The following is a 288,358-nucleotide window of genomic DNA, read 5'->3' as shown; positions in this document are numbered from 1 at the left end:
CGTTTTATTGAGTATGTGCTATGGACCATCCTCATGCCAGGTACTTTCACATTAAGTATCTCATTAAATCCCCACCATAGCTCACTCCAACAGGCATGCCCAATAAACCACATTTAACAGAGAAGGGAACTGGGATTCAGAAAGTTTTCAGAAAGATTCAGGTTTAAGGTCACACTGAAAAATGGGAAAGCCCACACACTATGAATACTCTTTACTTGCCAGGATGTTTTCCAACCCCAAGCATCTTCTACCTCAGTAACAGTATCTCCAATGTGCCTGGATCATGCATTGCAACACATACAGCCTGAGGCTTCATTTGGCAAAGCGGGGTGCTTGACATGCTTGGAAACTTGCCCTGAACCGGTTAGCAGTGACAAGAGCTAGACTGGAGGTATACAGTAAGGTCACTTACTAGCTTCGTGTGTTCTTGGGCAAGGGACAATCCCTTAGTTTCCACAACTATAAAGTGGGGATAAGACTATGAATCTCTGATAGCTGTTTTGTGGGCCAAAGTCGTTAACACTGGAAGAATGGAATTTTTGACACCTGGAGAAGGAATAGGGGACTAAAAAAACTGCATTCTGTAGACTCCTTTTCTTGGCTGTGCAACCTGATATTTCTGAATCGGAATTTCTTCGTGGGATTGGGAGAATTGAGTGAAGAATTTTAAATGAAAGTATTTTCCAGAGTACCAGTAGATCCTCCACAAAGTGAATTTATTGATTCTTCCCTTCTCATCTCAAAGTGATCAGTAGAGGATGGATGGGTGGATGGATGGATGGATTGATGGATGAGTGGATGGGCAGATGGGCGGATAGAGGGATGAACAGATGGGTGGATGAATGGGCAGATTGGTGGATGAATGGATGGATGGATACAATGGCACTCTACCTACACTATAGGTTTCCCAGGACACAGTACCCATCTTCACTTATGTTAGTTTTTTTTTAAATTTTTTAATTTATTATTATTTTTTATAAACATATAATGTATTTTTATCCCCATGGGTACAGGTCTGTGAATCGCCAGGTTTACACACTTCACAGCACTCACCATAGCACATACCCTCCCCAATGTCCATAACTCCACCCCCCTTTCACTCCCCGCTCCCTCCAGCAACCCTCAGTTTGTTTTGTGAGATTAAGAGTCACTTATGGTTTGTCTCCCTCCTGATCCCATCTTGTTTCATTTATTCTTCTCCTACCCCCCTAACCCCCCATGTTGTATCTCCACTTCCTCATATCAGGGAGATCATATGATAGTTGTCTTTCTCCAATTGGCTTATTTCACTAAGCATGATACCCTCTAGTTCCATCCACGTCGTCGCAAATGGCAAGATTTCATTTCTTTTGATGGCTGCATAGTATTCCATTGTATATATATACCACATCTTCTTTATCCATTCATCTGTTGGTGGACATCTAGGTTCTTTCCATAGTTTGGCTATTGTAGACATTGCTGCTATAAACATTTGGGTGCATGTGCCCCTTCGGATCACTACGTTTGTATCTTTAGAGTAAATACCCAGTAGTGTGATTGCTGGGTCATAGGGTAGCTCTATTTTCAACTTTTTGAGGAACCTCCATGCTGTGTTCCAGAGTGGTTGCACCAGCTTGCATTCCCACCAACAGTGTAGGAGGGTTCCCCTCTCTCCGCATCCTTGCCAGCATCTGTCATTTCCTGACTTGTTAGTTTTAGTCATTCTGACTGGTGTGAGGTGATATCTCATTGTGGTTTTGATTTGTATTTCCCTGATGCCGAGTGATGTGGAGCACTTTTTCATGTGTCTGTTGGCCATCTGGATGTCTTCTTTGCAGAAATGTCTGTTCATGTCCTCTGCCCATTTCTTGATTGGATTATTTGATCTTTGGGTGTTGAGTTTGATAAGTTCTTTATAGATTTTGGACACTAGCCCTTCATCTGATATGTCGTTTGCAAATATCTTCTCCCATTCTGTCAGTTGTCTTTTGGTTTTGTTAACTGTTTCCTTTGCTGTGCAAAAGCTTTTGATCTTGATGAAATCCCAATAGTTCATTTTTGCCCTTGCTTCCGTGGCCTTTGGCGATGTTCCTAGGAAGAAGTTGCTGCAGCTGAGGTCAAAGAGGTTGCTGCCTGTGTTCTCCTCAAGGATTTTGATGGATTCCTTTCTCACATTGAGGTCCTTCATCCATTTTGAGTCTATTTTCGTGTGTGGTGTGAGGAAATGGTCCACTTTCATTTTTCTGCATGTGGCCATCCAATTTTCCCAACACCATTTATTGAAGAGGCTGTCTTTTTTCCATTGGACATTCTTTCCTGCTTTGTCGAAAATTAGTTGACCATAGAGTTGAGGGTCTATTTCTGGGCTCTCTATTCTGTTCCATTGATCTATGTGTCTGTTTTTGTGCCAGTACCATGCTGTCTTTTTTTTTTTTTTTTTAGTTTATTTTATTTATTTGACAGACGGAGATCACAAGTAGGCAGAGAGGCAGGCAGAGAGAGAGGAGGAAGCAGGCTCCCCGCTGAGCGGAGAGCCAGATGCGGGGCTTGATCCCAGGACCCTGAGATCATGACTGGAGCCAAAGGAAGAGGCTTTAACCTGCTAAGCCACCCAGGCGCCCTGTACCATGCTGTCTTGATGATGACAGCTTTGTAATAGATCTTGAAGTCCGGAATTGTGATGCCACCAACTTTGGCTTTCTTTTTCAATATTCCTTTGGCTATTCAAGGTCTTTTCTGTTCCATATATATTTTAGGATTATTTGTTCCATTTCTTTGAAAAAAAATGGGTGGGATTTTGATAGGGATTGCATTAAATGTGTAGATTGCTTTAGGTAGCATAGACATTTTCACAATATTTGTTCTTCTAATCCAGGAGCATGGAACATTTTTCCATTTCTTTGTGTCTTCCTCAATTTCTTTCATGAGTACTTTATAGTTTTCTGAGTATAGATTCTTAGCCTCTTTGGTTAGGTTTATTCCTAGGTATCTTATACTTTTGGGTGCAATTGTAAATGGGATTGACTCCTTAATTTCTCTTTCTTCTGTCTTGTTGTTGGTGGAGAGAAATGCAACTGATTTCTGTGCATTAACTTTATATCCTGACACTTTACTAAATTCCTGTACAAGTTCTAGCAGTTTTGGAGTGGAGTCTTTGGGTTTTCCACATATAGTATCATATCATCTGCGAAGAGTGATAGTTTGACTTCTTTGCTGATTTGGATGACTATTAATTTCTTTTGGTTTTCTGATTGCTGAGGCTAGGACTTCTAGTACTATGTTGAATAGCAGTGGTGATAATGGACATCCCTGCTTGTGTTCCTGACCTTAGCGGAAAAGCTTTCAGTTTTTCTCCATTGAGAATGATATTTGCGGTAGGTTTTTCATAGATGGCTTTGATAATATTGAGGTATGTGCCCTCTATCCCTACACTTTGAAGAGTTTTGATCAGGAAGGGATGCTGTACTTTGTCAAATGCTTTTTCAGCATCTATTGAGAGTATCATATGGTTCTTGTTCTTTCTTTTATTAATGTGTTGTATCACATTGATTGATTTGCAGATGTTGAACCAACCTTGCAGCCCTGGAATAAATCCCACTTGGTCGTGGTGAATAATCCTTTTAATGTACTGTTGATAGCTAGATATTGGTCTTCTCTTTTTTGATGGGATCCTTGTCTGGTTTTAGGATCAAGGTGATGCTGGCCTCATAAAATGAGTTTGGAAGTTTCCTTCCATCTCTATTTCTTGGAACAGTTTCAAGAGAATAGGAATTAGTTCTTCTTTAAATGTTTGGTAGAATTCCCCTGGGAAGCCGTCTGGCCCTGGGCTTTTGTTTGTTTGGAGATTTTTGATGACTATTTCAATCTCCTTACTGGTTATGGGTCTGTTCAGGTTTTCTATTTCTTCCTGGTTCAGTTGTGGTAGTTTATATGTCTCTAGGAATCCATCCATTTCTTCCAGATTGTCAAATTTGTTGGCGTAGAGTTGCTCATAGTATGTTCTTATAATTGTTTGTATTTCTTTGGTGTTAGTTGTGATCTCTCCTCTTTCATTCGTGATTTTATTTATTTGGGTCCTTTCTCTTTTCTTTTTGATAAGTCTGGCCAGGGGTTTATCAATCTTATTAATTCTTTCAAAGAACCAGCTCCTAGTTTCATTGATTTGTTCTATTGTTTTTTTGGTTTCTGTTTCATTGATTTCTGCTCTGATCTTTATTGTTTCTCTTCTTCAGCTGGGTTTAGGCTTTCTTTCTTGTTCTTTCTCCAGCTCCTTTAGGTGTAGGGTTAGGTTGTGTATTTGAGACCTTTCTTGTTTCTTCAGAAAGGCTTGTACTGCTATATATTTTCCTCTCAGGACTGCCTTTGCTGTGTCCCACAGATTTTGAATCGTTGTGTTTTCATTATCATTTGTTTCCATGAATTTTTTCAATTCTTCTTTAATTTCCTGGTTGACCCATTCATTTTTTAGAAGGATGCTGTTTAGTCTCCATGTATTTGTGTTCTTTCCAAATTTCCTCTTGGGATTGAGTTCTAGCTTCAGAGCATTGTGGTCTGAAAATATGCAGGGAATGATCCCAATCTTCTGATACCAGTTGAGACCTGACTTATGATCCAGGATGTAATCTATTCTGGAGACTGTTCCATGTGCACTAGAGAAGAATGTGTATTCTGTTGCTTTGGGATGAAATGTTCTGAATATATCTGTGATGTCCATCTGGTCCAGTGTGTCATTTAAGGCCTTTATTTCCTTGTTGATCTTTTGCTTAGATGATCTGTCCATTTCAGTGAGGGGAGTGTTAAAGTCCCCTACTATTATTGTATTATTGTTGATGTGTTTCTTTGATTTTGTTATTAATTGGTTTATATAGTTGGCTGCTCCCACATTAGGGGCATAGATATTTAAAATTGTTAGATCTTCTTGTTGGGTAGACCTTTTGAGTTTGATATGGTGTCCTTCTTCATCTCTTATATAGTCTTTGGCTTAAAATCTAATTGATCTGATATAAGGATTGCCACCCCAGCTTTCTTCTGATGTCCATTAGCATGGTACATTGTTTTCCACCCCCTCACTTTAAATCTGGAGGTGTCTTCAGGTCTAAAATGAGTTTCTTGTAGGCAACATATTGATGGGTTTTGTTTTTTTATCCATTCTGATACCCTGTGTCTTTTGATTGGGGCATTTAGCCCTTTAACATTCAGGGTAACTATTGAGAGATATGAATTTAGTGCCATTGTATTGCCTGTAAGGTGACAGTTACTGTATATTGTCTCTGTTCCTTTCTGATCTACTACTTTTAGGCTCTCTCTTTGCTTAGAAGACCCCTTTCAATATTTCCTGTAGGGCTGGTTTGGTGTTAGCAAATTCTTTTAGTTTTTGTTTGTCCTGGAAGGTTTTTATCTCTCCTTCTATTTTCAGTGATAGCCTAGCTGGATATAGTATTCTTGGCTGCATGTTTTTCTCGTTTAGTGCTCTGAATATATCCTGCCTGTTCTTTCTGGCCTGCCAGGTCTCTGTGGATAAGTCTGCTGCCAATCTAATATTTTTACCCTTGTATGTTACAGACTTCTTTTCCCAGGCTGCTTTCAGGATTTTCTCTTTGTCACTAAGACTTGTAAATTTTACTATTAGGTGATGGGGTGTCGACCTATTCTTGTTGATTTTGAGGGGGGTTCTCTGCACCTCCTGGATTTTGATGCTTGTTCCCTTTGCCATATTAGGGAAATTGTCTCCAATAATTCTCTCCAATATACCTTCTGCTTCCCTCTCTCTTTCTTCTTCTTCTGGAATCCCAATTATTCTAATGTTGTTTCGTCTTATGGTGTCACTTATCTCTCGAATTCTCCCCTCGTGGTCCAGTAGCTGTTTGTCCCTCTTTTGCTCAGCTTCTTTATTCTCTGTCATTTGGTCTTCTATATCACTAATTCTTTCTTCTACCTCATTTATCCTAGCAGTAAGAGCCTCCATTTTTGATTGCACCTCATTAATAGCTTTTTTAATTTCAACTTGGTTAGATTTTAGTTCTTTTATTTCTCCAGAAAGGGCTTTTATCTCTCCGGAGAGGGTTTCTCTAATATCTTCCATGCCTTTTTTGAGTCCAGCTAGAACCTTGAGAATCGTCATTCTGAACTCTAGATCTGACATATTACCAATGTCTGTATTAATTAGGTCCCTAGCCTTTGGTACTGCCTCTTGTTCTTTTTCTTGTGGTGAGTTTTTCTGCCTTGTCATTTTGTCCAGATAAGAGTATATGAAGGAGCAAATAAAATACTAAAAGGGTGTCAAAGACCCCAGGAAAATGTGCTTTAACCAAATCAGAAGAGACTCCAAATAGGGAGGAGGGGCGGGGAGAAAGGGGATAAAAAGAAGTTCAGAAAAAAAAAATTGAAAAAAGAAAACAAATAAAGAAAAAATATAAAAAAGAAAAAAAAATATATTAGATAAACTAGTTAAAAAATGTTAAAAAAAGAAAAGGGTAAATGTTAACAAAAATTAGCAGAAGAAAAAAAATTAAATTAAAAAAATTAAATTAACCGCAAGACTAAAGAATCATGGGGAGAAAGCCATGAGTTCCGTGCTTTGCTTTCTCTTCTTCTGGAATTCTGCTGCTCTCCTTGGTAGGTGAACTTGGTCTTGGCTGGATTTCTTGTTGATCTTCTGGGGGAGGGGACTGTTGTAGTGATTCTCAAGTGTCTTTGCCCAAGGTGGAATTGCACCGCCCTTACCAGGGGCCGGGCTAAGTAATCCGCTCGGGTTCACTTTCGGGAGCTTTTGTCCCCTGAACGCTTTCCGTAGAGTTCTGGAGGACGGGAATGAAAATGGCGGCCTCCCAGTCTCTGGCCCAGAGGAGCCGAGAGCTCGGGGCCCCACTCCTCAGTGCGCCCTCAGAGAAAAGAGCCCAATCACTCCAGTCTCCCTGGCCTCTGGCCGCGCTCCGAGCTCACCCAGCCTGCGACCCGTTCAAGGTAACCCCGAGCTGAGAGCTCACTCCTCGGCTCTGTCTCTGTAGCCCGATTCCCCGCTCTAATACCTGCGAGCTCTGTGACACTCAGACACCCCCAATCCTTCTGTGACCCTACAGGACCTGGAGCAACGCTGACCCTGCGTGGGCTTCACCCCAGGTTTAGCCTCTGGAGCGATGTCCCTCAGTGGAGCAGACTTTTAAAAGTACTGATTTAGTGCTCCGTTCCTCCGCTGCTTGCCAGGAGCCGGCCCCTCCCCCCCCCCCCACGGTCTATCTTCCCATCACTTTGGATTCACTTCGCCGGTCCTACCTTTCAGAAAGTGGTCGATTTTCTGTTTCTAGAATTGCTGTTCTTCTTCTCTTCGATCTCCCATTGGATTTGTAGGTGTTTGCAATGGTTTGATAAGCTATCTAGCTGATCTCCTGCTACCTGATGTAGTCTCAGCCTGCTACTTCTCTGCCATCTTGACTCCTCTCTTAGCTTTTTTTTAAGCACCCACAGAAACTTCCTGAGAGATGGATATGATTATCCCCTGTCTACAGTTAAGGAAACCCAGAAACTGAGGCTCGGTGAAGTTGAGTAATTTGTCCAGGATTCGTCTGCTGGGAAGTAGCAATGCAAATTTCAATCCCAAGCCTGGTTTTATTTGAGAAAAGGGAGGGAAAATAGAGGACAATCAAAAAGAATGGGAAAAATGACATTCTTGGTGGATTTCCACAGACAAAAAATGAATAAAGACTAACGGAACTCAATTTACCATACATTACCATCTGTATTCCATATTAACATTGTTGTTAATGATTTCTAAATGGTACAACTTTCTTCAGTTAAAAAAATTAAACCACAATTTATATAGAGTAAAATTCACCCTTTCTAGTGCTCAGTTCTGCAAGTGCTGACAAACGTATACAGTTGTGTAACCACCACCACAGTCAAGATGTAGGAAAGCTCTATCCTCCACCCAAATTTCCCAATCTCTCAACCCCTGGCAGCTACTAATCTGTTTTCTGGCCTTATAATTTTGCCTTTGGAATAATGTCATATAAATGGAATTATATGATATTTGGCTTTTAGAGCCTGGCTTAATTCACTTGACATATCTGCATAGTACATCTCCAAATGTTTCCTAGGTACAGTCTCTTTATTATAATTCTCATAAGCTCTTTGTTTTTTCTTTGCTAGGATACAGGGAAAAAAAACCTCTGTAATTTTCCAAAGACAATTTCTCTTTAAACAGTGAAAGGAAGGGAAGAGGTGGGGAAGGAAGGAAGATTTGAGTTGTTTTCTCTTTAAATCTTCTAAACCCTAGGAAGCACAGCACTGAGTCTGGTTAACTTTTCATAATGTCAAACACAAAAATCCGCTTAATCCTTGGTGATCAGTCATTCCCGATTAAACCTTCAGGAAACTCTTAGGAATTAGGGAAACAATAAAGAGGAATGAGTCTTGATTTTAAGCAATGTAAGGACTAACCCCCATAAATAAGGTGCTTGCTTGGGAGCCACAGGAGACAGTGAATTGGTTAGAAGCGAGTAGAGCAGATAGGTGATGACAAGGATAATAGAAGATGTGGACTTTCATTGGCCAGGAGACATGAGAACCAAGGGGGCAAGTTCTGTACTAATCTGTCCTTCCATGAACCCATTAATCATCCATCAATCCATTAATTCAACAATTATTTTCTGAGCACATGTGTTATACAAATGAGAAAAAAATGTAGTTCTCTTGTTCTTCTGGGATCACATGGATCACATGTAGGGTTTCCAGATACAGTTGTGTAGGATGTACACTGTATAACTTCAGAGGCACTCTTTACATCATTGTCTCTTGTGAGTTGTGCAATCTATAACTCATGATGCCCTGCCACAGTGTAGACAGAAAGAAAAACAAGTTAACAGGCAGTTATTGTACAATATTTAAGATAAGTAAGAAGGGAGACTATAAACAGAGAGGAGGGGGTACTTAATCAAGTCATTGGACATGGGGGTGAATTTCACTTAAGGCTTCCTGGAGAAAGTAATATCTAAACTGGAGCCCTGTGGAAAAATGGAAGTTATCCAGGTGAAGATGAAGATCCAGGTGAAGAAATAGCATTTGAAAACCCCTAGAGGCTTTCTCTTCCTTGATACATTTGGGGATCTATGAACAATTTATATGGTTGGAATGAAGAGGGAGGGATAGTCAAGGAACATAACAGATTGATTTAGAGAGACTGGCAGGGGCCACATCAGAGGAGGTCTTGTAGGGGAGGCTATGATGAGCATGGACTTCATCCTGAGGCCAGTGAGGACCAACTGGAGGAGGATGTGATATGGCCAGAGCTGTTCTTTAGAATGATTACTGTGGCTACTGTGTGGAAGATGGGTTGGAAGTGGACCAGACAGGAAGCATGGAGTTTGGTGAGGAGGCTGAGCAGTTACCCAGGTGCGAGATAAGAGGGCCTGGAGTAAGGTCGTGGTAGTGGGTTTGTAAAGAAGGGGACAGAGATTAGGATTTGGTGATTGATCAGGTAATAGAGGTGATAGAGGCTAGGAATGAGGGGTGGCCCCAGGTTGCTGGTTTGACCTTTGGGTGGATACTGGAGCCATTTACTGAGCTGAACGAGAGAGGTGAGGTTTGTGGGTAAGATGATGAGCTCTATTTAGGATATGTTGAGTCTGAGATGCCCACGGGTGTTGATGAAGGTAGCATTACAGAGCTCTGATGCTTGGGAGGGTGATATGGGGGGTTCTTATCCCCCACAGTCATTGGAGGTGATCCTCCGGGGACCTTATGGGAGTGAGAGGAAAAGAAGACCCAGACTAGAACTCCAGGAAGCACTGAGTGTTAGGGACACACTGAGATCAAGAAGAAGGAGGAAGCCAAGAAGAGCGATCCCATTTTTTTCTTCCTGCTGCTTCGTGGGCTGTCAGTTTGACTTTGGCCAAAGTGGAGTGGGGTCAGGGTGATTTCTGAGCTCCTGAAATATTCCTCACAGCACCCGCAATACTTGGTCACAGAGCCTGGCAAGTGAAGGTACTTATCTGATAGTGGTTAAGAAAAATGACTGAATGGGGTGCCCGGGTGGCTCAGTGGGTTAAAGCCTCTACCTTAGGCTCAGGTCATGATCTCAGGGTCCTGGGATCGAGCCCCGCATCGGGCTCTCTGCTCAGCAGGAGCCTGCTTCCCCACTTCTCTCTTCTCTGCCTGCCTCTCTGCCTACTTGTGATCTCTGTCAAATAAATAAATAAAATCTTAAAAAAAAAGAAAAAGAAAAATGACTGAATGATTAAATTAAAAGTGTGACTATACAGCACAGAGACTTTAAAAACAATATTCCAGTGAATATACATCCAAAAACATGTTCCCTGCAAAGCAATTGCCTTAATGAATATTTATCTCATGTAGGAAAATCCTCTCAAAGTATGCAAGCAAAGACAGATACCATTTATTTTTTTTTTTTTTTTTATTAAAGATTTTATTTATTTATTTGACAGACAGAGATCACAAGCAGGTAGAGAGGCAGGCAGAGAGAGAGAGGGGGAAGCAGTCTCCCCACTGAGCAGAGAGCCCGATGTGGGGCTCGATCCCAGGACCCTGGGACCATGACCCGGGCTGAAGGCAGAGGCTTTAACCCACTGAGCCACCCAGGCGCCCCGACAGATACCATTTAGAAAATGATCTACATATCTGACTACATGAAGTTAAAAAATGTAATTGAGAAAATCATTAAAGATTGAAAGGCAAAGGACAAATTAGAGAAAGCAAAGTATAGGACATACAAAAGGTGGGTTTTCTTACTATATAAACATGCCTACCAAAAAGATAAAGATAAATACTTCAATATGAAAATAACCAAAAGTTATGAATAGACAACCCACAAAAGAACAAATACAAATAAGAAACAAACCCATAAAAATTTCCATCTTATTAATAGTCAGAACACTCACCTTTAAATAAGATAACATTATTCACTTACCAACTTGGCAATGAATTTTGAAAGTTTTAAAAATATATCTACTCTTTCATCCAGAAATTCCACCACTAGAAATTTGTACTAAGGAAATAATCAGGGATGTGCAAAAAAAAATACATGAACATGAAAATATTCATTGCATCATAATTTTAATAGCAACAAAATTGGAAACAACAAAAACAATGACAGGAAATCACAGATGACTTTTTTTTTCTATTTTCTACTTTCTGCAGTAGAGATAAATGGCCTTTGCAATTTAGAAAACAAATGCTCCTTTAAAAAAAAGGGGGGGGGACCCTGTTACCTTGACTACAAATATTCTTTTGGAGGGCTGCCACTGTTCAGAATCTTCCAGGACCCCCTGTGCAGCAGTCTTAACAGCTAGTTTCTGAGACATATGAGAAATTGATTTTTTAAGGTTTTATTTATTTATTTGACACAGAGAGAGATCACAAGTAGGCAGAGCAGCAGGCAGAGAAAGAGGGGTGGAGGGATACAGGCTCCCTGCTGAGCAGAGAGCCCAATGCAGCGCTCAATCCCAAGACCCTGAGATCATGACCTGAGCCAAAGGCAGAAGCTTAACCCACCAAACCCCCCAGGCACCCCAAGAAATTGATCTTATTATTCCCTAAGCATCACTTCATTTGGATCAAATATAGGCATGATTCATTTCCATCACCCACCTAATTCATCTGCTTCTATAACAAATGACTTTAGGGTCTTGTGAAAAATCACTCTCCTAAAGTATGGAAATTTTCCTTTCACTGACGAAATGCAAAGGAATGTTGTTTGGATTTTAGGAATATATATACTTAGGAGTATATGTATATGTATATGTATATGTATATGTATATGTATATATGTGTGTATATATATATGTTTATCACCGTGCTCAGCATATGGAGCTCAATAAATAGTGGCAGTTGTTATTCTCATTTTCTTATTTGGCTTTATTTATTTCCTCAGTTGTCTAGGAGGCCAGATTGCTGAGGCCAGATGGGTGAATACTCCAGCCAATGCTTTTGATAAAATACTGAATCATTCCATCACTTTTTTTGGGTGGACACTCAGTAGCCTCTCACTTTAAAATGTCAAGACTCCAGAAGCCGCAGAAGCAAATGAATAATGTGTAATCAACTGCTTTAGCAACACCCACCGACTCGGAGAAGATATTGTAGTTCCTCCATACACATCAATATAAGATCTTTGAGGTAAAAGGTATAATTTGGAGTCGAGCCTTGGTCTGTCCTCTAGTGCCATCTAGGGGTGTGGAGGGGAAGTGCTGACTGTCCGAGTACCACTTAGGGAAAACCGTGGGTTGCATAGTGTCACCTCTAGAGGGAGCTCAAGCGTGTCTTCCCCTGCTCCAAAGCTGGGTCTGGTTGGAGGTGAGACTAAATAGAAATCTAAAACCAGACCTTGATATGTGACAGATCTTTGATGGAAGCTCTGTCACTTACAGCTGCATGACTTTGTCACTCTCCCTGAGTTTCATACTATGTTAAAATGGGGATATAATAATGGCTGTTTCATAGGGGTGTTTTATGATGGATTGAGATAACAAGAATAATCACGTAAAATAACGTCGGATACATTGCTCCACTCATGGTGTCTCTAGTAAAAGATTCAAAGCACATGATTAATAAACGCTGCTGGAGTGGGGGTGTAAAGAGATCGTAAATAAAACTGGCTGGGGGGTGGAGGAAGAATTCTCTTGACTTTTTCTTTCCTTGAAATTTCAGGATCGCATTTCTCTTTCTTCCCTTTGGTGAATCCAGTGCTGGGGCTGTGTCCCGAGCAGGCAGGCTCTAAACCCTTGGAAGACCTATCCATGTTTGGTAGAGTGGAAAAGAGGGCTACCTAGAGTAGATGACTCGGCACAGCAGCTCTGCACAGAGTCAGAAGAGCTGGATCAGAGTGTGGGGCTGGAAAGAGGGAATAGGGAGAGCCATCAGTTCTCACTTTGCATACCCAGTCTGATTTGGGGAGTGGATGAATGTGTTGAGAAGGAATCTGGGGCTGCATTCAAGAATGAGTGTTGTGATCAATTAGCAATGCCTGGTGTAGTTGCAGGAGAGGGAACTGGAGGCATATCCGCCACATAGCTGCCGCCCTGTGACCTGACAAAGCGTGGCTCAAGAACAGCTGATCTTTAAGCTGTTAGAAACTGGTCTGTGACAAAGTAAGAGCAGAATTGAGAGTACATGTTTAAAAAATTTTATAGCCATTTGACAGAGTAATTTTATTGAATCTAATTGAATCTATTGAATTTATTGAATCTATTGAATCTAATAATGAAGCATTCAGGCTTTTATTTTGAATGTCTTTTTTTCTTATTTTTTCTAGTAATTCACTTTTATTACATTTTATGAAATTATCAGTCCAAGACAGATTGAGAGAAAAAATCGTTCTTCACCAAAGCACTGGCTGAGAGCTTTGGTGAGAGGGGCAAAAGGAGTCTTCTGCTCCAGTGTGGACTACTAAGCAGAGAACAACATAAGAAGTCTGTATTGCTTAGATTTCTGCAGATCTCCCTTAGGAACCTGCAGCAGTTAAGTAACTGGGGCAGAGTTCAAGTTTGAAATCCTGGCTGCCTTTGCTTTGGAGAATGGTCAGTAATCTGAATACTCCCATTTGCCTTTTTTTTTTTTTTTTTTTTGCTTTTTGTCCTCCTAAAGGTTGATTGCTTTTGGGAAAACTGAGACAGTTCAACCAATACAACATAAATTCTCACAAAAAGTTTCCAAGGTAGAGTTGTTGGTATGTGTGTGTAGCCTACTATGGAGACTAAGGGAAGAGAATGTACACATGTGGGTGTGGCAGGCCCTAAGATGTATCATTGAGTGAATGACACAGAGGGCAAGTGTGGTGGACTGCTTGCTATCTTTTCTGGATCCTTGGAGCTAAACATATGTTTACTTCCTCTATTCAACTTAGCTGTGGATTTGTGCAATCTGATTTCTATAGCAGGCTGAGCAGGCTAGGAATGACAATTCTCAGGAAATCATTTATACTGAAATCATGAAATAAGACGTGCATGGTAGGGGAAAGCAGATGAAAGCTGAAAGCTTAACAGAAAATTGTAATCATGTAGGCAGACAATGCAAAGGAAGAATGGGTAGGTGGATGACAGCCCTCCCCCTCACCTGGGAGCTGTTTCAACTCACCCAGAAGCAAGAATATCTTTGCTGCAGCCAAGGTTTTGCACAGTGGTTCCCAAGACTTTACGCTCAGAGAGTATGGGACCAGTATTGGTAGAGGTCACATGATGTGATCTAGAGGTTGGGATGGAGTCAAACAGATCTAGGTTCAAATGCCAGTCTGCTGCTTACTGGCTGTACCATCATTGGCAAGTTTCCTTACTGTGGTGACTCACAATTTGCCTCATCTTTAATATGGGGATAATATTAGGATTGCCTCTTAGGGTACTTGGGGTATAAGCTGACAAATACTGAGGGCCCACTGGGACATTTCTTTAGCACATTCTTGGGGGAGTGTGTTCTAAAAAGAGTTGAGCTGAGCTGAACATGAGAATCTATCTGGTCCAACTTCTTTATGTTTTCAGATGGGGAAACTGAAGCCCAGAGAGGGGAATGAAATTGCATAAGATTAAATTTGCCAAGTAGTGCCAGGATTGGGTTTAGACTCCAGGTTTCTTGATTTGCCAGCTAGCTAAAAAAAATCAAAACTGCTTTATCATCCAAGTTGAAACATGGTCAAAGCCAAAATGGTTTCCTAGCTTTTTAGCTTCCTTGTGTGTGTAGCCAGGGTCCCAGCTCAAGATTGAGTAGGGATTCAGATGAGAATCCTGGCTCACTAGCATCCCAGTGCCTCCTGGGAAGGAATTCATCCTAAGGAGAGAAGGCACCTAGCATAATGAGCTTGACTCACTAGTACATTATGGTCTCCAGGTAGGGCCATGTGCCCAGAGTGGTGGTTTTCACTTGGTTTGGGGTTCAGATCCAGACACTTATGTCGAGGTCCTTGCAAAGGAGAGGATTTTAAGTGTTTTATTTTACTAAAAATTCTATGATGTTTTGAGCATGGACAGCATTATTCTCTGACATCTCTAACAGAGGGTAGCATGAAAGGAGGTGGAAAGCATTGGCTTCACTTGCCGGCTACATCATGGGGAAGTTTGCCACAACTGACCAGGCTTCAGTTGTGGCAGAAGATCATGTCCAGAGGGGATACAGGGATATTCAGTGAGTACAAGAGAGAGTGGGCAGAAGCCTGTCATGGTGGAGGCAAGTCTATTTGAGTTGTAGACACGGCTAGTTGTCCACCCAATACCATTCCCTCTTCTTTGATAACTGAATTACCATCTTGTTCAAAGAGGCAATGTGTCTGGCCCAAATTATGGATTTGGTCTAAGTCAATTATCACAATAGCACGCCCCCTTCTTTCCCCGTCTCCCTTGAAGTTGAAATGACATGTGACCTAGTCCTGGTCACAGTGCCTTCAGGGGCAATCGGCTCTGGGGGCTTCTGGGAAAGTGTTCAGGGTATCAATGTGGCCCCTTTCTTTTTTTTTCCTGCATGAATGTGGATTTGATGGCTGAAGCTGCAGCAGCCATTTATTTAGACTCTTCATTAGGTGACTCCGGCAAAACAAAGCAAGACAAAACAAAATGGAACACCCTCCTATTCGTTCATGCCACAAAGATCTGTTCTTTTGGGTGAATCTGTTCTTTTCTGTTCTTTGGGGTGAGAAGCACTCCTAATTTGCTAAGTAAACACACATAAAGAATACGAGCTGTGGGATCCCAGAAATGCTGGAGTTGGGAGGAAAGTCTGTTCCACAGAGAGCTCTGGTGTTCCGTATAGCAGTTTGGATTATACCGTTGTACTTATAATGAGCTCCAAAGCAAGAAAGATTGACAAGAGGCATAGTTATTGGAAAGGAAGCAACAAATACATCATCACTTCTAGATATTATGACCGTGTATATAAAAAAATCCAAAAGAATCTACACAAAAATGATTATATTAATACATGAATTTAGCAAGGTCACTGGCCGTAAGACCAGTTTATAAAAAAAATCTTACTTCTAAATACTAGCAACAAACAAATTGACAATGAAATTTTTAAAAATCTATTTATAATGGCATACAAGGCATCGACTATCTAGGAATAAATTGAATGGAAGATGTATAAGGCCTAAAAATACACCAAACCTGAAAAACATTATTGAGAGAAATTAAAGAACTAAAAAAAAAAAAAGATATTTCACTTGAAAGACTCACTATTGTAAACATGATAATTCTCACTACATTTAGTCATAATTTTAGTGCAATCTCAATTTTTAAAAAATCCCAACAGGTATTTTGGGAGGATCAACAAACTTGGCAAAGAGTTAGGAATTGTCAAAGCAATCCTGAAGAAGAACAAAGTTGTCTTAATTACTAGAGCTTTATGCTACTATCAGATGTGAAGATACAACATAAAGCTTATAATCATTAAGACAGTGTGGTACTGGCCCAAGGATAAGCCAACAGAATGGGATTACTTAACTACATTCTTTGAAAGCAAAGGAATGAAAAAAGCTAGACGCAAAAGGGTACATGCTATATGATTAGATTCATATAAAGTTCAAAAAAGGGCAAAGATAGTAGGATGTTAGATTGTAGGAAATTGGGTAGAAGTTACCTGGGGTGGGGTTTAGGGGCTACAACTGAGCAGGAGGACACTTCTCTGCTATGTTTCTTGATCTGAGTATTGGTAATGGGCAATATTCACCCAGTGAAAGTTCTTGAGGCTATACACTTATGACTCATGCACTTTCCTCATTTCTCTTATCCTTCTATAAAATGTTTACAATTGAAACTTTAAAAGAGTGTGGGCTCTGGAATCAGATGGGTTGGGTTCAAGTCCTGACTTGGCCTCTTACTGTCTGTGTCCTTGGAGAAGTTACCAGTAGCCATGTCTCAGTTTTTTCACAAGTCCATTGGAATGAAAATAGTACTTTCTAATAAAACCCTTAAAACCATCTCTGGTAAATTGTAAGCATTCTCTGAAGACTGGCTATTATTATTATTCCTATTATGTGACCCATTTGCAAACTAAGCTGGTGAGAAGCAAAGGTTACACTTGATAGCTAGGGAAGGAACTGGGAAGAGATTAGTGTCTAGGTTTTGTAGCCAGAATGATTAAAAAAAAAAAACAAAAAACAAACCAAGATGGTCTCCCAAACTATTTGCTTGTATGCTTGCTAGCTGAAGAGTTTCCCAACTGACATGTATTCAAGCTAACAAAAGAGCTTGAAATCCACCATGGATTCCAATTACTCACTAGTTTGTCTGTTGGCTCTGAATTTGAGGGAAGAGGTTTCCTCATTAATTTGCAAGTTGCAAAAAAAAAAATAAATAAAGGCAATTCAAATTCCTTGCTCACTACTTTGTTAGCTAACTAAAAGCCTAAAACTGAAGATTGGTCCCAGCGTTTTCCTTAGCTTCTTTTGCTAAGACATTCCTAGTTGTGAGTTGCAAAAGGGCAGACTTAGGGTTGGTGATGATTCTTAGGTCTTTGCCAGCTCAGAGGTGGGAAAAGGCCTCACCTTGTCTGTCTTCTGGCTATCTGCCTTAAGGCCTTATCTGTAATTATGGAAGGAAAGCTTTTGTCCTCCTGTGAAAGTGTTTTGGGCTTCAGAGATCAGCTGGGTGGTAGATAACGCTGTATCCTGGTAATCACCTTGGTAGAGGACAGAGAACCACAGTGTGCCCTGGGGTGGAGACATCAAGTAAGAACTAGGAACAATCCTGCTCTTTGGAACCCAAACCTGCCAGCTGGTTCAAAATGTCACCTGCTCTCTCTCTTTTTTTTTTTTTTTCCTTTTCCTAAGATAGGAAATTAGATGACCACACCTGTAGTGGTTTCTGCTTGAAGCCTTTAGAACAGAGAGCTTGTCTTTCCAGATCCCCAGGGCAAATTAAAACAGCAGAAAGCTCTGATGAAAAACCAAAGACAAGCAGCTCGGAACGACCTCGCTTTCTCTGGAGCTGGTGCCCTTCAAAGCTGAGCCTTATATTCATTTATTCCTCTCTTTGGGGACTTTCAGCCATCTCAAAGTCAGTCCCTCTCCTCGCTGGAGGGCAGGCACTTGGAGAGATGGATGTGGGTACAGAGAACAGCTGGGCTCTTTGTCTCCTTAGCTCAGCGGGGATAATTATTACACTGCTTAGTTGGAAGAAGAATATTTCTTTCTTCGTTTAAAGGCCAAAGTAGGCAGTGATCTATGAGGCTCAGCTACACAGAGTGAGAAGGAAAACTTAGAGTGGTTAAGAGCTGGAGTGAGGTTCAAACCCCAGCTCTGCCACTTACTAGCTGTATGACCTTGGGGGCTGGTGAACTTGAATCCCTTCACCTGTTCAGAAGGGCTGAGAGGACAACTTCGTCATGTGGTGTGGATTAAAAGAGATAACGTGTGGAGAATACTTAGCATGGGGTCTGGCACATGGCAGATCCTCAGAAAAGGACAGCTTTTAGTTTTATTATTCATGTCAAGTGATAACTCTTGTGGCTTCTGAAATTATAGCCAGTTTTCTTCTCTGCTTTGAGTCTTCCAAATGAATTTTACTGTTAAAATGTTTGTCTGTCTCCAGTGGTCTGGTATCTTAGCTAATCAGGCCGGGGATGTCTGTTCCTTGGAGACATTTCGCCAGGATAATTGGCGAGAAATTGAGTTAGGGGCTGCTACAATTTTCTCAAGGTTGTCCAATCATGCGTCTCTTGTCTCACGGCTAGGGCAGTCTGGCTTTTGTCTCCATCTTCAAAAAGCTGTAAGCGTGGGTGTGAGGTGACTTCAGGCCTCAGTAGCTGCTTGCACCATTGGGAGGCTTGCCAGAGGGAGAGAGAAGTGGCATACATCCACGTCTGTCTGCTTTTGTCTGCCCACAGCTGGCAGAGTAAGAGCAGGCGTCTGTCTCCTGAACTATATCCTGCTTGTGCTGGTGGCCAGGCTCACTTTGTGGTTGGAGGTGGAAGATTTGGGCCCAGCCTAGGCTACCTCTTTGTGCCTTATTTCTGGGATTCCCCCCTCAAATAATAATAATATTAGTAATGATGTCCGTTACCATTTTGTAGTCTCTTCTCAAAAGATCCTTGGCTGTGGGATCACATTTTGACCTGGCCATTTATTAGCTCTGTGAATTTGAACTATATGGCTTTTACCTAAATTGATTGTTCTCAAACTTTGCTGTTTAGTAGAATCATCTAGGTAGATTTTGAAAATTCCAATGCCCAGGCCCTACTAATTGCATCAGAATCTGTGGGGAAGGAGGGGGGCAAAATCCAGGCATAATCATTTTTTTAAAAAAATCATTTATCTATTTACTTGAGAGAGAGAGAGAGAGAGAATGAGAGAGAGAACATTAGAGGAGAGAGGTCAGCGGGAGCAGCAGACTCCCCACCAAGCAGGGAGCCCAATGCAGGACCCGATCCTGGGACTCCAGGATCGTGACCTGAGTGGAAGGCAGTCGCTTAACCAACTGAGCCACCCAGGCGCCCCCAGGCATAATCATTTTTAGCTAACCCGGATATATAGCTCTGGGGACCAGTAAGCTGATTCCCCAGCCTCTCCCCTTCTATTTGGTGTGGTCCTCATACCAGCTGTGTCAATATCACCTACAAAGATGGTAAAACTTGGGGCGCCTGGGTGGCTCAGTGGGTTAAGCCTCTGCCTTCGGCTCAGGTCATGATCCCAGGGTCCTGGGATTGAGCCCCACATTGGGCTCTCTGCTCAGCAGGGAGCCTGCTTCCCCCTCCCCCTCTGCCTGCCTCTCTGCCTACTTGTGATCTCTCTCTCTCTGTGTCAAATAAATAAATAAAAATCTTAAAAAAAAACATGGTAAAACTTGGGACACCTGAGGCCTCACCCTAGACCTACTGAATTGAAATCCCCAGGTGATTCTTCTGTACACTGAAGTACATGGGGAAGCACAGATGGAAGACTTGCTCTCCTTATCAGTAGAGGTTGTAATAACACCCATAGTGTTTCTCAAACTTACCTGCTCAGAAGAGTCACCTGGAGTGTGTGATGAAAATACAGATTTGGGACACCTGGGTTGGCTCAGTTGGTTAAGCATCCGCCTTTGGCTCAGTTCACGATCCCAGGGTCCTAGGATCAAGTCCCACATTCAGCCCCTTACTCAGCGGGGAATCTGCTTCTCCCTCTGCCTGCTGCTCCCCCTGCTTGTGCGCTCTCTCTCTCTGACAAATAAATAACTACAATTTTTTTTTTAAAGAAAATGCAGATTCATTAGACCTCGTCGCAGTCCCACTGAGTCAGAATGTCTAGGGCAAGACTCTGAATTTATATGAATGCCTAGTGTTCCCTCCAGGTGATTCTTATAACCAGGCAAGCCTGGGAAATACACACTCCTAATCCTCAACGGAGTATTGTCAGGACTGAGAAAACAAAGCTCTATTTTTGTTGTTATTTATTACTGTCAGTTATCAAGGGTTTACTATTGAGGCAGTGCTAGCTGCTTTGTGAACATTCTGATTGCATGAGATAAATATTGTCTGCATTGAACAGAGAAAGAAACTGAGTTTCAGAGAAGGAAAGTGACTTGCTCTAAATTGCACAGCTGGGACACAGTTAAGTCAGGCTGGCTTTAAAGTCTGAACTCTTCATCACTACCTGCTATCATGTGAAGTTCAATTCATGCTTTTCTTCTCCGTCAAGAAGAAGAAATTTTGCCTTCAAGCAGACTATTAGAATTTCAGATTTACCTACCAATTCCTGAACCCCCTCACCTGGTCACCAGGTATTTATTGAGTACCTACTGTTGGCCAGGCACTGTACTGGGCAGTGGGGATGCAGCCATGAGGAAGGCAAGGGCCACTGATTGGAGCTTAGAATTCAGTGAGGGTGACAAAGAGTCTTCAAATAATCCTACAGATGGTCATTATTACAACCGAGACAAGTGTGGAAGGGCCACACACTCTGAAAGTGGAAAATAAGGTACCCTAATCTAATCTGTGGAGCCAAGGCAGCTTCCTGAAGGAAGTAGCTTTGATGCTGAGGCTTGAAGGATGAGCAGGAGTTACCAGGCAAAGAGGTGAGGGTGACAGTGTCCCAGGCAGAGGCACCAGCACGCCTGAAGGATGTGTTCGTGGGATGGACAGACTTGAGCTGTCAGCTTCTGACCCAGGGTTTCACTGACAGGAATCCAGTGTCTGCCCTGCCACCAGAGTGATCTAAAATACAAATAGTCCCACTCTAGCCCTCTGTAAAAAAACCCCTCTGACTGGATCCAGTCCCAAAACCTTGGCCAAGAATTGAAGACCCTTTGAGGATCTGTATCTCCCAGCCTATGTATTGTTTTCTCATTACTTCTTTCAGTGAGTCCATGTCTTATCATCAGTGACTCATGCTCTGTCTATCCACCCATCCATCCACCTACCCACCCACCCACCAATCATCTATCTACCTATCCATCATCCATTTTGGGGGAGGAGAGGACTATTTTACTCATTATTCAATACAGAGCTCGAATGTTGTCAGTACTGTGCAGCTGGAGTTACTTGACCCTTACTCTATGCTCCCGTGCTACTTTATTCATACTTAAGTGTGGCCAAAGCTGATGACACACCTGTGGGTACCTTGGGCAGCGTTTTATCTGAGATGAACCAGATTAGGCTTTAGTAGTAACATATTAGCCACGAATCTCTGTGTTTGAACGTCACAACATTTCTTTTTAACAACTATATTGAGATAAAATTCATACACTGTAAAATTCACCCATTTAGAGTACACAATTAATGGCTTTTAGTCTATTCACAGAGTTGTGTCACTGTCACCACTATCTAATTTTAGAACATTTTATCACCTCAAAAAGAAACTCTCTACCCATTAACAGTTGCTCCCTCTTCCCTCTCCCAACCCAGGCCCTGGCAACCACTAATCTATTTTCTGTCTCTGTGGATTTGTCTATTCTGGACATTTCATATAAATGGAATCCTACAGTATGTGGCCTTCTGTGTCTGACTTCTTTCACTGAGCATCCTGTTTTCCAGGTCTGTCCACCTTGTAATGTGTATCAGTAGTTCTTGTATGGATAGACTGCTTTTAATTTACCCATTTATCCGTCGATGGACATTTGTGTTGTTTTACTCCTGGGCTATTATGAAAAATTTATTTCTTGATTGGTATAAGTCCACTGAGACCCCATCCGACACCTAGAACTGTGTCTTCTGTGTGCCTACACTCACTGGGTTGGGCCACTTTGGTTTTGTGGCTTCGTTATCTCAATATAAGGCCTCTGCATTCATCGTGGCAGGGGGAAGAGAGAAGCAATGAGAACTCACATCTGCTGGTAGGTGCTTAGGCCTAGAAGTGACACATGTGGCCTATGCCTAGAGCCTGCTATCCAGAACTAGACATGTAGTCCCATAGAGTTGCAAGAAGGCTGAACAGTGTATTCTTCTTGTGTGCTCAGGAAGAGAAAAACAAGGTCAGATAATGGTGAGTACAAGTACTGTCTATCCCAGGCAGGCTAATAATTTGGCATCCCCTCAAACCATTATTCTTCAAATATTTGGTAAAGGAATTTAGTGAAGAGGCTGAATGTTGTTGGGTGTTAAGAATGCAAACAAATATTCCTCTTGGCAGTAGTCGCTCTGTTGTCCAAGCAAAACAGCTCTGGGTTCAAACTCACATCTCTGTTCAGCAAAACAAAAAGCCTGCTATGCATCTGAACCCTCCTCCCTAAAAGGCTGATGAGTGGTTAGAAGAGCTGATTCAGAATCAGTGCTGAGTGTAAATCCTGGCTTTATAACCCTGGACATATAGGGACATGTAGCAGGTGTTCACTACAATATGACAATAATATTAATAGCAAAGACTTATGTAACATTTTTTTTTCTTTTATGAGTTATATAACACTTTAGTGTGTCAGGCACTGTTCTAGGTGCTTTACATATATTAATTCACTGACTCCTCACAACAGCCCTGTAAGGTTAAGCACTGTTATTATCCCAAGCAAACGGTGACACAGAGACTTCAGGTAACTTGACACAAAGCTGATAAATGTTTGAGCCATGATTTCCATCATTTGTGCTCAAAACTCCATGATACTAAGAGATTCCTTTATGTAGCAAACTGATTGAGTTCTCAAAATCTGCTCCTAAATTCATTTGCTTTAAGTCTAAATGGCACTGTACCAGTGACTGCTTTGTTAACAGAGAGTAGTCAATGCCTTTCTCCTCTGGCTCATGCTTACCCTAGTTCCTAATAATGCAAGGTCAAGATTTCGAAAGTGGTTGAGCTTCTGTGTTATGGCAAGAATTACTATTCTTGTGATTAACTGAGCATATACTAAGCATTGGATACCACATAAGAAGCTTTCATTCATGCTGTTTCATAAAGTTACTAAATTAGCTCTATGGGCTAACTATTTTCATTTAAAAGATAAAGAACTTGAGACCCAGAGAGCTGAAGTAACTTGCTCAGGGTATCATGGGTTCTAAGGAGAGGAATCAGGAATCAGACTCAGATGTAGCTGAAGGCAACGCTGGAGCTCTTTCTACTGACTGACACTTTCCTGGAGGTGGCAGGTGGGAAAGGCTGGGCAGAGAGTGTGAGAGGGAGGGAAGAGGAAAGGGAGGGAAGGATGGAAGTCAAGAGGCGTGGGCAGTACAGGCTTAATGGGAGCTCCACCCAGTGTTGCTTGAAACATGGGCAATGGGTCTTTTGTGTTGTGCTTAATTAACCTTCACTTGTCTCTTTGTCAGTATAACTGAGAAGATGCATTTATAAAGCCCCTGATGTTTAATAGCAAGTTGGTCTAGTGCAAAAATCAGAGGACTTGAAGTCTGGATAGCTGCATTCTTTGTTCAGTGTTGTCAAAAATTTCCCATATGTCCTTGGAAGAGTCACTTTACTTCTGAGCTTTATGTTCTCTTAAAACAAGGGTAAGATTGGCAGGACAAGGCATTGGGAGGATCAAATGAGCTAGTGCATTTGATTTCTAAGCATTATTTGTTTGTATTTAGTTATAGATAGCACTTATTATAAACACTATTTGTCAATAGTGGAAAAATTGGAAAACACAAAGAAGCAAGTGTTAAAAATAGTGTAAATACTCTTTGTGGTAGGCACCATAGGCTGGCTAACCTGACGCCAACCTGCCCCCCAGTTTTTTCAGCTTCCCTCAAACCTGAGGTAGCCATGCAACCCAGTTCTGGCCAAAGAGACAAAAGTGTCGGGCTGTTGCTTTTCCAGCTCAAATAAACAGATGAGGTTTGTGCCATCCCGACTTCCTTGAATATGGAGTGTAATGTGTGAGTTACAACCATCCTGAGACCACAGGGAAAGGCCAAGAGAACTGCATAGATGCTAGCCCTGACAATGTTGTATTGCTGAACCAACGCCAGCATCCACCTCCCTCCAGATTTCTTATTTTGTGAGAAGAATAAACCCTTGTTATTTTAAGCCACTGTTAGTTGGGCTCTCTGTAACTTCTATCATAACTGTTACATTAATATACTCCCATCACCCAGAGATCATAACTGGTAACACTCCAGCCTACATCTTTTTAGATATTTTTCTCATGCAAATGGGTCAGAAAACTTTTGTTCTGTTTTGTTTTAAAGTGGGCTCCACACCCATTGTGGAGCCGTGTACAAGGCTTGAACTCATGACCCTGAGATCAAGACCTGAGCTGAGGTGAGGAGTCAGATGCTTGACCCACCACTGAGCCACCCACGCACCCCCAGAAAATATTTTGAATATTTTGAATATTAATATTTTGAATTATTAAGAGGTTGTTCTCTCCTAACACATGCTACCTCCTAACACACGCTACAGAGTATATAGACCTGCACGTTTATGTTCTGTGCTCATCATTCAAGCATTTCCTTGGCATTACCCAGGAGGGAAAATAAATGATAAAAAAAAAAGGCAAAATTCTTGGCTACTCCTAAGGTGATTTGAAATGTACAGCAGGGACAGAAATTTGGAAGCCAAAGTACGTTTGATACACAAGAGCCAGGATTTTTTGACAGAAAAAAAAATGTTTATCTCTAGATTTACAACAGTCTGATTTTATATATAAAAGAGCAAACCTGAGAACCTTAGAGAAGTGTTTGGAAGATAAACCCCAGATGAAGAAAAATGCAGGTCCAAAAAAAGAGATATAATTTGGAATATCTGGAGATGAAAATGAGCATTGGAGGGATGAAAGCTGAGCTGACATAGTACCTAGATTTGGAGGAGGGACTCAGAGCTCTGGCCCGCCCCTGAGACTGCAAATGGGTATTAGGAATTCTAAATAGGTTCAGTGAGAATTCAAGTACAGAAGGCACTTGAGCCTCTCTTACCAGGATGTAAATTCATTGAAGTCACTCTGTATCAAACCTGACACTTTGAAGGGCAAATTTGCTTGGGTAGGGGTGGCAGGGATGAAGGCATCCTTTTAGATGAGGGAAAGCATTTAGGAATTCCCCAGTGACCTTCTGTGATGGATACCAAAGAGGCTGAGAATAAATTGGGAAAATTTATTTATAATAAAATAATAATTATATTATGTAATAATATCTATAATAAAATTTATAATAATTGGGGAAAAGACCAGGAGTGCATAGACTTCTCAACTGACAGCCAGGAGAGGACTATAGACATTAGCAGCAGATGCCAGAGCTTGATAATGGGGACCAGATCTTAAGAGAACTGCAGAGGCCAGGGAAGAGCAGAGGGTAGCACAAGACCAGATGCCACTCCTCTGAATTCCAGAGCAATGCATCTGTCCATGGAAGAAATGGAGAAATAGGAAGGAACAGGAAGTCGGGAGGATCTTGAGCTGCCCTCCTTATATCAGGAAGTGTCTGAGTTACCTTGAATTGCAAGATTAACTTTTCTACAACCAGCAGGAATGTGGGCTAGGAGTCTAAGACAAATTCAGTTTAAAGAAATAAATAATTATTTTTGACACTTAAGTACATATTCTGTAGCTTTTAGCTCACTACCATACATACCTATATTTATAACATGAATGCAATTTTTCTAATTTGGAAGACTATTGCACAAACCATTTTACAAATGTCTGTTTCTCCAATCTATTGAGAACATCTTTCTATGTCTATCAATATTAATTTGTAATAGTGATATCTAAAATGTTTTTGGAAACCTTATAGAATCTGATAAAAATTATATACCCAGAAAAATGCAAATATGCATCCACACAAAAATGTCTCTATATAATTTAAGGGTACTGTTGAGATTACAACATTAAGAATCCCTTGTCTGCCATATAATTTCCAATAACTGAATGTTATACATTATATGGCCACCCCACCATTTATTTCACCAACGTATTGTTGAATAGACTCTAGTTTTTCTCTATTATAGATGATTTTTTTGATAAATTTATACAAGCAGAATTGCTAGTCATGATAGGAATGTTTGTGCTGCAGATAATAGAATACCCAAGTAACAGTGGTTTACTTTTCTCACATAACAAAAGGTTCAGAGGAAGCAACTGTGTATAGACTCAATAATGCCACCCAGGGCTCATATTTTGTTCTGCTCTTCTTAGTGTTTTGTCTTGTCACCTCATGGTTACAATATAGCTGCTGCAGCACCAGATATCATATCTTTGTTTAAGGCAAGAGAAAGAGGGAAAAGGCAATTATTTTTATCGGGAAAGCACACTTCTGTGTAAGTCTCAATAGTCAGAACTAGATTACATGGCTGTAGGTTTCTTTTTTGTTCTTCTTTTTTTTTTTTTAAGATTTTATTTATTTATTTGACAGACAGAGATCACAAGTAGGCAGAGAGGCAGGCAGAGAGAGAGGGAGGAAGCAGGCTCCCTGCTGAGCAGAGAGCCCGATGCGGGGCTCGATCCCAGAACCCTAGGATCATGACCTGAGCCGAAGGCAGAGGCTTTAACCCACTGAGCCACCCAGGCATCCCTCTTCTTCTTCTTCTTCCTTTTTTTTTAATGGCTGTAGGTTTCTAAGGGAGACTGAAAAAGTGAATATTTAGTTTCTCCAGACTTCTTTAGTGGAAGCAGTTATAGGAGAAGAGTGTTGCTGGTGGGTTTTGGGTTAACTAGTCTGCCACACAGGGACCCAGTTTTAAAGGGGTTGATCTACAGAGGCAACATAACTGAAAGGGCTTTATAAACCAAAAACTTCTGTACAAATGTGAGGTATATAATTTATTAGAAGTGATGCTGTGTTTTCTCAGCAGATCAAATACGTAGTATTATTGCTAACCCCTGGGCAACTGCCTTGTTAATTGGCCACCTCTGCTCAGAAGTACATTGTTAAAAAGCTCTTTTTATAGGAACAGCTTTTCCATACCCAGTGACCAAATTACTTGTTTACATCCTGTTTTGATATTTCAGTCACCTCCCACCGAGGTGTTAGGGAAACAACATCAGGCATGGGGCCCAAAGACCTGAGTTTCTTTCTTAGCTCTGCTCCCTGATCACAGGGAAGACACTCCCTCAGGCCTTGGATTCCCTACCAGTAGGATGTGAATAATAATTTCTACTTTGAGCATTGCTAGAGGGACCAGATGAGATTATGGTTGAGAAAGTGCTATGAAGTAGGATGTTGATATGGGTTGTTGTTGTTGTTGTTAAGCAGTAATTCTTACTGGCCACTTTGGGACCTGTTAAACCAAGTCCAGGGCCTATGATTTGCTGGTAAACCAAGCATTTTGCCCTATTGATTTGTAGTGTTTGGTGATATTCATGGAATAAATACTCTCACCATGGCCAATTTCAAGCTACCAACAGTTTAACAACCAGCTGCAATTTTGCAGATAATCTGCAGATATTTAACAAATCTGCCTGTTAGTGGGTATGTAACACAGCTGCCGTGTACTACTGGTCCAGAGCACAAAATCGCTGCCATCTTGCAGCCAGGTGTCCTGGCTGGGTCTCAATCAGCATGTAGATACACCTGGCAGGAGTAGTTACAAGTCAGTTCTTATTTCATCCCCACTGTCTATCTTCACACACACACACACACACACACACACACACACACACCCCTGGATATGTGGAAGGTATTTGCAAACTCCAAAGGACTATCCTCATGCCAGTTGGCTGATGAACTGATTTTTAGTAGCGTCTAGTTCTATACCTCTGAACAAAGGGTTAGATTTACAAGAGGAGGGAAGTCATTGAGAACTAATCCTTACCTGTACCTTTGGTTGGTCAGTGACAGAAACCCAACTCAAACTGATTAAAGTAGAAAGGAAGGCTTCTCATACCTATATGGCCAACTAACCTACAACAAAGGAAACAAGAATATATGAGGAAAAAAGACAGTCTTTTGAGTAAATGGTGCTGGGAAAACTGGGCATCTACATGCGAAGAATGAAACTGGACCCCTTTCTTATACCATATATGAAAATAAACTCAATATGGATTGAAGATATGAATGTGAGACCTGAAACCATAAAAATCCTAAAAGAAAGCACAGGCAGTAATCTCCTGGACATCAGTCTTGCTTAGCAAGGTATTCATGAAAATGTCTCCTCAGGTAAGGGAAACAAAAGCAAAAATAAACTACTGGGGCTACATCAAAATAAAAAGCTTTTGCATAGCAAAGGAAACCATCAACAAAACAAAAAAGCAACCTACTGGATGGGATAAGATATTTGCAAATGATATATCTGATAAGGGGTTAATATCCAAAATAAGTAAAGAACTTATAAAACATAACACCAACCCCCCAAAAACCCAATTAAAAAATGAACAGAGAACCTGAACAGATATTTTTCCAAAGAAGACATACACATGGCCAATAGACACATGAAAAGATACTCAGCATCACTCATCATCAGGGAAATACAAATCAAAACCATAATGAGATATCACCTCATACCTGTCAGCATGGTTAGTATCAAACAGACAAGAAATAGTGTTGGTGAGGATGGAGAAAAGGATCACTCATGCACTGTTGGGGGAATGTAAATTGGTGGGAAGGTAAATTGATGCAACCATTGTGGAAAACTCTATGGAGGTTCCTCAGAAAATTAAAAAAAAATAGATTTAAGAAATAGCAATTCCAACATGGGGTATTTACCCAAAGAAAACAAAATCACTAATGCAAAAATATATATGCACTCCTGTGTTTATTACAGCATTATTTACAATAGCTGAGATATGGAAGCAACTCAAGTGTCCATTGATATATGGATAAAGAAGATATGGTATACATATAAGTCAAATATTACTCAGCCATAAAAAGAATGAGATCTTGCCATTTGCAACAATATGAATGACCTAGCGGGTATTCTGCTAAGTGAAATATGTCAGACAGAGAAGGACAAATACCATATGATTTCACTTATACGTGGAATCTAAAAAACAAGCAAACTAAAATCAGACTCCTAAATACTAAGAACAAACTGGTGGTTGCCAGGATGTGTAGAGGGGGAAATGAGCAGAAAAAAAAAAGAAATAAGAAAAACTTATTGACTCATATAACCAAGATGTTCAGGGCTAATGGCTTCAGGCAAGACTGGATCCAGGTGCTCCAACAATGTAACCAGGGTCTCAGGCAGGCTTTCCCCCTGTAGTGGCAAAGTAGTCACTAGAAGTTCCAGTTTAGTGACCCTGGTGAAAAGAGAGTACTTCTTTCTTTTTTTTTTTTTCCTTGAATATGTTTAAATTTATTTGTCAGAGAGAGAGCACAAGCAGGGGGACCCGCAGGTAGAGGGAGAAGGAGGCTTCCCGCTGAGAAGGGAGCCAGACACAGTACTTGATCCTGGGACCCTGGGATCATGACCTGAGCCAAAGTCAGATGCTTAACTAACTGAGCCACCCAAACATCCCATTCTTTCTTGATAGTGTCAGTAATACTCTCATGAGTTGCTGCTTTTTCCAGCTGGGATCATGTGCTAATCTCTGAGGCAACCCTAGTTTGCCGGAGATTGTAATACTCTCATTGGCCAGGCTTGAGCCATGTGCTTATTCCTAGGAGCTGCAGGTATGGTCTGCCCATCTAAACTACATGGGCTAAAAATGGGTGAGGGTGCATCCCCAAAGGAAAAGTGGAATTCTGTTACCAGAAGAAGGGTTCATCGGTGATTGGCAGATCAAAACAGCAAATGCCAGTATAAACCTGATGTGCTTCCCGTTGTACTGGGGAGATCTGCGTGGCACGAAAGACAGATGTTCCAAATATAGCTCAGACATCCTTGGGCTTCATCAGCCTGTGGTTCCCATGAAGGTCATATTAACATTAATACTCTGTCTTTTTATAGACTGCTTTTAAAGGTTGCCCCTCAGATATTTCTCAAAGTCCCTCTGGGATATGGTCATAGGGACTCACAAATCAGTCTGGGCTATTGCTTCAGCAAAACTTCCCAGATAGCGCCCTGCTGTTCATTGCTACACTCCAGAACCATGAGATGAAAAATTGTGTGTCCTGCTCCCTGAGCCCCCAGTCCAGGTGGGAGATGAGATGAATAATAAACACTACATACTGAACATTTACTAGAGACCAGGAATTTAACATGTCTTTCTCCTTCAGTCCTCTCAACAATTTTTTGAGGTATGTATTAGGACCTGCAATTTACACATGGCAACACTGGTGGCTGGAGATCTTGTCCAAGCTGACTCAGCTAGAATAAGGTAGCATCAGGATCTAGCTTTCTTTTTCATCTCCCTATTTGCCAGAAGCAAATCTAACTCAGTTTGATATTACCCCCGACTCTGAAACAGTGTTTCCCTCACAAGAAATGCTCAATTGAAATTGAATGGATGTAAGAACCTGTCCATGTTCCTCAGAGGGGCACTGATCTGAAGAACTGTGTTCGCTAGCATAGGACGGTGTTACGGACTGAATTATTCCCCAAATTGCATTTATTGCAGTCCCAACTCCCACCCAGTACAGCAAAATGTGACCGTATGTGGAGAAAGGATCTTTAAAGAGGTAGTTAAGTTAAAATCAGGCCATTAGGGTGGGCTGTCATCCGATACGACCGGCGTCCTTCTAAGAAGAGGAGATTAGGATACAGAGACGCACGGAGGGAAGACCACACAAGGATGCAGAAAGAGGGCATCCATCTGCAAGCCAAGTGGAGACACTTCAGAAGAAACCAACCCTGCAGACACACCTTGACCTTGGACTTCTGCCGTCCAGAAGGGTCAGAAAATAAATTTCTGTTGTTTAAGGCACCCAGTCTGTGGTACTTTGCTGTGGCAGCCTAGCAAATACAGCCAGGAATATCTTGGAAGAAGAAAAGTCAGGATGAAATGGTATTGAGATAGAAGAACAATGTCTTTTTCTGATTTTTAAAAAATTACCTAGGCAATAATACATGCACATTCAAAAGGCATGAAGCCTCCCTCCTACCTCTGCCCCGCCTTCACCACCACCTGCTTTCCCTCCCGAGAGGCAACCGAGAGGCAACCGGTTACCAGTCTCTCAGGACTCCTCTTCATTTTTTTCTCTCTCCACAAATGTATATTTAAGTTCTTTTTCTCACCCTCTACACACTGTTTTGCACCTTGCTTTTTTGTTTAATAAAACATCCCAAAGATCCTGCAATAATGACTTTAACAAAGCATGTTTGGAGAGTAAGAAAAATACCCTGGTGAATCACCAACATGATTAAAAAGTGAAAGCAGTGCATTGAAACAGCACAGCCGCCTGCCAGGTATTTTAAGCCTGCTGCATTCTGTGGAGCAGGGAGGAGAGGCCTCAGAAGCAGGTGAGATGGCCACTGGCGGGAGAGGAGCCTGCCTCTCTCAGGAGGCCAAACCTTTGGTTATTTACACCACCCTCAGTCCTCCTCTCTGCCCTTCTCTCCCTCACACACAAAGTAGGTCAGCTTGAGAGACGCTGCCTTGAGCAAGCAGGAGGGAGAACGGTCCATGCTGAGTGGGAGGGCACGATTCTGGGCCCATATTGGGATGCCATCTGTAATTGTAGACTCTCAGAACTGCAAGAGATCTTAAAGATCATCTTGTCTAATTCCTTCATTTTACTGATGGGGAAGCTGAACCCATGGCGGGGGAGGGGAAGGAAACTACCTAAAGGTCATATAGGGAGGTGGGGACAGAATGGGGACTCGAATGTGGACGGCCCACCACTCAGGTCAGTGATCTTTTGATGTTCCCACAGCGCCTCTGTTGGCTCTGTAACCTTTGTCTGGATGTTCAGATTTTACTTTGTCTTCTTGGTCATCTGTACCTCCCTTCTGCAACTGAAAGCAAGAAAACAAACCCTGAAGTCAGACTGCTGGGGTTTCAATACTGGTTCCCCTTACTAGCTGGGTGATACCAGGCAAGTTAATTAACATTTTTATGCCTCAATTTCCTCTTCTACAAAATGGGAATTATTAGAATATCTACCTTTTAAGGTTGTTGACAGGGTGGCCATGTTGTATAACTCCAAGTAATACCCTTCATATGGTGAAGTCCATGATGTAGACAAAATAGGAGTAGTATTCTCTAGAGTTGGGCAGTGCACAGCCTATAAGGCTGGCTGTCTATGGTGGTCCTGGCTGTGATGGGTTAATGAAATCATGCTTGTTAATTTTTTAGCAGACAAGAAGCTCATTAAATGTTGGCTATTATCACCATCATCATTTTCTTGTCATCATGAAGGACCACTCACCTTGTCTTTAGAAGCAGCAAGGTGGCTCAGTGGGTTAAGCCTCTGCCTTCGGCTCATGTCATGATCTCAGGGTCCTGGGATCGAGCCCCACGTCGGGCTCCCTGCTCAGCGGACAGCCTGCTTCTCTCTCTCTTTCTGCTTACTTGTGCTCTTTCTATCTCTTTGTCAAACAAATAATGAAAATCTTAAAAAAAAAAAAAAGAGTGTGGATTCTAGTTCTGGATGTCCTGAATTCAAATGTCAGTGACTTTGGGCAAGATAATTAACCTCTCTGTGCTTCAGTTTCCTCACTTGTAAAATGGGGCTAATAATTATTTCATCTACCTTGTAGAATTCTAGTGAGGATTAAATGGGTTAACATATCTAAAGTCCTTAGAAAAGCACTTGGTATGGAATGTCACATTATTGTTTTTGATCAGTCCAGTTTTAAAAATAAACCATAATTTGCTAAGCTGGTCCCACTATTGTTGGCTCTTTAGATGGTTTCCAATTTTTTCCTATCCTAAATAATGTGGCCACAAATATCCCCGACCATGTATCTTTGAGCACATCTATGGTTATTTTATTAAATTCCTAAAAATGGAATCACTGATTTATAAGAGACCAATTTATGCCAAATTATCCCAAGTTTGTACCAGTTTATATTCTGGCAGCATTTGAAAGGACAGGATGGAGCATGACTCCCTGAGATCCTTCGAAAACAGAACAGGGGACTGAGGACACAAATAGAGACTAGTGGACATGTCTTAGTTGTCAGTGGATCCATGTAGTTTCCTGGAGATTACTTGTCTACCTTTGTAGCCTGATACCATGTTTTCTAAACGTCAATCATTTTAGTACCACCGTCATGATTTTTTTTCCATATCCAAGAAACATCTATACTATATTTAATATTTAAAAATATACTTACTTTAAAAAATACATTTGAAGTTTAAAAGAAAACTTTAAATCACTACTATAAATGTAAAACCAGAATCACTCCCATAAAAAGAAAGTAACTAAAAAAAAAAAGACAAAAATATAACAAAAGCAAATGTTATTAAATTGTAGCTAGACATTGTTGCCTGGGAAGACTCTGAGTTCCTGGCCCTGAACTTTGCACTGTTTGAGAGGGGATTAGAAAATTAGCAAGTACTAGAGAGGTGTAGGAGACTTACTAGAATTAAGCTGATGCTTTCCCCTTGGTATAGTCAGAAGGATCAAAAGTGCATTGAAAAGTGATTTTTTTTTTTTTTTGAAGGGTGGGGGACATGTGATTTTAAGGTAGAGGAACTGTGAGTTTGCCTCCTAAAATTATCTCTTTAACCATTATTTTCCTCACTTGAGAAAGATCAGATAAAATTGCCACAATGAGAACTAGCTTCCTAAGTGTGAAATAACTCCTACTGCCCACACTCATATCTTCTCAATAACTTCTAGTAAGAGTGCTGTAATTATCATCTCCATTTTACAGATGAGGACACTGAGGCATGGAAAGATTAAATAAAATGTCCAAGATTGCAACAGCTAATCAGTAGGAGAACTGGGATGTAGAACTCAGATGTTTTGGCTCCAGAATCTAAGTTCCTAAATTATATATATTGATATATTATCATATTTGTATATTAAGTACTATATATATAATAAATATACATGAATGGTAATAGATGGTCCTATTACCTGTTATGAGCTGCATCAATGATCTCTTATAGCTGTAAAGGTATATTTAGACAATGGGACTCATCTTGGACCCCCTTAACCCTGTCTGATAACTGGCTTCTCCCCTTACTAGCTTGACCCTGAATTGACCTTGCTCTGACCTTGACTTTTCCTTGTTGACTAGACTGGTGACTTTGAGACTCTGAAACCCTCTGCTAGCACTGATAGCTGAAGAACTTGCACCCAGGATGCTTGGGTTTAGAGGTGAGTACTACATTTGCATGAGCTTTATGGGGGCTACAATGGAGAGGGGAACGACTTTGTCAAGGGTGCCAAGGGTGCAGAGTGAATTACTGGCAAAGTCGGATCTAAAACCCAGATTTGCTGAGTCCCACTTGGATCTATCACACCCTGCAGCTTTCTTAAGTTACATGGACAATTTCCCTTCATATCAATTGTCTTATTTGCTTTTCCCAGCAATCTTGGGAGATAGGTAGGTATTATCGTGAATGCTTTATAAATGAAGTAACTGAGGCTGTGCATAAGGTCAAATAGCTAGTAAGTGGAAGAGCCTATTGTATATACCAGGAGAAATTCTGTCAGAAAGCGGGACTTAGGACTAGAACCCCAGTCCTACTGGCTTTAAGTTCAGATTTCTTCCTATAAAATGCCTCATATCTATTTTAGCTTCCTCAGTTTTCTAGGTCCTCATGTTATTGCCCATTTCCTAATTTTCAATCTTATCTCTTTTCCAGTAGGGTTGGGGAAGGGTGCCAAGGATGAGTGACTCATACTGATGAGTGACTCATACTGATGTGTAAATGACTATACCTAACTTTTCCTGGGTGTGTTTGTACTGAGAGAGGTTGCTCTTTAGTGCAACTGAGGAATTCACTAATATATTTGTAATCTATTGCTACATAACAACTCTAAAACTTAGTGGCTTGATATAATAAATAATCATTCCTTGTCTCTTATAATTTCTGTGAGTCTGGAGCTTAGATGGGGCAGAGGAGAAGTCTTGCCCCTGCTCCATGATGTGTTGGTCCTCAGCTCCAAGACTCAAAGCCTAGGGGCAAAAATCATCTAAGACTCACTCGCTCAGTTGTCTGGTGGGTGCTGTTGACTATCAGCTGTAACATGCTGGTGGGCTATCCACATGACCTGAACTTCCTTTCAACATGATAGCTGGGTTCCTAGGTCAAGTACACCAAGAGAGACCAGATGCAACTCCTATTCCCTTTTGTGAGCTGGTCTTGGAGTTCATGCAGTATTTCTGCCTCATCTCACTGACTGAGGCAGTATTCAAGTCTACCCAGTTTCAAGGGGAGGTAACATGGACCTCACTTCTCAATGGAGGAATGGCAATGCCATATTATAAGAACTTGTGGGGTAGATATGTACTGGTGCAACTGACTTTGGAAACAATTTGGCACAACACTCTAATGGTGGGATTTCATGCATGTGTCTGGTCTGTGGGAACAGGTTTTTGGACAGTGAGGGGTCCTTTTAGTGTGGCTCCAATCAGATCTCATTGTTCCTGGTGTCACTTTGCTCCAGCTTCCTACATGCATAACTCTGTCTTCTCTGCTCTGCATTTATCCTGCAGGAGGTTGTGATCCATTTTTCTCAAAGGGCTCAGACAGCCCTCACCACTGATAGGCAGGGGCATGATCCTGCCTGCCAAGAGGACTTGACATTGTCAATGAACAGAAATAAAAAGTGCTGATTTTCTTCTGGGCCATTGGATGGAGCCCAGCCAGCAGTGACTAGAAAGTCTCCTCCTTTGAATCAGGCCTTCCCTGGGCCTTAGGAGAAGCTTATGTCCTGAAGGTGGGCTCTGGGTAAGGGTATGTGTATACTGGGGAAGGGTGGTATCAAGATTTGTCCAGCAAAGTGGCAGTAGTTCCAGAATGTCTATGGGGGGGGGGCTTTATGGGCAACAATTTGGTTGGAAGGAAGGATGGGAAGTTCCATTTGCATAACACTTTACATATGTTTGAGAAAGCATTAGTTGTCTATTTCAAAGATGTGGGAAAGGGGGTTGTCTTTGGATTTGACCAGAAGCAGACCCTGAGATAGAGAGTGAAGAGTGGGGAAGTGAGACAGCAAGGGAAGGCAGGCAGTAAAAGGCATGTTAGCCAGCCAGCTATCATCACTGGTGAATGGAGCTTCTGTTGCTGGGAAAACAATAGAAGCCCGTATAAAACTCTCACCTTTGGAGTGAACCCACCCAACAGGTGACAGACCTGGGGGATTGGTGTTCCAACTGCCATCGGAGCTGCTCCTGTAGAGCAGGATTTAATTCCATCTTACTTCTCTGTTCAGAGGAAGCTTGCAAGGCTTTGGAGAAAGTCTTTTTAGACAGAGATGAAGGAGCTGGCAGTGGGAAAGTGGAGGGTAAACATATAAGTGCTAAGAAATATGGGCAAGGCATTGATGGTGTTTCCTATAGGGAAAGGGAATAACCATCCCAGTTTGTCCAGAACTAAGGGGCTTCTGGAATGTGGGACTTTCAGTTTTAAAACCAGAAGGTCCCAGACAAACCAGGATGAGGAGGTCACCCTACCAACAGGGTTAAAACACAATGAGGACTTAAAGCCCATCCATCACTCGAAACTCCTGTCTGGAAAGAAAGGATCAAAAGGGATTTACAGATGATAAAAATGTTCCAGAATTACAGGTATACCTCATTTTATTGCACTTCGCTTTATTGCACTTAATAGGTTTTTTTTACAAATTGAAGGTTTGTGCAAGCCTGTGTGTGGAGCAAGATGCTCAGTGCCATTTTTTCAATAGCATCCACTCACTTCACATCTTTGTGCCATGTTTTCGTAATTCTGACAATAGTTCAAACATTTTCATTATTATTATATTTGAATTCTGTAATCTCATGATAAAACTATAATGGATGAGGAGTTTCTTCTTATGGATGGGCAAAGAAAGTGGTGCTGTGAAATAGAATCTACTCCTGGTGGAGGTGTGTGAAGATTGTTGAAATGACAACAAAGGACTTAGAATATGATGTCAACTTAGTTGATAAAACAGTGGAGGGGTTTGGGAGGATTGGCTCCAATTTTGAAAGAAATTCTATTGTGAACAAAATGCTGTCAAACAGCATTGCATTCTACAGAGAAGTCATTTATAAAAGGAAGAATCATTTGATGCCACAAATTTCAATGTTGTCTTATTTGAAGAAGTTGCTACAGCCATATTAGCCTTCAACATCTACCACCCTGATAGGTCAACAGCCACCAACATTGAAATGAGATCCTCCACTAGCAAAAAAATTACAACTCGCTGAAAGCTCAGATGATGGTTAGCATTTCTTAAGCCATAAAATATTTTTAAATTAATATACGTGCATTTTTTAGACATAATGTTATTGCACACTGAATACGTTATACTGTAAACATAACTTTTACATTCAGTGGGAAACCAAAAAATTCTTTTGACTTACTTTTTTGTGATATTTGTTTTATTGTGTTGGTGTGGAACCAAAGCCACAAATATTCCCAAGATATGCCCATGGATAGTGGGTGATGATTGCACAATTTTATGAATATACCAAAGACCACTAGATCATATACTTTGAAAAGTGAATTCTATGGCATGTTAGTTATATTTCAATAAAAAATGATTTATGCAGGATAGACATATAGATCAATGGAATAGAACTAGGGAATCTCAAAATAAACCCTCATTTAAAAAAATAGTATTTATTTATTTTAATGAGAGCAAGAGCATGCATGTAAGTAGGGGGAGGGACAAAGAGAGAGGGAGAGAAAGAATCTGAAGCCAACTAACTGCTGAGCATAGAGCCCAACACGGGGGTTTGACCTCATGCCCCTGAAATCATGACCTAAGCCAGAGCCCAACCCTCAACCAACTGAGTCGCCCAGGTGCTCCATAAACTCTTATTTTTATAGTCATTTGATTTTTGACATTTGTCATTGGATTTAGGGTTCACCAATTAATCCAGGATGATCTCCGCTTCAACCCCCCTCCAAGACCCTTAGCTTAGTTCTGTCTATAAAGACTTTTTTCTCCAAATAAGATTATGTTCACAGGTTCCAGGGATTAGGATGTGGACACACATATCTTTTGGGGGGGTCACCATCCAACCCACTATAAAACCAATTTTACAGATGATGAAACTGAGTGACTTACTAAAACAACACAGCTGGAAACGGCAGAGCAGAGATGTGGATCCAGGCAGTTAGACTCCAAAGCCCATGTTTTTAATCACAGAGAAACGAGGGGACAAAACCAGATAAGATTTTTCCAGCTGCATGGTGAAGGATGGGTGGGAAAGATGAGGTAGGTGGTGCATAAACAAATTAGGAGGTAATTATAAGAATCCCAGCCAGACATTGAGGAAGGACAAAGATACTAAGACCGTGACAAAATGAATGGAGAAAAGGGAAGAGGCCCTGTATCCCATCCTAGTAACTAGTAACATCTAGTAACTAGTTCTTCCCCAGCCTTTAATGGGGTAGATTGGATGGTCCACAGGGGCTTTAGGCTATAAAACTTGTTTCCTTGGGGGCTGGATTATGACTTTCCTGCCCACTGTGATGGAGATGAGATGGAGGATGTCGCTAGAGATGCAACTATAAAATCTCTTATCTCCCCATCCCTCCTTGTACACATACTTAAGTAAAACTGGGGAAAAGGAACCTCCAAAGGTAGTCTGAACTTGGGTTTGTATCATAGCTCAAGTGTGTGTCTTGGGTACTTATCTGAACTTAGGTATGTGTCTTAGCTTTAGCCATAACAAAATGCCACAGACTGGGTAGCTTACATAACAGAAATCTATGTCTCACAGTTTTAGAACCTGGAAATCCAAGATCTGCAATGCAAGCTGGAGACCAGGAGAGTTGATGGTGTAAATTCCAGTCCATGTCCAAGTATGAAGGCAGGAGAAGACCACTGTCCCAGTTCAGAGACAGGCAGAGAAAAAGAATTCCTTTTTACCCAACTTTTAATCTATCCAGGCCTCCCATGGATTGGATGAGGCCTACTCATGTTGGGAGGACAATCTGCTTTATTCATTCTACTCATTCAAATGTTTATCTCAGAAATACCTAGACAGACACACAGACATGCCTGGACAACATACAGACACACCTTTTACACACCTTTTAACAATGTTCACCCAAATATCTGTTTATTCTACGGCCCAATAAAGTTGACACGTAAAATTAACTACTATGAATCAAAATATGTCTTAGTTATTTCAGGCTGTCATGATAAAATATTATAGACTGGGTAGCTTAAACAAGAAAAATCTATTTTCTCAAAGTTCTGGAAGCTGGGTGCCAGCATTGTTTGGGTTCTGGAAAGAGCTCTCTTCCTGGCTTGGAGATGGCAACCTTCTCACTATGTCCTTGCATGGTGGAGAGAAAGCGCTCTGGTGTCTCTCTCTCTCTCTTTTAATTAACATATAATGTATTATTTGTTTCAGGGGTACAGGTCTGTGAATCATCAGTCTTATATAATTCACAGCACTCACCATAGCACATACCCTCCCCAATGTCCATCACCTAGCTACCCTATCCTTCCCCTTTCCAGCAACCCTCAGTTTGTTTCCCGAGATTAAGAGTCTCTTATAGTTTGTCTCTCCATCTTGTTTCATCTTGTTTCATTTTCCGGTGTCTCTTTTCTTATGAGGGAGCTAATCACATCATGAGGGCCTGACCTTCATGACTTCATCTAAACCTAATTATCTCCTGAAGGCCCCATCTCCAAATATCATCACACTGGAAGTTAGAGCTTCAACATGAATTTGGCAGGGGGACATCATCTAGTCCATCAAAGTGTGAGAACTCAGAGGGCTCTCTTAGCATGACTTCCCTCTAAGCACCAATAGCTCCCTCAGACCACAGCCTAAATGCCAACTCCTAAAAATCCAGCCCCTCCCTATTTCCCAGGACTTAGCTCCTATGCCTAGTTTCTGTACAGTTACCCTCTCTTCTACCAGGTGACTTGTGGCTTGTAGCGGTTGTTTGAGAAGTCAGTCTGATGGCAAAGTCACAGAAGTAATGGATTTTGTTTAGCCAGTGAGACTTATGGGTGAATCTTGACACTGTAGAATCAGGCATGGCCTGGTTGAAAGAATAGAGGATTGAAATCCAACAAACCTGGGTTCATATTATGGTTCTGTCACTTACTTGCTCTGAGACCTTGGCCAATCTACTTAATCCTTTGAGCCCCTGTGTTCTCATTTATGAAAAAGGAATAAAAAAAATAATAATACCTATCTCAAGGGGGATTTTGTGAGGATTCAGTGAGATAGTGCCTCAAATTCTACCATTATGAGTCTTTCTAAATTCTTCACTCTGCTTATTGGCATAGGCAAATCCGAGGGAAACCCAGTCAAGGGCTGAGTTGACTAAGAATTTCTCTGAAGGCAGCAACATCAGTTTGGGGGAGAAGAACTTATTCCAATGAGCCTCCCTTTGCTGGAGGGAGAAGTGTTTTGCTTGAATTTAAAATATTCCCTCACTCTCTTGGCCCTCTCTGAGGCTGCCTCCAGGGTGGAACCCTCTAGCACTGCAATCACCCATCTGGCTTTCTGCCTTAAATCTCCTCTTACCCATAGCCTTTACATCACCCTGACTTCAGGCAGAACCTAAGGACATCAAGGACAGAGGAAGAGCATCATCATTACTGATGAAGTACTATTTTCATGGCTTACATTTATCCTGTATTTAATACACTCTGGGTACTATGCTTAGAACTTTACATGTGTGATCTCATTTAGTCCTCCAATAAACTTGTAGGTTCTGCTATTACCCTCATTTTACTGATGAAGGAATTGAGGTCTAAGAGAGTTATGTAAATTGCCAAAGCCCCCTGAGCCTCAGCTCATTGGATCAGGATTGGACATCTGATGCAGGCTGAATCACTCAGATTCTCTCCCCCAGAAATGGAGAAATGGATTTGAGATGCTTGATATTCTGCTGGTCACACAAAATGAAGACATGTGAACTTGGGAGCTATGAGGTGTTCATTAATGGTTAGGTACACACAAAGGCAGAAATTCTATAGGGAGAAAGAAGGAGGCAAACACAAAGAAAGAAACACATGACTGAGGCTGTGGAGAGGGAGAAAATGAGAGACTCCCTGGATTTCCCGGTTAGACTTCTTGCCTGTGTTAGTCATGACTCTAGGATGTAAATGATAGAAATGTGACTCCTACTGGCTTAAATGAAACAGAATCAATTTCTTGGCTCTAAGAATAACACTGGTTTCAGGCACACCTTGATTCAAGATGCTCAATGTTGTTGGGATCCTATCTCTGTTCTTCGGATTTGCTTTCTTTTGTGTTGGTGTCAGCTTCAAGCAGGCTCTGTCCGTGGTAGAAAGATGGCTACCCAGAGCCCCAGGCACAGATTATTCAATTTTATCTCTGCAGAGAGTATCTCTTTCCCAAAAGTTGCAAGAAAGGTCTTACCATTGAGTCGTTGGCTGGCTTCGGTCATATGCCCAACTGTGAGGCTATCACTATGTTCACGGAGATGGAATGCATATTTGGCCAAACATGGTTCCAGGGATTAGAGTTAGTTCTACTCAAATCACATGCACTGAGGGGAGAACAGTGGCTCCTCAAAGAAACACTCCTCAGAGGAAGTAGGACTGGATATAGGGCAATAAATACAATAGGTGCTCATTGCATGTTACTCTTGTAATAAATATCTTTGCTTTCTTTTAGCCAACTTAAAATGGTTTTGAGGAGAAATTTGTTATTTGTGACTTAAAGAACCCTTGACTGAGATAGCCAGATTTCTACTATATGCTTCCAGATCTCCTGCCCTACCTTGTGATATCTTCTCTACCCAGCCACCAGCCCCAAAGTCTTGTCCCACCTGCTCTAATACCTATTTGTAATCACAGATAAGATTGGTACATTTTTTTCCTACTTCACTAGTCTGATGCAAACCAACATCTGGAAGCCATGCTGAAGGTGGCAGATCTTCAAGGTAGAAAGAACTTGGTTTCTTAAAGAACCACCTGTCATTCAGGAGCATACACATTGGAGTACACGTACACAAGAAATAATCTATTGTGTTTAGCTGAGATTTGAGAGTTGATGTGTTTCAATGGATACTTTTACCTTAAATATATACAAAAATAAAGAAGGCCAGATTAAGGACTTCAGACTTGACTGTCACTGCTGAACACTGGACATTCCAGGTTGCACAGCCTATGTGCAGCCCTGGGTACCTCTCCCACTTCAACCCCTAGAAACTGGGTGTGGTGGTTGCCACTCTGTGTTTGTTTCTTTTCATACCAACTCTGGGGGGGAGGGTGGGCTAACTTCTAACAAGTTCTCAAGTGATGCAAATCCTGCTGGTCCAGGATCGTATTTGGAGTAGCAGGGACCTAAGTCAGGCAGGATGAGGGCTTAATCTTAGGTTAGTGGCAGTGGGATGGAGAGGTTCCAGATTCTAGAGCTATGAAGGAGATGGAATTGACAAGATTAGACAATGGTTCTGATATGTGATAAAATCAAGAATGAATTTCTAAGTTTCTGGTTTGGGTAATTAGATGGTGGAGTTGGGGGGATTTTCTTTTCACAGATCTACATTTCTTCTTCTTTTTTTTTTTAAGATTTTATTTATTTATTTGTCAGAGAGAGAGAGAGGGTGAGCACACAAGCAGGGGGAGCAGCAGTCAGAGGGAGAAGCAGGCCCCTGCTGAACAAGGAGCCTGAGGTGGGACTCGACCCCAGGACCCTGGGATCATGACCCAAGCTGAAGGCAGCCACTTAACCGACTGAGCCATCCAGGCGTCCCATGGATCTACATTTCTCATAAAGAACTTGCATTTAATTGTGCATTGAAGAGGGAATAGAAAAGAAATCGATGATATTGTAAGGAGCCCAGGTAAGTAAGGAGATATTTTAAAATATAATAAATATATTTAACTTTTGATGAATAAAATATACACTTTTCAGTTGAATAGTTTCTTGGGTGTGATCCATGCTGAATTGTTACAAACTATTCAGCTGCTGGAATCCAATAGCATTCCCACAAAGACTTAATAAACTATGATATTTTTTGCTCCTTGTTAATTTAAGAACTAATCATGGTATAATGCTGACCAGGTGTGACATACTGATTTCTCTTTAAAAATAGTTTCCAGGGAGCTGATTATGAAAACATAAGGCAGATAATGTGCTTCTTTCAATACTGAACCCAATTAATTTCAGTGACTCATAAGTGCTAGGGTGAGAACTTAGAATATTAAAGCTACATTTGTTTAAGAAAGAAATAATTTTTCTTCTTCTCAATAGACTTCTAATTGTTTTGTACATAATTTTCTCTCTGAAGTCAGGTTGGAGAATTCAGTAAAGCTAAAGGAAGGTTCATCCCTAGTCTTTACTAAAAGGGTATCCAACGACCTGGTGACAATTTGGGGGCTGAGGATGAACTGATCACCCTTTAACAGGAAGCAATGATGATAATAGTTAATACTGAGCTCTTTTACGCACCACACATCTTGTTGAATTTCTCATTTCTCACCACACTCTGAGATATGTACGTTTATTTTATTTTATTTTATTTTTATTGAAGTATAATTGACATTTAACATTATATTAGTTTCAGGTAGACAACATAATAATTTAATGTTTGTATACACTGAGGAATGATCACCACAATAAGTCTAGTTACCATTTGTTGCCATACAAAGTTATACATTTTCTTCCTGTGGATGAGAATTTTTTAAGATTTCCTTTCTTAGCAACTTTCACATTTACACTACAATGTTATTGACTACCGTCATCATGCTGTACATTATATCCCCATGATTTATTTATTTTTATATCTGGAAGTTTGTACCTCTTGAGTCCCTTCACCCATTTGCCCACTCTTCCATTTCCCCTCCCCTCTGGCAACCTCCAGCTATTCCCTGTAACTGTGAGTTTTGTTTGTTCATTTTTAAAAATTCTATATATAAGTTAAATCATACAGTATTTGTTTTTCTCTGACTGACTTATTTCACTTAGCGTAATACTGAGGTAGGTAATTTTAATTCCCATTATATAGATGGCAAAAACAAGGCTTAGCGAGGTTCAGTGATCTGTCAAGTTGTCTCAGATGGTAAGTGACAGAAATTACACTTTCATCCAGGTCTGACTGCTTGCAGAACTATGACCCTGGAAAATCCTACCTCTGAATTCTAGAATGTCAAACAAGGGAATAGAAGGTACATCTTCTAAAGCTTACGTTATGAGGAAAGCAAAGTTCAGGTGATTCCTGGTCTAGTGTGGTTTCTGATGAGGCACCACACTGCCTTTTACAGCAACCGGTCAAAGCTATAAAGTTAGTGAAATAGATCTGATTTATAATGCATATAAGTGGTTCCCTATTGGTATGACTTTGAAAGCCCTGGGAAGACTGTTTTCCCCAAGATGTGCTTTCCCCCATTAGACGGTCTCTGAGGTTCTATCATTAAATATTAATTCCTCTCAGTTAGGCCGTCCTTATATCCTTGTTAAAATACAGTTGCTCAAGCATTCCTAAGTGAATGTGTGCACACCCTTTCCTTGAGAGAGGTTTTAACTGTGTAGGGGGAACCAAGGAGTGAAGGGGACAGGAGCCAACTGAGATGAGTGTTGGGGCAAGAGAAAAGGAGTAAGGAAAGGATGAAACACAGGGGATCTGAGAGCCTGAATGACAAATCTCTAAAACTACTTTGGGTTTTTTTGTTTGTTTGTTTTTTTAAAGATTTATTTATTTATTTGAGAGAAAGAGAGAGAAAAACTCAAGCAGACTCTGTGCTGAGCATGGACCCTGACATGGAGTTTGATCTCATGACCCTGAGATCACCTCCGAGTGGAAACCAAGAGTCAGATTCTTAACCAACTGCATTACCCAGGCTCCCCTCAAACTACTTTGTTGAAGAACTGATTTAGACTAAAGGCGGACTCTTAAAGTTAATGATAAATTTTTGTTTTGAATAGAGATAGAGACAACATTAAGCAGACCTGATTTCTGTCACCAAGATCGCCTACAAATATAATGTGGATATGCCGCAGAGTTACAAAGAGCTTGGAGAAAAGCCCTGAATCTGACACTTCCTTATTTTCTGACCCTGAGAAAGTCTCTCCACCCCCACTGCCCAGCTTTAGCTTTTAACACGAGCTGCTGTCAGGTGGGGCAAGAGAGGAAGGGCCAGAACTGAGAATTGATTTGGCTGCTGGGTAGATGATACTTTTGAAACACTCTGAATCTGTTCTAGCATTAAATCCTCCTAGAGCTTATCCATGCTGGACATGCTTCAAAAACGTTGACATTAAGCATTCTTACAGAACCTTCTCAATTCCCAGCAGCTTCTCTGGTTCACATTCCTCTCCTGTTAGGGATCATTAGTGGAAGAGTCTCTGCTGTCCTTCATAGCATTCTTGTTTGGCCAGAGAAGCCTCCACTGCACACTTTTTCCTAGAGGGGTCCTTTGTCAACTCTGGATGAAGCAGAAGGAGAAACAGTTTACATAATGGTGTGATCACATCGATGCTTCAAACTAATTTTTCTCCAATTACCACATTTTCTGACAGCTGGTTTAGAAGTTGTTACCATTTTTTTTTTAAGCTGGAAAGCTTTCAGTTATAGATCTAAGTTTATCAGAGCATAACTTTAAAGAGCACATTTAAACAGAGCTTCAGATTTTAAAACAGAGATAATGAGAGCTATTTCACCAATGACACAGATCGGAAAGAGGGTGATTCCTCCTCTGAGGAACCTAATGAAAGATATTAATGTTTGGGAATTTTCCCAATTAAACTCATGGGTGAAATTCTTCACAAGGCATCTTACCTTAGATTGTGGTTCAGCTTGGCACAGACCTATCTGTGTGACAACCTAAGTAAAAGACCTGTTGACACAGCTGATGGAAGAGGAAAGCCTGACAAAATCGTCAAGGCCCTGGCCACTAGCAGGTGTTTATACAGTTGGTGAGAACAAGGGTTTGACATAATCCCTCAAACCTTGGATATAGTTGTCCCCTGTTGTTACAGGGCCATGATGGGAAAGAAGAATGAGTTGATTCAGATAAAAATGAGATAAAGAGCCTTCTGTTATGAAAAGAATATGGGTTTAAGAGTCAGAAGTACCTGGGTTAGAATCCTTGCTTTGCTGCTAACTAGCTAGATGACCTTAGGGTAAGACCCTAGACTTCTCAGCTTCAGAATCCTCATGCATATGGTGGCATTGTGTACAGGCGGATAGGACAAGAGGATACAATGGAAGGCGCCAAACACAGGGCCTGGTGAATGATAAGTTCTCAGTACTTGGGTTAAGAGCAGCTTTAAAATCATTTCCTGGGGGTGCCTGGGTGGCTCAGTGGGTTAAAGCCTCTGCCTTTGGCTCAGGTCATGATCCCAGGGTCCTGGGATGGAGCCGCACGTCAGGCTCTCTGCTCAGTGGGGAGCCTGCTTCCCCCTCTCTCTCTGTCTGCCTCTCTGCCTACTTGTGATCTCTGTCTGTGAAATAAATAAATAAATAATCTTAAAAAAAAAATCATTTCCTGGCATCTACCCCTAATCTCATTCGTGATTTTCATTTGGCCTCACCCATCTGCTGTAGTCAGGTCACTCTGGTCATACTTCAGCCCACTTCTTAGACTCTGTATATCGAAGAAGTATAAAAAGCTGTCATTGATGCAGTGTAGCTTGAGGGCATCACACAGATCTTAAGTGGCTCTGATGGCTCCCCATTGCCTCAGAATCAATTAAAACTCTGTAGCAAGGGAGGCAGTGTTGTGGTGAAGAGCTCTGCCTTTGGAATTAACTGGGTTTGAATCCCATCTCTGTCCCATCCTTCTTGTTTGACCTGGTGAAGCTACTCCACTCTCTGAGCATCAATATTTTCAGTGGTTTAAAAAAAAAAGGATTATAATAGTGCCAATTTCATAAGGTTGTTGAGATTATGTGAGATAATGCATGTGAAGTTTTCAGCATGGGCCTGGCATACATCAGTCATGTAGTGTTTGCCATCGTTGTTACTATTTATTATTATTACTATTATTTTATATTGTTGATTTAAAAAAATTTTTTTTAGAGAGAATCTTATGCAGGGCTTGATTTCATGACCTTGAGATCACTACCTGAGCTGAAATCAAGAGTCAGACACCCAACTGACTGAGCCACGCAGGTGCCCCTTTAAATTTAATTTTATTATTATTTATTACCACTTGGTTTCATCTTACTTGTTTAGCCTTATTTTCCTTCCTCCATAATTCACACAACACCAAGCTTCAGCCACTTTGAAATAATACCAAAAATGTATCGAACAGTATAGTGGTTATAGTTAATAATACTGTCTTATATAATGTAAGTTGCTAAGAGAGTAGATACTAAATATTCTACCACAAAAAAGAAATGGTAATTTTGTGATGTGACACGGGTGTTAGCTAGTGCTATGATAATCATCTTCAATATATAAGTGTATGCAACTGACATGTTGCTTAAACTGATACAATGTTATTTGTCCATTATAACTTAATAAAGCTTGGGGGAAAAATCTAAAAAATGCATTGAGCTCCTACTACATTCTGAGCCATTTCTAAGTGTTAAGTACTCATTTAAGAATACAACTCATTTTTTAAGACATAGGGACTCATGGTCTAGTTAAAGACTATTTGCTGTTTTTGCAAGTTTCTCATACTTTTATGCCATCATCTCTTGGTGGATGCCCTTCCTGCTGCCTGGCAAGACCTTTCTTCCTTCTCTCAGTGGTGGTCTTGTTTATCCCTTAAAGTCCAGCTTGATTGTAAATATTTCCTGATCCCTTGATGTAGAGCTAAATGTTCTTTGCTCTTGGATTATATAGCACCTTGCATGTAATTCTGTTATAGTACTTATTGTACTGGGGTGTTTGTATATCTGTTCCTGCTACTAGAGTGGGAGCTCATTGAAAGCAGGGGCTCTGCCTCACTTATCTAACAATTATTTATTAAGCCTTATGTGCCTGGTACCACTACACATGTTCAGACATCAGAGATATAATGCATGTTCCTGCTCTTAAAGAATTCATAGTTTAGTAAAACCATTTATCCGTCAAATTCAGTTCAGATTGTTATAGGGCATACCCACATCAGTCTTATTAGTCTGTACATTCCTCATACCTAAGCTCTGTGAGTTGGTTCAATTTGATTTCCATCACCAAAAATATTTCCCTTTTAGTTTGTTTCCTTCAGGCCTGTATTAATCAGTATTCTTTTGGTTGCAAGTGACAGAAACCTAACTCAAATGAGAGTAAGTAGAAAGAGGAACTTACTGGCTCACCAGCCAAATTATGTGAAAAGGCAGGGGAATCTGCATTTCAGGAAGAAGTGGTATCAGAGGTTTAGTGTATTTTTGCCTTATAGTTACCACTACCATCAAGACTAGTTATTATTCTTTAATTTAATTATTTTTCAAACATTTTTAAAAAAGATTTTATTTATTTATTTGACAGAGATCACAAGTAGGCAGAGAGGCTGGCAGAGAGAGGAGGAAGCAGGCTCCCTGCTGAGCAGAGAACCCGATGTGGGGCTCGATCCCAGGACCCCGAGATCATGACCTGAGCCGAAGGCAGAGGTTTTAACCCACTGAGCCACCCAGGTGGCCCTAATTTAATTATTAAAAAAAAACCTCCCAGGGACACTTGGGTGGCTCAGTCAGTTAAGGTTTTGCCTTTGACACGGGGGTCATGATCCCAGGGTCCTGGGGTAGAGTCCCACATCAGGCTCCTTGCTCAGCAGGGAACCTGCTTCTCCTTCTGCCTTCCTCTCCCCCTGCTTGTGCTCTCTCTCTCTCTCACTCTCTCTCTGACAAATAAATAAATAAAACCTAAAAAAAAACCCAAAAAACAAAAAACAAAAAAACAAACTCCTAGAGAAAGATTCTGATTAGGATGGCCTGGGTCAGGTGAACCAATCAACTGCAGTCAAGAAAGTGAGTCATATGAAACATGGCAGCCATGTGGATGAAGTCTGGGAGAAACTTCCCAAGATATGGTTGGGGAAGAGGATGTATACAGACTCACAATTAAAAATTTCCACAGGGTCGGGGCACCTGGGTGGCTCAGTGGGTTAAAACCTCTGCCTTCAGCTCAGGTCATGATCTTGGGGTCCTGGGATGGAGCCCCGCATTGGGCTCTCTGCTCAGTGGGGAGCCTGCTCCCTGCCCCCCCCTGCCCGCCTCTCTGCCTACTTGTGATCTCTCTCTGTCAAATAAATAAATAAAATCTTTAAAAAAAAATTTCCACAGGGTCTTGGAGACACTGCAGGTTTTCAGAACTCCTTGGAAAATCCATGGTGAAAAGGGTGTTAGACTCATTCTTAAACCTTTTCAGGTGGTGTCTTGTGGGTACTGATAATGGTCAACTGAGAATAAAGCATTATGGATGGCACCCACAGGAGAACAGCAGCATCAAGTACTGGCTAGGAGCTCTATAATGAGAATAGGAATGCAGCAGAGGCAAACTTATACCTTCTTCTGTTGGGGGCCAGCCTTATTTGAGTCCCCCTAATGGCCAAACGAAGGTACAGTCCTTACTACTCTAATGGTTATGCAAATCAAAAATTATTCAGGAGCCCTAAGGTTCAAAGTCCAGAGGAGAAACAAGCTACAAAAACCCAGAAAGGGCCAGAGGAAGGGATCAAAGTCTGGGAATGGAGCCAGGAGTTCAGAACTAGGAGGTAGTTTGATTGGGTAGGCTGATTAGACAGCAGTGGGGATCGACAGTCATTGAAGGTATCAGCTACCATTTATAGCTTGCTTTTAAGGTCTGGCAAGAATGTGCTATGTGGGTGGGATGGTCTCATTGAAAGGTCCAGTGGAGGAACAGCCATGGCACAGTGCAAAATGCACACATTGAACTCTTACCGTGAGCCCAATTGAGCCATAATTATAGATTAGTATATTTGGAGACTTAATGAAATTTTCCAGGAGAATTCAAGGCCAGAGAGCCCTGTGCAAGTCAATAGAATCTGTAATTCTTGGGTATCAGAGGCTTTAAGAAAGAAAGAGAGTAACGGCAGAGAAGGATTTGAGATATTTGTTTCATATGGATTTTCTGAGATAAAAGGAGATTGTGACTGTCAGCGAGAAATGCAGACTAGGCCTCACGGGTGTCAGGCTTGGAAAGTCAGGGATCTAGGACCCTGTATTCACCCTGCACAGCCACTAAACTGTGATGCGCACTCTCTTCCGGACACATAGCAAGGTGACTTCATGCATTTACTATATACCAGACATTGTCCTAGAATTTTTCATGTGTCACTTCTTTGAACCTCAGAAACCCCCATGAAGTAATTACTAAAATGGCCCCATTTCACATGAGAAATGAGGGCCATAAAGTTAATTGCTGAAGTCACACAGTTAACATAAGGTAGATCTGGAGATGAACATCAAGCTCCCAGTGATTGGTCACCTCACTAAGCTCCCCCACCCTACTTTTAACTCCCTTAGTTACCAACTTTGTTTTTCCATGTATCCCTTCAATGCCCACAGTTACTCATTCAGCTAGTACCCAGTGTCGTATTGATTATTACTAAAAATTACTTTATTCTTTTTTTCAACTTGAATTTTTTTGAAAACTAGGTAATATAGGCAGATGGCATAAAATTTAAAGATATGAAAGAGTATAGTTATTTCCTATCACCCAGTTATCTTATTAAGCATGTTTAAAAAAGACATCAGGCCCCAATGGAGTCACTTGTGCTAGATCTCATGTCAGCAAACCAAGACTTAATACCTAACCTAGTGGCAGTTTTCAATTCTCCAGGAATGTAACTTTAAAAAAAAATTTATTTATTTAAGTATTCTCTGCACCCAATGTGGGGCTTGAACTCATAACCCCAAGCTCAAGCATCACATACTCTACCAACTGAGCCAGGCAGGTGCCCAGGAATGTAACCTTTAACCAGTCAATATGGAATCACCTGGTCAGGACTAAAGAGATAATCTGCCCAATAGACCCCTTGCCTTCCCCTTAGAAGGGTGACCTTGCCCGAAACAATGTATTCTTTGCGATTAATTTCGTCTTTCTGCCCCCTTTCTGCCTTTAAAAACTTTTCCTTAAACATATGGAGGTTACTCAAAAAAGTTAAAATGGAACTATCCTATGATCCAGCAGTCTTTCTATTGGGTATTTACCCAAAGAATACCAAAATACTATTCAGAGGGATATATGCACCCCAATGTTTATAGCAGCATTGTCTATGATAGCCAAATTACGGAAACAGTCCAGGCGTCCATTTATTGATGAATGGATAAAGAATATGTGGAGATTATATATATATATAAAATTAGCCATAAAAAAGGAGTGAAATTCCGCCATCCAAAACACGTGGATGGAACTAGAGAGTATAATGCTAAATGGAATAAGTCAGTTAGAGGAAGACAAATACCATATGATTTCACTCATATGTGAAATTTAAGAAACAAAACAGATGAGCAAAGGGGAAAAAGGAGAGAGAGGCAAGAAAAAGACTCTTAGCCATAAAGAACAAACTGATGGTTATCAGAGGAAGGTGGGGGGGATGGGTGGAAGAGGTGATGGGGGTTAAGAGGGCACTTGTGATGACTGCCAGGTGTTACATGGATATATTGAATCACTATATCATACACCTGAAGTTAATATTACACTATATGTTAACTAAATGGAATTTAAGTAAAAACTTAAAAAATCTTTTTCTTTCTACAGTTTAGCAGAGCTTCTTTCTATTATTTGAAGGGATGCTGCCTGATCCATGAATCATTGAATAAAGCCAATCTGATCTTGAAGTTTACACAGTTGAATTTTTGCTGTTGAAAATGCATGAGGTGTAGAAGTCATTTGTGTCTTCTTTCTTTCATGTCTATTATCTATTTGCTATAGAATTGTTTTTGTTCTTACTAGTATGTAGAAGCTTTTATTATAAGGGAATTAGTCCTATGCCTGTGGTATGAATTATCAGTATTTTTCCCAGTTTGTCTTTTTGCCTTTTGAATATGTGAAGGTTTTTTTCCGTGGAGAAATGTTTTGGCAGTCTAATTTATCAATTTTTAAAATTTTGTGATGGAGATACGTCATCCTTAGACAGCTATTCCTTACTCCAGGATTATAAAACAAAATACTCTACATTTTCTTCTATTACTGTTTTGGTTTTGATCCAGCTGCAAAATTTTTGATGTAACATGTGAGATATGGATCCAATTTAATTTGATAACTTTCAAGTTATTCCAAAAATGTTTGTTGAATAAACTTTTCCCCCACTGCTTTGAAATGTCGCATTTATTTTACACTAGATTTCTGGATGTATTTAATTTGTTTCTGAGTTTTCTATTAATGGCCTCTTTTTTTAAAAATTTTTTAAAGATTTTATTTATTTGATAGAGATAGAGACAGAGAGAGAGAGAGAGAGAGAGAGTACACGCACACAAGCAGAGGGAGTGGCAGGCAGAAGGAGAAGCAGGCTCCAGGATGAGTAAGGAGCCTGATGCAGGACTTGATCCTAGGACCCTGAGATCATGAACTGAGCTGAGGGCAGACGCTAAACCGACTGAGTCATCCAGGCATCCCTATTGACCTGTTTCTTGATGTGTAAGTACCACATTGTTTAAATTACTACAGCTCAATACCATGTTTTAATATCTGGTAGAGCCAGTCGTTCTCTTTCTACTCTTCCTTTTCAGAATTCTCCAAGCTATTCCTGCTTGTTTCTTATCTTTTCTTTCTTTTTTAAGATTTTATTTTTAAGTAATCTCTGTAACCAATGTGGGGCTGAAACTTAATGACCCTGAGATCAAGAGTTGCAGGCTTTACTGACTGAACCAGCCAGGCGCCCCTCTGCTTCCTTATTTTCTATATTAATTTCAAAGTTAGCTTGTCTAGTTCCCCCCCCCAAATCTGTCAGTATCTTTTCTATTGGAATTGCATTAAATTTACAGATAAATTTAGGGAGAAATGACATCTTTATGATGTTGAATCTTCCTACCCAAGAAAAAGATAGAGCTTTCTTTTTTTAAGTGTACTTTGGTGTCCCTTAGTAACATCAGTTTTTTTCAAATAGAATTTGAATACATCTTTTTCAGTTTACTGATGGATAATCTATCTTTTTTATTGCGATTATAAATATTTGTTCCCTTCCTCCATGTATTCTAACTGGATGTTCTTTTGGCAACAATTTAAAATCTCTACGGTGGCAGTATTGCCTCAAGCTATGTTGAGAAACATCATATCTGGTCTGATTTGGGTTCCAGTTCTTGCTGGTAGCTTGCAGGCAAGACCTAGACCCCTTGAGACTGAGGTGGCCTCTGAGGGTTCTGGCTCAGGGAATGCCCTATCCATTCACCCTAAGCTTGTCTAGAATGGGTGCCATGGATACTAAAACAGGTTGATGATGTTATATATGTTATAAACAACTACAAATCTATATGAATTGAATGCCTTTTCATCCACTGTAAGGTGTCTGCCCATACCAGGGCAGAATATGGCAAATTAAGGCTTATGCTGCTTCAAGCCGAAAACTCTAGATAGATTTTTCTTTGCAGTCCTGACAACTGGTCACCTTGAGGAAATTGATGCAGCATTCAGTATTACACTTTCTAAAGATGTGACATGATTTTCTACTCAAATCACAAAAGGCAATCGGGAGTCTAGTATCCTCCCAGAAAATTATGGAATCTTGGGCTGGCATTGGAATTTGTCAATGTTCATTAACATTCTTAACCAACATTAATATTTAATGAGCCCCTGCTATCTATGTGCCATACTGTGCTGGAGCTCCAGACCCAAAAATGAATAAAGTCACAATTCTTGTCCTAGAGGAGCTCACGGTCAAGTGGGAACAATAGGCAGAAACTCACTGTAATGCACTAACTTAAATACTCAACAGAGTTAAGATCCACATGCTCTGGGAATGCAGAGAAGGGGGCTGTGAAATTTATCTGGGCCTAACAGTATTGGCTTTTGAGCTAAGCCCTGAAAGGTAAGAAAGTAGTTAGTTTGACAAGGGTAGCAGGTGGTACTAGTACCCTGTAACTCTCTACTTAAGCACTAGTTTTGGTGAAGAGATATGCCTGGCTGTTGCAGGCTGCTGGGGGAACTAATGCTTCCAGGAGCAGTACTCAGCCAATCTTGGATGGGATTTGGTGAATAATTGCCCTAGTTTTCTCACCTGTTGAGCGGCATAACTCCAAGATATGCTTTATCATATCTACCAGGGTTGCTGAGTAACACTGGATCCCAGCCACCCAAAGTGGTAACCTTCTCAGTAAGGCACCTTTTCCTGGCTTTCTTTCCCTCGTGGTCTCACTTGCCCATGTCCGCACTGGGGCTTCCTGGGAATCACCTCTGAGCAAACTATTTGCTCTCAACTCCTGGTTTCAGGGTCTGCTTCTGGGAAACTAACCCAACAGAGCAAAGCATAGGCAGAGTACATTCCTGGGAGAGGGAAGAACATCAGTAAAGGCACAGAAATATGACAGCATGCCTTCTTTTGGTCCCTGAAAGCAGTTGCAGATGATTGCAGACCCGTTCAAGGGAGGCTAGGAGATGAGCAATTTGAAGGAAGGATGGTGGGATTAGAATGGGATTTTTTTTCTAAGTAGACTCCACACCCATTGTGGAGCCCAATGTGGGCCTTGAGCTCATGATCCTGAGATCAAGACCTGAGCCGAGATCAAGAGTCAGACGCTTTTTTATTTTTTTGAGTACTTGAATATTTTATTGCATATTACATTGAACATTTCAGTAGGAATCTTTCTACTATTTCTTCACATCAAGGAGGATCAGTTGGTTGATTTAACACTGAAAGTGTCTTCCAGAGTAGGGTTCACATTATGAAACAGGATCTTGTGTTATATGACACTGATTACAATTGCAGAAATAATCCCAAACAAGTCTCACACAACCAAACTATTCTTTTATTCCTGCCCTTGCTCACCTCATTATTTGTGTTATTCTAATTTGAGCACTGATTCTATCTTCTAATAGAAGTCATTTTTATATGCTCATAGTCAAATATCAGAAGATGAAAGTATGCCCGTAGAAGCGACCATAGGAAGTCTAAATTCATAAATGTAACACACCAAGAGTCGATGCTTAACGGACTGAGCCACCCCGGCGCCCCTAGAATGGGATTTTATAAAAGGCCCTCAGAAGATTTGGTAGTGGTCAGGGGCACTGTTTGGGGAGCAGGGAGAAAGAAGATCTTCATCTTCTCCTCCCTGGTATTTTTGTCCAAGGACTGGGGCTCCAAGTTCCAGCTCTGTAGAGCTATAGGGCTCACGCCCTCACCTGGTCTAGCCTCACGCCTTTCTCCTGATTCCGTAGCTGCCTTCATCACCTGCCAGACCAAGCCAAGCCGTTGCCGGGATGCAGCCGCGCTTGCTGGAGGTGGGGCGGAGCTTGGTCAACAGCCGGCGCTGCTTATCCCCAGCGGCAGCACAAACGGAATTTTCCTTCCTGCAGCTGCGCCTTAGCACTCACCACTTGCCTGTCTCCGTTCTCCATGCGGGGCTCATCGGAGGCTTTCTATTCAGACCAATCATTGATATTCCCATCTTGTTGTTGGCTCCTGTCAGTGGCGGAATGGGGAGACTTTCGCAGAATACGCTGGGGAAGGACCAGGTGCTTTTCCTGTTTGCCTGGATAGTGAGAGGTGGTATTTTTTAAAAGCAGGTTTCATAAGCAGTCTCTGGCCTTGTTTTCTTTTCCTTCTGCCTTTTATTCTTCAATCTTCCTATCTTCTGCCCGTCCTCCCTCCTGCCAGACCCTGGATGAGGCATTCTGGATTCAGAGATGACTTAGTTGAGATCTCTGCCCTCAGAAAGATCTGTTTAATGAAGGAAACAGAACATGACCCAATAATTTCAATACTGTGTGCTGAGTGCTACAATTGACTTATTTATGTATTTTAAGTATTTGGTAAATGAAAAAAGAAAAGAATGAATGTTAGGGCGTGGAGGAGGGAGGTATAGTCAGGAAGGGCTTCACAGAAGTGGTGGTGCCTGAGCTGCATTAGGAAAGACTGGTTAAAGTCATGAGCACCTGCTAACTACCAAGCACCAGGCTAGGCCCTTTGAGCTCGAATCCTCATGACAACGTGATGAGGTTGATAGTCCTATGGTACAGAAGAAGAAGAAAAACCTCAGGGAGATTAGATAAATGATCGGAGATCATAGATCTGCAAATGGGACTATCAGGATTCTAAACTAGCTCTGTGTGCTGCAAAGCTTGTGGTTGTTCCACTGCACCATGCTGCAAGGCATGGGGAAGGGTACCCCAAGTAGAGGCAATAGCTTGGCAAAGGCTTGGAGGCACACTAGAGATGACATATGGTTAATTTTCTGGAGCTGTTGGCTGCTGTGTTCTCTAGTCCCTAGTACTTTCCAATGTGCTCACTGTGTCTTGTAGGAAAAGCAAGTGGCAAGTGAGTGTTCAAGTCTTCCTCCTAAATTGTCTAGCAGAGTTTGAATCTCAGCTCTTCTGGAACAGGCTGTGTGACCTTGGGGAAGTCTCTTTCCCTCTCAGAGCCTCTGTTTCCTCATTTGTTTAAGTGAGAGCATGATTCTTACCTTGTAGAGTTGTAGGAATTCAAAGCAATGTGTGAAACAATCATTACAATCGATTTGTTCAAGGTGACTTTAGGATACCCAGGACAGGCTCATGATGGAGGAGTTGGCTGAATCATCAGGCAAAGGGAATTTTAGATAATTGGTTGGGGGAATGCCTTCCATCCTTCAAGAAATGAGAACACTGGCAGAAAGCCTACTGCTAGCCTGCTTCAAATTGACCAGATGCTATTTTGGAGATGAGAAAAGACATTCTATTGACAGTGTATGGAGAAGATTAAAAACCAAGGAATAGGAAAACCGATCCCACTCCTGATCAGGAACAGGGGACAGGCAAGCCAGCCAGGTGTCTTCAGCTCTCCAGAGAGCCTCCAGCCCTGGCAGAGTCCTGCAGACTCTGGGACTCAGGGGAGGGGATGGAGAGAAAGTGCTGATGGGCTTTCAGGCTGAATCACACTCATTAAAACAACAGTCAAGTGTTCGACCTTGGACTATGACTCTGTTTTTCTCAGGTCCCTGGAGCTGGCTGTTTTCAAGAGAAGAAATGGGGTCATCTGCTCAGAGTTGGTCCTGGCATTAAGAAACCTTCCCCTGGGGACAGCTGTGCAGGAACTCATATAATGTGGTGTCAAGGGTGGGGGTGGGGGAAAGATTCTTCTCAATGTATAGATACATTAAGTAGTTATGCCATTGATTCCTTATGGCCTTTCAGCAATAAAGAAGTGGATGGCTTTTTCACGGAAATCCTCAGATATTATAAACATATCTTCAAAATAAATCTTCACTTAGAAATCATAGGTTTTGGTAAGCTCCTGATGCCCCACTCTGCTCTGCTAGCTCAGCCTGCCCACCTGCACCCACCATGGCCACCATTCAGCAGCTAGTAGGAAGATGGTGCTTAGTGGAGAGCAAAGGTTTTGATGAATATATGTAGGAAGTAGGAGTGGGAATGGCTCTGTGAAAAGTGGGTGCAATGGCCAAACCAGATTGTATCCTCTCTTCTGACAGCAAAACCTCACCATAAAAACTGAGAGCACTCTGAAAACAACAGTTTTCATGTAACCTGGGAGAGAAGTTTGAAGAAACTACAGCTGATGGCAGAAAAACTCAGACTGTCTGCAACTTCACAGATGGCGCATTGGTTCAACATCAGGAATGGGATGCAAAGGAAAGCACAATCACAAGAAAATTGGAAAATAGGAATGGTGGTGGAATGTGTCATGAACTCGGGTCTATGAAAAAGTAAAGTAAAAAATTCCATCACCATTTTGGACAGAAATTAGCTGTTGAGGATGAACAAGCTCAGTTCAATGAGCAAATCTCTATACTGCCTTTTTTTTTCCTTCCCATTACTGTGTTCAGTTATGTTTATCACATTTTACATGCAACTATTTCAAAGTGTTGCTTTAATTAGGATCATCTCTTTGGTTAGTAAATAAATGTGTTTGTGCTAAAAAAAAAAGAAGAAAGAAATCATAGGTTTTGAGCTTATGAATCTATATAACCTCTTCATTTTACACCTGAGGAAACCGAGGCTCAAAATGAAATTGACTTCAGGATATTACATAGCTAGGGGCACCTGGGTGGCTTAGTCAGTTAAGCATCTGCCTTTGGCTTGGATCATGATTCCGAGGTCATGAGATCAGCCCCGCATAGGTGAAGGGGAGGTCCCTGCTCTCCCTGCTCAGCAAGGAGTCTGCTTCTCCCTCTCCCTCTGCCCCTCACTCCCTGCTTCAGCACTCTCTCTCTTTCTCTCTCTCTCAAGTAAATAAATAAAATCTTTTAAAAAATATTACATAGCTGGGGCGCCTGGGTGGCTCAGTGGGTTAAGCTTCTGCCTTCAGCTCAGGTCATGATCTCGGGGTCCTGGGATCGAGCCCTGCATCGGGCTCTCTGCTCGTCGGAGCGCCTGCTTCCTCCTCTCTCTCTCTCTGCCTGCTTGTGATCTCTCTCTCTCTGTCAAATAAATAAATAAAATCTTAAAAAAAAATATTACATAGCTATTAAGCTATTAGGTGGTGAACCAGGGATTCAAATATTTGTTTCTAAATCAGAACATCTGTTTCATTATATTTCTTTCTTTAAAATAATTGGTGTCATGAGAATGTGCCAGACATTGTATTGAGCACTGTTTATAAGTGATCTCACTTAATTTTCTTCAAAAACTCTGCAAAGAATGATTAACTCCACTTTACAGATAAATAAACTGAGTCTCATTAAAGAAATTGCATGAGATTGTTTTGCTAAAAAGCAGCTGAGGCAGAAGATAAACCCTTATGGGTCTAAGAATCTAATTGGTTCACAATTTAAGCATAGCTGAGATTACAAACACAACAGCTCATTCACTGGCATCTTTTTAATATCTCTTCCTATCACCTGGCAGGAACCTCCTTGAAGAGGAACTGTAACAGAAGTAGAGGGAGGGGGTTGCCATCTACACCCAATCAGTACAGAAAGCTCAGTGTTGTCCCTGGGGTGGGTTGAATGCTAAGTGGAAAGGATACTCTTTCACTTATCCATGAAGTGGTGTGAGCAAGCATCAGAGGTTGCATCAGAAGCAATCTCTGATGAATCCTCTGAGTTTCCCAGGCGGGGGAGACCCACTCTGTGCTGCGCCTGTATGTGTGTGACAGTAATGTTCCTCTATCACCATGGCAACAACCAATACACCCGCATCCCATGAGAGGCCAGAGCTGCTTTGTGGGGAGCTGTGGTCCAAGCTGGGTGGGAGGAGGAGTGGGGTGTATGGGGGGAGGGGTGTCTCATTGGCTTGATTCTTTTCGGTTCAAACCAGCTTGTTCCTGGGGGCAGGAATGTTTATACAGGATGACAAGCCTCCTATGTCTGCAGGATTTGGGGCAAAGGGAGATGACAGGGAAGCTGAGGAGAGGCCAGGGGGGCACATTATTTCTTGTATGGTTTCCAATGAAATGCATTTATTAGGCAAGCTGCTGCTGAACGACATCTTTCTAAGGGGCCTGCCAATATACTCTAATGGGGAATCTCATGGGCTTTGTAAGCAACCTAACCTGCCTTCCAGCTCTTCAATATTTCAGTTCTAAGATCTCATGTTAGTTAGTATAATGTCTTTGAAGTTCAATTGCTTTAATGGTAAAAGGGGGACATTTAACACCTCCCTTGGGGGAGATTAAATGAGATAACACACGGGCAGTTTCTGGCATGTGGTTGGCATCTCATCAGTTGTAGACATTATTGTGTCCCCAATATTGCCAGAGAAATGGGGACTTGGCAAGGGGACCATCTCTGACTCCTTTAAGTCAGGGGTAGACTTGGAATTAGAATTCATTCCATCCATTTATCCTGGGTGCCTCTGCTTCTCTCTCTTTATCTCTCTCTCTTGCTAAAGCCATGCTTAGTGTTGGCTCCCCAGACTCAGCCCCTGTATTCCCTTGCTCAGCCTGGTGACATCAGGTGCTTATTTCCCTCTGTGGGGCTCCACTCACAGAATCTCACAACACTAGACCTTGGGGATCACTCAGCTCATTTTCCAGGCCAGGAAATGAAAGCTCAGAGAGAGAAGTGCATTTTTCAAGGTCACCCAGGAAGGTAGAAGCAATTAGCTGAAGTGATTGTTGCATATATTTTAGCAGGTATGACTAAGCCTGGGAATGACTGCAGAGGATCCACCTCATGCTTTCCATGAATTCTCTTGGGTGTGTAACTTTAGGATAAGTATGTGTGGGGAGAGTCCTTTTTTATATTTCAGTTGTGGTGCTGGCGAGTTCTGTGATTCCCCTGGTGTCAGAAATATTAATAGCTAACATTTGCACAGGGCTTTACTGCTTATAAAATACACTCAGAGACTTGATCTTATTTAGTCTTCACAATAGCCCTTCAAGGTCATTATGATCATCACACCTTTCTTTTACAGATGAGAAAACTGAGGCTAGAAGTGATCTGTTCAAAGTTACACAGTTACCATGAGGTAGATTTAGGAATTAAACTTATATTTGTGTGATTCCTAATCATAGCAAACTGGCCCAGCTGAAATGGCCACCTTTGGAGAATTCAACGTCAGGGACAAAGCTGTCCTCTATCCAGAGGCAAACGAGGAAGGTTATCCACAGGGCTGATTATCAAGAAGGGCCACCTGAATGAAGGTGACAAACTCCATTCAATTGGGTTCTCCGAATGACAGTGTGGAAAGCAATATTGATGCCTTTTCTGGTTAACCTTTTCACTTAAAAGTGTTCCCATATTATCTCCTGAGAGGCCCAAGGCACACCTGTCCCTCCCTGTTTACATAAGAGGCCTAGAGAGCTGAGCAACTTTTTGAAAATTACAAAGCCAAGTAGCGATGGAACTTAACAATTTCTGGAGTTCCAAAGTCCTTCTACATCTCTTTAGGGCAGGTGGGCCTGAATGGGGTCCCCCAATCCTGAGAAGTGAGCAAAGGCCAAAGGTGGCATGTCCTAGCATACTTCCTTGTTTGAGAGGACACCTGGGCAACAAGTGTTTGGTCAGGTGGCTCGGTATGCCAGCTTTTCCTTTAAGCTGTTTTTGAGCTCTGCCTGCCTTTCTCCCTGTGAGCATTCTCTGCTGCATTGTTGTTCAGGGGAAGAGAGAAATCAGAGAGGCGATAAAGCATTTAAACTCTTTCCTGATTTTAGCAGGATTCTTTCATCTGCAGTCACCAGATGTGTGCCTGTGTTTACAATTCAGTGGGAAGATAAAGATTATGCAAGGAAGGGCCTTACAGAGTCCTGGGCTTCTAGAACTGGTAGAGACCTCTGAAATTCTGATATTTGGCTTAGTTGGACCCTGAGTGATTCAGAAATCACTCAGGAGGGAGACCCTTCCACCAATTGCTTTGTGAGAAATGCCTTCTACCTAGAGATGGGAATGGCTGGTTGGTCTCAGAGAAAGACAGAAAAGGCCTGAACAGTGCCAGAATTGTATAGTTTATAGAATTTCCAAGCCCTGTTTCCCCTTCAATTCCAGAAAAAAGGCAGGACATAAAATAGGCTGAAAGTGCTATATTCTTCCTGCATCCGGAACCTGGATTCGCAGGTAGGGATAAAGGAAAGATTTTCATTATGGCTCATTAAAACACAAGCCCACTTATAAGTGTGTCTTTGCACCGACACTTCTTGGCAAGAACTTAGCGTATAGAAAATATTAGTTTAAGCAGTTGTGATTTACAGTCATGCCAACTAATCAAAATCTTCTGCTCATATACAACTGATTAATGACCATACATTCCCAATTATAAGAAAATGGTCTATTTCCCCATAAGAATAATATTCTTATTAAAACCTACCAGAAAGTAACAATAAATCCATGGAGTATTTGATAAATATTTTTCAATGGTCTTGTAGGCTTCCATTGTATCAATGAGGGAGTCTAAACCGAAGGAGTTCTTTGGGCATATGTTGGTCTAGCACCTAAGACTGGGATACCAAGTGTGTGTTAGATGTTGTATCAGGCTTTGTAGAACATTTTGAGAGGAGCAGAAGAAGAATCCCTCACCTTGAGGTACTTACTACCTAAAAAGAAACCTGGATAGACACTAGCAACATAAACATACAAGTACAACCTGCAGAGCCTCCTTACAAATAGGTAAGGGCATGCTTCAGGCCAGGAAGTATTCTAAAGTTCAAAAATTATAGTTCAAAAACTATAGTGATAACACAGGTGAGGTCTTTGCCTTCGGGGAATAGATCAATACATTCTCACCACTTATCCAGTTCAGCTTCCCTGTCTTTGCTTTTCCTAGCCTCTCTGTCTTGATTATTTTCTCCACCCTGTCCTGGGTATCCAAATTCCACCCATTTCATAAGGACAGAGTCCTACCTCCCCTGTGAAATCCTCTCATCCCTCAGATCCTTTCTTCCTCTGGCTTTTTTTTTTTTTTTTGAAGATTTTATTTATTTATCTGACAGAGAGAGAAAGATCACAAGTAGGCAGAACAGAAGGCAGAGGAGAGGGGGAAGCAGGCTCCCTGCGGAACAGAGAGCAGAGAGCCCGATGCGGGCTCCATCCCAGGACCCTGAGATCATGACCTGAGCTGAAGGCAGAGGCTCAATCCACTGAGCCACCCAGGTGCCCCTTCCTCTGGCTCTTTTAACACTCACTGCCTGCTCCACTTTCTGGTCATTCACCGACTGCTCTGCTATTGCTGGTTATGTGTTCACATGTTTACGAGCTGTCTTCTTAAGGGTGTAACTCGGGTTTTATTTATTCTTGAATCTTCTTTATCCATGAGTGCTTAGCATAATACCCTGCATGTATTACCCAACATGTTTTTTAACTGGTTGATTAAAAAATATGATACATACACTACTAGCTTCATGGTTAAGGGGATTTACTTAGTGAAATATGAAAAAAAGATAACCCAAACATCTGAAAAATTGAAGTGATGAAAGTATATGAAATCCCATCAAGAGATTTATCCTTTGGAAAATATTCATCTGATACTCTAAAATATTCTTATAGGAAGGGCAGTACATTAAACTAAGTTTATTTAGTTATTATTGAAGTTATCAGTTTTATTCTCCAATAGACACAAGAGCTGAGTTGGATAAGAGTACAGTTCGTCTCTCAAACAGCTGAGTCCTTATTGCAGGCCAAGGACCATGCTTCATGTTGGGGTCCAAGATGGCTCAAACATAATCCTCTCCTTGAAAAGCATACATTCAAGCCACCAGAATATTTTATTATAAATTTTTTAAGGGGCTATGACAAAACCAGACTCAGGATTTGTCTATTGTGAAACACTTTGTCTATCTGAAACACTTAGTCTACCGTGGAGGATTGAGGGAAGGCTTCCTGGAGGAGTCATCAACTAGCATTCCTCTAGGCCTTCTCTGCCAGAGTGCCTTCCCTACTTCTCTGTTGGTAGTCTTATAGCTGCTTTAAGACCCACTTCAAATGTCACCTTCTCTGAGAAGCCATTCCTAAACCTCATAGGCAGAATGCATCCCTCACTCCTTGGTGTCCCTAAACCACTTAGCCCAACGATATTACAGCATTTCTCACATTTTATTGTAGTAAATTGTTCCTGTGTCTATCTTTCCTGCTCTCTGCTCTCATAGATTGTGAACTTCCCACAGACAGGGTCTACTTTGCGTTTATATCAGTCTATCAAGCACTTACCACTGCCTGGCACGAGGTGGATGGGAAGACCACTGTATTATTATAGTTGGCTGGAGACCTCTTGAACATCACTGGGTCTCTGGCTCAGAGCTGGATTGTGCATCTATAGGTCCCAAGTTGAGTGCCATCTGGGAGACAGGACTCAAGAACTGCCTGCCAGTATTAGTGACAAGATGTTCACTGATTCTGTTTAGTCCAACAGATACATACTGAGAACTAGTTCACATAAGAATCTAGCCACTGCTACTAGAAAATCTACTGTGTGCCAGGTGCTTTATATACACAATCTCATTTATTCTGTGTAACAACTTTGAAAAGTTTTATCTCCCCATAGCATAATGTATAAACTCCTTGAATCACTATAATCACCTGAAATTAATGTAACATTGTGTGTCAATTATACTAAAATAAATTTTTTTAAAATTTTATCAGATAGGGATGCTCTTATCAGATAGGGAAAAGAGGCTCAGAGGCTAATTTGCCTGAGGTCACACATCACCCAGAGTGGGCTGAATATAAAGTACTATATCTGTTGTGTCCTGTTCCCATACAACACATGGATTAAGTATATATCTCATGAGAGGTGAAAACAAAGGTCCAGAAGTCAAAACAGATTTAGGGAGTGCACATGGAAAGGTGATAATCAGAGGTCTTCATGGAGGTGGAAACAGATCTAGCCAATTAATGAACTGGAAAAAAACATATAGAAAGATTTTTGAAGAGATAAACTTCTTGGTACAACATAGGACGCACCACTGCCTATCGGGGAGGCAAACACAGAAAGGGTGGGGGACCCTTAGATACCCCACTTGGGGGGGGAGGGGTCTCCAGCCTTACGCACGGTTTCACCTCTCTGGTCCATGAGGATGGGAAGAGAAGGTGCTAGTAAGTGAGCCATCCCTAAAGTGCAGGCACCAAAAATGCGCCCACAGACCCAGTGGAGGAACTGTCAAATCTCTGTCACCGAAAGGATGAAGGGGTGGGGGGTGAGGATGTCTTTCTCACCTAATATTGAGGAGGGAGTAGTTCTTTTTTTGTCTCATCATATGAGTGTGTGTGTGTGTGTGTGTGTGTGTGTGTGTGTGTGTGAACGCGCGCGCGCGCGCGTGTGTGGGCATATTATTCTTTCCTCCATCACCTGGAGGTTGAGGAGATGGCACCTTTCTCCCAGCTTTGGGAAAAGAGGTGGTTCTTTTCTTTCCCACTACAGGGAGTATGTGCGTGTGTGTGTGTATGCGCGCGCGCACCAGGGGAATGGGTCCATTCTCACCTCAGGCTGGGGAGGCTGACACCTCTCTTCCTTCGAAAGGGAGTGGGGACAGTTTTCTTCGCCTCCATCTCTGGGTGGGACATGGCTCTTTTATCCCCAACCAAAAAGGTGGTAGGGGTCTCGGCTCCTTTTCCCCTATTCTCGGGGAGGAAGACTGGCTCCCACACTCTCTCCACAGAACTCCGCTCAGGCTGCAGGAGACCTGGCAATCCCCTGCCCCCAAATCTCCAGAGTAGAGAACCCACCGCTAGGTGCAGGGCGCGCAGGCAGCGAATAGGGGGCGGTGCCGGCTCTGCGGCGAGAGGCGGGGCGAAAAGTGGCTCCGCCTCCGGCCCCGCCCGCTCCCTGGCGCGGAGCCTCGCGCTGCCCGGCCCGCCCCGCCCAGTGCACCGCGGCTGTTTGCTGGGCTCGCGCGCAGCGAACCCGGCCGCAGCCGCCTCAGCCGCCTCAGCAGCCTCAGTCCTCCAGCCGCTGCCTCCTCAGTCTCGCCTTCCGCGCCGTCCGGCCCCGCCGCCCCGCGCGCCCCCAGCCCCTCAAGCCAGATGATGAACTTCCTGAGGCGCCGGCTGTCGGACAGCAGCTTCATCGCCAACCTGCCCAATGGCTACATGACCGACCTGCAGCGGCCCGAGCCCCAGCAGCCGCCGCCGCCGCCCCCCGGTCCGGGCGCGGCCTCGGCCTCCTCGGCGCCCCCGGCCGTCTCGCCGGGCCCCGAGCGGAGGCCGCCGCCGGCCCCGGCCCCGGCGCCCGCGTCGCATCCCGCGCCGCAGGCGGCCGCGGCGCCATCGGTGGGCAGCAGTTTCTTTAGCTCGCTGTCCCAAGCCGTGAAGCAGACGGCAGCCTCGGCCGGCCTGGTGGACGCGCCCGCGCCCGCGCCCGCCGCCGCCAGGAAGGCCAAGGTGCTGCTGGTCGTCGACGAGCCGCACACCGACTGGTAGGTACCCGGCCGCCGCCGCCGCCGCCGCCGCCGCGCGGGGTTCCCGGGGCCTGCCGGGCAGCTAGAGGCCGCGGGAAAGGTGGTCCCGGGCACCAAGGAATCGTTCCTGACACCTGAGAGGGAGGGTCCGCATGGTCCCCCTGTGGGGAGATGTTGGGGGGGGTGCTTTCAATGTTGTGTCTGCTGGCGGGGGCAGAGTGGTCTGGAAAGGTGAATCCTGAGGTGAAATATTGCCTCGATTCTCTCAAATCCCTCACGACACGTAAAAGGAGGAGCTACTTTATGCAACAGGGAAGAATCCTAAAAAAAAGAAAAAATTGAGTTTTGTTTGTTTGTTTGTTCTTGAAGGGAGGGGGCAGAAAGAACAGACTTTCAGTCTAGACACGTAGAAGCTCAGGTGAAACATTTAAAGCCAATACAAAAGATTGTACATCTTGAGGCACGGAGTGAATTTGCGGTGGAAATGAGTGTTTTGAGGGAGAGGATGATGGGGGTAGTTTTCACCTGGCTGGATGAAGGCTTGTATCAGTATTGACATCTACGTTGGTCAAAGCACGGATATGAGAGCCCAGGTGTATGTACTTGAGCTTGCTGCAGAGGAGCATGGCTGAGGTCAGTTTAAGAATAATAAAATGCTTGTGTTTTTTGAAGCACGGAGGGGATTTGTGGTTTTTTAAATTTGTTTTTGTTTTAGTAAAAAAAAAAATGTGTGTGTGTGTGTGTGTGTGTGTGTGTGTGTGGCGGCGGCGGGGTGGGAGGGCGGGGAGAGTTGTGAAAGTGAATGTGGTTTTTTCCAGCTGGAAAGATGATGACTGAGGTAAAACATTCTGGATCATTAAAGGGGTACAAACAAATAAAAAGATCTACCTTAATGCAGTAGACAGCAACTTGGAGAATCTCTTTCTCTCTCTCTCTTTCTTCTTGCTTGGGATATTGCAACTTAGAATGGTGAGGGCTTCTGGAAAATGTTACCTCTAGTTAGTAAAAGCATGAATGGGGTTCATTCAAGGCAGATCAGGTTAAAGAGGTTCTATGTCATGTAGCAGGAAGTTGGCCCAGGGGATGGTTGGGGTGGGTGGTGATGGAAGAATTGACTGGTGAAGGGCTTGAAGAAGTGAAGAGGCAAGAAATCTGGGTTGCTTCTTCAAGAATACGGGAAGGGTTTTATTTTTTCCTTTCTCAGAAAGGTTGAGGTAAGAGCCTGGACCCAAGTGCTTCCTCCTGAGAGTGAGACACAGAGGGACCACAGAATCATTTTTCTCCATTTCCTCTTTTGGCTGCTTTACTGCTTTTCTCTTTCATTTTCTCACAGGGAGACTTGGAGGGAGGGAGTACTGGCGTGGGTGTAATGGAAGTGAGATGTAGATGTGGAGATGCACTCCTGCTGGCTCCTAATATGACCATTCTGAATAGTCATTTGGGTGACTTGTGTAGTTGCCTTTTCTCAGAACAATGGAGTAGAAAATCTTAAGGGACCTTTGTTAGGAAATGACAGAGGCACCGGCAAGAGTGTATGAGGAACATATAAGAGTAAGTATATGATGGTACCATTGGTAGTCCCATAGGAAGATTATTCTTAGTTTAAATCACAAGTGCTTATTAAATGAGGAAGGTAGGTAATTAAGTTTTATTGAGCAACTGTCATATGTCAGACCCTTACCAGGTGCTCTTATATATGTCTCATTAAATTCTAAACACAAAACTGAGGCTTACAAAAAGTGAGTAACTTGTTCCCAGTCATACAACCAGCAAATAGTTGACCTGGGATTTGAACTTAGGCCCATTTGACTCCAGTATTGCCATTCCACTATGCTGTATTGCCTCACAATATATATAATATATAATAATATCATTATTGCCAATAATATAAGTTTGCCTTATTATTATATTATTGGCAATATTAATAATAGGCTCCCTCTACAGGGAAGGCAGTGTAGGGGCCTTACCAAGAACTCACACTGAAATTTGGAGACAAAATGGAGACATGAACAGTTAACAAAAATTATTCTACAATTATTATTTCAGACCAGTGTTTTAGGGATTTAATAAATAGAGTGATTGTGAGAGCCAGAGTTATTGGAGAAAGCTTTATAAAAGATAAGGGTTTTTTTTTTTTAAGATTTTATTTATTTATTTGACACACAGAGAGAAATCACAAGTAGGCAGAGTGACAGGGGGAAGCAGGCTCCCCACTGAGCAGGGAGCCTAATGCAGGGCTCAATCCAAGGACCCTGAGATCATGATCTGAGCCGAAGACAGACGCTTAACCAACTGAGCCACCTAGGTGGCCCTAAAAGATGAGTCTTGAAGAAAGGCCAGGAAAAGGAGGGGAGAAATGGGAATATTGGTGCTTCGTTTTTTATGCAAGAATCTGACACTCATGTACCTTGTCCTGATCTCCTGTTCTGATGAAGACATTTGTTTTGGGTTTAATTACCAGTTAGGTACCAACAGGTAGGAAGATACTCATTTGTATGGGCATGATGTGGCTGCTGAGATTTGTGTTTAGCACTAACTGCTTCTATTGCTTAGGATTCAAAACTCTTTTTGGATAGTGTTTTGTTCTAGGAAAACTGCCTGCCTGGCATGAACCAGAGAATTTGCCTTTCCCTGGGGACTAAACTGATGAAAGTAAAAGAAGCCATTTTCCTTTGGGCTGACTCCCAGCTGTTTTCTGATTTTCTTTGTAGTAATAACATTGATTTATTAAAACTTATAAACCCAGTTTGAGTCTGGTGCTTGACAGCATTTGACGCTTCTCTGTTTCTATGCTTAATAGCAATTCTCAGGATTGCAGATTTTGTTTTCTTTCTTGCCTGAATTTGCTAAAAGCATCTCAGTTAAATATTTTTGAATGGTTTTATTGAAAGTTCTCTATAAGTTAAGGAGCAGGTGTCTGCTTATGACAAGCACAGTGACTTAAAAAGGTGCTTTTTCCTCTAATGAAAAATTTTAGCAAATTTGTCTCACTGTTTAAGCTATCTGGATAGCATTCAGTGAACAGGTGTCATATATATGCCCAATATTATTTTCCTGATGCTTGAATAGGAAGTCAGAGTGTAGCTTCCTGGTAGAATTAAAAAATATTAGTCCCATTTGAACTCTAGATTGCTAAAATAAAGAGGGTTTTAAGAAGCATTTAAATAATTGGAGACTTAAAAGAAGGGCTTAAAGTTGGCAGCCTCTCAGAGCAACCTTAATATATAGCAGATCCCTTCAAATTTTTATCAGTGTAATTGTGGACAATGGAATTTGGGGACGTTTCCACAGACTAAGTTGATGGGAAAATTGGAGGTTGTTTCTGTCTCTTGTTTAAAATGTGTTTTCATTGGTTGCTTGAGATCTTTAGATTAATTGCATGGTAAAGAATCATTGAAAAAATGTATCTGCTCCACTAAAAAATGAAATCCCTTATTAGTAATTGTTACTAGTATTTTAAATATATGTACGTTTTACCTGAAATGCGTGTCTTCTTTTAAGGTTCATACCTAAATTTGAAGTGCAGTTAATACTGAACTCTAATTATCTTTGTGCTTAAACAAGGAACAAATGTCCATTTGTATGTTGTTTTTTTCTGCATCTTACACTCTCACTGGTGAAGAGGTAAGTTTTCTCTCAGATTTTCCCCTGCCTCTCTTTTCAGCAATTCCAATTCCAGTGACCAAGTGAGCTTTTCCATCTTAGCATGTCTCAATGTTTGGTTTGAAAATCAGCATAGCACAGACATTCTAGAGATTATCTGATGTTCTGGGGACTGTAGATATGGTAAGTCCACAGGTGTTTATTGAGCACCTTCTTGTTATGGGGTGTATATGCTAAGAAAAAGGAGTTGTAGTATCTGTCTTCGAAGATTTTACTGTTCGAGTGGACAGCTAAGATAACACACTTTTTAAAAAAAATTAGCATATAATGTATTATTTGTTTCAGGGGTACAGGTCTGTGATTCATTAGTCATATTTATATAATACCCTTGCTCATTATAACACATACCCTCTTCAATGTGTATCACCCAGTTACCCCATCCCTCCACCCTCCTCCCCCCAGCAATCCTCAGTTTGTTTCCTATGATTAAGAGTCTCTTGGGGCACCTGGGTGGCTCAGTGGGTTAAAGCCTCTGCCTTCGGCTTGGGTCATGATCCCGGGGTCCTGGGATCAAGCCCCACCTGGGGCTCTCTGCTCAGTGGGGAGCCTGCTTCCTCCTCTCTCTCTCTCTCTCTCTCTGCCTGCCTCTCTGCCTACTTGTGATCTCTATCTGTCAAATAAATAAATAAAAAATCTTAAAAAAAAAAAAGAGTCTCTTATGGTTTGTCTTCCTCTCTGGGTTTCGTTTTGTTTCATTTTTTCCTCTCTTCCCCCATGATCCTCTGCCTTGTTTCTTAAATTCCATATCATGTATCAGTGAGATCATATAATTGTCTTTCTCTGTGACTTATTTTGCTTAGCATAATACCATCTAGCTCCATCCACGTTGTTGTAAATGGCAAGATTTCGTTTTTTGATGCCTGCATAATATTGCATTGCATATATATATATATACAACATCTTATTTATCCATTCATCTGTTGATGGATATCTGGGCTCTTTCCATAGTTTGGCTATTGTGGACATTGCTGCTAGAAACATTGGGGTGCAGGTACCCCTTTGGATCACTACATTTGTTTCTTGGGGTAAATACCTAGTAGTGCAATTGCTGAGTCTATTTTCAACTTTTTGAGGAATCTCCATACTGTTTTCCAGAGTGGCTGCACCAGTTTGCATTCCCACCAACAGTGTAGAAGGGTTCCCTCATACTTTTTTTTTTTTTTTTTTTTTTTTTAGTTTACAAAAACTACCCCTTATATTCAAAGAATATAGTCCTTGGATCAACAGCATTGGCATCAAACAGGAACTTTTTTTTTTCCTTAAGATTTATTTATTTATTTTAGGTAGAGAGCATAAGTGGGAGGGGCAGAGGGAGAGGGAGAAAAAAACTCAAGCAGACTCTACACTGATTGCTGAGCGTAAAGTGGGGCTTGATCCTGAGACCTGAGATAACCACACGAGGGGAAACCAAGAATGGGACACTCAACTGCTCAACCCACTGCACCACCCAAGTGCCCCAGGCAGGAGCTTTTTGAACTACAGCCTATCAGGTCGTCATACCTACTGAGTCAATTTGCATTTGAATAAAATGTCCAGGTGATTTACATGCACATTAAATTTAAGATGCACTGAACTAAAGGATATGTGATTACTGCTAAAGGTGTGGCAACGACACTACTATGATTTATTGAGCCTTTGCTATATGGGAAGCACACTAAGCTCTTTACAAATATCATTGAATCTCTGCCACAGCACTGTAGTACTTTAGAAGTTCAAAAGAGTGAAAAATGGATGTGGGCTACAGTGGGAAGGGAGTGCTTCATGCACGTATCGAGATTTGAACTGAACTTTGAAGATTTTGAATCAAAAGAGATAGGTTTGACTCAGTCCAGAGAGCAGATAGTATAAGGAAAGTACAGTGGTAGAAAAGAGAGAGACCATGAAGAAACTGGACTGATGCATTATCTAGGCAGCACCTATTTTCCATGCTTTTATGGTCGTCTTTGGACATATCATTAAGAATAGGGGAATTCAAAGTACAATAGTCTGGACCAGTGCTTGTGAGAGACTCTAGAACAATATTTGAATTAGAACTTGGGGGGAAAACTCAAGTGAGATTTGAGGCTTCTGTCTACTAAATATTTTATCTGTATGTCCTGTTTCTGACTTGTGAACACAAACATACTGATTCTATAACATTGCATTGTTCTTAATAGCCATAGGCTATAGCTTAGAATTCTAGATTAGTAGAGCTGGAAGATCATTTGGGTACTTTATAAGTGGAAGAAATATGATCTGAAGAGGGAACGTGACTTGTTCAGGGTTACTCAGCTAGTTAATGACAGAACCAGAACTACAATGTAGAACTTCAGTCTCTCTACTAAGCTTTTTACCCCATTTTACCCTCTATTTTACTATCTTTCTACCTTCCTTTTATCTTTCTCCATTTCAAGGATTGATAGGGACTTTTTACTTTTATAATTATAACATTTGAACTTGAAAGAACCCGAAAGAGCATGTAGTGCAGAGAAATGGAATGATTTGGCCAAGGTCAAATAAGAAGTTGGAGAATGAGGACTAGAATTTATATCATCTGACTCCAACTCAAGTTTCTTTCTATTCTCTCTCTCTTTTATTATTATTTTTTTTTAACAACTGATAATTTATTTAAAAGATTGATTTAGGCATCTGCAATGGTGACTTCAACCTTGACTCCTGGCTCCATACTGATGGAAGTAATTTGCTTAACAGTCTCAGAAGGACTGTGCAGATCAATGAGTTGCTTGTGGATCTTCATCTGAGAACAATCCCAAGTCTTAGAACCTTAACCACAAGCAACTTTTCTTGTAGTGATTCTCAGAATCTTGGTAGGTATCTGAACTGGTCCTTTCACTTTGAGATTCTTTTCCTTTGCACCTGTGATCAGGTTAGTATACACTGTTTCCCAAGATTTTAGGTTGCAGCTGGCTAGAGTAATTCTAAATTGGTGAATCGCCATCTCTGGTTCCAGGGTGTCTTCCCAGTGCCTTTAAAAGCTATGACTGTGGAGTGGCTTCCTGGCTGACTTGTTCTTGGAGGAGAGCAAACAGGGCTGAGTCAGGAGCAGGAGCAGGGCATCCAGGACTCCACTGTAGCTGCGACCATGTCTTTCTCAAAGAGGTTTTTTTACTCTTAAGTCACTCGTTAGGCAGGTCCCTCAAATATAAGCATTTTCTCCTTAAAAGTACTGTTTTTTTTCTATTTCTTTTAAAGATTTGTTGTGGAATGCTCAGTAAATATTTTAAAAAGAGCCACATGAACACCGCCCTAGAGTCACACGGACAATTGCATTATCTTATATGTTACTGTTTCAGCCAAGGTGATTGTAAAATGGTTGAAGGAAAGACTGTTCGAGAGTCTAGTAACCAAAATCCAACAATATAATGAAGTTAGTAGGACTGTGCTACAACGATGACCTTCTTTCCAGGGACCCATTTTTACTGTAGTGTTCCTGTCTACCTGAGATTGCTTCCTGTCTTTCTCTACCCAAGTTCAGATCTATAATTACGTTAGCCTTTTCAGTATCTTGCTAAGCAAAAAGTAGTGGAGGTCTAAACAGTAAGTTTTCCAGAATTATATACCTTCCCTCACATTGATAAGACAGTTTTAACTGGGACATGTTTGGTGCAGTTGAGCATTTAACACAAGCCAAGTGCTGGGGATATAAGTTTGGCATAGGCCTTGTTTACTGAGATCTTCCCGCCCAGTAGGGGAGAGGACAGACATTTAAGTAAGATTTATTATAGTATGTAATTAGTGTGCATAGGGTACTGTGGGAACACAGAGGTGGGCTGTCCTAGGAAATGAAGATATGTTAGAAATGTTGTGCTGTTAAAAATGTGCCATTGTATATCCTTAGGTAAACCACTTTGCCTCTTTGGATTTTGATTTTCTAAAATCTGTCAGTTGATAGGATTGAAAAAGAGACTCTCTAAGATCCTTTACAGCACTACTTTGTTTCCATGTTACAGTTTATGTGCTATTTTCTTTAAAAAGCTTTATAATTTACTCTATGGCATAACGCTTGTAAATCTTTGGAAAAAGAGGCCTAGGTCAATAAATGACTAAACATGTCTTTGATGAAAAGCTCATCTTTTGAGTACTCTCCATTTAGTACCTCTTTCTTACCTCCTCATGATGGGAACTGGGGACTTGTGGTTAAATTCCTCTCTTCCTGATAGAGCTAAGAACTTTTGTAAACGTATTTTGAAGTATTGGCTGACAGAGTTTATCTCTTGATCCCTGCCATGTACACTGTGCTGCTAAGCAGTTTATACAACATATGTATACACATTGTCTCATTTTATTCTCACAGTGATCCTGAGAAGTAGAAAGAATATTTCATAGATGAATAAACAAACTCATGAAAATAATCATTTGCCCAGTATTAAATAGCTGTTAAGCTGAAACGTCAGGTTCTGAACCTAAATTGGTAGAGTCCTGCACACATAAGACAAATTTGCCAGCAGAAAAATTAGATTATTTTTTGTTATAAAAAAGGTTTCTTTTGCAAAAGGATTTACCGCATGATTCACTTAAATAGTAAGCACCCTACTGCTTTTGAAATTGCTCACTTTATAAAAATTTTATATATACACCACTTTTTCAGGATCATATTCATTACAGGGAGTGACATAGTTAAACATGGTTAAACATAGTGGCCTCAGTATGGAGAGTTGCATCCTGTTTTTTGTGTTTAATAGTACTCACACTGTGTGTGCCCCTCTGAGTCCTGTGAATAAGATCTTCTGCATACTCATTGGGTGGCATTGTCATCCTTTGTTTTAGCTTTCCACGTAGAAGCAATTGAATACCAGAAGGCTACATATAGCTTTCCAGAGAGAAGAGAAGATGACATAGAGGGCATTTCTGTCCTGCAGATACTACTTCTGTGCAGCAGAAGGAAGTAACTTAGAATAGGGCAGGTGACCTATGGAGAGAATAAACTGTACAAATACCCTAGATTTCTGAACTCAAAAGATGCCCATGCAGCATAAGTAAGAATTACAGAAAGTATACTGGCCTTGGTGTTTGTTGCTCAGTAGTAGGCATTTCTGAAGTTTAATCAGTTTACATAAAATTGTAAAGCAGATTATGATTATATTCAATCACTCCACCCTTTTCTTCTCTTTTCAGGACCATGAAACAATGTGAACATACAGGATTGAGGCCCAGCTCCACCCTTAACTGTATGATCCTATCAGAGTTAAAAAACCTCTCTGAGCCCCTTTTCCCTCTATTTGACACATTTTTCATTGGGGAGTTACCATATGCCAGACACTGTTCTAGGTTCCAGAATAACACAGACAAAAATTAGTTCCCATATGTGTGAAATGGAAGTGAAAACATGTATATCCCTTAGTGATGTTGTAAGAATTGAATAAAATAAGGTTTTGGAAAAGCACTTTGTAGTGGGTAAAGAGCCTTACTAGTGATTGTTATATCCTTCCCTATCTTTGTCCCTTTTTTTGAGTTCCCTTATGGTGTAGTTTTATTGTCTATTTTGCACACTTTGAGGATGAAGAATATTTTTATTTTTTTAAATTGAAGGCTACTTGTTCAAAGCAAAATTTTTGAAGACTTCTTTTTTTTTTTAAAGATTTTATTTATTTATTTGACAGATAGAGAGACAGTGAGAGAGTAACACAAGCAGGGATAGTGGGTGAGGGAGAAGCAGGCTTCAGGCTGAGCAGGGAACCTGATGCAGGGCTTGATGCTTAATGACCGAGCCACCCAGGCCCCCCTTCCTTTGGTATATTTTGAAGGGAAATATAATTTTAGCTTTTTTTTTTTTTAAATAAGAGAGATATTACCTATTTGATTCAGCTAATTTAACAGTAATGGACAGGACCACATAAATCCTTATTTTGTTTAATAAATAAATTCTAAAATAGTTCTGCTTCAGTTTCACTTGTGACTAATTAGGGAAGGGTGATTACAGAGGGAAATGAAGGAAGAGAGAATCAGAATGGCTTTAAAAGTTATGTTTGTGCAGGGCACCTGGGTGGCTCGGTTAAGCCGCTGCCTTGGCTCAGGTCATGATCCCAGGTTCCTGGGATTGAGTCCTGCATCAGGCTCTCTGCTCAGCAGGGAGCCTGCTCCCCCCCGCCCCCCTTTCTCTGCCTGCCTCTCTGCCTACTTGTGATCTCTCTCTCTGTCAAATAAATAAATAAAATCTTTTAAAAAAAAAGTTATGTCTGTGTTCTTTTCTCCTATTCAGTCTATCTTTCACATTGCATTCAAAGTATTAAACAAAAGCATCCACAAATCTTGTAATTTCCTTTTTAATGTTCTTCTCTAACACATTGTTGCTCATGAAGCTTATTTACAACGTGCTCCAGTTTATCTTTTCAGACTCATTTGTCACAACTCTCTCTCTTTTTTTAGATTTTTTATTTATTTACTTGACAGACAAAGATCACAAGTAGGCAGAGAGGCAGGCAGAGAGAGAAGGAGAAGCAGGCTCCCTGCTGAGCAGAGAGCCCGATGTGGGGCTCCATCCTAGGACCCTGGGATCATGAGGTGAGCTGAAGGCAGAGGCTTTAACCCACTGAGCCACCCAGGTGCCCCTGTCATTACTCTTAATCCTAAACTTTTGCTATATACTGGGTTACACTCTTCTAGATACATACTCAGCTTTTAGGATTCCATGCAATTATTTCACAATTCCTTTAGAATGTTTCTGTTCTGGTTCTCTGTCTTACCTCAGTAAGAGGTAAGACATTTTTTCCATTCTCAGAGCATGAGGATACTGTCTTGTTTTAAAAAGACCCATTCCCTCCTCCATGTCTTTGCTCTAAATTCCACCTCTTCTTTTCCCTTCTGTTCATTCTCTCATTTTCTGCTGGTTGCTCTGTCACTGCAAATAAAGAAACAAGCAAAATCTGTTCTCCACCTTCTTAGTCACTCTTCCAGATGTGAAATAGAAATCTCACTCTTGTCTCTACTCCCTTATCCTATATTTCCCCTCCTGCACTGATGGCTTCTACTCTATAATACTGATTGTTCTTGCTAAATCCAAAGGAAGGTGTCAGTCTATACTTTCATGGATTGGTTTGACACTGTTGTCTTCCATTTGGTAGTCCCTTCACTTCTGAATATGGCAATCTTTGTTCATACCTTTTTAAAGTTCTTCTCACTCTTTTTGTTCTTTTTCTTTTTTTTTTTTTTAAGATTTATTTATTTATTTGTCAGAGAGAGAGAGAGAGAGAGAGATCACAAGCAGGCAAAGAGGCAAGGAGAGGCAGAGAGAGAAGCAGGCTCCCGGCTGAGAAAGGAACCCAATGTGGGACTCGATTCCAGGACCCTGGGATCATGACCTGAGCTGAAGGCAGCCGCTCAACCAACTGAGCTACCCAGGTGTCCCTGTTCTTTTTCCTTGATTACCTCATTAAATATAAGTGTTCCTAAGGGCCCCATCTTCTGCCCACTTCTTTTTTCACTTTACACACATTCCCTGATCCATCTCCTCTCAAGATGTCATTTATCTTCTAAATGCAATCAGTTCCCAGATCTCAGCCTTCACACCAGAACATTGTCCTGATCTTTACATACATGTTTAGTTGCCTGCTGTATTTCTCCATTTGGGTGGTTACAGGCAACTCAAGGTCATTTGTTCCAGTATTGAATTCCTTATCTCCCCTTCTATTCCAGCTCTTTCCATATTCTCTGTCTCAACTGAGGAGACTGACTGTTGCCTATTTCAAGTTCTCATTAATTTCACCTAGAACTCTTATAACTTTCGTGATGATTTCTACTTAATAGCTTGAATGAACTATTTAAAATACAAGTCTGACTCATTCACTCCTTTGCTTAAAGCTTTTCATGTCCTATCCCATGTCTGATAAGTAAAGTTCATCACCTTCCCATGATTTGACCTGTGCTTTCTTCTCCAGTCTCCTAACCATTTCTATCCCTAAACTTCAGTTTACAGCAATATTGAACTATTGAACTAACACATTATGGCATTCCTTCCCCTTGTCTTTGTTTATGCTGTTCATTCCACATGCAGTTGTTGTTCTCTTTTCTTCCTTTTCTTGACTGAACTCATATGTACCTTTTGAGACTGAGATGAATATTTCTTTTTCAGAAATTCTTCTCTTACCCCTGGATATATTGGGCATTTCTGTCCCCTTCATGCCCTCCTTCAGTCATATGGTTATCTTTATCACCGGACTCAAAACAATGATCTATTTGTGTGATGAAGAATTCTTTGTGGCAGGCTGAATGTTTTATTCATTTTTATATCCTTAGCATCCAGCAATGTCTGACACGTAGTTTAAGTTCAATAAATCTTTGTCGAATTGAGCTAAGGAGAGAGAGATCCAGAGAATAAGAAAAGGGGTAGAAGGGAACAATGGTGAGAAAAAGTATTCTAGGATAAGAGGTATATGTTGGAAAACATCTTTATTCACTGCAAATACAAGTACTAGAATGCTTTTGCTCTTACTTATGCTCTATGAAATGCAGATTAACTTTATTAGTTTTCAACCAGTCTAAATCAAAACTCTTTAGAGATTTAGCTCTGAATGAGATCCAATAGCAGCATTCAATACCGGAAAGTATTATCTGGCCCATGGTAACTTTGAGCAGAATAAAGACAAATGGAATAAAATTACGGACCGAAGCTCTCCTCTCTAGCCTATATTGACACTTGGCTCTCCTGGAGCTCATTTTTCTGAAGTTAATCCTGCTTTTGTTTTTTGTTTTTTCCCTGTCCAGCAAACACTCCAATCTTGGGCCACCCAAGCTGCTTTTTTTTTTTTTTCTCTTTCGTGAGAAATTCTTTTGGGTTATCCCAAGAATAATTCTGGAGAACTAAACAGCATTGTGACTGATGGGAATGTGTTGAAAGGAAATACACAGTAAGCTTTTCATGATCTGACTCTGCCTACCTCTTCCGTTCTACCTTTCTTTGATTTCCCCATCCACTTTGATAACCATGGCAAACTACATAAGTTTAACTGAATGTGCCATGTCCCTATGTCTTTATACTACTCCTGCTACCTGAAAGGCTTCTTCTGTGTTTTTGCCTGGATCATCTTCAAGACTCAATTCAGTTGATTATTTTAGAGTCAGGACTAGACTTACTCCTTTGTTATCTTCTAGTTTGTGTTAGAATCTATAACATGTTTGTTTATCTCATAGTGATTAACTTATAATCAAATTTTATTTGTCTGTCTTCTCATCTCATCTTCAACGCTGAGATCTCCTTGAGGGCAATGACTGTAACTTATTTTTTTAAGATTTTTTTTTTTTTATTAGAGAGCCCACAAGTAGGCAGAGTGGCAGGTAGAGGGAGAGGGAGGAGGAGGCTCCCTGATGAGCAGAGAGCCTGAAACGGGGCCTGGGATTATTACCTGAGCTGAAGGCAGATGCTTAACCAACTGAGTCACCCAGATGCCCCAATGACTATAACTTTAATCTTGATATCCCCAGCATTTGGTATGAGAGAGAAGGTTTTCAGTAATTATTTATTGGATCATTCAATGACTTATGAAAAAAATTATGAAAATATGAATGATGAGGAAAAGCAACTATTCAGCTCCCTATAAATATAAACAAACAAGAGCTATGTTAACAAAAGTGATTATTCATTAAGAAATGTTATGCATATATATGCATGCCTGGGTGGCTCAGATGGTTAAGTGTCTGCCTTCGGCTCAGGTTGTGATCTCTAGGTCCTGGGATCAAGCCCTGAGTTGGGGTCCTGGCTTACCAGGGAGTCTGCTTTTCCCTCTGCCTCTGTCTCTCCCCCTGCTCATGTTCTCTTTCTGTATCCTTCTGTCTCAAATAAATAAATAAAATCTTTAAAAAAGTGATACATAAAAAATCTTTTTATAAGCTGTAAAATGCTATAAACACATTAATTATTTTTACTGGCCTCCCTTACAAGAGGCTGATGATGTACCTGTTCTTCCCCTCTCTAACACCTCTTCTGATGGGCATAAACACTCCCTGCATGTTTTCTGGAGAATAGCCATGTGCTCTCTTTTTCGTCCTCTGTTTCAGCGTAGGCACTAAGATGTCTTTGTTTACTTGAGCCTTTCTCAAATTTTAGAGTCTGTTCTTTCTTTTTCCTTCTGTCTAGGACCATTCTTCCATTCCAGTCCTCCGATGTACAGCTATAATACCCTTCTAGGATAAATACCTCTTATTTATTTGTTCAAGGGACCTAGCAACTTTATGCAATAACTTTAGCCTGAGGTAATCCTGCAAAAAGAGACCTGGGCTTTATGGGAGGAAATTGAGGTCTCTTTTTTCTGTTGTAGACTCAAATCCTTGAAGGGCCCTAATATTAATAATGAAAAAGTAACTGAAGACTGTTTCTTTTATACTTCCGGATTCCAGTAATAATCCAGAGAGGGAGCTGTGTGTGTTGGGGGGAGGCAGGGGGACATGCTGGAGTGTGCTGTGCCCCAAGTCTCATGGTGCAGGGCTTCAAATTTGAGGATGTGCAGTGGAATGTGATGGACCCTGTGATGCAAATGTAGGGATATATATGGATATGTTTCCCTCTTTGGCCCCTATCACTCCCTGATGGTGAGAATTTAAGTTCTGTTGCATCCTATGTTGCAGAGTATTAACGTATTAACACTTCAACTGATGGACCAAAGGGCATCAGGGAAGATTGATATGCTAATCAATTGGCAAGCATCCACTAACTTCAGTGTGTTAGTTGCCATGAAGGCCACAAGACCAGTTAATACTTTGAATCAGATAATTATAGAATATATGCTTTCAGCTTTAAGAAGTGCAGAATCTCAAGGAAGACAGAAGTTAGGAGAGTAGAGTAGAAGGAGCTTTGCAAACATTTAAAATACCCAGATTTAAGTGTCTACTCTGACAGTTAACTTTTTGTGTCACCATAGGCAATTTAACTCTTTAAGCTTCAATTTCTATTTCAAAATTTAGGGATTTGGGTTAAATCACCTAGAGAAGCCTTTAGAAATCAAGTGATTTCTTTTAATTAGTTTTTTAATCATGTTATGATAGTCACCATACAGTACATTATTAGTTTTTGATGTAGTGTTCCATGATTCATTGTTTGCTCCAGTGCTCCATGCAATCCATGCCCTCCTTAATACCCATCACCAGGCTCTCCTATCCCCCCACCCCCTCCCTTCTAAAACCCTCAGTTTGTTTCCCAGAGTCCATAGTCTCTCATGGTTTGTCTCCCGCTCCAATTCCCCACCCCCCCCCTTCGTTTTTCCCTTCCTTTTCCTAATGTCCTCCATGCTATTCCTTATGTTTCACAAATAAGTAAAACCATATGATAATTGACTTTCTCTGCTTGACATATTTCACTTAGCATAATCTCCTCCAGTTCCATCCATGTTGATGCAAGTGTCGGGTATTCATCCTTTCTGATGGCTCAGTGATATTCCATTGTATATATGGACCACATCTTTATCCATTCATTTGTTGAAAAGCATCTCGGCTCTTTCCACAGTTTGGCTCTTTTGGACATTGCTGCTATGAACATTGGGGTGCATATGGCCCTTCTTTTCACTACATATATTTCTTTGGGATAAATACCCAGTAGTGCAATAGCTGGGTTAAAGGGTAGCTCTATTTTTAATTTATTGAGGAACCTCCACACTTTTCCAAAGTGGCTGCACTAACTTGCATTCCCACCCACTGAAATCAAGTGATTTAAAAAAAAAAAAAAAAGAAAGAAAGAAACCAAGTGATTTCTATAGGTTAGATTGACATTATGAAGAGTTTTTCAGGGAAGGAAGAAATTACTGTGGGCTATTGAAATCAGAAAATGTTTCATTTAAGGGGTAGATCTGAGCTAGTCTTTGAAGGCTGAGTGAGATTTAGATTAGTGAGGAAAGAAAGAGGCATTTCACTTAAAAGGAAAAGAAAGAGCAAAAGCATAATAACAGTAATGAGTAATGTGCATGTAGAGGAGATTTAGGCTAGGTAGCATACAGGTTTCAGGGCAGTGAAAGAGAGAAGTTTGGGTATGCAGTGTGGGAGAAATACCATGTGACAGGTGGTGTTCTAAGTAGATGTTATTAACTTATTTATTAGGTTATGAAATAGGTTATTATTATTATGAACTTAATTTTACAAATGAGGAAACTAAAGCTCATAGTGAATCCAGGTTTGAACCCAGGTTGTCCAACTCTGAGTCCATACTCTTAACCAACATGCTGTGTGATCACTGAATAACAGTGTTTCAAATTTCTTGCCACTAAACACCTTGCTGTTTCTTATCCTCAATGACATAAACACACATTTGACTTGGGACAATTTCTTGTTCTCTCCAAACTTCAGTTTCTTCAGCTATAAGGAGGAAATAAATATATATCTCAAAGGGTTCTTATGAGAATCAATCAAACTGAAAATTTCTAATGCAGTGTTTGGGACATGGAGAGATTCAGTAAGTGTTCCACCATGATGAGCAGATTTTCACAGCAGCTTTAAGACAACAGCTTACCATATGAGTATTTATAGAAGACTTCAAGTCAAGTAAAATAATTTGTAGACAGATTTCCATGACACCAAAAATAATTTTGAAAAATAGGACAAACCTAGATGAATATTCCTTCATTTTAGTTATAGTGGTTTGTTGCATATAGTTTAGAAAACACTGATTACTAGTGTTTTGAAACAGTCTCTGGGGAAGATGTTTTTGAGATGGCTTATTTGTAGAAACTTTATTCTTTGAGTGCTGTCACATCCGTTGTCTCAGTCCTCCACACAGTAATATTTGTGGGGCATAATTAATGTTATTCTCATTTTCTGTATAAAGGAATTAAGATGGAGAGGTTACTCAAGCTTGCATAGCCAGGAAGTGATAGAATCAAGATTAGAACTCAGGTCTTTGACTTTGGGTCTTGTATATTTTTTAATGGACTTTCTGTACTGAGATGCAGGAGCCATAGAACTAGGTGGATGGCTAATCTAGTTGGAAAATGGATAAGAATATCAGTTCTTCCAGCCATTTAACAAACTTCTTTGTTTTCAAGGATATTTATATTTAGCTTAATGATTTCCCTTTAATGCTACCTCAAGTTTCTCTTGCAGAAACTGCTGTGTTCTTACACAAAAAGCCAGTGAACATTGCCATGGAAATTGATGACAGAAAGGTTGAGACTGGTATTCTTTGGAAAGAATGGAGCCAAAAGCCCTCAAGAAGCATCATGGTGTTCTGAAAAACATAGATTTGGAATCAGATGGCCCAGGTGAATTCGGGCATGGCAAGTTTCTGAATCTCAATGTCCTCATCCTTAAAACTGTAGTAATAATACCTGCCCTTTTTTTCTTCATAGGATTGTTGTGAGGTCAAATTGCAAACTGTACCACACAGATTTAAATATATATGGATTGAAACCATTGTAACAATTGGGATTGAGAGTTGATATGAGGAAGAATTTCCCATTTAATTTCCTCTTAAGTATTGTCATGGACAGTTTATCTAGTTATGAGAAGTGAAATTTAGGGGAGCAAATATATTTTTTCTAGAATCAAGGCTGTTGATTATAATCAACTGTGGAGGTGGTGAATTTTTTCCCCCACTTTTCTGTGCCTTCTCTCCTTGTTGATGCCTTTCCATGGGCACATGTCCTATGAATGACCTAGGTCCCATTCCAGAGGTGAACATATTTTCTGAAACAAAACTGGGACATGAGGTCTTATTTTTCAGTGAAGGAACTAGTCTGGATGATTTTTAGGTGCTGAAATGTGGGAATTGGGAAATTTTGGTGGTTGGAGACATTGGTGGTTGGAACCTCCTTGAAGTCGGGGTTCTTGGCAATTGGAAGCCTAATTATTGTTGGCATCCCTATTTCCTGGCCTTTAATAAATTTTCAGCGGACTGAGTTAATCTGTGCTTAGCTAGGAGTTGTTAATGGTTATTGGCAATAACTTTTCATAAGCTTTTGCCTTTTCGTAAAAGGAGCTGGAAAATAGAAAAACATCTCTAATCCTACCTAATGAATAGTGGAATTTCAGCACCAAGGTGGGGGGGAAAGAGAAGCATTCTTTATTGACACTTGCCCACATGAAAAGTCTACTCTTTGAAAGAATAAACTGTGAGTTAACTTGGTAAAGTGGGATAAGAATGATTTTCCTGTAGCTTTCAGATAGCGTATGCATTCACATTTGGTTGAAAAAAATGCACTCAACTTAACTTTGACCCTGGAAAGAAATTGTAGCATTTAGGATTTTGTAATAAGGTCACACATTTAAGTAAAACTTTGTAATTTATTATATGCTTTGACTTGCATGTGTCCCCTCACTTGTCATCTTAACCTTATAAGTTGGTATAGCTTCCTGTTTTGATTAGGAAACCAAGGCTCAGGTAGTATGTGATTCACTTATAGTTACAACGTGAAATAGGTAGAGCTACATCTAAAAATCTAGATTCTTCTTTGTGCTCTTTTCTCCTTACTCAGTGCCCCTTTTCTGAGCTCTGCATTAGTCAATTATGATGCTTTTGCCTGAAAGCACTAAGGATGGATAAAAAAATTGCTTAAGCTGGAAAGAGCCTGTATGGTCTGTGACAGGTGCTGTGTAGGTTGGTTGAAAAACAACTTAAAGATTAGCTCCTTTCCCTATGGTTTTTGTTAATGCTTATAATATTTTTATGATTTAGAATCCTTCTGGTGTCCTTGGTATATTTCAGACTGATTTTAAGTTGTCAGGAAAGGGGATTTTCTCTCCAGAGCTCAATTCCTTTAAAGCTTCTTATTTTCAGGGCACCTGGGTGGCTCAATGGGTTAAAGCCTCTGCCTTCGGCTCACGTCATGATCCCAGAGTCCTGGGATCGAGCCCCACATCGGGCTCTCTGCTCAGCAGGGAGCCTGCTTCCTCCCTCTCTCTCTGCCTGCCTCTCTGCCTACTTGTGATCTCTGTCTGCCAAATAAATAAATAAAATCTTTTAAAAAAAAAAAAGCTTCTTATTTTCCTTTGTACCTGGGAATTTATTTCTTAGCCAAAATTCAGAGTGGTATCAGACTTAAGTTCCTACCAAAAAGACTGTTCCCTGCTGATTTGTTTTTTTCTGCCTGCTTTTTTCCCACATAACCTGTCCCTCCTCCTTAATTCCGGCTTTAATTATGTGCAAGTTTCTGAGAATTAAAGGACAGTGAATTTGGGGGTCGGAAAAGGATATGAAGCTCCTGTCCCTTTTGATTCTGTGTGCCCACCCCCCCAATCCTGGGAATATCTTGCTATTCTGTCCACTTCCTAGCATCCTGTGTCTTTCTCCAGACCCTTTAGGAGCATCTTGGCAGTGGTCTTGAAATAAAGACTTCCCAGAGGTTTTTTAGTGGTTGGTTTGGTTTTTCCCATATTAAGAGCTTAAAAAAAAAGGAGGCACATAGAGATCAACCTTTTGTTTACTTCTAGCCGTCCACTTCCCCTCTGCCCCTGAGGACATTTATTGTGAGGTTTCCCATGTATTTCACTCATTCTTTCATGAATTAGTCTGTAGGAACTTGTGCTAGAATACTGAGCACAAGAGATGTTGACCCATCTTTGCAAAGCTTACAGTTTTTTGGGGAAGATAGTCAATTAAACAAGCAGTGTAGTAAAGTGGGATTTATTGTTCTATCAACATGATTAAAGAAAGTTTTAAATAAAACATATTTCTCTCATAATATCACCATAGTGATAGAGTAGCTGTTTTCACATTTTTCCATATTCTCTTCCAATATTTGTTCATATGCAAACATATTTTTTATATAATTGTGATTGTTGTCTAGCTATAATTTAGTATTTTTTCTGCTTATAAATAATTTTTATTTGTTGTTACTTATATATTTTTCATAGCTATTGTACCATGATTTATCCAATCATATTTCCTTTTTTTTTAAAAAAGATTTTATTTATTTATTTGAGAGAGAGACAGTGAGAGAGCATGAAAGGGGAGAAGGTCAGAGGGAGAAGCAGACTCCTCGTGGAGCTAGGAGCCCGATGCAGGACTCAATTCTGGGACTCCGGGATCATGACATGAGCCGAAGGCAGTTGCTTAACCAACTGAACCACCCAGGTGCCCCTATCCAATTATATTTCTATTAGAGAAGTGTGTTGACTTATGTTTTTCATGATTAGTACATAGTAAGGCTATAGGCATTCTCAATTTTGGGGAAAGGAACTATTTGATAAAAAATTATAATATATTTGGGCGCCTGGGTGGCTCAGTGGGTTAAAGCCTCTGCCTTCGGCTGGGGTCATGGTCTCAAGGTCCTGGGATCAAGCCCCACATCAGGCTCTCCGCTCAGTGGGGAGCCTTCTCCCTGCGCCCCCCACCCCCGCCTGCCTCTCTGCCTACTTGTGATTTCTGTCTGTCAAATAAATAAATAAAATCTTTTAAAAAATTATAATATATTTAACATTGATAGAAGCTATACTGCTTCCTATAAAAAGTTTTTACAGTTTGTAGTCCATCAACCTTTGTACCACTTTTCAGCACATTTATTATTTTTTTAAGTATTAATAGGTATAAAAGCCGTATTTGAGTGTTTTAATATGTATTTCTATGAGTACAGGTAAGGTTGAATGTTTTCCCTAATGTTTGTTTATAAATATGTGAAACGATTGCTCTGGACTTTAGCGGTTTACTTGTTGATTTTGCTTACTTGGTGGTTTGATTTTAAATGGGACATTCGTTGTTGATGAAGAGTAATGGATGACAGTGGCTAGAAGGTCTTTTTGGGGATTTGATCTAACTTAGCAAAAACTTCTGTGATTGTGGAGCCAAGAGTTAGATTCTTTGAGCTAAAGTTAGTACTCCAGGGGTGCCTGGGTGGCTAGTTGGTTAAGCGTCTGCCTTCAGCTCAGGTCATGATCCCAGAGTCCTGGGATCAAGCCCCATATTGGGCTTGTTGCTCAGCGGGGAGCCTGCTTCTCCCTCTGCCTGCAGCTCTCCCTGCTTGTGCTCTTTTGCTCTCTCTCTAATAAATAAATAAAATCTTAAAAAAAAAATAAAGTCAGCATTACATGTAGGGCTGACACATGTGGGGTCTATACTAGGTTGAGAGTTTTTTCAGAGCAAGGGCCTTGTTTCATTCTTTGCCTCAGCTTTTAGCACACTGGCCGATAGTAGGCCTCAAAAAATTGTTGCAGAAATACAAATTTCTTGGGGGTAGTTGATAAACTCCTCTAAATATTATTCTTACCTCTTCTTAAATTGCTTAAACTTTTCACATTTTAGATTTGTTCTTTGGATCTTAACGATTTTGGAGGCCTCTGGGAATTTATTAATATCTATAAGAGGATGACTGTGGTGCCCTCAGGCAGCATACTGAGGATTATAACCACACTTTGAAAGTAATACTTTGTAGAGAAAGAATATAGAATAGACACCTGGTGGTAGAGGAGTAGAGATGGGATGAGAGAGATGCTCAGAAGAATAGTAGGAAGTTGTCAGAAATAAACCTCATCTATTGCAGAGAATCCCGAGAGTGTGAGAACTGGAAAGTAATCTTAGTGTTCACTTGAGCCTTGGTGTCATTATGCATAAATGTCAGTGAGAATGCCTGCTTTCTAAGGTTGTCCTGAGACTTCACGGAAATAAAGTAGATTATGAAAGTGCTATGTGAAAAGAAATAATTGTTATCATCACTATCTCATGTAAGAAACCAAGAATAGAGAGATAAAGTTACTTTTATTTTTTTCCCAGAAGCTGGATTTGTTCTTTATATTTTGCTGCCAATCTTTATCATTTGAAGATGAAATAGAACTGTCTTTTTTTTTTTAAAGACTTTATTTATTTATGACAGATAGTGAGAGAGGGAACAAGCACAGGGGAGCTGGAGAGGGAGAAGCAGGCTCCCCACCGAGCAGGGAGCCCAAAGTGGGGCTCGATCCTGGGATACTGGGACCATGACCTGAGCTGAAGGGAGATGCTTAACAACTGAGCCACCCAGGTACCCTGAAATAGAACTTTCTAAAGTACTATTTTCCCCCAAGGAAATAGTGAGGAAGGATGGAGGATGGAAGGTGGGTAACTTTGGGAAGTGAATAGACTTTGTTAGCTTTTTATCACTTTTGCAAATGGTGAGTTATCTTATAGTTAGTGGGAATAGTGAAGGTTTTGGTCCAAGGGAGTATTCCATCATGATAAGTGCCTTCCAAAGGGAGGTTTATCTGGAGACAGTATTGAAAATTGGGAGGAGGAAGAACTTGTGTCAGCCTGGAGTCTTTAGGAGCATGTTTTGGTTGTTCATCTCTGAGATACTGGAGGCTTGTAATAGTGGGACCACGACAGTGAAGAAGGAATGGATACAAGGAAGTCAGAGGGTGTAGTCCTAGGCTAAAGGACCTCTGGGACCTTATGACCTTCAATCTGTTATCTCTTCCAGAGGTTTGTTTTCCCTGAAAAATTTTTAAACAATGAAGTATAAAGGTGTATAGCCCAAAGAGTTTTTGCAAAGTACAAAGTACAACCCAAGTCAAGATATATAATATGACCAATACCTGCTAAGCTTCTTTGGTACCCTCTCAATCATTACTTCTCCTCTCCAACAGGTTACCACTATTTTTACTACCTTCATCATATATTAATTTTGCCTGACTTGAGCTTATATAAATGGAACCATGCAATATAAACAGTATTGGGTCTAACTTCTTTTGTTTGACATTATGTTCATGAGAGTCATCTGTATTTTTTTAAAAAATATTTTATTTATTTATTTGTCAGAGAGCAAGAGTGTGCACAAGCAGGCAGAGTGGCAGGCAGAGGCAAAGAGAGAAGCAGGCTCTGCACTGAGCAAGGAGCCTGATGCAGGACTCGATCCCAGGACCATAGGATCATGACCTGAGCTGAAGGCAGCAGCCCAACCCACTGAGCCACTCAGGCATCCCAAGAGTCATCTGTATTCTTATATGGAGCATTACTTCATTCTTTTTCATTGCTCACTTATATTCTATGGTTTAATATATCATAATTTATTTATTTATTCTGCTGTTTGTAGATACTTAAGTTGTTCCCAGTTTGGGGATGTTATGAAAAATGCTGCTGTGAACAATTTTTGTATATGTCTTTTGGCGAATATAGGCTCTTTTTCCCTACCCAGGAGTGGAATTTACTGGGTAAGGGCATAATCACATTCTCATGAATGTCCTCTTCTTGGTTTGTAGATGTTGCCTTCTTGCTATATCCTCATATGGTGGAGAGAGCGTTCTGGACTCTTCAAACTCTTAAAAGGGCACAAATCCCATTATGGGGGGCTTTACCCTTATAACCCCATTTAAATCTAATTACTTCTCAAAGGCCCTACCTCTAAATACCATCACACTGGGGACTAGGGCTTCAGCATATGGATTTTGGGGGGTGAGGGCGGACATAACTTTCAGTTGTATAATTACTCAGTATTGCAGTATTTTAAATATCAAAGGCTTTTATGTTTTAAGAAACTTGAACAGAAAGGGCTCTATCTAACATAGGCGGAGAAAAGAAATACTGGTTATTGAATGCCTGCTATATACCAGGTACTGCCTAAATGCTTTTACTTATATTATCTTGTTTAACCAAGATAATACTCACGTGAAATCAGTGTTATTGCATTGATTTTACAAGCCATAAAACTGATAATTACAGGTTAGTCAGGCAACTCATAATTGCTGACAAGAATCCAACCTAGGTCTTGAATCCAAACCAGTCACATCACATAGAAATTACATTTTGTCAGTGAGGTGCCTTTTGCTTTTTTTTTTTCCTTTTCTTTTTTTGTGGGTGGAAGGGGGTCTTCTTGAAGACCCTGAAAGCCTGTAGTATAGGTGGCCCCCTTCTGAGACTTAGTACTTAGCTGGCCCTGCAAACAGTAGCATCCTAACCAGGCAACCCCCTTTCCCCACTCTCCACTCCCAGTCCCTTAGGCCCTTTCTGCCTCCCCAATGAATCTCTTAGCAACCAGTCATTAAGACTGTCTCAAGGTAGATATTATACTGGCATATCCTCTGCTCCAGCTGGCAGGCTGATAGAAGAAGCTCCCATAGAATTTTTAAGGCTAGTTAAGCCTCTTATTTCTCTCTCATACCACTTTTCTTCATGTAGCTTTTTACCCCCAAGAGTAGGAGATCAAGAATGACATGTAATAAGGGTAGAAGGCAGGAGACCTGGGTCGTGGCCCTAATACTAAATTGTTATATGTTCTTAATCTCTTGATCAAAGTTTTATAATTTATAAAAAGAGGGGGTTGGATTGGAGTTAGTGAGTCCATGGATCATCCCCTACTGTGGGAAGACTCAAGTAGGAGATACTTTGGATCCTCTGTCTATTATTACAACCAGAGCAGCTCTGGTTCTATTTGTTGTGTATGTATTGAGTTTCCGCCTGAGATTTTAGTTAAAGCAAAGGATTATGTAACAAATATATGCTTGAAATCCATTAGACTTAGAAGATCTCTTATAAGTGAAAGTATTACTTCATGAAAGAATATGAATGGCATAACTAGGATGAGCAAAATTTCACCTTTAACATTTTCTTTTTCCTTTTTTTTTTTTAAAGATTTATTTATTTATTTATTTGGGAGAGACAGCAGGGGGAGGGGCAGAGGGAGAGAAGAATCTCAAGCAGACTCCTCACTGAGCATGGAGCCTGATGCAGGACTCGATCCTACAATCCTGAGATCATGACCTGAGCCGAGCTCAAGAGTCCAACACTTAACCGATTGAGTCACACAGGCACCCCTCACCTTTAATATTTTCTTGGTGTATGCAAGGCCTTCACGCTATCCTCAGACCACCGTGAGGGAATGGAGGAAGTATAAATAATTTTGTCTAGAGTAGGAGAATGGGAAAGATTAATCAAAGAGGAGGCATCTGACCTAGAGTTATAAGAAGAATAGAAATTCACTGGGTGGATTAGGAGATTGGAGGGGGATAAGGCGTTTCAGGTAGAGGAATGAGGCAGGAAAGCATGAAAAGACACTATTATTTTGGTAATACTGTGTTCTTAGTTTAGATATTCTGTATGATGAAAACAGGAAGAAAGAGGAATGCTAGATGATACGAGTTGAGAGGTCAGTGGGCTCCTTTGTAAAGGGACTTGAACATCATATTTATAGTGATGAGGACTAATGAAGAATTATAAATATCACTTGAATTAGTACTTCTTAATGAATTTTGGGTTCCTCTAGACTCTGCATCCTTGATCCACACTGCAGTGTGGATGGTAGCTATGGCAATTGTGAAGCCCATACACTCAGAAGTAATTTTGATTAGAGAGAGCCTTGGTGACACTATTTTTTTCTTCTTACTTGGCTTAGAGTATTGGATATATGTGTAATGCTTGTGTGAAACAAAAGGGTAGGGGAGTGGAAGAGGCTCTGTTGTTGGGCACCAAATCTCCACACTGTAATAAACTCAGTGGTGTCCTTACCATTAAAACTGTCATCACAGGTAGAAGTGGCAAGGTTGTAATTTTACCTCCTTTGTGAAAAATTAACATCAGCCTTGTGGCTCATGCTTCTTCCTAGCTCTTCTCCATAACAGATCTCTTCAATTCTGTCACTGGAAACATATGTTTATTTGTAATGCATTGCATTCATGGTAATTGGAACAGTGCGCCTTTTCATTCTTCTAACACCCATTTCCCTGCCTAGAGAGGCCCAGAGCATAATGAGCCTGTGAATTGCATTAGGTTGGGAGTCAGTTTCCCAATTAAACACATGTAAAGATGTCCCACGCATTTGCCCCCTTTTTATCATCTATACCCTTGAAATGTCCCTAGATCCCATGAGTTCTATACTGGTTGAGGACAGCTTTTTACATTGGGGCATAGTATCTGCCCAGTTGGGGCCAATGTCAGCTTCCATTTTACAAAACTGAGGAGTGAACTGACATTGAAAAGTTAAAATGACCAGGCACTTTACATACATTTTCTCATTGAATTCTTACACTTACAAAGAGGTGTTATTGCCATTTTACATATAAGCAGATGGTAAAGTAACTTCCCCAGGGTTGCATACAGCTAGAAAGTGGTAAGTGAGGATTTGAATGTTTGTCTGAATTGAAAATCTGTGGGTTTTTTTTCCTACTTCTTGACTCTGAAAGCAGAATAATTGTGCTATTAGAGTCATAGAAATTTCATCTCTGAATGGGAAGAAGCTTAGGGGAAGAACTTTGGCATAAAGGTCAGGAAAGAGGTCATACAAAATAATGAGTTACAAGCAGTTCTACTATTTACGCCACTTGGGAATTAAACAGGTTATGCTGGGACCAGTAGTGAGTTTAGATAATTTCCAGGTATGAGTCAGAGTAGGGAGCAAGAGATTGATACGATATGTAGCTGGGGCTTTCTTAAAAAAAAATTAAGATGCAATTTGCATACCTTAAAATTCGCCTTTTTAAAGTATACAATTCACTGGTTTTAGTATAGTTCCAAGGTTGTGTAACCATCAGCACTACCTAATTCCAGAGCTGCTTCATCATCATACCCAAATTCCCTTTCCCTAGCTCCAGGCTAATCTACTTTTTGTCTCCGTGGATTTACCTATTTTAGACATTTTATATATGTGGAATTATATAGTAACCCTTTCTTAATACATCTTCTTTCACTTAGTATAATATTTTCAAGGTTTATCTACATTGTAGAATGTTAGTACTTGGTTCTTTTTTATAGATTTTATTGATTTTTTCCTTTTTATACAATACTGTATGGATTTACATATTTATCCATTTCTCAGTTGATGGACATTTTGGGTTTTTAACACTTCTGTGTCATTATGAGTAACGTTGCTGTGAGTATTTATGTGCAAGATTTACATTTATATATATATATATATATATATATATATATATATATATATATAATTTCTTTTCAGCATAACAGAATTCATTGTTTATGCACTACACCCAGTCCTCCATGCAATAGGTGCCCTCCATAATACCCACCACCTGGCTCTCCCAACCTCCCACCCCCCGCCCCTTCAAAACCCTCAGATTGTTTTTCAGAGTCCATAGTCTCTCATGGTTCATCTCCCCTTCCAATTTACATTAATATATATTTTGAGTTCTTTTAGGTATATACCCATGAGTGGAACTGCTGGGTCATGTAGTAAGTCTGTGTTTAATTTTTTGAGGAACTGCCAAATAGTTTTCCAAAGTGGCTGTACCATTTTACATTCCCACCAGGACTGTATGATGATTTCACTTTCTCTACATCATCAACAACACTTTTTTTAATTTTTAAAATTATTTTTATTTTATTTTTTTAAAGATTTTATTTATTAATTTGAAAGAGAGAGAGACAGAGGGTGAGGGAGAAGCAGACTCCCTGCTGAGCAGGGAGGCCAATCTGGGGCTTGATCCTAGAACCTGGACATCACAACCTGAGCCAAAGGCAGCCACTTAATTGACTGAGCCACCCAGGCACCCCTTTTTTTATTTTTTCAAAATGGATATTTTAGTGTGTGTTTGTGTTTTGAGATTTATTTATTTATTTGAGAGAAAGAGAAAGCGGGGGAGGGAAGAGCAGAGGGAAAAAGAGAATCTCAAGCCGACTCCTCGCTGAGCATGGAGCTTAATGCGGGGCTCCATCTCACAACCCTGAGATCGTGACTTGAGCTGAAATCAAGAGTTGGTCGCTTAACCAACTGAGCCGTCCAGGTGTCGCTAGTATGTGTGGTTTTGATTTGCATTTCCCTACTGATAAATGATGCTGATCATCTTTTCATGTATTTGTTGACTATTTGTATGCCTTCTTTGGAGAAATGTCTATTAAAATTTTTCCCCATTTTTTAAATTGGTTTAGTTGGGTTGATTTAATTGGGTCTTCTGGTTGTTGTTAGAGTTCTTCATATGTTTTAGATGTAAGTCCTTATCAGAGATACAATTTGTTAATGTTTTCTCCCATTCAGTGGGTTGTCTTCTACTTTATTTTTTGGTCCTTTCATGTTTGGGTTTTTTGATTTTTTTTTTTTAAAGGACAAAAGTTTTAAATTTTGTTGAAGTCCACTTTATTTTTTCTTTTATTTCTTGTTCAAAGTCACAAGTATTTATGTGACCTGTGTTTTCTTCTAAGAGTTTTATAGTTTTCTCTCTTAAATTTGGGGTTTTGAAAGTCCTGGGAAATGCAAAAAATACATTTAGATTTTGGATTCCTGAAAAGCAGTTTGCAAAAGAGGAAAAGAACCCCAGCAGTGTATAACATAATAATAGTTTAATGATACAAATTATAATTGAAGAATTGTGTCCTTTGTTGATAATGTGTTTCTTCTTTCAAGTTACATATCTAGAACATGTTGTTAAACAAGAATAATCTGGTATAATTTCAAACTTTTTACTTATGAATTTATCTATTGAGTTTTGGGAGCTTTTTTCATTAATTTTATGTAGAGCTCATTTTCAATTATTCATTTGGCTTGTTTAGTTTATGGAGTATATATTCCTTTTATTTCTGAAGCTGTGTCTTTTTTTTAACATTTGAATCACATATGTTTTTGTTAGCAATGATCTTAATAATAAAAATCATTATTACCTTTTAAAAAATTTGAGGTTTTGAACCATTTTGCATTAATTTTTATATGCTGTGTTCTTATACATGTGGATATCTGCTTTTCCCAACACCATTTGTTGGAAATGCTTTCCCCATTGAATTGTCTTGACATACTTGTTGAAAATCAATTCATGATAGAATTATGGGTTCCTTTTTGGATTCTCAGTTCTATTCTATTGATCCAGTGAATTCCAGTGATTCATTATCTATCCTCATACCAGTACCACACTGTCTTCATCATTTACTTTTACAGTATGTTTGCCTAGTAATGTTGGAAAGTGTAAGAGGAAAGTATAAGTCCTCCCAACTTTGTTTTTTCCAAGATTTTGGTCTATTCTGGGTCCTTTCAATTTCCTTATGGATGTTAGGATCAGCTTGTTAATTTTTGTGACAAAGCTGGAATTTTGATACCTTAATCTATAGATTAATTTGAAGATTATTGACATCTAGTAAGTCTTACAATCCATGGACATAGTTGTCTTTCCACTTGTCTTAATTTTGTTTAATTTCTTTTAATAATATTTTGTAGTTTTCATTGTATGAATCTTGTACTTCCTTCTCAACATTTATTCCTGATAAATTATTCTTTTTGATGCTACCATTAATGGAGTTCTTTTCTTAATTGATTTTTATTTATTTAGTCTTTGTGTTATTCGTTACCATATATAGAAATACAACCGTTTTTGCATATTGATTGTGTCTCCTGCAACCTTGCTGAATTCTTTTATTATTAATTTAATTATCTAATTGTGTGTATGTATTCCTTAGAATTTTGTATGTATAAGATTATGCCTTCTGTAAGTAGAGATAGTTTTATTTCTTCTTTTTCTAATTTGGATGCTTTTTATTTCTTTTTCTTGCCTGATTGTCCTGGCTAGAATCTCTAATACAATGCTAGGTAAAAGTAGAGAGAACAGACATCCATGTCTTACTCCTGATCTTCAGGGAAAACCTTCAGTCTTTTACCATTAGCATAATATTAGGTGTGTTTTTGTTTTTGTTTTTGTTTTTTTTCATAGATACCCTTTATAAGGTTGAGGAAGTCCCTTTGATTTTTTGATTGCCACGTGTTTTTATGATGAAGGGGTGTTGGATTTCGTCAAATGTTTTTTGTATGTTTATTGAAGTGATCATGTGGTTTTTGTCCTTTATTAGTATGGTGTACTGCATTGACTGATATTCATATGTTGAACCAACCTTGCATTCCTGGGATAAATCTCACTTAGTCATGGTATATAATCCCTTTTATATATTGTTAGATTTGGTTTGCTAACAGTTTGTTTATAGCTGCAATATATTTAGTAGATCTTCTGACATTATGCAAAGAGAAATGTAAATTGCTTCATATTATTCCACCAAGTGCTATGTGCCACCACCTTGCTAAAGGCCTTACATAACGTTACCTTATTTAAACTTCTACCTTTGTGCTAGGTGGAGGTCATTTAATCTCCCATTGTATGCTAGGTAATGGTGTTCCTATCTTGCAGATGAGAAGACAAAAGGGCAAAGATTTGTTTTTGTTTTTGTTTTGGTTGTTCAGCACTTATCCTCCCTTAAATAGGGATTGAAGCTGCAAGGAAAAGAATTGAGACAGAACCAAATAAAGCAATGGATTTTTTAAAGGTGGGTCCTGAGTTGTTAAACTAGTTTTATGTATATAGTAACAGAACTGGACCTGGGTACAGTCATAGAGTAGAGACCTTATATAAGGTGAACAGTTGGGGGTAGAGAAAGAAATTAGGTTTTCTTAATTATATGGCCAGTCTTTTTTTAGATCAGTTGGGATCAGAACTTAGCCCCTAAATCAAAGCCATCTTTAAACCTCAGGCTTAAAGAAGAAACGTTTCATGCCCTTAAGTAGTTAATGGTCTAGTTGTGGATGATATACAAGCTGTACAGTGAGATTCTAGGCCTCTAGCAATGGCCCACATTAACCAGGCAGGCACTGGTGTTGGGGGAGCCTGGAATATTCACTGTATACTTAGTTGTTAATAAGAATAATGATAATAATAACAATAGTATGGAATGATTTGGTAAAAAGTATACTGGTTTGGGACACAAGTTGGTGATTTGGGAGATTTGTGCTTATGTTTGCGGAGGAGAGACTTCCTGAGTGTTCAACAGGTTGATTATCATGAATTAGGATTGTGTAGCCATTCAGCTTCCCAAAGGTGATTGGAATTTGATGAGAGATGGGTTGGCAAGTATGTAGTTGTAGACAGAAATGGCCTTGAAAGTAGATTTTGGAGTGACAAATACATAGGAGGTAGAAGGTCTTCAGATGGACAAATTAATCTAGTTTTGATGAATAGGAAAGAAGAATGGTGATTGGTTACTTCTGACGGAAGCCAGGGTGAGGCAGGAGGGTGTGGTAGAGAACTTTAAATGGAATTGGCAAGTTCTTTTCCTTAAAGTGAATGGTAAGTCCATGAGAGTTCTTTTTATTAATAGGTTTTATAACTTCTGTATATATTACAATTTTAAATGTATCTAGTATTTCATTCAAAAAAAGAGGAGAAAGAAAAAAAGAGGAATAAAGGAAAATAATTAGGTCCCAGCAAGGAACGAATGTGTTAACAGTGGAAATGCCAGGTAGCCTTTGCTTAATGTGTGTTTTATTATCGCCATCTTGCCCATTTGGAGACATTTGGCGATTATGTGCTTCTCTATTCTCTTCCATAACCTGTAACTGAAAAGGTAATTTCTTAGAGCTGGGCTTTGGGAAGAACAGAAAAGATGAAGGTTTGAAACAGATTTTGTCTCTGCTTCTCAGAGGAGAAAATGGTGGGTGTGGGAGTGGGAGCTCATGTGTTCAGGCATCAAACTTGGCAGACGACTCCCTCAGAGCAGATGGAGTGAGGATTTCATCGCCTGACAGACTGACTCAGACCTGCCTCCCTGCAGCCAGCCACTACTGGGTATGGTTTGAATCTTAGTCAAAAGCTGCAGGATCATGTTATTCCTCCTTCTAGTCTAACAGTGGCAAACTCTAACTTTCCTAGCAGCCCAGGACTCCGGAGGACCAAGTATTCCTTCAAGGAGCTGATGATGTATTCGACATTGGTCATTTGCAGAGAGCATGGCTTTGATGACATGGTCATTTCTTAGGCTGAAGTGTATAAGCAGAGGCTGTAACTCCAGTGGATGTTACTTCCATCCATGTTGCTTTAGAGAGGATTTTATATTGGATTGGATTGCCTATGTGTCCTTCATGCTTCTTTTCTGCCCTAAGATGATGAGATTTGAATTGGAAGCTTTTATACAGTCCAGTAATTGGTTTAGTGAGGTCAGCAGAGGAAAAATCTCTGGGAAAGACTTGGAATTACCACCTGAGAAGTAAGTGGCTTTCCAGAAATTATAGATCTTGCTGCCAGTCACGATTTTAGCAACCAGTGAACATGAACATATTCTGGATTAGGGCCACAGCCTTTTAGTTGCTATCCTTGCCTTTAGTCTCTCTCCTGCCAATCTAGACGGTAAATGCTGCCAGGCTTTTCCCCTAAAACCCTGCTTTCATCATGGCTCTCTTCATTCAGGTACCTGTGGAAGCTGCTGCTCTGCTTCAAGTCTAGCCATACTGTCTAGTTTTGAAATTTGTTATATCTGGCCTTAATGTCTTATCTTCTTCCCTAGCATTCATTCTTCTCTTCTTTAGCTAAAACCTACCTATCCTGTAAGACTTAACTCAATTTCTTCCTCCTTCAAGGTACTGTTGGTCATTCTCTTCTTGGCTCTGTCAAACATATATGGTCATTTCCAAATAATTCAGTGGTAAATTATTTTGTAGTCTTCATGTGTATTAGTATTGGACTATGAGCTCTTTGAAGCCATGGGCCATGGTATTTAAGATGATGCCTAGCAATTATCAGTATATTTTGTTAAATAATTAAACACTGAAATTTTATAAAGAATAACTAATATTTGTATATTATTTTAGAAGTCCCAAAATGCCTTCACCTTTAGTATCTTAATCCCCCCCCCATTTTTTTGGTATTTCCATTTAAAGATGAAGAAATTGAATCTTGAAGAGTTGATGTAATTTGCCCAAGGTATCACAGTTGCTGCTGGTAGAGAGAGAACTGGAGCCTAGTTTTTTGGGTCTGTTGCAAATGCTGGCTTGCTTTGGGCTTTCTTAAAATCCCAGTTTTCCTTAAAGCACTTGTTGAATAATATATTCAGTTCCATGGAAATATTACAGGAGCAGTGAAAAAGTAATGTCTTCCTGTGACCTGAATAGTCACAAAAGATGTAGTGAATGTTTCAAACTCAAATGAATCTGAGGAAGAGAGGTTGGGTGGGTTGAATAGTGTCCCCCTCTCCCCCAAATTCATATCTACCTAGCAGCACCTTAGAATGTGACCTTTTCTGGAAATAGAGTCTTTGCAGATGTTAAGGATATTGAGATGAAATCACAGATTTAGGTTGGGCTCTAAATCTGAAGACTGGTTGTACTTACAAGGAGAAGAGAGGACACAGAGCGAAACAGAAGAGAAGGCCATGTGAAGATGGAGACAGAGATTGAAGCCACGTAGCTACAAGCTAGGGAGCAAGGATTGCTGATAACCAGTAGAAGCTGGAAGAAGCAAGGAACCCATGGTTCCCTATAACCTTCAGAGGGAACATAGCCCTCCCAATACCTTGATTTCAGACTTTTAGCCTCCAGACTGTGAGAGAATAAATTTTAGATTTAGTGACTACATTTATGGTGATTTGTTATGGCAGCCTTAGGAAACTAAAACAGAAGGGAAGAAAAATTAGTATTTATTGAAAGGTCTGTTACATACCAGACATGTTCTAGGCATTTTAATATGTTATTTTACTTTGTCTTCCATCAACTTTATTTGAGTGGTAGAGGTTATTTATCCATATTTCATAAGTCAGAAAAATAAGGCTAAGAAAGATAAAATAAAAAGATTGTGTTTTCAAACTTTTTTTTTTTAATGGGGCGTGGGGAGGGGCAGAAGGAGAGAGAGAGAGAGAATCCCAAGCAGACTCCCTGCTGAACACGGAGCCTGATTTGTGGGTTCATTGTCAAGACCCTGAGATCATAACCTGAGCCTAAATCAAGAGTCAGATGCTCAACTGACTTAGCCACCCAGGTGCCCCTTAAGACTATTCAAGACTGCTCTATGATGTGTTATCTGCTATGTGGTTTTTGTTTTGTTTTGTTTTTTAATTTTGTTGTTTTTTTTTTTTAAATATTTTATTTATTTGACAGAGAGAAATCACCACTAGGCAGAGAGGCAGGCAGAGAGAGAGGAGGAAGCAGGCTCCCTGCGGAGCAGAGAGCCTGATGCGGGGCTCGATCCCAGGACTCTGGGATCATGACCTGAGCTGAAGGCAGAGGCTTTAACCCACTGAGCCACCCAGGTGCCCCTTGTTTTGTTTTTTTTTAATCCTGATGATTGCCTGAGGAGCTTACTTTGTGGCCACTAGAGTGACTGGGCACTGAATTATGGTGGTCCATCCCTACTAGATTGGTAAAAATGTGGAAGGTGGATTAGGCAAAAGAGGGCCAGAAATCTCATACAACCTTTCTTCTGGGATTAACTTTCAGCATCTGTCTACCCTGGCATTTTTACCTATTCTTTACCCTTGCATATTCACACTTCCTTCATGATACTTTCCTAGATTCTGCTCTAAGGTTCTTCTATCTCTTCATCTCTTTCTCATCTGAAACTATAGCAATTTATCTGTTTCAACTTTATTGCACTTTAAACAGCCTATTTTTTATTAGGTGATTTCTGCCTGTTTCTTATTTCCCCATGTATACTGTAGGCTTCTTGAAGATGAGGATCTTCTTTGTCGTTTTTATATCTTCCATATTACCTACTAGGAATCCTTACATGTAACATCTGTTAATTAATTGTTGGTTGAATTTCTGTTTTCCTTTTCTCCCTCTTCTCCACTTTCCAGTTATAGTGCCAGCCTTTGGATGGAAGGCATAATTTATCTTTAGTCTCTTCCTATCTTCCTTCTCAGTGACATCATTACCCTTTGTGATGTACCTAACACCATCTCTGGACATTCTTGTCTGCTGACTCTCATTTAATTCTTTTCTGAAGTGATTGCTGTGCTATGGCCCAAATCACTTTATAAGAGATTTATCATAGCTCATTCACAATTATAATTATAATTATATTAGATGCCTTTTTCCCAAACTGCAAACTCCTCAAAAGGAAGGGTTTTCCCTGCTCATTCTTATATCCAAGATGCCTCCTAGCTTTTTGCTTCACATTCTTTAATGTTGGTTGAGTGGACAAACTAAATGTGTTTTTCTTCCTAGGATGTCTGTGTTTTTCTAGGAAAACTGGTAGCTCAATAGATCTTCCAAATCCTATTGAATTTGTGGTAGAATTAAAAAAATACTAATAAGTAGTGAGGTAAAGTTCTGGATTGGGAGCTTTTTGATTCCCTAACTATTCGACTTTATAGGTTACCCACTATTTTATATGGCTGATCCTGCTAGGTATAGGTGCAACGTAGATCGTAAGGCCAAGATCATCTTGAAAAGTGATTCTGAAACTCTCCAAATGGAGTTGAATTACTTCTTGGAGAGTTTTGTGATGCTGTCTTTTCATGAAAATAGCTTTTAAGAAGCAAAGCAGAAGATTTTAAGGTTTAGATAATTCAAAGCTTAGAGCTAATTGAGATCCTCTTTTATAATATCTTCTTCCTGGAAGAATAGTATAGTATAGTATGATAGCAAAGTATAATAGAAAGAACACTGAATTGGGAGTCATAGTGCAAGTTCTGGCCCCAGATATGACTCTAATTAGTTATATGATTGTAGTGGACTTCTGGGGTTTTTCTGTCTTCCAGTGTCTATTTTCCCTTCTTTTAGCATCAGTACCCAGATTTTACTCTGGGGAACCATCTCCTCTCCAGAACTTAGGCTTTGGGCTTTGGACAGAGCCCACTGAACTTCTTGCTCAAAGGAAAGATATGTTATTCATATTTTGCTAACAAAAGTATTATATTCTGATCAAGGAGATTGACTTAGAAATGGTACCAACCCCAGTTTGGATCTATGACTGTGATTTTTTTCAGTTTTTTAGAGAGGATAAGTGTTTGTTTGTTTTTTTTAGGGTTTTTTTTTTTATACTGGACATGAACTTGGAAGGATATAAGACTGGGGTCCTCAGAAGTTTTGCTTGAGAGTAAAGCCAGAACAGATGAAGAGCAACCAGGTTCTTTGAAGTCCTAAATCTGTTGAACTCAAAACCCAGACTTTTCAAATATGTGAATTAGTAAAATTATATTTTTACCTAGTTTACACTTGTAAATGTAAGAGTCCTAATTGAAAATCAATTTAAATCAGATTTTCTGAGTCTTTATTTTATTATTTTTAAAATGAGTACACTGTGCTCATTAAGAAGTAGATTTACTTCTGTCTTGATACCTGTTTGAAATAAACTGGATTTTTTTTCACCAGAATAATTCAAAAAAATAATTTTTGGGTTATTTTGATATAATAAATTTTGAAAAATTTCAAAAATTTTATATCAAAATTTATTTGATATAATAAAAATAATTTTTTTCACCAGAATAATTGGTGGTGTAGATGTTCTTGGTACTACTAAATTGTTACTTTGTTTCCCTGTAGTTAAATCTAACCACTGATGTTTCAGTGGATTTATAAAATCATAGTAATGGCCTTGACCAGCTTTGTAAACTTGGCCAAATCTCAGCCTCTGAATTTTAGTTTCTTCTTTTAGGACACTGATGCTAATAGCTCTTTTGTTCAACTCATAAAGTCAAAAGGTAGAATTAAATCAAAGGTTCAGAAGAAAAGTATAATTTGGGTCTTAAAGGATGGGTAGGATTCAGATGAGGAGAGGTAAGGAGAGGTATGAGCAAAGGCAAAAAACAATGGGAATTCTGTAAGTCATACTTGTTTGTACTCCGTAGAATATTATATTTCATTTTGTCTTTCCAATTACATAAATAATTAGGATATTAAAAGATTTGAAATTAGATCCTTGTGGAAAAATAAAGGGTTCCAGAAACATGACTTAGTAATTCTCTAAAATTTTTGACTCTGTGCTCAAAATAATTCTAACCAACCATTTTCTATCCTTTCATAGGAAAGAAATAAGGGAATAGGTATGAGATATTTGGAATCTTATGAAGACATTTATTTAAACAATAGAACCCCCCAAAATAGGAGGAGGCTTTTTATCTTAGGTCATGATCATCTAGTGTTATGGAAGGGTATGGAGGCACTGAGATCTCTACACAAGCCATTGGTATCCCTTTTAACTGTAAAGTCTACCTGGTCATGATCTTTTGTTGTGAGCTATACCACATTCCTGCTAGTGGGGAATAAGAACAATATCTATAAGATGGGTTTTCTATATTATATTGTGCTCTATGGCATTTGGTTTGTAGAATTCTTAGGACTTCAGATCTGAAAGGGTAATAATATAATAACTATTGATTGAGTACTAGCTGTGTGCTATGTACTATGCTAATATCTTTACATATTTAATTTAATTCTTAAAATTATTCTGTGAGATGGTATTATTTCTATTTTATGAATGAAGAGATTGAAGATTACAGAAGTTAAGAAATGTACTCTAGGTCATTCATCTAAGTGGCAGAAGTGGAATTATTAAAAATTAAAAATCTGTATGCCTTAAAGATTATGTGGTCCAGAGGTTCCCAGCCTGGGCTTTCCAAGTGGTCAGTGATCTTGAGTCTTAGTCCCCTAAATTTCAATCCATTCATTCCACTATACCACTACCAGGGGGCTGTATTTGTGGTGTGACCAAATCTATGCTAAAAATGAATTTAAAAGGAGTTTACTACATTTAGTATATATATATATATTTTAAAGGTTTTAAAGATTTATTTATTTATTTAGAGAGAGAGAGGGCAGGGGGAGGGAGAAAGAGAGAGGAAGAGAAAGAATCTCCAGCATACTCAAGGTTGAGTACAGAGCTTGACTGGGGACTCCATCCTACAACACTGAGATCCTGATGTGAGTGGAAACCAAGAGTCCAAAGCTTACCTAATGGATCCACCCAGTGGCCCCTGCATTTAATATTTTAGTGTGCGTGCGTGCGTGCGTGCGTGTGTGTTTTAACTACGGTGACTCCTTAATGATTGAGATGTGATTATAAAATATTAGAAGTATCAGAACTTAAGATTTTTTTATGGAATAAAAGTAAGTAGATAAAAAATAAAATACATAATTTTTTAAAAAAGATTTTATTTATGTGAGCGATAGTACGCACGCAAGAGCAAACATGAGTTGGGGGAAGGGCAGAGGGAGAGGGAGTAGCAGGCTCCCTGCTAGAGGGGAGCCCAACATGGGGTTTGATCCCAGGACCCCAGGATCATGACCTAAGCCAAAAGCAGACTCTTAACGAAATGAGCCACCCAGGTGCCCCTCAAGTACATAAATTTGTCATTGGCTGCAAATAAGAATTTTGTTTGTAAAATGTAAAATGAGTTAAAATGGGATACTAAGAGTGAATGAAGAGAAATATATTTCACATTTTCTTTTCTGGGTGAAATAAGCAAATGGCCATACTGTTTTTTGATTTGGATAGATGGTTTTTGTTTTATTTTGTTTTGTTTTTTTGTCCTTGGAGGATTCTATTGCTTAGAGAGACCACTACCACAATTGCCACCACTAATAACAATCATTTGAGTAAACTTTTACATTTTACAGAGTACTTTCACTTATGTTATTGCCCCAGACAAAATTAATTTTTCCATCTTTTGTGTTCCCATAGTCCTCTGCACATAGCTCTGCACTGTATTTAAACTACTTTTTATATGCCATAACCCCCCTGCCTCAGTCCCTACCTACCTTATTCCCAGAACAGTATTCATAGTCAGCTGATTTGATGGCCTTGTGGAGCTGGAGAATTGAATGGTAGGGAGCTCAGGACTGCCTGCCAGAAGCACAAGAGAGAATTTGAATCTGCTGGAGTTAGGAAGAAAAAAGTTAAAATCAGTTATGGGTAGTACTAAAATGAAGCTTGAATTTATAGCAGAGTGTAGTGGGAGAAGAAGTTTAGACTTTGGAGTCAGAGGACCTGGATTTGAATTCCTTCCTTTCCCCATTTACCAGACATTCATTCATTCTCAAAGCACCCTGTACTTCTCCTTAATAGTGGTATTTATCTTAATAAAAATTAAATAATTATTTGTGTAATGATTATATTTTCCACTAGGATATATATTCAATCAGGAAAGAGACTATTAGTATTGTTCAGTTATATCCTCTGCACCCAGCACAACAGCTGGTATAGTTTGGGTGCTCAATAAATATTTGTTGAATGAATAAATAACTGGTAAGTTAGGGGGGAGGGTTAAAATTGGCTTGACCAAATCTGAAGGTTTGGAAAAGATTTCACTGAGGATATTACATTTCAGCTGAGACTCGAAAGATGGAAGTTTGCTAGGTAGATGAACAGAATCACATTCCAGGAGAAAGAACATTTGTGAAGGTTCTGAATGGGAAAGAACATAGTTTAGAGATACATATTTCCATATGACTGGAATGTAGGTAGGGGACAGTGGTGTAAAATGAGATGAGAATAAACAAAGTTTAGATCATGCAGAGGCTTATAGGCTTTGCTAAATATTTTGCACTTTATCCTCATAGAAATGGGAAACTATAATAGTTTTGATAAGTAAGAGCCATAATTAGATGTTCCTTTTGAAATGACTGCTCTGGCTGCAATCTAGTGGACTCAGAATTGGAGGAGGGGAAATGTGGATGCTGGGAAACCATTAAAAGTCTGTTGCAGAAGCCCAGGTGAGAGATGATGTTGACTTGGACAAAGATAGCGGCAGTGGAGATGGAGAGAGCTGGAATAACATAAGAAATATTTAATAGATAAGATTACGAGAACATGAAGATTGATTAGATAGGAGATGAATGAGGGGGTTGTGGCAAAGTATGTCAACTAGATTTCTGGGTGGGCACTTGGATGGATGCGGGTGATGTTTCCTGAGATAAGGAGTATTAGAGAGCCTAAAGGAACAGATTTTAGGGAGAGATGAGGAGAGTTATTTTATTTATTTTTATTTTTAAATTTAATTTTATTTTTTCAGTGTTCGAAGATTCATTGTTTATGCTCCAGAGGAGAGTTATTTTAGACATGTTGAAGTACCTATGAGACATCCAACCAAAGGATGATTATGGGCAGTTGGGTATATGGGTTTGAATTTCGGGAAGGCATATCATGTTCCATATAAGGACAGAAATAACTACCTTATTCTTTTTTTCATGACTGTATTGGATTTCACTGTATATACTAAGGTACTGATCATGTGTCATAAGTAACTACAGGAAAAGGTAAATAATATGGAGAGGGAAGAATTGATAATGTGATTTTTTTTAAGAGCAAGAGGGAAGGAATGAGGTTTAGTTCACAGGTGGTTTTGGTCTTAGATAAGAGGAGGGCCACTTGATTTATTATTTTAACAGAAGGGATGGAGGAGAATATGGATGAAGATACAGCAAGTTGTGTAGATTGGATGGTGGGAAGTTGAGGATGTATCCATCTGGTGGATTCTATTTTCTCTGTTAAGTAGGAGGCTAGGTCATCTACTGAGAATGAGGAAGGAGGAAGAAGGAAGGAAGGGGTGTTATTTGAAGGGAATGAATAGGATTTAAAATTACCATTGCCTTTTGACCAAACACATGATTTATTGACAGTTGAAGGCCTTGTTGAGGTGATAGTATGCCCTATTTTTTTGTTTGTTTGTTTCTCAGCAACTTGGGGATACTCTTGGAGAAGGTGGATAATTGAGCTTATCAGGGGTTTTTGAGGTTTTATCAAGTGGAGATGATGAAAGGGAAAGAAATTTAGGTTCTTGAAATACTAGATCATGGAATCAAAGTTGAACAGAGAGTCAAAAGAAGATAGGAGGGGAGTGGGGATTGGGACAGTGGTTCTCAAACTTTAGTGTGCATCAGAATCGTCTGGAGAATTTCTTAAGATGAAGATTGCTTTCATTTGTAAAACAGGAGGTAAAGTTCTGATGCCTTTCTCACTTGGTTGGTATAGATATTAAGGAGGCAGCATGTGAACTTTCTAATTTGAAGAGAGCTATTATTTTTTAAAGATTTTATTTATTTATCTGAGAGAGCGCAGAGAGGGAGAGAGAGAGAGAGAGCGAGCACAAGTAAGGGTGAGGGTCAGAGGGAGAGGGACAAGCAGACTACTCACTTAGCAGGGAGCCTGATGCGGGGGTTATCTCAGGACCCTGAGATCATGACCAGAGCAGAAGATAGCTGCTTAACCAGTTCCCTGAAGAGAGCTATTAACATACTTTTTGCTCTCAGCTGTTCAGATTTAAGGTGGTTTAATGAATTAGCAAATAACTAGTATGAGAGTACTTTAGTTTTTTGTTTTTGTTTTTGGTACCTGATTGTGATACCCTCTACAAGTTACATACTTTGTGTATTCCATCCTTTTGCTTCTGACTTAAGGTAAAATGCCCATTACTTGTCTTTATTGGACTGAACATTTTATTTGACCCCAAGTGAAAACTTTAGCCTGTCTCTGCCTTTTTTTAAAAAAAAGATTTTATTTATTTATTTGAAAGAGAGAATGAGAGTATGAGAGAGAGAGAGAGAGAGAGAGAGAGAGAGAATGAGTGGGGAGAGGGTCAAAGGGAGAATCAGACTCTCCTCTGAGCAGGGAGCCCAATGCAGGACTCAGTCCTGGGACTCCAGGATCATGACCTGAGCTGAAGACAGTTGCTTAACCAACTGAGCCACCCAGGTACCCTGTCTCTGCCTTTTTAAAATGAGGCAATCAATGTTTCCTATGTTTTACTTTCCTAAAGGGATGGTGTGAGATTTCATTATTTTTTTTAACTACAAAATTTTCTAAATTCTTTTGAGACTGTTTTTAATATATAAAGTCTCCATTTAAGTTATGAAGTTCAGTGATTTATTATAAAGATTGTGACAATAGCTAACATTGAGCACAAATTGTGTACCATGCATTTTGCCAGTTACACAGTAAGGCAATCTAAGGAACGCTTACTTAGTAGGTACCTTAATGCAATATTTAATTTAATCCTCTCAGCAGACCTATGAGGGTATATACTGTATTTCCCCATTTTACAAATAAGTGTGACTTAGGAAAGGTAAGTAACATGCCCAAGTCATGAAGCTAGTACGTGATAGCTAGGGTTCAAATCCAAGTTTGTCCAATCTCAAACTTCCATTTATAATCACTATACTGGAATTGCAGCAACCAACAGAGTCATGTCTACTTTTAGTCACTGTATGAGCTGGTTTATTAATTTTGCAATCATACGCAGACCTAAGCTCTGGAAGTTTTATATGTCAGTCTTTTTAGTTCTGTGTAAGATGGCATTGTCAGGGTTTCGTGAATATGCAGTTGAGACATGGTGAAACTGGTGACACTTGCTGTTTAGAAATGCTTATGGTCCCCATCTTTATCATTCACTCAGCAAATATCTATGAACACTTAGGATATGTATCAGGCCATTGTTCTAGGTGGATTATAAAACACTCTGAATTCTTCCTGGTTTAGTGTAACTTTGGAAATTTAACTTTGGGGCTCAAAAGAGAAGGGAGAGGAATTGTGGAAAGAACAGTAGATTGAAGGTGAAGAGACCTGGGTTTTAGTCTGGTACTGGAGCGCCATAAATGACTTGGTTATATAGAAAATGGTATAGTACTTCCTGTAAAGTGACTAGTATGTGTTGAATGAAAACTGGTTTGGAACTCATTTTGTTTTGCAGTCCTGTGATGTGCTCTGTTAGGACATTCTTCTCTTTTGTTCACTCATATATCCATTGGGTAATGCATATATTTGTGTTACACCTCTGCCTGGGTGGTTAATAGATTTGCGGACAACATGCCTAAGTCCAGAGTAGAAGAACAAATATCAGACAGAGATGAAATCAGTACTGTGGAGAGCTCCGACTGACGCTGGACCTACACAACACAAACCAGTCCTAGTGGTTCTTAGGCTGTAAATGATTATAATTCTCTGCAGGAATCTTCGCATGTTTGCAGATCCTTATGTTACTCCCTTCATTTAGTGTAGATTCTTTGACAGTGATGGCTACAGTTTGGAATGATTCCATAGTTTTGTAGACTTGAAAAGATATTTGGGATCCTCTCATCTAACTTTCTCATTTTAATGATAGAGAAAATAGAGACCCAGAAGGAGAATAGCAAAGGGATAAGTGCCTTGTCAAATGGATTATAGCAAGTCATTAGAAAGGTCTGGACAAGAACGTAAGTCTGCTGACTTGCAGGCCAATGGCTAGTATATGACAGTGGACCTACCTGTCTGACTATTTAAGTGTCCTCTCAGTAAAAGCACTTAAAATTATTAGACTACAGAATATGACTACCAAAAAATTTTTAACTTTCTGGATGAACAGGAATTTAAGATGACCTCCCTTGGGGGCTTTCAGTGGAGAATATTTTTTATTGGAATATAAGCAGAGGACACTGTGCTGAGAGATGATTTGCTGCATTGTTCTGTGTCTCTGACAGAGGCACAGAGTGATAATTTCTTCTCCAGAATTACCGCTGATCTAGTTTTGGGTAGTGGTGCTCTATTTCTCAAATTCTCCTGCCCCAATAAGTTTTCTTAGTGTAGACAAATCTCCAAATTTTAAGAACTGAAATGTCATAGACTCCTATGGTCTACCTCCTTTATATTGTGGAATACTTTTAGTTTTGAGCTACTGTTCAACATTAAGTGGATTCTAGGGCTCTGAAATGGAATACTCAGACTTACGTCACCCTACTTGAAGATGGCTTGCCAAAGATCTTCTCTGGACCAGAGGGAATATTTCTTAAATGCGTCAGTTGTAAAAAATGTCTTTAGAACCATACTGTATAACAGCATCTGCTTCAAGGCTTGCCTGCACCTGAGGTTTTAGGATCTCACCTCTTCAGGGAAAAACTCAGGTATTCATTTCTCCAAGAGAGAAGCTTTTCAGAGGCCAAAAATCTTATTAAATACATCATATATTTCCCATGGGGCTACTGCTTTTGAGTTGGTTCCCTGCTGGGTTCCTCTTCATTCTGTTTCTTTATGTTGTGCTTTCTAGTGATGATAATTCTTTGCCTTTGACGAGTGTTTTGGTTTTAAAGCACGTTGACACATCCTTACTTAATCTTCACACCAATCATATAAGATGAATATTATTCACATTTTAGTATCTAGATTCAGCAAACATTTATGGAATGCTAGCTACATGCTAGACATTTCGCTAGACTCTCTCATATGTATGATTTTTAAAAGTCCCGTGGTATTTCGGTAAGGTATTGTCCACATTTTATATAAGAGAAACTAGAAGAATAAAGTGGTTAAGTAAGTAACTTCTATTCCATTCATTATTTCTTCCCCTTCCTCCTCCTCCTTTCTTCTCCTCTTCCTCCTCCTCCTCCTTCTTCTAATGCCTGCCACCTGGCTAGAACTGCTTAGAACTTAGGGAGAAGTAAAAGACATGTTTAGTATTCTCAAATTCATGCAGTGTCTGAGGGAGTCAAGATTTGTAAAGATAAGGTAGAATGTAATCTAATATTAAAAATTAACTGTTGGGGTGCACCTGGGTGGCTCAGTCAGTTGAGTGTCTGATTCCTGATTTTGGCACAGGTCATGATCTCGGGGTCCTGGGATTGAACCCCACGACAGGCTCTCCACTCAGTGAGGAGTCTTCTTGGGGAGTTTCTCTCTCTCCCTGTGTCCCTCCCCCTGCTTGCCCATGCTCGCTTGCTCGCTCGCTCGCTCTCACACAGATAAATAAATCTTAAAAAAAAAAAAGTTAACTGTTGGTAAAACTTCCAAGAAAAAAAAATTAAGTTGACTCTTGGAATAGAACAAGAAAAAACAAAATCTGAGTGGACTAGAGAAATTAATACAAGTTTATGGAGAGAAGACAGAACCTTAATTGAGGGATCTGAAGCCTTTATAGGTCCCTGATCTGTGGATAACAAGATAAAGAGTTAAGTTAGGAATGGTAAGATAGATAGGGATATTGGTAGGAATAGAGATTAGAGGCAGGAAAACAAGTTGGGAGGTTGTTTTAATCAAAATTACCCATAGGAGCCAAGCATGGTCATATATTCCTCCTTCCTAGGGAGAAGAGAATTTTTTTTAAATGCCGTTATTGAATCATAACATTATTGAAATTTTTAGCTTTGCCCCATTCAGTTCAGCTTCCAAAGAAGTGATAGGTAGGGGATTGGTACACCTATCCCACTTCTCTACCTTTGATCCCAAAATGCTATTTTGACCTTACTGTGGTTCTCATCCCTGTTTCTGTTTTTCGGTATGCTTCCCCACATGTTTCATTTTACCTTTACAACAGCCCTTTTGCAAAAGGCATGACAAGTATTGTTTACATTTGGCAAGTGAAAAGACTGAGACAAAAGTATTTTAGACAACTTGTGCAAGAACACATGATTGAATCACTTTAGAGCTGAGAATAGGATTCTGATTGTGTGATCCTTCTTTCTCATTACCTGGTAGAGATAATTTTAGCTCTCACATTCCTCTACTTTTCATTCACCAGATTTAATTATTCCACAATTTGTACTTGTATCAGTCATTACTGTTTACATTATTAAAGCTGTGTAAATATTTTCTGCAGAGCTAAATCATATATTGTACTATAATTACAGGGCTTGCCTTACACCCCTCCTATCCCTTGGGAGTTAATAATATTCTGATGTTTTTCCTAGAATAATTTTTACAGAAGAATTAAAAATTTACTAGTTTCCTCAGAATCCATTATACATTTGTGACTTGCTCCATGTTCCTTAGGCAACTGAGCTTGAGGCAAACATTAAATGCTAATTGTTTATTGGGAGGTACAATCTTAAGGCAGCAAGAATGAGGGTAGGGGGAAGCAAGGCAGGAAGAATGGGAAGCAAATGCAAGGTGATGCATTAACTCACTGGCTACTGCTTTACAGCAAGCCATGAAAAACTAACAGCTGGTCATTTGGCAGGTTCATCTACTCACCCACTTAGCACATTTCCATATGGGCTGTACTGAAATATGTTAGAATAGTCCACCAGAAAGAGGGAAAGGGATTTTATCTGTTAATTTCTCCATATTTTGTGTCTCCCACTGGTTAAAATTTGCCCTATGAAGAATAAACCCCCTCCCCACCCTTCTTGTTTGCATCATCAAATGTGTGTTTGGCATTTGGGGGGAAAGCAAGATTCTACCTTCCCTAGTGTCATACTTCATCTGAATCTGGAAGTTGAGGGAGGAGCCAGAGACACTCTGAGTAGAACTCTTTGAGCTCACAGAGAATCACTGTGGTGGCAGTTGAAGATAAAGTGAGTAAAACGAAGAGAATCTGATGAGGAGGAAGAAATGTGTCTAATACAGTCAACTACTAACAATATCTGAAAAATCTACCAGTTCTCCCTTTTCCCATCCCCTCCCTGTCTGGAGATCTCACGTCCAGAAATCTCTGTTCTCTTGCAATCTGTACTATTTGCTACTTAGTCCTATTGTATTCTGGGACTTTTTTTTTTTTTTTTTTTTTTTTTTTTACCACTGTCCTCGGGAGTAGCTACTGTTTCACGGATCCCACTTTTCCCTTTTTGCTTTACCTTACTGTCTTATTCTTTAGAAGCTCAATTTCCAGGAGTTTTTCAAGAAAGGGTGCCTAAGAGATGAATCTTCTGAGAAATTGTGTGTTCAAAAATGTTGTTATTCTACTCATACATTTGTTTTACAATTTAGTAGCATATAGAATTGTAGGTTGAAAATAATTTTTCTCCAAAATTAAGAAAATTATTGCTTCTTTCTTCTAACATATTACTATTGGGAAGTTTAACACTGATAGGTCAAGAAGGCAGAATTAAAAATTTTAAAACTTAGGGGAGCCTGGGTGGCTCAGTCTGTTAAATGTCTGTCTTTGACTCAGGTCATGATCCCAGGATCCTGGGATCAAGCCCCTCATCAGTCTCCCTGCTCAGTGGGGAGTCTGCTTCTCCCTCTGCCTCCCCCCACCCCCACTCATGCTCTCTCTCTCTCTTTCTCTCAAATAAATAAAATATTTTTAAAAATATAGATTTTATATCTAACAGTTTAAGAACACACCTTTTCCTCAAATATACATGGAACATTTATATGAACAAGTCACGGAGTCCATCAATAAATTTAGAATGAAATTAGAAGTTAATACAAAAAGATAAGTTAAAATTTTCCATATATTTTGAAAAATTAACACAGACTTAAGGGGGCATCTGGGTGGCTCAGTTCGTTAAGTGTTAGTCTCTTGATTTGAGCTCAGGTCAAGATCTCAGGGTGGTGGGATCCAGCGCCCAGTCGGGCTCCACGCTGGGGTGGAGTCTGCTTGAGATTTTTTTTCCCCTTCCTTTTCCATCCCCCTCTGCTCCTACCACCCCCCAAATAAACAAATAAACAAAATCTTTAAGAAACATACTCAGACTAAGTAGTTAATGTAATTAAAAAATGCTAAGGCTGAATGATAATGAAAATATTACATAATAGCATTGAGGCATAAAACAGGAGTGGAATACAGAATAATTTTTATCTTTTAAATACATATATTAGATATGAAAACCTTAAAATGAATGAGCTAAGTATCCATTTTATGAAGTTAGAAAATGAAGAGAATGAACTGAAAGGAAAACAAATACATTAAAAAGAATGGATTTCCATATATACAGAAAATACTTGATGGGATTTTGTGATTACATTGACTCTGTGGATTAGTTTTGGGAGAAATTATATCTTTACATTTAAGCATCTTCTAGTTCACAGACATGATGTATTCCACCATTTATTTAATGCTTCTGTAACTTCTCTCAATTTCATCTTGTGGTTTTTCAGTGTGGAAGTCTTTACATATTTTGTTGTGTTTATCCCTGGGTAGTTGGTGGGGTTTTGCTTTGCTTTGTTTTGTTTTTGATGCTGTTATAAATGACATTACTCTTAGCATTTTATTTCTATTTATTGGTTGACAAAAATTAGAGTATTAGCATTTGCAGCACCTAGTGAACTAATGTATCTAGGCATTGACTATCAGCAGCTGTTAACATCACAAAAAAAGAGACAAGCAGAAATCATACACTCCTGATAAAAGAACATAAAGCGATCCAACATGAGTCTGATCAAGCCTCTGAGTCCAGCTGCCAATTTGTAGGAAATACAAAGGGCTGAGGAACATGTTGATTTTCCTTGTGGAAGATTCTACATATGGGTCAATGCCTCTAGGTTCTTCAATGCCTTCAGATGTACCATAGAGAAAGAAACAGATTAAAGAGGGACTCCTGTGACTTGAAAGGGATTTAGAAGACATGTAGAGTTTGTTTTTTTTTTTAAATGGGCATCTCTAAACTATAATTTCTAAAAGTGTACACTTGGGTATAAACTTAGAATGTGATTACTATAAAGTCAAGATAAAGGTTACTTTGTGGGGATGGGAGTAGGTTAAGGTTATAATAGGAGACTGGGGAAGCTGCTGGGGTAGGCAAAATTCTGTTTCTTAACCTGGATGGTGTATACATGGGTATTTACCTAATAACAACCCATCAAACTCATTAAGTAATATATTTTTTGGTGTGGCTTTCTGTATGTTTGTTTTATTTTGCAACATAAAGGTTAAAAAAACACCTTCTGTGGTCTGAAATAATGAACAAGAGAATTTGTGGGTAGAGAGGAGGAAAGAAGGGACCTGTGCTTGGCTTTCTGCTAGGGCCTTTCACAGATATTAATTTTAATAGTCAAAACTGTCCCTGTTTCATTAAAAGTCAGCCTTTGACACACAGGTGTACAAAAAACAAAACAAAAACAAATAAAACCCAAACTACCCTTGTTTTACCAAGTCTTTTAGAGATTAAATAAATTGCTCATGGTAATGAATAGTAGAGCAGAAATTCAAGCCCAAACCTGTTCTAATTCCAAAGTAGAGTCCTTTTACTCCTCATTAGACTGATGTTGGCAAGTAGAAGTGTGGGTGGCATAGTAATTTCTTTCTAAATTAAATGGCAGTAGTATCTGTCCTCCAGTTAGTCACCCTTCTGAAAAGTTGTGCGCTTTGTGTATGTTAAAAATTCTATGGAAACATGTATATTAAATTCTAACAGAAGAAAATAATAGTTTTTAAGAAGATAATATCAGATAGGAAAATACAGTGATACCTTTAAATCTCCTGTTTCTTGGGGAATTTTTTTCTAGTGAAACATGAACAAAGATATTTGAAGTAAATTTCAAATATCCAGCAGCCAAGCAGTACCCGAACAATCTTAAAAATACAGAAATAGAGGGTGCAGGGAGGGATTTTATTTCAGTATTTTATGTGGTATTGACTTTAGTCTTAAACAATATAAACTTGGATTAAACATGCCTGTAGGTTGAGTAAGAGTTAATTTGTTATTTCTTTGGTTACAGTTTGATTTCAGAAAGTTGGTTTTATATTTATAGTTTTAATTTTGACTTGGATTCAGTTCTCTCAGCATCTTATCTGTCAATAATGTAATTTGTTCTCTTAATTTACAGGGAACCAACCTTTCCTACGCTCTCTGCTGTTTTACTTTTCTACTCCCTTGGCTTGCTTTTCTTGTTACTATGAGACAATCAGGGAAGATTTTTATGAAAAAGTATAATGCAAATACTTAAGTATGTAAATTGAGTTGGTTCTATAATTTTAAAAGTATTTTAAAAATAATTATATAAATATACTTGAAACATATTCTTTGTTTTGACCATTTTAGAACATAGTTTCTCAAAGTGTGGTACTTCTACTACCTACATCAAAATCACCAAGGATGCTTACTTTAAAGCATACTCCTTAGGTCCCACCCTGTGAATCAGAACCTCTACATTTTTTAACAAGTGACTGTTCCTATGATTTGATCTTTATCTTTTTTTCAGTTTCCCTATTTATTTCTTCATTTGCTTAAATTTATTTTTTTTCTTTCTTAGATATAATTTTCTTTTTTCTTTATTTTTTTTGTTCCTTTACTTCCAGTATAGTTAACTTACAGTGTTACATTAGTTTTAGGTGTACAGTATAGTGATTCAACAGTTTTATACATTACTTTGTCCTTATCATGACAGATGCACTCTTAATCCCTTTTACCTATTTCACCCATCCCTTCACCCACCTCCCTTTTAGTAACCATTAGTTTGTTCTCTGTAGTTAGGAGTCCGTTTTTTGGTTTGTCTTTTTTTTTCTTTGTTCATTTGTTTTGTTTCTTAAATTCTACATGGAAGTGAAATATGTCTTTCATGTTTGTCTTTGTCCAGTGTTTTGTCTTTCTCTGACTTATTTCACTTAGCATTATACCCTCTAGATCCATGTTGTTGCAAATGGTGAGATTTCATTCCTTTTATGGCTGAGTAATATTCCATTATATATACATACACCACATCTTCTTTATCCTTTTGTCTATTGATGGACACTTGGGTTGCTTCCATAATTTGGCTATTGTAAATAATGATGCAGTAAACATAGGGGGTGCATATATCTTTTTGAATTGGTATTTTCATATTCTTTGGGTAAATACCCAGTAGAATTACTGGACCATATGGTAGTTGTTTTTAATTTTTTAAAATAATTTTTATTTATTTATTTGAGAGAGAACAGAGGGAGAGTGAGAGGGAGAAGAAGGTTCCCTGTTGAGCAGAGAGCCCAACATGGGGCTTGATTGCAGGACCCTGAGATCATGACCTGAGCCGAAGGCAGACGTTTAACTGACTGAGCCACCCAGGAGCCCCTGTTTTTAATTTTTTATAGAAATTCCATACTGTTTGTCACAGCAGCTGCATCAGTTTGCATTTGACTTAAATTTCTTATCAATAATGTCTATAAGGACATGTAGATATCAGTAGGCTATCTGGAGTTGATTTGCTAGATCTTGCATGTTTTTGAGATAATAGGTTTGATGTAAGTGGGAGATCTTGACAGCATAAATACATTTCCTTTCCAACAGATTAAGGATCCCTTTAATGATAGTAAGTGATTTTTGAATGATTCTCAGCTGCATTATTAAAGACATTAAGATATGCTTTTATGCTGTAGGTATATATAAGACTAAAAAAGGAATCAAGACTTAGTTTTTTTTTTTTTTTCAGAATGAGCATCAGTTATTCCAGTCATTGACCTTTGTATGTTTGTGTGGTGTAAGATAACAGTAATTTACTCCTTTTCCTGACAAGCAATTGTTTAAATATGCCAGTGGCAGGAAATTCTCTCTTGGAGCAAACTGTTCCTTGCAATGATGGAAGTTTGCCTCTATTATTTTCTCTTATTCTAGTATCATCCCTTCTGATAACAATTAAGCTTTAGCATTTAGAAGTGGGCCCAGTGAGTAAGTCAAGATAAAAGCATTGGGAAGGGGAATACAAAGGCAGTGCTGAAACAAGGAGAGAAGCATGGGTAGAGAGAAACCCAGAAAGGAGACTGGGTACCAAAAATCTATTTGACAATTTTGCTTTCCCCAGCCTAGTCCAAAGATTCTGTTGGAGTGTCGTAATAGTAAGAATTGTTTCTAAAAAGAACACCTTTATCCCCTCTCCCCCGTCACATTCCATGTCCCAAGCATACCTTCTCATTCCAGTTCTACACTAGTTTCAACTACTTTCTCATCTTAAAAGCCATCTCCTAATGATAGCACTTGGGCCCCACATCACCACCAGCTGAAATGAGAGAGCCTTAGTGTTTGGCCAAGAGTGAATTCCAACACAGAGGCATATCTAAATCTACCTGCCAGGTTGCATGCATCCCACATAATATGTTGCTCAGGTGATTTCTCAAGAAAGCAACTGATTAGGGGCACCTGGGTGGCTCAGTCATTATCTGCCTCCATCTCAGGTCATGTTCCCAGGGTCCTGGGATTGAGCCCTGCATCAGTCTTCCTGCTTAGTGGGGAGTCTGCTTCTCCCTCTACTATTCCCCCTGCTTATGTTCCCTCTCTTGTTGTCTCTTTCTCTCTCTGTGTCAAATAAATAAATAAAATATTTTTTAAAAAAGCAGTTGATTAAACCACAGGATGAAAATGCAAGCAGCAGGTATAAGCTCTGACTTGTAAAGAGCTTAAAAATTATCACTTCCATCCTTACATAAGAAACAACTGAACAAAATGAAAATCAGTAATTTTTCTTGGACAGTGAAAAATATGTAATAAGTAAGTTTTCATATCAGAGGACTGAGATTACTACCCTAAAATATGAAGAGACAGCTGAACCCAGAAAGTCACAGTTGAGATCTGTTTACCTGGAACAGAAGCTGCTGGAGTCATAAACTTGGTAGGAGCACTTAACTGATAATTTTGATGAATTGCTAGAGGCTGAGGGTAGACTAGTTTGAGAATGAAAAACTTCTGGCGTCCCAATCTTTGTGAAGACTAAGATTCTTCTTAGAGGAAAAAACCCCGCACTTTCATGGGTTTTATATCCAGGAACCCCACCAGGTTCTCACTGTGAAGAGCCAAGAAAGATCTCATCTTGATTCTGGCAGGAGACCAGGAACCATTATAAGATATACATATAGAGAGAGAGAGAGAGAGAAAGAGAGAGAGAGATTGAGAGAGAGAGCGCGTGAGAGCGAGAGAGCCTTCATAATAAGGGTTTCCTCTCCAGGGGAAAAAAAAACTACTAGAGCCTTATCCTACCTGGGGAAGGGACATTTCTTTAATTCCACCCCTGTCCACTCTTAATATTTCACTTATGTGAGGAGAGAGGAAAGAAGCTGAAAAGCACTTGTGAAGGTCACAGAATAGAGACACAGGCCCACTAAAAGACTGAGATTTAATCATAAGATTATAGAATGCTTTCCCCATTTTACTACCGCACCATTAGGGCTCTGATAAAGTAACTGGATTATAGCCAAAAGAGTTACAATACATAGACTCTATCTGAGGTGGAGTTCTCAGGGAAACCACAACAGGGGAGACACAAACAGGGATACTAGGGGAATTTGAAGACTCTGCTACACCTACTGCTACAGCAAATATTATACAACCATGCTCTTAGAGTAGCACAAAACTTCACACTAAGGGCCTATTTACCCTAGTTCTAATTCCTGATGAATCATGTCTGGCTTTCAACAAAAAATTACAAGTCATGCTAAGAGGGGTAAGAAAGCACAGTCTGAAGAGAAAAAGCAAGCATCAAAAACACTCATATGGCACAAGTTTTGGAATCATACAGGAAATTTAAAGTAACTGATTAATATATTAAGGACTATATGGAAAAGTAGACAAAATGAAGGAACAGATAATATGAGATGAAAATCACAAGATTGAAAAATGTTAGTAGTGACTTCAGCATCTTGTGTGAATAGTTCCTTTTTTCTCTTTCATTTACAACTAATTGGATGTTTATAACCTAAAAAATCACCCCTATACAGCATTCCGGGACATCCAAGATATCCACCCAACTGTGTATCTGAAAGTGGGTAGATTGAACCTTAGAGAAAGCTGTGGAGCAAGGCAAGTGGCAGTGGAACTGGTGGCAGCAGAGCTTGTGGTAGCAGAGAAAGCAGTGGCAGGTCCAGCAGCAGGACAGCAGGATCTTCATGGCATAGGAGGTGGAAAGTGAAGGTGCTTTGAAAACATGGTGTGCTCTCAATTTTAGTGGCCAATCAACGCTGGAAAGAGAAACTAAAAACTTGTGCTATGGCACCACCTTCTGGAAAACAAAAGAAAGGTGCCAAATTACCAATGTGTTGAACTGTTAGAATCAAAATAAACAAAGCCCTTCCTAAATAAGAAAGGTGTTTGCTGCTTCAAATGCAGTGGCAGAGGCAGTTCTCATCAACACCTTGAAAAGTCATGGTAGTACAGTTTCACAAAAAGAAAATGACAAGTTTTCCAGCTCTGAACCCAAAGATGTAGAATATAGTGATCTGATAAATAAATCAAAAGAGCTGTTATGAAGATATTCAGCAAGTTACAAGATAAATTAGAAAGGCAATGCAGTGATTTCAGGAATAAAATTAATGGATGGGAGAAGTATTTTACTGAAGAGAATGAAATTCTAAAAAAGAACTAAACAAGTTCTGGAGCTGAAGAACTAAAAAGATAACCTGAAGAATGCATTAGCATGCATTGGAAATAGAACAGATCAGATGAAAGAGAGAATTAGCATGCTAAAAGACAGGAATCCAGAAGTGATTCAGGTGGAAGAAGAGAAGTAATATTTTTTAAAAGTGAAGAAAGCCAATGAGAGCTATCAGTCTCCATAGAAAAGCCAACATAAGACTAATGAGTATTCCAGGAGAAGAGTGAGTGAAGGGGGCAGAGAGAGGTGTGGTTTGGTGCACAAGCAGGAGGAGCAAGGAGCCCCATGTGGGACTCAATCCCAGTACCCTGGGATCATGACCTGAGCCAAAGGCAGCTGCTTAACCAACTGAGCCACTCAGACATCTGAACAGAGTTTATTTAAACGAATAATGGCTGAGAACTTCCCAGACTTGGGGAAGTAACCAAATATTCAAGTCCACAAAGCTAATAGAACACCTTATTATCTCAACACAAAATAAGTGTCTCTAATACACATTATATTAAAACAGTTAAAAGTTTATGGTAAGGAATTCTAAAGGCAGCCAGGAAAAAAAAGACAGTGTCCTGCAAATGAACACCCATTAGGCTATCAGCAGATTTCTGTGCAGAAACTCTACAAGACAGTAGAGAGTGGGATGACATATTTAAAATATTGAAAGATAAAAATTCCCAACCAAAAAGGCAACCTAGTGAATGGGAGAAGATATTTGCAAATGAAATCCAATAAGGGGTTAATATTCAAAATATATAAAGAACTTATATAACTCAATACCCAAAAAACCCACAAAAAAACAATTCAATTAAAAACTGGGCAGAGACCTGAATAGCCATTTCCAAAGAAGATATACAGATACCCAGGAGAAACATGAAAAGATGCTTAACATCACTCATCAGTGAAATGCAAACCAAAACCACAGTAAAATATTTCACCAGTCAGAATGGCTAGTATCAGGAAATAAGAGATAACAAGTGTTGGTGAGAAAATGGAGAAAAAGGAACCCATGTATACTGCTAGTGGGAATGTAGATTGGTCCAAACATTAAGAGAGACAATGTGGGGATTCCTCAAAAAAAATTAGAAATAGATCTACCATATGATCCTGCAATTTCACTTCTGGGCATATATTCAAAGGAAATGAAAATAGGATTTCAGTGAGATATATGCACTCCCATGCTTATCACAACATTACCTATAATAGCCAGGATATGGAAATAACCTAAATATCCATCATTGGATGAATGGATAAAAAAAGAGGTGATACATATATGTAATGGAATATTATTCAGCCACGAGAAAGGAGGATATTCCTCTATTTGCAACAACATGGATGGCCCTTGAGCATATTATGCTAAGCAAGATAAGTTAGAGAAAGACAAGAACTATATGATACCACTTATATTGAAATTTTAAAAAGTTAAATATGTAAAACACAGTAAAATGATTGTTATCTTGGAATGGGGGTTTGGGGTAAGAGTGATGGTTCTTAAGGGTACAGAGTTATAACAAATAGGAAATAAGCCTTAGAATAAAACTTAGAGACTTAATGCACAATATAATGAATATAGACAATAATCTTGTGCTATTGATTGTATAACATAAAATCACTACATCACAACTAAATTATAACATATAAATGTATCACAATAACATGCAGTATACCTTAAACTTATACAACGTTATGTGTTAAATTTATTCAATTAAAAATGCTAGAAATAACACCATAACAGAAATGAAGAATGCTTTTGTGGGCTAAGCACTGGACTGGACACAGCCAAGGAAAGTATCAGTATGCTTGAAGATATGGCAATAGAAATTTCTCAGACATAAATGCAAAGAGAAGAGTTAAAAAAGAAACAAACCAGGGACGCCTAGGTGGCTCAGTTGGTTAAGCAGCTGCCTTCGGCTCAGGTCATGATCCCAGCGTCCTGGGATCGAGTCCCACATCGGGCTCCTTGCTCGGCGGGGAGCCTGTTTTTCCCTCTGCCTCTGCCTACCACTCTGTCTGCCTGTGCTCACTCGCTCTCTCTCTAACAAATAAATAAATTAAAAAAAAAAAAAAAGAAACAAACCAGAACAGAACATCCAAGAATTGTGGAGCAATTTCAATAGATTTAACATATGTATGATTAGAATATCAGAGGGAAAAGAGAGAGCAGAATAAATATTTGAATAATGATAACCAGAAATTGGTGTTGAAAAAGCATTTGACAAAATGCAACACCATTCATGATAAATATTCCCAGCAAACTAGGAATAGAAGTGAATTTTCTCAGCCAGTTAAAGAAATCTTACTAAAACCTATAGCTAATATCATAGTTAATGATGAAAAACTGTATGCTTTCTCCCTAAGATTGGGAATAAGAGGACATGTCCTTTCTCACAGTTCTTATTCAACATTGTACTGGATTACCGAGCTACTATAATAAGACAAGAAAAGGACATGAAAGATATATAGATTAAGAAGAGTAAAACTCTTTGTTTACATGACATGATTGTCTGTGTAGAAAATTGCTAAGAATTGACCAAAAAACTTCTAGAATTAATAAGCATGTAGGGCAAGATTTCAGGATGCAAAGTTAATATATAAAAGTCAGTTGTTTTCCTGCATATCAACAATGAACAATTGGAATTTGAAGTTGATAAAACTCTACCATTTTTAGGAGCATTACAGAAAAAAACTTTAGTATAAATTTAACAAAATATGTGCAGAATATTTATATAGAAAAAAAAACCCCAAAACTCTGATGAAAGAAATGAAAGATCTAAATAAATGGAGAGATATTTTATGGTCATGGATTGGAAGACAATATTGTTAGGTTGTCAGTCCCTCCCAACTTGATTTTTGGTTCAATGGAATCCCAATAAAAATCCCAGCAAATTATTTTGTAGATACCAACAAACTGATTCTAAAGTTTATGTGGAGAGACAGAAGATATGAATAGTTAACACCAACATGAGGAAGAACAAGTTTGGAAGTTTCATATTACCTGATTGCAAGACTTACTATCAATCTGCAGTAATCAAGATAGTATACTACTGGTTCAAGCATAGGTAAATGGATCAATGGAACAGAATAGTCCAGAAATAGACCCATACAAATATAGTCAAGTGATAGTTGACAAAGGAGTCAAGACAGTTAAATAGAAAAAGGGTAGTCTTTTCGAAAAATAGTGCCAGAAAAAGTGGACATCCATATGCAAAAAAAAAAACCCCACAAAAACTAGATACAGACCTTATATCATTTACAAAATTAATTCAAAGAGAACCATTTTATTTTATTTATTTATTTTTAAGATTTCACTTATTTATTTGACAGACAGAGATCACAAGTAGGCAGAGAAGCAGGTAGAGAGAGAGGAGGAAGCAGGCTCTCTGCTCAGCAGGGATTGGTGCGGGGCTCCATCCCAGGACCTTGGGATCATGACCTGAGCCGAAGGCAGAGATTTTAACCCACTGAGCCACCCAGGCGCCCCCAAAGTGAACCATTTTAGACCACAATCTAAAATGCAGAACTGTAACCCTTCTAAAAGAAAACACAGGAGTAAATCTAGTGATCTTGGGTTTAGCAGAGTATTTAGACACAACACAAAAAGCACAATCCATAGATGCAAAAATTGAAATGTTGGACTATATTAAAATTAAAAACTTGCTCTATGAAAGACACTGTTAAGAGATTCATAAAAGCAAGCCACAGGCTAGAGGAAAATATTTGCAGAGCACATATCTGATAAAGGAGTTATATCCAAATATACAAAGAACTCCAAGTCTCAACAGTAAGAAGTGTAGACTTTAGAAGTCCATTTGGCAGTTTCTTACAAAGCTAAACATAATCTTGTTATAAAATCTGGTATTCATACTCCTAGGTATTTACCCAAGTGATTTGAAAACATATGCCCGCACAAAGACTGACAAGCACATATTTATAGCAGTTTTATTTATAGTGGCCAGAAACTAGAAGGAATCACCGTGTTCTCCAATAGGTGAAGAATCCATACAATGAATGTTATTTAATGATAAGAAGAAATGAGCTATCAAGTCACATGGATGAATCTTTTAAAAAAAATTTACTTATTTATTTGACAGAGAAAGAGGTCACAAGCAGGCAGAGAGGCAGATAGAGAGAGGGGGGAAGCAGGCTCCCTGCTGAGCAGAGAGCCGGATGTGGGCCTCAATCCCAGGACCTGACCTGATCTGAAGGCAGAGGCTTAACCCACTGAGCCACCCAGGCGCCCAAGCATATTGCTAAGTGAAAGAAACCAGTTTGAAAAGGCTACATGTTATATGATTCCAATTATACGACATTTTGGAAAAGGCAAAACTATAATGACAGTAAAAAGATCAATGGTTGCCCAGGGAAGCAAGGAGGAGGGAATTTGAATTAGGTGAAGCATAGGAGATTTGGATTTTTTTGCTGGGCAGTGAAACTATGCCATATGTTACTGTGATTGTGGATACATGACACAATGCATTTGTCAGAATCTTTGGAACTTAAAAGCTCAGAGTGATAAAAAAAAAAAACAAAGCTCAGAGTGAACCATAATATTTGGAAATTAAAAAAAAAAAAAAGGAGGTTGAGTGACCCCAAGGTGAATACAGAATGTAACAGAGTTACAAATACATGAAACAATCTCACTGTGAATGTGGAGAAGTGAGAAAATTGTACTGACCTAATTGTGACATTGAGTAGAGTTTTTAAGACTAAAGGCAAAGAAACTGTACATAAGCACTATACTGTAGTTGATAATATTTTATCCCCTGGGGGCATGCGTTAACAATCTGATAATGCTATGGACATCTACTGAAACTGAACAATTAAGTAAATGGATGGCAGATAGTTGAAACCAGGTTTCTTACTATTGGAGTGTGAGCTTATGGAAAAGCATGGGAAGGAGGCTAGAGTAATCCATATAGTAATAGATTAGAATTGGAGACATTAATGTGAACTCATGTTTAGCTTAATATAGGTAAAGATAGTAATATATGGAAATGTTTATAGGTGAAGATGTGTAGAGGAGCACGGAAGTCAGTTGAGAGAGTTTCCAGTGGCTAAAGGTAGAACAATTTGAGCAAAATTATAAATAAAGTTCTATTGGGTTATAACCTAAAATATGTAATAAATATGCATGGATCCATATTGATATAAATAAATGGTTGAATAAATAAATGGGGAGAAGAAAAAAATTTCCTTATAGCATAATTACAAATAGTTTATATAGATTGTCTGTCATCAAGGAGGTGGAGCATAACTCCCCACTTTGTAAGTATGAGCTGTGCGTAGTGACCTCCAGCCAAAGAGCACAGTATTGAAAGTGGGAAAAAGTAACTTTAATTTGGAGAAATTTGACAAACACTATCTCAGTTAGTTGATCAAGTTCATCATTAGTAGTAAGTCATGCTGGTAGTATGTACCCCTGCCATGTTGTGACTAGAATAGCACATTCTCTCTCTGCTCTTCCTCCCCCAAACCCATAATCCTAACATAATCATGAGAGAAACATTAGATATATCCCAGTTGAGACATATTCCAAAATGCCTGGAAAATACGTACTAAAATTGACAAGATTATGAAAAACAAAGCCTGAGAAACTATCACAGGCAAGAGGAGCTTAAGGAGACACGACGACACTAAATGTGGCATACTGTATGGGAGCCTAGAACAGAAAAAGGTCAGTAGGTTAAAAACCAAGAAAATCTACATTTCCATCAGCATAATCTCCTCCAACCAGAGAAAGTCAGTTATCATATGGTTTCACTTACTTGTGGAGCAGAAGGAGTAACATGGAGGACATTAGGAGAAGGAAAGGAAAAGTGAATTGGGGTAAATCAGAGGGGGAGATGAAGCATGAGAGACTGTGGACTCTGAGAGACAAACTGAGGGTTATGAAGGGGTGGGGGATGGGTGAACCTGATGGTGAATATTAAGGAGGGCACATATGGCATGGAGCACTGGTTGTGGTGCATGAACAATGAATCTTGGAACACTGAAAAAAAAAATAAGATGTTAAAAAAAAAAAGAAAATATACATTTAAAAACAACCAAAAAACGTAAATCAATTGAACATCAAAATTAAAAACTTATATTTCAATAGAAACTATCAAGAAAATGAAAAGAGTCTGCAATATGGAAAAAAAAAGTGAAGAATATAGCTGAGAAGGCTCTAGTATCCAGAATATATAAGAAACTCTTATAACTAACAATAAAATGACAATCTAGGATTTTTTTGGTTTGTTTTTTTTGTTTGTTTGTTTTGTTTTTTTAAGCAGCCTCCACACCCAGCATGGAGCCCAGTGTGGGGCTTAAACTCACAACCTGAAATCAATACCTGACCTGAGATCAAGAGTCAGATGCCTACTGGACTGAAGTACCCAGGTGCCCACAACAATCCAGTTTTTAAAAGGGCAAAAGATTTGAGTAGACATTTCTCCAAAGAACATATACAAATGGTCAGTAGCACATGAAAAGGTGCTTAACATCATTAGTCATTAGGGAAATTTAACCCAAAGCCACAACGAGATAAAACTTCACACCCACTAAGATGCCTATGATAAGAAAGATAATAACAAGTGGTAGGGAAGATGTGGAGAAATTGGAACACTTATACACTGCTGGTGTGCATTTAAGATAATGTGCTTGGGGAAATATTTTGGCAGTTCCTCAAAACGTTAAGCATAAGGCTATGATATGAGCTAGCAGTTCCATTTCTAGGCATACCTAACAGAATTTAAAACATGTTCATACAACAACTTGTATGTGATGCATTATTTATAATAGCCACCAAGTGGAAATAATCCAAATGTCTGTCAAATGATGAATGAATAAACAAAATGTGGTCCATCCATACAGTGGAATGTTATTCAAATATAAAATAGAATGAAGTATTGATATATGCTATAATATGGATGAACCTTGAAAACATGCTGAGTGAAAGAAGTCAGTCACAAAAGACTAGATATTGTGTGATTCTGTTTATATGAAATGTCCAGAATAGACAAATCTGTAGAGACAGAAAGTAGATTACTGGTTTTCTGAGGATGAGAACGGAGCACTGTGGGTGATTGTTAATGGGCATGTGGTTTCTGTTTGGGGTGTTAAAAATGTTCTACAATGAGATAGTTGATGATGGTTGCACAAACTTCTGAGATACTAAAAGCCCCTGAATTGTGCACTCTAAAGGGTAAATTCTGTGGTATGTGAATTATATCTCAATAAAATAAAAACTGAGGAAATCTGAATAAAGTATGTATTTTAGTTAATAATAATAAATAGTGATTCATTAGTTATAACAAATGTACCATACTAATGTAAGATGTTAATAGAGGAAGCTTGGTTTGAGAGTTGTGGGAACTCTCTACATTATTGTTTCAATTTTTCTGTAAATCTAAAGCTGTTCTAAAAAATAAAGTTAGTTTTAAAAAATGAAAACAGCTGTTTTAACATAAGAGGGAAAAAGAAACAAAATCTCACTTATGAAAACAGAGGAATAGTTAGAGCCATTTGTTTTATGAGAAAAAAGAGATTCACAGAGAGAAAATCTCTAATCAAATTGCAAAGCATGAATTGAGTATGTTCACAAAAATTCTTGGAGGCATTGGTAGAAAAACTGACTCTTATGCAAACTGGATATCATATTTGCATAACTACTGAGTTTTTCAGTCCAAATGATTCCCTTTTTCCTTCCCAACAATATTTGCATATTGATAAAAGAATGTTTGTAGAGTGTAAGTTATGGAAATAAGTATCCTTACGTCACAGAGGGTGGTATGGTAGTTACATTCAGAATGTGGAGCATTACATTCTGTTCAAGAACTTCTTCACAGTCTTTAATAAATTCTGTTTCATATCTCCCTAACAGAGAAAGGACAGAAGCAGATTTTTTTTTTAATTTATTTTTTTTAAAGTAAGCTCTGTGCGCAACATGGGGCTGGAACTCAGGACCCCAAGATCAAGAGTTGCATGCTCTACTGACTGAGCCAGCCATGCACCCCACAGATGGAGATTTTCTTAAGGGAAAAGGAACAGAACATGTCCATGTCAGAGTTTTAACCTAAGTTGTTGAGTGATATAAAGGGAAACTTACTCCTCTTACAGTTTCAACTCTGTCTGATCTTCTCTTGTTGTAGTCTTTCTGTCCTCCAAGGCTATTTCCCCTGTGAAACCTGTTTCTCTCTAGTCCATATTATATTACTTTGTTGAATTGCTCTAACTATAATTGACATCACTACTTTGTTTTTTGTTTTTATTTTGTTTAAAGATTTATTTATTTATATAAGAGGGAGAGAGAAAATCCTCAAGCGGGCTCCACACTGAAGGTGGAGACAATTTCGTTTTTTAAATAAAAGTCTGTTAGAATTTATATTTTTTGACTATTTCATATATCTACATATCGTACATATGATATGTTTGCCCTTTTGTGAGAATCTATGGGAGAAATTCCTTTTAGTTCTTATTATGAAGCATTGGTTAGGCCTCTCCCAAATAACTGGTTGGTTTTCATTTAATGATGTGCTACAGTTTTTATTGATTTCCCTGTTTTGCTTTGTTATACAGACACTTAATGCCGGATTTATAGTCCAATTTATAGTATATTGGACCTTATGGCATATGCCTAAACTGTTCTTAGTCCTGGCTTCACCATTTTCTGCTGCTGGTATATTCCTTGCCTTAACACCATAGATAATTTATTTTTATTCTAATCCATCATATGTGTGTTAGGAAGTACTCTTAAATCCTTTGTGAAAGGATTTAAACATTAAAATTACTCATGGGTGTGTGGTTATAGCTATTATGGTAAGAACAGTAAGTAGGAAGTCAGCTGACTTGGGTTCTCATGTGGGCTGGGTCACTAATTAGTCACTTGCTTTTTCCTAGCCTTAATTTCCCGACTTGCAAAATGAAAGAATTATGTAATTTCTAAGGCCATTTCCTGATATAATGTAGGTATGTGTGTCAGTCTCATCCCACTAACTTTGTGAATGTTCTGTGACAGTAGAAATGATTTCTTCTCTTTCTTTTTTTTTTTTAAAAGACTTTATTTATTTATTTGACAGACAGAGATCACAAGTAGACAGAGAGAAAGGCAGAGAGAGGAGGAAGCAGGCTCCCCGCTGAGCGGAGAGCCCGATGCGGGGCTCGATCCCAGGACCCTGGGATCATGACCCGAGCCGAAGGCAGAGGCTTTAACCCACTGAGCCACCCAGGCGCCCCTCTTCTCTTTCTTATAGAGCATTCTCTTTCTTACATGGGACTGAATACCTTTTAGGATCTTAATAAATTTTTTTTTTTGAATTGAACGTTTTTCTAGGCACTTTTTCCTATATGTAGAGTCATTGTTATTGGTATTTTCAAGTTGAAATCAGACTGTCATTTATATTAAAATATGGGAAGGTACATTTATTTCACATTACTCTCAGGAATGCAGACTTTTCTATGCTGCAGGCACTGTTAGCTATTAGCACATATTCTAGGGCTTTCTGTAGGGCCTTGGCAAAGAAGTGGCTACACTTATTCCAAAAGCATTGGTGCTCCCTTTGGCCCCCTTATCAACTCAGTTACTACAAACCTGTGTAGTGTACACTGAGATAGTAACATAGGATTGTCAGGCATTCAGGGAGGAGATAACAAATATGTATCATTGATGCGTTATCATTGATGAAAGCAGGGTATGAAGAAATTTAAGAGAATCGAACTTGGAGTTCCAAGTTTTGCTTTTTGGCTCTGCCTCTGATTTTTATTTTTACTTTCTTTTAACATTTTAATTATAGTATAGTTAACATGCAGTGTTATATTAGTTTCAGGTATATAATATAATGATTCAACAATTATATACATTACTCAGTGCTCATCATGATAAATGTACTCTTGTATTTTTACTTTTGAAACAATAAAGTTGTTGGCTTTTTAAAAATCTGATCCCAACATTATTGACCCCAAATCATTTTACACATAATTTCTGATCTTTTAGCCTTTGGAAAATATCATATCTGTTATATTTTTCGATTCTTCATCTTCATACTGAGGAGTTGAGCAAAATCACTGCGGAGTCCTTTCCAGAACTAACATTTGAGACTTTATAGGGCTTAACTATTAAGTTGAAGATGACGGGCTTTGCTTGGGGCTCCTAATGTGTGATAAAAGTATCGAGAATCACAACCAGATTCAAAGCTTGAACCCAGAGCGCTAAGAGAATCAGTATTTTCTCCTAGATAATAACTCTGCGATGATTGCCTCTTAGCCCTTTAAGCACTATCAGCAGTATTACCTCCAAGATGGTTTCACTTCAGGGTCCTTTGCACCTTTATTATGACAGCAAGGTTTAAGTGAAGTCACACAAATCCAGCCAAAGAATTTGATTGCATTGGTGCTGATGGTGTTCAGAAAACCGTCAAAGATTTAGTGGGTAGAATCTACTGGCACTTTAGGAAGATGTATGCTACTATAAATGAAGCCTCATCAAGCTGATGGAGGGAGAATTCCAAGTAGCATCAGTTTCTCCCTCTGTCCTGAATCAGTCCCATCAATATATCACAAGCTTTGGGTCACTTAGCTTTAACCAAAAAACAAACAAGAGGCATCCTTGACTCCTATACTCCCAATTTCCTTGTTCCTTTCCTGGGAAAACTTCTCCAACTTAATCTGTCTCCATGTCTTCACTTCTCAAGATTTCTTTAAATTTTTAAAATGTGGATCAACTCAATTGTAATAAAGTATTTGGTATGAACTTGTTATCTCTTTTTATGGGAACATTTAAAGTTCACCGTTCATATCTGAAAATATCTTTATACTACTTTTGCACTTAATTGATAGTTTATTGGCCTTGGAATTTTAGGTTGGAAGTCATTTTCCCATAAGAATGTTGAAGGCATTGCTTAGTTATCTTCTGACTCCAGTATTGTTCTCAGGAAGTTCAAGGTCACTTTGATTTTCTTTTGTATGTGCTCTATTGCCAACCCTTTTTCCTAAAAGCTTTTAGAATTTTTCTCTTTGACTTGCTCTTCTGAAATTTATAATGGTGAACCTTGGTGAGAATATTTTATATTTCTGCCAAGCTCTATGGAGCAGTTCTTTCATTCTGGGAAATAAGTTAAATTCTGAGACACTTTCTTAAATTTTTTCATTGTTGATTTTCTACTCATGTTTTTCTAGAACTACTATTATTTGGATGTTGAAATTTCTGAGCCAATCAGGTAATTTTATTTTTTTTGTTTTCTGTTTACATCTCTAAGTTTTTCTTATATGTTTAGGAATATTTCCTCAAGTTTTCTGCCAACATTACTATTGAGTTTACTTTCAGTGATATTTTTTTCTCTTAAGAAATATTCCCACTTAAAGTGTATACTTAGATGTTTTCTCTTATATCCAAGAGTTGTGTAATCATCACTACAGTAGATTTTAGAACATTTTCTTCACTCCAAAAAGAAACAGTACCGATTAGCAGTCATACTCCAAGGAAATGTCACATTATTTTCCCAAGTTGATGGACATCTCATCTGTTGATGGACATTTGGGTTTTTGGCTATTATAAACAATGCTTCTGTGAACATTCATGTATAAATTTTTGTGTAATTTCATTTATCTAAGGCATATACCTAGTAGTGGAATTGCTGGGTCAAATTGTTACTCTATGTTTAACCGTTTGAGGAATTGCCAAACTGTTTTCTACAGCAACCACACCATCTTACATTAGCTGTGTGTGAAGATTCTGATTTCTCCACATCCTTACCAGCACTTGTTCTTTTCTTTTTTATTGTAGTCAGTTTAGTGGGTAAGAATTGGTATCTCATTGTGGTTTTGATTTGTGTTTTCCTGATGGATAATGATCTTGAACAGTTTTTCGTGTGATATTGGCTATTTGTATATGTGCTTTGGAGAAATGTCTATTCAGTTTTTTGATCATTTTCTAACTGGGTTATTTGTCTTTTTATGATTGAGTTGTAAGAGTTCTTTATTACAGATGCTAGACCTTATCAAATATATAATTTGCAAAAATTTTCTCCTTTACTGTAGACTGTGCCTTTCCTTTATTAATACTGTCTTTTGAATACCTTTCCTTTATTAATACTGTCTTTATTAATACTGTCTTTTGAACTTAATACATGTTTTTCATTTTAATGAGGTTTAATTTATTTTTTCTTTTATTGGTTGTGTTTTTGAGGTCATACCTAAGAAACTTATATCTAATCCAAGGTCACAAAGATTTATGGTTGTCTCCTTCTTAAGAGTTCTGTACATTTTGCTCTTACATTTAGGCCTTTTATCCATTTTAGGCTAATTTCTGCATATGCTATGAAATAGTCCAAATTCATTCTTTTATACCTGGATGTACAATTGTCCTACCACCATTTTTTGAAAAAACTTTTCTTTATTGACTCTTCTTTGTACCCTTGTCAAAAATCAGTGGATCATAAATGTGAGGGTTTATTTCTGGACTTCCTTTACATATATACTTTGAACTTTAAAGAACTCATTGTTTTTTTCTGATTATTCCCTTTTCATCCTATTTTTCTACCACAAGTCCATTATCTCTCTGGGGATACTGATGATAGCCTTTAAAGCTTTCACTTCTCTGATTCTATAGGGTGCTTTTTATCTGTTCTGGGCTTTAACTCTGTGTTTCATTTTGTAGTGTCTACAATAATGTATATTACTCTTGATTGTCTTAGACTTAAGCTAAGTCTAAAGATGAGCACTACAGGCTGATTGAAACTCTATGGATTTGGGTAGAACTTATCTACTATGGGCCTCTGTAGAGTGATCCAGCTAGATCTGATCAATATGTCAGTATGTAAAGTATTTTTCTTTTACCTCCTTGGTTAGGTTTATTCCTAGGTATCTTATGGTTTTTGCTGCAATTATAAATGGGATTGGTTCCTTGATTTTTCTTTCTGCTACTTCATTAATGGAATATAGAAATGCAACAGATTTCTGTATTTTTATTTTGTATCCTGCAACTTTACTGAATTCTTGTATCAGTTCTAGCAACTTTTTATGTGGAGTCTTTTTGGTTTTCTATATAGAGTATCATGTCATATGCAAAGAGTGAAAGTTCGACTTCTTCCTTGACAGTTTGGATTCCTTTTATTTCTTTTTGTTCTCTCATTGCTGTGGCTAAGACTTCCAGGACTATATTAAATAATAGTGGTGAGAGTGGACATCTCTTTTTCCTGACCATTGAGGATGATATTAGCTGTGGGTTTTTTATAAATGGTCTTTATTGTATTGAGGTATGTTCCCTCTAACCTTACTTTGTTGAGGGTTTTTTATCATGAATGTATGTCTCCTGAGGCAAGGGAAACAAAAGCAAAAATGAACTATTGAGACTTCGTCAAGATTCTGCACAGTGGGGGCGCCTGGGTGGTTCAGTTGTTAAGCATCCGCCTTCGGCTCAGGTCATGATCCCAGAGTCCTGGGATTGAGCCCCACATCGGGCTCCCTGCCCAGTGGGAAGCCTGATTCTCCCTCTCCCACTTCCCCCTGCTTGTGTTCCTTCTCTCGCTGTGTCTCTCTCTCTCAAATAAATAAAAAAAATCTTTAAAAAAAAAAAGATTCTGCACAGTGAAGGAAACAACCAACAAGCCTAAAAGGCAACCTATGGAATGGGAGAAGATATTTGCAAATGACATATCTTATAAAGTGTTAGTATGCAAAATCTATAAAGAACTTACCAAAGTCCACACCCAGAAAGTAAATAATCCAATTAAGAAATGGGCACAAGATATGAATAGACATTTTTTTCAAAGAAGACATACAGATGGCTAACAGACACGTGAAAAGATGCTCAACGTCATTCATCATCAGGGAAATAGAAATCAAAACTATGATGATACCACCTCACACCTGACAAAATGGCTGAAATTAACAACACAGGAAACATTAGGTGTTGGTGAGAATGTGGAGAAAGGGGAATCCTCTTTACACTGTTGGTGGGAATGCAAACTGCTGCAGCCACTCTGGAGAAGAGTATGGAGATTCCTCTAAAGTTAAAAATGGAATTACCCTCTGACCCCAAAAAAGTGATCCAGCAGTGGCACTTGTAGGTATTTACCCAAAGAATACAGAATTACTAATTTGAAGGAATACATGCACCCCGCTATTTATAGCAGCATTATCTACAGTAGCCAAATTATGGAAAGAGCCTAAATGTTCATCAACTGACTGATGAATGGATAATGTGGTATATGTGTATGTATATATATGTACATACGTGCACACACACACATACACATATAAACACACACATATGTATACATACACGTGATAGAATATTTCTCAACCATAAAAAATAATGACATCTTGCCATAAATGCCTTTCAAAATCATTTATAAAGAAAAGCATGTATGGGGGCACCTAGGTGGCTCAGTGGGTTAAGCCTCTGCCTTCAGCTCAGGTCATGATCTCAGGGTCTTGGGATCGAGCCCCACATCGGGCTCTCTGCTCAGCGGGGAGCCTGCTTCCCCCCCTCTCTTTCTGTCTGACTCTCTACCTACTTGTGATCTCTGTCTGTCAAATAAATAAATAAAAATCTTAAAAAAAAGGCATGTATGATGCCTGTTGTTTGTAACACTATGTCATATGTGAGAATTTTGAAACAATTTTGGGTAAATACCTACTAGTGCCACTGCTGGATCGCTTTTTTGGGGGCAGAGGGTAATTCCATTTTTAACTTTTGAGGAACCTCCATACTGTTCTCCAGATGCACCAGTTTGCATTCCCACCAACAGTGTAAGAGGATTCCCCTTTTTCCACATCCTCATCAACATCTATTGTTTCCTGTGTTGTTAATTTCAGCCATTCTGTCAGGTGTGAGGTGGTATCATCATAGTTTTGATTTCTATTTCCCTGATGATGAATGATGTTGAGCATCTTTTCACGTGTCTGTTAGCCATCTGTATGTCTTCTTTGGAAAAAAATGTCTATTCATGTCTTGTGCCCATTTCACAGTTTTGAAACAATTTTGAAACAATTTTCTGTAATTAGCACATGGTTGGTAATAATAGTCAATGCTCCTTAAGTATTTACTATTTGTCAGGCAGTGTTCTAAACACTTTAGAACATGTATTAATAAATATCTTCAAAACAATCTTGTGAGGTGGGTATTATTAATATTTTCATTTCATAAATGAGGATACTGAGGAACAAGCTCAAGTCCAGAGCTAGTTATTTGTAGAGCCAGGATTAGAATGCATATCTGACTCACTCCAAAGTTCGTGCTTTTCTCATTATGGTATTCTGCCTTTAGAGGCAGGAAGAAGCAGGCTAGTAAGGAGGCTAATGGAGTAATGCTGGTGTGAGTTGATAAATGCCTGGACTAAGTACATTTGTATTACCACAGTGATTGGATTTTCTTAGTACTGATTTCAGATAATCTCCTTGTCCTCATGAGCCATGAAAATGTTAGGCAAAATCCAGTGTTATGGCATATAAAATATATTTCCTAGGTTGCTTGCAGTAATAATTTTTTAATTAGACTGTGTGAACCAATTTTTTATTATGGTAACCTGATCACCGTGGGAAATGAGAATGAAGAAAAAAATCTAAGGAGTAATGCTAATAATAGTTACTCTTTAAAGATTTATTTATTTATTTGAGAGAGAGAAAACAGTGTGGGGGAGGAGGGAGCCAGATGTGAGACTTGATCCCAGGACCCTGGAATCATGACCTGAGCCAAAGGCAGACAATTAACTGTCTGAGCCACTGAGGCACCCCTATAGTTACTTTTTAAATCAGTTACTACCAGCTGTCAGATACTATGCCAAGTGATTTACCTGTATTAATTAACCTTAATTAGTTAATGCCATGGCTAGGATAGGTTAAATAGTTGTCTAATTTCATATGGCTTCTTAGTAGCAGATTTTTTTTTTTTTTAAAGAGAGAAAGATGATAGTGAGGGGTAGGAGAGGGAGAAAGAGAATCTTTTTAAAAAATTATTTTTATTAACATATAATATATTATTTGGCCCAGGGGTATGGGCCAGTGAATCATTAGGCTTACACACTTCACAGCATTCACCATATCACATACCATCCCAATGTACATAACCCAACCACCCTCTCCATACCCCCACTCCCCCAAGAAACCCTCAGTCTGTTTTGTAAGATTAAGAACCTCTTATGGTTTGTCTCCCTCCAGATCCCACCTTGTTTCATTTTTTCCTTCCCTACCCTCCAAACCCCCCACTCTGCCTCTTAAATTCCTCATATCAGGGAGATCATATGATAATTGCCTTTCTCTGATTGACTTACTTCGCTCAGATAATACCCTCTAGTTCCATCCACGTTGTTGCAAATGGCAAGATTTCATTTCTTTTGATGGCTGCATAGTATTCCATTGTATATATATACCACGTCTTCTTTATCCATTCATCTGTTGATGGACATCTAGGTTCTTTCCATAGTTTGGCTATTGTGGACATTGCTGCTATAAACATTTGGGTGCACGTGCCCCTTCGGATCCCTACATTTGTATCTTTAGGATAAATACCCAATAGTGTGATTGCTGGGTCATAGGGGAGCTCTATTTTCAACTTTTTGAGGAACCTCCATGCTGTTTTCCAGAGTGGCTGGACCAGCTGGCATTCCTACCAACACTGTAGGAGGGTTCCTGGGAGAAAGAGCATCTCAAGAGGCTTCACACACAGCCTGGAGCCTGATACAGGGCTTGATCTCACAATACTTGAGATTATGACCTGAGCCAAAAATCAAGAGTTGGATGCTTAACTGACTGAGCCACCTACACGCCCCAGTAGAACTGTTTTGAACAAACATCTTAATCATTAGAAGCCCTTGAACTTCCATTGCACTGCTCTGGAAATAAACTGGGGTTACCCTTGTAGCTCACTGATGTTAAGATTACAACATGTCAAATGCCTCTGTAGTGTCAGATGGTTTGGAGGAACAAAGTTGATCAAAGTTAATTTTGACATGGGAAATTGGGTGTTTTTAAACAGATATTAAGACAGAGGAAGAAAATGTGTTGAGGGAAATAGCCACTAACCAATGGATTAGAATTTGACAAAGGGAGAGGTGTTGCAAAGTAGGGGTATGGTTTCCTCTCTGACTTTATTCCTGATTGATTTTACTCGCTGCAGGATTACAAATGGCACAGTGTTACTAGTGTCTCCTCCATAATCTGTTATCCACAACTAGTTAGATTAGTAGGTTAGATTAAGACCTGAGCTTGATGTCAGTGACTCCGTTGAGATGACCTCACTCTAAGGAAAACTTCTGTAAGAATAAGCTCTAATGAGCTTTTCTAAAACTCACATTGTTCTTTCTTTGTATGATTATTGGTTTGTCATTAACTTTAGCATTTGTTCTAAGATGTAGAACTGAAGGACCAATGGGCAGAAACTAAGAAAGACAGAATAAGGCTCTGTACGTGTGTCAAAAGAGTGTGTGGACAGGTTCCTGAGATCATCCTTAGATTGGATGAATCACGTAGCTAAGAGTATTCTCAGAACTCAGTATATAATCATACTCACAGGTATGACTTATTATCATGAAAGCAAAATCAGCTAAGGGAAAAGATGCATATGGTGAAGTCTGGAGGAAACAGGTGCAAGCTTTTAAGAGTCCTCTGGTGGAGTTGGACAAGATGTGTTTAATTCCTGCAGCAGTAAGTATTGTGACAAGTGTGAAATGTCTACCAAGAAAGCTTTATTAGACACTCAGTGCCTAAAGTTTTTACTGGGGACTGGTTGTGTAGGAATCCTCTTCTTATCACATACCATCCAGACCCCCTAGAAAGAAAGCAGGTATTCATCATAAACCACATTGTTTCTATAAATAGTTTAGACACTGTGAGCCATTCTTACGAGTTCTGACAATGATGGTACCTTCCTGAAATCTAAGTTCCTAGATACTAACCAAGGGCCAACCTTGAAAGCAGGACTTTCTAAGGAGAGCATTCTCAAGCCTGGTATGTTAACTTTTTATGGTATTAGGAAGACCTTTCTAAAGTGCAGACAGAAGGTGAAATAGGCTAATATAGGAAGTAAACGTTACCTTGTTAGTAAAAGGCATTTACAAATAAGTTGGATAAAAACTTGTATGAAAGGGGTGCCTCGGTGGCTCATTCAGTTATGCATCTGACTCTTGATTTTGACTCTGGTCATGATCCCAGGGTCATGGGATTGAGCCCCATGTTAGGCACCATGCTCAGTGTGGAGTCTGCCTGAAATTTTCTCTCTCTCCCTCTGCCCCTGCTCATCTACTCTCTCTCTCTCAAATAAATAGATAAAATCTTTCAAAACAACTTACATGAAAAGTTTTAGAGAAAAAAAAAGTTTCAGAGGTGATCTATCCATTGCTGCTATTCTAGGACTTTTTAAAAATCCCATGAAATGTATAATTTTGCAGTTTCTTTTTTTCTTTTGTTAGTCCTTTAATACACAGCACTATATTAGAAGTCAAGAGACTTGAGTCTCTTACTTAGTGCTGTCATTCTTCACTTGTCTCCTTCATTTTTCTTATCTGTTTATAAGAGACTTAAACTTTTTGATCTCAGATGCTCTGCCTACCTCTGATATCTCTGTCCCTTGAGAGAGTCCACTGGATTACTTTGATCATTAAAAAGCTCTTGATGATACTGAGGTTAGAAATCTACTTACCTTTATTGTCTAACCATCCCTATTGTTCTTAATTATGTCTTGGACAGATCTATTCCATTTCTCACCTATAGTGCCTGTGTATGAGTTCCACCACTCTTGGTGTTGGTGCTAATGAATTTTCCAGACTGAAGTTTGAGTTTAGCTTCTTACTCTAGGTTAGTGGAACTGGGGCAATAAGGAATGGGGGAAACTCCATGGATAGCTAAAGACAAGGGAAATGTTTGTTCCTTCCTCCTATAGTTCCTCTTAGACTTGGAAACGCTTTGGGTTTAGGAAAACACTCAGAAAATACTGAAAGTGCTTGAATGTTCCTAAAACTCCAGGGTCCCAATAATTTATTTTTTTTGTGGACTGTAGTGATTCTCCCTGAGCATAAAGAACCTAGGTGTGGACTGCTATTGGCCCTTTATCATCTGTTCTGCCAGTGGTCTCTCCTGAGGATGGTGCAGAGCCCAACCATCTGCTAGTTTTCATCTGTCTGGAAACAGGAGCCCACTGGAGTTAAAAAAGACCTAACCTCTCCATCTACCTAGCAGAATTAAAGTGACATCTAAATTTAACCCCCATAAGCTGTCAATACTCTACCAAGCAGAAAATGATGGAAGTTAGGGAGTAAGAAATCTTAAGAGGCCATAGAATGTTTTTCATGGGTTGAAGTGGGAAGAGGAGAATGCTAAGACAAGTCTTTTGTCCAGACATGTTTCTTCCCATTCATGTAATTCAGAAATCTATTTCAGTATCTCTGTTAGGTAATCATTTACATTTGAATTAAAACCATTCATTGGTCAAGAGTTTATTTCTGTGACTTGAGATAATTCATTCAGTCACTCTGAATATTCTTTATAATGTCAAGGTGAAAGCTGCTTCCCTATAACATCAACTATTTTTAATTTTCCTAAGTATATCTCTTAGTGTCATTCAGATTGTCCCGTTTTCCTCTGAGGAAGCCCTTCAAAATATTGTTGTACCCTGCAGATGCCTCTGGAAAATGTAATTCATTAAATTCATATGAAAATTAGTTGATCAGATTCTTTCCTCCAGGATGGTGGATTAGATAAGTATCTAGAAGGAATAATTAATTTTAGAGCAATCCTGGCTGAATAGTGTTATAGCAGCCTTTAGGGAACCTACAGGCATTAGGTATCTCTGGGGAGTCAGGGGAAGATGGAGAGTTGACAGAGGTGCAGAAAGGTAGACAAGGTATCCCAGCAGTTACATGTTACTTAAGAATTTATAGAATATAGGGGGAAATCCTGGGCTGGGTTCAAGGGTCCTGGGTTTTAGTCTTGCCTTTATTCTTGATGAGCTCTATAATTCTGAGCAGTCACTCCTGGTGCCTGGTTTTTGTATCTGTAATGTGAGGTAGTTAGATTAGAAAATTAATAGGCCCTGGGTAGCCCTTAAAGCACTATAGGCTATGATTACCAGAAAATAGACCAAATGCATTTTAAGAAGATTTCTGCCCTAGATATCTAACTTGGCCTCTAGGGGACACACGTATCTTCAAGATGAGCAAATTTAATTCTAAACATTCTTTTTTCTTTTGATGGTTTCCTTGGTCCCTATGAATTATAAAATCAGTAGCTTCTGAAGAGATCTACATTCAGAGCTGATGAAGCGAGTCAGTCTCCGGCTATGGCCTTTAGAAATGCTTACGCCATTTGCCTGCAAATGTGTTGCCTATTTTATTTTTATTTTTTCTCTGCTTTTAATATTCTTTTATTATTTTTTCTTACCAATAGTTTATTTTTTAAGTATTTACTTAAATTCCAGTTAGTTAACATACAGTATAATATTAGTTTTAGATGTACAATATAGTAATTCAACACTTCCATAAAATGTGTTGTTATTTTTAAATAAACATGAGGAAGGGGGTCCAATAGGAAGATACTGAACTCATGGATTATTTCCCTCTGAAAAACATATGAAAACTAGATGAACTGCTTTCTACAACAAAGGATAAAAGGATCATATTGAGATGAGTAGGAGAGGTAGAGGTAAGGTCTCACACACAATCCCACCCCTGGCCTGGGGACCACAATAAGGAGGATCTCACCAGATAAGCTCTTCTCCTGGAGGAAGGAGATATCAGTGCCCCACTTTGGGCACCTCAGCCCCTGGGATCTGAACTGAAAAGATGAACCTCCAGAACCTCTGGCTTGGAAAACCAAGAAGGCTGATGTCTGGGAGTCCTAAAGTGCTACAGAAAAGTGAGAATCTCCTCTTGGAGGGCTCACATGTGGTCTCACTCACCTGGAGACCTAGTGAAAAATAGGAGTTTGAAAAGTCCCTAGACGATGTATGAGGGAGATTCACTTGCTGATCTGGAGGCATCAGCTGGAGAGGCAGGGAACAGCTGAAACACTCCACAGAGATGGAGGCATTGGCAGATACCATTGTTGTACTCTCCAGATAGCCTGCCAGCACAGGCAGGTGAGTTTGGATGTGGCACCCTCCCACCACCCTGTTGCGACCTATGGGAATAATCAGTCACAGTGCTTACTGAAGCTGGAGAGCATGGACAATTGCAGCACTCCCCCACTCCCTAGCTGGGGTGGGTGAGCACAAATGGTTGTAGAGTTCTCCTGCTCCCTAGCTAAAGTCTGTGAGCATAGATAGTTGTGTCACTCTCCTTCCCCCTGGCTAGAGCTGGGAAGTGCAAGCATTCCCCACTCCCAGCCTGAAGCCTGTGTGTGTGATCAGACAGGGCATCCTCAGTGAATTGCTGAAGCCCACAGGTACATGCAGTCAATACATTCCTTCCCCACACAATGCCTCTCTTGCCCTGCTCTGCCGCTTTTCTGAAGCTGGCAATTGTGCTCCACCAACTGCAGTCCATAGCAGCCTTACTAAAGCCAGCTGGCCCATACACTGTACAAAGGAGATACCCCTTGATTGCCTGGCCCTGGTGCCCCTGAGGGCTGGTGTTCCAAAAATTCCATGGGACTTGAAAAAATCAGGAAGACAGTTCTTGGCACTATACCGCTCAGGGCACTGCACAGACAGCAGACACAATCCTAACCTTCCTATGAAAAAGGCCTCTTTACTTGGCCTGGAGCTTTAGAATGAGGGATAGGCTTCAGGTTTCCCATACTTTGAGAGGCTAAGGAGGCACTCCCAGGGAGATACCATCCTTTTACACACACTTGGCCTCATTTTAGCTCTATGAAACTTCCCAGGAAGGAGCTAATATATTTGTCTGGAGCCGCAATTTTTGCAGCTGTGGCCCAGGGAACACCTTTAGATCTCCTAGCTTCCAGTTAGTCTGAAACTAGGTGCTAAATGAGATTCCTCTGCTTGGACTACTAACAGGTCTTGGCACACCTTCAACAATGGGTACATATCAAGGATAATTCAGGCAGTTTAGACAATCAAAAGGTTTGAGAAACTGCCAAGAGATAGGGCAAGATTGAACAAGAAGGATCATCATCTACACAAGGCCACTCCTTCAAGACTGAAGAGAGGTAGCTATTCCATCTTACACAGAGAAACAAACATAGGGTCAAGCAAAATGGGGAAACAGAGAAATGTGTTCCAAACAAAAGAACAAGGTGAAACCTCACAAAAAGACCTTAATTATGTGGAAATAAGTAATTTACCTGATAAATAATTCAAAATAATGGTCATAAAGATGTTTGCCAAAATCAGGAGAAGAATGGTTGAACGCATTGAGAACTTCAACAAAGAGATAGAAAACAAGAAAGTACCAAACATAAGTCACAGAGCTGAAGAATACAGTAACTGAACTGAAAAATACGTTAGAAGGGCCACACACATATTGGATGAAGTAGAAGAATGGATCCACAACCTGGAAGATAAAGCAATGGAACTCAACCAAAGTTGAACTCAACCAGAGCAGCACAAAGAAAATAAAAAATTTAAAACAATGAAGATAACCTAAGGAATCTCTGGGACAATGTTAAGTTGGTTAACATTTGCTTTATAAGGGTTGTAGAAGGAGAAGAGAGAGAAAAGGGGGCAGAAAACTTATTTGAGGAAATAACGGGTGCAAACTTTCCTAACCTAAGGGAGAAAATAGTCAGGTCTAGGAAGCCCAGAGAGCTTCAGATAAGATGAGCCCAAAGACAGCTACACCAAGACACATTATAATTAAAATGTCAAAAGTTGAAAAGAGAATCACAAAAATAGCAAGAGAAAAACACGTTGTTACATCCAAGGGAAACTTCATAAGGCTATCAGAAGATTTCTTAGTAGAAACTTTGCAAACCAGAAGGGAGTGGCCTGACATATTCAAAGTCCTGAAAGAAAGGGGGAAAAAACAAACAAACAAACAAACAAAAAAACAACCCAACAAACTTCCAACTAAGAATATTCTGCCTGGCGAGATTATCATTCAGATTTAAAGAGATAAAGAGTTTTCCAGACCAGCAAAAGCTGAAAGAGATTATCACTATTAAACTGGCCTTAGAAGAAATAATAAAGGACTTATTTAAGCTGAAAAGAGATGGCACTAATTAATAACAAGAAATATCATGGGACGTCTAGGTGGCTCAGTGGGTTAAAGCCTCTGCCTTCAGCTTAGGTCATGATCTCAGGGTCCTGGGATTGAGCCCCGCATCAGACTCTCTGCTCAGCAGGGAGCCTGCTCCCCCACGCCCCTGCCTGCCTCTCTGCCTACTTGTGATCTCTCTCCCTGTCAAATAAATAAATAAAATCTTAAAAACAACAACAACAACCAAATATTCAAAAGTAAAAGTCTCACTGGAAAATGTAAATATATAGTAAATGTAGTGGATTAATCACTCCTAAAGCTACTAAGAAGTTTAAAAAACAGAAATAGTAAAATGAACTAAAACTATGATAATTAGCAAAACGATACATAAGATAGAAAGATGCAAAAAGTGACATAAAAAACAAAATGCTGGGGGAGGAGTAAAAATTTGGAGCTTTGAAATATGTTCAAATTTAAGTTGGTATCAACTTAAAATAGATTGTTATATATATATATATGATGATACATAGGAACCTCATAGTAACCACAAAACGAAAACTTATGGTAGCTATGCAAAAGAAAATGAGAAAGGAATCTAAATAACACTAAGGAGTCATCAAATGACAAAGGAAGAGAAAAAGAGGAGAAGATAGGAACAGAGAGAACTATGAAAACAGCCAAAAAACAGTTAACAAAAATGGGAGTAAGTAGTGGTGCCTGGGTGGCTTAGTTGGATAGGTGTCTGACTTGTGATTTTTGGCTCAGGTCATGATCTCATGGGTCATAGGATTGAGCCCTGCATCAGGCTCTACACTCGGTGCTCAGCAGGAAGTCGGCTTGTGATTCTCTCTCCCCTACTGGCCCTCCCCTCACTCACTCACTCTCTCTAAAATCAATAAATAATCTTTTTTAAAAAATGGCAATAAGTACATACCTATCAGTAATTACTTTAGAGACACTTGGGTGGCTCAGTCAGTTAAGTGTCTTCAGTTGAAGTCATGATCCCAGGGTCCTGGGATTGAGCCCCGTGCCGGGCAGCCTCCTTAGTGGGGAGTCTGCTTCTCCCTCTGTCCCTTCCTCCTCACCCTCCCCCCCAACTTTGTACTCTCTCTGGCTCTCTTTGTCAAGTAGATAAAATCTTTTTAAAAAATTAATTACTTTAAATGTAAATGGGCTAAATTCTCCAATCAAAGACATGGAGTGGCTGGATGGATTTTAAAAAGATGCATTTATATATTGCCTTTAAGAGATTCCCTTCAGAAATAAGGATACAGTGGGGCATCTGGGTGGCTCAGTCAAGTAAGCGTCTGTCTCTAGTTTGAGTCATGATCCCAGGGTCCTGGGATTGAGCCCCACATCAGGCTCCTTACTCAGTGGGGAGCCTGCTTCTTCATCTCCCTCTGCTGTTCCTCCTGCTTGTGATTTCTTGCTCTCTGTGTCAAATAAATAAATAAAATCTTAAGAAAAAAAGGTAAGGACACACAGAGACTGAAAGTGAAAGAATAGAAAGAGATATTCCACACAAATGGTAGCAAAAAGGAAGCTGGTATAGCTATACTCATATTAGACAAAACAGACTTTAAAACAAAGACTATAATAAAAAACAAAAAGGAGCACTGCATAATGTAAAGGGGTCAATACAGCAAGATGATATAATGTTTCTAAATATATGTGTACATAACATAGGAGCACTGAAATTTGGAACAAATATTAACATCTAAAGAGAAATTAACAACAATACAATAATAATAGGGGATTTCTAAACCCAATTTCCATGAATGGATAGATCATCCATATAGAAAATCAATAAGGAAGTATCAATTTTAAATAACACATTAGACCAGATGGACATAATTGATATATATAGAACATTCCATCCAAAAAGCAGTAGAATACACATTCTTTTCAAGTACACATGTAACATTCTTTGGGTAGATCACGTGTTCAGCCATAAAACAAGTTTCAGTAAATTCAAGAAGATTGAAATCATACCAAGCATCTTTTCTGACCACAGTGTTATGAAACTAGAAATAAGTTATAAGAAGAAAACTAGAAAAAAACAAAATTCATAGAAATTAAACATGTTACTGAACAATTACTGGGTCATAGAAGAAATAAAAGAAGAAATAAAATATTAGAGACAAATGAAATAGAATGTACCAAAATTTGTGGGAGATAGTAAAGCAGTTATTAGAGAGGAGTTTATAGCAAAATTGGCCTACCTCAAGAAATAAAAGAAATCTCAAATAAACTACTTAATTTTACACCTAAGTAACTAGACAAAGAACAAATGAAAGAAAAGGAGAAAAAAAGCCCAGCTTTAGTAGAAGGTGAGAAATAAGGATCAGAGTGGAAATACATGAAATAGGAACTAAAAAGACAATAGAAAAAAAATCAATTAAAGTAAGAGCTGATATTTTTAAAAAAATTTTAAAAAGTTGATATTTAGCTAGACTCAACACATGAAAAAAGAGAAGGCTCAAATAAATGAAGTCAGAAATTAATGAGGGGTGTCTGGGTGGATCAGTCATTAAGCGTCTGCCTTTGGCTCAAGTCATAGGGTCCTGTGATCGAGCACTGCACTGGGCTCCCTGCTCCACAGGAAAGCCTGCTTCTCCCTCTCCCACTCCCCCTGCTTGTGTTCCCTCTCTCTCTGTCAAATAAATAAATAAACTCTTAAAAAAAGAGAAATGAATGAGAAGTTACAATTGATACCATAAAAATACAAAAGATCCTAAGAAACTGCCATGAACAAATTATACACCAACAAATTGGACAACCTAAAAATATTAGATAAATTCCTAAAAACTTACAATCTTTGAAGACTGAACCATGAAGAAATAGAACATCTGAATAGACTGATTATTAGCAAAGAAATTGAATCAGTACTCAAAAACCTACCAAAAAACAAGGGTCCAGGACCAGATGTCTTCACTGGTAAATTCTACCAAACATTTAAAAATTTAATACTATTCTTCTCAAACTCTTACCAAAAAAACCTGAAGAAGAGAGAATGCTTCCAAACTCATTTCAGGAGGCCAGCAATACCCTGATACCAAAATCAGACAAGAACACCACAAAAATGGAAATTTATAGGCCAGTATCTTTGGTGAACGTAGATATAAAAATCCTTAAGAAAATATTAGCAAACTGAATTCAGTAATACGTTAAAATGATTATAAACCATGATTAAGTAAAATTTATTCCATGGATGCAAGAATGGTTCAATATTAGCAAATCAATCATGTGATACATCATATTAACAAAATGAAAGACAAAATAATAGGATTATCATAATAGATGCAGAAAAATAATTGGCCAAATTTAACATCCATTTATGATAAAGACTTTCAACAAAGTGGGAGCATACTTCAACATAATAAAGATTATAATAATATCATACTCAGTATTGCAGCTAATATCATACTGCAGCTAATACTATACTCAATATTGAGATGCTGAAAGCTTTTTCTCTAAGATTATAAATAAGACAAGGATACCCACTATCCTCACTTTTATTCAACATAGTATTGGAAGTCCTAGCCCCAGCAATTAGGCAAGAAAAAGAAATAAAGACATACAAATTGGAAAGAAGTAAAACTCACTATTTTCAGATGACATGACACTATATAGAGAAAACCCTAAAGACTCCACCTAAAACCTGCTAGAATTAATAAATGAATTCAGTAAAATTACCGGATATAAGATTAATATATAAAAATCTATTGCATTTCTGTATACTAATAATGAACTATTAGAGCAATCATGAAAATAATCCCATTTATAATTGCAACATAAATAATAAAACCTGGAAGAATAAATTTCTTTTTTAAAATTTTTATTTAAATTCAATTTGATTACCATATAGTGTATTACTAGTTTCAGAGGTAGAATTTCGTGATTCGTCTGTTTCATATAACACCCAGTGCTTATTCTATTAAGTGCCCTCCTTAATACCCACCATCCACTTACCTTTCCTCACCCCCCTTCCCTCCAGCAACCCTCAGTTTGTTTCCTATAGTTAAGAGTCTCTTGTGGTTTGTTTCCCTCTCTGTTTTTGTCTTATTTTTCCTTCCTTTCCCCTATGTTCATCTGTTTTGTTTCTTAAATTCCACATATGAGTGGAATCGTGGTCTGTTTTGCTTAGCATGATACCCTCTAGTTCCATCATTGCCACTGTGAACAGCAAGATTTCATTCTTTTTGATGGCTCAGTAATATTGCTATATATATATATATCTCCCCTATCTTCTTTATCCACTCATCTGCCTCATATCCATTCATCTAGGCTCATAGTTTGGCTATTGTGGACATTGCTACTATAAACATTGGGGTGCATGTGCCTCTTCAAATCAGTGTGTTTGTATACCTAATAGTGCAATTGCTAGGTCATAGAGTAGCTAGATTTTTAACTTGTTGAGGAACCTCCATACTGTCTTCCAGAGTAGTTGCACCAGTTTGCATTTCCACCAACAGTGTGAGAGGGTTCCCCTTTCATGTAGGAATAAATTTAACCAAAGAGGTGAAAGATCTGGATACTGAAAACTATAGGACCTTGATGAAAGAAATAAAAGAAGACACCAATGACTGGAAAGATATTCTGTGCTCATGGATTGGAAAGATTAATATTGTTAAAATGTCCATGCTGCCCAAAACAATCTATAGATTTAATGCAATCTGTATCAAAATTCAAATGACATTTCTCACAGAGCTAGAAAAAAAAATTCTAAAATTTGTATGGAACCACAAAGATCCCAAATAGCCAAAATAATTTTGAGAAAGAACAAAGTCAGAGGTATCACCCTCCCTGATTTCAGAATGTACTACAAAGTTATAGTAAACAAAACAATATGGTATTGGCACAGAAACAGACAGTAACACCCAGAAAGCAAATAATCCAGTTAAGAAATGGGCACAAACCCATGCATATATGGTCAATTAACTTTTTTTTTTTTAAGATTTTATTTATTTATTCCACAGAGAGAGAGATCACAAGTAGGCAGAGAAGCAGGCAGAGAGAGGGGGACGCAGGCTCCCTGCTGAGCAGAGAGCCCGATGCGGGGCTCGATCCCAGGACCCTGAGATCATGACCCGAGCCAAAGGCAGAGGCCCAAACCACTGAGCCACCCAGGCACCCCGGTCAGTTAACTTCTGATAAAGGAGGCAAGAATATACAATAGGGCAAGGACCCTCTCTTCAGTAAATGGTGTTGAAAAAAACTGGATAACTAAATGGCAAAGAATGAGACTAGACCACTATCTTGTACTGCTTATAAAGATCAAAGGAAAATGTATTAAAGACTTGATTGTAAGACCTGAAACCATAAAACTCCTAGAAGACAGGTTGTAAGCTCCTTGACATTAATTTTAGGGTTGATGTTGTTTGAATCTGACTCCAAAGGCAAGGGAAAAAGGCAAAAATAAATGATCAGAACTATACCAAACTAGAAAGCTTCTCCACAGTGAAGGAAACCATCAGCAAAATGAAAAGGCAATACACCAAATGGGAGAAAATATTTGCACGTCATATATAAAAAATGGGTTAGTATCCAAAACATATAAAGAACTCATACAACTCAATAGCAAAACAAACAAAAACAAAAACAAAATTCAGTTAGAAAATGGGCAGAGGATCTAAACAGACATCTTTCCAAAAAAGATATACAGACTGCTAATGGACATGTGAAAAGATACTCAACATCACTAAACATCAGGGAAATGCAAATCAGAACTATAGTGAGATATCATCTTACCCCTGTCAGAATGACTGTTATCAACAAGGTAAGAAATGGGAAATGTTGGCAAGGATGTGGAGAAAAGAGAACCCTCATGAACTATTGGTGGGAATGTAAGTTGGTGTAGCTACTATGGAATGAAATATGGAGGGTTTTTTAAAAATTAAAGTTAGAGCTATTATCTAACAATTTCACTACTGGGTACCTATCTGAAGAAAATGAAAACATTAATTTGAAAAGATATATGCATCCATATATTCACTGAAGCATTATTTACAATAGCCAAGATATGGAAACAACCAAAGTATCCGTCAGTGGATGAATGGATGAAGATGTGGTGTGTTTGTGTGTGTTTGTGTGTGTGTGTGTGTATGAAATCTTGTCATTTGCAGCAACATGGTTGGAACTTGAGGGTATTATATTTATATTTAATATATGTATATATGTGTGTGTGTGTACACACACAATATATGTATATATGTGTGTGTGTATACACACGCGCACACACACACACACACACACACACACATATATGAAATCTTGTCATTTGCAGCAACATGGTTGGAACTTATGCTAAGTGAGTAAGTCAGCCAGAGAGAAAAATACTACATGATTTCACTTATATGTGAAATCTAAAAACAAAGCAAGCAAACAAACAAGCAAAGCCTAGACTTATCAGATACAGAGAACTAGACTGGTGATTGCCAGAAGGGAAAGGGTGAAATGGGTGAAGGGGATTAAGAAGTATATATTTCCACTTATAAAATAAATAAGTCATGGGGATATAATGTACAGCATAAAGAATATAGTCATAAATTTGTATTAAATGTTGAATCACTATATTGTACACCTGAAACTAAAATGTCCCAAAAGAGAGATGACACAGTAGAGTTGAAAGAATACTAAATAGTCTGAAGACTCAAGTTGAAGGACTGGCTCTGTCACTTCCTTGCCAGTAAACCTTGAGCTAGTGAGTTAACTTCTCCATGTCTTAGAATCTTTAGCTGTAAGGTAAGAGAGTTGGACTAAACTTTCAAGTAACTGAGACTTGGCCTCAGAAGTAAGACAATGGAGCTAGAAGCCCCTGGACAGAAAGTCGTCTGGGATGACAGCAGGGATAGGAAGATGTTCCTGACCAGGAGCCTGATAACGAAGCATTACTTCTTGTTGTACCTTGGCCTAATTGAAGTTGTGGTGTTTTATCCTGATCGTGCCACTGAAAGACTGGTTAGGTGGTGCTTTTCTAACTTTCCTCCCACAGATATCCCTTATGACAGGAAGATGAACTCAAGATTTTTGTGGGATAGGGGAACAGTACAGCATTAAACAGTCTACTTCAAGTTGAGCAACAGATACATTTAAAATGTTATATTAAGATAATCTCATGTAAATTTAAAAATTCTATTCTGTAACATTTTTGTTTTACTATCAACATTGAGTTTTAAATTATTTTTAGGGAAAAGAATATTCAAAACTATTTCCTTTGTCGCTTCCCCTTATAATCTCAGTGGACACAAGGCCTAAGTCTGGAATAATGATAAACACTAACCTGTTTATAGTAGTTTACTTTCAGAGGAGAGATAGAAGAGGACTTTCAGTTTATATTTTTATATTGAACTTATTGCAAGTATATATTCAGAAAAAGTGGAATTTTTTAAAAAGATTTTATTTATTTATTTGACAGAGATCACAAGTAGGCAGAGAGGCAGGCAGAGAGAGAGGGGGAAGCAGGCACTCCACTTGAGCAGGGAGCCTGATGTGGGGCTCAATCTCAGGACCCTGGGATCATGACCTGAGCAGAAGGCAGAGGCTTTAACCCACTGAGCCACCCAGGTGCCCCAGAAAAAGTAGAATTTTTAAAAACACCTACCTTTTCTCCAAAATATCATTGCATGAAATTGGTATTACAGGAAGAGTCTTTCTGCGTATTCTGTGGAGATACGTACTTTTTGACACATTTTTCCAATTTAAGGATCATGGGGCAATAGGAGAAGATGCCAACCTTGCTCTAATCTTTTCTCAGAAACATTTTGACATTGTATAGCCTAAGTTATAGTTTTTAATGTTAGTGTTTCCCAGACTGTTTGCTTCGACCTGTATGGGCAAATTTGATCATCCCAACCATGGAGAGGAGAGGTGTGATTGTTACAGTCTTTTTGTGAGGTAGCATGATGTAATAGGGAAAGGACTGGGCTTTGGAGTAAAAAAAATTATCTATTATTTATGTTTCTATATCTTATCTGTGCAAAAAAACAATAATGCCAAAGAACTTGAGTTCTGTCTGTGAGTTATAAGACCTTGGCAAGACATCTAAATTCTCTAAACTTTCATGACTTTATTCAGAAATGATCCCTGCATCCTTTGAGGGTTGTTATGAAAATTAAGTAAGATAATATATGCATAAGTGCCCAACATAGCACTTGGCACATACTAAATACTTAACAACTTACTTCTTTCTTCTTGTTGAGGAAGCACTTTATTCCTTTGAAAAAGCTTTCATATTCAAGGTCCATTTTGATCCTCTCAGCTCAATAGATAATTATTCTTATTTAAAATAAGGGAAGGTGAGGGATGTCCACTCACACCACTGTTATTTAACATAGTACTGGAGGTCCTAGCCTCAGCAATCAGACAACAAAAAGAAATAAAAGGCAACCAAATTGGCAAGGAAGAAGTCAAACGTTCACTATTTACAGATAACATGATACTCCATATAGAAAGCCCGAAAGACTCCACAAAAAAAAAGCTAGAACTGATACAAGAATTCAGTGAAGTTATAGGGTACAAAATCAACCTACAGCAATCTGTTGCATCTCTATACACCATTAATGAAGAAGCAGAAATAAATCTAACCAAAGAGATAAAAGATCTGTACTCTGAAAACTATAAACAATTATGAAAGAAACTGAAGATGACACAAAGAAATAGAAAAATATTCCATGCTCATGGATTGGGAAGAACAAATATTGTTAAAATGTCTATACTATCCAAAACAATCTATACATTTATTGCAATCCCTGTCAAAACACCAACAGCATTTTTCACAGAGCTAGAACAAACAATCCTAAAATTTGTATGGAACCGTAGAAGACCTGAGTAGCCAAAGCAATCTTGAAAAAGAAAAGTGAAGCTGAAGGCATCACAATTCCAGACTTCAAGTTCTATTACAAAGCTGTAGTGATCAAGACACTGTGGTACTGGCACAAAAACAGACACATAGGTCAGTGGAACAAAAAAGAAACCCCAGAAATGGACCCACTGCTATATGGTCAGCTAATCTTCAACAAAGCAGTAAAGAATATCCAATGGAAAAAAGACAGTTTCCAACAAATGGTGTTAGGAAAACTGGACAACATTCAAAAAACTAAAACTAGACCACTTTCTTACACTATACACAAAAATGAATTCAAAATGGATGAAAGACATAAATGTGAGACAGGTAATCGTCAAAATCCTAGAGGAGAACACAGGCAGTAATCTCTTTGACATCAGCTGTAACAACTTCTTACTAGATATGTCTCCAGAGGCAAGGGAAACAAAAGCAAAAATGAATTTTTGGAACTTCATCACATCACCTTCTGCACATTGAAGGAAACAATGAAACTAAAAGGAAACCTACAGAATGGGAGAAGGCATTTGCAAATGATATATCTTATGAAGGGTTAGTATGCAAAATCTATTAAGAACTTACCAAAGTCAACACCTAGAAAGCAAATAATCCAGTTAAGAAATGGGCACAAGACATGACTAGACATTTTTTTTCAAAGAAGACATACAGATGGCTAATAGACACATGAAAAGATGCTCAACATCATTCATCATCAGGGAAATAGAAATCAAAACTATGATGATACCACCTCACACCTGTCAGAATGGCTAAAATTAACAACACATGAAACAACAGATGTTGATGAGGGTGTGGAGAAAGGGGAACTGTCTTACCCTTTTGGTGGAAATACAAACTAGTGCAGCCACTCTGGAGAACAGTATGGAGGTTCCTCAAAAACTCATAAAAAAAATTTTACTCATCCTTCAAAGTAACTTGATATGGCATGGAGCACTGGGTGTGGTGCAAAAACAATGAATACTGTTACGCTGAAAAGAAGTAAAAAATTTTTTAAAAATGTTGTAAAGATCCTTCAAAACCAGGCAGAGCTTGACTTGAAGACATTTTTTAAGAATCCAAAAAGTGACATGATCAAATAGAGCTTTTGGAAGATCATATTAGTATGGCTGACTGGGGCTTGATTTTCTGAATCTTTGAATGTTGGGAAGGATAGTACTTCAGGCCTTTAAAGATTTTATTTGTCAGAGAGAGAGGGGGAGAGAGAGAGAGAGAGAGAGCGCGTGCGAGAGCACAAGAGCAGGCACAAGCAGGGGGAGCAGTAGGCAAAGGGAGGAGCAGGCTCCCTGCTGAGCAAGGAGCTTGATGGAAGACTCAGTTCCAGGACCCTGGAATCATGACCTGAGCCAAAGGCCTATACTTAACCAACTGAGCCACCCAGGCATCCCTGCTTCAGGCCTTTAGAATTCACTGCTTGGTTGGAATCAGAGATTCTTTGAATTGGAGAGGATCTTAAGTGTTATTTAAGATCCGAATAGGATCTTAAGTGTTATTTAGTCTAGCAGGTACCTGTCTTCTTATGTATCAGAAATTCATGCAGAACTTTAAAAAAAAAAAATTAAGACTCCCGGTTTCCATCTTAGATCTCTTTAATCAGACCCTCCATGTTGGGATCTTTGATTTTTCTCTTAATACATTTTCCACATGATTTTCATAACTAGTCAGAACTGTGGAACAATGTTTAAGAACCACAAGACTAGACCAATCCTGTTTCTCACCCAATTCCCATCATTTCATGAGTGGAAAATTTATTCCCAGCTCTCCTGTTTCTTAATTCATGTTCAGGACTTAATTCAATCCACCTTCACTTCTTCAACATTTTTTTGACCTGATATTTCCCTTTATATACCTGTTTCAAACAAAAACCAAAGCAGAATGAACAGCAACAAAAATACCCAGCCACTTACTGTCTACTTGTTATACCCCTGGGTGCTTATCCATGTTTACCTTATAATTCTTAAAATAACTCTGTGTGAAGGGTATTGTTATTCTGAATTCTAAAGAGGTTACATAACACTCAAGGCCATATAACTTTGAGGTGACAGAACTGAATCTTCAAACCAAGATTAATTCTGTACTTTATTTTTTTTGGCTACCTCCAGTGTCACCTTTTATTGTTATTCTGCTGAGTAGATCTCCTCTTCTTCGATGATGAGGTCTACAAATTTGGGTTCTCAGATTCAGTGTAGCCTGAAGGTATTCCACCATGTTCTCTTCTAGCCAAATCCTGTCCTCATGATGTCCTCATTCCTTCTTGAAGTCTTCTTACTATATTTCCATTTTTGAGCTCTTTCCAAGCTCATGTGAATTCAGAACACTTACTAGCTATACCACTTACCTGGAATCCCTTCACCACTCAGATTAGTTCATCTCTCATATATTATTTCTCATGTCCCTAACCAGATAGTAGGCTTCTTGGGATAAGGAATTGTTTTTCATGTGTCATTGCATTCTCTACCCTAGGTGTTCCAAAATGTTTTACATAGTTCCTACACAATAAATGTTTATTGATTGACCACTTGAAACATTTTGGGGATGAGAGAAGGGACTTTTGGGTCAGAATTTGAGGTGACTTTTGAGATCATCTTTTAGGTTTCTTGACCAATACCAAAGAGTTTTTGGAGCTCTGAAAGTAGCTTACAATATTTTTCCTTTTCCTACATTTTCAGCACTTTTCTCAGTGGGGGATCTGATGACTGTCCTTCTCTAGGTTCTGTTGACCATCCTTAATAACCCTTCCTCTCCTGGTCCACCTTTGACCTTGAACTTACCACTTCCCTGCTTTGGGCCTCTGTGCCTTAATTAGTATAAGGTCAAAGTAACCATTAAGTTTCTTTCTAGCTCTAATATTCTATGGTGCCATAGTCCAGAACCTCTGCTGAATGATGAGGTAAATTATTTATCACATTTCCTTGTCATCATAGAAGCCAAATTGGTTTGATGAACAGGTTCTGTAGAATAAAAACTTCTTCATCCAAGCCTCAGACTTAATGGGCATATTAGTGTTCATGGTCTCTATAGGTTTTTTGTTTGTTTATCAAAGGAAACTTCAGACATAGGAATAGTGGCATCTGTCAGGGTTAGCTGTAACTGAGAGATGTAAGCTAAGAAAATGTGATTGACATCATTAGACCTATTTTGACAGTGTGATAATATTCTCAAAGCACACCCCAGCATTTTAATTATTTTGATCTCATGTAGGTCAGAGTCTGGGTTTTATTTCCCTTCCCTGGGAAGGTGGGTAGACAGTTTAATGATGGTTTTGCCTACCAGGACATTTGGTTTTAATGATGAACTCAAATGTTTCTTTGTTCCAGTGAGAACTTAGTAAGGAAACTTAGTAGTAAAAATATCTTGATATGGGAAAATATAAGCACCTTTTGCTGAAATGAGGTTGCTCACATCACTGACCCTGAGCACGTTATTCTTCTTTCCACATCAATATTCTTTTTTTCTGAGTGTCCTGCCCCTCTTTGCTGGGGGCAAATATCCCCTCACTGAGTATCCCAACTGTACTAATAGGTCCTTTTCAAAAGCTCACTCCCATCTCCATCTCCCCAATAGCCCTTTATCCTTTCTCTATAGTTCTGATATAAGAAGCCTCTGTGTGCAATTTACTGCTTAGTTCTCTATTGTCTTCCTATATTATTATTTCACTGTTTTATGTCTATTCATTTGTCTCTATAAATTATTTGCTTTTTGAAGGCAAGGAGCAATCTTTGTTCATCTCTGTAATCCTAATATCACTGAGAGGCCCCAGAAACAGTACAGAGGAAGGAGTGAAGGGAGTGTAAGGGACTTAACATTTTTTGAATTTATACCTTGAACCAGGGCTATGTACCTTATTGTTTATTTTTCAGTCTTTATGACACCCTAAAGTTAGGAAATATTAGGTCCATTTTACTTAAGAAAACTTGACCTCAGAGAGGTTAAGTTGTGGGGAAGGGAGGTCAGAGGCAGTGTGGAATCAGGCATATTTAATATTATATTCCTTCCTTTCTGCCATTTACTTTTTGTCTTACCACAGTAAGTTATTTAACCTCTCTGAGTTTCAGTTTCAAGATGGAGATAAAACTACCTTATTGGGTACTTGTGAACCTAAATGAAATAGATAATATAAATAAGGAACTTTGGATACTTGGCCCATATGCAGTTAATAAATGAGATATAAGTAGTTAATACATGAGCAGTTAATAATGGCCCATAGCAGTTAATAAATGAGACATTTGAAAGTAGAATGGACAGGACTTGCTATTGGATTAGTTGTAGTTCACAAGAGAAAAAAAAATGAAGCATGACTCCTGGTGTCTGTCTTGAACAGCTGAGAAAATAATATAATTTACAGAGAATCTGGGACACTAGAAGCAAAACAGTTGTGAAACGGAAGTGACTAATTTTGAGATTTGATTGGGTAATTGAATATGCAACTCAACAGCTCAAAGGAGTGATCTGAAACAAAGATACATGTAAAATTTGGGAGTTCTTGGCTTATATGTGGTAACTGAACCCCTCAGGTAGAAGAGAAAGATAAAGAGTGGAGTCAGAGTATCTATATTCTGTAGAACTTCAGTATTTAAAAGTGAGTAGAGAGTAACCCAACATAGGCAACTTTAAAAAGGCAGCCAGATGGGTTGGAAAACCAGGAAAGTATAGTGTCACAGAATCCAAAAGAAGAAAACATTTCTTTTTTTTTTTTTAAGATTTTATTTATTTATTTGACAGACAGAGATCACAAGTAGGCAGAGAGGCAGGCAGAGAGAGAGGAGAAAGCAGGCTCTCCACGGAGCAGAGAGCCCCATGCGGGGCTCGATCCCAGGACTCTGGGATCATGACCCGAGCCGAAGGCAGAGGCTTTAACCCACTGAGCCACCCAGGCGCCCCGAGAAGAAAACATTTCAAGAAAGAACTGTCACACATGATATCTTTCTTTTTCTCCTTCCATTTACTCTTCGACCCAGTACAGTCTGGCTTCTGCACCATACCCTCAACTGCACTGAAATGGCTCTTTTCAAAGGACCGTTATCCACAGTTGGACACATTTGGTGGGCATTTCTCCATCCTCAATGAACAGCATTTAGCACAGTTGACCATTCCCTCTTTCTTTCCCTTACTTCTGTGGCTCCTCTTTTTTGTACCCTTTCAGAGTTATTCTTCCTTTACCTGATCCCTAAATGTTGGGTTTCCTCAGGGCTCAGAACCAAGCCCTTATCTTTCTGAAAATTCTTTTCTAAGGTGATCTCAACCATTGCTATAGATTTGTAATGATCTTGATCTAATAACTTCCAAATTTTTATTTCCAGTAAGAGTTTTCCAGTGAGCTTCAATTTTCTGCATGACATCTCCACTTGGAGATATATAGATATAGATATAGATAGATATCTATATAACTATATAGATATCTATATACATATAATATATAGATTAGATATCGATATCTGTATCTATCTATATAGATATCTATATACTTTATACTATATATTCTATATCTATATACTATATACTATATAGATATCTATATATTATATAGATATATTATATAGATATAGATATATAGATATATATTATATAGTATATAGATATCTATATAGTATATAGTATATAGATATCTATATAGATAGATATAGATATTTATGTCTATCTATATCTATACTATAGTATATATAGTATATGCATACTATAGTATATACTGTATACTATATATACACTACATAGATATATACTATATGTATATAGATATCTATATCTATATCTATATCTCCCAAACAGAACTATTGAATATTTTCCCCTTCAAACCTGTGTCTTCCTCAACACTTCTTTTCATCCTAATAAATAGTACCACTGTCTAAACCAGTCAAGCTTGAACATTGGGTTCAGCTTCACTCCCTCTCCCTCATTCTTCACATCTAACACCAAATCAGATGTGTTGTATTTTCAGAATATCTCAAATTATCACATTTCTGTTTGGTCTAGGTCCTATTACTTTTCACCTAAACTCTTAAAGTAGCCTCCTATCTACATTTTCTGCATTCAGTCTTGTCTTCCTATAATTCGTTCTCCATACTTCAAGGAAAGAGATCTCTTAAAAATGTAAATTTGGTGTGGCATGTATGAATTAAAGATGAAATTAATCAGTTTCACATTAAAACAGATTCTTGTTGGTTCCTTCAAAATCCTACAGCAGGTTAGGGGGTGGCTTGGAAGAGAACCCAGGTGTCTAGAGAACCAGTCCAGAGCTCCAGAAGGACACTTACTAATAGGATTCCAAGTGACATTTTCTCAAGGTTAAATAAAAAGAAAACACATGGGTTTTCTGTTTATTCTGTTAGTTATAAGACTTCTGCTATTTGATTTATATTATAAAATTCATTTGTGATCATCAGCTTTTGCTTATGCCTGAGGGCTCAGTGCCTTTGATGAGATTGGTTCTTACTACCAGCAGAGTGATAACTTCTTTATTGAGAATCAATTCAAAAAACATTTCCTCAGTTCCTTCTCTGTGTTAAATTTTAGGTCTACAAAGAGGACTAAGTTCTATACCTTATATCTGACCTCAAAATTCACAGTCCAGTAAAGCAAACAGGATAGATTAAGTATCAGCTATTATAAATGCATATAAAGAGGGCTATAGGAGAAGAAGCAGGAGTGATTGATTTGGTTCTTGGGTAGATGGAGTGAAGAAGACTTACCAGAGGAGTTAATACTTACACTAGATAATAAAGGATAAATCAGCATTTGCCATAAAGGGAGAGGACATTTTGGAAGAAAACATGATCACAGGTATAAAAATATATCAGATAACAATAGGGAAATATTTTATAAAATTACACTGTGACTCTAAATCCCAGAGGAAAGAAATTGTGCGCCAGAATATAAAGAGTCTGAGGAAACAGAAATAAGGAAAAGTGAATAGTGGATCAAGTTAAGAAGAATTCCCTAAGTCAAGAAGGAAACAGTTAGGTCAGTGAGAATGATGGAGTGCAGATCTCTGACAAATATCTCCATTAAAGTGATGTAATCAACTTTATGAATCAGTAGGGGAAAAAAAGCAATGAGCATTTTGGGCAAAACTTGTCAAAATCTACTTTGTTGTCAGAACTGTGGAAATTAACTATAGGTCTACAGCAATCCAAAGAGCATCTTCAAGAAAAATGGCTTAATCTCCATGAAAATGAGGATGGAGCTCCTTCAAAGCCCCATACCCAAAGAATTGACATCATTTGACTTGTTTGATGGTTCCCTGGAAGACTCCATTTGTAAGGCTTGTCTTTGCTGACCTGACTCGAAACTTGCCCAGTGGAAAAAAAGTCTTTTCTCTGGGGGCATTTTCTAAAAATGATCAGTGGCAATTGCTTAACATCATGACTGCCTGAGGTGGTAGAAATTTAAAAGGAAAAGTTGAGGAATGAGATGTCCATAGAGGACTTCAAAACCTCTGGAATATAACTTGCAATTTAGAAGGCCATGCACATGTACAGGGCTGAGTGCCTGTACAGGATTTGTAGACTACAGCAGAGTTGTAAGATGCCTGGCTGAGTAATGAAGTCTTATCCCAACACACAGAGATCCTTCAGGAAAGACTAGACTTACTGGTTCCAGGCATTTAAGAGCATCTCTGTTCAATTATTAACAGACCACTAAGCTAACCAAGCCGAGACTTCACTGGCTACACACAAAGAATACAGACTTTTCCCATCAAAGTCACTAAACAAACAAACAGTAACAGTGGCTCTTTGACTTATTCCCATGTGATCTCATTTATATGTGTAATCTAAAAAGAAAAAAACAAAACCAATGTGGTTTGGTTTTGCCTTTTGTTTTTTAGATTACAAGGTCATAGATATAGAGAGCAGATTGGTGGTTGCCAGAGTTGAGGGATGGGGGTAGGAGAAATGGTTGAAGGGGGTAGAAAGTTACAGACTTCTCATTATAAATAACTTATGGGGATATAATGTACATCATGTTGAATAAAATTAATAATACTATATTACATATTTGAAAGCTGCTAAGAGGGTAGATCTTAAAAGTTTCCATCACAAGAAAAAAATTGTAACTATGTAAAGTGATATATGTTAATTAGACTTATTGTGGTGGTCATTGTGGTCATTTCACAATGTATACAAATATTGAATCATCTTGTACGCCTGAAACCAATATGTTATATGTTAATTTTACCTCAATTTTAAAAAAAGAATTAAAAACATGAGAATTATGTATACCCAAATGGAAAATAACAATGAACAGAAAATATATAAGGATATATAAAATAGATATAAAATATATATAGATATATACAAATATATAGATATATAAAGGTATATAAAATAGACATTCTGTAGTTTAAAAATACACTAACTGAAATGAAAAATTCACTAGGGAGGTTCAACAGCAGATTTAAGCCAGGCAGAGAAAAAGAATCTGTGAACTTGAAGATAGTTCAATTGAGATTACATAGTAGGAAGAAATAAAAAAGAAAGAAAAATAAACAGAGCCTCTGAAACCTGTGGAGTATCACCAAACATACCAACATAAACATAATGAGAGTACCAAAAGGAGAGAGAAAAAGCAGAAAGAATATTTGATAAGATAATGCTAGAAAACTTCTTAAATTTGATGAAATTACCCCAGAAGCTCAATAAGCCTCAAGTAGTATGAAGTGAACAGAGTTGGGGATAATCGGAAGGGGAGAAGAACCATGAGAGACTGTGGACTCTGAGAAACAAACTGAGGGTTTTGGAGGGGAGGAGGTTGGGGGGTTAGGTGAGTCTGGTGGTGGGTATTAAGGAGGGCACATACTGCATGGAGCACTGGGTGTGGTGCATAAACAGTGAATCCTGGAACACTGAAAAAAAATTAAATTAAAAAAAAAAAGTACAGTGGTGGTTGCCAGAGGTGAGAATGGGAGAGCAAACACAATGGGGAGTTATTGTTTAATGCGTAGAGTTTCAGGTTTGAGAGATGAGAAGAGTTCTAGAGATGGATGGTGTTAATGGTTGCACAGTAATGAGAACATACATAATGGCACTGAACTGTACATTTAAAAATTATTAAAATGGTAAATGTTTAAAAAAAGGTATACACCTAAATCATCATCATCAAATTATCAGAGCCAGACCCAAAGATACTCTTGATAGCATAAAAGAAAAGTGACTCATGTATGGGGAGGGTGGGAAATCCTCAAAAAGATTAACAGCTTATTTTTCATCAGAAATGATGGAGGCCAGAAGGCAGTGGGATGACACATTGAAAATGCCAAAAGAAAAAGACTGTCAGGGGCGCCTGAGTGGCTCAGTCATTAATCGTCTGCCTTTGGCTCAGGTCATGATCCCAGGGTTCTGCAATCGAGCCCTACATCGGGCTCCCTGCTTGGTGGGGAGCCTGCTTCTCCTTCTCCCTCTGCTGTTCCCCCTGCCTGTGTTCCCTCTCTTGCTGTCTCTCTCTTTGTCAAGTAAATAATAAACAAAATCTTAAAAAAAAAAGACTGTCAATGAAGAATTCTATATCCAACAATATCATCTTTCAAAAAGATCAAATTAAGACATTCCCAGATTAACTGAGAGAGATAGAATGAGCAAGAGAGTGAGAGAGTGCAAGGGGAGAGAGAATGAATTCATTGTTGGCAATGAATAGTTTTAAAATAGATTTAAAGTCATAGGTAGGTGGGAGATGGGGTAACTGGGTGATGGGCTTTAGGGAGGGCATACGATATGATGAGTACTGGGTGTTCTATGCAACTGATGAATTACTGAACTCTGTATCTGAAACTAATGATACACTATGTTATATATTCCATACAAATAGTAACCAAAAGAGTGGGAGTGGCTATACTAATATTGGGCGAAACAGACTAGACAAAAATTATTACTAGAAACCAAAAAGGATATTATATATTGATAAAAGTTCAATCTATCAGGAAGATATAGCAGGTGTAAACATACATCTAACTATACAAAACCTTAAAAAAAAAACCTGACTGAATTGAAGGAAGAAATTGACCGTTCAATAATAATAGTTGAAAACTTGAGTACTTCACTTTGATGGATATATTACCTAAACAGAAGGTCAGTAAGGAAATAGAGGACTTGAGCAACACTAAAAACCTATTAGATCTAACAGGTGTTTTTATCACTTCAGCCAACAATGGAGGAATGCCTGTTCTTCTCTAAGCATATGGAGCATTCTTCAAAATAGACCATACATTAATCTATAAAACAAATCTCAATAAATTTTGAAAAGAATTTAAATAATTCAAAGTATGTTCTCCAACTGCAATGAAATGCAATTGTAAAGCAATAACAGAGGGAAATTTAAGAAATTCACAAATATGTGGAACCTAAACACATTCTTTTTTAAAAGATTGATTGATTGATTGATTGATTAGAATGAGAGAGAGAAAGCCAAGCAAGGGGAGTGGCAGAGGGAGAGGGAGAGGCTCGATGCGGGGCTCGATGCGGGGCTCGATCCCAGGACCCTGAGATCATGACCTGAGCCGAAGGCAGAGGCTTTAACACACTGAGCCACCCAGGTGCCCCCAACTAAACACATTCTTAAACAACCAATGATATAAAGCAGAAATCACAAGGGAAATTAGAAAATACTTAAGGGAAATTAGAAAATAGAAAAGCACACCGTACCAAAATTGGTGGTGTGTGGTTAAAACAGTGCTTAGAGGGAAATATATAGCTGTACATGGCTATATTAAGAAAAAAGAATGATTTTAAATGAATAATTATCTATTGACCTTAAGAAAAAAAAAACTAGGAAAAAAAGAGCAAACTAAATCCAAAGCAAGCAGAAAGAAGAAAATAAAAACTAGAGTGGAAGGAAAGGAAATAGAGAATAGGGAAACAACAGAGAAAAATCAATGAAACCAAAAGTTGGCTCTTTAAAAAGATCAACAAAAATTGACAAATCTTTTGCTAGACTAAGAAAAAAAGATACACGATTCAAATTACTAAAATCAAGAATGGAAGAGGGTACATTGCTATTGGTCTTGGAGAAATAAAAAGAATTTTATGGGAACACTATGATCTCTTATGCCAATAAAGTGATCTAGTTAAAACAGCAAATTCCTAGAAAGACATAGAGTACTGAAACTGACTCAAGAAAAAATAGAAAATCCAAAGGGACCTATTAAATTAAAGAGTTTGAATTAATAATATTTTTTAAAATTATCCCATAAAGAAAAGTTAAAACCAGATGGCATCACTGGTAATTTCTAGCAGAGATTTAAAGAAGAATTAACACTGGTCCTACACAAACTCTTCCCAAAAAAAAAAAAAAAAATGGAAGAGAAGGGAGCATTTTCTAACTTACTCTATGAGGCAGTATTACCCTGATACTGAAACCAGATAACACATTATAAGAAAAGAAAACTACAGAACAATTTATAAACATATATACAAACATCCTCAACAATAACAGAGAATTGAATTTGGTACCATATAAAAAGGATTATATATCACAGCCAAGTGTGATATATCCCAGGAATGGAAAATTGGTTCAACATATGAAAATCAGTCAATGTAATACACCATACTAATATAATAAAAGCCCATGTGATCATTTCAGTAGACACTGAAAAAGCATTTGACAAAATCCAACACCTTTTCCTGATACAAACATTCAATAACTAAGAATCAAAGGGAACTTCCTCATCCTGATAAAAGGCATCTATAAAAAATCCACAAGAAATATCACACAAATGGTGAATCAAGGCTGTCACCCTAAGATCAGGAACATGACAAGGATGTCCACTTTCACAAATTTTTTAAAAAGATTATTTATTTATTTATTTCACCCCGCTCCCAACTCCTTAAAGCATGCTTATTTTCTGGACAATCAATTTTTAAGAAAGATTTTATTTATTTATTTGACAGAGATCACAAGTAGGCAGAGAGGCAAGCAGAGAGAGAGAGAGAGGAGGAAGCAGGTTCCCTGCTGAGCAGAGAGCCCGATGTGGGTCTCAATCCCAGGAAACCTGGTATCATGACCAGAGCTGAAGGCAGAGGCCTCAACCCACTGAGCCACCCAGGCGCGCAGCCGCCGCCCCCTACTTTCACACTTTCTATTCAACTGGAGATTCTAACCAGGATAAGAAAAAGAATTAAAAGGCTTCTAGTTTGGAAAGGAAAATTCAGTTGCATTTCTATGTACTAGCAGCTAATCATCTGAAAAAAGAAATTTAGAGAACTATTCCATTATAATAACACCGAAAGTAATAAAATACTCAGAAATAAATTTAACAAAAGCACAAGACTTGTACACTGAAAAACTATAGAACACCTTTGAAAGAAATTAAAGAAGATCTAAATAAATGGAAATATGTTTATGGATCAGAAACATTGTTAAAAGATGGCATTACTCTCCAAATTGATGTACAGATTCAGTGCACATTCTACATGGCTTTTTTCTTTTTTTTTTTCTGTGCAGGAATTAACAAGCGGATTTTAAAATCATACGGAAATTCGAGGGACCCAGAATAGCCAAAACAATTGGAGGACTCGCAATTCCAGATTTCAAAAGTTACTGCAGAACATGATTACAAAGCTGTTGTATCAAAACAGTGTGGTACTGGCATATGGGCCAAACATAAACATAGGTGAATTAAATAGAATTGATTGTCCAGGGGCACCTGGGTGGCTCAGTGGGTTAAAGCCTCTGCCTTTGGCTCTTGTCATGATCCCAGGGTCCTGGGATCGAGCCCCGCATCAGGCTCTCTGCTCATCGGGGAGCCTGCTTCCTCCTGTCTCTGTCTGCCTGCCTCTCTGCCTACTTGTAATCTCTGTCAAATAAATAAATAAAATCTTTTAAAAAATTGATTGTCCAGAAAATAAGCCCACATATCTATGGTCAATGATTTTCAACAAGGGTGACAAGAACATTCAATGGTGAAAGAAGTCTTTTCAATAAATGGTGCTGGAGCAACCAATCTCTACATGCAAAAGAATTAGATTGGACTCCTTCCTCACAGTATATGAAAAACTAACTCAGTGTAGATTATAGACTGAAGTAGAAGAGCTGAAACTTATAAGATGCCTAGAAGAGACTATGGGTGTTAGTCTTTTTGACCTTGGATTAGAAAATGGTTTCTTAGATATGACACCAAAAGCATAAGCAATACAAATAAAAAATGATAAATGTCACCAAGGTTTAAAATGTTCATGCTTCACAGGTACTGTTTATTAGAAAATAGAAGAAAAGAGAAAATAATAACAATAAATTTCGTTCTCTTTTCAGGCTGCCCCAAACTCAAACAAATATCTGTTTCTGTCATTCATTCCTGAATTTTAGCCCCCAACCTGTATTCCTTTTCCAGATTAGGCCCTAAATGGTTGCTTTACTATATCTTAATGCAAAGTCTTTGAAATAATCAGATATAATTAGGTCTTATTCCTTAGATTTATTGTTTCTTCTTCCTTGAGATAGATAGCTGAGAATTGTTGTCTTTTGAGATTTTTTTTTTTAAATGAGCAAGTCCTAGAACTCAGACGAATTTACACTTACTGTGCTATTGTGAGAAATTGAAGTGGAAGCTAGAGTATAATGTTCATGCCATTTAAACTCAGGATATGGAATGAGAGCAATATTAGAAGCTAGGCAGAAACAGAGGCTACACTGAACTATAACAGATAGGAAAGGAGAAAAAAGTATTAAAAAGACATAGTCCTATAGGAATAAAGAGCATTGAGGGATCAGGTGAGATTTCAAATACCCCATAAAATGGAATAAAATGAAGCCGTAAAGAATATAAGGAAGCTCTTTGTGTACTGATAAGCAACAATTTCTAAGATACCTTTTTAAATTAAAAAAGAGAAGGAAGTACAAAGTATATACAGTATGCTACCCTTTGCATTAAAAAAGGAAAATTATATATCATTACTTACATAAGCATAGAATATCTCTGAAAAGAGGAAAAGAAGTTGAAGACATTTTCTCCTTTGGTGATGGGAACTAAACAGATTTTACTGTAATTAACTGTCAGCATGGTGGCAGAGCTATTTTGAAAATTCTTCCCATTATAACTATATCTTTGATAACTTACAGTAAAAATAATATTTTTGACCATTATTAGGCCCTCAAAACCATAAGGAAAATCTCCAAATTCCCCTACCCTCATCCCTCTATGAATTTTAAAAAAGGATAAGGAAAAAAGTGAGTGCAAACTGAACTGGGAACTGTAAGCAATAAACAACCCCAAAGGCTGAATTACCCTTGAGGAGAAAGACTGACTGATGTCAACACTGGGATCTACAGACTAAGTGTTGTATCTTCTGAAAGGTGGTTCCTGACCCTGAAACTTTATTGCTGACCACATTAAGATAGTTTCTCAGAGAAGTCTAAAATGATAAAATTGGTAATGTGATACTTCACCCCACTCCCAACTCCTTAAAGCATGTATATATGCAAAACGTTTTTGGAAGAAAACATTCTTAACTTAGGTGTTGAGGATTCCCAAAGATCAGATTCAACCAAATGTGAGCTCACAAGCAAAGATCACGAAACTTACAAGGAGACACGTCACCCATGATTGAGATAAATCAGAAATAACAAAACAGCAGATTCAGACTTGCAAGCCTTCTGATATTAGAGCTTTCAAGTAAAGAAAGTAAAATCCTTATGAAAGACATGTTTGAGGAAATATAATATGAAATTACTATGAAGAATTGAAAAAACAAAATAGAACTTTTATGTATTTATTTTATAATTTTATTAATTTTATTATTTCTTTGTCAGAGAGAAAGAGACTGAGCAAGCAGTGGGAATAGCAGACAGAGGGAGAGGTAGCCTCTCCAGTGAGAAAGGAGCCCGATGCCAGACTCAATTTCAGGATCATGGGATCATGACCTGAGCTGAAGGGAGATGCCTAACCGACTGTGCCACCCAGGCATCCCAAAATAAAACTTTTAGAAATAAAAATTATAGTTGAAAAAAGAAACTCAGTAGATTGGATTGAATAGCAGCTTTAATACAGGTGCAGAGAAAATTAATAAATTTGAATATTGACCTAAAGAAATTGCTTAAAATATAGCACACAGAGAGATAAGTAGATGGAAAATATGAAAATGAAGTTATGTAATATGGTGAATAGAATTAAAAGGTCTGAAATCCATCTATGTTGTCCCAGAGATGGGGGGGAAGAGAGGCATTATCCAAAAAAATAATTTGAGCTGATAAACCTCATCTCTGAAGAAAACACAAAACAAGATATTTTTAAATATGGAGAGAAAAAACAACCACCTTACACTATACACATTGTAGTGAAACTAAAATACCTAAGAAAAAGAGAATATCTTGAAAATAATCAGGATAAAAAGATCACTTATAGAAGAACTGTAGTTAGACATAGTAGTCAGCAGTGCTGTTACAAATATATCATTTTCTTTCTTTTTGCCTGTAGTAGGATTGCTTTCCTTTTCTGTGAAGTTGAGTGTGGCATGTAACTTTCTTTGGCCAATGAAATGTTAAAAAAAAATTAAGCTCACTTCCTGAAACACCAGTATGTGATTCATCATTTCCCTTTTTCATGTCTAAACTATTATGGAAGTAGGTGTCAAGACAGAGCCTTTGAAAACATGAGTCCATGAGTGACTGAGTAACAGAAACATATGCAACTTGTGTAGAAAATGTAGTGTGAGCAAGAAATAAACTTTTTGTTATGTTAAGCCACAAAGACTTGGGGGATTATTTATTACTGAAGCATAATCTAGTCTATTTGATTGATAGAGATTACAGATCCTCACTAGTGATAATAGGAACAAGAGGAATGAAAATTCTATTTCCAAAGTGATGAGAGAAAATAAGTGACAACTTAGAATTATGTAACTGTAATTACTAACACTTATTTAGAATTTATAATGTGCCAACTTCACTTGTAAGTTATTATCCTCATTTTATGGATGAGGAAACTGAGGACCAGAGAAAAGATGTGAAGTTCCTAAAGCCTATGGTTAGTAACCGACAGAGCAGGGATTCAAAACCAGGCATCTGCTATAGTCCACTAATTTGATACTGTCTCTCAAGAATGAATGTGAACCATTTAGCAGAGCTTTGTTTAAAGAATGTTAGGAATAGTGCTCGCTTCAGCAGCACATATACTAAAGAATGTTAGGAATAAGGAAAATAATCCCAGAGGTAAAATCTTAGATGTAAGAAAGAAAGGTGAGCAAAGAAATGAAGAAACTTTTCTCGGTAAGTCTAAATGAACATTGTATAAAATAATAATGATAAGTATATTTGGAATGGAATTTTAAAAGACAGAATTAAAATCCCAGACAACAATAACATGCCAGTCTAAAGGGGGATGACTAAATTAAAGTATTCTAAGGCATTGCTTCTCAGTAGCAGTGAATCATTTGGGAACTTAGAGATGTGAGGCTCACCTCACAATACTGAATTGGAATTGCTTTGTTAACACTCCCCAAGTGATTCATGTGGATAGTAAAGACTGAGAAGTACTCTCCCAAGGTCCTTGAATTGTTTAGGAAGGGGGATTATGATATCAATTAACTTCAAATGTAATGAAAAGAAACAATATAATTTCAAGAATAACTAATGAAAGAAAAGAAATAATGTGTATATAATTTCTGAATAGCACAGGACTCAGAAAATTAACAAATTAAGAAAGAAGGGGTCAGGAAAAGAGAAAAAATATGTACAGGGCAAATGAAAAGCACTGTTGAGTTAAGTGTAACAGTCATTCCATTCAATGTAAGTGGCCAAAATGTACCAATTAAAAGAGAGAAAAATAAAATAATAGATTATCAAATGGCATTTTAAAATAACCCAACTGTACATTTTTAAAGAGAAACACACCAAAACATAAGGTCATGAAAGTGAAAATATCAAAAAGTATACTAGGCAAACACTAAACATGAGAATGCTGAGGTAGCAATAACACCTCTACAAAACTACTTAGAAAGAAAAAAAAGGTTGGGTAACCAGATTAATATCAGACAAAGTACATTTTAGGGGAAGGGCTTCAACTCAGAAGATTTATTAATTCTAAAATAATCTTGAAATATATAGAGCAAAACTGATAGAATCACAGGGAGAAATTTACAAAGCAGTATATCGCTAGTTTTCAATACATCTTTCATAATTTTTTTAAGGTCAAGCTTCAAAAAACCAGTAAAGATATAGAACATTTGAACAATATAATTAATATGCATGATCTAATAGGCATTTTTATAGATCTTCCTATCAACAATTAGAGAATATATATACAATATATATACAATTCCTATGGTAATGTTTTGTTGGGTCAGTTTTTAATTGCTGCTTAACAACACCTAATTATTAGCTCACAGTTTTGTAGGTCAGTAGTCTGTGTTTTCTGCTGAGAGTATAAGTGTTAGGTGTGTTGCTGGAGGTACAGGGGAATAATTGCTTTCAATCTCATTCTGTTTTTTTTTATAATGTTCAGTTAGCCAACATATAATACATCATTAGTTTTTGATGTTCAGTGACTCATTAATTCCAACCTCATTTTTTATGTTGGCAGAATTAAGTTCCTTGTGATTATAGATCTGAGATCCTGTTTTCTTACTAGCTGTCAGCCAGGGGTCACTCGCAGCATCTAGAGACTGCCTGAATCCCTTACTGTGTGGCCTTTTTGATCTTTAACCTAGCAATGGCACCTCAAATGTTTCTTGTGCTTCACATCTCTGACTTCCCCTTCAGTCGTCAGCTGGAGAAGTCACAGCTTCTAAAAGGCTTCTGCGATTTAACGTGCTTTAGGGTCACCTAAATAATCTCCCTATATTAAAGTCCATTGCGCCATATAATAACCTATCCACGGGAGTAAAATTCATCCTATTTAACAATCCTGGGATTAGACTGGGAAATCTGGGGCCACCTTAGAGTTCTGCCTATTGCATTTGTGTAAATGTTTTATCTAATTTACTGGATGGGAAGAGTCTTTAGGGCAGATAGCAAATTCTGATACTTACATTATCACTGGCTAATAATTAATGTTAGAAGTATGAGATTTCAATATTATTCATGTTTGATCCCTAATATCTAGTACAGAGTATGATTTATAGTAGAGTTTTAGCAAATAGTTATATGAACAAATGAAAGAATGAATAATTATGTAATTCACAGCAATGGTCACTATTCAGATGGTTATATAGCAAGGTATATTTTTGTAAAATAATGTATAATTAAGTTTGCAATTTCTTTGTAGTTTTAATAAAATTATAGTCTTCTAGTTTTTTTAATTGAACTTTAAAAGCAAAATTCTGCAAATTATTCCCATAAATATCTTTTATATATTTTTTTCCTGATGTAAAGAAATGAGCACTGGAATAGGAAATAAAAGATAGATTCAGATCTTGACCCAGCCACTAACTAACTAGAAGTGTGTGTGTGTGTGTGTGTGTGTGTGTGTGTGTGTGTGTGTGTGTGTGTGTGTTTTCAGGGTGAAGACTATTTGGGTTAGATAATCTTTTAATTCCAATGTCCGTTGCTACTATTTCATATACCACTCAACTGTTCAAATATACTATTTCACATAACAATGTGACTTATACATTTCAGGTACCCAGCAAAAGTATTCCAACTAAAGGAAAAAATACTTGAAGCTAGGTACCAGAGAGATTAATGGATGCCAACAATAGCTTCCAAGACAAATTTATCTTTGGAATTGAAAGTTTATTACCCTGAGATTATCTAATGTTAATGTTTTCCTTCCTGCTTGAGTAGCTTTTTAACCTGCAGTTTTGAATGATGGTTATTTTTGCAGTTTAATGACATTTGCTCAGCCCTTATTGACTATCTGCTCAAATAATAGATTAGCAGATACTAATCCCATCAGAGGGCTTGTCTGTGTAATGATGTCACTGTAATCAGGCTGGGTAATTTAATTCTCCACTTAGTTTAGTTGCTAATGGTCATCCAGAAAGGTCTTTCCCATTTGAGATGACTCAAGTGGAGGCTTTTGGCATATGGTACTGTATTTTCAGGGATACTACATAAGAAAGCAATATGACTTATTCATCATCTCCACCTTTCAGTGCAGGATGGTTTTTAACCCAATATTCCCTAAAATCATTTGGCCACAGAAGCCCTGCCACAGAACACTCAGTAAATCTCATAGAACACAGTTTGGGGGGGGGGGGCACGTGGGTGGCTCAGTGGGTTAAGCCTTTGCCTTCGGCTCAGGTCATGGTCTCAGGGTCCTGGAATCGAGGCCCACGTTGGGCTCTCTGCTCAGCAGGGAGCCTGCTTCCCCCTCACCCTCTGCCTGCCTCTCTGCCTACTTGTGATCTCTCTCTATCTGTCAAATAAATAAATAAAATCTTAAAAAAAAAAAACACAGTTTGGGAAAGGCTCATTTTTTTTTTTCTAATCTAAGAAACAAGACCATCTCGTGGGAACATTGTAGCATACTTTTATTAGAGGTAGCTTTAGACATTATCTGGTTGAACTCTTGAAGATAGTTGGTGACAGTATTTGGATCAAAGTAATCCAGGTATCTTGTCTCTCACTTCTGTGCTTTTCTCACTATATTGCAGTTCTTAATAAAAAGATAAAATCACCTAGGTACTATGATCCATAAGCCCTTTTTTGCTGAAAATGACCATACCTTGAACATTGACTGGGCTTCAGTTTGGGGGTAGGAGCCAAAAGAGTGCTTTGACTTAAAGTATATACTGGCTTTTGTTTAAAGAATGTTTTGAGCTCCAGTTCAGATTTTTGTTTTGTTTTGTTTTGTATATAAAGTCCTTTTAAGTAAAGACTTCTTATCTCACTTTCTCCCTTCTGGAGTAACAGCTGTTATTAAGTTATCAGACTCCAGTGTAAACTAATCAGCCATCTTCATTTCTTACATCTGTACTATTAGAATGTGTGTTCCAAGTGAGGACCTGCATCCTTCATAAATTATTTAATGTGTTTTTTTGGTTTGTCTCTTACTTGCTTTTGTTTGTTTGGTTGGTTGGTTGTTAATCAGTCTGGCAACCAGTTTTCCCAGAGCTTTTCTTGGCCCTCTACTTAAGGGAGGGGGGGTAAAATAGAAGAAAAGTTTTGGGGAGGAAAATTGTATGGAGAAAACTCAAATACCTATTCTTAATACTGAGCTGTCTAATTAAAAAGAAAATGTGGCCATAAAGACTCAACGAGGTTTGCAGGTTGCCCCTACTTACAGTTTGCTATTCCACCTCTAAATATCTATTTCTTTACATGTTGAAGACTTTTTTTAAGTTTATTTATTTTTAGTGCTAACATCATGCTTGAACTCACGACCCTGAGGTCAAGAGTCATGTGCTTTCCTGACTGAGCCAGTCAGGGTCCTCCATGTTGAAGATTTTTTGTTCTTGCTTTCTCTTGCCAGAAAATGCCATTGTCAGAAAGCATTTTAAGGGAATATTTTCTAGGAGATTAAAAGAAGTTGGACTCAAGGTAGGAACACAATTGGGGGCCTGGGGACATGAAGAAGTATAAGGCAAAAACAGAAAGAAAGGCACAGGAGACACAGCTACCAAAGGCACCGTAATGGAAAGTACTTGGACTCTGAAGTCACTAGACTTTGGGATTTTGAGCTATGTCATTTTGGATAAGGTATTTAATCTATCTGGGCTCATTATCTGTTCTCTAAAATGAGTATAATACCCCTTATCTTCAGGATTATGAACACTACCTAAATCAAAGTATGAGTGTTTATTATCATATTCATTGAACAATTAGAGTTTGCCTATGAGAAGTGAGATTGAAAAACATTTTTAATTTCTCCTTTTTTGGAAATATTTATGGTAATTATGTAGTATCAGAAAACCAGTAAAGATATTTTTGCTTTAATATAAAAATGAACTATGTGAAGTGCCTGACGTTTATTAAGTTCTCAATTGGTTCTTTTTTCCTTCCTCCTTTCCTTCTTTCTCCAACACACTCCCCACCACCAAAGTTCCTTGATTTATCACTATCACCTGTTTCCTCTGTAAGGAAGAGAATAAGACCCAATTATACAGACAAATCCTCTCCTGGGTTTGGGGTAGATACAGGATGAGAGGAGGAAACTCTGCCTGTCTAGGCTCTCTGACAGAGGCAATAAAGCATAAAGATTCAGGACTCAAGCTCAGGAGAAATTCACGAATTTGTATTCATGAATACAAATTGGCTGAATAACCAAGACAATTTATTATCTTTTTTAATTTTTATTTTTTAAATTTTTTTAGAGAGGGAGAAAAGAGAGGGGCAGAGGGAGAAATAATCTTTTTTTAAAATGATTATTTATTTGAGAGAGGGGGAGGGAAAGAAGGAGGGAAAGAGAGAATCTAAGCAGACTCCATGCTGATCATGATCCTGATGGGGAACTCTGTCTCACAAACCTGAGATCACTACCTGAGCTGAACGCAAGAGTCGGTCGCTTAACTGACTGTGCCACCCAGGCATTCTGAGAGAGAGAATCTTAAGCAGGCTCCATGCTTAGCACAGAGCCCAACTCAGGGCTCAATTTCATGACCCTGAGATCACAAACTGAGCCTTAACAGACTGAGCCACCCGGATGCCCCTCACCAAGACAAGTTATTTTGATGAAACTTCTGTTTTTTCCCTTTTATTTATTTTTAAAGATTTTATTTATTTATTTGAGAGACAGAGCATGAGTGGGAGGGTCAGAGGGAGAGAGAGAATGCCAAGAAGACTCTGTGCTGATCATGGAGCCCAATTTGGGCTGCATCTCACAACCCTGAGATCATGACCTGAGCTGAAACCAAGAGTCCAATGCTCAACTGACTGCACCACCCAGACACCTCTGTTTGTTTCCCTTTTAAAATGTCAATAATTATAATACTCACCTAGTAGAGTTGTGGTTTGTGTATATTTAGCATAGTATCTGGCACATTGTAACACTCAATGAATGTTAGTTGCCGCTATTATTATTATCATCATCATTATCAGTATTACCAACATCTCATCCTACCGAGATCCCCTTTAGTTCCTTAGACAAACCTAAGTGAACTTTTAAAGAATTGGCAATTCCTAAGAAGTTTGATAAGGTGGCTCAGAGAAAATGGTCTTCATTTTTTAGCAGGTCTTCTTTTGTAAATCTTTCTCTTCTTTACCTTAAATAGGACTTCTGACTCAAAAGCTTTGAATTGGCTTTTGGTGTCAATATATTGCCCACTCTACCAGCCTTCCAAATAGTCCTAGTTAGTGGGGTGTTATTTAAGGAAGAGAAATATGGAACTTCTTAGCCATCAGTTCACTGCATTAGGCTGTTTATCCCTGGGGTATATTGACTACTGATCCATGTTGAAAAATCAGAGAATCCTTGGTCAGTATAGTATGATGAATCATAGTGGGATCCCTAGGCAATTAAGTGACTGGGAAAGGGGCTCTCAGTGCCTGAAAAAATGAAATGGAATCTGGGACATGGCATTATTGTTGTGTCAGCCAGCCTTCTGGGAAGGCAAATCTTTAGAAACTACTTAAGACATTGGGAGAAACTCCTAGATAAGACCCCTGGGTGATTGTTGGTATAGTTTATCTCCTTAGAATCTCTAAAACAGTGTGGAGGTTCCTCAAAAAAGTTAAAAATAGAGCTATCCTATTACCCAGAAATTGCACTACTGGATATTTACCCCAAAGATACAGATGTAGTGAAAAGAAGGGCCACATGCATCGCAATGTTCATAGCAGCCATGTCCACAATAGCCAAACCGGAACGAGCCAAGATGCCTTTCAACAGACAAATGGATAAAGTAGATGTGGTCCATATGTACAATGGAATATTACTTGGTCATCAGAAAGGATGAATACCCACCATTTGCATTGACATAGATGGGACTGGAGGAGATTATGCTAAGTGAAATAAGTCAAGCAGAGAAAGACAATTATCATATGGTTTCACTTACATGTGGAACATAGGGAATAGCATGGAGGATATTAGGAGAAGGAAGGGAAAAATGAAGTGGGGGAAATCAGAGGAGGAGATGAACCATGAGAGACTGGAATCCGGGAAACAAACTGAGGGTTTCAGAGGCGAGAGGGATGGGAGGAGGGGTTAGCCTGATGATTGGTATTAAGGAGGGCATGTATTGCATGGAGCTCTGGGTGTTATACACAAACAATGAATCACGGAACACTACATCAAAACCAATGATGTACTAATGATGTATGGTGACTAACATACCATTAAAAAATCTCTGCTGAAAAGCACGAGAATGGTGTAACTTAGAGATAGCTTGACAGAGGTGCTTTGAGTCTAGATGAGAAGTCCAGCATTCTCCTTGGAATCCAAAAGCATAGTACCTGTGTGCAAGTAAAATATCATGCTGCAAGTTGACCATTCGCCATCCTCCTACCCATTGTTCTATTTCTTGGATCAACTCCACTGTCTTTGAGGGCATTCCTGGCAGCTTCACAGTCAGGTTCAATTAATTCATTTTATTTCTATATTTAGATTTGTTTACCTCCGTCAACTGAATTGTGACATAGACTTCTTAGGTTTGTTTTTAATTCATTTCACTATTTGGGGGTCTCTATCTTGTGCTCAGACACAGCTTGCAGCTATGGAGGACCTAGACGTATAAACTATACTTTCAAATTTATTACAATGAAGTTGCAGGGCTGTTAACTCATTGAAATATGAGTACTAAGAATCCCTCATATTTGCATAATATTTGGCAGTTTGCAAAATGTATATAGTTCTCTTTCAGTTATCATGGAGAGCTGTATAGTCTTTTTTAATTACTATGTGGATTTTGTAGATGAAGACTCTAAAGCTTGAAATGGAGAAATGTGTCCACCAGGGTCATAGCACACCTCTGATAAATGGCAGTCTAAAACATGAACCCATTTTTTTCTGCCTCCAAGTGAAAGCTCATTCAATTATGCCTCAGGTATCTCCATGGATATCTTGTAAGTACTTAAAAAACAAATATAGTACTTTAAGAATTAAGTCATATCAAGTTAGTGTATGGTATGTACCTATGTTATAAATAGTAGGTTCTCTGGTAGTCTGGAATGATCATGGATTGTAATGATCAGGAAGACTTTGTAGAATAGATAAGATTTGAGTTGGGCCTTAAATGAATGGAGGGACTGTGAGGGGGATTTTTGGTGTCTGTTCTTCTGAGTAACAGGGTTTTCTTGTGCAGAGGTCTTTGTGCAAGTTCTAAACTCAATGGTGGTAATCTTTGTCATCCTTAAAAAGCATTTCACCCTTCTCTCTATTCCACTCCCTAGAAATAGTTGTGGCCCAGATCAGCATCCTAGTTCTGTGTATTGGTATCTTCATGCCGTATTCTTTCCCCAAAGTATTCCTGTGGAAAAGAGAGTACATATAGTAACCCAAATAGCTGCTGGCATTAACTTGAAGTGTTTTAAGTCTTATGTTTTGATTTTTAAGTATATGTAAAATTTACATTCTACTCCATAACATTTGTAATTGTTTGAGGTAAAAACCTTTGAAAGAAAAAAGGAAAAAATTATTAAGTACAAACGACGTTTCAAGAAGAAAGGCCATATTTACCTTCCCTCATTTTTATTTTTATTTTTTCAAAATTTTTACTTATTATTTGAGAGAGAGAGAGAGAGAGAGAACAACCAGAGGGGGAGGAGCAGAGGAAGAAGGAGAAGGAGACTCCCACTGAGCAGGGAGCCTGACTCAGGACTCAGTCTCAGGACCCTGGGATCATGGCCTGAGCCAAAGGCAGACACTTAACCGACTGAGCAACCCAGGTGCCTCTACCTTCCCTCTTTTTAAAAAAATTGTGGTATAATGAACAAAATGTAAAGTTCAAAGGCAGACACTTAACTGACTGAGCCACCCACGTGCCTCTACCTTCCCTCTTTTTTAAAAAATTGTGGTATAATGAACAAAATGTAAAGAACAAAATGTAAAGTACCTATTCTGAGGTGTACAGCTCTGTTCTTGGTATGCTAAGTGGCATTTAGTACATTCACAATATTTTGCAACCATCGCCACTATCTAATTCCAAAACATTTTCATCACCCCAAAAGGAAACCCTGTACTTACTAAGCATTCACTCCCATCCCACATCCTGGACTACTATTCTGTATTCTGTTCCTATGGATTTGCTTATTCTGGGTATTTAGTGTAAATGAAATTGTATGATGTGGTCTTTTGTGCCTGACTTCTTTCACTTAGCATGTTTTTAAGGTTCTTTCATGTTGTATGTATCAGTACTTCGTTTCTTTTTATGGTTGAATTTTTTTAATTCCTCAGTTGATAGGCATTTAGGTTGTTTCTGTTTTTTCCCCTATTAGAAATAGTTCTGCTGTGAACATTCTTGTAAAATTTTGTTTGAATATTTGTTTTCAATTTGGGGTTATCTCCCAAGGGGAGGAATTGCTGAGTCATGTTAACTCTGTGTTTAACTTTTTGAGGAACTACCATATTGTTTTCTACAGAGCTGCATTAATTTATATTACCCCAAGCAATGTATGGGAATTTCTATTTCTTCACAAGCTCACCAACGCTTATTGTCCATTTGTTTTATTATAGTCATCCTAGTGGGTGTGAAGTAATATCTTATTGCGGTTTTGATTTGCATTCCCTAATAACTAATGATGTTGAGCATCTTCTCATGTGCTTGTTGGCTGTTTTTATGTATTCTAAGAAAAGTGTAGGTTCCTGCCCATTTAAGAAACTGGGCCGTTGGTCTTTTTTGTTGTTAAATTGTAAGGGTTCATTATATATTCTGGATACTATACCCTTATCAGAAATATGATTTACAAATATTTTCTTCCATTCTGGGGGTTGTCTTTTCATTTCCTGGTGGTATCCTATGATGCACAAAAGTTCTTTATGAAGTCTAATTTTTTTATGTATATCTAAAAAAACATTGCCTAATTCGAAGTCATGAAGATTTAGTCCTATGTTTTCTTTTAACACTTTTATCATTTCATATCTTACACTTAAGGCTATGATCCATTTTGAGTTAATATTTGCATATAATGTGAAGTAAGGGTCCAAATTTACTCTTTTGCATGTGGATGGATATCCAGTTGTCCCAGCACCATTTATTGAAAAGACTGTTTTTACCCATAGTCTTGGCAACATTGTCAAAAATCAGTTAGCCAGGGGTGCCTGGGTAGCTTAGTCGTTGGGCATCTACCTTCGGTTGGGGTCATAATCCTGGGGTCTTGGGATCTAGCCTTGCCTCGGGCTCCCTGCTAGGCAGGGAGCCTGCTTCTCCCTCTCTCCTGGCTCATGCTGTCTCTCTTACTATCTCTCTCTCAAATAAATAAATAAAATCCTTTAAAAAAATCAGTTAGCCATAGATATATGGTTTTATTTCTGGACTCTCCATTCTAGCCCATTGATCTATATGTCTATCCTTAATGCCAGTACCACATTGTCTTGATTTCTGTGACTTTGTAGTAGGTTGGAGTGTGATTGAGTCCTCCAACTCTTTTCTTTTTTGATATTGTTTTAGCTAATCTCAGTCCCTTGAAATTCCATGTAAATATTTGGATTAATGTTTTCACTTCTGCAAAGAGGCCGTTAAGTTTTTGGTACAAATTACAGTAAAACTATAGAGCCTTTGGGGAATATGGCCATCTTAACTATATTATGTCTTTCCTTTTGTTTAAGTCACCTTTAATTTCTTTTAGCAATGTTTTATAGTTTTTATTGTTCAGATCTTTCACTCCCTTATTTAAATTTATTCCTAAGTATTTTATTATCTTTGTTGCTATTAAAAATAGAATTGTTTTCTTAATTTTCTTGTCAAATTGTTAACTGCTAGTGTGTAGAATATAGCTGATTGTTGTATGTTGATCATATAGTCTTCAGTTTTGCTGAATTCATTTATTAGCTCTAGTTTTTGTGTGTGTGTTTGTGTGTGCGTGTGTGTGTGTGTGTGTATTCTTTAGTTTCATATATAATGTGTGAATTAACTTTCTTCCCCATTTTAAAAGATATATTACCCATTGCATACAACTTCACTTCGCTGTGAGTACACATTACCCCAGCGTGAGAAAATATTCTGGCATACCTCTTTTATTTTCATTTTATAGTTTGCTTTTACATCTAATTTTATTCTTTTAATAACAAGATGACCAATAATATTTCCTTTTACTGATAAGGACACAGAGGCTCTCAGAGTTTAATGATTGATTGTAGGCTCACATGGCTTCAGAAAGAGCTGAAGTCTTCTCACTATAGCTCCGGCATGCTTTTGATTGAACTCTAATTCCTTTGTATATTTGCTGTAATGATAGAACTTGGGCCACAGTAGTTTTTTTATGAACTTGAGAAGCCAGTTCTGTAGCTAGGATCAGTACGTAGTAAAATAAAAAATGAAAGCAACATTTGTTCTCAAAAAGACTCATAGAAGAATGTTCGTAGCTCTTTACTCATAATAGCTCCAAACTAGAAACATCCCAGGAGTCCCTCATGGAGACTAAACAAACAAATTCTCATATTCATATACTGGAATACTACTCAGCAATAAAGGGGACAAGTTACTGAGCATAGAGCACATGAATAATCTTTAAAAGATTATGCTGAATGAAAAAAGCCTTACTGGGTGCCTGGGTGGCTCAGTTGGTTAAGCGTCTACCCTTGGCTCAGGACCATCCAGGGATCAAGTACTGCATTCAGGGAGCCTGCTTCTCCTTCTCCTTCCCGTTCATGCTCTCTGTCCACTATCTCTGTCTCTCTCAAATAAATGAATAAATAAAATATTTTTTTAAAAAAGAAAAAAAAAAGGCTTACTGTATGGTTTCATTTATATGAACTTCTAGAAGAGACAAAACTAATCTCTCATGGAAAAAATTGTATCAGCAATGGCTTCTAGAAGTGTTGGAGAAGAGATTGATAGGAAAGGGGTATGAGGAAGTTTTCTGGGTTGATAGTAATGTTCTATACACTTACAGGGGTTTGGGTTACATAGGGCATGCTCTTGTCAAAACATAGCAAATGCACTTAATATTTGGGCATGTCATTGTATATGTTATCTCAGAAGAAGAAAAGAAGTATTAAACTTAGTTATGATATGCATGCTTAAGTATTTAGGGGGAAGTGTATTGATGTTTGCAGTTTGCTTTGGCATTGATCAAAAAAATAAGATGGATTAATGGATGGATAGACGTATAGACAATTGGACAGATATGTCATAAAGCAAATATGGTATAGTAGTCCTCTCTTTTTTTTTTAATATTTTATTTATTTATTTGACAGACAGAGATCACAAGTAGGCAGAGAGACAGGCAGAGGGAGAGGAGGAAGCAGGCTCCCTGCTGAGCAGAGAGCCCGATGTGGGGCTCGATCCCAGGACCCTGGGATCACGACCTGAGCCGATGGCAGAGGCTTTAACCCACTGAGCCACCCAGGTGCCCCGTAGTCCTCTCTTAATTACACTTTTGGTTACCTGTGGTCAACCACGGTCTGCAAACAGATTGATCCTCCTGACATTAATAATGTTTAAAAGGTCAGTAGTAGCCTAACACTACATCACTATGCCTACATCATTCACCTCACCTCATCTCATCACATAGGCATTTTATCATCTCACATCATCATGAGAAGAAGGGTGAATACAGCACAATAAGATATTTTGAGAGAGAGATTACATTCACATAACTTTTATAACAGTATATCATTATAATTGTTCTATTTTATTATTAGTTGTTGTTAATCCCTTATTGTGCCTAACTTAAAAATTAATCTTTATCATAAGTATGTATGTATAGGAAAAAATAGTATATAGGCCTTTAGTACTATCCACAGTTTAAGGCATCCACTGGGGGGTCTTAGAATGTATCCCCCTCAAATAAGTGGGGACCTACTGTAAATAATGCTAATGGTAAAATCTAGGTAGTGGATTCTCTATAAAATTCTTTCAACTCTCAAATTTGCTCTGTTTGAAATTCTCCGTAATAAAATATTGAGGGAGGAAAGGAAACCGAATTTGGAAACATAGTTCCTTTCCAAGTACCCTCTTCTACCCACCTTCTCCTCAGCTTCATAAGATGGGCCTAATATTACATAAATGCTGGGCAAGATGAGAGTAGCAAGAGTTCACTCACCAGGCAGGCTCCAAGCTGGCATGACAACTTTCTATTATCCCTAACTCCTTCCTTAGCCTGGGACTCTTTCTATGTTGTTACCCAGATTCTGTCCACTAGCACATACATTCCCAAGAAACTTGCCTATCAGTCTTTAATTTTATTCCTAATAATAAAACCTGTTTCTGTTGGAGAAATATCTTACTACCTTGAAAAGATTTCACTATTGTCATTCCAAAGAATCAGCTAATTTTCATCTGAGCAAAGGCATTCTTTTGTGTGGGAAGAATAGTCAATTGGGAGGCAGGAGATTTGTATCTAGAGTAGACTCAGGTAAATGACTTGTGCAAGGTCAAACACTGATGTAGAGTAGAGCCGGATTTTGGATCCAGGAGTCCCTAATTCCAATATGTCATTCTGTTCCTCTTTAGGACCTAAAGGAATGTGTGGTGGAGTTTCAGAAGGCAGACATTTTTTACTCTTTAAATTCTGCTGTATAGACAGCTACTACTTTAGAACCTATCCCTGGAAGTAAATCAACTTTTGGGGGAAGAAAGCTTATAGCCAGCTCTTAGTAGCAGCATAAAAACAGTTTCAATCTTCATATCCTTAAATTATTTTCCTACTTTATTTACAGAAAGCTCTCCTAGAAAATTGGCTGTTGAAAACATGAGTTTTTATGCCATATGTCAGATGAAACACTTCAGGGCTCAGGAATTCCTAGTGTTTAAGGTCTCTTTAATCCTTTTTCATTCTGTATTTGTAATAACCTGTTCAAGGTCTTTCTTAAACAACCAGTTCCTGGGAAAAGGTGTACAAGAGACTCAGAGTTCTAATTTACATAGAAACTTAAATCCCAAGAGCTTCTGATTAAGGGTCTTTGCTGTTCACCTCCCTAATTTTACATTATGGCAAGAGATTATGTTTGGGGGATATTATTTTGCTCCCCAGAATACCATTCATTTTCCTTAGTACTTACTACAGTAAACAGTACATAATAGGCATTCTATGAACTTGTGATGAACTGGGGTAACTATTGGTTTCCTCGGAGCAAGGTCTGGACTTGTGCATCTCCTAGTACAGTTCTTCCTAGCACAAAATGGATATTCATGAATTTTTAAAGAATTAATTGAATTGAGATTTTACTTCTATTTGAGGGGAGTGCCTCTTATTTTAACTAGACATTTCTCAACCAAGAGTGTCAGGCTCCTGAATGAATCATCAGTCAGGATCAGAGGGTTAACCGTAGCCTAGAGAAGATGGACTGAGCTTATAGGCTGATTCATGGAGCTGTATGTCAGCTCTTTTTAGAGAGCTGGCTTTCTGGATTGGCCTAGATTAATTGAACACTAACAATAATAAACCCTTAGCATCCAGCTAGAAAAACTGGGGATCTTCCTGAGTTCCTGGGAAAAGGAAATGACAAACTCCTCCTTAATCAGATTTCTGGGCTTGGAACTAGGGATTTTTTGTGAGGATGCTGTGTGTCTGATTGCCAGTATGGAAAGGGGGAACAAAGACAAAGTTTGGGAGAAGAGGGGAAAAGAATGGGGACACAGCTGGGAGAGGGAAAGGTAGCTAGTAATACAGAGAGAAAAATAAGATGACCTGAGAGAATAGTGGCTATGACCTCACCCTGGTTTTGTGATTGGTCAGTGATGGGTTGTAAATGAATTTTTGCTGGACAACTGTTTCCCCACAGTAGCCAGAATATCCCCTGCATTGGGTTTGACTTTAGTAGTCACCATCCTCAAAACCCTTTTCTAGTCTTGTGGGACCTTGTGATTCAGAGTGAGCTTTACATGTTTTATGGACCAAGAGGGGAAGAGGCTTTAAATAACAACTCTCCTCCACAATCAAGTCTCAGACATCCTAGAGAGGTTCCTTCTTGTGATTACAGATGTTGCTGTAAGCTTTAGAATCTAGGGCATTCTTTTTTTTTTTTTTTTAAAGATTTTATTTCTTTATTTGACAGAGGGAGAGATCACAAGTAGACAGAGAGGCAGGCAGAGAGAGGGGGGGAAGCAGGCTCCCTCTTGAGCAGAGAGCCCGATGCGGGACTTGATCCCAGGACCCTGGGATCATGACCTGAGCTGAAGGCAGAGGCTTAACCCCCTGAGCCACCCAGGCGCCCCGAATCTAGGGCATTCTTGATTAGAGTTTAACCTCAGGGGGAAGCAAAGGTCATTGCAATTTCACCCAGGAATTTTCTATAGGATAAATACATTTGATGAAAGCTACATAAAAGGTAGTTTCCCTACCTTCATAGATATGTAAAAAGACTCACTTAAGATGTACTATCACTGTAATTTCTCCTTGCTTACAAAAGCTTCCAAATATAAGATCAATGGATCTAACCTGTATTCTTAGAGAAAACTGCAAAGCAATTTCTTCTAGTTGTTTAGCATATATTTTTTGAGTGACAATTTTGCTAGGTGCTTTAGTTTTAATGTTGTTGAGATAGAGGAATTTAGTCCCCAAATTGTGCCTTACCAAGGTATAACCTTTAGAAAAAGGAAAATCATATTTTGTTTGAATCTGGTTTCAAAATCTGTAAAGAAATGCTGGAAATTATTTAGACATACTGCCCTGAATTTTGTACCAATCAGTGCTGTTTCATATAATATCTCATCATTCATTGTTTATTTTTTTTATTTTTTAAAATTTTATCTATTCAGTTGACAGAGAGAGATCGCAGGTAGGCAGAGAGGCAGGCAGAGGGGCGGGGGGGAAGCAGGCTTCCCGCCAAGCAGAGAGCCCGATGCGGGGCCCGATCCCAGGACCCTGGGACCATGACCATGACCTGAGCCGAAGGCAGAGGCCCCAACCCACTGAGCCACCCAGGCGCCCCCATTCATTGTTTATAAAGGCCCTAGGGACAGAGAACTAACTATATCCTGGCCCACCCTCCCAAATAACATTGGGAACTGAAACTAACAGCACTCTGGATGATCTGAGTGGGTAGTGCCAGAGAATGTTATATAACCTGCTAAAAATTCTGCATTTTAAATCCTTTCCCCTATGTTTTCTACCTTTGCCCTTCTGGGAAAAGATAGAACTTCCTAACCAGAAGTTAGTGACATCTTCCCTAGAGGAAAGAGTCAGCCTTCCTGGAGGGAATTGGAAAATGGGGATTCCTGGGTCTTCCTGGGTACTCTATCCTGGTCCTCTGTGCCACATTCTGTTTAGTCTTAATTCTGAGCTGCTACTACGTGAAGAGTGTTAGAAGATATGTTGGTTATGGAGATGAATGTGGCATAGATATTGCATTCAAAAAATGTAATCCAATTAGGGAGATAGGATATATACAGGAGGAAGTAAATGAAAGTAAGAGCAGCAACTCTCAGATGAGAGTTTGTACAGCAAGACGTAGCACAGGAAAATGGAAAGAGCAGTGACCTTAACAGTTGGAAGACCTAGATTGAAAGGTTCAGTCTATGTTCATAAGCAAATATGCCTCTTTTGCCTTAACTTACTCATCTATAAAATGGGGATAATGATCTTCACCCTGCCTAACTCTCAAGGATGTAGTAAGGGTCAAGTGAGATATTATAGTATATAAAACTTTGGAAAACACAATTTAAAATACAAATACATATGGACAACTGGAGAATGATTTTATCCTATTTTACAGATGAGGAAACATGCATAGAGAGATGAAAAACTTATTGAAATCCTGCGTGCTTGTGATGAAACGGCCACGTGTAGTTTAGACACAAAACAGAATGACTTTTTCCATTTTTCCCCTCCCTTATAGACCTTGTCTGCTTGCAAGACTGTTAGGTAGCCAGTACACTGTTGCCCCCATATAAAGTATGTTTAAGGGTACATATTTTATCCTAAGGATATCGGTTATAGGGATATACTGTCACCTAACTCATTTGGCTTGGCAAAGTTTTAACACAGCACTTACCAACAAAAATATAATGCAAATTGCAAGTGTAAGCCTTGTGTGAAATAATTTTTTTGGTAGCCACAGTAAAAAAAAAAAAGGAAACAGGTGAAAATAATGTGTTTTGTTTAGTACAGTATATATGAAATTTTCTCATTTCAACATGTGATCAATATAAAACAAATCATTAAAGAGATGTTTACATTCTTTTTTTCCCCCCCATAATCGTCTTTGAAGCTGGAATGTGTATTTTGCCTCCCAGCACATCTCAGCTTGTATTAGCCACATTTCAGGTGCTCAGTAGTCACCTGTGACTGGTGGATTCTCTGTTGGACTGTATAGCTGTGTACAGTCTCCTCTTTTCCCACCTTTCAGTTCTGGCTTTCTAACCTTCAATCTGATCTTTGCTACTTTCTTTAATGGATCTTTTTATTTTCCCCTTCTTTGGTCCCTAGAGAACCAGACTTCTTTTCTAAGTGCCAGGTATTCTTTTTTGGTCAGGTAGCAATTATCTTCTCTACTAGCTACTATGTGAAATCAGCTACTGTTCCTTATACCATGCCTTTCTTTCTCTGTGAATATTCAGCTCTTTTGAACTGAGATTTCCATCTCATGTTACTTATGTGTCTGTCTCTTCTAATAAATTTTGTACTCCTTATGGACAAACATAGCATTTTATTCATTTCTCTGATCCCAGCCACTTAACACAGTTACTGGCCCCTAGCAGAAATTTGATAACTTTTTAGTAATTGAACAAATAAATCAGCCTTTCCTGGATACCTCCCCATCTCCTTATTCCTCCTCGACAGTGATTTTTCTCTGTAATGGTAGTTTTTGTTACAGAGCTATACTTTTTGCACATAAAGACCACCCTTGTTATTTGTAGTTTTAATTATTTACAGGAAAACAAATAGCCAGAATTTTAAACCATATTCTGCAATTCTTTCCAGAAGCTCTTTCTTTCTTCTTTTTTTTTTTTAAGTTTATTTATTTATTTATTTGACAGAGAGAGAGATTACAAGTAGGCAGAGAGGCAGGCAGAGAGAGAGGGAGAAGCATGTTCCCCGCTGAGCAGAGAGCGCGATGTGGGGCTCGATCCCAGGACCCTGAGACCATGACCTGAGCCGAAGGCAGAGGCTTAACCCACTGAGCCACCCAGGTACCCCAAAGCCCTTTCTTTAGTCACTTTTTAGGTCGTCTGATTTTACCTATGTTGGGAAATCCTTCAGAGTGTATTAGACTTGGCTCTTTAACTGCCTACTTGATTCCTAAAATTTCTCCCAGGTTCATTTCCCTATTCTTTTTGCCTTCATACCTGCCCTTACACTCTGTCCAGACTTTTCCTTCACTAGGAGTTTCTTATTCACTCTTAGCCGCAGTTGACCTTAAGGAGGGAACTTCCTAACAGCAACTTAATGTGAAACCACAGAGTCATAGAATCCTGAAGTTAGAAATGATCTTATGAAAATAAAATAAAATAAGAAATGATCTTAGAGATTCACATCCAGGGGTCTTCATACTTTCTAAAGTAGCTGAATTTTTTTTTTTTAAACAAAGCTTTAGTCACAACTCTGTATATAAAACTGGTGAAAATGGAGCTGCTTCAGTGAAATAGGGCTAGAAGTTCCTAGAGTTAATTTGGGTTCCACAGGAATGGTTTGAGAACCACTAATAGGGTTCAACTCCTTCATAGTATAAATGGGTAAACAGAGACCTAGAGAAGTGAAACAACTTGTCTAATCCACACAACAAGCCAGTGACAGGATCTGGACTAGAACCCAGATTTTCTTCCAGGTCAGTGTGCTTTGAACCGCAATTTACTGTTTGGAGCCTCATTTCCCAAGGGGAGAAAACAGTAACAATGAGTCTTTTATTTTACTCTCCTTGATGAGATCTGACAGGGTCCACCTCTTCTTCTCCTCTAGTAAGTCATGTTGGCCCCCTCCTGTTATTGTTTTTCTCTAGAACCCAGGCTGGGGCTTGCCTTAGCCTTTGTTCTGTTCCCAGTTTTTGTAGTGCCAAGAAGAATAGGGAGAGAGCGGATTCAGGCAGGTCATGGTGGCACAGATGTTTCCTGTCCCTTGGCTAGTCTGGCTGTGCCTTTCAGAGGCAGCCGAATGCCACAGCCAGGTGTGTCTTTCAGGGCCTTCCAAGCCCTCGGAGGTGGTAGGTGTTTATAACCGCAATTTCCTCACTAGCTTCTGTTTTTCACAGGCCTCTAGCCACTACCTGAGGGAATATATCTATCTATCTATTTTAAGATTTTATTTATTTATTTGTGTGAAAGAGAGAGAGAGAGAGAGCACAAGCAAGGGGAGCTGCAGACAGAGGGAGAAGCCCTCTAGGGCTCAACCCTAGGACCCTGGGATCATGACCTGAGCTGAATGCAGATGCTTAACCAACTGAGCCACCCAGCTGTCTCTACAACTATATATATATATATATATATATATATATACACACACACACACACACACACACACACACACATATATGTACATATATATATATATAGAGAGAGAGAGAGAGAGAGAGAGCGCGCGTGCATGGGTAGGGGGAGAGGGAGTTGAAGCAGAGGGAGAAGCTTAGGGCTTGATCCCAGGACCCCAGGAATGGTGATCTGAGCTGAAGGCAGATGCTTAACTGACTGAGCCATCCAGGTGGTCCCTCCCCCCCCGCTTTTTTTTTCAAAGATGGAGGGAACACATCCAAATCTCTACTTCAGGAGTCATCAGTCATTCAAGGCTCTCTGTGTCTGGCCGTAGTTTACCTCTGTGGTATTATTTTCCAGTGTCCCCTTCATGCATCCTATGTTTTCTCCCAGAGTATTCTGTTTTCTTCCCTTCCTCCTCATCTTCACCTGTTAAAATATTATTTGCCCTTCCAGAAGAAGCTTAAAGGCCACTTTCTTTAAGAAGATTTTCTCAAGGGGTGCCTGGGTGGCTCAGTCTGTTAATGCATCTGCCTTTGGCTCAAGTCGTGATCCCAGAGTCCCTGCTCAGTGGGAAATCTGCTTCTCCCTCTACCTCTACTCCTCCTCTGTTCATACTCCCTCTCTCTTGCTCACTCTCTCTTTCTCAAATAAATAAATAACATCTTAAAAGAAAAAAACAAGTCTTTCTCAATTTCCAACCTTATGCCGCCTCCCTCTATTGTAGTTTTATAAAGTTAGCCACCTCTCCCATCATTCCCTGCCTCATATATTATGTACAGCAACTTTGTACATACCATTTGTTTCTCACTTTCGTAGCTTTGGTTATGCTGTCAATTTACTGACAATTCCCTACCCAAATTTTTACTTTACTTTTGCCTGGCTAATTCCCATTTAAATTTAGGATGGGCACAGGCAACACTTTTTTCAGGACGGCTCTCTTGACCCTTCCAAGCTGAGTTAGGCTACTCCCATAATAGAATATACCTATCTCTATCATTGTACTTATGCACTGTATTTTATCTATCTGTATCTGACTCCCACACCAGAGAGTGTGCCAAGAGAGCTATCTATGACTTACATTTTCTATTTCCAGCATTTAGCAATGTCTTATTAAAAGTAGATGCTTAATAAATATTTGTAGGATAGATGAATAAATAATTTTTATACTATTTTAATACTTTTATACTATTACATTAAAAAAACTGTCTACCACTAGACTACAAGTTGTGTGAAAGCAGGGATAGGGTTTTGAGTCTTACATTTTTGTCCTTCACAGGGCTTAATTCATAATAGATATATCAGCTAGTGTTTTCCAGAGAAACAGAACCAATAGGAATTATATAGATACATAGATTTATTTTAAGGAATTGGATCAAATGTAATTTAATGAATTTTAAGGAACTCAGGCAAGAATTGGTATTGTAGACTTGAGTGAAATCTGTAAGGCAGTCCTTCAGGCTGGAAACTCAGGCAGGGTTTCTGTGTTTGTCTTAAGGCAGAATTCCTTCTCTGAGAAACCTCAGTTTTTGCTTTTAAGCTTTTGTACTGATAGGATGAGGCCCACACACAATTATCAAGGATAACCTCCTTTACCTAAAGTCAACTGGTTGTGGATATTAATCACATCTACAAATTACCTTCACAGCAACATCTAGGCAAGCATTTGACCAAATAATGGGGCACTACATCCTAACCAAGCTGACATGTAAAATTTAATCATCACAGTAAGTGATCAGTAAATGTTTGCTGAATTGAAGTATGCTTTTGAGCTTCCTATCTGAAGCTCAGAAAGAGAGAATAATCTTATTTCTGTTTCCAGCAATAATTTGAGCTCAGTAATCTGAAAATTTTCCACCCACTAAACCCCTAACAGCTCTGAATAAAAAAAAATGGTAACATTCTTTAAAATACACGACTAAATTTGCAAGAAAGTAAGGGACTCTTCAGAGGCTAAAAAAGGAGATAGACTGAGTAGTAAGTCTATAGATGATGTCCTATCAGGCGTCTTGGGGTATCTGTTTTGGTAACCTTGGGACTTGGATTTTAATACCCACACAAGAACAGGAGATGTGGATCTTCATGAGACAGGCATTAAAACTGAGACCTACAAGTGAGCCTTGGACTTCAGTAAAATGATGATTAGAAAAAAATCTCATTAACATGTGGACACAAGAAAGTTGTCTATCTCAGCCTATACTCTAGATACAACAACAACAAAAAAGAGGCTCTCTGTGAGAATTCAAAACCATAGGTCTATCTTAAATTGGGTTTGGAGTTTGGATTTATACTGCCTGGGTAGTCTGAGGTTCTCCAAGTTGATAAACAAAAGAGTATGCCCAACCAACAATACCCTGGGATGTTTAGCAGAAGAAAACACGAACTTTCTTAAGATGACATGAGATCTATAAGATGATAAAAAGATCTATAAAATTAATATATTTAAAATTATTAAGGGGATGCCTGGGTGGCACAGTTGGTTGAGCATGTGCCTTCGACTTGGGTCATGATCCTGGGCCCAAGTCAGGCTCCCTGCTCAGGGGAATCCTGCTTCTCCCTCTCCCTCTCCCTCTGCCTGCTGCTTCTCCTGCTTGTGCATTCTCTCTCTCTCTCTGTGAAATAAATAAGTAAAATCTTTAAAAAATAAAATTATTAAGGACAAAACATAATTTAAAACATGCTATGAGGCATATGTGACAAATAGAGTTTCTAAAAATAAAAAAGACATAAACATAGTCATTGAAATTAAAAACATAAGGGGCACCTGGGTGGCTCAGTCGGTTAAGTGCCTGCCTTTGGCTCAGGTCATGATCCCAGGGTCCTGGGATCGAGCCCCGCATTGGGCTCCTTGCTCAGCAGAGAGCCTGCTTCTCCCTCTCCCTCTACTGCTGCTCTGCCTACTTGTGCTCATCTCTCTGTCAAATAAATAAATTAAAAAATAAATAATATATTGTTTAAACAGAAGATTAGATATTGCTGAAGGAAAAAAATGGTGAATTGGAAGTTAAGGCAGAAATTATCCATAATAACCTTCACAGAGACAAAGATAAGAAAAATACGAAAACAAAGTTAAGAGACAAGGAAGATAGAATATGAAGTTCCAATATATGTTTAATAATAGTTTTAGAAGGAGAAAATGGAAAGAGGCAATGTTCAGAAGTAATGGTTGATATTTTTCCAAAATTGATGAAAGATCTCAATTAGGTCTTTGAATTCTAAAGGATAAATTAAAATAAAGCCACTTCTAAACATTCTTTAGTGAAACTGCATAACTGCAAAGACAAAAAGTAGATCTTGAGGGCATCCAAAGATAGAAGAGATAACATACTAGAAATTGCAAACTAAGAATGGTAACAAAATAAACAAAGGAGTAATGTCCTCAGAAGCTTAGAGGGAGTAAAAAACCCACCCAATCTGGAATTTTCCACCTACTTAAACCTTAATTCAAGAATAAGGGTAAAATGGAGATAAATTTAGACAGATAAAGACATCAAGTTTACAATTCAGAGACCATTTCTGAAAGGAGTACTGAAAATGAATATTCTTCAGGAAGGAGAAAATAGGAAGGAAGTAGTAACATGAGAAAAGCAACAGTGAGCAGAGAAATTGACAAACAAATGAGTAAATCAAAAAACAATAGAAACACTTGACAGTATGAAATAACAACAAAAATAATGACTAATTTAGGGATTATGAAAATAAAGTGAAATTGAAATATTGGGCAATAGTAATAAGTGACATGGGAGGAGAGTAAAGAGAAAAGAGGAGTGATCGGTGTTAAAGCACACTAAAATTTGGGAGGATAGGAGAGCTACTGATTAAATTCATACTTTAAAAATAAAGTATGCATGTTAAAAGAAGAGTTAAGGGTAACCACACAATAGAAATAAAATGTGCAATTGCCATACTATTAAAGGGAAAAGACTTGCACCAGGGACCCCATACAAGAAAGATTAATTCTGCATACTTTGTAATAGCAAACATTCAGAATAACCTAAGTGTCCATCATTGGGAGAAAAGTTAAAATAAATTTGATATATTCAAACAATGGAAGTAAATGAACCAGCATTTTTTATGTATTACCATGAGTATACATAAAAATTGCAACATTGAGTGGAAAAGTGCTGCTTGAAGGCAGGTAGATAGAAAATAACACCACTTATATAAAGCCCCCGAACAGGCAAAAGAGTACTACATATGGTATATACATGTAGTAAAACTGTATAAATATGTATATGGAAGTAATACAAATGAATTCAGAATAGTTATCCCTGGGGAAGAGAGGTAGGGGAATGAAACTGAGGAGGAAGGTGCAAGAAATTTCAACAGCAAATCTTGTATTTCTTTTTTTTTTTTTTAATCTGAGGAAAATAGAAAAATATTAAGATTGACAAAGCTTGGTAGTGAGATAAACAGATATTTGTTATAGCATTTTTAAAATATTTCTGTGTGCTGAAATCTTTCTTCATTTAGGCAAATAGTGAACTTAAATTTGGAGAAATGTGTATAACTTTAGAAAAGTGTGTAATTATGTGTATAACTAATTCTAATTAAGTTTATTTTTCTCATTGTAAGGCATGATATAAAATGATGGCAGAAATTTAGACAGATACCACTGTGACTGATTCAAATGTGCAAGTTTAAAGAAATACACAGACTTGGCATTTTTCCAAAATCATTTTTTCTCTAAGTGGTAGTTTGCCAAGAGAAAACAGCTTTGAATAAAATCTCAAATTTGTCTAACTTCCAATATTTGTTTTTTAGCTCAGGTTTGATCTGACCAATCCAGAAGATTTCATTATGTTCTAGTCATCATGCCCTTATAACATAAACTGGAGCATTTTCAAAGAGGAGGCTTCAGGGTGATGCTGTTTGAAAGAGAATAGTGGCAGGGTAGCTTGAAGAGATGAAGACTCAAGAAGGCCTTTTCACTGTCCCCAATAAGGCAGACATGTACAAAAAAGGAACAGACTGGTTTTATGTGGGCAGAGCCAAAACCAAACAGCAAACCCCAAGATTTGGTTCAGTTTAAAAACCAAATGACTGAAAATGAAAACAAAAACAAAACTCCTGAGTTCCCTTGTTATGAACATTGTAGAATCCATCCTTACATTGGGGTGGGAAGTGGAATTTGTTGATCTAGTTTTAAGCTTCCTACACATGAATGATAGATAGACTATTAAGTCTTTAAGCCATTCAAGCAAACATAGTCAGATACCAGAATTGTTGAGGCAAAGGGGAAAACTATTCTTGGCCTCAGGATTTCAGCTTTATCTTGGGAAAATCCCCAAAATACAGAAGCTGGAATCTGGGATATAAACAATATTCAGGGAGAAATCTCCCTTCAAGACAGTACTGTCAAGGTGTCTGTTTCATCATTCTCCAAATTCCAAATTATCGGATTCGCAGTCTTCAGAGGCCGCTCTCCTGACCATTAGCAAACCAGGAAGCAAGGAACTGGCTCCATCCTACCTTTCAGCCTATCCCTATGCCCTGTCACTTCCTCTCTGACATATGTATATCCTATATTATATCATAACCACACCACCACTTAGCAGGTTTTGTGAATTACACTTTCATGCTATAATACTTTTGTTTAAGCCAGTTCTCTACTTGAAATGCCCTTTCTGCATCACACATTGAAATCCTAATTGTTTAACTCCTATGCAGTCAGAACCTGAAAATTCCTTTAGAAACCATCTGATTGAAGTGCTGTATTTACATATAAAGAAGTGTAATTTAGATGAATTTCTAAACTACACAAAATTTCTCCCATTCACACTATAGTCAGAATTTATCACTCTTTTCTCTGTATTATAGGACAAACAGAAAATCATATAGAATGTTTAGGACTTTATCTGTTCTAAATTAACAATATCTTTAAAGTTTAAGTATTTTAGCTCCAAAAGAGCACAAGGAATTTTTATTTTTAATTGTCATAAAATACACATAACATAAAATTTACTATCTAAACCATTTTTAAGTGTGCAGTTCAGGAGTGTTAAGTATATTCACATTGTTGTATAACTAATCTCCAGAACAATTTTATCTTGGAAAATTGAGTATCTCTATCCATCAAAAAACAAATCCCCAATGAGCACAAGGAATTTTAAAGAGATATTTTATCATGTAAGGTGTGATGAAAGAAGTAAAGGATTTTTTAAAGTATATATGTCATAACTAAAAAGAAACTAAAAAAAAAAAAAGAAATGAGAAAAATAAAAAGAAACTGAAATATTTCATTTCAAGAATTGGAGAATTATGTAGAAGCCTGATGAAGAAAAGTTTTTCCCCTGAAATCTGCTATGGAAAGAAAGAAGAGAATTAATATTTATAATGGTTGATTATTAGTGAGAAAGTTACCAAATTGTATCTAAAGGTGTTGGTTGTCTTTACTGTTCTGTATAAGTATCTATTTTTAAAGCTGTATTTTTATTACAAAAGTCATACTTCTTAGGAAAACATTTTAAAATAATAATAGAAATTCTTATGCTCAATTGTTTTTATTGCAAAATTTTATTTAGTCAAAAGTACAAATTTTAAAAGGATGCGTGAAAGTGAGCATTTTAGGGGCACCCGCGTGGCTCATTCAATTAAGTGTCTGCCTTCAGCTTGAGATTGAGCCCCACATGGAGCCTCATGTTGAACCCCATGTTGTGCCCCTTATCAATTTCCTGCTCAGCAGGAAGTCTGCTTCTCCCTCTGCCCCTCCCCCCAGCTTGTGCGTGCTCTTTCTCATAAATAAAATCTTTTTTAAAAAAGTGAATATCTTAGAAAATTATTAGTAAATTGTGAAATTTTCAGAAGTGACTACTTTTTAAAATTCTTTTTGAATAATTTCATATTTTAGAAGTCATGTGAAGTAGTTAATAAGATCTGCTCTGGAATCATAGTCATAAACCCTGAATCCACCACTCAGTAGTTGTATGACTTGAACAAATTAATCTCTCTGTGTCTTAGTTATCTGTTAGATTGGGAGATAATGTTATCTACCTTAAATGATTGATATGAGGATTTATTCATAGAGTATATAAAGTCAGCACAGTAATTACTGCTTACTAAGTACTTATTAAATATTAGCTATTATTAATTTTACTCTAGTTAATAAAATTCTGGTGCTTGGGCTCTGTGGTAAATAATCTACTCTACTGCTGTTAACAGTAATTTTTATTCTTTGTGCCAGAGCTGGATGAGGTCTATAGTCTTTCCTCTCCCTACACCCCACCCAGTGTTTTGCATATTGTTGGACGAATAGTAGGGTACCTAATCTAATTAATCTTTGTTGAATAAATGATGAGAATATTTTTAAGGGTTTATAGAATATATTTCATTATAATAGCACTGAATAATAAACTCCTTTTCAAAGGAATGTATCTAGTGCTAAGTAAAAATGAACTGGGTTTTTAATCAGATTGAGATGATTTTTAAAACTACTCCTTTGGACTTGTTAAATGTGAGGAGCATTTCAATGAATCATGAGAGGTGGCTGAAAGTATGAACAAATTCATTGAGGAGAAGAGAGCCAGAACAATACCCTATATCTTTCCACTGCTATACCAAGGCGTGAGCATCTATCCAGATCCATTCTGGACAAAACTTGGTATAACAAGAAGAGCATTGAATTGAGAAGTGATAACCATTCCCACAGGGTTCTTTTGTACACTGGTGATACAGTAGTGAGCATAATTATCTTCCATGGGTTTCCTACCACATGACCTTGGCCACTGTTCCTCTTTAAGCCTCAGTTTCTTTCCCTATATAAATGAGAGGATACCATTTAAAATTTAACGTCCATTTATCCATTTAGAATATGTGTGGTTCCATGTTGCTAAACTTGGGTGCATCTGGAAACCTATGGCATATCTGTTCTAGGACAGTGCCAGTTATTCTCACATCCTGCCAAAATTCAGTTGTTAATAACTATTCTGGTGAGTAATATCTCCCTCTGAATTGGTGCCAGTTGGAAAATTGTAGAGTGGAATGTGCCACCTGGGTTTGGATGTGGAAATCTAAAGTATTGTTGCCTTGAGGTACAAGGATGTTTCTACTGAGCCATTGTGGTGAGTAGGCTGAAAATACAAGACATGGCAGTTTTTACTTGGACCAGGAAATGAGGGTCAAACCTCCTTTGCTAATGATAACAGAATGAAGAGAGCTCTTTTCTTATTTCCTTCCAGCAATTTGCTGTATGAACTGTTATGCAGTATCACAAACAGAATCAGTGTATCAGTAAAGTGAGAAAAATAAGTAAAACTTATGCTTCTGTAATGCATAGCTGTTGATTTTCTATATCATAATTTCACAAACACTCTGAATGGACTCAAGTCCTTAGTTTCCACATCTTATAATGTCACTTAGGGATCTCTGTTCAATTCTGGTGTTCCTTGATTTTGGGAAGAGTTGCCTTTCTTGCTGTAAGGGGGCAGCATGGTGGAATGGAAAGGGAATGCAGTCTGCCTCAAACTCAGTGTATGACCTTGAATTAGTCAAGTGTTTCCTCTCTCTGGGCCTCTGTTTCCTCCTAAATAAAAGGCCTCTAAGCAAAATTTTCCCTTTTGGAAGGCTAAGTTATTATGTTATTAAAGTCTCATATGAGAGTAAAGTCTTATAAACACTAGTATATTGTCTTAGTGATATAATATAATATAATATTAATATTAATATAATATTAAAAAGTTTTATAAATAACTAGTGTGTTGATTTGTACCTAAACTAGATCATTAAGACAGAGGATGGTCTCATCAAACAGAGTAATGACCATTTTTCTGTCAATAATTATAAATGCCTGATCAACATTCAAACAAAGGATCCATTTTGTTGATATGCTCTCCATTTCAAAGGACTCACACAAGTACATTGTTTAACCCAGTGATTTTTATATAGAAAGGGGGAAGAAAAGTACCTACAATGTGTGAATGGGTGCTTTACATACTTATAGTCATTAGATGCTTTACATACTTATAGTCATTCAACAAATATTATCTGGTACCTAGCATGTACCAGATATTATGATAGAGCTGGACATGGGATTGATACAGTGGTTACCATGACAGCAAGGTCACGGTTGTCATGTAACTTACATTTTGATTGGGGAGGTATATAATAAACAAATAGTCAAGGAAATTATTTTTCAAAAATATTTATTTATTGGAGAGAGTTGGGGGAGGGGCAAAGGGAGAGAATCCTTAAGCGGGCTCCCCACTGAGCACAGAGCCTGACTCAGGGCTCCATCCCACAACCCATGAGATCATGATCTGACCCGAAACCAAGCATTGGACACTTAACCGACTGAGCCACCCAGGCACCCCTCAAGGAAATTTTTAAATAAAAATAATGTCTTTGAAGATAATAAAGACAGAATGACTGGGAGGGAAGGAGACTACCTTAGCTTAGGTAGTCTAGAAAAACATAACTGAGGAGGTGATGCATAAAGTGAGATTCAGATAGTAAGAAGCAACAGAATGTGCAAAGATCTAGGGGAAGGAAATATCCTGCAACATGTGCAAAAGCCCAAAAGAGATGATAATAAATTATGTTTGAGGAACACATTAAAGGCAGGGTCATTTAAATCTAACAAACTTTAGAAATAGGTATTATCTTTATCCAATAGATAAAGATACAGAGAAATAAAGAGCCCAAATTCAGGTAGTAAATTGAGGATCTGACTTAAACCCAGGTTAATCTGGCTCTAAAATCCATGCTCTTTCTACTGAGCCGCACCACTTGGCAACTGACTGAAATGCAAAATTTCTGAGTTGGCATGAATAACTTGTTTCTTTGTAACACAGTGGAAAAGGTACTCTTTCTTCTTTGTGTTTCAGGAAGTATATATTCCAGCTGAAAGTTGTAAATGGCTATTTGCTTTTGACATTGATGAACATACAGTACTGTGTATTCTTTTTTTTTTTTTTTTTGACAGACAGAGATCACAAGTAGGCAGAGAGGCAGACAGAGAGAGAAGGGAAAGCAGGCTCCCTGCTGAGCAGAAAGCCCGATGTGGGGCTCGATCCCAGGACCCTGAGATCATGACCTGAGCTGAAGGCAGAGGCTTAACCCACTGAACCACCCAGGCGCCCAGTACTGTGTATTCTTACATGACACTATTTTATGTATTGTGGTTCCACATTCCCTCAAGTTGGGTGGATGTCCTCTGCCAGGAATCAAGCAACAGGTCTTTATTAAGGATTTTGTTATAGGATGGAATGTGTGTGTGTCCCATGTCCCCCACCCATCCACCCCATTCCAAATTCATATGATGAAGTTCTAACTTACAGTGTAATGGTATTTGGAGGTGGGGCCTTTGGGAGGTAGTTAGGTTTGGATGAGGTCATGAAGATGAAGCTCCCGTGATAGGATTAATGTCTTTATAAGAAGAAAACAGGGGTGCCTGGTGGCTCAGTCAGTTAAGCATCTGCCTTTCACTTATGGCATGATCCCAGGGTCCTAAAATCAAGCCTGGTGTGGGCTCCCCGCTCAGCAGGAAATCTGCTTCTCCCTCTCCCTTTGGTTCTCCCTCTGCCTTTCCTTCTCCCTCTCCCCCTTCCTCTCTCCCTCTGCCCCTCCCCCGCTCTTGCACGCGCTCTCTCTCTCTCTCTCTCTCTCTAATAAATAAATAAAATCTTTTAAAAAAAAACAAAAACAAAAACAGAGAGTACTCTCTCTCTACCATATGAGAACACAGCTATGAGAATACAGCTAGAAGGTGGGTCTCTGCAAGCCAGGAAGAGGGTCTTACTGAATAGGCTATGCCTTGATCTAGACTTCTCAGCAAAAATGTTTATTGTTTAAGCATCCAGTCTATGGAATTTTGCTTCAGCAGTCCAAGGAGATAGATATCTGTGTCTATATAGCTATATCTACATATAGATAACAAAAATAGGTAATAAATACATAGACAATAGATAATATATATTTCTATACATTATTTCTATATATATCTGTAGATCCGTAGAGTGAGTATATAGAGAGATACGTAGGTAGGTAAGTAGATAAAGAGATTTATTATAAAGAGTTCACTCACACATTGATGGCAACTGAGAAGTCCCAAGATTTGTCAACAAACTGGATACCCTGGAGAGTTCCAGTCCGAGTCTGAAGGCCTAAGCACCAAGAAAACTGATGGTATAAGTTTCAGTCTGAGTCCAAAGGCAGAAGACTGATGCCCGAGCTCAAAGACAGGCAGAGACAGTGAATTCTTCCTTACTCCATCTCCATCTATCTATCTTTCCTTCCTACCTTCCTTCCTTTCTTTCTAGATTTTATTTATTTGACAGAGAGAGAGTATGTGTGCACAAGCAGGGGGAGCAGCAGGCAGAGGAAGAGGGAGAAGCAGGACCCTTGCTGAACAAGGAGCCCAATGTGGGGCTTGATCCCAGGGCCATGGGATCGTGACCTGAGCTGATGGCAGATGCTTAACCAACTGAGCCACCCAGGCGTCCCCACCATCTTTTTATTCTATTCAGGCCTTCAGTGGATCAGATTAGGTGCACTTACATTGGGGAGGGCAGTCTACTTTACTCAGTTCTGACTCAAATGTTAATATCATCCAGAAATACCTTCACAGACATACCCAGAATAATGTTTAGCCAAATATCTGGACACCTGTGGCCCTATCAAATTGACAGATAAAATTAACTATCCCAACTATGCTTTGGTTAAGGCAGATGTGAGTGTGAGAGTGAGTGGTTGGGGAGTAGGAAGGAAATATAAGACAGTGTGCACCTTCAGAAGATACAGTAGATCAGAAGATACTGATACAGTAGGAAAAGGCATACATGAATGAAAAATCAGTGGATTATACAAAGCTGTGTCTTTCTAATGTGACAAGTGAATGGGTTTCAGACAGAGCTTTCAGAGGGAAGAAAAACCACCATTGGAGAGGAAGACAGGGAAGATTCATAAGGGAGGCAGAACTTGTTTTGGATTTTGAAGAATGAGGAGAGGTGATTTCTTTCTCTTTTTTTAACATCATTTTTCAAGTGGTCTTTAATAAGTTTTAGGATACCTGCAAAGATAATTCATAAAATTTGTACCAAAAAAGAAAACAGGAGACTGTCCATCCAGTTTGGTTGAGGCTAAAATAAACTTAGCAATTATTTGGCTAAGAGCAAAGAGAAAATGATTTGTCTCATTCCACTTACAAATTTAGATGCAATCATTCTTTGTAACATATTAATAGAATCCAATTAGGTATGAAAAAGGACATTATATAATAAAGTAAGACTTATTCTTGGATCTAAAGGCTGGAAAAAAGTAGAAATAGACTTCACAGGTGAATTCTCCTAAACATTTTTGGTAGAGATAATACAAGTTCCACAAACACTCTTACTCCCCAACTCATTCTGTGAAGCCATCATTATTACTCTGACACCAAACCAAAGTCACAAACCAAAGTCCCCAGGAAACATAGATTCAACAATACTTAACAACATTTTAGTGAATTGGATCCAATGATATATAAAAAGGATCATGCATGATAACCCAATGGGGTTCATCCCAGGAACTCAAAAGTTCATGTAACATTTGAATATCTGTCAGTGTAACTCACCACAGCAGCAAGTATAATAAGAAAAACATTATGATCCCAATAGATGCATAAATATCCTTTGAGATTACTCTGTGTGTGTGTGTGTGTGTGTGTGTCTGTGTGTGTGTGTGTGTGTGTTTTAAGAACTCTCAGCAGATTTTGGGCGCCTGGGTGGCTCAGTTGGTTAAGCATCTCCTTCGGTTCACATGATTCCAGGGTCCTGGGATTGAGCCCTGAGAGTGGCTCCCCCTGCTCACTGGGGAGTCTGCTTCTCCCTCTCCCTCTGCCTCTCTCCCCCACACTTGTGCTCTCTCGCTCACTTGCTTACTCTCTCAAATAAATAAATAAAATCTTAAAAAAGTGAATTCTCAGCAGGCTTCAAGTATATAATACAGCATTATTACCATAACGTACATTAGATCTCCAAAACTCATTTATCTTACCTAACTGAAACATTGGAGGTTTTTTTATTTTTTTATTTTTTATTTGTTAGAGAGAGAGAGCGAGCACAGGCAGACAGAGTGGTAGGCAGAGGCAGAGGGAGAAGCAGGCTCCCCGCCGAGCAAGGAGCCCGATGTGGGACTCCTTCCCAGGACGCTGAGATCATGACCTGAGCCGAAGGCAGCTGCTTAACCAACTGAGCCACCCAGGCGTCCCAACTTTGGAGTTTTTGACCAACATCTCATTTTTCCCTCCCAAGCCCTTGGCAGCCACCATTCTACTCTTTGCTTCTGAGTTTGACAATTTTATATTCCACATGTAATTGAGATCATGCAGTATTTACCTGTGTCTGGCTTGTTTTACTTAGCATAATGTCCTCTAGGTTCATCCATGTTGCAAATGGCAGGATTACCTTTTTAAAGGCCAAATTAATATTCCATTATATGTATACATTACATTTCCTTTATCCATTTGCCCATCAGTGGACATTTAGGTTGTTTCCATATCTTGGCTATTGTGAGAAAGGGGTGATTTCTTTTTTTTAAAGATTCTATTTCTTTATTTCAGAGAGAGAGAGAGCACAGAAGTGAGGGGAGGAGCAGTGGGGGAGGAAGAGAATCCCAAGCAGAATCCAAGCTGAGTGCAGAGCCCAACATAGCTTGATCTCACAACCCTGAGACCACAGCCCTGAGCAGAAATAAAGAGTTGGACATTCAGCCAACTGAGCTACCCAGGCACCCCAAAAGGGGTGATTTCTAAGCGGACCAAAGCACAGAGGCAGTAGTTTGATGAGAAGTAGTTGGGAAACAGTGTCTTAATGGCAGATTGATGTGGTAGTACCATTCAGTGTCTGAATGGTGGTTGGACAGTGCTCCTACATATGCTTGTGCAGGTTTTTCACCATACAAGGGCATTTGAATGAGGAAACTAGTGGGGAATGAAACTCAGCCCCATGTTCTTTTTGTCAAGTTAAGTACCGCAGTACAGGAGTGTATCCATCTGGAGGAAGGAGTGCCTTTTTCTAAATCATACAAAAACTTTGCAGCTATCTTGGAGGAGGGAAATAATAGGAGATAAATTAGAAATAGAAGGGTGGGACCAAATTATAAAGGACATTCTTCTGTATCTCGTCTGCTAAAAATGGATGGGAATGTGCATCTTTGATGGTAGTCGTGATTGTGGGTATGATTTGTGACCCTACACTGTAATTAAATTTAGAGATTTGTCAATGCTAGAAATCATGTTTATCTGGCATAAAATAAATCCATATATTTTAAAAATCATATTTGCTTAATGTTTCTCTAAAGCAAACTTCATAACTGACCCATTTTGCTCCAAAATCAAATCAGCCTGATTTAATTTTATAAGCCAGTCATGGAAAGAGAATCTGTCCCATGACTCCAAAGCATTCTGTTCTGTAGCTCTGCTATAATTACAGACAAATGCATCTAATCTTCCCATCATGTGTTCTGAGTTACAGAATTCCTTTTTTTTTCTTCTGTACTTGATAATCTTGTTATCTGCCTATACTGCATCATTTAATTATTCCCCAAAATAGAGATCTTCAGAAAAATCTCAGAAAAAGTGATTTGGTGTTTCCAAATCAAGTCACAACTGGGGCGTTTACTCAGAAATTAGTCATTTTCAGAGCTTTGAGATTGCTATTTTTCTTAAGGGGTCTCATCTGCCTCCTAAGGCTATTAAAGTCTTCCCACAAATAACTTGAGGGAGTAACATAAATTCTGGAGAAATGGTCTATGTAGGTATCCTCAGAAACCTACAAGCCCAGGACTCTTTCACAATGAGAGTGGCTGAACTCTCCAATATTAACTTCCAAATGTCTAGCTATATTCAATTCATTAACTCCATAAACATTTCCTGGGCATCTACTATGTGTCAAATAATATGACAGGTATTGGGAATACAAAAATGAATAGAGAACAATCCCCCATCTGAGAAAGTAAACAGTCTCTAAATTTGATCATCAGAAGCCCTGAAATTTAATTTTACTAGCTCTGCCACCTATTAACTGCTACCTTTAAGCAAGTCACTTAGTTTATAGCTAAGCCTTATTTTACTATAAACCAGTAACATTGAGGTGACTTCTCTATAAGGCATGAAATATCATAAGATTAATAGGATATTTGGGATGAATGACATATGTGGTCATTCAGTATTCTCTTTCCCTCCCTTATTCATGTCTGTCCCCTTTGGATCTTTACCTTTAAAGACTGAAGAAGACACTGTTTCAACTAAGAAATAATGTCTTCTTCAGCCTTTCCTAAAATCCGAGCATTCACATTTTGTTCCATTTTTCCTGGGCCATTTTTACTTTCACTATATCATTTGTTTTTAGATAAGTGGACATAATATGCTTGGTCAGAAATACGAAAGTCCTACAGCTTATACAAGACTAGGTCTGAGTGTAAGAAAGCCTTTATGTTGGGTTTCCAATAAACTTTCTGATAAAACCCAACATTTTTTAACCTTTCACTCTCAATCTTTTTAGGTTTTGTCTGTGACAACATACAGAACTGGTGTCTTTTTTCCTGTCTTTCATTTTTCTTTGCTGGGTGATCCTGTGATAAAATCATTTCCCTTGAATGTGTTTTCTTACACTTAGTCACATTAAAACTCCTCTGCCACTTTTCTGCCCACGTCCACATCTTCTTTCAGTTTATCCCTAATCAGCTTGGCATTTTAATCCCTGAAAGAGCTGAATGCCATCTGCAAACTTGGCAGTTTCCCCTGTACTCTCTTCCATATCATTTGTATGAATGTTAACTAAGATACCATGCAGCTTGCTTTCTATCTAAGAAGTGCCTTGCTTGCAGGGCATTTGATTGAATAGCTTAATCACTGAATTAATGATATCAAGGAGTAGCCACAGAACTCTTTATCCAGAAAAGTGTTCACTTATTCCTGTTGGTTGCTTCTTATTCCTAAACCAGTTATTCATAACAGACATTTCTCCACATATTGAAAGACATTTTTATGGTTCATGAATTAGAAAGCAAGTCTAGATTTAAGTTAAGAACCCCTTTACCAATGTCGAGGTCTCATTTATGTCTCTGTTCCAGAACATCTTTAGTAAAAGTCTTATACCACTTTCTATGACTTCATTAAATCCTTTTTGCTAATATCTTTTTAAATAACTGTCATTTTCCAGCCAGCTACAAAGTTCTGAGGCCTAATCAATCAAAGGATCAATTGAGTTGTCAGATGAGTGCTGTGTAGTAGCTATCAGTTTGTTATGTACCAGTAAAACCAAGTCCTGAAATCTGGTTACTGCACCAGCTTCCCAAATGATCTCAAGCCCTGGTTTAATCCTTCCAGTCTTTCCCACATTCCAAGTAAGGTGGTCTTTCAGATTTTAGGCACAACTGATCATGTCACCCCCTACTTAATATTTTTGATGGTATTCTGGAGACAGTTGGGGAAATTTTAATATAGACTCAGTAAAGATGTTTAAAATTACTATTAATTATTAAACAATAAATTAAGTATTAAAAAGTCATTTCTCTAAGATAGGCAGATTCATAGATGGAAAGTAGATTAGAGGTTACCAGGGACTGGGACTGTGGGTAAGTATGGGCGCTTATTGCATAATGGCTACAGAGTTTCTGTTTTGGAGGATGAAAAAGTTTTGGAAGTAGTGGTGATGATTGCACAACAACGTGAATGTATCTAATGCCATTGAATTTTAGACTTAAAAATGCTTAAAATGGCAAATTTTGTTATATATATTCTGTTACATTAAAAAAATAAACCAACACCGGTTAGAGATAGTACTTAAAATTTTATAGAAGAAATAACATAATATTTGGGGTTTGTTTTAAAACGCTCAGACAAGGGGCGCCTGGGTGGCTCAGTGGGTTAAAGCCTCTGCCTTCAGCTCAGGTCATGATCTCAGGGTCCTGGGATCGAGCCCCGCATTGAGCCCCGCATCGAGCCCCGCATCGGGCTCTCTGATCAGTGGGGAGCCTGTTTCCCTTCCTCTCTCTGCCTGCCTCTCTGCCTACTTGTGATCTCTGTCTGTCAAATAAATAAATAAAATCTTAAAAACAACAACAACAACAAAAAAAAACGCTCAGACAATAGTCTCAACAACAGTGATGGTGATAGATAAAAAAGATTGGCAAAATGTTGATAACTATCACAGGTAGTTTTTTCACAATAAAAAGTGTTAAAAAAAATCTTTTGGAAGCTAGACATTAAGTCCCAACTATTCAGCCTGACATCTGAACCCTTTGCCAGTTCAATGCTTCCCTTTCTTGGGACCTGCAGCTCCCACTACCCAGCCTGTTGTGTCCTTCCCTGCGGTGTTCTGTGCTCAAGTAGCCTCTGCTGCTTTACACTCAGCCATACAATTCTGCTCCTTCTTTTCATGTGGCAAATTCCTACTCATTCTTTAAGACCCAGCTCCCTCTCTGGAGCCTTCCCAGACTTCTATAGGCAAAGAGAACTTCCTCCTTTGAGCTCCTAAAGTTCCTTATTTGTAATCCTGCTACAGCTTATTCCCTGTATTTACACATATACCTTTTATTCATGCTTCTGTTCTCCACTAACCTGTGAAATTCTTGAAGATAGAGGGAACTTACTTTTCACTGTACATATTTCTGATCTACATGAAACTTCTGTTGTTTTAGTCGTGTGCTTTAAATATTTTTTAAAGAAAAATTGAAAGGTGGGACTGTGAATATTAGTTATAAATCTTAAGAGTTGCAAGGGACCTTAGTAATAACCCATATTGGTAGTGAATAGCATTCTCCTTTTCTAGAATGTGCTTTCTCTACTTGGCAACTGCTAATGCATTTTTACAGTTCTAGCACTTACCATTGAATACTCAGTAAATTGTTGCTGAATTTACTGACAAGTCACAACGTTTCTTTCTAGATATTGCACAAAGCTAAGTATCTAGCTTGGGGTGTATGGACACACACTTTTTAGGAGAAACAATGGATTTTCAGGCATCGTTTGTCAAAGCAGCAAATAAGCCCCTGGAGGGATATTCCTGGGCCAGTGGGGTTGGTGCCTTTTCAGAGGGCTAAGTGGTGAGCTGGGACTGCAGCATGTACATAGTACACATCTTGCCAGTGGGTGGCGGCAGGCCCTCACAAACTCTCTCCAAGACCAGCAGACCTAATTTTACCATTGGGTGGGAAATAGAAATCCTCTAGTATTCCTAGCTTACTTTCTAACTTCTTGATGCCTAAAGATGCTTGACTGAAGGAATGAGGCCAGTAAGACAGTAAGTGCCAGAAACAGCACCGTGTTAAAGATGAGTATCCAGACCAGTGCCAGGCATTAACTAGGTGCTAGACTGGTTCCAGAGCTCTAAGAATGCTTGTTAGCTGCCTTCATATTCTACCTTGAGGTTTTGATTCTTATACAAACCTCAGGCACCTAGAGAGGATTTACACTATAAGCTGTTTTTAGGTCCTTTAGTTCCAGTGTGGATGGAGACTGAGAACCAATTATCACATGACATCCTCGGATGTCCTTATGTGAGAAGAGAGGAGGCTAGGCCTGCAGAGACAGGCTCAGTCTGCTCAGTCCTGAAGGTGGCTCTTCTGGTTTTCTATATTTGTTCAGCCAAAACCATCACTCCTAACATCTCCAGTCAATAAGCAAGCCCTGATTGTGAATCTAGGTAAGTACATAGATCAGTGAAGGAGTTGGAAATTTATAGATACAATGTTTGTATAGGCATTAGCTCAGATCATATAACCTGACAACAGAACAAAATTGTTATTTAAAATCTAAAATGTTCTGGAAAATCCAGGGCTCACATATGGATGGTCTTTACTCCAAGCATTATTACATAATCCACTTGTGTGAGGCTGAGAGTGGGAGAGGGGTGTCCCAGATTATTGGACAACTGAGTTTGAAAGTTGGTATCAGATGATGATGCTATGAGCCAAATATCATGAGTGGACAATAAATGGGATGAAAGTTCAGAAGAGGAAGAGGCTATGTTGGCTGTGGTAATAATAAAACAGTAATAATACCTGGTACATAAATGTTTGTTGCATTTTCCTAATAGTACTTCATATTTGCATAGCATCTCAGAGTTTCCAGAACACTTTCATGTCAGTTATTTTCATCTGGCTTTATTAAGTATTTGCAACAACCTGTGAGTAAGGTATTAATAAATGAGGTAAAATACATAAAGTACTTGGAATAGTGGCTAGTGCATAGTGAATGCTTGCTATTAGTATTACAATTATTATTAACCTTATTTTATACAGAGGAAGCTAAGGCTGAGAGAGGTAATTATTTGCCCAAAGTCATACAGTTGAAAAGTGGTAGAACTATGCCTGAACAAACTCTACTGGCTCCTATTTCTAGACCTTTCTCCATTATCCCATGCATAAAACAGGAAGATTTCAAGTTGGGCTTGCCTAAGTTTTGCGGGAGCCTTAGAAGAAAAGTGTCTGAAATCATGCTCCTCAGCCTCACAAGCCCTAGTTGGATAGGAATTGGTGAGTATATTCATTGCCTTGAGTAAGAAGAGTTAAATCTAGAAGCCTCTACTCATTTTAGCAATAAGGTGAGATGGTTCATTGCCTGGCCCATCAAGGAAGCTGTAAGCCATTAAACTCACATAGATCCTCAGCTGCTAGGCTTGTTAAGAAAATGTTACAATAGGGGGAAATTGACAACACAGGCACCATAGATATTTTTAGTCTGTGCTTTAAGGATGTACATCTTGGGTTCTGTTTAAGATTGAGCAAAGAAGGTGAATTTGGGCTGATTTGAAAAGACCACCAGTCAGAAAGTCCTTCTCTGTGTCCAGTTTATGCAAGAAACTGTGGGGATTGGGGCGAGGGAGAAGGGAGCTAAGGGAGAGGAAGTCACTTTCCCAAACTTTCAAACACTGAGAAAGAGTGCTGTATTTTCCTTATTGGGGGGGTGGGGGTGGGCATTGTGGCAATATCAGTAAAAACTGTAACTGTGTCTGTTCCTTGAACCAGCAATTCTTCAATAAATTGTTTATCTTTCTAATATACAGCATGGTGACTATAGTTAATAATACTATATTGTATACTTGAAATTTTCTAAGAAAATAGATCTTATGTGTTCTCACCACACACACATAAAATGTAACTATGCAAAGTTATAGATGTGTTAATTAGCCTGAGTGTGGTAATCCCATTTCACAAAGTATAGGTATATTAAGTCATTATGATGCACACTTTAAATATATACAGTTTTGTCAATTATATCTCAGTATAGTTGGAAAAGGTAAGTTATTTATCCCATGGATGTATTCTTTTTTTCCTATGGAGATATATATACATTTATTTATTTATTTATTTATTTATAAAGATTTTATTTATTTATTTGAGAGAGAGAGCACAAGCAGGGGGAGCAGCAGAGGGAGAGGGAGAAGCAAGATCCCTGCTGAGTACGGAGCCCGATATTGGGCTCCATCCCAGGACCTCATTATCTGACCCAAAGGCAGATGTTTGACCAACTGAGCCACCTAGGTGCCCCGGATATATATTTTTTTAAGATTTATTTATTTGTTTTAGAGAAGAGAGGAAGGGACAGAGGGAGAGAGAAAGTGGGCTCCAGCATGGAGCCCAGTGTGGGTCTCGATCTCAGGACCCCAGGATCGTGACCTGAGCTGAAACCAAGAATCAAAAACTTAACTGACTGCACCACTCAGGATTCCCTCCTATGGATATGTTCTTAAATGTTAGCCGTCATAGCACTGTTTATAATGGTAAAAACAACCCAAAAACTGGAAATCTAAATACTTACCAATATATATGATGAAATTACTGTATGACTTTCAAATGGAATTTCATGCAACTATTAAAAAGAAAGAAGTCCATTAGTATATGCTGAAAGCATATCACTAAGATGTATTTTTGAGTGCAATAAAAATCAATGTTCAAAAAGAAGAGTTTATGTAGCATGATGCTACACATATGTTTGAAGCATATATGTGTGCAGACATTTTCCCCACACTGGAAGGACAGGCTTGCAACTGAGAATGGGGATTATATGTGGTGAAAAAGAAATGGGAAAAGAGAAACTTATTTTTTATCTTATTCTTTTGTGTACTTTTGAAGGTAGATTGATTGATTTCACCATATGACATCCTTTTTTTTTTTTTTTTTTTTTTTTTAAATTTAAGCCACTTGCCTAAGATCACAGAACCAGGAAAGGGTACCTCTAGGATTCCTACGCAGACTGTGATTTCAAAGCCCTGTGATTCACAACTCCCCTGGATTCCAACACGCTGCCTCCAAATAGTACTCTCTTAGTATCAGGAGGTACTTTGGTCACTTGCTTATAAATCACACAATTATTCATGAAAATACCTGGAACCTAAATTTCTAAGGGCTAGAGCTAGGAAAATGTACTCATTCTCCAGAAGAAGGCTTTGTGCCCCATCTGCCTGCCATCTTTAGCTCGTTTTCCATAAGATTGTGCTCAGCCAACAGAGGTCAGTGACCTGGAGTCAGGAAGCACAGACTAAGATTTTCAACAGGACAAATTACCTTAAGGAAAAGGCATTAAGATCATTGGAGAGGTGGGGGCAGGGAGAAGGCATGCAAACAGTATCATTAGCCAACTTGGTCAATGGGCAGGTGCAGGAAGTGGCAGATAAATCCAGCCAGAATCTATAAATACACTTCAATATCAGTGTTGTAAACTCACAAAATAAGTGAGTGAATTAAAATACTTGGCAACACATAAGCATCTAGTTGTAAACTCTTAGTTCTAAGCTTAGCTCCTATGAACTTTTCTGTGGCTTGGGCATATTATTTCCCTGCTCTGGCTTTCAGTTCCCCCATTGGTCAACGAACATTGCTGTCTGCCCTGGCTGCTTCAATAAGGCAAGGAATGTGCTTTGAAAGTGCAAGGTATCATATGGAATGGGAGGTTATTGTTAATGTCTCTGAGACTTACCTCATAGAACAAAAGCTATTTTGACAGGAAGATAGGAGGAGGCATCAGAAAAGCATTGCTGGTAGTAAGGTAGACACACCTCATCAATTCAAGAAAAGAACCTCCAGGGTCATTTACTCCATTTCTCCTTTTTATTGTCCTGGATAAAGGCCTTCAGAGTTTAAGATCTACAGAGCAGTGATAGTGGCACGTGTAGATTATCATTTAAGTCCATAAGTAAGTTAGAACAGTAGCCAAAGGGATGGGATACGGTACAGGTGGAGGGGGTTGCTGAGCTATAAATGTTGAACACAGTTCTGGAAGCAAGCTGATGAAGCTTAGCAAGTTATTGGGGCAAAGGTTGGGGACTAGGCTTCAGTGATCCAGCTCCAGGATGGCTGAATGCCTCTGAGGAACAATTTGAGGGTGGCCAGGGACTTGGATAGGACAAATGACAACTTCCTAGAACGGACTGTTCCAGCAGAGAGGAAAGGAAATAGCCTGGCCTCGTCCTGGGTAGTTCACAGGAACCAGGATAGGAAGTATTTGTAGTAGTAGAACTAGTGCTCACAACATCAAGTCCCTTTTGAGCAGAAGAAGGAAAATGGGGGAAAAAACATGCAATGCAGCACACATGACAAGTCAGTTTTCGTAATGGTGGGAGTGAAGATGGAGAGAATGAATCAGCAGAGAGGGATGACTATACAGCCCCAGGAACACTGGATTCAGACTTGGGTGTGAATACTGTCTCTGTCACTAACTTATCATGTGACTGTGAATACAGTTTTTCTCCTCCGAGTCTTGGTTTCCTCATCTCAAAAATGAAGACCTTTCTCCCTATATCATAAATTGTTATTAGGATTAAATGAGATGTTCTTGAAAGCAACTTGCACACAATTCCTACAGCATTATGCCCAATAAATGTTAGTTTATCCCTTTATTTTGAGAGGGTCTTTTGGAAACCTCCAGTGTAACATACTAATTTGAAATTTCAAGCTCTGGGAAAGAACAACCTCACTAACAGGTATAGCGTAGAAAGGCCCTTTATTCACATGGAGAACTAGCCTAAGTGGTTAGGTAAGAAAGTCTTTTGGGGGTAGGGTGGGGAGGGGGAGATTAAGGGAAAGTAGGAATGAATATCATTATAAATATAAGCACAGTCCACTTACAAGGGACTCTGAAGTCCCTGACGCTTTGTGAGTTTCCTTTAGATACATGAGAAGATAGGAAGATAATAAGTACTATATAACTTGGCCTGACGAGTTTTCTTGACTGAAATTCAGAAATACAGAATAGGTTTTGTGTTCAATTATAGTAGCTTTCCTCAGCCTCCTACCTTTTAAATTTTCTTTTCTGGTATAATTAATGCTCTGTCATTCACTGTCCTTTAATCCTTACTTTGTTGGTTATATCTGCCTTTTAAACTATTAACTGCCTCAAATACTTTTTGGAGGTATAGATATGAAGAGGTAAAATGATAACAGTTTCTTTAAAAACTAAAATTCCAAGGGTGGAATCCACCTAGAAAATCAGAGAGATGGGGAAGATAAGGAAAGTATAAAGATGTGTGGTACTAACTTGGTCTTTACCAGGAATCATATTGGGAAAATTCCTACTTCTAGACTTCTTTTGTAGCCCAAAGACAAAGGAGGATATTATAAAATCCCAAAACCTGGGAGTGAAAAAGTCCATTGGATTATTTTATGGATGGGTAAACTGAGTAAAAGAGAGACCGTGGTTTGCTGGGTGCTCTCTCACAATGATCTATTAGTTGAGTTAGAGTCCAACCCTATCCTAGGTCTCTTTGACTCTCATTCTGGGGTTCTGTCTGCTGTAGTCCTCTTCTTTATGATAGTAAATTTCTGATCTCAGACACATCTACAATACTAATTTGTGTGTTTTTTGTTTTGGTTTGGTTTGGTATGGTTTGGTTTGGTTTGATTTGGTTTCTGTTTTGTTTTTGTTTTTGTTTTCATTTTCCAGGGCCAAGTGCTTCCGGGGTAAAAAAGTCCTTGGAGATTATGACATCAAAGTGGAACAGGTAATTACCCTGAAGCCCAGAGTTACATCTGCGTCATCATTATTCTCTCTTGACATCCCAAAGTGAATCATCTAATCTTTAGAGTGGAGTACAGTGTTTGTCAGTGGATTCCAGGCCCTCTCTCCCCTCTCCCCACCTGTTCCCTGGGGCTTTTCTCTTTTTGAGATATGACCATAAAGGCTGCCTTTCAACTTCCCTGACTTCTTTTCATGGTGCTGGTGTCTATAAAGTAGTGAATAATGTGGTTCTTAGGGCTTTCTGGTAGTGTGTTCTCAGGCTGAGGAAAACCTTAGGGGAATGTCTTCCTGGGACACTGGCCACACCTCCATATTGTTGATGGCATGATATTTCTGGGTTGGCACATGTCTGCCCTTTAGCTGTGCAGCCTCCCATGCTGCCTACTTTGGGTGTGAAGCTACACTTCAGAGAGAATTAAAACACACACACACATGCCCCTATTTTTAATGTAATGAAATCCTGAAAGCCCCCCTTCCCTTTTTAAAAATCTTCCTCTACCCTTTGCTTCATGATAGAGATTAAGTCCATTTGGGTGGAGAGGGGGATGTCCAGTTTAAACAATGGATATGCTTTCTATGTAATTATAGAAGTTACTCATCATTCTTTACAGAGTATGCTGTGATTTACAGAGTACTTTTCTACCCATTATTCAGATCTTAGAATAACTTGTTGGATAGTCAAGGTTGATTAAAAATTATTCCCATTTTATAGATGAAAGAAACTGTCCCCATATCCCCCACCCCAACTCCAGGAGGATAAATGATTTGCCTAATGTCCATGGAGCTAACTGGGGGCAGAGCAGAAGTAACTCCCAGTTGCCTAAACTAAAATCTAGTATTTTTATGTTGAAACTGACAGAGGGCATGTTGCTCCAGTTTGCCTCCCCCAGTTTGCACTCCCACTCTATAGAAAGGCAGCACAGAGTTGTCAGAAGACCTGAGCTTTTCTCCTGTCTCTGCCAAGAATAAATTTTTTTTGTCCAGAAAGTCACTTAACTGCTTCTTTTGTAAATGGGGAGAATTATCTCTGTCCTTCCTGCCTCACAGAGTTGCTATGAAAGTGAGAAGAAATCAGATTGTGAAAATGCTTTGGGAAACTGAATAAATGTTTGGTGGGAGGGCTGCTACTGTTCTGTGGGGAACTTGGCAAAGCCAGGACTATGGGCTTATTTCCCTAAAGTTATTTTTATTTATTTATTTTTAATTTTTTTTTTTAACAATTGTAGTAAAAACACGTAACATGAACTCTACCCTCTTAATCCCCTACTATTATTTTCCAGGCGGAATTTTCAGAGCTTAACCTGGTGGCCCATGCAGATGGGACCTATGCTGTGGATATGCAGGTCCTCCGAAATGGCACAAAAGTTGTCCGGTAAGGTCCTTTCTGTCCTCAGGGTCACTGTCACTGTCTTCAGAGTTATTGTCTGGTTTGCATAGGTGGTTTCAAAGTCAAGTGTTAGAGTGGGATGGCAGTGCCATATATGTAGTATAGAAGTTAATGATGTATGCTATGTAGCAGTGGTAGAGGAAGGCAGAGAAAACCAGCTCCTGCTCTTAGGGATCTCTTAGTCCAATGGTAGACAAAGGACTCAGGACTCATTTAGAGGTAACTGGATTCCTATCAGAGGGGTTCTAGGATTCCAGCCCCACTTCCACCAGTGTTATTTTTGTGCTTTTATCTCTGCGTATATTTTCCCGGGAAAAGAGGATTCCGTTGCTTAAAAAGAAAGTTTGAAAACCTCTGATCTAGTTCAGCCTCCTACTTTACATTCATTTGCTTAGATTCACTCAGTGAGTTGGTCACAGAGCCTTGTGTTTCTATGTGAATTCTCTAAACTCCCAACCCTGTACTCTTCTATGTTCTTCAGTCCTGGGAATTCGTAAGTCTGATAGGAAAGTCTAGGTTGGAAGGGACATAAGATAGAAGAAAATTTGCAGTTACAGGGCACATACATTCCAGGTGGTATGCTGGGTAACTTACAGATGTGGCCAAATTTAATAAAACAGTTCTGTGAGGGAGGTAACAAGAATTCCAGATGAGGAAAACTTCCACAATGTCAGTTTTCCTACGGGCTCAGCATGGTGTCAGGTTTTCAGATACAGAATCTTGTGCCAGGAAGAATCTTTACTTCATCCTCTTCCCTATGTCAGTCTACAGCATCCTGACACTGAGATCTCTGACATCCAATAGGAACTGGCTCAGTGACAAGGAAGGCAAAGCTCAGGAGTCTGGAACCTAACAATAGGAAACGTAAACTCATTCATCCTAGAGATGAGGACAGAAAAATAAAAATCCGTCCAGGTGGGGAGTGAGCTTGAGAGAGAATAATGGGCCCCTCCAACTGCAGGTAGAGTGAGTCATAGGGATGCATGCACACAAGGATGTGGTGACAGAAAGGTCCATAGCAGGGTGCCAGGAGGGATCTGGCAAAACTAAGGCAGGTCCTTCTAGGTATGCATGTAGGAACTTAAGAGCTGGCCAGTGTAGGAAATCTAGGGTTCAGTTCCTATAACTGGCATTTAAGGTTTATCTCAAGAATACAGCTGGAGTCAGTTTCCCAGAACTGGGGCACAGGGAGATCAGAGCAGCTCCAGCACATGCCATACTGACTTGATGCTACATTCCTTGAGTTACTGAGAAGGGCTTCTTCCACCCCCACTTTAAAAGACTGATCTCTGAGCCCAGGTGGTACTGGAGCTGTAGATGGGGGTTGAATGTATGCCTGGGCAGAGAACCAGGTAGGTCATTGCATATGGTGTGAAACTGGCAAGCTCCAGAGCCTTGAGGGAGAATGCTGCTACAGAACTGACTCTTTGGGAAGGTGGGGTTCCCTTGGAGTCAGGGCATGAAGATAGAGCAGCTGAGGAGCTTTGCTGGCTAGAGGGGAAACACAGGGAGCCTTCCCATGCATGGGAACATTCTGTACTCCCAGTGCTTCCTGTAGCCATTGCTCAACCTCAGTTCTTCAAAAAATATTTGCACCCCTCCCTAGTGTACACTTTGGAAGAATAACATTGGGAAGTTTGGCATGTGTTCTCAGCCAGCCAGGACCCTTGCTCTTCTGGGGGCCTGAAGAGGGCATTGCCTATTTTAAGGAGCAGCTTTAAGGAGTCAAAATAGGACACTGAGTTCAGGGATCTCTGTGGCAGGGTGGTGAAGTCAGGCAAATATGTCTTCAAAGTCTACTGGGGCACTCTTGGAGCATAAACTCTGAAGCCACAAGGAGCTTCTCTTTTACTGCCCCATAGGGACCAGGTAAATTCTTGTTCATTTAATTTGTAAGGGTATGAAAGTGTTTCTTTCTCCCCTCCTGAGGGAATTTGTACCTTAGAAAAAGACAATGCTCAATCCAGAGGAATAAGGGAACTTCAGACATCTCCTTAAATCTCCTTTAAGAGGTGCCATAATACTTCACTTCCTATTCCATAGAATATTAAAATGAGGGGCTTACATCAGGTGACCCTTAATATTCCTTCTCTGTCTAGGGCTTTGGAAATAAGAGACAAGATGATATATGACCTGAGGGGCTGGTTTATGGGAAACTTGCCTCTACATTTTTACCAGGTCCTTCCGGCCAGACTTTGTGCTTATCCGGCAGCATGCATTCGGCATGGCAGAGAATGAGGACTTCCGCCACCTTGTCATTGGCATGCAGTACGCAGGCCTCCCCAGCATCAACTCACTGGAATCCATTTACAACTTCTGTGACAAGCCATGGGTGGTGAGTGAGGCCCCCTTCCCCCCAGGTTAAAGGGTGGGATCCAGGTCCTATATCTCCCAGTCCCACAGAAGGGACCACTGGTAATCAAGTTGTGCTAGGCACAACTGAGAGCATGTGAGAGGAGCTTCAGACGAGACATGGGGTAGGGTGGGCTCTTGCAATAAAACATTATCTTCAAGGGCTGGGCTGCCTTTGATGTAGAGTGGACCTTTGGCCTCACAACAAAGTCACACAAAGATTCTCTAAAGAAGTCCTTATAGATCTGCAAGCTGTGCCCTCAAGCCATAGATGTAAGAATAAAAATAACTGATTCTCACCTGTGAATAGTCTATTGGAAAGGCCTGAGGCCAGTGGGGACCCAGCTCCTATAACGGCTCTCCAGGCTGCCCTCTTAGAAGGAAATACCTGCTCCCAATCACATCCTCTTCCTGTTGTTTTTCAAAAATCACTTCAGCTATCACACTGGCTTGCCAAGGGTCACTGTGAAGTTCTCAAACCCAAGCCTCTACACCACCCGGGGAGTTGGAGGGGATGCTTTTTAACCAGATGGACCCATCATCTTTGCTCTTGGTCTCTTCCTCACACCACCCGGGGAGTTGGAGGGGATGCTTTTTAACCAGATGGACCCATCATCTTTGCTCTTGGTCTCTTCCTCACACCTGAACTCACAGTTTTCCCGTTCCCTTGGAAACCAGGGAGATCTGAGAGTGTAAGAGAAAGACCCATGAATGAGGAGTCAGGGGGAGCTGCTGTGGTTGAGGAGGGAGGGTTGGGTTCCTGATCACCATTCATGCAGATACCTCTGGCCTGAGGCACGTAAGAATCCTAGAGTTTTGCAGAAACAAGCTAAAAGAGTTGTATGATTTAAATGTGTTACTATCACAGAAGAGCATTATTTGAGGCCTTCGCCAAGTTTCTTTTCTAGGGACTTCCCTTTTCCCCCTAGTTACACAACTTTCCCTACTGCACATAAGCCCTAGCCCTTTTCTTCCCTTTCCTTCCCCGCCCTTTCAATACCTGCTAGAATTTGACTCCCTCATAGCCACACAGGATGATTCTGCTATTGCTGGTTTATTTCTTCTAAGTAAACTTTTCTGTGCCTGGTTTCAACTAGGGATGGATAATAGTAGTACCTGTCACCAGTTTGCCAGCCTGGTTGTTATAGTCCCCTAGTATTTAGGATCTCTTAAAGAAAATAGTCCCCTTCTTTATGTTCCAAAACTATGCCAGAAGCCAGGGTGGGAGGATCAGAGAGCCTATGCCTAGGGCTTCGCCCCTCCTGGGATCTGGGATCTGGTGAGGGTTCACATTCTCACCCATTCACAATCCCAGCACATTGCCTTTGGCATCACATGAGAACAGCAAGGCTCCCTGGCCAGACACCAAGTTCTCCCTTCATTTTCATTAAGCAGCTGCCACACTAATGGCATTTTATATATTGTTAATGGGAGTGAACAAATTTGGTGACTATGAAGGGAGGGTTCCTCTGAGATGATGACTTTTGTTCATATTCTCTATCTTTCTTTATTGTGACTGTTCTTGGTGTGAGGAGAGACGTCAGTTGGGTGGTTAAGGCTCTACCTTGTGTCTCTGAACACATCTGCTATTATATATTGGTCAGGGCAGGCTGTGCCCTGGGATTTTGGAAGCAGAAGTGGCCCTATCAATGAAGGTAGCATTACAGAGAAAGTAAGAATGCCACCATCCCATATTGCTGCAAATTTATCTAAAAATCCTATCACTCCATCTGGGTGTTTTAGAGACAGAGGCACAGGAGTTGAATTAAAGCATTTATTTCCAGGAGGGCCAAGGATAACATATTAAACTCAAGACTGATTCTGAAATCTCATTTCTTCTAAGAAGTCTTTCCTGATTCAATGAAGAAGTGGTGATAATGAACATTATCTTCCTATTCATTGCCAACACCACCCCCAGCTCCTAAATCCATTCTTTTGTCTATGCATAGAGGAAATAACCCTTATCAGATATTACATTTGTTTAATTGGTAACTGTGTGCTTGTGACTTAATCTAAGTTTCCAAGGAGGCAGGGGTTAGATGCCAAGCCCAGTACCTTGAGCAGACAGGGACTGCTGGAGATAAAGTGGAAGAGGGTAGGGTGAGCTCCCAGAGACCTAACTAGTGCCTGGGAACTGGCTGCCATTTTAGTCTTGCTGTCCCAGGACTCTGAGATTTTGCTGTGGGCCTTCCTGGCATCGCTGTGGTGTCTGTGTAACTCTCCCACATGCTGGAAAGATAAGGCCCCACATGCTTTGGTGCCATGCCAGGGCGTGGGTTGCAGCAGGACAGAGGTTGTTAGGCAGAGCTGGCATCAGCTTGCTGGTGATGCTGGAGAGCCTTGGGAGCTCAGGCAGGTATCCAGAGGCAGAACAGGAATCCAAGCTGGCCAAGGTGGGCAGGCAGGACTTAAAAGTCAGGTGGGGTGATGGAGAGAATCAGAGAAGGCAAGAAAAGTCTGAGGGGTTTGTCTTGACAGTCAAAGCAAGTTGCAAAACTAAAGAATGGCAAGGACAGCAAGGTACAGTAAAACATGCAATGGGCAGGAAGTGACCTACCTGGTTGCTGTCCTAGTGCAGTCCCGATTCCAGGCATGATCTGGTAACCTATGCTTTCCTTTGCTTCTCTAGCCTCTGTATCCTCATATGTAAAATGAGGTGTCTGGTCTAGAGACTCTCTAAAGTCTCTCAATAATAAAATCTTCAGGGTTCAAGAGTCCCTGAATCGTACTTTTTAGTTTTAGAGGAGGCTTTCAAGATCTATAGTCACCAGCCATGTCACAAATGGGAGTGACTCAGAAATTCCAACATTTCCCAGCATTTCAAAAATAATGAAATTCTGTCCCTGACAACAAAAGGATCACAATATATGATCACTTAAACTGCAGTTTGATAATGGAGTTTGGGAGGAAATATAATAAAATGATCTTCCTTTATGGTAAAAATTTTGAGGAACTGATCAAATTCACTCCTTTCATTTTATATATGAAGAAAATGAGGCCTGGAGAGGAGAAATCATTTGCTCAAGGACACCTAGCGAGTTCAAGGCAGAACAAGAACCAGAAGACTTTAACCCAGTTTTCTAACAACCCAGTTCTAAATTTCTACTCCTCCCCCAACACTCCCCTTTCCCCACTGGCTCTTGTACCATCATCCCTTATTGAGAATAGGACCTAGGCTTTTGAAAAATGTTCTAGCTTTCCTTTCTCTGATAAATAGGAGGCAAGTTTGATCTGGCAACTTTTCCTTCTAGCAGTTCCAGATATCAGTGGTTTCAAGTGTAAACTAACCTAAGTAGCACTAGAGGGAAGATGCTGGATTACCCCTGCTGCCAGTGCACTGGAGGTGTGTGGGTGGGTGTGTGTTTGAATGGATTGAGCAGAAAAGTCCTATGTGTTTCCTACAGGAAGAGCATGCTCTCTGCAGAGTCTGAAAGGCAGCAGGAAGAGTTATAGTTTGGAAATAAAGGGGCCTGGCTTTGATCCCACCTCAACTATTATGTGACGTTGGGCAAGTGATCTCTCTGGGCTTCAGTTTCTTCACATATAAAATGTGGGGGCAGGGAACTCCAGGGGGTGTTAGATGTTTGCCAGAGGCTTTTCAACTCTCAGACTGTAAGTATGTGTATCTCACGTCTTCATAGAGTTGTTCTGGATTCTCCTAGGTAAAGGATCCAGAATTCAGTTCTTAGATGAGTAGTAAGTCCTAGAGAGTCTAGGTCTGTCTATCCTGCATACTGTGAGCATCAATATCTTCCTAAAGAACAGCTTTATTCATGACCCCTGCTCCAATTCTTATGACTCCATACTGTCTGCAGAAAACAGCTACCATCCCTTTCTTAGAATTTGAACTTTCAAGACTTGTCCCCATGTTACCTATCTAGCTTTATCAATTGTCATCTCTAGAGATGCTTGTATTTAAAGTTAGAGATCTAAATTTCAATCCCAGCTTTACCTCTTTGCAGTTCTGTGACTTCAGGCAACTATTCTACCATCTCTGAGCCTCATATGTAAAATAAAGATGATAAAATACCTAGTTCATCAATTTGATATGGGGAATGAATGAAATACTGTAAAATTGTATAGATACTGAATGAATGTTAGTGCATTCTCCCTCCCTTCCCCAACTAATGCATATGTTCTTCTTCTTCTTCTTCTTTTTTTTTTTTTTTGGCTGCTTTATTTTTCTTAATTTTATTAAATTTTTAAAATAATGATTAAAATTTTATTTTTTTAAATTTAATTTTATTTTATTTTCAGTGTTTTCAAAATTCATTGTTTATGTACCACACCCAGTGCATATGTTCTTTAAAAACAAGAATTGTACACCTTTTATATCCTCAGTGTTTTGTTCAAAGTCCCCAACAGAGCAAATGCTCAGTAAATATTTGTTTGATAGATTGATGTTTGTCTAAAGCAATGTCTAGATAAGCTGAATCATTTGCTTCTCTTTTGCAGTTTGCCCAACTGGTGGCCATCTACAAGACATTGGGAGGAGAAAAGTTCCCACTCATTGAGCAGACATACTACCCCAACCATAAAGAGATGGTAGGTGATTGAGTGGGGACTTGAGTTCCTCTGCTGTTTACATTCTGAGCCACATGGGGATTATGGGGCCCTAAAGAGGGCCTCAGCATTTCAACCCCAGAGACTCTGGTGGGATTGAACTGTGGGGCTAGAGCAGCTGAATTTTAATTGATAACCCCTTGTTTCCAAAGTCTGGAGACCAAATAGCTAAGAGTAGAAATATGGGCATTTTATCAAGTTGAGAAACTAATAAATCTATGTATCAACAATCAGAAGATCCTACTGTTTTGGGTTCTAGCCCTGGCCCTGCCACATATAACTGGACTAGTTAAGATTCCCTGTGTGTGAGTTTCTCAATAGGAAAGTTCAATGGCATAATTATTCCTGACCAGGATATCTAATATGATACTTAAAAAACGTAAGTGAGATTAGGTGATAGCCTTCTGGAAAAGTGTGAAGCACAACTCAGATGTAAGATGTTGTTCCTATAATTATTCACCAGCCCCTTCCATTCCTCTGGCTTCCTCAAGATTGCAATAAGACTGAGTTAACACTATGCCTTCTCTGAGGCCATGCTAGGATGTCAGAAGGAACAGAGAGATGGCATGGTTGGTGGTGAGGAGGCTACAACTAATGTTTTTTCTTTATGACCACCTCTAGCTCAACTCCCTTCTTCCTGTCTGTCCCTATATTCTCTGCCCCAGGCCTGCATGGTCAGTTGGTGATCCTGCTTAACCCACCAATGGAGACTTTCTGCCATAGCATTCCAGTATTGTACTCTGGGACAGAGAGCCCTATTCCAAAAAGGATCTCCATTGGAACCATTTCTGTGAATCAAGAACCTTCATTTGGCATATTGGTCATGACCCTGCTTATTAGCAAACCACACACAAAAGATGAATAGTAAACTTGAGCCTTGAAAAGAACTACCTTATTCATCTTTGCCAGGAAGAGGCTCTGGGACTTTAAGCCCTCATCCTTCATAAACCCTTGAGATGAACATAAGAGCTTTCTCTTTCAGGGCAAGCCAGGAAGCCTTGCAGAATCTAAGGAACCCTAAGGGGTCTGTGCTTAGAGTTCTTAGGGACTCTAATACACAGTGATGGAGGGGAGTGAACTTTAGGGCAGACAGGGAGCAAAGCTGGCTTTTTTCCTGCCATAAAGTCTAGCAGGGCTGACCAGTGAGAACGGTTGTAACAGTTGCAAAATATGTTCCCCACCTACTATCTTTTCCCCCCAAGTGTCTTTGTGTTATTTCTCTCACGTCCTCTGTCCTGAAACTGGCCCTTGAGAAAGGACCTCCTAAGATCTCTCTGAGGTGTCAAAAGCTAAAGGGGAATTTCATCTCTACAAGAGAAAGCCTTTTTTGGCTTAAAAAAATTCTGAATTAGGAATAAAGACATTAGTAAACTAGTAGAGAAGGACTTTCTTAAAGAAATCGAGGAGAAGCTTTATGGACATCAGTTGAGGACATTAAAGATAGTTGACCTGGAGAGACAATACCTAAGTCTATTCTTGTCCAAAGAGGTATGTTAACTGGACCAGATTCTCTGCTAGGAATGGTATAGAGGAGATTATAGCATGTAGAATGAGGTTAAGCCATTGCAGGTCTCACAGTGAGTGACTGTATTCCCCCAAGTGTCTCCCCAAACAGAAAAAAGTATATGAGAGGATTAGGATGCGTTGGGACATGAGTAGAGGACATACAGCCATAGTGGGTTGTTCATTTCATTCCTCCAAATCAGCTTGTTTCTGATTCTGTCAGCCCACCTTCTGGTATTGTACATCACAGTGCTACATTATCTCATAAGTATAATAATCACCATTTCTCCCCTATCAGATCAGTTAAGGTAAGAGAAAAGGGAATAGTTCTGGCTTTCTCCTGGGGAGAAAAGGGAACAGTTCTGGCTTTCAAAAACAAACTAAGCGAAAATCAAAACTTTCAGTAACAGGTTTCTGTTACTAGCTAGCCTAAAAGGGTTTGGGACACAGGGGAGATGGGCTGAAGGCTGGCTAGAAAAGTGATGTTATTTTCTGTGGCCCTTGACAGGTGCTGGGCTGGCATTTGGACCCAAGCTGTAACATGCCCCATCCCTATCCTAACACTAGCCAGACCATCCACTTGGTACTCTCCATTGGCTGGCAGTGATGAGGCGGATGGTGATAGCCAAAGCTCCACAGGGAAGGAGAAATGGCTTGGGCTTCAGGATGCTTGAAAGAGTGTGATGGTCACTGGCCCCTATTAGGGCTGTATGATGTCAACAAACTCCTTCCTGAGGGGCAGGCGGCCCTGGTACCAGCTGCAGGTGCCATCAGCATGCTTCATGCAGACATAATGCTGGGCCTGGTACCCATAGAGCTTCCGTTCCAACAGCCAGTCTGTCCAGAGGCACTCGTTGGGAGCTGAGATGGTACAGGGCACTGTATAGCAGGTGGTAATCTAGAGTCATAGCCACACAACATCAACGTGAGTATGGTGTCCTTTTTCCATTATTGCCTTTCAGACTCCTACATATCATTACAACCCAGCTCAAATGCTCCTGACTCCTGAAGCCTTTCCTAGTCCCTAAACTTCCTTCTGCGTTCCCTTTCCCCATCTCCTAACATATAGTATTGCCTCTCAAATGATATCTCTGGAGTCAGACAGGCCTGAGGTCATTGGTCCATCACTGACCTTGATCAGATCACTCCTTACAGCATTGATTTCTTCACCTTAAAATGGAAATCTTAACTCTTCATAAATTTGTTATAAAGACTAAATTAAATATTTTAAGGAAATACATCATTACAGGGCCTGGCAAAAAGTAGACTCTCTCTAAATGGTAGCTATGTTATCTCATTCTTTATATGATAGCCACCTTCCCAGCCAAAAATGTAAGTACTTTGAGATCATGAACTATGGGCCATGTTGCTTTTCCATCCCCAACTTAATACAGTGTCTGATCCATGACAGATTTCAAATATAGTACAATAAGTGAATAAATGCATGCACAAAGGGGAATACATGAAGAATAAGGCTGCAAGTCTCAAGACCCTTCCCTCAGCCCCAAAGACCTTGCAAATGGATATTCCCTTACTTGGCAGCCACAGTTCAGATGGTAGTGGTGATTCAGACTTTCTCTCTGCAAAAAGGACAGGTTCTCCCAAGGTTCGATGTAGTTGCACAGATGGATGAAGAATTTTCCATCACTGAGGACCTGACCTTTAAGGGTAATGGAGGAAAACCTAGCATGAGGAATTTGCTCATGGAGCTCCAGGAGCCCAGGTCCACAAAGAGCCCAGAACTACAATTTCTTCAATGGCTTCTTGGTGGCAGTGGTGACATGGGGCTCAATGAAAGAACCAGAAAAACCTCTATAATTTTTATATCAAAGATATTAACAGATTATGTTTGTATGAGACAGTTGTGGGATAAAGGTCTTTTCCTTTAGTGGTGTAGAGAGAAAAACATGGGCTTTAAAGTCAGACTGTTGATGCAACTGCCTTCTTTTCTCTCATTTACAGCCATGTGACCTTAAGAAAGTCACATAACTTCTCAGCTCAAAGATGAAAGTAGTAAGTTGTTGTCAGGATTAAATGAGAGAATGTCTGTAAAGTTCCCAGCACAGCTTGGGCCCACAGAAGGTTCCATAAATAATAGGTCCCTTACTTTTTCCAACCCTTCCCAGTATCTACATAGCCTGGTGTCCTGCCCCATTGATACCTATCTTGGTGAGTCTCTCCTCGTCCCCATAGGAAAGTGTCCCATCTTTACTTATCAAAGTCTTTCCTAGCTTCCAAAGGCCCTTTTTATTACCACAGTGTCCTCAGAGCCATCTCTCACCCCCTAGCCCACACCTCTCTTAGAACCTTAGTCACTCAATTATTCACTGAGCAACTACTACGACTTGGTACCCAGAAATCCAGAAATAAATATGACAGAATCTCTTCCCCAAGGAGCTTAATAACCAGTAGGGCAGATAGGTAAGTAGGCAAAAATTATACTATTGTATGATTATGTATAAGATGCAGTATAAGAATGAACAAGGCACAATTATCTCCATCTGTGGAAGGGGTGTGGGGCAAGGAAGGTGTCTCAGAGGAGCTAATGCTTGTATTGGTCTTTGAAGGGGTGGATAGGAGTTCCCCTGTGAGACAAATGAGGGAAAGGACTTCTGGACATAGGGACTACCCTGTGCAGGGTGGAGGGGCACAGCCCAGCAGAACACTTCTGCAACTGCAAGTAGTTTAGTTCAGCTCTGGGGGATATGAAGAGTTGGGAGCTGTTATCCACACTTGGCTGAAGATAAAGCTGGAGAGGTCAGCAGTGTTCTGGGGCTTTCAACATTAGACAAAAGAGCTTGTGCCTTCTCCTAAAGAGCATGAGCACCACTGATGACTTCTCAGTAGACTTGTATTTTTTCCTTTATCCCCACCCTCAGTTAGACTTGATGTTTTTGAGGGCAAAGAACATATCTCCTCCTCCCCTGGTGCACCACAGTGCTGGCAGAGGGCTAGGCACACAGAGGGAATGAGGTGGCTTTGTCTGCTAATCCTGGGACATGAAAGGCTCAGTGGCATGCCCTGCCTCTGTCTCTCCCAACCATAGGCTCCCAGATCAACACAATTCTACATCCCTAGGTCTGGCAAGTCCCTACCAGTGTGATTTCTAATAGCTATGATTTCTCAAGAGCCAAGCTTGGACTGTGAGCTCTTTGAGGACTGTGGCTTGTCACTGAGTCTCCACCCTCCTGCCCAAGGCCTGGCAGTGAGTAGGTGGTCATTATTGCTGAATGGATGGACAGATAGTGGAAATTCCTTCTGTTATCCCCACCTGCTGTAGTTTTTTGTTTTTTGTTTTTTTTTTCCCTTGCCTTCTTTCAAAATATTTTTCTTCCTTTAGGGGAAATTTAGGTCCCACTTACAGAGTAAAGCTTTCCTAATTGTTTACAATCACACACTTACCTCTTTTCCCTGAACTTCAAAATAATTTAGTATTGCATTCATTCACTTATGTAGTCATAATCTTGTGTGGTTTCTTAACTGTCCTGTCCCAACCAATGGAGTATGGAGGCCTGCCTGGGCTCAAGTTCACAGAGACTTGTTAGACTTGTTAGACTGAAGGCTCCTGTTAGGGCCTGTGCTTTACTATACTCCCAGTATATGACCTGTGATGTGATTTAGCAGAGTCTCATTATGAGCCAATATCATGACCCAATGTAGCTATCTAAAGTTAATGCCATTGTGACTATAATATGTGTGTTGGGGGGCAAGGTTAACATGCACAATCCTCATTTACTCTGTGAATCAAGACATCACCTGTAGTGCAGTGTCCAGTTTAGGGGCCTGTGCTGGGGGAGAGACAGGCTCTATCCCATTTGATAAGGTGGCCAGGCTAGGAACGGGTCTGGGAACCATGGGCAGCAGACCTAGAGCTAGAGTGCCTATATTTATGGTCCTTGGGCCTCTGAAGGATCATCATGGGCAGAGGGCAGAACTGAACCCACAAGGGGCAGTTTCAGAGGAGTGGATTTTTGGTTCAAGATATCAAACTTACATCAGTTAAAACTGTTTAAAAATGGGACCAACTGCCCGAGCCCGGAAGAGCAGCCTGTCCTTAAAGTAGTGAAGCAGTGGCCAAGATCACTGTAATGAAGACTCTAGTATTGAAAGGAAGGTTACCACAGCTCCTCCCAACTCAGAGGCTGGCTCTTAGGAACACAGCTCTGTTTTCTGCCCAAGAAAATGCCACCTAGCTCAGCTTTCTGCCCAAGGACAGCCCTGGCTCCTTCTTGACTGCTTTTCTTAGGACAGAGACTATTAGGGTTGCTTGTTGGTCTTCAACTTACCAGTCAAAAGATATTGCTTCTGACTGTTAGCTTCTAGTTTCACACCACAGAGGGAGGAATCAAAAGGTGTATAGATATACTGAACATCCTTGAGTTTCTCAAACCCTTTAAACATCTGAAAGGCAATTACAAAAAAAAAAAAAAAAAAAAGCAGTGTTGGGTCAGTGAGTATACTTTATATCTTAACAGGAAAAACTCATTTCTCATTCTAAAAGAAGTTAAGCAAAAGTCTAGTTCAGGATTTGGTACACACAGATGGCCCAACTGGGTCATTTCTATCTTTAGAAAAATCTAAACCTTAGTTTATTTGGGTGAGAATACCTCTAGTAGCCCCACGCACAGGCAGCTGTAGGAATGGATGGACACTAGGGCCTGTGGGCCCTGCTCGCAAATATCAGTCACTTCCACTTCACCATCAATACCCCAGGATCAGTGAGCCAGGTTACCTGCCTGCCAGCCCCCCTCCCAGTACACAGACCCCACTCCTCCCAACAGCCCAAGGAATTCGATGCCCTGTCCTGTCCCCATGTACCTTTATCTGTTTGATTTCATACCGGATCATTTTTTGAGTGTCAGCAGGGTCTGCGCTAGCAGGAACTACCTTCTCACTGGAGATTTTGGCCCGAATGACTGCATAAGAAGAGAAAAGAGGGGACCTTCAGCAACCTGTGGGAGGAGTTCATCTGGGATCTGGATGACCTGGACCCCTGGAGAATTTTATAGGGGAATTCTGGGTTTAGGTCTTGCTGGATTGTGAGGGGAAATGTGTGTAAAAGTAGGGACCTGGAAACTCATCCTCCACAATTGCTTGAAGTTTCAAACTCCTCAGGTGTACTGGATCCTATAATCTCTATACTTTACCTGCTCGTTTTGAGAGTCTAATTCTCCATAGCTAGACTGCAGTGGGTTGGAGGTGGGCATCAGGGTAGAGGAAGGAGGGAGGAACCCCTTGAGGACAGTCAGTTTGCAGTCATCTACCTATATAGCCTGAAGCCTCAAGAGAGCCTACCCAAAGCTGATATTGGTAAATGTTTATTGAATTAATACATATATTCTGACCCTATACAGAGGTAGTTTGTCTCTTGCCATTTGGATGTTAATCAAAAACTGGTTATAAAATTCTTTCTATGTGCTTGGCCCAACAGTAGGTACTAGGTCCATAAACATGATTAAGATAAGGTCCCCCATCCTGCAGAACTCTTGGTCTAGTAGAGAATACACTTATAAAGAATAACAGCACAGTATACTGGGAGTATAAAAATTTTTGTTAGAGATACCGTGGAAGCACCAAGAAGTCAGGAAGTCTTCATAGAAGAAAAGATACCTGAATAAGACCTTGAAGGATGAATAGGAGTCTGCCAGGAATTGAAGGGGAAGGTGCATTTCAGGCAGAGGAAAGATCAAGAACAAAAGGTGTTGGGGGGGGCGGTGCATGGAGTAAACATCAGTTATAGGCTTGGATACAGTGGGATATTTATAATGAAAGTCCAGTCCTCTGGCTCCTGTCTCCCCCTCCCTGCATCCGGTAGTTCAGAATATCCAGCCCCTGGATAGCTCCCCGTGACTTGTTGTTCAAGTCCATAATTGCAGTAGGCAGAGGTGAGGGGGTCGCTATGGGGGTCCCTTTCATTTCCTTGCAAGTCAGCCAGGCTTTGCGTTTGCAAGGTTTATATGGCACCAGCCCTGCCCGACCCATCAGCCCCAGTGGGAGGTAACTGGTGCAGCATTTGATCTCCCTTTCCCTCCAGACTCCAGGTCTACAACTCACCTCAGCCCCATAGCAAACCCACACAACCACCCCCTGCTGTGGTCCTCTCAGGCCTCTGGACTCACCAAGCGCCGAGTGGCAGACGTGCTGCTGGGGGTGTGCAGGGGCACAGCTGCACGCCTCAACCATACCCGGTGGCCGCAGCAGTGCCAGCAGCCGTAGCAACAGCGCCCAGCTTGGTGCGGTCCGGGGGCTCCAGGGCATGACACTGCAAAGCCCTGACTGTGCCTGTGGGGACTGTCTGACCAAACCGGCCCTCCGGGGCTCATCCAGAACGTGTCGTGCCCCTCACGCCAGGCTTTTTGAGGTGGACCTAGGGCCAATCCCGCCCAGATGGGCTCCTCCCTCCTTTGGCTGTAGGCCACCCACGGCTGCAGGACCCGCAGCCCTCCTGACTGGCAGGCTCAGTAAAAGGAAGAGGGAAGCCAGGAAGAGAGGCCCCTAGTCTGTTTCCCTGCCTAAGCAATCAAGCCTTATAGAAGCAGAGGGAAAGCACTGGGAGAGAGGATGGTGTCAAGGCAGAAAGACAAGCGCAACAAAGATAAAGGCATGAGGGCAGAAAGAGCGATAGGCTGTGATTCACACTAAAAGAACAAGAGTGTGGAGAGGCACAAACAGAAAGTGAGACAGGCAGAGTCAGAGAGAGGCAGACAGAATTACAACAGGCAAAAGAGACAGTGACAGAGAGGACGGACCCCTTGCTGAGCTCCACACTGGGAATGAGACAAGCTACTCAGGGCTTCTTTCAGCTGCAGGAAGTGTTTTCAATGCCCTATTTATGAGGCTCCAAAGCAACAGCAAACAGTAATGGAATAGGACAGAGAAAGTTGGGGTGTGTGTGTGTGTCTTGGCGCTGTCAGCTGGGGGGTGGGGAGAGATGTCAGAGAAAGCAGCCTGTGCTTTAGAAACTCTTTCCCATATCCAGAGCCTCAGACTCTGCAGATGGCTGAGGACAGTGCACTTGGTGGGGGCTCAAAGTACAGGATATCCCATCACTTAGGGCAAACCTTCAAAGCCCTCTCCAGATCCTAGGCCACACTGGTTCCTATCTCATATCATTATTCACTGGACTGACTATACCTCATCATAAAGGTGGGACAGCTCAGAAAATAAAGAAGCAAGGCACATGGGGTCACTGCAACCAGAGCCTTGTCTGCTCTGTTTGACAGAGCATAGTGCTCCAAGTCTCCAAATGCAAAGAAACCCATGAGATTATTGTAGGATATTTCCACACAGTGCTGGACTAGAAGGTAGAAGGCTGGGTCCTGATTCTGTCACAAGGTAGCTTTGCAATTTTTGCCTCTCTGGGCCTCACTTTCTTCTCCATTAAATAGGCTTGAACTATGTGTTTCCAAGGCCCTTTGATGCTCTTTGTCCCAGCTTCAACTGGCCTCAGCCAGGAATATTGAAATCCTCAGGTCAGGTATTCCCAGCATTTGGTCACACCTCGGATTCCCTTGGGAATCTGACTTTTTATCAGAGTTAACTTCAATTTTTTCAAAAGACATCTCATTTTGATGTGGTAGTGATGTTTGAAAAGAAGGAAATTGAAAGAGAGCTGAGTCTGATTTAGAAAGATGAGATTTGGTGACCAAGTTGATTCTTCATAAAACACCCTAACCAAGATAGAGCCTGATGTATTTATTATTGGACAGACCCCAAAAAACATCCAGTCCAGTCTCTTCATTTGGCAAATGTGAAGACAAAGCCTCAGAGAGGTAAAGTGACTTACAAAAAGCTAATGGCAGAGAAGACTAGAATGCAAGTCTCCTGACATAACAGTGTAGTGCTCCTTCCACTCTACCATAGTACTTCCTCCATCGCCACTTTGTAACCACTTGAAATCCTGCCTTTGGAAGGTAGTTCTTCTTTTAAGTTTCTATTGTCCCTCTGTTAAAATATGGCTACCTCAGGATAGAGTTTACACTCTTAATGGTGCCTTTCAAATGATAAACATGTTGAATTCTTAAGTCAGCTCTCTTCCAAACCCTGAACTGGGCAGAAAGAGGCCTTAGCATCCTAAGCTGTGTTTGGTGTTGAGTTTGAGGTGTTGGTGAGCAGTGACAACACTGTGAAAGTGAGGGAGAAAAGCCAGGTTCAGTGTAGGAAGCTGGATGTTTGAAGGGGAAGGGGAGGGTACTAAAAGGTACATGACAAGGGGACATTAAGATTCCGAAGATACATTTCTTTTTAAATTCAGGTTTACTAATGGGGCGCCTGGGTGGCTCAGTGGGTTAAAGCCTCTGCCTTCAGCTCAGGTCATGGTCTCAGGGTCCTGGGATCGGGCCCGCATCGGGCTCTCTGCTCGGCGGGGAGCCTGCTTCCTCCTCTCTCTCTGCCTGCTTCTCTGCCTACTTGTGATCTCTCTCTGTCAAATAAATAAATAAAATCTTTAAAAAAAAATAAAATAAAATAAAAAAATAAAAAAAAATAAATTCAGGTTTACTAAGATACAATTTACATACAACAAAATTCACCCTTTCAAAGATGCTTTTTCTTTCTTTCCTTTCCCTTTCCCTTTCTCCTCTCCTCTCCTCTCCTCTCCTTTCCTTTTCTTTGGCTAAGGACTGGTCCTGCCCAGGATTTGTATAATGCAGAGAATATTGAAGCAATGAATGTTAAAGGTATAGAAAGTACTGAGTGGCAGAGCAGGGTTCTTAAAGTTCTGCTAATTGCATGCTGTGACCTCAGGCAAGTCACTCTCACTCTATGGGCCTCGGGGTTTTTTTTGTTTGTTTGTTTGTTTGTTTTCTGCATCTTCCCACAGAATATTTATTTATTTATTTATATTAACATATAATGTATTATTTGCCCCGGGGTACAGGTCTGTGAATCATCAGGTTTACACTTTTCACAACACTCACCATAGCACATACCCTCCCCAATGTCCATAACCCCGCCACCCTATCCCTACTCCCCTATCCCCCAACACCCCTCAGTTTGTTTCAGAGATTAAGAGTGTCTTATGATTTGTCTCCCTCCTGATCCCGTCTTGTTTCATTTTTTCCCTCCCTATCCCCCACAGTCCCCAGTCCTGCCTCTCAAATTCCTCACATCAGAGAGGTCATATAATTGCCTTTCTCTGGTTGACTTATTTCACTCAGCATAATACCCTCTAGTTCCATCCACATCATTGCAAATGGTAAGATTTTGTTTCTCTTTATAGCTGCATAGTATTCCATTGTATATATATATATATATACTACATCTTCTTTATCCATTCATCTATTGATAGACATCTAAGTTCTTTCCATAGTTTGAGTATTGTGGACATTGTTGCTATAAACATTTGGGTGCACATGCCCCTTCTGATTACTACATTTGTACCTTTGGGGTAAATACCCAGTAGTGCAATTGCTGGGTCATAGGGTAGCTCTATTTTCAACTTTTTGAGGAAACTCCATACTGTTTTTTAATCTGTAAAGCAAGTAGGTTGGGCTAGTTCTTTAAAGGACCCTTCCAAGGGTATTACCAAGAAAATATTTGTACGATGCCATAGAGAGTGAGGCACACTCTGACCAGTTCATTCCTTTCTCCTCTGCTTTCAGCTGACACTGCCCACATTCCCTGTGGTGGTGAAGATTGGCCATGCTCACTCAGGCATGGGCAAGGTAAGGCCATAGTAAAGGTTTCTTGTGCTTTGGGGTTGAGGCCACGAAGGGCATTTTTTAGAGAGCCTGGTTATGGACTGTTTTGCCTCATTTCTCCATGAATTCTTTCCAAGGAGATGATTCAGCCCCTCTGAATTATGAGTGTTACCAAAACAGACCTCTTCCAACAAGCAGAGTACAGGCCACTTGCTTGGGCCCTTGGGCCCTTTCCCCTCCTTGAGGGGAAGCTAGAAAGAAAGGGTGTCCTAGGGAGATGTGGCATCCGGGTTTACATCTAGATGAATAACGTCTTGATGGGTTTAGAGGCTCAGAGCTCTTGTGACTCTCAGTATATGTATTTGTATGTCTCCTTTTCTCCTTCTCTGCCTTGCTCCAACATTAGGTCAAAGTGGAAAACCACTACGACTTCCAGGACATTGCTAGTGTGGTGGCCCTCACCCAGACATATGCCACAGCAGAGCCTTTTATTGACGCCAAGTATGACATCCGGGTCCAGAAGATAGGCAACAACTACAAGGCTTATATGTGAGTAGGGCTGGAGTGCCAGCAGATACTCTTCACTTTCTCCTCAGCCCAGTGGAAAATCTGAGCCTTCAGGTAGCAGCCAATTCTCATTTAACCTCATCTGGCCCAAAAGGCAGAGATCAGAGAGAGGGTGCCTTTCAAGTCAGGGACTCCCAGCCTGAGTTCCTTTCAAGTCAGACGAGGACCAATGAGCTAAGATGAGAAATAAAATTAATAGTTATTTTCACTAACCTCTAAGTGAAATTTGACATCTCCTCAGTTATAAACCATGGCAACAGGCTACAGCGGTAGCAACAGCACATATGACTTAAGCTAAAGGTAATCACAGACATTTTTTATTCATATTGCAGTTATGACTGATATCTCTAAATACCAATTATTTTTATCACTACTCAAGAATCATGGTAGTTGTTGCTACTCAACTACATGGTAGTTGTAAGACCTGTCACTGCAGATAGTTTTGTTATTTACAAAAAGATGTATTTTTTCACTAATCACAGATTTGTTTAAGATTTTGATAACTATTTGATAACTATTTTGATAATTATTTTAAAAATTGGGTTTCTTTGTTATCTTACGTACTTTATTTTATACCTTTACGACTCTTACGTTTTTTTGTACATTGAAATGAATCCATAGAATTCACCAGTTATCAGAATTCAGAAAAGATTAAGAAACTCCTAATGAAAATGTATCACCCTAAAAACATGCCAGAGCATTAAAAACCTAGTGGTTATAAGAATAGGTAACTTTGGGAAGCTTCGGTGGCTCAGTGGGTTAAGCCTCTACCTTCAGCTCGGGTTATGGTCTCAGGGTCCTGGGATTGAGCTCTGCATCAGGCTCTCTGCTCAGCGGGGAGCCTGTTTACCCCTCTCTCTCTGCCTGCCTCTCTGCCTACTTGTGAACTCTCTCTCTCTCTGTCAAATAAATAAATAAATCTTTAAAAGAAAAGAAAAGAATAGGTGACTTCTCTACATGACTGTGTCCATCTGCCAGAATACAAAGTTAAAAGTTTCCTCCATCTGACTTGAAAGAACGAAAAGATTTCTGGATGACCAGAAATCTATATAAATCTTATATAATATACATGCAAATAGCTTACAATTCCAATTTTGAAAATATGAGCCTCTCACTTTTTAAAACCTGCAGGGTAGTATTTCCTATATAAACAAGAACATTCTAATATATGAATTTGGTCTTGGCCACTCGGCATTTGAGTAGACTTTAAGATTGAGCAGATTCCCTTTCCCTTGCCTATTCATTTCCATTGTTCTTCTGTCTCCCCCTTCAGTGTTTGTACTCCCCCACCTCTGGAATTAGTTAGGAGCTCTGCCCCCCCACCCTACTTGTCACAATCCTGCACAAACCTCTGGTTTAGCCTCTGCACAAATGGGAATTTCTGTCACCCTCCTCTGAGCTCCCTGGGCAGGAACAGTGAAGTCACCCCTAACAGCTTGTGCAGCAGCAGGCACAGAGTAAGCACCCATTAAGTATTCAGGGAAGAGCCCTTGATTAGAACTGAAGCATAGAATCTTTTTTACTTTTTTACTAGATTACTACTTTTTAAAAAAAGTTTATAGTTTTTGATTTAAAATCTTGCTGCTTCAAAAAGGAATTTAGGATTGTTTTAAAATTGTACACGATGTAAGACAAGATAATTTAAAAGACAATTATAAAAAGCAGCTAAAAGAAGCAGAAAAGTTAGTATGTGTAAGCACCTTAGGAAAGCAGATTTCCCATCCTTTACTTTTAAAATCCCCTAAGTTAAAATAATAATGATAATAATAACAAAATAAAAGATGAAATCCCCTAAATAAACACAAAATGTTTATGACAGTAGAGCAAGAGTGTCTTGATCCTTAAAAGGAGACATCTCATTTTTAAAGGTTAGGATTTCTAAAAGTAATTTCAAAGAAGCATAAGAAAAGAGAATCCTCTAATACTGATGAAGGGTGGGCCACCAAAGAAACTTTAGAAAACATTTACTTTTTTTAATTTGCAAGGGACAGTTATTCAGGTCCTCTTGGCTCCTCTTCCCGAAACTTTGAGCTATCCCCTTGCTTTCAGAAGGAATTGACCTGATAATAGCCAAGATATGGTTTGCGAGTCCTCCCTACTCCCTTAACTCTCACTCTCGAGTTTCAGACCAGCCATATTTGGTAGACAGAGGGTATTGTTCCTGCTCTACTCTCAGTAGGTAATAATGTGCACTCCTCTGTGGAGGTCAGATGACCTCCAAGTCCTAAAAGGTAGTTGAGCTGTTACCGAGTGGCTTCTAGGTGCTCCCTAATGCTCCCCCATGCCCCAGTGGCCTATATGGATCTGTTCCCTGCATCTCATTGTTAGAGGAAGGTGTGAAGTGTGAAGGACATTATTATTATTCACTCAAAGTTTCCAAAACCCTATTATATACCAATGCCCTGTGCTGGGGACCTAGAAGTGAATGACTCTGTCCCCGCTCTTGAAGAGCCCAACCTGGTCACAGGGACACACTCATAAACCATCAGTGTTAGAAGGACAGTGTTATTTTTATTATGATCTGTCTTTGTGTCTCTACTCAGATTTTGCAAGTCACTCATCAGTTAGTTGTTTGTTTGTTTGTTTTCTGAATTAGGCAGTGTGGTATAGGGGAAGCACAGCACAATGAGGGAACAAAGAGTCTTGGACTTTTTTTTTATCTAATGTCTAATTTGACTGGATATACAACTTTGGGCAAGTCATTTAACCTTTCTGAGTCTTAATCTTCTTGTCTATAAAGTTGGGGTGAGGATGTCAGCCTGCTCAGAACAGGGGTTTGCATGGAGGCTCTGGTGAGGGGTTTGTGGGGGAAGAACGCTGGCAAGCAGTCAGTACTGTACAAGAGTGAGGGGTTGTTGTTACCACATCAGTTGACTCACTGGGCCACCTCAGGGCTCTGAAAACTAGCTGTATATCTAGGTTTATCAGTGTCTGAGATCAGATCTCTGGGGTAGGTACTCCTGGGAACTGCTGAGTAGAGACTACCACATGCATCCAGTCTCCAAGTGGTAGCAAGTGACAAGGATAACACGTGAACGGCTCTGTCAGTAGTGTGAACAGTGCTTTTCTGTCCCCTAGGCTATCCTCTTCCTCTTGACTGTGTCTGAGTGAAGACTCAATAATTAAGAAGTCCTGTTTTTGGTGTTTTACAATTTATTTAAATCTGTATCAATTGATCTTCATAACAACCCTGTGTTTACACAGGGATAAGAAGCTCAGAGAGGTAAAGTGATTCACCCATGGTCACCCACCCAGTCAAGAGCAAATCCAGAACTAGAAGCAAGGTCAGCCACCTCCTATTTAGTCTAAGACTAGTTGACCCTAACACCTGCTCACAGTTGGAGAGGGTGCAGAGGGCATAGCAGAGAGGAGGTTGGTGACTTGATTCCATCAACAGCATTTGATGGACAAGGCAACTTAAGCCTGAAGAAGTTAACGGACTTGTCCAGAGTCACATTGTTAATACTGTAGGCTCTTAGAAATTAACTGTTGAATGAACAAATAAATGAGCTAGTAAGGAAGCCATGGGGAGATATTCACAAGAATCCTGAGAGTGTTCCCAGGATCAACAGAATTCAGTTTGTATATACCAAGTCAGCCCAGATACTAAGTGGGTAGGCTGCTAGTAGTTTATGACTTATGGACCTAAGACTTAGCTCAAATAACTAATATAAAAAATAGATATAGGACTGTAAGTGAGGTTCAGGAGAGCAAGTGCTCATCTGGTTGAAAAGATTAGGGAAGGCTCCATGGAGCCACAGCAGTCTGGGCTGGACTACAAAGAGAAGAAGGACATTGAGTGTAGGGGTTGGCAGGGCAGTCAGATTCTCAGTTCAGCAGACAGGTGCCTGGGCTACTTCTGCAAGAAGCGGGTGGGGAAAGCAGGAGTTAGCTAAAATTCTGTGAAGTTTCATGGCCCCCCTCTTGCTCATGTGGCTCACTGCCTATCCTATCCTTGTGGGACCTTGTTGCAGGAGGACATCGATCTCAGGGAACTGGAAGACAAACACTGGCTCTGCAATGCTGGAGCAGATCGCCATGTCAGACAGGTGAGTGAGAGAAGGAGTCCACTCCCCAGCCCAGCTTCCATAGCTGAAGAGGTATAAAAAATGAGCCCTGCCCAAAGGAAGCCTCTAATCAGGACAGAACACAAAGAGCCAAGCAACCACGTAACAAGATCAGTTAGGACTGAGTTATATGCTAAATTATGAAGATAAAGACTGGACATGATGTAGAAGCTCCAAGAAACGAGCAGTTACTCTGCACTAGAAAAGCCAACGAAGGCCACCTAGAGTATGTGAGATCTGCTTTGAGGCTGGAAACATAGGTTGAATCTGGAGTTCAAGTGAGAGAGCACTGTAGAGAAGGCAATATGCTTGATGGGGAGAGGAAGGGGAAGTGGGAAGGGGTGGGATGGTAGAGGTGGAGGCACCAAGAAGATCATGAGTAGCAGGTAGGCTTGATATGAGCTAACACCCCAGCCTCAGAACACCTTCCCATCCCTTCCAGGTACAAGCTGTGGGTAGACACCTGCTCTGAGATGTTTGGTGGCCTGGACATCTGTGCTGTCAAAGCTGTACATGGCAAAGATGGGAAAGACTACATTTTTGAGGTAAGTCTGGCCCAAGGAGTATCTCAGTTAAGAGACAACACCCAAGGCTAGAAGCCAGGTTCTTAGCTTGAGAACTATGTGGGTGACCCAAACTATGTTTAGATCAGAGTCTCTCAGGCCAGGGGATGGTTCCCAGATAACAGGACCAATGGATGTGCATAGTGAAATACCTCCACCAGCAAGGCGCTTTTGTTTCCAACCAGCTAGGCTGACCCATGCTGGGTAAGAGTTGCCACATTTGGGTTCCTGGGGTCCTAGCCTAATGCTATTCCCCTGGGAAGACTGTAGTGATTTACCATTTTTGGTCTCAGAAGATTGGACTTGGGAATCATTTGGTTCAATCTGCTCATTTTGCAGATGAGAAAACTAAGGCCTAATGCCATAAGCATGTGTTCAAGACCATGGAGTGAATCAGTGTCTCAGCCTGGGCTAGATAGAGCTCAAGTTTCCTGGTTACAGGAGATTCTTTTTTTTTTTTTTTTTAAGATTTTATTTTAATTGCAGTTAGTTAATGTACAGCATTAATAGTAGTTTCAGGTATACAATGTAGTGATTCAACACTTGCATGCAACACTTGGGGTTCACTACAAGTGCACTCCTTAATCCCCATACCCTTTTTAAACCATCCCCACACCCTGCCCTCTGGTGACCATCAGATTATTCTTTAGAGTTAAGGGTCTGTTTATTGATTTGCTTCTCTCCTTTTTTCCCCTTTGTTCCTATGTTTCTTAAATTTACACAGGAGTGACATCATATAGTATTTTTCTCTGACTGACTTATTTCACTTCTGTAATACTTCGTAGCTTCATTCATAACCTTGCAAATGGTAAGATATCATTCCATTTTTATGGCTGAGTAATATTAATATACATATATATACTATATATATAATCTATATATATGCCTACACACCACTTTGTCTTTAATATAAATGTGAATCTATTTCAGGGTTTTCTATACTGTTCTACTGATCTATATATCTATTTTTATGACAGCACCATACTATGTTGATCACCACACCTTTGTTTTGTTTTGTTTCTTTTCAGTGTTCCAGAATTCATTGTTTATGCACCACACCCAGTGCTCCATACAATACGTGTCCTCCATAATACCCACCACCAGGCACAGGAGATTCTTCTTAGCATCTCTCTGAGCCTTGGAGATACTTTACTCAGCCTGGTCCTCTAACACAACTTTGCTGACTCCCTTTCCCCATATTAAAGGGAAAGTCGGTAGCAATATGAATCCTTCACTCATATTCCTGCCCAGTCTTACTGGGAGCAGGAAAGGCTCCTTGCCAGGAGTTGGTGGTATTGGCAGAAGATTAGTGTCAGGAACCCAAAGTGGGCTTCAGAATCTACTCCATGATCTACTTGGCACATAGCATTCTAAATAATCATACCCTCTCTCTCAATGGGACTCAGTTTTCTCATCCATAAATGAGAGTTGGATTACAGATTCTGTGATCCTAGTTAGCCAGCTAACCACTTCCTAACGGAGGAAAACAGTTACCTGGACTTTGAGGTACAGGAAGAATCAGGATGGTGGTGAAAAGGGAAGGCATCCCAGGTCATGAGCAAAAGCAGAAATCTAGTTGTTTAAAGGGCAGACTGTGTGGAGATAAAAACTGCATGGGTGAAAAGTCTCAGAGATGAAAACTGGCTACTCCTAACTAGAGAGTTAAGGGAATGACCTCCATGTATTCCTGCTTTCCCTGCCTACAAATCTCTAAGCCCTTGCTCTCTCCCTTTCCCTACTACCTTGAGCCATGAATCTTGTACACTCTACTGAGCCCTGGCCTGGGTGAAGTCTGGGGGGAAGATCCAAAGCAAAAGTTTGCTGGAGGGGGAGACTAAGGTCCTAATTCTGCAAAGGAACATGCTTCTAACTGAAGACAAGAACACTGGTTTCATCCCCAACCTATCTCAGATGCCTTAAGTTCTATTCATTCTGAAAGTCTATACCAGGCCTTTGATTTTTCCAGCCCCTTTCCTAACCCGGACTACATCTTCTACCAGGTCATGGACTGCAGTATGCCACTGATTGGTGAACACCAGGTGGAGGACAGACAACTTATCACTGAACTAGTCATTAGCAAGATGAACCAGCTGCTGTCCAGGACCCCTGTCCTGTCCCCTCAGAGACCCTTAACCACCCAGCAGCCACAGGTAAGCAGTGGGAAGAGACAGGAGACCCAAGAACCATTCCCAAGCCCACTGCTGTAAACTGGTGGCTCTAGGATAGAGGAGCCTTCTCATTAGCAGTCTGCAGTATCAGCTATAGAACTGTCTATAGATCCAGTACTTACTGGATCTCTTCTCTCTGAACTTGAAGTCTCTGGGGAATCAGAGTCCATTTCTCTTGGGATACTCCCACTTTTAAATGGGAAATCTCTGAGGAAGGGCTGGGTCAGACCTCTTACCAGCTGTTCACTGTCTGTGAGGGGTCTGCTGCATTTGTGGAGAAAGAAAAGGTGTTTATCAGAAATCTGCTGGCTTAGAGAGAAGAAAGGGTCAGGTCCCTCATTCTGGAAGAGAATGATGAGGTAAAACTCAAATTAGAAATCTGCTTTCCTTCCTAAGGGAGAGGAGGAAGTTTTCTTCAGTTGACTGTGGTGTGTGACTCATGGCCAGTCACATTGACAGTGGCAGTATCCCAGATGCCAAGTCCGGTAGGAAATCCACATTGAAGTTTTTGTGGCTCAGGCCCTGTGGCTCTAGAATAGGCCAGAGAAAGGCAGGGGTCGAACATCTTAAGTCCCATCTAGGAGATATCTCACTTTGCAAAATGTCCCCAACTTTCTTCTCACTGAATTTTTGCATAATGAAGTGGTAAGAGCTTGGGACAAAGAATCCAAGAACTGAGTCCTAGTCTAGCTGTTCTCCCCTAAACAGCTGTGTGACTTTGGGGTGAGATTACTACCTTTTCTAGGCCTCAAGTTTAATTACTTGAACAAAAAAATCTCTCAGAAATCTTTCTTTCAAAATCGTACTTCAAACAGTTAAGGAGATAGAATAGAATGGTGATTTCAGAGTGTGGACTTTGAAAAGAAAACTACCGAAGTTTGAATCCTAGACGCTCCATTTTATTGGCTTTGTGACTTTGGATAAAGTAGTTATGTGTGGCTCAGCAGAGATGACAATGGCACCCCTCTCCTAGGGTTATTGTGAGAATTAAATGAAGAACCTAAAATATAGCATATATATATATAGTGTATCATAAATGCTCAAAAAGGTTGCCTGTTGTTATTAAGTAACTAAGCAGCCTCAGGGCTTAGGTTCCCTACAACCTCTGGCTTCAAGATCATCACTCCCTTTTCTCAAGATCAGTGCCTTGCTGCAATTATACTGCAACCTCAGAAGCCAAGTAATTGGAGTCTGGAAACCCTTTAGTAAGATAGAAGAAAAGGAGTGGGGAGGGAAAAAGAGTATAAACCAGTCTGGATTATGGTATAGAAGCAAATTAGTTCTTATCATTTGAATGTCAGAGAATCATAGCATAGAAACATAGTTGATATTCATAATAATGGACCTGAACCATAAAGAACAGCCTTTTTAAAAAGAGATTTAATTTATTTATTTGACACAGAGAGAGAGAGAGCTCACAAGTAGGCAGAGAGGGGGTAAGCAGGCTCCCCGCTGAGCAGAGAGCCTGACGTGGGGCTCAATCCCAGAACCCTGAGACTATAACCTGAGCCGAAGGCAGAGGCTTTAACCCACTGAACCATCCAGACACCCCAAGAAACAGCTTTCTTTCTTTCTTTCTTTCTTTCTTTCTTTCTTTCTGTATTCAGTATTCCACATGTTGTTTAAGAAAACTAGTAATAGAATGTATAAGGACTATTTCTGTAAAAATGACTAAAATGGGGTGCCTGGATGGATCAGGTAGTTTAGTGTCTGACTCTTGATTTCTTTTTTTTTTTTTTTTAAGATTTTATTTGAGATTTTATTTAAGATTTTATTTGACAGAGATCACAAGTAGACAGAGAGGCAGGCAGGGGTAGGGTGGGGGGGAAGCAGGCTCCCCGCCAAGCAGAGAACCCAATGTAGGGCTGGATCCCAGAACCCTGGGATCATGACCTGAGCCGAAGACAGAGGCTTTAACCCACTGAGCCACCCAGGCACCCCCTGACTCTTGATTTCGGCTCAGGTGATGATCCTGGGATCTTGGGGAATCTGCTTTAGGATTCTCTTCCTCCATCTGTCTGTCTTCCCTCCCCCTACCCTGAAATAAATAAATAAATATTTTTTTCTTTTCTTTTCTTTTTAAAAGATTTTATTTATTATTTATTTGAGAGAGATCACAAGTAGGCAGAGAGGCAGGCAAAGAGAGAGGGGGGGAAGCCGGCTCCCCGCTGAGCAGAGAGCCCGATGTGGGGCTCGATCCCAGGACCCTGGGATCATGACCTGAGCCGAAGGCAGAGGCTTTAACCCACTGAGCCACCCAGGCGCCCTTTTTTTTTTTTTTAAAGAAATGACTAAAATAAGACAGGTGACAATTGGTAAGTCAGTTCTTTCTCTGGATCTCAGTTTCTCCACCTACGATATAAAATAGATCTAAATACCTTTTGAGCTCTGAAAATTTCTTTGAGTAGAATACTTCCATCCCTACTCATGCTAGATAAATGGGAGCTCCTTGGGCTAGTAGACTTACTTTGGGCATCCAAGTTGAGAGTAGCCCCCTGCTATGGGATGCTATCATACATTAGCTCATATGGGTGTTTTGTACCTTCTGTAACTGGCTCAAATGTGTCAAACCTCTGGGCAAGTACAAGAATCTGTTTCTGTACATCAGGAATGTTAATCACCAGAGAATTATAGTAGGGTAATTAAGAGAACAAAAATTAATTGCTTGTTAGAGATACAAGCCCATTATTTAAATGTTGTACTTAACAAGAGGTGCTAAAAAAAGATTTTCCTGGTTAAAAAAATATCAGACCAGTGGTTAGATTTCATGATTTTGTAAAGCTTAGGGATTAGCAGATTGTTGCTTGTCCCTGCCCTAGAGGAAGAGTGATAGCCCTTTTCTTCACTTTAACCCTGAGAAAATACAGAGAACATCTGGTTGCCCCTTAATGAATTTATGACAGAGTAAGACAGCCCAATGCTACCCAGGCGAAATAAACAAAAATAGGTTGTTCTGGGATTCTGTGAGGATCCCTTAAGTACTTTTATAAATAGAAGTGTGCACAAAACTTTCTTGGCCTTCTACAGGGAAGTCATTTTGAACTAGAATGCAGAGGAGACCTGAATTCAGCCTTGTCCTTACCACTGACCAAGTGACCTTGGGTAGATAGCTTCCTGTTTCTGTGTCTCAGTATTTTCATATGTAAAATGAAGGACTGAACAAAAAAAACTACTAAAATGTCTTCTAGCAATGGAATTTAGATTATACAGAAATGATATCTGAAACATAAAAGTTCAGTAACAAAGAAATCACCAACCCCCCACCCCCACCCCCAGAAAGCGTTGGCTTTTCTTTGGGACAGTCCTCTTACTTTGCAAGCATTACATAGTGCAACTTAAATATTCTCAAGAAAAATCTAGAATGTATCCCAATCAGGTCAAGAAACAGAGTAAGGAATGAGCTTTCCTAAATATAGGAGCTCCTGCAACAATCCCCTGTAGTAAAGTCAGACTGACTCAAGGATAAGCTTTTCTCTGCTCAGGATCACTTTCAAAACTACAACACGATATTGTGGAAAGCACACTGTGCTGGGAGTCAGGATACTCATGGGTTATTCTTTCTCAGTCATAACATTATGTGACCTCGGGTAAGTCATTCCCTATCTCTAGACCTCTGGTTCCTCACTTATAGAATTAAGTTGAATCAGATGATATCTAATCCCTTTTATTTCTAAGGTCACGTGAAACCTGGTCTACCCAATTGCGAAGTCTGAGAGTACAGTCCTCTACAAGACTGCCCTCAATCCTGACATGAACAGGAAGTTCAGAGAGTTCTTAAGAATTCTCTGCAAAGACTCACATAATTTACCTCAAGCTATTATACTCACAGGTACATTTTAGGAAAGGATACAGATCAAAAATAAAGGAAGATGCACAGGGCAGAGTCTAGGAGTGTTCCAAACATGAAGATTCCATTGTCCTAACCTCCCAGCATCCATATATAACAGTACACATGGTGCCAATCAGGGAAGCTCATCTGAGATTCAATGTTCACAGTTTTTATTGGCTTTCATGTCATAGGCATGCTTGATTGATCACCTCCTTGGAGTTGGTCTCCAGCACCCCCATCCATGAAAGTCAGGTTAATACCATGTGGCCCCAGGGACCACTGTGAGTCACCTCATCAGCTTATATTATCTAGTGTGGTCTGAGGGCCTCTCACCCACAGAGAAAAGACACTCTTATTACTCAGGAAATTCTAAGAATTTAGACTTATCTCCCAGGAGTTGGGGAGAAAAGGCCATATTTCTCTTTGGGCAAGGCCAGATTCTTTACTATATACATGATTAAATTAATTTAGCAAATGTCTCTTAAATACTTTTAGCCCTTTGTGTGCAAGGGCGATGCCCTATTTCGACTGTGTTTCTGCTGACTAGCATAGGCTAGCTCAATGTATGTGCTTAAAATTAGTTTAATAGACTTAGGGCTACAGTGATGAATGAGATACAGTCTCTGTCCAAAAATTATTTATATTCTAAATTGAAATCATACCTGAATTCAGAGTCGTCACCATTCATCAGACAATACCTTCTTGTATTCTCTGTTAGTTTCCTCCTGAACCTTGTGTTTTGGCCCCAGGCCATCCTAAAGACAGGAAATATACCACAGTCTGTCACATTTGGCAGAACGCTGCAACTAGGGCTTGAGGTCATGACTGTACTGATCGTATTTCTACCTCCCATTTCTCCCTGATGGTAGCCCATTTCCACTAGATATGATTGAGGAGACATTTCAGTCATCCTGGCTCCAGGGCCATAGAGCTGTCAGACCAGATTACTTCCATATTTCCACTATTACATCTGCCAGTTTATCTGGATCTTAAGCCACATGAATCTCTTCTAAGCCCCACCCTCCACAGGTGATCTGGGTCCCACCTTCTTTTTGCTCTCATATTATCCCTCTCTTCTCCATCACTGATTTCTTCTTTTCAAGAAGATTATCACATCCATCCACAAACATCTTCCATTTAGAATAATAAAGTAAAAGCCAATCCCACTGAAATTGCTCTTGTCAAAGTGACTCCATGTCATCTAGTTCTCATCTTCATTTTCCCATCTTCTTATCTTGCATGATTTCTCAGTAGCCTTGATGCAGTTCCCCCACACTCTCTCCTTCTTGAAACATTTTCCTTTCTATGCCTCAATGATTCTGTTCTTGCCTGGTTTTCATTCCGCCTCATTGGTTTCTTCTTACCTCCTTTGCTGGCTCTTCCACTTCGGCTAAATCTCCACATGTCAGTGCCTTAGAACTTGGTCTGTGTACTTTCCTTGGTGATCTCAACTAACCCATACCTATCTCCTGCCCTGATCACTCCTTGAACTCCAGATTCACATTTCTAACTCTTGCTTGACATCTTTATTTACATGTCTAAAGGCATCCTAATATAACATGGCCAAAGCAGAACTCTTTTTTTTCCCCTGTAAATTTTTGACCTCCTTTCAATTTTCCCCAAGCAATTCATGTAGGCCCCTACCTGCCTCTTTGCCTTCCTACCATCCTAGCTCTTCCTCACTGGTAAGGGCCTTTATATGAGCCGTATCCTCTGTCTGAGATGCTCTTCCCTCTGTTTTTGCATGGCTGGCTCCTTCATGACAGTATAACTGAAATTTCCTCAACCATCTAATCCAAAGTTTCCATCTAATTACTGACTTGCACCCCTGCTTCTTTAATTTTCTGCATAGCACTTACTAACAGCTTAAGTCATTCCCATCTGTTTCTTTCTTTGGCTCTTCCAGTAGAACGTAAGCATCTGAAGAGTACAGGGTCTCTTCACTGCTATATCTCTAGGGTCTGCAGAGTAACTAGCACCTAGTAGCTATTGAATACACACAGATGTACTAAGGAGGGTGCAATAACAAAACTATGTCTTCCTGCTTTTAATTATGATCATGTGATAGCAATTCTATGCAAATGACCGTGATTAAAATAGTCCTTCTACGCAGACAAACTACTGCCCTTCTCCTCCCCTAGATATGGCATTGCAGTACATATTTGTTGAATGAGTTACCAGATGGAATAATTGTCTTTAACAGCTCTTGCAGCATATTGGAGTTGGTGTTGGGATCCTATGAGCAATTTTGGTAGTGTACAAACAGAAGGGATACAAACCAAAGGGTATTACCTGGGTCCCAGCCAGAACTCTGCATGGTGCACTAAGCCCTTAGCTGCTGTCACTAAGTCACATTCCATTCCTCACTATCAAGCCCCTCTTGCTGGCTCCTTTCTTCTGTGGCTTTGGCAGCTCAGACTGAAAGAGCTTCTTGCCTGAGTCACAAGCCCTAAGAGCTATTCCTTGCCCAGTATTCTCAGTCAAGACCAGGATAGACCATGACTAGTCATTTATCTACCTTTCTCTTTCTCCCTCTCTCTCCTTGCCTGCAGCTCCACCCTTACAGCTTTCATTTCTCTGACTCTAGAAGAGGCCATTAGTGTTGGTTGAGGGGTAGATTAGTAGAGGGCACACCTTGCCTTAGTGTCAGCCAGTCCCCTAGCCTGAGATGGATTAATTATAGAAAACAAAGAGCAAAGTCATTGAGGTGGGCCCAGGCTAGCTGCTTGCCCAGTTCAAAGGGGTAGGAATGGGGGCTGTAAGAGGCACTGCTATGTAGCTGAAAGTAGGAAGGTGAGTCGCAAAGCTTTATCTGGCTAATGACAACTTAGTCTCAGCCTAGCTGGACTGCCAGCTTTGGAGCTGCCCTAAGAGTTGGTCAGGGCAAGTGACTCCATCAGCGCTGAAGTGCTTCAGGGAGGCTGTTCTCAAGGTGGCAGTGACACCTGGTGGCCAGTGATGGCCAAAGCCTCCAGGCTATATACCTTTGAAACCTCCCTACAAACCCTGCTCTCCCATCCCCCACACACCTTGGGGTCTGTCTTCTGGGATCTGTGCTGGGCCTTATAACCCAGGGCTCTAGGGTGGTGTATGCTGCTCCTGAGACTCTCGGGAATCAGGGAGAGAACTTCGGGTAAACAAAGCTTTTTTTTTTTTTTTTAAGATTTTATTTATTTATTTGAGAGAGAGGGACAGTGAGAGAGAGCATGAGTGAGGAGAAGGTGAGAGGGAGAAGCAGACTCCCCGTGGAGTTGGGAGCATGATGCGGGACTCCATCCCAGGATTCCGGGATCATGACCTGAGCTGAAGGCAGTTGCTTAACCACTGAGCCACCCAGGCGCCCAGGTAGACAAAGCTTTTAAGTCATGCCCGTAGAGGTGGCATCCTGGTGCTCTCCTTTGTGTGGCTAATCTTTTTTCATTTCCCATTACACTGTTTCCGTTTTTGTTATTTTCCTATAAAGTCTTCCAGAGTCAAAGGGCTGAATTGCTAATACAGGGATTTCAGACACTAACAAGCTTTCTATTTGACTTGTGGGTTATACCCATGAGGAGTGATTCTAAGTAACTCGAAGTATTACACATGTGATGTCCAGGAGGAAGACAAGCCTCTTCCCCTACCTTGAGCAGGTCAGATCACACCTGCAATATTGTTTCCAGTCTGAGGGTCACAGTTTAACAAGGACAACCTCTAACTCTAACTGCAGTGTGCTCAGAGGAAAGAACCAGGAGGCTGAGGCATTTGGCAAATCTTTGAGTAAAAGTTAAAGGAGCTCCAGTTGAATAGCAATAGTTTCAAGAAGCCCATAACTTATTACCTTTAGCTCTCTCAGGGCTGTCCTGAAAGAAGACCGATGCCAAAAGGCAAACCTGCCAGAAGACAGGAGTAAACTCTAAAACTAGGAGAGGAAATGGGTACTCTGAGAAGTAGTGTGTGGCTGCCACATCATTGCTGATGTTCATTTAGGTGCAAGATGAGCCCCTAGTCAGGGATATGGTCAAAAGGTGGGCTGGGGGCTAGGGCTATTGGAGCAGGTAACTTAAAATATCCTTCCAGATCTAAGATGCTGTGTGCTAGCCACAGGCCTGGAAAGGGCAGTGATGTGACCAGAATTGAAGGATTGAGGTCCATAAACTGGTAACCTCTGACCTCTGGTGGGACATTCTACCAGTCCTTTTTACTGGTTCTCTCTGGACTGAAGAGATACTCAAAACATTTCCAGATAGATCTTTGCAGATGCAGAGGCTTGAAAAGATGAAGTCTCTTGAGTACAGGACACCAAGATTGAGAAGGGATTTCACTGGGGTCTAAAGTGCCATGTAGTTAAAGAAGGGACACAACTTAGATCCCAAACGTGGGACTAAGAAGGACTTACATAGCTTAGAAGAAGTAAATTTAGGACAAATGAAAGGCCTTCCTGCTTCCCACAGCAGGACTGGCTTTAGGGAATTTGTTCCCCAGTGAGTGTAAGCTGAAAATGTGAGGAGATTTAAGGCAGGTTCAGATAAAGTCACTAGTGACCAGATCCCTTAACAGACTATTAAGGGAAACTGACTATTTTGGGGATGTCTTAACTTTTAAGGGACATCTTTAATCACTTGAAGCTGACATTCTGACCTCGGATGACCTGGCCCTTAGTGCCCCCATAGGTCTCATGGACTGCCCCCATGGGACACTTCTTATGTCCTTAGGAAATCACTGATTATGGGAGGGCCTCAATCGAGAAGATGAGCTCTGCCCTCAGAGTAGCAATTGCCCTCATGAAAGGAGGAGGAGGAGGAGGAACTCATCCCTGGGAACGTTTTTAACCTTTCAGAGGAAGAAAGGTGGGCACTGGTAACTGCTGGAATGATCTCAGAAAAATCCCAAGGTGCCAGAAAACATGCTGTCCCCTTTGCTCTGACTGAACCTACAACCTCCTGACCACATTCCTTCCCGCTGCCTCATTCCCCCTGGGGTCCTAGACCGGGGGAGTGAAGCCTGGGGGAGCTGATCAGAATAGCTCTGTGGCATGTCCAGCAAGGAGCTTGGCCTGGCCTCTTTCCTGGGGCCAGACCCTGAGACCCTTTCCCAATTTCCTGTCTCAGATATGCTGAGCAAGCACAGGCCTTCCTCCTTGGTGGGGGCAGCTGGACTCAGGCCAACAACTCTCAAAAGTTGAGTCACTTAGTGTCTTTCCTTCCTCAGCTTTCCATCCTGCTGGGACCTCACATAGGAGCTCCTGCGCCCAGTTTGTCTGCTGAAAACCACACGATAGCAAATTAAAGGTGCCTTTGACAAAACCCCACAAACCCTCATCTACAGGCTTGGTGTCTCTCCTAGACAAGTGATTTCCTATCCATTCACCTCAAGAGCTAATATTTATTGTTCCAAAATGACTCTTCTGCATCTTCAAGGACCTCACTGGAACAAGTCAGTGATATACAGAGAGCATGGTATAACCCAGCCCAGAATCCCCTACATACTAAGCTACTATGTACCAGATGACAGGAAGCCACCCAACAATACTTTCTACATTAATGAATTAAATTCTAGAGCTACATTAGAGCTGCATTCCTTTGGATTGATATTTATTATTATTGAAATAATAATAATGATACTCATGTATATCATTGCTTTGCCTAGCACTGTACAGTTTACAAAGCACAGACATTACTTTGAGCCTCACCATCCTTACATAATATGGTTTGGGCTGGTATATCTATCTCCATTTCATACTTCATCAAAGAGAATGCAGATGACTTGTCCAAAGTCATACAATGTATAAGCAGGGGAGCGGAATCTTCTGTGATCTACAATACTATGCACTATGCCTTTTTCATGTCCCCACCAGAGCACTGGGGAAGGTAAAAATGAAGAAAGCTGGGCCTTTGTGACCTTGTGTAAGGTAAACCCAACTGCTAAACCTGCCAACCTAGAGGAGTTTCTGAGCTACACCTACCTTTTCTGCTTCCCTGACTTCTCAGATTGCTAAAACCCAGTGGGTTCAGCAAAGTGGGATCCTAGGCCAACCAGCTTTGATGGAAAGCAGTAGCACATTCTACTTGCCAAGCCTTTGCCTCAAAGCCTTTGCCTACAGACACCTCTGCTCAGGCCCAATAGCCCTGGGTCTTGCTGGGCTCAAGACTCTGTAGCTAAGAAGGGCTTGTCTTCTATCTCAGACATCTAAAGAACTGAAAAGTGTATGGAAGAATTGATGGGAACCCAGAACCAGAGGGCCTGTAGAAGTCCTCTGCCTACAAATTCGTGACCTCCTCCACAGCATCTCTGACCAGAGTTTGTCATGGCCCTCCTTAAATACCTCTAAGTCCAGGAGACCAAGAACCTCACTACTACCCAAGTCAGTCCTTGACCTTGATCAGATCTACATTTGACTAACTTTGATCTTCTACTCAGTCCCAGCTTCCACGATTACCTCACTTAATCATTCCAATTGGTGTGCTTGAGGAATTGAGACTCATAAATTAAGTAACTTTCCCAAAGTCACATGAGGAAAGATGCCATTTCCATACTTCTCACCATCCTATCTGTTCCAGGTACCCACTTTTTCCCCATGTACCCATTTTAATTCCACCAGTGTCCCCCTTAAAGAAACACCCAGAACTGGTTGCAGTGCTCTCTTGTGAGGCTTATCAGCTGAAAGAGCGTAGGACCTGAGCATTCCCCTCCTTGAGACACTGAAGCCCCTCTAGCTGCATCAAATTTTTGGCAGCAGCACTGTCATTCTATAAAGCCACAGTTGTTTGGTTTTTTCCCCTTGTGCTGCTGTAAAGTCCGTTTATTCCCCCTTCTGTTTTGGGTGCAGCTGAGCACAAGCATTGGACTACATATTACTACCTGTTTGAGTCAACTCAACTTCCTGAGGAAAACTGCAGCTCAGTCTGGCCATGGGTTCCTGCTGTGGGCTGGCTATAGGCCAGACTTTGGCAGTGACGCCAGAGTGGCCAGACTTCCGTGGAATTCAGCATCTCAGGCAGTTCTTGGTGACCGGAGACAGATCCCATGGTAGCCAAACCCCACGGGAATAGCCCTCAGCCCCAACAGATGGATGGCTTGTGGGTGGAGCTAGCGAGTCTCAGTCTAGCAACGGACAGTCCTAAGGGACTCTTCCCCTACCCCTCGTAGTCCCTGGGAAGTCTTCAGTCCACAACCTTTGTGGAGCCAGGAAAGGGTGAAGCTCCCTAGGCGCCAGACAAGGGTGGCCAAGGCATATTCTCAGGATCCAGCTCAAAGGACTGCCTCTGGGAGCTCTTCCTCTGAAGCTTTAGGAAGGGAACTTTTGGGCTCAGTTCATCCATGTCTTATTTATATATTTCTGAGGCTGAGGAGAGCCGGAGCCAGCCTTCCTTGGTATGATTACCCCTGTCAGCTCATCCAATGAGTATCTGGAGTTTTACTGTTAGAGCTTAATCTATGAGATTGTAAAGGGTTCCCCCCACCCTTGGAATCATAAATTGTCAGGATAGAAGGAACCATAGTGTTCACCTAATCTATCTCATATTTAGTGTAGGAATATTGTCTACAATATCTTTGTCCTAATTCTCTAGCCTCTGCGTGGACACACTCATCTCCCAAAATAGCCTCTTCCACTGATTTTACTATAGAAGGTTCTTCCCATAACTAAAATTCTGCCTTTCTGGGGGCACCTGGGTGGCTCAGTGGGTTGAGGCCTCTGCCTTCAGCTCAGGTCATGATCCCAGGGTCCTGGGATCGAGCCCCACGTCAGGCTCTCTGCTCAGCAGGGAGCCTGCTTCCCTTCCTCTCTCTGCCTGCCTCTCTGCCTACTTGTGATCTCTGTCTGTCAAATAAATAAATAAAATCTTAAAAAAAAAAATTCTGCCTTTCTGGAGCTTTTGCCCATTGGCCCTGGTTCTACTCTCTTGTTATGTGGTCTTCTATAACCCTATCTAAAAAATAACAATTCTTTTGGAGGAGTACATCTTAAGTTGTTCCTGACCAATGTCTGAGGTAATTGGCAGCCATCAGTGGTATGGGGGGAGACCCCAGGAAAGGAGACTGGCAAGAGCCAGTCTAATGACTCCACAAACTGTATGAATTTTGTTGTCTTTCATCTGAGTATCCTTCTCAGGCAATGAGAAACCATAATACTGATAGCTTGTCGGGGAGACCAGAGGAGGCTTTACTATCACAACTAAATAAAGTTCTCTGAAGCCTAGGAATAGAACACTTTAGGGGGTATTCCATCAGGGGAGTAAGACTTGGGTAACAACAGAGTTTCAGAGGAAATTCCTCATCAGTATCACCATCATCTGTTTCATTTTGCTTAGCACCTACTGGGGCCAGATGCTTATAGATACCTAGATAGATGAATAGATAGACAATCTCACTTCACATCACAGAAACCTTGTGAAAAGAGGTGGGTACAGAGGGGCGAAATAACTTGCCCAGGGTCACAAAGCTAGTAAATGGCAGATCTGGATTGAATCCAAGGTCTTCCCAGCCCAAAGGCCCAAATTTCTCAGTCACTCTGCTGCCCAATCTTAAAGACTTCCTGCTGGAGACCTAGGAAGCAATGTATGTGTATGTGGTTGAGGATGAATTTGATGCCCAGCCCAGTCTTAGCATGTCAGAAGCCCAGGTAGAAAGGCCACCCTGTTATCTGTGCACCCATTATCAAACACTATATCCTGGCCCCAGACTTCACTAGTTGGCAGCCAGGTCAAGAGAAAGAAGAGAGCACAGTGGGAAAGAACTCTCGGGCCTAAAGTGTCCCTGGGTTAGGCAGTCTTGATGGAAGCAATTTCTGCTTCTTTGAGTCTTGTTTTAACTTTACCTTCTGCATCTAATATACAAGCTCATATAGCAGGCCTCAAGTTTAATTCCCTAACCTGAGCATTTTCAGAGCTGCTCCCTGGAGTTGATACCAAATACAATATGGTTCCACGTCTATGATTTAACAACATTTCTCTCCTAAAGACTTAAACTCTAGTCCTTTTTGGATTTTCACCATTATTGTACTACGTGTTCATTTATTTAACAAGCATTTATTTAGGACTTCTTATATACTTAGCCCCATGTTTGATGGTGTTGGCAAAATGATGATGCATCCTGAATTTTCCAAAATATTCCTAATTCCAACTGTTTTAACTTTTTAAATAAATAGTTCCTGTTCCAGGCCATATATCTCTATTTTTCTTTGAAAACAAGTTTGTTAAGAATTCGTGAGAAGATGAAGACACATAGTCTGTTCCCTGAAGGATCTGTCAGTCTTCTTGGGAGCTTCATCCCAGTCTTTAAGATAACAACACAGCACTATGAAGACTCTCTTCAGTAGTATTAGTCTTCTAAGTGCTGTTTCAGGCTTTCTTAGAAGAGATCACAGTCAAAAGGGGCAGTCAAAAGGGAAGATTTCATGGATGAGGTAGAAAGTGACTTAGACGTCTGGGATGTGTTGGGTGGGATTGGTAAAACAGGTGAAAATGTATTCCTGGAGGGTAACATGGTGTTGCCTCACCTAGATAATAAAGAGTGAGCGGTTGGGCCTGGAGGGAGCAGGTGTGTTTAGGACATGAGTGAGAGAGAAGGCTAGGAAGGTCAATTTCAACCATGCTGAAACAAGTTTTAGGTGTCAGCCTGAGGGATGTGGTTGTCATCCTGTTGGCAATGGGAAGAAAATGGGAGTATCAGGTTGCCTAGCCTCACAGCCCAGCTGCATCAGCCTCTACTGTGTAACCCTGGGCAAATTACCTGACTTAGTTGGGCCTCAGTTTCTTTGTCTAAAGATTAGGGATGTTGATAATAATAGCATCTACCTCATAGAGGTCTTATGAGGTTTGCAGTACTTCATCAAAGTGTCGATCATGTTACCTGGCACATATGTAGTGTTAGCTATAAGTTATTAGAGTACTAAAGTGACACAGTTAGGGAAGGAATGTAGGAGGACACTAAGTAGGCACAGAGAGGATAGATGGGACAGAGAGGAGACTAAAGCATGAGGAGACTATTCTGGTAGTAGTATAGTATAGTACTGTAGTATACTATAATAGTAGTAGTAGTAATCTAAGCAGAATAGTAATAATACTATAGTAATACTATAGTAATCTAAGTAGTAGTCTAAGCAGTATATAGTACAGGCTTGAACAGCAATGGTCAGGAGAAGGTGATGAATCTTAGATGTTGAGAGGGAAAAACTGACAGGTTTTTCTGCTACCTGAATGGTGTGGTCTCTAGCTGGTGTGTTGGGTGTGGGTATTTCGGTGTCAGAGCTCAGACCAAGCACCGTGACATTGCTTGGAAGAGGGAGAGGGGAAGTATTGGCGTGCTTGCTGTGATCCTTGAGAGGGTGGGGATTGTAGGTAGAACAGCGCTCTCTGATGTGGTGGCACTTAGGACATTTCAAAGGTCCCCTGCCTCCTACTGCCCTAATTCCTTTTAGTAGGAAAGTTTTAGGCAATGTTGTTAAAGACCAGGACACTGGAGAGGGTAACACTTCAGCTCTCCTTGAGTGAGCTGAAAACAGGCCTTTGTAGGCAGAAGAGACTGATGGTCAGAATGGAAGGCCCATAGGAAATGGGGAACAGGAGAAAGAGTTTTCATGTGGGAGTAGGGCTGAGGGGTACGTCACGAGGGAGAGAAGCACTGAAAGAGGAAGTGTGAGAATGTTGAAGACATGCTTAGCCCATTTCACAGCCTTGCCCCTGCAACTCCCTCTGTGACATCACCATTGACACACTTGGCAACCCTTAGGCTTTACAGAGCATTTCCCTTGTACTGAATTTAAGCTCCAAATGTTCACTGCCTTTAATTCAAATGTTAGACAAACTGAAGTCACATGAATCTTTGATCCTGTCAGGGCATAATCAGATGATAGCTGGGAGGAGAGGAAGCATGGGAGTGGAATCATGTTGTTGGATAAAATGTAATTATGCTATTTGAGAAGGAAAAACAGCTTGGCCTTGAACACTTTTACAAGCATTAACATGTTACTCTTTCCCTCTGGGGAAGGGGGCTTTGGGGGAAACAAGTGACTGCCCCCTCCCTCAAGTCCTTCCCTGTGGGAGTTCCAGCAGAGCCCAAAGAGTGGATCTGACTCCAGAGCCAGCCCCAGAGCTAATCCTACCCCAGAGTTAACTCCATAAGAGAAGCGAGGCAAGTCTGGACTTATCACCTGGTCTAGCCCCTGCTCTTGGGGCCCCTGGAGTCACCTAAAGCCCAATCCACCCTCTGGAGTTGGGTGTTGATCTTCCCTGTCCTTCAGGAAGCCAGGTCCGTGAGTATGATGGGGAACTAGACAGCAGGTAGCCACCAGAGAAGAAACCGGTTGCTCTTAGAAGACTCAAAGCTTCTAGACAGACTAAGTGTTAGAGGGAGGAAATGAAAAGGGGGATTATGGGGTCTCAGACACTGCCTATCAGTGTGGGACTAAGCCCCAGATATCCGAGACCTGTGCTCCAGCAACATCTCAGAGGTTGAGAACACCTCTGAGGTGTTTCTGGAACAGCAGAAACCTCTAGGCCAGATCCCATGGTCCCCATCAGTTCCCACTGCACACATGCCACGGAGCCATGGGGTTTCTCTTTGGAATCTGTTCGTAGTTTTGTTTTTATATCTTTTGCATTTTGTTTTCCAGAGTGGAACACTTAAGGATCCGGACTTGAGCAAGACCCCACCTCAGCGGCCAGCCCCCCAAGGTTGTTTACAGTATATTCTCGACTGTAATGGCATTGCAGTAGGGCCAAAACAAGTCCAAGCTTCTTAAAGTGATTGGTAGTTCATTTTTCAAAGCAGAAATTTTAAGCCAAAAACAAACAAGGGAAGAAAGGAAAGCGGGGAGGGGAGCAACAGACCCTCCCATTGGTGCCGTTTCTGCGTTCTTTCAATGCTGACTGGACTGTGTTTTCCTATGCAGTGTCAGCTCCTCTGTCTGGTTGTTTACCTGTTCCTGTTCGTGCTTGTAATGCTCACTTATGTTTCTCTGTATAACTTGTGATTCCAGGGCTGTTTGTCAACAGTGTACAAAAGAATTGTGCCTCTCCCAAGTCCAGTGTGACTCTATTTTCTGGGTGGTTTGATAGTATTTTTTAAAGTATTACATAATGTGGGGTGAAATAGGACTGGGGGGATGGACAGGGAGAAACAAAGACCACAAAAATAAAACCCAACTCCTCTCCTTCTCCCCCTACCCCCAGGCTCCGATTAAGTCACCCCCCCACCCCCTGCTTACCTCCATGAGTGTGCTTGGGATCTTCAGTGAATTGTGCTTTTTGCTTCCTTTCTGCATGACTAGGGTAAATAGATAGAAGTTTAAGAGATTTTTCAAGGTCTAATTTCCATAGCTTCATCCGTTGAATCTGAAGGCATCCACCTTTTTTCCCTTTGCTAAAATTTGGTGCAGTTTGAGTTTATGTGAATAGGCTGGCTGTGCCTGTAGAGCTCTTGTGTTTTTAGTGATGACATGAAATATAAAGAACAAGCTATTTCCAGGAATGTGTTCTGTATTTGACATCCCAGTGTACCTTATTTTTTATTATTAACTAATAGCTATGAGATTAGACAAAAAAAAAATGGGGCCGCTGATGTGCAATATCAAAGTGAACATGTGAGTATTTTCTGTATGTTGATCTCAGTCCCCCAAGTTGTTTCTTCTTTTTTGCTGTTTCTGAATTGGCCATATTATGTGCTTCTGTGGAACTGAGGCTGCTTTGTATTCCCCAAAGCCTGACCTATGTACAGAGATGATTCTTTAGCAATTTTGGACATAGGATGCAGGAAACTACTGAAAGTCTGAGAAGGAGTTGACCATTCTGCTCTTGGCCTCTCCCTAGGCAATCATGAGACCAAATCAGAAATGTCCCATTTCACAGAGGGGTATACTGCCTACAGAACTCTGAGGTGGACTCCTGCTTTCATTTTCAGCTGTTACAAGAGCCCTCTGGAGGCCAGAGAATGAGGGGCTTTATCTTTCCTTGGAAGAACTGTCTTTGATTTTAGCTTGTGTGTGTTTGGGACAGAGTCTCCACAGCCATGTGGCTATTGAAGAAACCTCACCAGTTTGTCCTCTTTCCTCTGACATGCAGTTACTGGGCAGTGATGAGACAGTTAATTAAAGCCTCGGCTTCAGTGCCTCATCTTGCCATTTCCTAGCCATACTGGGATGGGCACTGAGTGGTCTCCTCTAGCACTGTGGTCCATGGAAGTTCATGCCAGCAGTTTGGATTTTAAAGAAGTGCTTCTAGCTCTACTGTTACATTCCTCTCACTTCCATTCCGATATGTTACTGTTCTGGATTCCAGGTCTGAGGAATAAATAGTGTTGATAATATGGTGTATGTGTCAAGGGCATGTTCCCTAGTTTCTCTGTCGGCTGCTGGCAAATTCTGAGGCTACAGGGAAATGCACTGAGTGTGAGTGTTTTCATCTGTGATCCCTCCCTTAGATGGTGATGGTGGTCGGTCTGTTGTAAATATATACATATATGCATTTATGCACTTCCAGGTGGGTTACATAAGAATCGGGTCCTTAAATACCTCCCAATCTGATGAAATGGTAGAAAGGAATAGAGCAACATTTCCCAGAATGGAGGAATACATTTTCATTTTTTATTTTTATTTTTTTGTCCAAGTGGTGAGCTGATGGTGGTGTTGCTTCTCTGCATGTTATCAGTGTGAACATCCAGGTGCTTTTCATGTGACATTTGTGAGCCACAAATACAAAGTTGCCATTTGAATTCAGTCAGGCTCCAGGGTGGTGTTAGCCAGTTTCTCAGGTGGGGGAGAAACTGATTAGGGCTCCTACTGCCAAATGCAAGCAGGCAGTGTGACCTGACTGTCATGTGCCCTCAGGCAGCATGCTAAGGGCCAACTCTGTGGCCTGGGGGACATCCATGTCACAGTATAGGATTGCTGTTCAGGTGTTTTGTATTCATTTCTTTTCTGATGTTGTCCCCTTTTTTTGTACCAATCCAGCTGGGAGAACCTCAGCCAATGCTGGAAGTGTGATTTAAGTACCTCTCTTTTGTGACTCTCTTGTACAGCTTAATGTGCAATAAAGGAAAAGTTATATCTGTCTTCAGCGTTAAGTTGTAAAGTTTCTGGCTATTCAAGCATCTCTGTACAAGTGGGAAAGAACTCAGGTTCCTGGTCTTAAGAGGCTGAGCCATCAACCTGCTGTACTTTACAAGAAAAGGCTGATACAGATGAAGCCAGACTTTGGAAGAGGCAAAAACTGGCTAACGTGAAAGATGCTGATCTGTCGTCTTCATCTTTACTGGTTATCTGATTTGAACTTGGAACTTCAAGTTTTCAATCCAAAATTCCATTTATGTATTTATGTAAAACTAACTCTGGTATTCATTGGTAATTGATACAGTGGAGCCCATGCCATGTAGCAGGGAGATGGGCTGATAATCTTGGGTGCATAGTGGTGTAGATGGATAATTCTGCCTCTGCAGAGGGTATAGGTATTCTGGTATTTCTAGGATATTAAGTTACAACACAACTCCTAGCTGCTCTTGGGTTTCTATAAGCCTACTCCCTCCAGCTGGCTCATGAATGTGGATACTGAGAGTGAGACATGAGAAATTGGATCTCTCAGGCCAATTATGCATCATTTCCACTAGTCAGTATGCACTGATGAGGACATCTTTTGAATTTTACTAAGTCAAAAGATGACTAAGGAACCCTCCCCCCCCAATCTTAGCAAAATCTGAGCAATCAGGTATCATACTTACTGCCTGACAACTCCCAGAGGAAGGATGGCCTTTTCCCCCTCCAGCCCACTGGATAGTTTTCTGTCTCCTGCTGAGAGAATGGTATCCTGGTCCTTTGGGGAGTGAGGGTGGAGGTGAGGGGCTGCTTCTTACTTTCCGCTTTCTTTTGTACCCACAACATCTCTAGGAGAGAATAGGACTTGGATTTCTGGAGTTCACCACACACACCAGAGAGGGAGTAGAACCCCCTGAGGATGGTACTACAAGACAAAAGAGCACATGGAAACAGAAGATTCTCCCTAGTCATGTGCTTGAGTTAATGTTAAAATGAAGCCCTGGTGGGGTGGGGCATGGCAATCAGGCATGTGCTGGTCAGGAGCCAGACATGGCCCAAGTTCTGTAAAAACAATGCAAGTCTATGATCATTAATGATCATAAAGCACACAATACTTTATAAAGAACTTTCTTGTCCATTAACATCTTTGAAACACTACTTCTTGAAAGACAATGAAGACTCGGGATTACTTTTTCATAGTTTTATGGTTATAAACATCAAGGCCCAGAGAAGTTAGCTGACTTGCTTGGAGTCACTGAATGACTGTCTTGACTTTGTGACTCCCAGACCTGTGCTCTTTCCACTGCCTTGTACTGCGTCTGTAGTGTGGAACTTGAGACCTCCTAGTAAACCATGAGGCAGGTTACCCTCTACCTGAGAAACCTCTGGGGTAGTGGGGTGGGGTCCCTCTGGTCTAGGGGGCCTCTGTAAAAGAGCTTGCTTCTGATCAGGGGCACTCATCCCATGGTTTCTCCCTTGTCCTCCTGACTTCTGATGTGCCTGAGGTGCTGTGTCTCTGAGGAGGAGCAAGTAGTGGCAGATGTATGAGGGAAACCAGGGGCTGGCTCTGGAGCCTGACAGAGCCTCGGGTGGCTTTTTGTAACAGAGCTTATCCTTTTGGTGATTAACTAACCTCATCCTTTAAGACATAGATTCTAATGAGGAAACCCTTTGATATGGTTAAATTATGAAGTTTTTCTTGTACTGAACCTAGGGGGCCCTGGGCAACCCCAAGGAATGCAGCCCCCAGGCAAGGTGATGCCTCCACGCCGGCCTCCCCCTGGACCATCACTGCCACCTTCCTCCTCTTCCTCCTCCTCCTCTTCTTCCTCCACCACCCACGGAGATGCACCCTCCAGCAGCAGCTCCCTGGCAGAGGCCCAGCCACCCCCGGCTGCTCCACCACAGAAGCCCCAGCCTCACCCACAGCTCAAGTAAGAGACAACTCAGCAGCTCCTTCCCCTCCCTTCTTCCTGCCCCTCCTCACAGGCCTTAGGCTCCAGAGCTGCTAGAAAGCACCTTCAATCAGGCTTTCTTCTACAGATATTTTTGTGGAGGTTTTTTGGATTTTGGTTTTGGGTTTTTTGGTTTTGTTTTGTTTTTTTTGGTCTGGTTTTTTTGTTGTTGTTTTTTGTTTTGCTTTGTTTTGTTTTGTTTTGGTTGGGGGCATGGTTGGGGGTTGATTAAGGAGGGTAGAAAAGAAGGAAGTGAAAGTCCAAGGTCTAGCTAGAAACTCAAACCCTTTCCTCCTGGGGAATGCCAATAAGGCAGAGTCACTGCCCTTTTCCTATTCTTATATTAGCTTAGGGTTCTTTCTTTCTTTCTTTCTTTCTTTCTTTCTTTCTTTTTCTTTCTTTCTTTCAATCCTATCTCCCACTCTTTTTTCCATTCCTTTTCTGTGTGTGTGTGTGTGTGTGTGTGTGTTTCTCCCTCTCAAAATTAAAAAAAAAAAAAAAAATCCTCTTTCCTGCCTCTGACTCACAGTTTAGGATGTGCAATCAGCAAGGCTGCCCAGAAGGGAAAGAAGGGGAAGGCGTTAAATCCATTTCAACTTGTTACCTTCTACTTTGTCAGAAGGAGGTCGGTTTCTGGTATGGTCATCAGAGGAGGGCCCCAGATAGATACCTGGAGGAACTCCATCTTCTTGGGCTTCCTCACTCCCTAGAAGCCCCCACCACACTGTCCTGCTTTAGAGGAAGAACTGAGAGCCACTGGAAAACAGTAAAGCTGTACTTGGGATGGACAGCACCTGGATGTGGATGGTGGTCAGTTCTACCCTCTTCCCTAGAACTAGAGATGCCTCTCTCCACCGTCCCCAAACAGACCTCTGTCATCACTGTAAGCAGAGACAGCTATAGCCTTTCAGGGGTGGGAGTGACCCATCAGTGCTTTTCAGAGTGAGGTGATGGGCATCTTCAGGGAGGGAGAAAAGGAGGCCACTTAGACATGGTCTAGCCATTATTTAGATGAGTAAACTGCTCAAAGAGATTTGATTAATTTTCTTTCACAAAACCACTCTGCTAGTTAGTGGCAGAGCCAGGATTCAGGCTCAGGTAGTCCAGATGACCACTTTCTCTGGGTCTTCCAGCCCTTGTGGCTGGAGGGACATCACCCACTCCTGCTCCCCAGCTCTGGCCAGTGGCACATTTCACATCTCACCCGACCTATAACTTCCCCTCAATCCAATTGTTTTCTGCTGCTGACTTAAAATCTCTCCCGCCTTCTCATTAGCCGCCACTGGCCCCAGTCTGAGAGCAGATCTTCAGGTTACCATTGCCTTTGGGCTGAAGTTGTTGAATAGAGCCATCATCTGGCAACAATCAGGAGGCTTATGTCCAGTGCCCCTGGCTGTGCTTGCAGAGGGGGCCCTCCCTCCCAAAGGCCAGCATGTTGGGGCCCATCGCCAACCCTAATGGAAGGCAGGGTTTCTGTTCACAGTCACTGCAGGAGAGAAACTGCTCACACTCCTATAGAAGGGAGTTTTGGGAGTTGCATCCTGAATGTAGGGAAGGGTTGGGAGCCCTAAGATATCAGGAGAAGATTCCTACAGCCAGAAACTATCAGGAAAGAGACACAGTGAAAGTCCAGGAGACATAGCAGACTACTGGAGATGCCAGACCTTATTCTCTTCTCAAGTACTTGGCTTGGCCTCCCCTCAACCTTCTTGGCTTCAGTTTTTCTCTCTGAATCCCTAGTCTTTCAGGGGGAAATCTGGTTCCTAAAATGTGTGTGATTTGGGTTTTTAATTAGAAAACTGCTTAATGTCCTTGTGTGTACCAGATATGTATCTCGTTTGCCCCTGGATACCCTGAACTGCACAGACCTCATATTAGAGCTCCTTTGAGGAAGGCTACAAAGAATGATCATGTCCATTTTAAGAGGAGGTAACTTGAGGCCTTGGTTTATTCCAAGTTTATTTGGAATCAGAGGAAAAAAGCAGAGTATAAAGACCTGGGGAGAGTATTTTACCAAACACCTGCACATCACAAATGAGGAATCAAGACCCAGAGAAGCACAAGAATGAGTGAAGGGCAGATCCAAGACTTTACCCAGGTTTTCTGATGCTGGCTTTACCACTTGACAGTTAATGGAAAAGAGAGTACAAAGAGCCTGTGGTCCCCTGGTTGCTATATTTCATCAGAAGGGAAGGGTGTGAGAGTCCTAGATTCTTACTTACTAAGTTGAGACCTCTGAAATATAGCCTGTGGGCCATTTAGTTTAGCTTAAGTATAAGAAACAGCCTTTGAGTCATTCCTCCTTCTTTCCCTTTTCTCTTTTTTCCCTTCTCCCTCTTTCTCTTCTCTTTTTCCCCTTCTCCTTCTCTCCCACACTGCCCCCATCCTTTCCTATCTTAACAGCACTGAAGGTGAGGATAATAGCACAGGGGCCTCCCCGGGTCCTGGCAGTACTCCATTGCTGACTTTCTCCTCCATCACCCCGGTCTCCCTGGGGTGGGAGTGGGGGTTCGGTTGTGTATCCTCATGTCACCGTCTTTCCCTGCCTCACTGGGAACACCCCCTCTCACGTTCTCTCTGGTTTTTATCTTCAAGCAAGTCGCAGTCCCTGACAAATGCCTTCAGCTTCTCTGAGTCCTCCTTCTTCCGGTCTTCAGCCAGTGAGGATGAAGCCAAAGCGGAGACCATCCGGAGCTTGAGGAAGTCCTTTGCCAGCCTCTTTTCAGATTAGCTCTCCAGATACTCGGGGGGGGGGGGGGGCACCTAGCCCAACCGGGAAAGTTATCTGAGACATTTACCAATAGTCAGCCACGCTTGGTGATGTCCCAAGACCTTGACGTGTGTGGACCCTTCCTTTGCTCTGTTGTTCTAAGTGATATTATGCAGCTCAGAAAAGACCATGTGAAAGTCTCAGGGCAGGTGCCTAACCAGCAAGGAGCACCTGACATCAGAGAGAATAGAGCTGCTTTCCTGTAGTCCTGAGAGTTTCCTCTGAGGTCATTGTTAGCTGTGAGTGTAGTGGCCTTATTGTGACAGTGCCCTCATGTCTTATTCTTCTTCATAAAACCAGGATTCCCTTCACTGAGGACTCTTGGTAGCTTACCCTAGCTCAGAGGCAGTGCTAAGCATGCCCCCGCTTTAGTCAGTGCTGCTTGTTTGGGGAGCATATATATACCCCAAAATGCTCTTGGCTCTAAGTGTTAGGAACCTACCCACACTTGGATCTCTTGTCATACCTGTTTAGCTGTTTAAAAGACACCTGTGCAGCACAAGAGATTCCTCTACTACTATCATGGTAAAGCACTTTTAGTCTGTCAATATTGGAGAGAACAAGGATCTGCAGTGCCCCCGCTCCACGTTTTCTCTTCTCTGGAGAGCAGTTCTTATGTGCGTGCTGCAGTGATCTCGAGCTCTGAAGCTGCACTGTAGAGAATGCATGCCACTGTAACAGCAGTATGCCAAGTTTTGTGTTCATCTCCAAATAAATGTTAAGACCTTTGGTGTAATAAAAGCAGCAGCATTAACCAGCATTTGATTCAGCCATGAGGTCTCCCCTAGGCCACCCTTTTGGCTGAGAGAGTATATGTGAAGCATATGTGTGTGCTTGCAAGTGTAGGGAAGGGAAATGTCTAGGAGAGTGACGCTGTTTGTGCCAGTATGCTTGGGAATGTGTTTATGTGTGAGTGGCTATTTGCAAGTGGTTGAGAGTACGGCTATCCTTTAGATGTCACTTATGTTGGGCCTCTTGACATCTCCCAGTGAATGCTTCCTGCAGGACAACTGAACTTCCTTTGGTGACTCAGCATTTCTACCAATTTTACTAAATTTGTAGACTTTCTAATAAGCATAGCACCCTTGATCTTGTGGCAGCCAAGTTAGACCTACTTGTCTGGTCCATCAGTCTCCTCAGCTAAAGCCACATGAGGGTGCCAATGAGGCTGGACCCACCTGCTCTGATGAGCGGAGTCCCACAAGCCTGCCCTCAGGCATCCTAAAAAGGTCTGCAATTGAGGGTGGGCTCCAAGGGACTTTGCTGTGGCTTCTTCACAGCTCACACAAGAGTAGGTTCCCAAAGACCACAAGTCCTGTGAAGATAAGCACCACATCTGCGCTAATAAATGGAAACCAGTGTATTTTTTTTAAAGATTTTATTTATTCATTTGACAGAGAGAGACAGCAAGAGAGGGAACACAAGCAGGGGGAGTGGGAGAGGGAGAAGCGGGCCTCCTGCCAAGCAGGGAGCCCGATGCAGGGCTCAATCCCAGGACCCTGGGATCATGACCCGGGCCAAAGGCAGATGTCCAAAGACTGAGCCACCCAGGAAACCAGTGTATTAACATTATATCTATATAATTTCCAACACATACCATCCTAACCCAAAAAAAATAACACTTAGCCAAATGCCACTATCTTGCTAACCCTTGTCACAAGCAATAGATGCTGAGAGGCCAGAGAGTGAAGTTCTCTGACACCAGGGTCTCCTTTCTAACTCAGCCCATGATTTCAAGGTTCAAGGATCTAAAACTCTACCTTCTTCTGCCACTTGTGGTAACTTCTGCCCCCTACCCCAATTCTAGAAACGTTTACTAGAATGCATTAATTTCATTGAAAAACATTGAGCGCTTACTATGAGCATAAACATTGTGTTGGAGTAAAAAAATGTTTACTAACACTTTTGTAGTGCCTACTAAGTTTCAGGCACCATTCTAAGAATTTAACAAATACCAATTCATTTATTCCCTCCAGAATCCTGTATTATAGGTACTAGTACTGTTTTATAAATGAAGAAATGGAGGCACATCAAGATTCAATAACTTGCTCAAATTCACTCAGCTGGAATGCAGTGGAGCTGGGGTTTGAACCCAAGCAATATAGCAGCATAAGTCGTGGCCTTGACAATTTTGCTATATTATTTTTTATTTAATCTAGCAAAGGAAACAAGATATAATTTTATTAAATTATATATAATGTGAAAGCAAAATAAGAAACAAACATAGAAATTCTTCACATCCATACCTTCCTCCTTCCTTTACCTTCTCTATACCTATTGGTCCCAGGAAAGGGGCAGTGGGAGAAGGTCAGAGAATGTGTATCAGTGTTGACCCCTTGTCCTAGAACCATGAGTAACATACACAATGTATCTTATTCTGATTGAATATAGTTCTGGTTCTTAAAAAATTACTCATTCTTCCACATGTGATGTCAGACCAAAAACCACAAGTGGCTTATTTAGAAAATGAGTCAGCCAGGAATTGCTAGGGTGACAAAAAGGGGAGGCATTTACCATAGGTCATATAGCACCCTGGTCCAAAGAACACATGGATTCTATTCAACCCTTAGTAATGGAGTGGGGCCAGAAATGGGGGAGTCCCATTTAGAAACACCCCTCTTGGTACGTAATAAAGCTGCCCCAGAAACTGGGAAATTTGCCACTCAACAATCAATAAGTATTTGATGAATATCATGATTAAAAAAATGATCTAAACCTGGAAACTCCCTGGGTTGGTGATAGTCCACTACAGATCTTGAAACCTTCAGACTGTATCTGTAGGCCAGTTGTGACCCCTCTGCAGTCCTCTAGGCAGCTGATGGGGATTCTCTACCCATATCTATATCTTTACCCTGGATTGATAGAGATAGAACACCTCATCCCTGCCCTCACAGAACTCTCCATTTCCTTGGGTCAAGATTAATTCTACTTTTTTTTTGTTCACAACTCTTTATTGTATACTTACAATATTATTAAGCTTGATAAATTTTGTGGGAAGAATATAAAAATGAGTTAAGCAAAGATTCTGCCCTCATAAAGTTTACCATCCAGTAGGGATGCTATATGCTATATGTGTATATATGTATATGTACATATGTACATATGTATATGTACATATACATATATACAAATATAAGGAAGGAAGTGGTCAGTGCTGTTAGACATATGCAACCAAAATGTTAGTTTGGAAAAAAAATTAAGCTTGATAAGTATTGGTGAGGATATGGGAAACAGAACACTTACATTTTGTAAGTGGGAACATGTTGGTATTACACTTTGGGGAACAACTTGGCAATATCTAATGCACAAGCCCTATGACTCAGTAATTCCATTTCTAGACATTTACTCTAGAGAATCTCTTTCACATGTACTCAGGAAGGCAAGTAAAATAATATTAGTCACAGGACCATTTGTGAAAAATGGAAACAACCAACTGTCTCTCATGGGGGAATTATAACATAAATTGTGATTTACTCTATTCCAATTCCAGTTTTACCAATACCATTTACTGTATTGGAATTGGAATTCTGTATTGGAATTGGAATACTGTATAGAAGTTAAAGAAAAATTGGAATACTGTATAGAAGTTAAAGAAAAAAACAAAAATCAGGGCACCTGGGGGGCTGTCTGTTAAGTGTATGCCTTTGGCTCAGGTCATGACCCCAGGGTCCTGGTGTCAAGCCCCACATCTGGCTACCTGCTCAGTGGGGAGTTTGCTTCTCCTTCTGCCCCTCCCCCTGTTCATGTGCTCCTTCTCTCCTTCTCTTTGTCCCTCTCTCAAATATATAAAATCTTTTTTAAAAAAAGAAATAAAAATATTTGAAGAAGTTAGTTAAATTCAGGTAAGATATGGAAAGAGAATGAAAAAGATGAGCCAAAACCAGAGTAAAAGCAGTAGGTGTTGTGGGAATGCAGCATACTTCTAGCTTGGGTGGTCAGAGAAGGGGGAACCCTACTAGTGGGTTGTGAGCAGCCCGCAGGATGAGGAGACATGCCCACTGGGAAAATGGGCTGAACACATAGAATGCAGTCACCGAATTTTACAGCTGGAGGTTTCATCTAGTTCAATCCTCTCATTTTACAGTTGAGAAAATTGAGGTCCCAGCAACTTAAGGAGCTGGCTAAGGTCATGAAGGAAGTTAGTAATAACAGTAAATGACTCTTAGTACTAAGTATCTGATGGGCCATTCAAGACACTGTCCTTCATGAGATAAGTGAATGGATGTCACTTCCAAGAGCCCTCCAGGGAGGGAGAGGCTTATAGGGCATTTCAGAAGCCGGAAAAGAAATGGGAAGAGACAGTGTTGGGCCACAGGAAGAGCCTGGAATCAAATCTGAGTTTAAATCCTGACTTTGCTAATTATTAGTTAGTTGACTTTGATTACAGCTTTTCTATGTCTCAGTTTTCTCATCTATGAAATGAGAACAATAGTACCTTGCTGAGGAGATTATTTTAAGAATTAAATGAGCTAAGCTTCTTCAGTAAATGGTGTTGGTAAAACTGGACAGCTGCCTGCAAAAGAATGAAACTACACCACTTTTTTTTTTTTTAAGATTTTTTTTTGTTTATTTGACAGAGATTACAAGTAGGCAGAGAGGCAGGCGGTGGGGGATGGGGAGGGAAGCAGACTCCCTGCTGAGCAGAGAGCCCGATGTGGGGCTTGATCCCAGGACCTTGGGATCATGACCTGAGCCGAAGGCAGAGGCGTTGACCCACTGAGCCACCCAGGCACACCATTACACCACTTTCTTATACATAAAGATAAACTCAAAATGGATTAAAGGCTTAAACATAAGAGCTGAAACCATAACATTCCTATAAGAAAACAGGCAGTAATTTCTTTGACATTGGCTATTGAAACATTTTTCTAGATATGTCTCCTGTAGCAAGGGAAATGAAACAAAAGCAAAATTAAACAAGTGGGACTACACCAAAATAAAAGCCTTCTGTACAACAAAGGAAACCATCAACAAAACAAAAAGGCAACCTATTGAATGGGAGAAGATATTTGCAAATGATATATCCCATAAGGGGTTAATATCCAGAATATATAAAGAACTAACACACACACACACACACACACACACACACACATGAGCAAGTAATCCAATTAAAAAATGAGCAGAGGATCTGAATAGACATTTTTCCAAAGAAGACGTGCAAATGACAGTATGGAGTTTCCTCAAAAAGTTGAAAATAGAGCTACCCTACGACCCAGCAATTGCATTGCTGCGTATTTACCCTAAAGATACAAATGTAGTGATCCAAAGGAGCACATGCACCCAAATGTTTATAGCAGCAATGTCCACAATAGCCAAACTATGGAAAGATGCCCATCACCAGATGAATGGATAAAGAAGATGTGGTGTGTGTGTATATGTATGTATATATGTATGTGTGTGTGTGTGTGTGTGTGTGTGTGTATATACACACACATACATACATACATACATACAGGAATATAATGCAGCCATCAAACCCCCCCCCGAAATCTTGCCACTTGCAGTGACATGGAAGGAACTAGAGGCTATTATGCTAAGCACAATAAGTCAATCAGAGAAACACAGTTATCATATGATCTCACTGATATGAGGAATTAGAGAAACAAGACAGTGGATCACAGGGGAAGGAAGGGAGAAATGAAACAAGACAAAATCAGAAAAGGTGACAAACCATAAGAGACTCTTAATCTCGGGAAACAAACTGGGAGTTGCTGGAGGGGAGTGGAAGGGAAGGGGTGGCTGGGTGATGGACATTGGGGAGGGTATGTGCTATGGTGAGTGCTGTGAATTGTATAAGACTGATGAATCATAGACCTGTACCCCTGAAACAATACATTATATGTTAATAAAAAAAGACATGCAAATGGCCAAAACACATGAGATGCTCAATATCACTAGTCATCAGGAGATTGCAGATTAAAACACAATGAAATATCACTTCACACCTGTCAGAATTGCTAAAATCAAAAACACAAGAAATAACAAGATTCCTCAAAAATTAAAAATAGAACTACCATATGATCCAGTAATTCTGCTACTGGGTATTTACCCAAAGAATGAAAACACTAATTTGAAAATATATATGCACCCCTATGTTTATTGCAGCAGTGTTTACAATAGCCAAGATAAGAAACAACCCAAGCATCCATTGATAGATGAATGGATAAAGACGATCGATGGAAAGGATGTGGGAGATCTGATTGGCAGGTTCCTGGCTTGTTACTAAGTCCTAGTGGTCTGTATCAAGCATCACCTGTGCAGGTCTCTGTCCTCTGCCTCAGGCCATAGTGAGAACACGTGAATAGAGGAAGAAAATTTCTTCTTGCCTCAGTTCTTGCTCTCCAGAATTCTCTTTCATGTCAAAAGTGCTTCTCTTGGGTAATCCTGATCTCCAAAAGCTAGATCAACATTCAACTATTTTAAACAACAAGGAAGACAATCTGAGGATTAAGAAAATGATCTGCACAGTTGGAGGGAGAGAATGTGGCAGATGCAAGGCTTATTTTGACAAATGAAAGCACACCTACTTAAAGTTCCAAGCACTCTGCACTACAAACAAGGAGGTCTGTAGAGGAAGGTCCAGTGGGAGAGAGCAGCCAAAACACAAAACACAACAAAGTGTACACAACATACACCAGAAACACTACTTAAAATTTTTGTTGTTGTTGCTATTGCTGTTTTTCCTGGGTTTTTCTCTTTTTTCCCCCTTTACTTGTTTCTTTTCTGGACAAAACGACTAGTTTAGATGGAAAAGTTCACCCCAAAAGAAAGAACAGGAGGTAATAATCCCTGCCAGGAATTTAATCAATCTGAATATAAGTAAAATATCTGAATTAGAATTTATAAAAGACAATTATGAAGATACTAGGTAGGTTTGAAAAAAGCATAGAAGACACTAGAGAATCCCTTACTATAGAAATAAGACAACTAAAATTTAATCAGGCTGAAATTAAAATGCTATTACTGAGATGCAGTCACAAGTGGAGGTTTTAACAGTGAGGTTGAATGAGGGAGAAGAGAGAGTGATCTAGATGACAAAGTGATAGAAAATAAGGAAGCTAAAAAGAAAAGATAAAGACAACTAATGGATCATGAAGGGAGAATTTGAGAACTCATTGATTCCATAAAGTGAAATAATATCCAGATAATAGGAGTCCTGGAAGATGAATAGTGGGAGAGAGGGACAGAAGGTTTACTTGAACAAATTATAGTTGAGAACTGCCCTAATCTGGAGAATGAAATGGGTATTCAAGACCAGGAGGCACAGAGAACCACTCCCTCAAAATTAATAAAAATAGGTCAACCCCTCTACACATAATGAAACTTGCAAATTTCAAACATAAAGAGAAATTCCTGAAAGCAGATCAGGATAAGAAGTCCTTAACCTACAACATAAGGCTGGCAGCAAACCTGACCACAGAGACCTGGCATGATATATTCAACATGCTGAATGGGGAAAATATGCAGCCAAGAATAGTTTATCCAGCAAGCCTGTCATTCAGAATAGAAGGAGAAATAAAGAGTTTCCAGGACAAACAAAATCTAAAAGAATTTGATAATAGTAAACCAGCCCAGCCAGAAATATTAAAGGGATGCTTTGAGCAAAGAGAGAGCTCAAAAGGAACAAAGACCAGAAAGGAACAGAGACAATCTATAGGAACAGCAACTTTACAAAAGTAATACAATGGCACTAACTTCATATCTTTCAATAATTATCCTGAATGTAAATGGACTAAATGCTCTAAAGAAAACACATAGGGTAGGGGCACCTGGGTGGCTGGGTCATTAAGCATCTGCCTTTGGCTCAGGTCATGATCCCGGGGTCTTGGGATCGAGACCTGCATCGGGCTCCCTGATCAGCAGGAAGCTTGCTTCTCTCTCTCCCACTCCCCCTGCTTGTATTTCCTCTCTTTCTTTGTCTTTCTCTATCAAATAAATAAATAAAATCTTAAAAAAAATACATAGGGTATCAGAATGAATAAAAAGACAAGACCCATTGATATGTTGCTTATAAGAGACTCGTTTTAGACCCAAAGACATGTCCAGGTTGAAACTGAGGGAGTGGAGAACAATTTATCATTTTAATGGACATCAAAAGAAAGCTTTTGATAGCCATCCTTATATCAGACAAACTCGATTTTAAACCAAAGAATGTTATAAAAGATGAAGAAAGACTCTATATCATAATAAAAAGTGTCTATCCAACAGAAAGATCTAATAATTGTAAATATTTATACCTTTAACTTGGGAACAGCCAAATATATAAGCCAATTAATAACAAAATTAAAGAAATACATTGATAATAATACAATAATAATAGGGGATTTTAACACCCCACTCACAGCAAGGGACAGATCATCTAAGCAGAAGATCCACAAGGAAACAAGGGCTTTGAATGACAAACTGGGCCAGATGGACTTCACAGATATATTCAGAATATTTCATCCTAAAGCAACAGAATACACATTCCTCTCAAGTGCACATGGAACATTCTCCAGAATAGATCATATACTGGGTCACAAATCAGGTCTCAAATGGTACAAAAAGATTGAGATTATTGCCGGCATATTTTCAGACCACGATGCTTTAAAACTTGAAGTCAACTACAAGAAAAAAATTGGAAGGACCACAAATACATGGAGGTTAAAGAGCATCCTACTAAAGAATGAATGGGTCAACTGGGAAATTAAAGAATTTAAAAGATAAATAGAAGCAAATGAAAATGAAAGCACAACAGTTCATAATTTTGGGGATGCAACAAAGGCGGTCCTAAGAGGGCACTATACAGCAATACAGGCCTTTCTCAAGAAAGAAGAAGTCTCAAATACACAACCTAACCTTACACCTAAAGGAGCTAGAAAAAGAACAGCAAATAAAGCCTAAATCCAGCAGAAGAGGCCTAATAAAGATCAGAGTAGAAATCAATGATATAGAAATCAAAATAACAGATCAATGAAACTAGGAGCTGGTTCTTTGAAAGAATAAGATCAATAAACCCCTAGCCAGACTTACCAAAAGGAAAAAGAGAAAGGACCCAAATAAGTAAAATTTTAAAAAGGATCCAAGTAAATAAAATAAAAAATAAAAAGAGGAGAGATCACAACCAATATTGAAGAAATAGAAACAGTTATAAGAATATTATGAGCAGGGGCACCTGTGGTGGCTCAGTGGGTTAAGCCTCTGCCCTCAGCTCAGGTCATGATCCAGGGTCCTGGGATCGAGCCCCACATTGGGCTCTCTGCTCAGCAGGGAGCCTTGCTTCCCCCTCTGTCTCTCTGCCTGCCTCTCTGCCTACTTGTGATCCCTCTTTCTCTGTCAAATAAATAAAATCTTAAAAAAAAAAAAAAAGAATATTATGAGCAATGATCTTCCTGATATGAGGAAGTTGAGATTCAACATGGGGGTTTAGGGGTTAGGAAAAGAATAAATGAAACAAGATGGGATCGGAAGGGAGACAAGCCATAAATGACTCTTAATCTCACAAAACAAACTGAGGGTTGCTGGGGGGAGGGGGGTTGGGAGAGGGGAGTGGGGTTATGGACATTGGGGAGGGTATGTGCTGTAGTGAGTGCTGTGAAGTGTGTAAACCTGGCGATTCACAGACCTGTACCCCTGGGGATAAAAATACATTATATATTTATAAAAAAAAAAGAATATTATGAGCAGTCACATGCCAACAAATTAGACAATCTGGAAGAAATGGATGTATTCCTAGAAACATATAAACTACCAAAACTGAAACAGGAAGAAATAGAAAACCTGAACAGACTCATAACCAGCAAGGAAATTGAATCAATAATCAAAAATCTCCCAACAGGGCCACCTGGGTGGTTCAGTCAAATAAGCATCTGCCTTCAGCTCTGGTCATGATCTCAGGGTCCTGATATCAAGCCCCATGTTGGGCTCTTTGTTCAGCGGGCAGTCTGCTTCTTCCCCTCTACCTGTGTGCTTGCTCTTGCTCACTCTCTCTCTCTCTCTCTCTTTCTCTGACTCTCACTTTCAATAAATATATTAAATCTTTTTTAACTCTCCTAATAAATAAGAGTCCAGGGCCAGATGGCTTCCCAGCGGAATTCTACCAAACATTTAAAGAAGAAATAATACCATTCTTCTGAAGCTGTTTCAAAAAATAGAAATGGAAGAAAAACCTCCAAACTCATTCTATAAGGCAACATTACCTCGATCCCAAAACCAGAAGAAGATCCCATCAAAAGGAGAGTTACAGACCAATATCCCTGATGAACATGGATGCAAAAATTCTCACCAAGATACTAGCCAATAGGATCCAACATTATATTACAAGGATTATTAACCACGACCAAGTGGGATTTTTTTCCCTGGGCTGCAAGTGTGGTTCAATATCTGCAAATCAAGCAGTACCATAAACTACATTAATAAAAGAAAGGACGAGAACCATTTCATCCTCTCAATAGATGCAGAAAAGCATTTGACAAAGTACAGCATCCTTTATTGATTGAAACTCTTCACAGTGTAGGGATAGAGGGAACATACCTCAATATCATAAAAGCCATTAATGAAAGACTCATAGTGAATATCATTCTCAATGGGGAAAAACTTTGTACTTTTCCACTAAGGTCAGGAACATGACAAGGATGTTCACTATCACCACTGTTGTTCAACATAGTACTGGAAGTCCTAGCCTCAGCAATCAGACCACAAAAAGAAAGAAAAGGCATCCAAATTGGCAAAAAAGAAGTCAAATGCTCACTCTTTGTAGATGACATGATGCTCTATGTGGAAAACCCAAAAGACGCCACCCCCAAATTGCTAGAACTCGTTCAGGAGTTCAGCAAAGTGACAGGATATCAAATCAATACCCAGAAATCAGTGCATTTCTATACACTAACAATGAGACAGAAGAAAGAGAAATTAAGGAGTTGATCCTATTTACAGTTGCACCAAAACCCGTAGGATACCCAAGATACCTAAGATACCTAACCAAAGAGGTAAAGGATCTGTACTCTGAAAACTATAGAAAACTTTTGAAAGAAATTGAGGAAGACACAAAGAAATGGAAAAACATTCCATGCTCATGGATTGGAAGAGCAAATAGTGTTAAAATGTCTGTGCTACTCAAAGCAATCTACACATTCAATGCAATCCCTATCAAAATACCAACATTTTTCACAGAGCTGGAACAAACAACCCTAAAACTTGTATGGAACCACAGAAGATTCCTAAATAGCCAAAGAAATGCTGACAAAGAAAATCAAAGCTGGAGGCATCACAATTCTGGACTTCAAGCTGTACTGCAAAGCTGTAATCATCAAGACAGTATGGTACTGGCACAAAAAAGACATAGATCAAGGGAACAAAACAGAGAACCCAGAAATGGACCCTCAACTCTATGGTCAACCAATCTTTGACAAAGCAAGAAAGAATATTCAATGGGAAAAAAACTGTCTTCAACAAATGGTGTTGGGAAAATTTGACAGCCACACGCAAAAGAATGAAACTGGTCTGTTTTCTTACACCATACACAAAAGTAAACTCAAAATGGATGAAAGACCTAAATGTGAGACAGGAATACATCAAAATCTTAGAGGAGAACACAGACAGCAACTTTTGACCTCGGCCACAACAACTTCTTGCTAATCACGTCTCCAAAAGGCCAGAGAAACAAAAACAAAAGTGAGCTATTGGAACTTCGTCAAGATAAAAAACTTCTGCACAGTGAAAGAAACAATCAACAAAACTAAAAGGCAACCCACAGAATGGGAGAAGATATTTGCAAATGTCTTATCAGATAAAGGGTTAATATCCAAAATCTATAAAGAATTTATAAACTCAACACCCAAAAAACAAAAATCCCAGCCAAGAAATGGGCAGAAGACATGAACAGACATTTCACCAAAATAGACATATTAAATGGCCAATAGACACATGAAAAAAATACTCAACATCACTCGGCATCAGGGAAATATAAATCAAAATCTCACAATGGGATACCACCTCACACCTGTCAGAATGGCTAAAATTAACAACCCAAGAAACAACAGATGTTGGTGAGGATGTAGAGAAAGATGAACCCTCCCCTCTTACACTGTTGATGGGAATGCAAACTGGTTGCGGCCACTCTAGAAAATAATATGGAGGTTCCTCAAAAAATTAAAAATAGAGCTACCTACCCTATGACCCAGCAATTGCACTACTTGGTGTTTATCCAGAGGATACAAATGTAGTTATTAGAAGGGATATATGCACTCCAATATTTATAGCAGTGATGTCCACAATTTCCAAACTGTGGAAAGAGCCCAGATGTCCATCAACAGAGGAGTGGATAAAGAAGATGTGGTATACATGTACAATGGATTGTATATACCACAGCCAACAAGAAGAAATCTTGCTAATTGCAGTGATATGGATGGAACTAGAGGATATGATGCTAAGCAAAATAAGTCTGTCAGAGAAAGATAAATACCATGTGATTTTGCTCATATGTGAACATTGGGGAAAGGGAGGAAAACAGAAAGGGAGACAAACCATAAGAGACTTCTAACTACAGGGAACAAACTGAGGGTTGCTGGCGGCGGGGGGGGGGGTCAGTGGGGGGATGGGATAACTGGGTGATGGGCATTAAGGAGGGCCCTTGAAGTAATGAACACTGGGTGTTGTATGCAACTGATGAATCACTGAATTATACCTCTGAAACTAATAATACAGTATATGTTAATAAAATTGAATTTAAATTTAACAATTTTAAAATTTTTTTCAAAAAGAATATTATTCAGCCATAAAAAAGATTGAAATCTTGCCATTTGCAACAACATGAATGGACCTACAGAGTACAGTCCTAGGTGAAACAAAAGTCAGAGAAAGATAAATACCATATGATTTCACATATGTGGAATTTAAGAAACAAAACAAATTAAAAAAAAAACAAAGAAAAAATGAATAAACAAAAATCACATTCTTAAATACAGAGAACTAACTGGTGGTTGTCAAAGGGGAGGTGGCTGGGAAGATAGACGAAATAGATAAAGGGAATTAAGAGTACACTTACCTTTTTTTCTTTTTTTAAGATTTTCTTTCTTTCTTTGACAGAGAGAGACAGCAAGAGAGGGAACACAAGCAGGCAGAGTGGGAGAGGGAGAAGCAGGCTTTCTGCTCAGCAGGGAGCCCAATGTGAGGCTTGATCCCAGGACCCTGGGATCATGACCTGAGCTGAAGGCAGAAGCTTAATGACTAAGCCACCAGGCACCCTAAGAGTACACTTATTTTGATGGGCAGTGAAAGATGTATAGAATCATTGGATTATTATATTGTACATCTGAAACTAACTTAATGCTGTATGTTAAGTATACTTTAATAAAAAAATAGTTAAATGAATTAATTCATCTAAAATCTGTTCCTAACAGTGGTTAGTGTGTGAGAGGATCACAAGAAATCCTCTGTTTCATAAAAAGAACATCAGTGGGGGCGCCTGGGTGGCTCAGTGGGTTAAAGCCTCTGCCTTCGGCTCGGGTCATGATCTCGGGGTCCTGGGATTGAGCCCCACATCGGGCTCTCTGCTCAGTGGGGAGCCTGCTTCCTCCTCTCTCTCTGCCTGCCTCTCTGCCTACTTGGGATCTCTGTCTGTCAAATAAATAAATAAATCTTAAAAAAAAAAAAAAAAAAAAAAAAAGAACATCAGTGGAAGCCCCAAATCCCTCCTTGGCCAGGACTCCTCCAGGAGCAGCTGAACAAATGCCAGTCCTGCCTTTCTTCTTCTCCTGTAACCAGGTGGGTCTTTAGGGCAATTTCAGCCCATTAGTTGCTTTTTCCTAGGGCTATGACTCTTTTAGATTAAGTTGATTAAATTGGGGTGAGGGTAGACACCTAGGGATGCAAATGCTGCTGCCCACTAGCAAAGAGCATACATGTGTGTGTGCGCGCGCACGCACACGCACACGCACAGTAAAAGCCACTGCAACTATGGAAATGACAACACAAGTCCTGTATGACTCTAATGGGCTAATTTTTAGATACTCATACCATGTGATCATTCCTACAGTGGTGTGGTTTCTTTCAAATAATTCCCTTGGGAGCCTAAGCATTTATTCCAACAACCTGCTCCTCGTGCTCAGAAAATGATTGTCCTTAGATCTGTAACCTTCAAATTTGAATATCTTTAACTTGTGGAAGACCAGGAGTTCTTTACCTAGGAACACACAGATTCCCATGCAAACTGTTCTGTGTATCATGCATTTTGGCAGGTCCTCAACACACAAAAAAGTGGTTAAGAATTATTGTTTGAAGGAGTGAATTTTGATTTAAAAAAAAAAACATGTAAAATTCTTTTGGAGTCAACTTTCATGATTAAGCTAAGTAATATGTAAGCCTCAAAACAAAATGTGACTATAAATTAATGAGATGGATATTGATACAGTCATACATGTGCACATATGCACACACATACACATTTGTGTTGGCCCACTGGTCTATATTTTCAGGAATCTTTTCTTCTCTTGTTTCATTGTCCATAATCCCCAGCCTTTCACCTTTGTCAGGGAAATAACCTGAGAGAGAGAAAGGGGAGGAACAACAGAGAGCTGTTTCAGGGATCTCACACCATGTGTAAATTAAATGTTCCCCAGGGGACACCTCCCATCTCATTTTCATCCACCTCCATATCCATATATTTTTCTTCTGATAAGAATTTCCACCCTTCAGCTAACTCCTTCAGGAAGTTTGCAACAGAAAGCCACAGCCATCCCAGTGGATCAGGTTAAGTTCAGTGACTGCCTAACAAACCCTGGTTGTTCTAGATCCAATTCTTGGGGAAGGGGATTAGCTCTGCTGGATTACTGATGGGATGATGCAGGTTTGGATTCTTGAATCTAGAGCTAAGTGGGTAGTGATAGGGAATTGAAAGACTAGGTCCAAAGGAGTCCTGTAGATGGTGCAACCAATCCTGACCTATCAAGACTCTAAAGACTTTGTAGGGGTGCCTGGGTGCCTCAGTTATTAAAGAGTCTGACTTTGTCTCAGATCATGATCTTAGGGTCTTGGGACTGAGCGCCACATCAGGATCCCTGCTCAGTGGAGCATCTGCTTCTCCCTCTCCCTCTGCTCCTTCCCCCAGTCATGTTCTCTCTCTCTCTCTCTCTCTCTCTCTCAAATAAATAAATAAATAAAATGTTTTTTAAAATGCTCTAAAGATTCTCAAACCAGACCTGAGACTTGAGTAACTTGGTGCGTGGACTGGAATGACATCTGGGATGCTCATTTGTCTTTGGAGTTTCACTGAGCTAACACAATATAACTCCAAAAGACATTTTTTTTTAAAGATTTTATTTATTTATTTGACAGACAGAGACCACAAGTAGGCAGAGAGGCAGGCAGAGAGAGGAAGGGAAGCAGGCTCCCTGCTGAGCAGAGAGCCCGATGTGGGGCTCGATCCCAGGACCCTGGGATCACTACTCAAGCCGAAGGCAGAGGCCTTAACCCACTGAGCCACCCAGGCACCCCCCTAAAGTCATTTTTATTTGAATATTTAATACTAAAGCAGTGAATTTCTCAATATAATATTAGGAAGAGTTTAATAGATTATTTCTTCTTAAAGACTATCCCTTTATTCTGACTTCATAGATATTATTCTGGGGTAAAACCTTTATTCACACCTTTTATTGTGACAATCTCCTAACTGTGCTTCCTGGCTTGAATCTCTTCCTTCTTTCTGTAAGGTACACTTCTTTTAAAATCTGTGATCATCAAAATCTTTCAGTGGATCTCCACTGAAAGTAGAGTCCAAACTTCTTGTCTTGGTTGTTAAACCCCACTGAGTTTGGCCTCAATTTATCTGGGAGGCTTTATGTCTAATGGTTAAATATTTGGGCTTTGGGGTTAGACAAACCTGGTTTCCGTACTAGCTCTACCACTTACTAGCTGTGTGATAGTGGGCAAATGACTACACTTCTATAAACCTCAGTTTCCTCACTCATATGATTGTAGTTGTAACATCTCATATGACTGTTTTGAGGATTAAATGAGATAATGTGTGGTAAGTGCGATGCACAGGTACCTTGCACATATAAGGAAGAGTCTAACACATTTTATTTATCATTATTATTGCTTTTCCACCCTATCTCCCCTTTTTAGTTACAGTTAAACTGATGTAAATTTCACTGTCCTTGTTTTTGCATTCTTGCTCTACACATATATTCACTTTATCTTTTTTTTTAGCTATCCTAATTCTTAAAAATTACTTTTCTTATCTTCATTACCCATCCAAATCATGTACATCCTTCAATACCCAGCTGAAATATCACCTACTCCATGAAGCACTTTTTCTCCACCCAGTAGTCTGCTGTGATTGTTGTCTCTCCTCTAAAGTCTTGCAATACACTTATTGTTTCTTTAGCAAGTTCACAAAATTTTATTAAAATGTATACATTTAATCTCTTAGTTCTATTCATAATCTTGAACTCTTGTTGATTATTTTTATATTGAATTATTTTCTTAAGCTTTTTTTTCCCTATCGAAGTCTATGTTTTAGGCTATTCCTAACTACACATTTTCCCCAACACTGTATTTTGAAAAACTTAAGATACACAGAAAGTTGAACTGTAAAATAAATATCCTTATACTCACTACTTGTATTCCACAATTAACATTGTAATACGCTTGCTTTGTCCCATATCTGTCCACCCCACTATGCATCCAACAACCCATCTTACTTTTTTTTTTTTTTTTTAGAAAGGGGTACTTTTTTTTTTCTTTTAAAGATTTTATTTATCTGTTTGACAGAGGGAGAGAGATCACAAGTAGGCAGAGAGGCAGGCAGAGAGAGAGGTGGGGAAGCAGGCTCCCCGCTGAGCAGAAAGCCCGATGCGGGGCTCAATCCCAGGACCCTAGGATCATGACCCGAGCCGAAGGCAGAGGCTTAACCCACTGAGCCACCCAGGAACCCCCCATCTTACATTTTTAATGCATTTCATAGTAAGTTGCAGATATCAGAATACTTCGCAAATCATGACACAATTTAGCTCCATCTGCTAAGGGTTGTGAAGATGATCTGCTTTATCCCCTGGTTTTATAGACAAAAAAGCTAAAGCCCTAAGACATTAAGCAATTAATTTAACATTGATCAGTTTATCTCCAAGTATATACTGATCACCTATTATGTCCCCGGTATTTTGCCAGGTCCCAGAAATATAGTAATGAGCAAAACACATAAAGGTTCTGTCATCATGGAGTTTACACTTACTGGGGAAGAAAGATATTGAACAGATCATTACAAACAGTTAAATAATAAAGTGCATGAATATCCAACCAAGTCTGGTGGTTTAGAAAAAGGATCCTGAGAGGAGTCACTACTTACTGCTCTGATCTCCTGACCCTTACTACTGGTGATATCCAAACACTTTCATGTATAATAATAGTCTCTTTTTTCTGCATGAATAAATGACTGTAGTATAGAATTATTCTTGTTGTACATATAAGAGAAACCTCACAAATTCCTCCAGAGGAGACCAAATACTGTGAGACAGAGTTGAAAGTGTAGCCTCTGTGGAGGAAAAGATTCTCAGGAACATTGTGGTGCTAGCCTGAGCCCAAGAGTTAAAGTAGTGAACCAGAAACCGCAGTCTCTCAGGAGCTGGGGTAGAGACGCTCAGGTCAGACTTCAGGAAGCATATGAATTCAGGCAAAAGGAACCCTAGACCTGCAGGAAGCTCAATTTAGGATGAACCAAAGAGTTACAGATACAAGGAGTTCATTAAGAGTGACCTCCTGAGCTGGACTTTGTACCTATTTTTAGAGTTGTAGTTTCCTTGTAGACTGAGTACATGTGAGTGAAACATAACTTTTCCTTAGGAAATTTCTAGAGTTTCTCTCCTATTGAATGATCTGAGGATTTCACAATATCTCTTCTAAGTTTGTACTATTGGGATCTGTTTTCCTGTTTTAAAGTAAGGAAATGAGTCCATGGCTCAAGACAAGGGAATAGGTTAGAGATTTATCAAAGTTTTAGATCTGATTTTTAGAATTCCGAAGCCAGAGTTTGGCCCCCAAGCTAAGTTCATGCATTGACTAAGCACATTTCCCCCAAGACTTCCCTTTCAGAGAACATTGTTATAGCTGGAGAGACCAGCTTTCTTTCTTTTTTTTCTTCTTTCTTTCTTTCTAAACATGCTTTTTAATACTTTCTTGGTTAAGGTATAACTGACTTATAACATTATATTAGTTTCAGGTGGACAACAGAATGATTTTGTATTTGTATATATTGCAAAATGACCACCAACTTAAGTATAGTTAACATCCATCACCACACAATTACAAGATTTTTTTTTCTTGTGATGCGAAAGATCTACTTTCCACTTTTTAGGATCTACTTTCTTAGCAACTTTCAAATATGTAATATGGTATTATTGACTATAGGTTACTGCCTGTGTTCTCCTCTAGGATTTTTATGGTTTCATGTTTCACATTTAGGTCTCTCATCCATTTTGAATTTATTTTTTTGTATGGTGTAAGAAAGCAGTCCAGTTTCATTCTTCTATGTGAAGCAGTCCAGTTTTCCCAACACCATTTGTTACACATACTGTCCTTTTTATTTTTTTCCTTTGGTTATTCTTTCCTGTATTATCGAAGATCAGTTGACCATATAGTTGTAAGTCCACTTCTGGGTTTTCTAGTCTGTTCCATTGATCTATGCATCTGTTTTTGTGCTAGTACCATACTGTCTTGATGATTACAGTTTTGAAATATAGCTTGAAGCCCTGAATTGTGATGCCTCCAGCTTTGCTTTTCTTTTTCAAGATTGCTTTGGCTATTCAGGTCTTTTGGGGTTCCATATAAATTTTAGGATTGTTTGTTCTAGCTCTGTTAAAAAATGCTGATGGTATTTTGATAGGGATTGCATTAAATATATAGATTGCTTTGAGTAGTATAGACATTTTAACAATATTTGTTCTTCCAATCATGGAGAGCAAGTCTTAAAAGCCTGGGGGATTTATGCATTCTCTAGAAAATTTATAAACCGTAAGTATTATTTTTAGCCCATTAGTTTTGAAGCCTAATTTTTTTATAATAGAACACATTTTATTTTCAAAAAAGTTTTGTACATGGAATCTGAATGTATAAAACATATCAAATTTATTCTGATTAAAGCCAAACAGTAGGTCAGGCACACCACTCAGTTGACCTACTGTACCTTTACCCCAAGGTGATCCTGCTTCCCTTTCATGAAATGCCAAGTGTACTGGTCTAGTCCAGTTCTGCTATACGGTCTATAGCATCTCTAATGATTGTTTATTCAGACTTTTTTTTTTTTAAGATTTTTCCTTTTTTTTTTTTAAGATTTTATTTATTTATTTGAGAGAGAGCACATACAAGAGAGAGCTCAAGTGGGAGGAGGGGCGGAGAGACAGGTAGAAGCAGGCTTCTCCCTGAGTAAGAAGCCTGATGATGTGGGGCTTGATATGGGGCTTGATCCCAGGACACTGGGATCATGACCTGAACCAAAGGCAGACACTTAACCAACTGAGCCACCCAGGCACCCCCATCCAGCCTGTCTTTATATCTAAGATCTTAGACTTTATGTTTAGCTAAATCTGAGCTATAAGCTAATAATATTACAACCATTATCAAAATGGAGAAGTAACAGCTGCTCAAATCAAAATCCACCTGGGATGAACAGGTCAGGAACCTTCAACAGAGAGCAGCATGTGCTGTGCATGCCAAAGTACTCAGACAGCAATGAGAGAAGGGACTCAGTGTCAACCTCTGGATCAGAGCCAACCGCCTACAGCCCAATGAAGACAGCAGGAGGAGTTCTACAGAGTGTACCTTGGAAAATGCGATTGCACTCCTTGGCACTATATTTATTCCTTACAATTGCTTCAAGCCTTAGGGCTGCTGGCTATTTGAAATACCATTTTAATTAAAACATTTACTCTAAGTGACAAGATCAACCTAATGAAAGGTTACAAGGACCAAGACTGGAGAACATTAAAAATGTACATCATGTTGCCATCTTTTTCTTTCACACCCATCCCAGGTCTCTCTCTTTCATAATGAAGTCCAAGACCAATAGATGGGATCGTCCAGGTTCTCAAAACACATGTACTTTTCCTTTCATGAAAAAAGGAGCCTCTCAAAAACCAATAAACATTTAAATGGCATTGTGGGAAGGATTCCTCATGCCAGGTTCCACATCCAAATGAACTGAGAAAAAGTACTATGTGGCAGATAATCATGGATAAACACAAGTAGGAAGCTTAACTTCCTCCTGGTGGCTGTCTAGAGCCTCTTGGGGCTAAGCCAGTGTTCCCATTCCCACTCCTGAGTTAGGTGTTATTGCCTTCCAACAAACCTGCAAAGGTGCCATGGTTGTAAGATAGAAATAAGAGAGGAAGACAGAACTCTGTATGAAAGGAAGTAATTCATTTTAAAATATACTGTATTTAAATACAATATTAAAATGAGTATAAGATTCTACACTCTACTGTGAGTAAGGGTATGTCTATTGGGAGCCCAATTGGGAAAAAACAAAACAATCCAAAGTTGGATTTTGGTAGATGTGCACCAGCCCATGGGTGAAATGTCAGCCCGCTGCCTCCTGGGAGAATGTATATTGGAGAGCCCAAAAGAAAAGGGTGTTTCTGAGAAAACACCTGGCAAACCCTCAGAACATAGAATTCAGGCAATCAAACAGAACCATGAAACAAACACAACATAAAACCTTCCAATCGGCCACTTTGCTTCTTCTGAATTATGCTGAGAGTGGTAACATACTTCCAAATATAGATGGTATGTTATTTAATGGGTAGTAACAAGCTGCTGGCATAGGGGTTTCATGTTGTCAGTGTATAAATAGGAGTCATTTGGGCTCCTTGCTGCACAATTGCCCTTGCTGGAGATAAATAGAGTATGCAATTTCTGCTGTCAACAGAACACAGTGTAATAGGCCTTTAGTGCAATGAAGTAACACTGGGCAGTGGCCCTGAGAACAGGGGGCCCTGTTGGTTGGTAATGGTCAGAATTGTATTGTCTCCTACACTTTCGCCGTCTCCACTTTATTCTAAATTTACCTCCTATAAGAAATACTCTACTTGGCTGCAGTCAGTCTGGGTGTGAGGCACAGAATGAAGACATTTGCTTTTTCTCTGAGAGCCATAAAATCTTTCTGAGGAGAGGAACAACTATTTTTTAAATATAATTTTAAGAGGCACCTAGGTGACTCAGTTGATTGGGTGACTGCCTTTGGCTCGGGTTGTGATTCTGGAGTCCCAGGATAGAGTCCTGCATCCGGCTCCCTGCTTGGCAGGGAGTCTGCTTCTCCCTCCGACCCTCCCCCTTCTCGTGCTCTCTCTTCCTCTCTCTCGCAAACAAAAAAATAAAATCTGAAATAATAATAATAATAATTTTAAAGAGACACCTGGGTGGTTCAGTTGGTTAAGCGTCTGCCTTAGGCTCAGGCCATGATCCTGGGGCTCTGGGGTGAGCCCTGGGTTGGGCTCCTGATCAGCAGGGAGTTTGCTTCTCCCTTTCTCTCTGCCCCTCCCGCCCCCTCCGCCCCAGCTTGTGTGTCCTCTCTCTCTCTCTCTTTTTCTCAAATAAGTAAATAAAATCTTTTAAAAAAAGAATTTAAAAATCTGATATGTAAGATGTCTCCAAAGGCAAAGGAAACAAAGGCAAAGATGAACTTTTGGGACTTCATCAAGATCAAAAGCTTCTGCATAGCAAAAGAAACAGTCATCAAAACAAAGAGGCAACCCACGGAATGGGAGAAGATATTTGCAAATGACAGTACAGATAAAAGGTTGATATCCAGGATCTATAAAGAACTCCTCAAACTCAACACACACAAAACAGATAATCATATTAAAAAATGGGCAGAAGATATGAACAGGCACTTCTCCAATGAAGACATACAAATGGCTACCAGACACATGAAAAAATGTTCATCATCACTAGCCATCAGGGAGATTCAAATCAAAACCACATTGAGATACCACCTTACACCAGTTAGAATGGCCAAAATTAGCAAGACAGGAAACAACGTGTGTTGGAGAGGATGTGGAGAAAGGGGAACCCTCTTACACTGTTGGTGGGAATGCAAACTGGTGCAGCCACTTTGGAGAACAGTGTGGAGATTCCTCAGGAAATTCAAAATAGATCTTCCCTATGACCCTGCAATTGCACTGCTGGGTATTTACCCCAAAGATACAGATGTAGTGAAAAGAAGGGCCAACTGTACCCCAATGTTTATAGCAGCAATGGCCACGGTCGCCAAACTGTGGAAAGAACCAAGATGCCCTTCAACGGATGAATGGATAAGGAAGATGTGGTCCATATACACTATGGAGTATTATGCCTCCATCAGAAAGGACGAATACCCAACTTTTGTAGCAACATGGACAGGACTGGAAGAGATTATGCTGAGTGAAATAAGTCAAACAGAGAAAGTCAAGTATCATATGGTTTCACTTATTGGTGGAGCATAACAAATAATATAGAGGACAAGGGTAGATGGAGAGGAGAAGGGAGTTGAGGGAAATTGGAAGGGGAGGTGAACCATGAGAGACTATGGACTCTGAAAAACAACCTGAGGGTTTTGAAGGGGCGGGGTGGGAGGGTGGGGGAACCAGGTGGTGGGTATTAGGGAGGGCACAGATTGCATGGAGCACTGGGTGTGGTGAAAAAACAGTGAATACTGTTACGCTGAAAATAAATAAAAAATTTAATTAAAAAAATCTGATATGTATACATACGTTTAGAAAAATTTAATCTTAGTATTGGAAGGAATTTCAAAGGGGATCTAGCCCAAACTCATCTATCACAAACCTGGCATGGAGTGGTGCATGAGGTTTGCAAAGTACAAACAGATAAACAGTAAAACTTCATGCTTTCAATTTCTACTGTTTCAAATTTTGCAATATTCCATAAGGGGCATAGGAAGATAAAAAGGAAAATAAAAAAGAACCACATTACTTATGATATTTGAAACATATATAATCAAAGAGCCCTCGGGTCAAAGGTGAAATGCAACATGATATTGCAGAATTTCTAGAAAATGCTGATATTGAGAACAGACATGTCAGAATCTCACCAATATAGGTAAGCATTACTCAAAGAAAATTAATAGTATTAAGTATCTATGTTTATAAATATTAAAATAAATGAATTAAATATGCAACTAAAAAGTAGGAGAATAACAAAAATGGAAAAAGAGCAGAAGAAATTGATAAGGATAAAAGCAGAAATGAATGAGACTTAACAACTGACTCTATTACATCAAAAAGCTGGTTCACTGAAAAATTAACAAAAATAAATGATCCAATAGCCAACCTAATTTTGGTCTTCTAAAAATTACAGAAGACCCAAAAGAACTTTCATTCATGTGGGTTGTATCTATTACTATTTACCATATTTGATATTAAATTTGACAATTTAAACAATATTTATGTATTAATTAAATTTTAAATAACTAAAACCCCATTGCTGTTAACATAAATAAAAATTTTAGGGAAAAAATTCTATTCTCCTTTAGAAATTACTGAGAAGAGTGGCTGGTTTACATTTTTGCAGATCTCTTTAATATCTGGCTTGATGGAAGACAGCTGGATTCTCACCCACTTCTGCTGTCAGTTTATTGTGATGTCACATGCTGTAGCCTCTGGATACAGCTACCATGTATTAGTGAGACAACGAGGGAAAGATCTGAAGACTTGATGTTCTAGGAAAATGTAACTCACAAAAAATAGATGTAATTTACCAACAACAAAAAACTACAGACCAATCTTGCTTATGAATATTGATGCAGAAATCTTAAATAGAATATTTGAAAATAGAACCCAAGAGCATACTAAACAAATGTCATTATCAAGCAATGTCATTATCAATGTCATTATCAGGACTTGTTCCCGAATGTAAGAATGTTTTAATATTAGGAAATCATTAGTTGTTATAAGTTAATAAAACACATAAGTCATCATATTAGCAGATCAAAGCATTTGACAAAATTAAAAGCCCATTCCTGATAGAAGCACTCAGTAAAACAGGGAACCAGTGGTTCCAATGTTTCTTAAAATTACAAAGTACAAAAATTATCATGTTATTTCATTAACATGAATTTATGTACACATTGCTTTTATGATTTTAATTTTATATATGATATAGATGCAGATATGAAGATGGAGATAGAAATAGAGATAGAGAGATGGAGATAGAGACAGCGATATCTTAGCTCCCAGACCAGCATCTCATTTCATGGGAAATCCTAAAGGCAGTTTCACTAAAGTCAGATTTAAGACAAGGGTGACTGTAGTCACCATTTTATTAACCTGATGTTGGAGGTGTTAGTCCATGCTGTTCAATAAGTGAAAGCAATTAGAGGCATATGAATTGAAAAAGATGTATAAAATTATCTTTTGGAGGAAATCCAAGAGAATTGATGGAAAACTACAAATAATTAAAGAGTTTAGTTAAGAAGCAGGAAATTATGTCTCCCCTCCGCCACCACCACTTATTTAGTATGCCACATTCCTGTTTACTCTCTGTTCTGTTCCATTAGTTTGTTTTTTCTATTTGTAGACCAGGATTATGCAATTTTAATTACTATAACTTTACCATGTGTTTTTATTGTTAGGGAAATTCTAGCCTTTTCTTCCTTTCTAAAGTTGGCTTGATTATTTAATTGAGAAAGCATTGCATTTACATATTTATTTACCCAGAGAATTGACATCACTACAATGTAAGACTTCCCATCTTGGTAGCATATGCTGTCCCTCTAAACAAGGCTTTCCCTACCACCCTATTTTAAATTGCAGCTCCCTCCAATACTACCTGTTCTCCTACCCTGCCTTTTTTTTTCTCCATAGCACTTGTCTCCATCTAACATACTTTATATTTTATTATTTTGTTTATTATCTGTCTTCCCTTACTAGATGGAAGCTTCATGAGGACAAGTACCTTTGTTTTCTCTACTGCTGTAACTAGCCCCAATGCCTAGGATGGTCCCTGACACTTAACAGGTGCTCAACAAATATTTGCTGATAAATTAATACAATTGGGTCTTCTTTTATCCTTAAATAACAATTTACAGTTTTCTTCATATATGATTTGCTAATTTCTTGAAAATTAGTTCCAGTTATGTAGTTGTTGCTAATGTGGAAAGAACTTTATTCCATTTAACTTTCTGATCGGTTGAAAATTAGAAAATTCTAATAGTTTCTTACGTGACTGTCTTCAACTTTCTAGATCAACAATCATATAATTTGCAAATATTGTCTTTTCTTTTCTGATATTATTACCTGAAATATTTCCCTGTTTTGTATTTTTATTCGTTGGGACCTCCAATAAAATGTTGAAAATTATGAGTAAGAAGCATCCTTGTTTTGTTTCTTAATTTTAGGAAATGCTCATCATAATAAATTATTAAATGTGATTAAATATGATATATGAACTTTATCAGATTAAGAAACTTTCCTTTTATTCCTAGGAAATAGGAAGCATGAAAGTTTTAAATTTTAATATACTCAAATTATTAATATTTTTTCCTATGGTTTGTATTGTCTGTATCTTATTTGAGAAATCCTTCTTTATCTCGAGGTCATAAAGATACTTTCCTATACCTCCTTCTATAAATCTGCCACTACCATTTAGGTCTTTGGTGTACCTGAAATTAATATTTGTGGTATTGTGATGTAGGAATACAGTTCCATTTTTCTCCTGTATAAATATCCATGATCCCAGAATCACTTCTTGAATAATCCTTATCTACTTGCAGTGATAATTTGTATCATGTATCAATGTGCGGGTCTCTTTGGGCTCCTCAGATTTGTTCCATTAATTTATTCATCTGTCTGTACATAAATACTGCACTATCTTCCTATAATTAACAAATATTAATATTTGATAGGAAAAGCCCCTTACCACAGTCTCCTTCAAAATTACCTTTGTGGTTCTTGACTCTCTGCCTTTCCATAAAGATTTAGGATTAGTTTGTTAGGTTGACAAATTGATGAATTTTTACATCTTTTTACACTTTACACATGAACTGCCATTTTTACAAACTGAGTCTTTTAGCCTGTAAATGTGATATATCTCTCTATTTATTTAGGACTTTTTAAATGTTTTTCAGTAGTGCTTTTAAGTTATTTTCATATAATTACCTTGCATAAGCTTTCTTAGATTTATTTCTGGATAGCTTATAGTTTTTGTTATAACAGACATCCTTTATTCTGTTCTATTTTCTAATTGACTTATTATACTGGTGCATAGGAGTGCTATTGGTTTTTCTAAATGTCACTTTCTTCAGAAATCTTGCTGCATTCTCTCATTAGCCATATGTTTAGAAATTTTGAGATTTTCTATGCAGACATTCATACTGTCTACCAAGAGGGACTATTTTCAATCTTCCTTTACAATCTTTTAGCCTTTAATTTACTTTCCCTACCTCTTGAAAAACATAAGTTCTTAATTTTAATTAGGTCCTAAATATCAAGATTTCCCTTCATTTTATTGCTTTCTGTTCTTATTTAAGAAATTCTTCTGTATTCTCCTATATTCTAAAATCTTTATTGTTTTTCCTTTTTATATTTAGATCTACAAACCATCTGGAATTAATTAGTGTATGGTAGGAGATGAGAGTCAAGATTTATTTATTTTTCCTATAGATATCAAATCAATTCAGCACCATTAAATGTAAAGACAACCTTTGACCTACTAAATTACAGTGACTACTTTGTCATAAATCTCTGGAGGTCTGTTTTAGAACCCCCTATTATGTTTTAGTGGTCTATACTTTTGTAAATAGCATTGTTTGAATTACTGTATTTTTTTGGTAAACCTTGTTATCAAGTAGCTCTAACATGAGATTTCATCAGGATTAACTTTGTATTCTTCAGCTTGTCATTTTCCACAAAAAGCCTTCTGAAATTTTTTGTTTTGTTTTGTATCCAGTTGGAAGACTCGACATGTTTACAATATTGAGCCTACCAATTCATGAATATGGTATATCCTTCTAGTTATTTAGGTCTTTTTTAATTCCTCTAAGTAATGTTTTGTAGTTTTCTAGAGTAATGTTTTGTAGTTTTTAGAGTCTTCCACATCTTTTGCTGTTTAGAGTCTTCCACATTTTTTGCTAGATTTTTTTTCCTGGATACTTGATTTTTTTCCTATTATAAATACATATATATCATGTATTATATTTATAAATATATATAAATAATCATTTAAAATTTGTGTTTTCTAATTGTTTATTTCTAATGTATGGAAATACCACTGATATTTTTGTATGTGGATCTGATACCTAGCAATTTTGCTAAATTTACTTAATTGTAAGGGTTTATAGACTTTTTTGGATTCTATTTTGCAATCATGTCATCTGTGGATGATGATTGTTTATTTCTTTTCCAATCCTATTATCTTTTTTCTTTGTGACCTACTATACTGGCTAGGACTTCCAGTATAATGTTGACTGAAGTGGTGATAGCATATATTCTTGTCTTGTCTCTAATTTCAGGAGGAAATCTTTTAATATTTCTCCACTAAGTATATTTACTAGATTTTTTCCTGCTATTTATTTGGTTAGTTAATTTTTAACATACCTTTATCAGATTAAGGAAGTTCTCTTATGTTCTTAGCTTATTAAGAGTTTTTTTTTTTAATCAATAGTGAATGTTGAATTTTATCAAATGCTTTTTCTCCATCTATTAAGACGATCTTCTGTGGTTTCTTCTTGATTCTGTTAATGTGTAAATTATATCATTCAACTTTCAAATTTTAAATCAACATTTCTGGAAAAAACCAGACTTGATCATAATGTATTACCCTTCTTATATATCAATAGATCTGATTTGCTAACATTTTGTTTAGGGTTTTTTTTCTATATTTATGAGAAAGTTTGATCTGTAATTTTATTTATTTATTTACATATTTTAGGTTTGTTTGTTTTTTTTAAGATCTTATTTACTTGTCAGAGAGAGAGAGAGAGAGCACGAGCACAAGAAGAGGAGCTGCAGGCAGAGGGAGAAGCAGGCTCGCCGCTGAACAGGGTGCCCGATGCAGGACTCCATCCCAGGACCCCAGGATCATGACCTGAGTCAAAGGCAGATTCCCCGCTGATGGGGCCACCCAGGTGCTCCATAGCCTCCTCTTCTTGTAAGAGAGACCAATCAGATTGGGTTAGGGCCAATCCCAAAGCCAGCATTTTTAACTTAATTATATCTTATAAGGCTCTGTCTTCAAATATAGTCACATTTTGAGGTACTAGGGTTAGAACTTCACCATATGAATTCAAGGTGACATAGTTCAGTCAATAACAGTTAGCATGGCCTATCTTACCTGCTATCTTTCTGTGTCCTTATAATGAAGGTGGATATCTTACAGACAATATATATTTAGATTATTTTAGACAACCTCTGACCTTTAAATGGAGATATTGGCTCATTTTCTGTTAATGTCATTGCAGTATACTTGGCTCAAATCCACCATCTAATTTTTTTGTAATTTGTCAAATATGTCCTTTGTCCTTTTTAAACTCCTTTCATGTTTTCTTTTGGATCAACTAAGAAATTTTTATTATTTCATTTTATCCCTTCTCTTAGCTTGTATTTGTTCAATTATTAGCCTTTCTTTTTTTTTTTTTAAAGACTTTATTTATTTATTTATTTGAGAGAGAGATCACAAGTAGGCAGAGAGGCAGCCAGAGAGAGAGAGAGAGAGGAGGAGGAAGCAGGCTCCCTGCTGAGCAGAGAGCCTGATGTGGGACTCGATCCCAGGACCCCGAGATCATGACC

General features: G+C 39.6%; 2 protein-coding genes and 1 pseudogene across 4 annotated transcripts; 1 reads left to right on the top strand and 2 right to left on the bottom strand.

Moving 5' to 3' along the window:
- Positions 1-65,599: 65,599 nt before the first annotated feature.
- On the top strand, positions 65,600-260,366 carry SYN2 (synapsin II; the record flags this gene model as incomplete). Its single annotated transcript, XM_080810785.1, has 13 exons — positions 65,600-65,991; positions 210,166-210,223; positions 211,521-211,612; positions 213,806-213,962; positions 218,435-218,524; positions 229,648-229,710; positions 230,093-230,235; positions 234,228-234,302; positions 234,763-234,865; positions 236,884-237,033; positions 252,471-252,531; positions 256,597-256,816; positions 259,433-260,366. The coding sequence occupies 13 exons, from the start codon at positions 65,600-65,602 to the stop codon at positions 259,566-259,568; spliced, it is 1,740 nt and encodes a 579-aa protein (XP_080666911.1). The 3' UTR covers positions 259,569-260,366.
- On the bottom strand, positions 72,257-73,751 carry LOC308351305 (small ribosomal subunit protein uS10-like; annotated as a pseudogene). The gene is made up of 2 exons: positions 73,744-73,751; positions 72,257-72,646 (listed from the first exon to the last, which is right to left on the bottom strand). The product of its transcript is annotated as a small ribosomal subunit protein uS10-like (transcript).
- On the bottom strand, positions 220,746-226,303 carry TIMP4 (TIMP metallopeptidase inhibitor 4; the record flags this gene model as incomplete). Of its 2 annotated transcripts, none has more annotated exons than XM_080821373.1 (5): positions 220,746-220,943; positions 221,581-221,705; positions 224,332-224,446; positions 224,864-224,961; positions 226,165-226,303. In XM_080821373.1, the coding sequence occupies 5 exons, from the start codon at positions 226,301-226,303 to the stop codon at positions 220,746-220,748; spliced, it is 675 nt and encodes a 224-aa protein (XP_080677499.1). The 2 variants fall into 2 exon arrangements, with proteins under 2 accessions (XP_080677499.1, XP_080677500.1); XM_080821374.1 differs by having other exon boundaries at positions 220,826-220,924.
- Positions 260,367-288,358: the final 27,992 nt, after the last annotated feature.

This window comes from Martes martes (assembly GCF_963455335.1).
Source record: "Martes martes genome assembly, chromosome: 1".
NCBI lineage: Eukaryota > Metazoa > Chordata > Mammalia > Carnivora > Mustelidae > Martes > Martes martes.
Note: the sequence above shows the minus strand (reverse complement) of the source record. Positions and strands in the feature narration are given on the sequence as shown.